Here is a 288,358-nt window from a genome sequence, read left to right on the forward strand (position 1 = left end):
TGTCCAGTTTTGCTCTGGCCTTTGGATTCTGGCTCAGAGGTCTAAAGGGAAGGGACAACAAGTCTATGGCAGCCTTTATTCCTCCATAACTTTGCCTAAGCACATGTGCTGAAGGTCTTGGCAAGACGGTTGCAGGGATCTGAGAGAGGCATAAGGACCGTGGGGCAGCTACGAAGATTTGACTCGTGTGAGGTCGGCCCTAGAAAAGGTGGGTCAAGCAAGCCCAGCCCCATTGTTTACATCCTGGATCAACTGTTTTTATAAACAAAATTGCTTATTGGAATATTCAGACTTCAAAGACATATCCAGGGGTTGATGTGAATTCAGATTTGAGATAAATGGTTGTGTTGAATAATAAGATTGCATGTTTCAGAATTTGATATTGCAGATCTTTTGGAAACCTAGCTCTCAGACACAGGCTTCATTAGGAAGGGGGACTAGACCATTTCCTGGCAAGGCAAACCTGAAGTAATAAGGAGAGAAAGTATGGTATTGATATCAGAAATGAACGTATGTTGTGTGAAGCTCTGATTGCAGTGTCCATATGTATCATGACACTTTGAGTTAGTCTACATAAGGGGTTCATCAACCTAGTCAGTGTCTATGCTCCCACTCTATAGTCTAGCGATGAAAAGATAACATTTACCAACAGCTGGAAGAACTGATTGACAGGATTCCATGGAAGGAATCCATCCTACTACTTGGAGACTTCAGTGCAAGAATTCAGTCCAATACTGAGATCTGGCCTGGGATTCTGGGTAGGCACGGCATTGGACATATGAATGAGCTCACAGTTATTGAGCTTTGTGTCGGTGAAGGCTTATCAGTGACCAACACCTTCTTTGCTGGTAACATCAGATGAAGAACATTTTGGAGACACGTGAGGTCCAAGCATTGGCATCAGCTAGACTTGGTACTGACAAGACATACATATTGGAAAGATATTTTGCATACACGATCCTTCCAGATCACAGACTGTGACACAGACCACTCTCTTGTCTGCTGCAAAGTGAAATGTGAAGCTAATATGATCCATCGAACCTAGTATTGGCTTACGACAAATCAATGATCCTGTCGATAAACAGCTTTTTAATGAAGAAGTAGCAAAAACAGCCTGAATGAATGAAACTGCTTCAGATGTATGGGAAGTCCTGAAGACAAGTATGTACGATGCAGTGATCAAGAGTTTTGCAGAGAGTACGAAGAAAAATGTCAACTAGGTCGTAGACCATTTGGAGATACTACTGTCACTCATTGAGGGGAAAAGATCTGCCCTGATCACTTAGAAGTCTATTCATACTTCTGATTTGCTCAACAACCTACGGGAAGCTCATAAGGTTGTTTAAATATCTTCCAGGAGGTGTGCTCAAGAATTTTGGCTGGGTCTCTGCAACAGCATCCAACTGATGCAGGTAACAGTAGACGGTTGTATGAAGGCATTAGAAAGGCCATACGGCTGATAAAGAACAAGACAGCTCCACTGACAGATTCATAGATTCATAGATATTTAGGTCAGAAGAGACCATTATGATCATCTAGTCTGACCTCCTGCACAACGTAGGCCATAGAATTTCACCCACCACTCCTGCGAAAAACCTCTCACCTATGTCTGAGCTATTGAAGTCCTCAAATCATGGTTTAAAGACTTCAAGGAGCAGAGAATCCTCCAGCAAGTGACCCGTGCCCCATGCTACAGAGGAAGGCTAAAAACTCCAGGGCCTCCTCCAATCTGCCCTGGAGGAAAATTCCTTCCCGACCCCAAATATGGCGATCAGCTAAACCCTGAGCATATGGGCAAGATTCACCAGCCAGATACTACAGAAAATTCTTTCCTGGGTAACTCAGATCCCACCCCATCTAATATCCCATCACAGGCCATTGCACCTATTTACCATGAATATTTTATTACCAAAACCATGTTATCCCATCATACCATCTCCTCCATAAACTTATCAAGCTTAATCTTAAAGCCAGATAGATCTTTTGCCCCCACTGCTTCCCTTGGAAGGCTATTCCAAAACTTCACTCCTCTGATGGTTAGAAACCTTCTTCTAATTTCAGGTCTAAACTTCCTGGTGGCCAGTTTATATCCATTTGTTCTTGTGTCCACATTGGTACTGAGCTTAAATAATTCCTCTCCCTCTCCGGTATTTATCCCTCTGATATATTTATAGAGAGCAATCATATCTCCCCTCAGCCTTCTTTTAGTTAGGCTAAACAAGCCAAGCTCCTTGAGTCTCCTTTCATAAGACAAGTTTTCCATTCCTCGGATCATCCTAGTAGCCCTTCTCTGTACTTGTTCCAGTTTGAATTCATCCTTCTTAAACAGAACTGCACACAGTATTCCAGGTGAGCTCTCACCAGTGCCTTGTATAACGGTACTAAAACCTCCTTATCCCTACTGGAAATACCTCTCCTGATGCATCCCAAGACCGCATTAGCTTTTTTCACAGCCATATCACATTGGCAGCTCATAATCATCCTGTGGTCAACCAATACTCCAAGGTCCTTCTCCTCCTCGATAACTTCTAAGTGATGCGTCCCCAGCTTATAACTAAAATTCTTGTTATTAATCCCTAAATGCATGACCTTACACTTCTCACTATTAAATTTCATCCTATTACTATTACTCCAGTTTACAAGGCCATCCAGATCCTCCTGTATGATATCCCTGTCCTTCTCTAAATTGGGAATACCTCCCAGCTTTGTATCATCCACAAACTTTATTAGCACACTCCCACTTTTTGTGCCGAGGTCAGTAATAGAAAGATTAAATAAGATTGGTCCCAAAACCGATCCTTGAGGAACTCCACTGGTAACCTCCCCCAGCCTGACAGTTCACCTTTCAGTGTGACCTGTTGTAGTCTCCCCTTTAACCAATTCCTTATCCACCTTTCAATTTTCATATTGACCCCCATCTTTTCCAATTTAACTAATAATTCCCCATGTGGCACGGTGTCAAACGCCTTACTGAAATCTAGGTAAATTAGATCCACTGCGTTTCCTTTGTCTAAAAAATCTTTTACTTTCTCAAAGAAGGAGATCAGGTTGGTTTGGCATGATCTACCTTTTGTAAAACCATGTTGTATTTTGTCCCATTTACCATTGACTTCAATGTCCTTAACTACCTTCTCCTTCAAAATTTTTTCCAAGACCTTGCATACTACAGATGTCAAACTAACAGGCCTATAGTTACCCGGATCACATTTTTTCCCTTTCTTAAAAATAGGAACTAGGTTAGCAATTCTCCAGTCATACGGTACAACCCCTGAGTTTACAGATTCATTAAAAATTCTTGCTAATGGGCTTGCAATTTCATGTGCCAATTCCTTTAATATTCTTGGATGAAGATTATCTGGGCCCCCCCCCATTTAGTCCCATTAAGCTATTCGAGTTTCGCTTCTACCTCAGATATGGTAATATCTACCTCCATATCCTCATTCCCATTTGTCATGCTACCATTATCCCTAAGATCCTCTTTAGTCTTATTAAAGACTAAGGCAAAGTATTTGTTTAGATATTGGGCCATGCCTAGATTATCCTTGACTTCCACTCCATCCTCAGTGTTTAGCGGTCCCACTTCTTCTTTCTTTGTTTTTTTTCTTATTTATATGGCTATAGAACCTTTTACTCTTGGTTTTAATTCTCTTTGCAAGGTCCAACTCTACTTGACTTTTAGCCTGTCTCACTTTATCCCTACGTGTTCTGACCTTAATAAGGTAGCTTTCCTTGCTGATCCCTCCCTTCTTCCACTCCCTGTATGCTTTCTGCTTTTTCTTAATCACCGCTCTGAGATGCTTGCTCATCCAGCTTGGTCTACAACTCCTGCCAATGAATTTTTTCCCCTTTCTTGGGATGCAGGCTTCCGATAGCTTCTGCAGCTTTGATTTAAAATAATCCCAGGCCTCCTCTACTTTTAGATCCATAAGTTCTTCAGTCCAATCCACTTCCCTAACTAATTTCCTTAATTTTTGAAAGTCAGCCCTTTTGAAATCAAAAACCCTAGTTGCAGATTTATTTTTGTTAATCCTTCTGTTCAGTTTGAACTGAATTAGCTCATGATCACTTGAGCCGAGATTATCCCCTACAACCATTTCTTCTATGAGGTCCTCACTACTCACCAAAACCAAATCTAAAATGGCATCCCCTCTAGTCGGTTCAGCAACTACTTGATGAAGGAATCCATCAGCTATCGCATCTAGGAAAATCTGAGCCCTATTATTATTATTATTATTATTATTATTTTATTATTTTATTACTAGCACTCATCCTCCAGTCTATATCTGGGAAGTTAAAGTCTCCCATGATCACACAGTTTCCATTAGTATTTACTTTATTAAAAACATTAAAAAGGGCTCTGTCCATACCCAAATTAGATCCCGGCGGTCTATAGCACACCCCAAGCACTATCCCAGGGGCGGCTCTAATAGTTTTCTTCCCCAATGTAATTTTTGCCCAGATGGACTCTGTCTTAACCATTCCATCGCTTCTTATTTCTTTACATTCTACCTCATCATTGATATACAATGCTACTCCACCGCCTTTACCTTTATTTCTGTCTTTCCTAAACAGCACATACCCTTCAATACCTGTAGTCCAGTCATGACTACTATTCCGCCATGTTTCTGTTATCCCTATAATATCTGGTTTCACTTCCTGCATCAGTAGCTCTAGTTCCTCCATTTTGTTACCTAGGCTCCTCGCATTGGTGTACAAACGTCTTAATTTTTGCTGTTTGGCCTCACTCACATTCTGTACCCTTTTAGGCACGGTCATTCTACAGCCAGTATAACCTATTAGATTGGTATCTACACTGCCCTTCCTCCTTATATACATTCTCCTACCCACGGCTGTATCCTTTCTTACTTCGTTTTCTTCCCTCTCAATGCTAAAATCCAGCATGGAGATTACCTGGCCATTTCCCAACCATCTCCCCCAAATTCCTAGTTAATATCTTCCCTTCTCTTGTGGGGGAAAAATCTTTCAAAATTCCTAATAACTGTTTTGCCACAGAAGTACTTGTCAAATTGTGACAAACTAGCTGTTTCTGTATCCTCTAGAGGCTTGGGCAGCTGTAGCATGTTGATATTTTATAGCTACTTCATCTATACACTGAGCACCTTCTGAGTCTTGGATATGAAGAGATTCTTTTGCTACTTGTGTGGCTTGACTACAACTGGCAGACCATGTTTTATTGTAAAACCTGCAGGTTTTCTGATTGGGGCATTTGAGTTGACCGTACATCAATCTCTTTGATAATAAAATAATACTAGGTTTTCCTTTTCTTGTTGTCTTTATCAGTGCTAGGGCCAACAATTCTGGAGGCAGCAATATCATATTTTAGAAGTTATAGTCAATTATATCTGTATTTTGAATTTTGCTGCTTTGTCTCAGACGTACTCTTTCAGGTGCTAGGTTATTATTTAATGCTATTTAAAAAGTTATTTTTCAGGGCTTACTCTGCTTTCAGGACTGAAGAAACCTTAACACCATCTCTGCACCTTTTCCATGAGAGGAAAATGCAAGGTGGGACCTACTTTCTATCTCAAAGCCTGCCCTGTTCCCTAAATCACAATTGTGCAGTGCATGGGCAGCGGCTGAATCACCCCTTCATGGAGGCTAGCCCCTGACCCTGCCTCCCCGCCAGAGACCCGGGCCCTCCGTACCCCCTGTGGCTGGAGAAGCCCCAACCCACCTGCCTGCACCACCCATGCTGGGGGGCCTGAGCACCGGACTGCCCCAGCTCCTGGCTGCCAGCTTGAGCAGGGGCCCCTCTGGCTTCAGGGGACAGTGGGAGTGAGGGAGGGCCATTAGGGCAGAGCATGTGCAGGGCTACAGGCCTGGTTTAGGGGAGGCTTAGCCTCCCCTGGACTATGATACCCGCCGCCCATGGTGCAGTGGTGTATGGGGACCCCCTATAGATCTGAGCTCTACAGTGTACAAGAAGTTTTTCCAATTCCTAAGATTTACAAATCTTAGTCAAACCAAGCCTCTCTTTGCCTTAAAGCCACCAATTCATCAGCACATCTCTGTCTTCTCAGGCATCTTACCCTCTCCTGTTGTCTCCCTCAGTCCTTTTCCTTCTGCTATTTAGTGACTTTTATGGATGATTCCACACAACAGGAAAGCTTCCTGTTGTTTCTACCATCTCCTCTGTACAGCAACTGTCTTCTGTCCTTGGTTTTCTTCTTTCTTCTCTCCACTTGTCCTTTTGATGACCTTATCTGATGCATGGTCTCTTACCACCTCTACTCTCAAATCTTTCTCTCCTGCTCTGTCATTTGCCCTTAGGGCCAGGGCTCTTTAAATCTCTTTATCATCTCATGCTATCCCACTACTTCCTTAATATAAATATGGAAAAATGAAACTTTTCTTCCCTTCCAATACCTTTTCTCTCCCCATTTCTCCATCAGCAATGACAGATGAGTCCTTGGTAGCGCATGGGGCAAGAGGGAAATTGTGTATATTGGTACACTCAGGCTTATTCATGGGTATGACTGTCCAGGTTTTAAAAGTCTTGGTTTTCAAATTCTGTGCTTTTTTTTATTGTAATGTCTATTTCATTCTTCATTGTTTGTATTTAATGAAATCAATCAATCAATCACTAACAATCATAACATTTTTAGAATATGAAATATTTAAGTCACTGAATTATTTTTCTGTCGGTATAAGTTGTCTTAAAAAAAAAGACACAGCAACGGCTGGGGGAGGGGGAGAACCTGTCTTTGGCTGACATTCAAAGACAACTGATCTAATATAATGTCTTCCAGCATTTTATGAATAATTGTGTGACAGAGTGCTGAGATCTGACAGAGTGCTGAGATCTGACAGCATTCTGATCACTGTAGCCTCAATTATTTCCCCCAGTAATGGCTGATTGAATAATTAGCTAATCAGAAGGAGAGGCTGAGGAGGTAGAAACTAATTAGCCCTCAGCTGATCAACCTGATAAAAAAAACAGGAAGGAAGTGTTGCACATGGTGAGGACAAGGCTAGCTGACAAGGGATGGGGGGGGGACTCCTTTCCTCATAGGGCCCTCGTAAAGAAGGGCTGGAGGAAGTAGAGGTTTAAACTGTGATATTGTGCTGGTGTTGGTAGGCAGGTTTAGAATAAAGGACAGCCTGCACACAATAAGAAACAGTGTCTGAGAAGTTTCTGGGGTATCACAGGACGGGGACTGAGCATGGCCCCATCACAAATTGATACCTTGCTCTGATGCCCTATTGTCCTTCTGAATAAAATAAAATCAGGCATGAGTGTGGGTCTCATGGTGCTGGCTTCTCCTTATTTCTAGCTTCTAAGCTACATTAAAAGAAGTTTTCAAAATGAATTTAAAATATATTTCTGATATACTACTTTTCCATGTAAGCAATTTCCAGAGTTGGCACAGTGATGTTGGGTGATCACAAACAGGAGAAGTTACCCACACAATAGTAAGTGGGAAGAGGATATCCTATAAGACAATTTTTGTCCTATAAGACATGAAGTCTTTTTCAGAGTTTTGGGGTCACCTGTGTGGTCTCTTCAAGGTATGTCCCATTAGGTCTCCGTCCTCTAGCTATCCCCTCTGTATAGGCAGGGTTCTGGAATTCTTTCCCTCCAGACCCGGGATTTAGGCCACAATTCCACCTGCCCTGAATATCACTGTGCATATTCCAGTAGGTCTGAATTTAGTTCAGCACCTACAGTTTTACCTGCTTTCTCAAGGGCTATAACAGTGAAAACAAGCCAGCCCAACCTTTACAAAGCAAAGTACATTTACTTTTTCCTAGGGTCATGATGGGAAACCATAGTAAATATGTTCTATTTGGGTTGGACTGGTACCTTGCCATCCAACTTGAATATGGAATAATGTTCTGTGCCAGGATCAGGGACTGAGTCATGACTCAGTGTCACAGTTTGGTTTATGCTTCCCCTTTGCTCCATGGGGGAAGTAAGTTGTCAGCCATTTTTATTTCCCCTCAGTGCTGACCCACCTGTGCTAGTCCTAAAGGGATAGACAAAAAGGATTTTCCAGTGGTTAGAGCACTAGCCTACAGCTTGGAAGACCTGGGTTTAATTCCCTGTGTGACCTTGGGCAAATCCCTTAGTGTTTCTGTGCTTAAGTTCCCAATGGTAAAATGGAGAAAATAGCACATCCCTGTCTATCAGAGGCGTTGTGAGGATAAATACATTAAACACTGAGGTGCTCAGACACTCTAGTGATGGGGGCAATATAAGTACCCCGGATAAATAGTCAGTGCATGGGGGGTGCAGAGTCATAAAAGACTCTGACCACTCCCCCACCACTTCTGTCTTTCCACCTACATGGATGTGAAGCATAACAGCCCAGCTTCAGCTGTTCTCTCCTCCTTCCGCTTTGTGACCTATGATACAGGTAGCCAATACAAAGTGACTGGGAAATGCTTTATGCCTTTTATTCCCTTGCATAGGATCATAGCCAGGGCTACTTCCTTGGGAATTACTTCACCACACTACAAGGGAATGCAGTGCTGTACAAATATTTGTGGGCACACTGAAGAGAAGATTTTTCAAAATGGGACCCTAAAACTAGGATACTAAGTCTGTACATATAGAGCAGGGATCAGCAACCTTTGGCACACGGCTCATCAGGGAAATCCGCTGGTGGGCCGGGATGGTTTGTTTACCTGCAGCGTCCACAGGTTCAGCCAATCACAGCTCCCACTGGCTGCGGTTCACCATTTCAGGCCAACGGGGGCTGCGGGAAACAGTGTGGGTTGAGGGATCTGCTGGCCGCCGTTTCCTGCAGCCCCCATTGGCCTAGAATGGTGAACCACGGCCAGTGGGAGCTGCAATTGGCCGAACCTGCTGACGCTGCAGGTAAACAAACCATCCTGGCCCGCCAGCGGATTTCCCTGATGGGCCGTGTGCCAAAGGTTGCCGATCCCTGATATAGAGGCACCCATTATGGACCGTGTTTTCCATCTGTGTAATGTCACAATCTATACTATTTGTGGTAGTTCATATAGTATTAGACTTTCTTTTTCCTCTGTGAGGCAGTTGCTAGTGGGAGAAAGAGACGCAGAGAAATGTTGTGCCTTGATTCAGTAACAAAGACTTGTGGACTGCTGCACAATTTAAGATTAGAGGGATTGGCATTTCCACTATAGTAACTCAGTCATGAGTTTTCACGGAGGGGTGGCTAGATAATAAAGCATTCTTAACTAATTAGAAAAGTCTGCCATCTGGTTACTGGACTTGTATGAGAATTCTGTTCACCCCAGTAGCTGAGACTTGAACTGGGATCTTTGTGTACAGTAGCCAGCAGCAATACCAGATGAACTAAAAGGAAGTCCTTCTCTGAGCAAGTCAGTAGACATGATGCTAAGCTTGTCTTAGCTGGAAATTCTTTGTTGCCTGTCAATGTTTCGGAGTCATCTGCTATAATTTCACATTCCATATTTTGTATTTATTTTTTTCTTATTAGGACCTGGTCAATAATCAGCACTTGTCCAATTTAGTGAAACATTATATCCCTTTCCTAACTTGTTTCTGTTTGTTTCAGCTTTTTGGAAGGCAAACTCTTGGGACGGTCCCAAGCAGGCAGGAAACTTGTAATGCTCTATCTTTATTTAGTCCCTAGTAACAGATCAGATGGTAGACAAACTCTCCACGTGCAGCAGTTGTGGATAGTCACCCTTTCTGCATTTATAGCATTTGCCTCTATGATATTTTCTCTGTCACAGCAAGCTACATTATTTGAAAGCTGGACATTTCGCAAAAGCTATTTCTTCCCTCTCTGTTTTTAATATTCCCTTTTTTTCAGTTCTGGGTTTAAAAATCAATCATGCCAGCACCAAAATTGCTTCTTGATGACAGTTTGGGACATGAAGCAACTAATTCCCTCCTTCTTGGAGATGATACTTCACAGTTTGCTGTTGCACTCACTAAAAATCATGATCCCTGCCTTGTGTTAAATGGAGTAAAGCTAGCAGACTACACCCATATCTTACTATTTGTAAATGTAGGAAAAGAGACTTTTCTGTTTTACTTTAGTACATTTAAAAAACCCATGAAATAAGACCTCTATTACCATAGTATTACACAATGACAATGAAAATATTATATATTTTCTCTTGATTCCCTAAATATGTTGGCTCTTCCATTAAAAAAAAAAAAAAAGCTCATTAACTTGCAGCTTGACATTACTTGAAAAACTTCCATTTTAATTATCATCAAATTAAACACACTTTGACCACTGGAATTCTGTTCTAAACTGATTTCAGCAGAAGCTTTTTGGCTATTGGAACACCATAGGGTATGTCTACACAGTCCCTGGGACCATGCTTCCCAGTGTGGGTAGACAGACACACACTAGCTCTGCTACAGCTGGCGCACTAAAAATAGCAGTGTAGCTCTGGTAGCCTCGGTGTTAGCTCAAGCTAGCCGCCTGAGTATGTACCCAGGGAGTTCAGACAGGTTTGTACTTAGGTGACTCATCTGAAATGCTGCCTCTGCTACCCTGGCTACATGCTCCTAGCTGCAGTGTAGACATACACATAGTGGCAGCTGCTTGAACCATTGCCTTAGCGTTTGTGTGGAGATGCAAGGAGACAGCCATAGAAGAGGGCTTCCAGGTGCATAGGGGCATGGACCTCTTCTGTAGACTTCTCACATGCTGACTTTGGAGTGGAACTGTGCTAGTTCAAATGTTTTGTGGGCCCTTAGTACACCTCCTTCCTATAACTCCTTCCCCAGCTGACCCATCCCAATGCCACCTACACCATCAGCTTAGAACACTTCTGAGTATTCATAATTAGCTTACTCTGGTGGCAACTATGCCAGGAAATGTGTTCTTACACCACCAACTTGCCAGGAACTATTCTCTTTCCACTCAGATGAGGATCTGGGCACAGTAGTGCATGCATTCATTGCCTCCAGAATGGAATGATGTAACTCAGGGAATTTGGGAGTGAAAGTAGAAGCAATGCAGAAATTTGAACATGGTCTGAGTGCAACAGCCCAACTCATTAGAAGGATACACCTTGAAAATACCTGCTGCTAGTGCTCCTTAGTTTTCCTTGGCTCCCAGTTGTCTTTTAGTGCCATTTCAAGGCCCTGGTTTTAATATTTAAGGACTTCAGCTGGATGCTGTCTGGCAAGTTCAGATAACCACTTCTCCATTCCTAGCTCAATGAAGGCCCAGTCCAAAGCCCATTGAAGCCAATGGAAACACTCTGACTATAATGGGTTTTATATCTAGGCCTGAGACAGCTGTGTTCCTCTGGGATAATGCAGTTGATGGTGACCCAGGACAAAGCTCTTGGTTATCAAAGATAACACATTCTTGGCTGAGGTTCCCCCAAATGTGGAACAGTGTGTATATATTTAAAAAAAAAACCCACAACCCTGATCTAAGCCTGACCAGTTTGTGTTTTGCAAGACTGAGACTCACTTGTTTGTAACTAACATAGGGATAGCTGGTTCTCCTGTGGTGAGACATAGCTCATTTCAAGGTTTGTTTTTGAGAAACACTTCTCTTCATTTTCCCCACACCCAGACAGGAAACAGGATGATTGAAAGAGTATTTTTCAGGATATGATTCTGTTCAAATATAGTAGGGACTTACATAGAAATCAATATGAATAAATAATTAAAGGAGTAATTAATGCAAATCAACATGGGTTTATGGAAAATAGATCCTGTCAAACTAACCTGAAATCTTTTTTGTTGTTGTTGTTTTTTTGAGGGGATTAAAAGGTTGGTGGATAAAGGTAATAGTGTTGACGTAATATACTTAGACTTCTGTAAGGTGCTAGACTTGGTACCACGTGGCATTTTCATTTTTAAAAAAACATAGAACAATATATAATTAACATGTCCCACATTACATGGATTAAAATCCAGCTAACGGATAGGTCTCCAAATGTAACTATGAATGAGGAATTGCTATTGAGCAGATGTGTTTCCAATGTAGTCCCACAGGGACTGGTTTTTGGCCCTACATTATTTAAGATTTTTATCAGGGATGTCGGAGAAAACATAAAATAATCACTGATAATTTTTGTGTCATTTGCAAACTTTGGGGGGAGTGTTAAATAATGAAGAGGATAGACCACTGATTCAGAGTGATCTGGATTGCTTGGTAAACTGGATGCAAGCAAATAATGATGTGTTTTTAATAGTATAAATTTAAATTGTATAACTTACAAATAAAAAACAGGCCACACTTACAATCTGGGGGACTCTATACTGGGAAGCAGTGGAAATTAAATCCTACAGAGGAAAATAGAAAGAAACATAAACTCTGGCAAGTCAAGTGTAAAAGCGTAATTAGGCAAGCCAAAAAAAGAATTAGAAGAGCCAAAGACTCAAAAACTAACAAAAAAAAAAGGGGGGGGGGGGAGTGCATCAGAAGCAGGAAGCCTGCCAAATAATCAGTGGGGCCACTGGATGATTGGGGTGCTAAAGGAGCACTCAGAGAAGATAAGGCCATTGAGGAATAGCTAAATGAATTTGTTGCATCAATATTGACTGCAGAGGATGTGAGGGAGATTCCTATACCTGAGCCATTCTTTTTAGGTGACAGATCAGAGAAACCATCCCAAATAGAATTGTCAATAGAAGAGGTTTTGGAACAAATTGATAAATTAAACAGTAAGTCACCAGGTATTCACCCAAGAGTTCTGAAGGTACTCAAATATGAAATGGCAGAATTACTAACTGTGGTGACCTATCATTTAAATCGGCTTCTGTGCCAGAAGGCTGGAGGATAGCTAGAATGACACCATTTTTTAAAAAAGAGGCTCGAGAGGAGATCGGGGCACTTACAGGCCGGTAACCTATTTTCTGTACCAGGCAAATTGGTTGAAACTAGAATAAGAATATATTATTAGACGCAGAGATAAACAAGATTTGTTGGGAAAGAGTCAACATGGCTTTTTAAAAGGGAAATCATGCCTCATAAGTCTATTAGAACTATCTGAGGGGGAGTCAACAAACATGAGGACGAAGGTGATCTGGTGAACAGAGTGTACTTGAACTTTCAGAAAGTCTTTGACAAGGTCCCTCATCAAAGGCTCTTAAATAAAGTAAGCAGTCATGGGATAAGTGGGAAGGGCCACTCTCTTGGATCAGTAACTGATTAAAAGATGGGAAGCAAAGGATAGGAATAAATGGCCAGTTTTCAGAACAGAGAGATATAAATAGTGGGGTTCCCCAGGGGTCTTTACTGGGACCAGTGCTGTTCAACATATTCATAAATTGTCTGGAAAAATGGGTAAACAGTGAGGTGGCAAAATTTGCAGACAATACAAAATTATTCAAGATAGTTAAATCCAAAGCCGAGTGTGAAGAGTTACAAAGCTGGTGACTGGGCAACAAAATGGCAGGTGAAATTCAATGTTGATACACGCCAAGTAATGCACATAGGAAAACATGATCCCAACTGTATCAAAATGATGGCATCTAAATTAGCTGTTATCATTCAAGGAACAGATCTTGGAGTCATTGTGGATAGTTCTCTGAAAACATCTGGTGTTATTTACTCATTCGCATAACTCAAGGACCAGGGATCACCCAATGAAATTAATAGACAGCAGGTTTAAACCAAACAAAAGGAAGTACTTTTTCACATAATGTGCAGCCAATGTGAGGTTGTTGTTCTAGGGGATGTTGTGAAGGCCAAAAGTATAACTGAGTTAAAAAAAAGATAAGTTCCTGGGAGGTTAGATCCATCAACAGCAATTAGCTAAGATGGTCAGGGATGCAACCCAGTGCTCTAGCTTCTGATTTCCAGATGCTGGACGCTGGATCCCCCAGTGGTTGCCTGTTCCATTCATTCTCTCTGAAGCACCTGGCATTGACCACTGTTGGAAGAGAGGTTACTTAGCTAGATGGAGCATTGATCTGGCCAAGCATGGCCATTCTTATGACTTTCAAAGAGATTTGAGGATCGTGATGGATAATTAGTTGAACGAGAGTCCCCGAGTGATGCTGTGGCCAAAAGAATTGATATTATCCTGGGATGCGTAAATAGGGGAATCTCAAGTGGGAGTAGAGAGGTTATTTTACCTCCTTATATGGCAGTGGTGCTACTACTGGAGGAATACTGTGTCCAGTTCTGGTGCCCACAATTCAGGAGGCATGTTGATACTTTGGAAAGGGTTCAGAGAAGAGCCACAACAATGATTAAAGAAATATAAATATCTTATAGTGATAGACTCAAAGAGCTCCATCTACTTAGCTTAACAAAGAAAGATTAATCATAGAATCATAGGACTGGAAGGGTCCTCAATAGCTCATCCAGTCCAGTCCCCTGCACTGAAGGCAGGACTAAATATTATCTAGACCATCCCTGACAGGAGTTTCTCTAACATGCTCTTAGTCATTGGAGATTTTTGAGATTCCACAACCTCCCTAGGCAATTTATTCTAGTGCTTAATTGCCCTGACAATCAGGAAGTTTTGTCCTAATGTCCAACCTAAACTGCCATTGCTGCAATTTAAGCCCATTGCTTCTTGTCCTACCCTTGGAGGTTAAGGAGAACAATTTTTCTCCCTCCTCCTTGAACCAACATTTTATGTACTTGAAAACTGTTATCATGTCCCCCCTCGGTCTTCTCTTCTCCAGACTAAACAAACCCAATTTTTTCAATCTTCCCTCATAGGTCATGTTTTCTAGACCTTTAATCATTTTTTGCTGCTCTTCTCTGGGCTTTCTCCGATATGTCCACATCTTTCCTGAAATGTGGTGCCCAGAACTGGACACAATACTCCAGTTAAGGCTTAATAAGCGTAGAGTAGAGCAGAAGGTATGATTTGATTACAGTCTATAAGTATGTATATAGGGAACAAATATTTAATATTGGGCTTTTCAGGCTAGCAGAGAAAGATATAACATGATCTAATGACTGGAAGTTGAAGCTAGACAAATTCAAACTGGAAACAAGGCATACTTTTTTTTTTTAACTGTGGGAGTAATTAACCACTGAAACAATTTATGAAGGGTAGTGGTAGATTCACCATCACCGACAAATTTTTAAATCAAGATTGGATGTTATTCTAAAAGCTATGTTCTAGTAATTAATTTGGGAAAGTTCTGTGGCCTGTGTTCTACAGGAGGTCAGACCAGATGATCACAATTGTCTTGTCTGGCTTTGGAATCTGTGGATCTATAAGAAATAACATGGGGGTAATTGAAGCTGAGCTAGATTTAACTGAATAACCATGAGTCTTTCATCCTCTTTCATAACACAGTTCCTTGTTATTCTGTAATAATTCCCTGTAGAATGTCTGCAAATGTTAAATAATACACTATAATCTACACAGAAATCCCTATTTCCACCATATTCTAACTAGGGGCTGCAAGTGAGGTCCCTAACTACTCACCTTCCAGTTAGGGGTTGTCTGCCTGCCTTCTGCCTTGTAAGTAATTCCCATCACTCAGTAACAATGAGAGTGCAATCAATCTGGTAGCTTCTGAAGATCTGACTCCCCCTCTTATATTGCACACTGATCTGACAATGTGTGCCAACGCATTGCTGAAAAGTTGTTCTCAATATCTCTTATCTTTTTTATCTCTCCATATTTCTTTCCCCAAGAAAACCCTATGTGTCTAGTATGTCAGGCTTAAGAAACCTGATGCTAATTGCCATGTCTGCTTGAAGTTTAGTATGTAGAATTAATCATCTCTCTCTCTCTCTCTCCATCTATCTAAAAAACCTTGTTTTAAACTGCCGGTGTGAAGAGATATTTGTGCAGCCACTCAAACCATTTTAATAATGATCTTTCTGCTAGCTTACAGAGACTAGGAGAAAGCAGTGATGGAAAATAAAGCTTTGAACAAAGCTGTGTATTTATATGAAATGTCCATGGTTATTTTTCAGACCAAGTGGGAATTATTTAATGAATGCACACCACCTGTGCACTGAAATGGATTTTAACAATTCCAATTACTAGCACAGCCTTCTTTTCCCTATTGTGGATCAACCAAAATTCTTATCTGGTCTGCTAAAGAAACCTCCTTTAACACCAGAAAAATGGGGAAGATGCAAATAATTGCAGAGAGTCACATAACCATCCAGCCTTCTCAATCAACAGAAGCAGAGCGTTACAAATGTGAAGTCAGAAGTGATCCAAATGTCACATTTACATTAGCTGCACTAATCAGAGAAGATCATGTTAAGTAGTAGCATAGAGAAATATTCAAAAGCTTCAAGGAAGCAATTTTTGTTGCCTACTGAATGGAATAGTCTTTGATTTTAAAAGCAAAAACAGAGTAGTAATGCACAGTTGCGCCTGAAGTAGGCCCTACATTCTGTGTTCCTAGATGTATACATGTACATTTAGCTGTATTAAATTGCACATTGTTTGCTTGCTCCCCATTCATCAAATGATCCAGATGGCTCTGGATTAGTGACCCTCCAATGGAAATAGCCATAGGTAGGAACTATATCTGAGTACGTGAGGGTTTGTCCCTGTACGACTGCAATCCCACCCCTGGGACCCATGGATCCACCAGTTTCTGCAGGAGACAAGGGTATTTCCACATGGAGATCATTTACCTCTGGTCCAGCTTGAGGAGACCTTGACCACCATTCTAGCTCCATTGGAACCACATTGTCCTGTCTTCCCCCATCTGCTGCTACCCCAAAGATTATCCATGTGCCGTGGGGCTATGGAAGAGTTAGTGTAACCCTATAAACTCCCCCTACTCTTCCAGAAAACATACTCCCCCACTGCAGAGATGCTGTGAAAAGTCTAGAGCAAGGGAGAACAATGTTACAGAGGCAGATTCCCAATGCATCTCACAACGTGAGTAATACTGGCCAGATGATCTCACCTTATTGTGTTTGATAGAGGCTTCATAATTTCCTCCCATCTGTTTTCATTTAAAATGGAGGTGGTCTGACTTTTTAAATAATTTGATCAATAGATAGAATTGCTTTGGATAATAGGAAAATCCAGGCAGCAATTAATGAGGATCTGAGTACCAGCATTGCAGCAGTTAGTGTTTTTATAGCATTATTGGGGTTCTTGGAATATTACAGATACACAAGAAGACAATTGCCCTCGTCCAAGGATTTTATTGTCCAGATTAGATGGTCAACACAGTGGATGGTGAGAAGAGAACATGGCAGGTAGGATAACGGAGAAAGAGATGGGGAGAGATCAGTAAACACTGAAATGGGAATACAACTGTACTGAGAATATTGTTCTCCGCAGGAAGCAGGCTATACAAATTGTTTTGTTTCATATAAAATTAGCTTGATACTTTTTTTGTGGACAGTCAAGCATAAGAGTGGGAGTAGATTGTACCACAGTGGCAATAAAAATGGGTGGAAACTACCTGAAAGTAGCATTTATAACTATGGGGATTTCTACTGATATGGAATTGCATTTGTTGTCTTTTAAAAAATTACAATATTCAGGGCAGATTCTATTACCCTTATTCCTGTTACATTTTACCTTACTCTGTGAGATGTTCCACTAAAATCACAATGGTACTGCTCAAGGAGAGTAAGGTTGGAAGAATCTAATCATTAATAAATACTATATAAAGACAAAAAGGAAGAGAAGGGGTTGATCACACAGGAGAGAAATGTGGAGACAATATCAAGCTGAATTATACTACATTGACTATTTCTGACACAAGTTTCCAGGTCTGAGTAAAATATTTTATTATGAAACTTATTAGCTGCTGGGTGGAGTTTTTTTGGTCCCCTCCCTGCACACAAAGTCTCTTTGATTTGAAGTCTGAGCTTTTTTCAGGACTGCTGGCATCTATGTCTCTGACTGTGAGACACATTCTGTTGAAAGTGTTTGTGGCACTGAACTGGAGAGTGGGGCGGAAAAAGGTCCATTTCAAAAATAAATTTTGTAAAGCACCTTTTGAAAATGAGAACATGGGGAAATGTCTAAAGTATCTTGCAAAGCACTTGAAATTTTGGAATATTCCTTCAGTCAGACAATTTGATTGAACTTTGAGACACCGCTCTTTGCATTTGAAAGAGATATCTGAAATTTCATTGCAAGCTGCACGGTCATAATCTTTGTCTGAAACAAACTTTAATCTTGGATCTAATGACAAAGGAGAAGTTGAAAAAGAAAGGTGATGACAGGTGTGCAATACTGTTGATTAGGGTGCTTTATTAGCCATACCTAAGGTATGGGAACATGCTCTTGGATATATAACCTTCTAAAATATAGGTGACTGTGATGGGATATGCTTCCCACCCTAGCTCTGATAAGCTTATCAAAGACCTGAAAGGCCAATTAGGTTACCTGGCACCACCTGTGAGAGGGAGTGTCATGGTTAATTAAGAGTTAAACCTAGAGAGAGAGAGAGAGAGAGAGAGAGAGAGAGGCGGGGTATGACAGAGCCCAGGGAAACAGCAACAGGGACAGAGATTGAACAGACCTGCACTGCTTGTTTTTGGATCCCTACACCAGAACCTGGTGAAGTGGGTAACACAGAATCCTGATCTGGGCCTGAAAATAGTGCAGAGGAGGCATTTATACAGTGATCCTACTGGACTTTGTAACCCCAGAATGGGTGGACTAAATGGGGATCTGGCCAAAGGGCCACATTACCAGAAGAGAAACTATAGCAAGGTGAGCAGTGAGCAAAAGAGAGTGCCCAGTGGCGAAAGAGCCAGTTTTCCAGATCTAGACATGAAGCAGCGCACTAGTGGAGAGTAGGAATCATGTTACAATGACATACATCATTACAAAAATGCATAGAAATCTCCCCACGCACCACAAAAAAGTCTCTCCTCCCCTCAGTCTACCTAGAGTCCCTCCAGTCTACCCCATTAGGGAGAGACTGGGAAAATATACAGGACTTACACTGTTGTGAAAGTCTCTAACAAAGCTGAGATGTGTTGGACCAATGAAACAGTAGCTTCTACTACCAAGGATGCCAATGTAAAAAATACGTTTAAAATTGTGGGGTTAATTTCTTGAAAATCTCAGCTGATTTAAAATGCCATCAGAATACATACAATAGAGAGTAATGTGATTTCTCATGTACCCAGAACCAAAACTACTGAAAGCTTTCTGCATCTAAACCCATTCACCACAAAATCAGTTAAAAATTACAGCAGGTGGTATAGGTGTAATACATACTCTCTGAATGAAGTGACATTTTATAAGCAGACAACTGCATTTTGTATTAGAAGACATTTCCAAGGGAACTTCAGATCTAGCCCCATAGTGCAGTATTCCAACCTCAAAGTGACAAGCATGGATAATGTGCTGCGTGGCTTCCATGCCCAATGCCTCTGGTGTAGTTGTACCATTTAGTAAGAACTCAGGAAGCAAGTTGGTTGGGAAGAGGGCGTAGCGTTGTAACTATTAACTTCATGAGCACTCAGTCTGAGATTAAATCTTCTTAAATTTGTGGAAATATCTAATTCACACTGGGATTGCTCAAAGGTTTAACACAGCTAATTGCATAGCCACTCCTGGAAGTTATTTACAGCTGTGGCTATCAACGACCATTCCCTGAGGACCAATACAATGATGATGCACAATGTAATTCAATGATCTAGAAGAAAATATAAAAGCATGGCTAGTGAAATGTACAGGTGTCACAAAAAATGGGGACTGGTAAATAATAATAGGAAAATATAAGGACAGGTCAGTTATACCGAGAGATCTGGATCACTTGGTAAGGTGGGTTCATTGAAACCTCCATTTCAATACAACTATATGCAAGATCATACATGTAGGTCACACTTACAAAATGAGGGGCTGTATTCTGGAAGTCAGTGATTATGAAAAGTACTTATAGGTCATGCTGAATAACCTGTTGAGCTCCCAGTGCAATGTTGTCGCTAGAGGGCTAATGTGATCCTGGAGGTATCAACTGGAGAATATCCAGTAGCAGTAAAGAGGTGGTGTTACTTCCCAGTACAGCACTGGTGAGACCATTACTAAAAACCTGTGTTCAGTTCTGGTGTCAGCACTTCAAAAACAATATTAAGAAGTTGGAAGAATGATTCGGGTTCTGAAGAATATGTCTTACAGTGAGGGATTTAAGAAGTTCAGTCTGTTTAGTTTACTAAAGAGAAGGTAAAGAGGTGACTTGATCAGTCTACAAATACCTACATAAGGAAGAGATTTCTGATTGTGGATGGCTGTTTAATCTAACAGGAAAAGGCATAAGGAGCTTGGAATGGAATCTGGAGCTAGACACATTCAGACTAGAAATAAGGCACACAATTTTAACAGTCATAGTGTTTAATCATTGGAACAATTTATCTAGCAATGTGGTTATTTTCTATCATTTGAAGTCTTTAAATCAAGACGGGATATCTTTCTTAAAGATATGCTATAGCTCAAATAAGTTGATGCAGGGATTGTTTGGTGAGGTTCTATGGCCTATAATATGCAGAATGTCAGAATAGATTTTCAAAGTTATTTGCAAGCCTAAAGATGCAGGTCGGTGTCTACTGGGATTACAAAAGCACTTAAGCAGGTTAGGTGCCTGTCTTCATCTTTAGGCTCCAGATGACTTTTGTGGCTCCTTCTGGATTTAAAAAATATTAATCTGTGATAGTTCTATCAGCCTCACAGAACCTGGATAGCTCTGTGTAGCAGCAGTGCTAGCTGACGCTGACATTGACACACACTGTGTGTGTGTGTGTGGATAAGCTACTTGAACTGTGTGGTACTAATATACAGATTAGAAGGAAAGAGATTGGTTTATTGAATTAGTGTGTGTGTGTGTGTGTGTGTTTAAGTTGCATATGTGTTTTAAATGAATAGTAATAATAATAATTAATAAGCATAACGCAATATGGATGGTTCTTGAATGTTTTGGGCTTTAGTTAAGTAAAACTCTTGAAGCCAGTTAAATTTAGTACAAGTCAAACTTGAGTTAAAATAAATACACCTGGAATAATCCCAACTTTCATGCTTTAGTGCCTGCTGCCTGGAGGCACATTTGATTAGCAGTCACTTCATGCTGGGCTTGAGAGATCAGCACATAGAAAGTAGTTGAGATGTTCTGTAACCTAGAATACAAATACTTTTTACAAGGAGAGTTTTCAGTATTCTTAGGACGTTTAATAACAAGTAACCCCCTGTATAAAGAAAAAGAGTATATTTGTTTGAAAGAATAACTTCAACATTCCTTTTTAACTGAACATCCTAAAACTGGAAAGAACCAAATTTCAGTGGAAATTGCCACATTATTGAAAAATACTATATCATTAATCTGTAATCACCCATTGACATATTCATTTGTTCAAGAGACCAGATGTTGGTAGGGTAATTTTCATGAAATTAAGAAATCAATGTTATAACCATATGCACTCTTCAATTTGATGCAGAGGGGAATTAGTAATAAACCCAAAGTGTAGCACTTAATAAAGAGACGACATTCATATAACCTTAACCCTTTCCACAAATGAAACTGCCATAAAAATAGAAGCTTCATACATCATAATATTTGTTATTGTTGTTTCCTGTGTGCTTTCTAAAATAACCACTTTATTTGTTAAATTAAGATAAATTTTCCTGTATCTATACTAAGAAAAAAAGTATAAGCAAATATGAAAATGGAAGAAATGAAGAACAAAACCGAATCAATGCTACACAGCTAGTGAAATAGTAACTTGAGACTAAATGGCTTTGCTGGGTTTTATTGTTCTTGGCAACTGTAAAGATAATACAATGATGATTTCAGAACTGCACTAGTTGTGAATATTTGGCTCTTAAAATGTGGATACTTTTGTCAAATAGTTAGTTGATTCCATTGCATTATTATTATTTCTCTTTTGAACTTGCAGTGTAAAGATTGCGGGGAAAAATCAAAATTGTTTATGGTATGTATAAACACAAACTTGATGTCACGTTAGCATCTTGCATTTATATAGTATCTTTCATAATTTACAAAATAAATCTGAATTGATTTTTTGCGCCTCAGGAGTGGAACACACTAACCATTTAACAAATCACAGCAATACAAAACCGTTGTTTAGGACAGGAAATGACAAATTGTGTATTAAACTGCAAGGGCAATATAAGAATGCAAAATTGTAAGTATCCAGATTGGATTTACCCAGTACACCAAGGTTAATAAGCTAATTCTTGCAAAGGGATCTTTAATTACTACCCATCTTCAGTACTTTAGTTTGCATTTCATCCGAAAGATGAGCTTATGCAGCACATAGCTTACTTACATTTTGCTGAGAACTCTGTTCAGAATTGATTCACAAGGTAGAGTTACCCACCCTGAGTTATCAAAACGTACTTGTGGGTTCATGATGAGGGGGCTCACATCCGGGTGCCGACCATGATTGACCTTCCTTAACTTGTGAAAATCTGGAGAGATGATTGCCTGAAGTGGAATGCCTTCATATGATTATACCAGTGTTGGTGTACTATTCCTAGAAGAAATATATAGAAACCTGTTGGTTATATCCAATCAGGCTGCTGATCCATTTAGTCAGGCACTCAGCCACTGGCAATGGTCAACTATAGACTTGAATGACTGTGCTCACTTTTAGTCTAGCAACGCCTGATCCATTCAAATATACTGCCTCTGTCATTGACAATGTATGGGATCAGCTGTAGCCCTCCGTCCCAGGATCTTTTCATAGGAAAGAGTGTAAGAAGAAGGATTCATTGCCCCAAGTTTCAGGAGTGAAGAATTTTTTAATCAATTCCTGTGGAGAGTTGAAGAGGAAGGTGGTTACTAGTACCTAGTTGGTCTTTCAGCACTGATACTTTTATCAAGTTAAGTTCAAAAGCCACCTGAGGAGTGAGAACTTCAGTTCTGGGGCTTTGCTTGTTACAATCTTGAACTCACACTAAGAATTTGCAGCAGAGTATCTCCACTGGTGTGAATAGTTTGTCTGTAACATGTGAATCTCTTGCATTGGTTTGTACTGTAGGGTGGGTTGTTTTGTTTTTTTGTAAGACTCTCACCAGGCAATTGACCATACACTTAGCATGAATAACGGTGTAGCTCTTGGAATTCTTTTTTGTGCATACAACTGCTGGCAAGTCTTCTAATGCCAACTCTAATGAGGTTGTGGCAGATGTGGAAAAACTCTGTTTGCTTAATAATTTGATAAGTATTTTTGTTTCTTTATTACCTCCCTCTTTTTCTCTATTGTTCATTTCTCCTTAGTAACATTGCCCCAAACTTGCACTAGGATCCTGACTGTTTCCTTGATTCCTTAGATCATTGTGTAAACTCTTATCCATGTTGAAACTGTCATTAGAGGTGACACTCACTGTGCCTTCCATAGTCTCCAAGAGGGCCTTAGTGAATGCACAAAAAACACCACTTACAAACCTTACATCAAACTTTTGTTACTAGAGTACAAACAATGCCATGAAAACACACTGCTGCTAAAGAAACTAGGATGCTCAGACAACAGTTGGCAGCACCTAGTGGACTACAGGTTACATTATTATAATTTAATGGAGAGGAGAGAGGAAGGGAATTCTTTTCTAACTTTTTCAGATGATCGACTTACACCTAATAAATCTGCCAGTGCTTATGTAATTGTGAATGTTCTGACTGTACACAAGTCTGTCTAGTCCTTTAAAGAAAGAGAAAAACAAAAAACAAACAAAAAACCTGTTTCACTATTAGTCTTGGTGGCCTCCTGCAGCAGTGAATTTGACAGGCTGACAACAGAGAGCCCCTTGTTTTCTTGAGATTTATTTCTGGCTGATTTTTATTTTCATAAATCAGGCCATTCTTTCATGGGTTTCTTTTTATTTCACCATTGCAAAACAAAGATCTCTCTGAAAAAAAGGAGAGAGAGTGAAATATTATTGTATGGTATGAGAGTATATGTATGATTGTGGCAGATATGAAAGTCTTAAAAATTAGTTTTTATTCAAAATTTTACTTTTCAGTTTATTTGGTGGCCTAGACCAGGGTTTCCCAAACTGTGGAACATGAATTTGATGTGAACCATGGGCCAAGAGGATGTAAAATGAGATTCAGAAAATTCCACTTTATCAGACTATGCAATTTAAACATGAACATTGCAAAACAGTGTTAAAAATATAATTGAGGGGGTTTCCCAATTCTGCCAAAATGAACTGAGCATTTGTGTCTATCCAAAGGAGGTGCTGCTTTAATAATGATTCCAACAGGAACCATAGCCAGATGATGTGTATCAAAACAAGGAAGATCAGGGTTGTAACCAGAGAGACAGAGGGCTGCAGTCAGAGCCATAGGAAAGAACAGAAGATATATTTTCCCTGCAGCTCAGGATATGTCAAGTAATGTATCTGTGATATGAATGTACTAAGTAAGGACTGAATCGTAGTCTGGGCTATGTGCCAGTACAAAGATGTAAGAGCATGCACAGTTGCCCCCTTTGTGCTCTTCTGCCAGCTACCTGCAACATGGGAGAGGACGCAGCCTCTGCACTGTTGAGCAGAAGGGGGCAGAGAGTGAGAAAAGTCTTAGCTCCACTCCCCACATACAACATGCTCAGCAATGCAGCTAAACCATCATGGTGGAAGCATATACTGCCTTTGCTATAAGCCTGTCACGGAATTTTCCTCTCAGGTACACTGAGGAGTTCAGGAAGGACACTCAGCATATTGTAAACTGATAATCTAGCCTGAAACAGAGAAATAAACAAAAACACAGAAGACGGGGGGGGAGAGTTCCCTGAAATGAGTTGTAGGAATCTGCTGTCGTTCCAGCATGCCTGGCTAATCTTCTTGAACTGACAATATGGCTATTCCTTATTCACCTTGACAATACTGGTGCCTACGGGTGAGCCCAACCCTGTCACATGGCATGACCCTTTAAGATTTTGAAAGGTCTGAGATACATGTACATGGAAGGATCTAGGAGATATTGAGAGAAATGAAGCAGCCCAGGAATAAGTGCTGCTTGGGAGGATACACTGTCACTATGCCTTTAAGGGCCCAGAGTCTGGAGCTTTACAGGGAGGGCAGGGCAAGGCTCCTGGCCCTGGGAAGGGGACTAGTATGAATGCTGCCTCCTCTGTCATAGCATGGCAAAAACCAGTAGGAGAAATTTTGGCCTGCAGAACACTCTGAGCTTGTGGAAAATGGTGGGGAAAAGGCCAGCTGAGAGAGAACCTTGCTAAGGCCCTACAGCTGGCTAAATGACAACCCAGCTCCAAGGAGGACAGCTGGGGACTCCTGTTTTGAGAAAGTAACCATGTAAAGTACAACCCCAGCTCCAGGAAAGGGGCTGAATGGGTCTCCTCAACAGGAGTGAGAGCTGACGAGGACTCCTATATGAACCCAGAGTGGGGTGACTAATGAAGTAAATTACACTTTATGGAAAGACTTCAGAAATCACCTCCCCCAAAGGAGGTACATGTTTTCAACCAACCTCAGTCTCAATAATTGATTGAAAGAAACTGAGCGGGTGCTGAGTACAATGCCTTGTGGGGCCACAAGGGTGTATCCTGAAGTCTGGCATCCTATAACAGGGGCGTTTTAGAACAAATAACAGTGACTGATTTAGTAATTGCTCTATGTCTCCTTTACCTTAATGGGGAGTGCACTCCTCCACAGTGGACATAGCACCATGCTGAGGTTGCTTCCCCTGTGTCTCTCCTAAACAGGGCCACGCTGCTTACAACACAAGGAGGGCCTCTGAAATGGCAAGTGTTGGAGTTTCTCAGATTGATTTATAATCTAGGACCAGTTCTGTACACCAAAAGCATAATATTAGAGTTTAAAAAGGACTCCACCTCTTAAATACAGGAATTTGTGCATAGTGTTTGGTACTTAGTGATGCATGAGCTGAAACTTTTGAAGATCCCATATACCTCCCTTCCTCCCCCCACCCAAAAAAAAAAAAGTATTAGCTTTCTTAAAGGTCATTTCATGACCAATGTGCTAAACTTAACTCAGCTGGAAGATTTTTTAAATTGCTTTTTAAGGCATTTTCTTTTACAAAAATAAAGTTGGTATTGAAGTTAGAAACATTTTTCAACACACTTATGCATTTTTCCGTCAAACACAAGAGATTTTTAAAAGAATGAGTGTGTGTTTATAATTTCCAGGGATCCTAGAAATCTGTTTGCCATGGAAAAAAAACATAGAATTTGCATTTTTACATTTTGTCTAAAATAAAAACATATTAACTATTAACTACATTTTACTGAAAGTACCAGTGTCACTTATTCAGTGCATGCAACCTCCGTCTTCTGGTTGATTTTTCAATGCTCTTTAACTTTACATACTCCAATAAACTGCTTCCAGTTTAAGGTTACACAATGACATATAGGGGTTCATGTTTTAATGCATTTCAGATTTCACTTGAGCCTCCAGATGTGAGTAATTACAGTTATGAAAAGATGCCTAAAACTTTAAAGATCAGCCCTAAAACCGTGTGACTGAGTTTGGTAAGGACAAATTTCACATTGATGGCAATGTGCTGTTCTGTACTTTATGCAACAAGGCTATAGATTATGTTCAAAGCTGATAATTGTAGAACACACGTGTTGTAGCAACCAAGCGAGGTACTAATAAACTTCAACAGAACTTTATTTTTAAAGTGGAAACCTCTTTACCAAGCTGCTGCTGCACCTTTGGTAGCTCTCACTCTGCCTCCTCAACTCCCGCCCCCCGTTCCTGTTTCCTGTCCTTTCAGATTCCCAACAGCCAGTGCTCCCAGTTCTAATAATTACAAGGAGCATCTAAACACCACACTCCCTCCTCTCTTAAGAAACTCTCCCAATTAAAATAAACGTTGTTCTAAACACAGGAACAAATATGAAACAAGACACAATACTGTTGGCAGAAATATTACACTGAAAACACTGTAGATACTACATAAAATAGTTTCTATTCCAGACAGGTGGTCATCTGGGTCTGACAGGCTGTCTCTCAAGCCCCAGTTCCAGTGCAATGTCTTGTTGTGTTGATACTACGGTGAAGTCATCCAATGCAGACTGGGTGTTGGCATAATCTCCTCTTGGTGCAAGATAAGAAGCATTCCATACCTGCCCATCAGAAAGTCGATAGGTGTAAGGTCCCTTCTTCTCTATGATTTTAAGAGGAGCTGTGAATTTATGGTCCCCTTTGAGTAAAATTCCAGGTTTTCGTATTCTAACGAAGGAACCACACTCGAACTTTGGTTCCTTAACACCCCACCGCTTATCTCTGAAAGCCTTATACTTTGCTTGGTTCTGTTCAACTGTTTTTCTCACATCATCCTAGGTTGGGGCATCAGGTCGTGCCTTTAACAATCCAGCAATGTCCAGTTTAGTATTCATCTGTTTCCCATGCAGTAACTCTGCGGGTGATCTTTGCATTGTGGCATGTCATGTAGCCCGGTATGCTTGCAAGAAATCAGTAGTGAAGGGTATCCACAATCGCCCTTCCAGTTTAGCCATTTGCAAACTCTCTTTCAAACTTCTGTTAAACCGTCCGATTTCCCCATTGGCTTGAGGGTAATATAAGGATGACCTTCTGTGTAAAATGTTCCTCTCTGCTAGAAAAGTTTCAAACTCCAGGGAAGTAAATTGACTACCATTATCTGCAACCAATTCTTTGGGATTACCTTCTCTGCTAAAAACTGATGAGAGGAACTTAATTACTGTAGCAGAAGAGATTTGCGATGTAAACGCTACCTCAGGCCATTTACTGAAATAGTCTATTAAAGTGATGGAGCCGTATCAAACAGTAACAGCAGTCACTTGGAGCCGTATCAAAGTGTCCTACAATGTCAATCACCACTTTTTCCCATGCAAATTCAGGAAGAGGAACAGGTTGTAATGGAGGGTTCAAATCACTGCTGTCTTATCATGCATTTCGCAAGTGACACAGGATTTTATGAGTGCTTCAGTTTGAGAGTCCATCCCTGGCCACCAATACAGATCCTGTAGTCATTTTTTGGTTCGGACAATTCCTTGATGAGTATCGTGTGCCAGGTGTATGAGTTTTGACTGTAATTCTCCTGGCACAAGTAGCCGGTGTGTACCTCGTAGGACACAGCCATCAAGAAAATAAAGTTCATCCCGAACTCTAAAATAAGGCAGCAAAACTGGGTCAAGGTTTTAAGGGTTACTGGGCTATCTCTTTGTCAGAAATTCCCATAGTTTTTGTTGAATTGGACACGCTGAACAAGCAGCTTGAAATTGTCCTTTTGTAACTGCAGTAAGAGTGCTTGTAATAAGCACAACTACTACTTCCTCATCCTCCAGTGGACCATCTGGTGAAGGTAAAGGCAGGTGAGAAAGGCAATTAGCTACCACATTTTGGTTTGCAGGTTTATATTCCAGTTCATAATTGAAAGAGAGTAGTCTTAGCAATATGATATCCTGCTCTTCCCAGTCCTTTTGTGGTGAGCAACATCATCAAAGGGCTGTGGTCTGTGTGCAACTTGAACGTGCGACCCCACAGGTAAGTTCTCCATTTTTCAGTAGCCCAGAAACAAGCAAGTGCTTCTTTTTTGACTGTAGAATATTTCCTCTCAGCATTACTTAATGTCCTTGAAGCAAATGCAACAGTCCTCTCTGTGTTGTCCTCATGAAGTTGTGTGAGGACAGCCCCAAGTCCATAATCAGAAGCATCAGTAGATACAATTGTGGGCAATGCAGGACTGAATAGTGCAAGTACTGGACTAAGTACAATCAAGTCTTTCACCGTTTCAAAACTAGCTTGTGCATCTGTTGTCCACACTAAGGTTGAACTTCTCTGTAGTAATTCTCGTAGCGGTTCAATGACAGAAGCATAATTGGGAATGAATTTTGCATACCAGGAGGTAAGATCCAAGAAGGAACGTAAGGTTTGCAAATCTGTTGGAGGAGGAGCATTTGAAATTGCCAGGATATGATCTGGATCAGGTTTTAGTCCAGCCTGTGAAATTGTATGCCTCAGAAAGGAGAGTTCAGTTTGTCTAAATTTGCATTTGGACCTATTCACCTTGAGGTCTGATTTGCTGATGCAGTTTAGTACAGACTGCAGGTTATTGTCATGCTCCTCAGAAGTATTTCCAAACATGATAATATCATCCAGATAGCACTCAACTCCATGTTGATTCTTCAGAATCAACGACATCATTTTTTGGAAGGCACTTGGGGCAGATTGGGACCGAATGGCTAGGGAGCAGTTCTGCAAAAAAGGACCTAGAGGTTACAGTGGATGAGAAGCTGGATATGAGTCAACAGTGTGCCCTTGTTGCCAAGAAGGCCAATGGCATTTTGGGATGTATAAGTAGGGGCATTGCCAGCAGATCAAGGGACGTGATCGTTCCCCTCTATTCGACACATCTGGAGTACTGTGTCCAGTTTTGGGCCCCAAACTACAAGAAGGATGTGGAAAAATTGAAAAGAGTCCAGCGGAGGGCAACAAAAATGATTAGGGGACTGGAACACATGAGTTATGAGGAGAGGCTGACGGAACTGGGGATGTTTAGTCTACGGAAGAGAAGAATGAGGGGGGATTTGATAGCTGCTTTCAACTACCTGAAAGGGGGTTCCAAAGAGGATGGCTCTAGACTGTTCTCAGTGGTAGCAGATGACAGAAGAAGGAGTAATGGTCTCAAGTTGCAGTGGGGGAGATTTTGGTTGGATATTAGGAACAACTTTTTCACTGGGAGGGTGGTGAAACACTGGAATGCATTACCTAGGGAGGTGGTGGTGGAATCTCCTTCCTTAGAAGTTTTTAAGGTCAGGCTTGACAAAGCCCTGGCTGGGATGATTTAATTGGGGATCGGTCCTGCTCTGAGCAGGGGGTTGGACTAGATGACCTCCTGAGGTCCCTTCCAACCCTGATATTCTATGATTCTACGATGCGAGACCATATGGAACACGTTTAAAATGAAATAGTTCCTCATGTGTAATAAATGCTGTGAGGTCTCTGCTATCTTCATGCAACACAACCTGGTAGTATGTGGTCTGCAAATCAAGAGTAGAAAACATCTTTGCTCCATGGAGTTCTGCAAATACTTCTTCTATGTGAGGAAGAGGATGGTTGTCAATCACTATATGTAAAGTAATGATTTTGTCCATGCTCAGCACAGTAACATCTGGTATTGTAATTGCATGCACCTGTTGATTGAACTGGCTGCTACGATGTACTTTAGCAAAATGCCCAGTCTTTTTGCAATGATTGCACTGAGCTACTTTTGCTGGACATCCTGTGTAGCTTGCAAGGTGTTATGGGGATCCACAGTGAAAGCATGATTTTACTGTATTTTGAATTTGCTGATTCAGTGGTTTTCCAATAGTTTTCCTCTTGTAATCATTCGTCTGCAGCGATAGTGAACTTTTCTGCAAAGGAGTCACAGCCTGGACTGTGCCTCCTGTATCCGTGCTCATTATCTTGGCTTCAGCTGTAGCTGACTCAATCTGAGTAGCAATGGTTATTGCTTTTTTTAGTGTAAATTGTGGTTCTAGAAGTAAGCGTTCTCTTACATGAAGCATGGTTGTTTTCCCAATGAGCTGGTCTCTAATCATCTCATCTGCCATATTCCCAAAATCACAAGTTACAATCAGACTCCTCAGGGAAGCAATATACTGCATTATAGTCTCCCCTGTTTTCCGATCACTGTTAGGGGGCTTATTCCTTCACCCACTTACTTCCCTGGTCCTTCTCGCATGAACAGAGAGCAGCAATATCCGAAGTCCAAAGGTGCAAACAATTCGATGTTTATTGGGGTGAACTTCCAGCAAGCATGATTCCAGTTTCCTTCCTTAGTATCCTCCTTCCCAGCTCTGACACCACAGAGCCTTACACCTGTGTCCCTGTTCCCATTCCTGCCCTTAGCAAAACATTATTCCAATTTCCTTACCCCCATTCCCTGTTCCCATTTCCCCTCTTTAGCAAAACATGATTCCAATTTCCCCACCCCCATTCCCTGTTCCCATCTCCCCCACCCACACAGCCACCCCCTCACTTCCTGATTGACTGCAGACTATATAGTAAAACTTGAGTTCTGCTTAGCTATACCTTAACCAATCATTTTCCTGAAATTTAACTAACCAATCCTAACATATTGTAACATGATTATGTAACCAATTATATCCCACCACCTTAATTAGTTTACACCCAGCAAAATTAGTTATACAGCAGACAGGAACAATCACAGAACCAGACAGAGATTATACAGACAAACAATAGCAAAGTGGGAACTATAATGACAATACAATACAGAAGTGAGGATTTCACATCCCAGCTATTGATAAGTGAGTTCTTGCCAGACAGGATGCTATCAGACTAAGTTTCCTTTTACATCTTCTAGGCACTTCCCTTTCTCTGGAGGCGATAGGCACTATCAGGACAGGATTGTATTCCTAACAGCCCAATAGCACCTTCTTTCAATGTGACTAGTTTGGAATGTGAGGATGTGACCGGTTGCTTCCCTGCTTATGGCTTATGGCTCTGTTGCTTAGCCAAAGGCCTTAGCCTAAGAACAGGGCCTCAGACTGTCACAGTAAGAGAAGGACCTTACACTGGCAGACAGTGATTTTGATTCTTTCTTTTATACCTCTAACTAGCCAAGTGATAAGAATACACCTAAATTCTTAAAGTACAGGCCTTTACCGACAGGCCTGAATATCTATATCCTAACACTCACGCTGGCGAAATCTGTAGTGATTAGCTACTACATTCACTTTTGGTACAAAAAGTTCTTTACTGCAGTGAGTGCAGTCTCATATTTATCATCTGCAAGGGGAAAACTGTAAAATATAGGCTGCTCTTCTGCTCCAAGGCAGTGGATTACTAGAGCACGCTTTCTTACTTCAGAAATCTCTGTAGCAGTGATTGCAAGCAGATAAGTCTCAAACATATGGATCCAGGAAGTAAAAGCAATTGGAGGCTCACCTGGGCTTTGCAGAAATGGTGCAGGTGGGTTCAGAGGCAGAAGATCCGTCCTCGTTGCCAAAATGTTGTAGCAACCAGGCAAGGTACTAATAAACTTCAACAGAACTTTATTTTTTAAGTGAAAACCTCTTTACCAAGCTGCTGCTGCACCCTTGGTAGCTCTCACTCCGCCTCCTCAACTTCCCACCCCCTTCCTGTTTCCTGTCCTTTCAGACTCCCAACAGCCAGTGCTCCCAGTTCTAATAATTACAAGCAGCATCTAAACACCACAACATGGACAGTGCTAAACATTAACTGAATGAAAAGACATGAAAACGGGGTTGAAACAGCAGGGCTATGGACAACAGTAAAAAAATAATTCACTATCACTAAATCATTCCAGCATTTTTGTGCCTTTAAAAGAAAAACAATTTTCTGAAAATATAGAATACAGACAGAAGTATTTGGTATATGTAAGTAATACAAATTTTAATTCTATTAATTTTATTTTTTTACAATGATTCATGGTACTGGTGAGCCATGAATGCTTAAAAATTGTAAATATATCAATAAAACATTGTGTTCAACTGATATCTATATATATATTGCGGCTAGGGAAAGTTCAGTGTTTCATTTTAATTGCGGGGAAAAATGGATATTTGGGGGGGGCGGTTTACTGGAGAATTTTTTTTTTAATAACTGAAAACTAGGATCCCTGATAATTTTGTGGATATTGGGCCAAATTCTGTTCTTAAGCTGCAGTAAATCCAGAATAACTCCCCTGACCTCAGTGGACTTGCTGCAAACTTACACTTCTGTAAAAAGTGAGAGCAGAATTTGGCACATTGAATAAACATGCATACCTAGTCTATGTAAGTAATCTTAGCAATATAATCTCGTACCTATAAATTGTTCGGTCACTCAGCCTGTGAAGTGTCCTACATATACTTGTGGAGAGGAAAGTGTCTATATCTTGTTAAATGAGTCAAGGTTATCATGACTTTCACTAAGAGAAAGTATTATTTTGGGCCTATATTCTGGTTTTGATTCCATCAGTCCTCAAAGTTTGGATCTGTCTTCCAGAACTAAACTATTATATACCCATTAGCTAGCGCTAAGCAGAATAATTGATACCATTATAAAAAACAGAGTAAATGATTTTTCTGATTCAAAGAATGTATGTTATTCTTGCCTTAAATTTCTGGCAATAGCAATGGGAGTTTCTGGGTAAGGGGATTAACTGAAAGGATTGGCAAGAGAGTGTAGTCTTTTATTTTTATGTCACCAGTTCAAATCCAACCCAAATGTTTGCCAGGGGCTTATGTGAAATGAATTTGTTTGTGGCAATGTGAAAGGAGGTGTACACATCACAAAAATCCCTGCTACGGCTGGCATTATCTGAGAATCTTGTTGCAGTCTCAGCAGAGAAGCCAAGAGAGGCTGAACTAACTTTTCTTCCCTAGTTGTGGTTCCTCGAAGGCTGAAGAAAAATGGGAAGGCAGGGCCGGTTGGAGAAGACGTAATTGCCATTGAATTTGTTGTAGTTGTTCTGAGCTCAGGCCTATCAACTGCTAAGCACCCACATCTCTTAGGGTATGTCTACACTATGTTAGACACCTGTGGCTGGCCCATGTAAACTGACTTGGGCTCATGGGGCTCTGGGGCTATAAAACTGCAGTGGAGACATCTGGGTTCAGGCTGGAGCTTTACCTTTGGGACCCCCAGCCTAAACCTGGATGTCTACAGTACAATTTTGTAGCCTCATGAGCCCGAGTCAGCTGACTCAGCCACCCGCAAGTGTTTGATTGCAATGTAGACATACCCTACAAGACTTTGCTGGAAATTGCAGGTTCTCATCATCTTCCAGGAAGGGGCTTGGTGCACTGGAACCTCATCTGATACAAATTAACCTAGTTCCGCAAATTTCAAGGATATGTTGATTAACATCAGCTGAGAATATGGCGCTGTAAAGTTCAGACAAAAGGGCTCCAGGACTCTCAAACCAGCCTTTTTCACATATGCTGCCTTCACATATTCACGCCAACATGTGCAAGGCAGTTTCCATAGGCAGAAACAAATGTACTCTAATAAAGTGGTTCTTTAGCTGGGAGAAAAATGCAGTTTTTCCAGGGGCCTAACTTTGCAAATTTGGAACTTTGAAACTGTAGGATACATACATTTTGTGCTGGAGCAAATGTGTACATGTTCATGAAATGTGAAAAACAGCAGGAAGGAAAATGGTTCTTTTTTGCTCAGCTCTCCTGTTACCATTGAATCTGTTACATAAAGCCTATTACAACAGTCAAGAAACAGCACAGGAAAAAGGAGAGAGAAAAGAAATAGAAGTGTGAGAGGGAGTGGCGGAAAAGCTAGTTATCACTTTTACAGAACACACCCTGAGGCTTAACAGAATATGTGATAATTACAGCTGAAATGCCTTTGTAGACATTGGTTTATGAAAGGCTTTTTGCAGGATATATGGACGAGTTCATGGTTTACATCTGATGGAGGCTGTTCCAGGTGAAGGGGCTGGGATGGGAATAAACAGGGAGTCATGAATGGCCGAAGCATAAAAGAGGAGCAATAATCAGGACTAAGGACGGTGGGGGAGACTTTGTTGGAATTGGGTATAGGAGGAAATGGGGGTAGGGTGACCAGATGTCCCTATTTTATAGAAACAGTCCCAATTTTGGGGGCTTTTTCTTATATAGGCACCTATTACCCCCCACCCCCATCCCGATTTTTTACACTTGCTATCTGGTCACCCTAAATGGGGGCAGAGATGTGGGAAACTGCAGATGTAGGAAGTGCTTTGAAGGTGAAAAGTAGAAGCTGGAACTTGATTCAGGAGAAGAGGGGAGTCAATGCAGAAATGTAGTAAGGAGTTATTAGAAGCATTGGGAAATGAAGATTAACATGCCACAGGATTATAAATGAAACAAAGGTAAAAAAAAATACCCCCAGAACAATGTTAATGAGAAGAGTCTAGGGTAAGATGGACAAACGACTGCAGGCCATGTTCAAAAAAGTAAATAACAAGGTCCCCCATGTTAAAGGTGTCTAATAAATCCATTTTCTCACCATACATTCTTCTAAATTGAAAGGTACAAGAAGTCTGAAATCCATACAATAGACAGTTTACAGCCATCACTTCATTGGTAGGTTCATGTTTCATAGATATTGGAAAAAACTCGCAGGTCTCTTGAGGTTTAGCCAAAACCAATGGAATCAGCAAAGATATAGCCAGATTTAATTCAAGTCCAGTCATCTATTGAATTATGTTTGGCCAGTATTTTAGTGAGAAGAGATATATAGGAGTAAATTAATCCACAGTATTCCTAAATTCCTGAAGAATTTACTTCCAGTTTATCTTGACTTTTCACTAATCTACTGAAGTGCAGTGAAGAAACCAGAAACTTTTACGCAGTCTGAAAGTAAATATGGATCTTAGAACATTTACTTCATTAAGCAGGTATGAAACATCCTCAGATAGGGAACAAAGGTCATTTCTTTTCATGTGAATCCACACATCAGACATAAGCTTCTGATTTCACAAACAGAAAACTCAGTAGAAATTTAATTGGAACAATTCGCAAGCAGTTCGGATGGTTTGGTCGATTAAAGCATTTTTTCCCCAGAAGAGGAGATGGTTAGAGTCACCGCAGAGGAAGTAACTCAGAATTCAGTGGAGTTACTCTGAGTTTACACCATTGTAACTGAGAAACGAACGTGTCCCATAGCCTATTAATGAACTATCATTTTGCATCTTAAGACCCAAAGTCGGTAGAGTTCAGTGAAAAAAGTGATGGTATCATTCAGGACCTTGCTGAACATTTGTCTACCTAATACAATCAAAACCTAATTTAACAATCTCTACTCGAGTGTGTAAGCAGAGTCAGGATGGGCTCCACCCTGACATCTGGTGGTGAGGTGTGGCAAGTAGTGGAAAAGAACTTCAGGGGCTGATCTCAATTTGCATAGGCACACCCACCCCGCCTAGAATGAGGCCATAACTGCCCAAATGGTCACTTTGGCTGTTGTGGGATCCCCAGTGTCTTTGTTATTGGGGAGGGAAGAGTAAATTGTTATTACCCTGATTATGGGAACTGTGCTTGGAACTGTACTTGGCCTTTTGTTATGATGGAGGGACTCACCATCAACTGAGTAGCACTCGCTAGGCAAGGGACATGGGCTCCAAAACTCTGTGAAGGGAGAGAGACTTGAGACAGGTATTAGTACCTGGTGGTGTGGGCCCCTTTGTGAGGGCCTGAAGCACCAATTGCACCTCTGTCTCTCTCCACTGTGGAATGTCAGAGCTAATTTTGGGTCTATTAAGAGTCTTGCTACAGGTACTGTGCTGCATTCACTTTGGCCTTATGGTGCACCAGCACTAAGGCCCCCACTACTATGAGCTGAAATCACTGAGAGCTGAAATCACTAAGAGCTGAAATCACTGAGCACTGTGTCAAGTAGTGGGGAGCCGGAAGATCTAGAGTGCAGTGGTGCTGTTCGTGAGACGGCGAGCTGTGCAGAGCGGAGCCGTTCGCGAGACGGCGAGCTGAGCAGAGCTGTTTGTGGGACGGCGAGCTGTGCAGAGTGGAGCCGGTCGTGGTGGAGCGGAGCCGTTTGTGAGACAGCGGCGTGTTCGTGAGACGGCGAGCTGAGCAGAGCTGTTCGTGGGACGGCGAGCTGTGCAGAGTGGAGCCGTTCGTGAGACAGCGGCGTGTTCGTGAGACGGCGAGCTGTGCAGAGGGAGCCGGTCGTGGTGGAGCGGAGCCGTTCGTGAGACAGCGGTGTGTTCGTGAGACGGCGAGCTGAGCCGAGCTGTTTGTGAGACAGCGAGCTGTGCCGAGCGGAGCCGGTCGTGGTGGAGCGGAGCCGTTCGTGAGACGGCGAGCTGAGCAGAGCTGTTCGTGAGACGGGAGCTGTGCAGAGGGAGCTGGTCGTGGTGGAGCAGAGCCGTTCGTGAGACAGCGATGTGTTCGTGAGACGGCGAGCTGAGCCGAGCTGTTCGTGAGACAGCGAGCTGTGCCGAGCGGAGCCGGTCGTGGTGGAGCGGAGCTGTTCGTGAGACGGCGAGCTGTGCAGAGCGGAGCCGGTCGTGGTGGAGCGGAGCCGGTCGTGGTGGAGCAGAGCCGGTTGTGAGACGGCGAGCTGTGCAGAGCAGAGCCGGTCGTGGTGGAGCGGAGCCATTCGTGAGACAGCGTAGCAGAGCAGAGCCCTGTGGGGCAGTCAGCTTCAGGACACGTAAGGTACCCCTCACCTCTTTCCCCCACACACAGGCACATTTTAGCCAGACTGGGGAGTAACACTCTGCAGATGAACTTTTGAACTCTGGGGCTGGACTTTTTGGATTTTGGGTGATTTGAGGGTTGCTGGACTCAAGAGACATTTGGGTTCTGGGACTCAAGAACCCGAGGGAAAGGATGTGGCCCAATTTTATGGGGTGGGTCTTTGCTCATGGTTTGGTTAATGAACACTAGTTGTGGTGTTTTCCCAATTTAATGCTGATGTCGTTTACCTCATGTTATTAAAGATTCTCTACTACACCGAGACTCCGTGCTTGCGAGAGGGGAAGTATTGCCTCTTTGAGGCGCCCAGGGGGTGTGTAAGATTTTCCCAGGTCACTGGGTGGGGGCTCGAGCCAGTTTTGTATTTGCTTTGATGAGAGGGAACCCCTGTGTACTGAACCCGGCCCTTGCTGCTATCAACTTGGCCTGGCAGAAGGGTTACAAGTGTATTTGCCATAAATATCTGCACATAACAGAACAAATTTACATCATTGCTATTTGTTTCGACTGTCATTCATTTAAATTCCTTTTGTATTCAGTCCAATGCTCCTCACACCAATGTGATGGTTCAAAGTGCCCGTATGAATGATTTAGAATTTAACAGCTTATCCTATATTATTTTTACCTAATATCTCTTCTTATTGGGGCATATGTTTGTTACAGGACACATTTTTATTTTTCAAATCTATTTAGTTACTACTTCCACAGCTGTTAATGCTGATAGAAGCAAAACCTATCTTTTTGTTGCATTGTTGCTGGCTGTAGGTCTAGTAGGTAGTGCCTGGCAATCTAGTAACAAAACAACTATCCCAAAAATGTGCAAGACAGTTATGGTGACTGGAAGGAAATGTTTAAAGTATAAGCAGACTAGGTGGTAAAAAGTTTCAAGAGTTGTGCCGACTGGATTGTTAGATATTTACCATTCTCACCTGTCCAGAAAGTGATGAAATAGGAAGTGGGATTTTTGGCAAAGGGATTTATGGCATCCTGTACAAGCTCTATGGGAGTCTTTCATTTGGCTTCAGTGTGTATGGGGTTGGACTCTCTAAATTTTCGTTTTACACACAACCCTGGGACATAATGGTACTCAACCTGAAATTCCTTAAATAAGCCTGATTTTCAAATGGTGGGTGCTCAAAGACCATTGCATCAGGTCTTATATGGAGCCAATAGGAGCCTTTCTATGGACTTCAGTGGCATTGAATCAAGACTATATATGTGTTGTGTGAGCATATGTGTACATACATGCATGTATGAACACATGTATATATAATTGCAGATCCTTTACCTTTTACAAAATCGGTTTTCTCTCATTGAGTTGCTGAGACCAAGATATATATATTCTGTCTGGAGCAAAGAGTTCATACTACATGGACAAAGGCTTCCGGAAAACGACACTAAAATTGAAGTACATTCCCTGAAGAAAGATCCTTTGTGAAAATGCAATTTCCTTTATTGTTTTTAAGGTGTTGAAATTTAAGATGTAATAAAACACAAATACCAATTTGGAAGCATTAGTTGCTCCTAGTAACCTTGAGAATGTATTATGCTTCATTTTTCTTCTCCATCATCTCTGCAAAAACGGAGCAAGGAAGCAAAAGACTAGCAGCAAGTGACTGCTGAACCAATATACAGATCTGACCTCTTTTTCCCCTTCTCAGTAACAATAAATTACCATTAAAATTGCTGCTGTAGGTACCATTATGCACTGCACCTGAGAACAGAAAGAAATTCACCCCCGTGCCACCTTTTGACATTATAAAGCAGCCTATTTTAGCTTGGAGCGAATCAAGTGTAAGTTGTGTTTCCCAGAGGACAGTTCTGTTTGCATTCTGAAAACCTTGCATAAAAATTACCAAATTAATACAAATTTTAGCATAAATCAGCATCTGTTTTAAAGAAATGAAGATTCCCCTTAAACAGACTAGAGTATGGGAACTCCAAACAGTGGGATGGCAAAAAGAGGGGATTGTACATGTAGTTTTATTCATAATTGCTTTTCAACTTCCCTTGAAAAATTTGCCTTGTTTTCTGCATGCAGATCGTTCCCCTTTTGTCTCTTCAATCACTCCAGGGAGCAGTGCTATGTATAAAGCCACAGGGATTCCAAAACTTCTGTAGCAGTATCTATGACTCCAGTAATCCCAAAGCAGTTATAGAAGTAGTCTAGCACTGAGCCCCTTTGCAATTTCCATTCTTTAGTCTTTCTGTACTTTTCCCTTATGTATTCAGAAGCAGCAACTGAGGATGAGGCAAAATTGGGATCTCGTTCATACAGGCATCCAAAAATAATGGGGTGAAATCCCGGCTCCACTGAAATGAGTTGGAGTTTTGCCATTGACTTTAATGGGGCCAGAATTTCACCCCACATATTTATGTAAATATTTTGGGAACTTCTCCCTTCCCAACACACACCCTCTCCTGCTTCCTTCCTCCAAAATACACACCCCTTAAGTGGAGCTGGATTAAGGCATAGGCATAATAGGCATGTGCCTAGTACCCCAGGCATCTCCCTTGGTCCTGTGATGATAGAATCAAAGCTTTTATGGGGGGAAGGGAGCAGGGAGACTAGCTCTCATGGCTTCAAAGAAAAGTTTTAAAAGGTAAAGCAAGTGCAACCTCTCCAGCGATGTCTGCCTGAATCTGCAGACAGCTTTCAGCATATTGAGGAGCAGCAGTTACTTGAGCCAAAGGAGAAGCTGTCTTTCTCCACATGTATTACCAGAGCAGATCAGGTTCCCACTACACAGAGGGGCCTGTCACTGGACTGCACTGACTACCCTGGCTTGGAGCAGGAGTTACTCTATATGAGTGGGTCCCACATATGGGTGTGCCCTAGGCATCAGTCCTGCCTTTTAAGAACTGTTGGGGGGGGGAGTCTGTTGACACTTCTAGATTGGGACACTGAGGGTCCATCTACCGTGCAATAAAAAACCCATGGCACTGAGTCTCAAAACCTGGGTCAGCTGATTAGGCTTGTGTGGCTCAGGCTGCAGTGCTAAAAAATTCAGTGTAGACTTTCAGGATCAGGGTGGAGTTCAGGCTCTCAGACCCACCTCTTTCGCAGGGTTTCAGAGCCCAGGCTCCAGCCAAAGCCCAAGCCAGTGTCACTGCAGCTATGCCATCGGTCTTTTATTGCCGTCTGGACATACCCTGAGGGTTTGGAGTCAGGGTGTTCTTGGGGTGGATACTCAGGTCTGGAACTTGCAATGACCTAACTGTCATATGCCTGGCTTGTTGACCTTTAGGGCATGGCACAGATTTTGTTTGCCTAGGCATATTATTGAGAGTAAATAGAACATGAAAGTAGTCTTGAAGGCGTGTGTGTGGCAGATAAGGAACTGTTTAAAGATTCTGCCTATTTCAGGCACTGTTTTATAATTAAACATATTTTACTGTGCAGTAACACAGAAGATTGTGTACTGAACACATGTATAAATCAGAATAAATAAGTTACTGGACACCACAGTATCTAGACAGTGTCTTTTATTTATAGTAACTGAAATGTCCAAAACATGTGCGTGAGACATTTTACTGATCCCCCTGTGCAGAGATTTCACAACTGGGGTGTGTGTGTGTGTATGTGTGTGTAATAGAATTATAATATAGCACTTTACAAAGTGCTATCTATAGGGAAGAGCCAGCTTGGATTTGTCAAGAACAAATCATGCAAAACCAACATAATTTCCATCTTTGGCAGGGTTACTGGCCTCGTGGGTGTGGAATGCAGTAGATGTGATATATCTTGATTTTAGTTTGGCTTTTGACACTGTCCCACAGGAAATGTTCATAAGCAACCTAGGGGTATGTCATCTACACCATATTATTATAAGGTGGGTGCACAATTGGTTGAAAGACCTTACTTAAAGATTGACAAATTAGAGACTTGGTCTGAAAGAAGATGAAATTCAATAAAGACAAGTACAAAGTACTTCATTAGGGAAGGACAAATCAAAATGCTGAATAACTGGCTAGGTGGTAGTACCGCTGAAAAGGATCTGTGGGTTATAGTGGCTCACAAATTGAACACAAGTCAACAATATGATGCTGTTGTGAAAAAAGCCTAATATTCTGGGGTGTATTAACTGGAGTCTTGTATGTAAGACAATGGGATAATTGTCTCACTTTACTAGACACTGGTGAGGCCTCAGCTAGAGTTCTGTGTCTCAGAGATGTCGTGTAACTTTTGATGGTGGGGGGGGTGCATACGACCACACCACATGTCTCTTCTGGGCTGAGGAGGAGCAGCAGAGCGAGGAGTGCAGGGAAGAGGCTAGAGAGCACCTCGGGGAGCATCTCATAGCAGATGGGCTTCACAGGGTGTCATTGGCCAGTGCTGGGCACCTTCAGGGAAGAGGCAAGAGTGCATCAGGGACACAGCTCAGAGCTGTGCGGCCTGCCCTGCCTATGGAGCACCTGACGATGCAGAGGTGGCTAAAGGTGATGGAACAGCTTTTATAGGGGGGTGCTGAAAATGGAAATCATGTATCTGGTTGTTGTTACTACTTCAAGCCAAGGGGTGCTGCTGTGCCCCCAGCACCTCTAATTCCAGCACCCCTGCAGGTGGCCCGGCTTGGGGAGCAGGGCAGGGACAGTGGCTGGGCAGCCAGCCAGTGCCCTGGCTTTCACAGCGGGGAAAGCCAAGGGCCTGAGTGAGTCAGGTTGTTCCTGGCAGGAGGTGACGGTTTTCAAACTGTTGGGTGTGCCCCCTAGGGGTTTGAAAACATCTTTGCTAAATGGAAGGCAGAAATGTGGGGGTACATGACCCTGCATGCCCCTCCTCCCCCATGCATCACCTCCGCCAGTGTGTCCAATTCTGGGCACCACACTTTAAGAAAGATGTGGACAGATTGGAGAAATTCCGGAGGAGAGCAACAAAACTATTAAAAGTTTAGAAAACCTGACCTAAGAGGAAAGGTTAAAACAACTGGGCATGTTTAGTCTTGAGAAAAGGGGAACACTTGATAAATCTTAAAATACGTTAATGGTTGTCATAAAGAGGAGGAGGATCAATTGTTCTCCATATCCACTGAAGGTAGGATAAGAAGTAGTGGGTTAAATATGCATCAAAGGAGATTTAGGTCAGATAATAGGAAAAATACTTTCTAACTATAAGGATAGTTAATTACTGGAATAGGCTTCCAACGAAGGTTGTGGAATCCCCATCATTGTCCAACCTATTCTTAAATGTCTCCAAACACCTGTGAGAGATGATTTAGGTTTACTTGGCCCTGCCTCAGAGCAGCCAGGAGCTGGATTTGATGATTGCTCAAGGTCCCTTCCAGCCCTACAGTTCGGTGATTCTATCTGACTTGATGTATGCAATTTTTAAGTGTGTTGAACAAATAAGAGTCTCTTTGAAATGAATAATTTTAAGACAAGTGTATACAATATGCAGCTGTACTACAGAACATACAGAAATAGGCCTAGTCCTTTTAACTCGAGTATATCATGGAACACATGGTCTTCACCAGTTTTGTTGAAAAGGAAGTGAGGGTGGAGAGCAATTGCTGTACATAATTTGAGAGGCTGTTGTGAGCACTTGGTGTGGCATGAAAAGAGGAAATAATGAACCTGATTTTGGAAAAAGTCTCCTTTTTAATCAGTCCAATGTGGTGCCTTCAATTAATTGCATTGATATGTCCTATCAATTAGCAATGAAAGCCAATTGGAGTTGAGCAGCTAACTCATTTATGCCTTTGAAATTCTTCCCCTAGTTGTTAATTACCAGATTGCATCCTCTTGTCCACTACATAAACATCTGATGTTCCACGCAAAAAAAGAGGTTGGCTCAAAGCCCACAAGTCAGGCCCAATTAAAGGAAAGAAAAGAAAACCCTAACAGAAACTTTCTAGAGGTTTGTAAAACTCTGAATATCTTTTATAACTTTTACAGTTGTGCTCCCTTTGGAACATAAGCTTTCCTGTCCTGCTGTGGAAATGCACTGTGCTATTTTTTGGTTCCTAAATGAATTTTCTCGTGTGGGTGCTAAATCACCTCAGCACAACTCCTCACCTGAATGTCAAACCTGCATTGGCAAGGGCACTAGAGTGATAAACATGAAACTGGCTCTTTCCCACAGAGGGAAAAGTAGAGTTGGATCAGCTGGAGGAAGTCAGCAAGATAGAGGTAGGGGTGAGGAATCCAGTGGAAGCAATAGGAGGAGGTAAGGTGAGGATAGGATGAGTCACAGGGATTCAAGAAGCATCAATGGAGTGAGAGGCTTGTTTCAGGCTGTGTGGGGGATTAAGCAAAGCAGCAGTGGCGAGTAAGGGATCAATCTGCGACTGAGACAGGAGGGCAGATGCAGGAAACTGGGATTGCATTGTTTCCCAATTCAGTCTCATTCTTTCAGGTACCACAGAGAAATTCTGCATTGCTGTTAAATTTTGTTCAGCCAGTTACGTTCTAGGTGTGTTTCCAGGACCAATCACTGCTTCTGCTAAATGGGCCTTAAGAGTTCATAACTGTTTAAGATAAATGGGAAAGTTCACACCTGTCAGTGCTGTTTTTCCTCTTTGGGGCATGAGCCATGCAACTGTTAACAATTTCCATTGTTGAAGGCATCTGAAAAATCAGAAGCATTGCTAAGGTTTTCTTCTCACCCCAGTTTAAATGGAAGCTTGTGTTCTGGAGAAAACACCAAAATAAAAGCTTGGATTGCATGTTTTTTTGTTTTGTTTTGTTTTGTTTTTTGTAAATGAAGGGCCTGATCTAAAGCCCAGTGAAGTTAATGGCTGCCTTTCCATTGATTTAACAGGGCTTTGGATCACATCCTATATGCAGAATATCTGTGCCCTTAAACATACCTGTCCCAGTTCTTATGAGTTCTTGACTTAGTATCAACAAAAGCAGTGCATTGTTTGTTTGGGGTTTTTGTTTGTTTGTTTGTTTTTAAGTTATTTGAATAATTACTGCAATTGTTAAAAGCAAAGAGTAATATGGACAGTTAGAAGCCAAAGCAGTGATGAATTATTTTATTCTCCAAAATAATACATACATGCATAAATGAGGACTTGAAATTAATGAATTCTCTCACAGTTTTAATGTAAAGCATAAAACTGTGTTCCTACCAAACACTCCAGAGCTATTCTAGATTTACAAAACAATGGGAGAGATAAAGTTAAAATTTTAAGAGCAACTATTCTTAAGGTGTTTGGATATGTAAAAGAAATTCTTTGCTCTTATGCCAAGCTACTGAATGACATAATCATTAAGATAATCACTGAAGTAGAATCATAGGACTGGAAGAGGTCAAGAGGTCATTTAGTGCAGTCCCCTGCACTCATGGCAGGGCTAAGTTTTATCTTGATCATCCCTTCATTCAAGGAATCCCTGTTGAGGTTACAGGGACAAACAATCCCGATGAGTCGAAAGAATAGTAAATGTGGCAGGCGACCAGCTTGGCTTAACAGTGAAATCCAAGCGGATCTTAAACATAAAAAAGAAGCTTACAAGAAGTGGAAGGTTGGACATATGACCAGGGATGAGTATAAAAATATTGCTCGGGCATGTAGGAATGAAATCAGGAGGGCCAAATCGCACCTGGAGCTGCAGCTAGCAAGAGATGTCAAGAGTAACAAGAAGGGTTTCTTCAGGTATGTTGGCAACAAGAAGAAAGCCAAGGAAAGTGTGGGCCCCTTACTGAATGAGGGAGGCAACCTAGTGACAGAGGATGTGGAAAAAGCTAATGTACTCAATGTTTTTTGCCTCTGTCTTCACGAACAAGGTCAGCTCCCAGACTGCTGCGCTGGGCATCACAACATGGGGAGTAGATGGCCAGCCCTCAGTGGAGAAAGAGGTGGTTAGGGACTATTTAGAAAAGCTGGACGTGCACAAGTCCATGGGGCCGGACGAGTTGCATCCGAGAGTGCTAAAGGAATTGGCAGATGTGATTGCAGAGCCATTGGCCATTATCTTTGAAAACTCGTGGCGAACGGGGGAAGTCCCAGATGACTGGAAAAAGGCTAATGTAGTGCCAATCTTTAAAAAAGGGAAGAAGGAGGATCCTGGGAACTACAGGCCAGTCAGCCTCACCTCAGTCCCGGGAAAAATCATGGAGCAGGTCCTCAAGGAATCAATCCTGAAGCACTTACACGAGAGGAAAGTGATCAGGAACAGTCAGCATGGATTCACCAAGGGTAGGTCATGCCTGACTAATCTAATCGCCTTCTATGATGAGATTACTGATTCTGTGGATAAAGGGAAAGCAGTGGATGTATTGTTTCTTGACTTTAGCAAAGCTTTTGACACGGTCTCCCACAGTATTCTTGTCAGCAAGTTAAAGAAGTATGGGCTCGATGAATGCACTATAAGGTGGGTACAAAGTTGGCTAGATTGTCGGGCTCAACGGGTAGTGATCAATGGCTCCATGTCTAGTTGGCAGCTGGTGTCAAGTGGAGTGCCCCAGGGGTCGGTCCTGGGGTCGGTTTTGTTCAATATCTTCATAAATGATCTGGAGGATGGTGTGGATTGCACTCTTAGCAAATTTGCGGATGATACTAAACTGGGAGGAGTGGTAGATACGTTAGAGGGCAGAGATAGGATACAGAGGGACCTGGACAAATTGGAGGATTGGGCCAAAAGAAACCTGATGAGGTTCAATAAGGATAAATGCAGGGTCCTGCACTTAGGACGGAAGAACCCAATGCACAGCTACAGACTAGGGGCCGAATGGCTAGGCAGCAGTTCTGCGGAAAAGGACCTAGGGGTTACAGTGGACGAGAAGCTGGATATGAGTCAGCAGTGTGCCCTTGTTGCCAAGAAGGCCAATGGCATTTTGGGATGTATAAGTAGGGGCATAGCGAGAAGATCGAGGGACGTGATCGTTCCCCTCTATTCGACATTGGTGAGGCCTCATCTGGAGTACTGTGTCCAGTTTTGGGCCCCACACTACAAGAAGGATGTGGATAAATTGGAGAGAGTCCAGCGAAGGGCAACAAAAATGATTAGGGGTCTGGAACACATGACTTATGAGGAGAGGCTGAGGGAACTGGGATTGTTTAGTCTGCGGAAGAGAAGAATGAGGGGGGATTTGATAGCTGCTTTCAACTACCTGAGAGGTGGTTCCAAAGACGATGGTTCTAGACTATTCTCAGTGGTAGAAGACGACAGGACAAGGAGTAATGGTCTCAAGTTGCAGTGGGGGAGGTTTAGGTTGGATATTAGGAAAAACTTTTTCACTAGGAGGGTGGTGAAACACTGGAATGCGTTACCTAGGGAGGTGGTAGAATCTCCTTCCTTGGAAGTTTTTAAGGTCAGGCTTGACAAAGCCCTGGCTGGGATGATTTGATTGGGGATTGGTCCTGCTTTGAGCAGGGGGTTGGACTAGATGACCTCCTGAGGTCCCTTCCAACCCTGATATTCTATGATTCTATGACAGGTGTTTGTCTAACCTGCTCTTAAAAATCTCCAGTGATGGATTCCACAACCTCCCTGGGCAATTTATTCCAGTGCTTAACCACCCTGACAGGTAGCAAGTTTTTCCTAACATCCAGCCTAAACTGCCCCTGCTGCAATTTAAGCCCATTGTTTTTTGTCCTATCCCCAGAGGTTAACAAGAACTATATTTCTCTCTCCTCCTTGTAACAATTTTAATGTACTTGAAAACTGTTATCATTTCCCCACTCAGTATTCTCTTCTGCAAACTAAACAAACCCATTTTTTTTCAATCTTCCCTCATAGGTCATGTTTTCTAGACCCTTAATCATTTCCATTGCTCTTCTCTGGACTTTCTCCAATTGTCAACATCTTTCCTGAAATGTGGTTCCCAGAACTGGACACAATATTCCAATTGTGGCCTAATCATCATGGAGTAGAGCGGAAGAATTACTTTTCATGTCTTGTTTAAAACACTCCTGCTCATACATCCCAGAATGTTGTTCACTTTTTTTGCAACAGCGTTCCTCTGGTGACTTATATTTAGCTTGTGATCCACTATGATCCCCAGATCCCTTTCTGCAGTACTCCTTCCTAGGCAGTCATTTCCCATTTTGTATGTGTGCAATTGATTGTTCTTTCCTAAGTGGAGTATTTTGCGTTTGTCCTTCTTGAATTTCATCTTATTTATGTCAGACCATTTCTGCAATTTGTCCAGATCATTTTGAATTTTAATCCTATCCTCCAAAGCACTTGCAACTCCTTCAGCTGGGTATGATCCTCAAACTTTATAAGTGTACTCTGTGTGATTATCTAAATCATTGATGAAGATATTGAATAGAACTGATCCCTGAGGGACCCCACTTGATATGCCCTTCCATCTTCACTGTGAACCACCCTATGGGAATGGCTTTCCAAAAAGTTCTGCACCACCTTTTAGTAGCTCCCTCTAGGTTGCATTTCCCTAGTTTGTTTATGAGAAGGTCACGTGAGACCATATCAAAAGACTTACTAAAGTCAAGATATACCACATCTTCCCCCCTATCCATAATGCTTGTTACATTGTCAAAGAAAGCTATTTGGTTGGTTTGTTCTTGACAAATCTATGCTGACTGTTACTTATCCTATCTTCTAGGTGTTTGCAAATTGATTGCTTGATTATTTGTGCCATTATGTTTTTGGATACTGAAGTTAAGCTGACTGGTCTGTAATTCCCCGGGTTGTCCTTATTTTCCTTTTTATAGATGGGTACTATATTTGCCCTTTTCCAGTCCTCTGGAATCTCTCCCTTCTTCCATGACTTTTCAAAGATAATTGTTAATGACTCAGATATCTCCATAGTCAGATCCCTGAGTATTCTAGGAAATATTTCATCAGGCTTTGGTGACTTGAAGACATCTAACTTGTCTAAGTAATTTGTAACTTGTTCTTCCCCTATTTAACCTCTGATCCTACCTCATTTTCACTGGCATTCACTATGTTACACATCCAATCACTTACTAACCTTATGGTGAAAACCTGAACAAAAAGGGTATTTAGCACTTCTGCCATTTCCACATTTTCTTTTGTTTCTTCCTTCCCCCTCATTGAATAACAGGCCTACCCTGTCCATCCTCTTGCTTCTAATGTATTTGTAGAACGTTGTTTTGTTACCCTTCATGTCTCTAGCTAGTTTAATCTCATTTTGTGCCTTGGCCTTTCTAATTTTGTCTCTACATACATGTGTTATTTGTTTATATCCATATTAAAGTAGTGTCCCTTTAGCTTTGTCCATGCTAGATCTGGATAATTAACAATTAAAAAAAAATGAAGGGGAATTAGCAACTAATAATGCTTGGTATCTTAATGTTCTGAAGGCCTTGATTGGGGCAAATGGGGAAGATGTCCAGGGTTTGTATGGAGACTGGTGCCTGAGAAGAGTAGTGAGGTTCTTTTTCCCAGGTGAGAATGTGGGAACTGACAGCTGAGAGGTGGCATGCAGTAGGGAAGCTAAGTGAAAGAGAGGTCGGGTAGATGTCATATCCAGGAGACAAAAGAGAAAAATGGTACCTGGCAGGGTGATAAAGTGGAGGTGGTGGAGAGGGGACAAGCAATTGGAATACTAACTTCAGACAGTTTCATCCAAGAAGTTATGGGTTCATTAGTCAGTTAAGAGAGTGGTTGAATCACTCTTCAAATGTAATGGGAGAGATGAGCAGCTGTCGAAAAGTATATTTGTCTTCGGGTCCTGAGTGCAGTTTACTGAGGACAAGTATAGCCAAGTTGAGTGATGTAAAAGTTAACTTTAAATGATCAGAATATTCATTCACAAGCAAGTTATAAAGCATAATTGTCCACAGGACAGTTGTAGTTATTATAAATGATAAAGGTAAAGGGTTTGTTTAATTAAAATTAAAGGTACGGTTGTAATGGGTCCTCTCAACATAAAACTCAGGCTGACTTCAGCTAATTGGGTCTTGCTGGACTGCATGGGGCCTAGTCCCCACACTGCTAACTTAAATTGGGTTAGAGAAGTAATCCTCTTAATGACCTTGCCACTCATTCTAATTTGTCAGTCTAGAGCAGAATGATACTGAAACACATCAGTTGCCTTACAAGGGCTCACATGTCATAGCACTAGCTTCTTTTGCTTCTAGTAAAACTAGATTGACTGTCCCATATAGGACAGGAATGGGGAGAATCTGTGTTCATTTATTTCAATGAGAGCCCCTAATAAGTGTCTTGGGGGTGTCCCTAGTGGAAATTCCAGTAAAATTCATTAGAATTCTTCTTCTGGTTTCTGCTGACTCCTTCTGGAGGACCATTGCACCAAGAAGTAGTATGCTAATAATAGACAATTGTGGTAGTTCATAGCACAATTCCAAAAATCAACGGGAGGCAGTGAAATATTTTCATCTGGAGCTTCCGATAGGGTAATTGTGTGTGTCTGGTCCTAGTCAGTGAGGTTTGATTGTGATCTTTTGTGGATAACAATTATACAAAATTCAACCCAGTTTTAAAAGCACAACTAGCTGCCCTGATCTCCAAGCTCTTCTGTCTCAATCTGTATATCCATTCGTACATCTTCCTCCTCTAATGATAAATATTAGCTTCTAGAAGCAGTAGAAATTCACATGTCCAAAATGCTGTGACCTGACGGGGAATAATTCCTTTCATAAGGTGAAACTAAAAATATAGCATTGTATGGACATAATATTGGATTTGGCACTAGCAAATTGTATATAATTCTGATTGTTTGAAAGGCTTGTTTAATTATATATCTAACTAAACTCAATCGGTCAAACCTGCAGACGCGGCAGGTAAACAAACCAGTCCGGCTCGCCAGGGGCTTTCCCTGAACAAGCGGTGGCCCTAGTTTGAGAACCAGTGCTGTAGATTGGTTAAGTTAGCCCCTTCACCATACTCATACTGTGACCTACTTATTCTCAAAGACTCGATGGGTGTCTTAACACCAGTTTCAGTAGACTTTGGAACAGGCCCTAATAGCAATGGCTTTTATTCTTCTTTCCTCTTGATTTATTTTTACATTTAATTTAAAGTACATTGCAGGTATATATACATTTTACTTTCTTATTTCATATTGTAACTGACATTTAACATGTTCAAGTATTGTAAAAACTCATTAATACTGATATGTTTAATATTTCTTTGAATATCTGTTTCATAGCAAAAGTCCCATCTTGTTTGTTTGTTTGCATGATCTGGAATGCAGAAAGTTAAATTTAATCTATTTTAACAGATTAGTTTCTGAGGGCCATATTGTAACCTAGCAATCCAACCTAAGTATGGGTAGGGAGTATTTGTGCTCTCCCTGGAGTAGGTTAGGAATCCGATTGTGACTGACATGTGAAATAATGCTTGCTCTACAGAAAATTAATCCTTGCCAGTTCTTTTGCTAGTGCAAATTCTCCTTCTGCACCATGACTGGAATGAGTGTATAGGCTGGCATGTGAGGAGATAGAGTTAAGCATCTGCCCATCTGCTGCCCTTGTCCACCAGTACCCTTCCCAGCTATGTTGGCAAAGGAGTAGCAGCCCAGCAGTAGCTGCTGAAGGCTCTGATGATGCAGAAGGACCTGCATATGGCACTAAGGGAATGTAGGAAGTCCATTTACTCCTTTGTGCTGGCAATCCACAAGAAAGTAACGTGGATCCTGTACCACCTTACTCTCCTGTATGGGCGCACAGAAAAGTATATGACTGAGTCTTAAACTTACAAAGTTTAAATACTCATTATTTATTTGTATGGCTGCTGTGCTTAGGAACCCAAGCCATGGACCAGACTCCATTGTGTGAGGTGCTTGTTGGGGGCTGGACCTGTGCAGGAGCACCCCCTACTGGTCAACGGTGTCTCTAGAGTCACCTAACCCATGGTGCTCATTCTCTAAGAAACATTTTTAAGCATACACATGAGGTCAGTACCATGGAAGAACCTACTTCTTCAAAGCTGGTTTATTAACTCCTAAATTAAAACACAGTTCCTTTTTCTACTTTCCCAGGGACTAACACAGTCCTTTCCCAGTCTCTCCACCTGGGCAAGTTAGACTTCTCTTCCCTGCAGTCTTCATAAAGCGTACTCTGAGCACTAAACTGACAAAGTCCATCTATCTTGGCCTACTGTTCCAGGTCGAGTTATCAATCTTCTTCCTGTTTCCAACAGGGCTCCAGAAGACTTCCTAAGCCCTCTCTATAGGGCTTCTTCCACACAACCCTAACTTGCTCTAGCATGTACTGGCCCCCCTCTGCCTCAGGACCCTCCCCCACATAAGCATGATCTACTTGCCAGGAGTCCTTTTCTGCAGGAGAATGCTTCCTTGTCTGCCCTACCCTTGCTTCATTTGGGTCTGGATATGATTTCTCATGCTCTCCAGCAATCTTATTACTCCATCAATTAAATCTGCTGTGTAGACAAGGGGCTAGTGTTCCATTGTTTTGGGCAGCAAATGGTTTCTACTATTTAAGTCACTTGGGCAAGTCTACACTAAGCACTGTCTCGGCGCAGCTGCACGTCCGGTGAAGACTCACTATGCCAACGGGAGAGTGTTCTTCCATTGGCATAATTACTTCACCTTGGTGAAAAGCATAAGCTATGTTGGTGGGAGAGCATCTCTCGCTGACACAGTGCTGGTGTGGACTGCACAAAACTTGCATCACTCAGGGAGAGGTCACGGTGGGGTTTCACATCCCAGAGAGACCTAAGTTAGATAGACTTAAGCAGTAGTGTAGACCTGCCCTCAATCAAGGCATACATGCTGCATTAATTACAGTGTTAAAGAGATTGGGACAAAGTCATCCTTGACAGGAGTGGTGCATCTCCTGCAGTTCAATCTTTATGCTACGGTGCCCGTCAGTTTGGAAAATGTTGAGAACATACCCATTAAAAGAACGCTTGCCTTCAGTCTTGCAACTATCATAATTATACTGAGTGATTCAAATGTACAATACTGCAGTTCTATTAAAAATTACATATAAAAGTAAAGGCGTACTTGTGGCACCTTAGAGACTAACCAATTTATTTCAGCATAAGCTTTCGTGAGCTACAGCTCACTTCATCAGAGTATGCATCCGATGAAGTGAGCTGTAGCTCACAAAAGCTTATGCTCAAATAAATTGGTTAGTCTCTAAGGTGCCACAAGTACTCCTTTTCTTTTTGCGAATACAGACTAACACAGCTGTTACTCTGAAACCTGACATATAAAAGTGTAAAGCAACTTCTCCCATGTTTAGGTTTCTCAAGCTGAAATTGGTCAACAGGCACATACCAGATAATGTTTTTAATTTAAAATGCTTATTATGAAATAAAATGTTCTAGATGACATAGACAAGAAATATGTTCCTTTACGTATTTATTCTTTCCTTCTCTTCTGATGTTTAATGGATACTGTGACTTTTTAAATGTATTTATCTTTTGCTTTTAACATGAGGGTTCTATTTTACAGGAGAGAAGTGGTGACTTTTGGGGATAGCTGAAATGTGTCTGACATAACAGTTTTCTTTCATTTTGTTGCTGCAGTGGGAGTGTAGCTGATTCTTAATTAATTGGACCCATAAGATTGGTTTCATACCATTTAATCTTTATGCACTATTGCTGTCCTTTCTCTTATCCTCTAAGCAGACAGGAAGGGGGTAGGAGGAATCATTAACTTTTTAAGATGGACTTCTAATTAAGATTTGAGGTTTACCATTTTCCCTTTTGGTTACAGATCTGGTCAGTAACACTATGATTTTCTACAACACTAACGACTTCTAATGTATGTGGACAGAATACATACTTGCTGGCATTTATAAGTTATATACAATTGCAGATGAGTGAGTTTGGTAAGTTAGAAAAGCATTTTATTTCCATGCTTGGGGGCAACCTTTCCCATGGAATAACAGCTGTGTTTACAAACAAGAATTAAGCTATCACTGCATGTAAATGAGGTGAATATTTTCCACTGTTGCCTGACCCGGTGGTATGTAGCTGTGAGGATTTCCCATTGACACCCATCCTCATTGTTCTTTGCTGGGCCCTCACACTGTGAGTCCATCTTTGCTAGGAAATGAAAACTAATTTTGTTCTCAGATAGCAACTGTTTATTGCTGTGAATCCTATAAAAGGAGAAACTCTAATAACCTTAATGAGATGTAATAGAACTTAATAGGAAAATCAATATTTTTTTTAAAAAAAATGGTTGCTAGGCTTGATCACCTGTATGCAGTGATTAACTTAATAAAAACAGAGCCAGGCAGCATCCACAGAGATTATGGTCCGTGTTTGATGTATCTACCCAGTCCTTTCTATGACAATCTTAACTGATAGCAATGAAGAGGGTGTTTTTTCAGTTAATATACACACATCCCATATGTGAAGGTGGTGGCTATATGTTAAAGTAAAAGGGTATGTGACAAATAAATGTTTCATGTACTTGTGACCATCTCATCTGCACGCTGCCCACAAATCTATCGACTTGTGACTTTGTCTTATTGCAAGTTATGATCAATCTCCTCACTCCACTAGGTTTGCCCATTCTTAATAGTAAGCATTTTTTGCCTAAGAGTGCCTTTTAATAAGCAACTGTATATTTTAATTTTTTATAAAAGCTGTTTTAGTTATAAGCAACTGTAGACAGTATATCCATAGCTTCAGAAAAGGGTACTTTAAAGGTTGGGTTTTTTTAAGTGTCCAAAATATTTCCTTTGTGAAAGACTGTTTTGGTAATCTAAAAACTGATTTGTCTGAATATGTGAACCTTGCATAAGAGTTCTGAGAGGGAGAAGAGTTAGAAATAGCTGTGGTAAGCAGGCAAACCAGGTGTGCTTTAAAATTCCCTCCCATGCTGACCAATGGCCTTTTTCTATATCTAAGCATTTGTGATTTCACCACAGTAGTTCATACCTTTCAAGCATCTAGACTGGCTTACTGTAATATGCTCTGCTTAACGACTATAGCTGAGCTGGTAGAAATTTGGTTACTCATCTTCTGGGCAGTAATAGCCACAAGGAACATAATATATTGACCTTCCCAAAACAGTGCTGTCATGTTAATCACTCCTGGGCGCAATTTAAGTGGTTGACCTTGACTTTGATATGTAAATCCTTTCATAACTGGCTTGACCAACTGGTACTACTGTTTGCCTCTTTCCTTCCACCAGTTACTATTGCAGTTGGAGGAAGCTAGAGCCCTTAAACTAGCAAGCCTTAGATTTAGATATTTCCAGGGTTATCTCAGTGAAGGGCCTTTGACGCTGGAACGTGCTTCCCCATGGTCCAGTAATAAGAAATCACACAGTTTTTTCAGTGGTTTAATTGAGAAGGTGTTTCGGTGTGTGAGAGGATTGTTTGTTTGTCCCTTTCCTTTTGCTGCTTGGAATTAATACAGCATTTCATTTTTATTTATTTTTTATACTGCCACTGTGCCGTGAAAGACATTAGGGCACATTTTAGAAAGCCAATAAATGTCTGAAGATCATGACACCTAAAGGAAGGGGATGACCACAAACACTTTGTACCACTTAATGCAGTGGTTCTCAAACTAGGGCCGCCGCTTGTTCAGGGAAAGCCCCTCGGGGGCCGGGCCGGTTTGTTTACCTACCGTGTCCGCAGGTTTGGCCGATCGCAACTCCCACTGGCTGCGGTTCACCGCTCCAGGCCAAAGGGGGCTGCGGAAAGCAGCGCGGGCCGAGGGATGTGCTGGCCGCCCTTCCTGCAGCACCCATTGGCCTGGAGCAGTGAATCGCAGCCAGTGGGAGCTGCGATCGGCCAAACCTGCGGACGCGGCAGGTAAACAAACTGGCCTGGCCCGCCAGGGGCTTTCCCTGAACAAGTGGCAGCCCTAGTTTGAGAACCACTGACTTAATGCCAGAAATGCAGATGCCCATGAAATGAAACCTTCAAAAACGTTATGATTCATTTAAAACCCAACCATCAGGAAGCAAATGCAATCTTTATAATTGTGAGTGACACTAAAGTCAATGCCCTGCTTACGGGCAAAGTCTGCAGTTTCAGCTCTCACAGCAGACAAAAAAGGAAATATACCAATAGGCAAATACAAGTACTGTAAGTGGAAAATTAAACTTTATGCTATTTGGATTGATTTCAGAAACCTGGAAGGTGATTTTGCTCCAGATCCATGTCCACAGATAATTTAATAAAAAACTCTGGAGTATTAAGTGAACTTGACAATTTGAGTATGTCCAAATGGAAGGATATAGTCATGCATTCATAGAAGTTATTGTACCATGCCCAATCTATTTTAAACTGAGAAATGGCCCACCCAAACTGGAAAACAGGTCTCCTGAATGCTGTATTTAGCACTGACAGATAAATGTAACCTCTCCTGGAATCTAATATAAGAAAGCACATTCTTAACTCTTTTAATAAGACCTGAGAACAATTCTAGCCAGAGTTCAGGCACACTAAACATTCTTTGTTTTGGAAACAGTGAAATCTTCATATCTAGTAGTCTAAATTCTGTCTGAGTTGCTCCAGCACTGCCCATTGAAATAAGCAAAGTAGGGCAACTAAACTGTAAGGCTGCACACAAAAGGACAGAATTTGCATGGGATGACTATTGGTCACCCATTTTTGACAAAGACTATGCTTCCAAGTAGTAGGGGTTTTGGTTGGTGGTTATTGGTGGTTGTGTGTGTTTTGTTTTAATTACACGTATTAAAGTAGTGCTCAACTGAGATTGGGTTCCTATTATGCTACATGTTGGTCACACACAGTACAGACAAAGATTACAGTTTAAATAGACAGGACAGAATGGAAGTCTTAGAACTTATTTCACAGTTAAGAAAGGCAAAATGACTTGACCAGCCTCACATAGCAAGTCTCTGGTAGATCTAGGAGCTGAATCTATATCTCTTAAATCTCAGCTCCGTTCTTCATACAAAAGACTTTCCTTCCTCTTTATTGTTATTTATTTAAGCCTTGCCCCCCAAAGAGATGTTAGTGAAAGTCTGAGACAGCAACAACAGTGAATTTCCAACTCCCATCTGATGGCTTTTAGTGTTTTTTCATCTCTTTCTGTCTCTCTTTCTCTCTGAGGATTTTGGGACTGAGCCTATGTTTAGTGTGTGCTGTGTGCACTAGCTCTGATTCTCTTTTTGTTTTGTTACTTGCTGTTTCATTATTTTAGGGGTGCTGTTGGTTCCCCTCATACATACACTTTTTCCATGGAGGGGTGGGGGTTACTCCATGGGGTACACTTCAGATGGATTTAGTGGTTTGACCCTGAAGCATAGGCTTTGATGATTACTTGCTGTCTCCTGCATGGTGAAGGGTGTGTTGCCGAGTGTAGGTAATGTTATTGACTGTGCTGATATAAAATCTGCATCTTGAATGAGTAACTCTATCATGATTTTCCTGGCCCAGAAGCAGTCTGTGAATTGTTTGGCACAGGAGAGACTCTGGCTCAAGGAGTGTTTTGTTCAAGTTTTCCCCTTGTTTATTCCTGCTATTAATGTTTTTTTTTCCAGTGTCCCCCTCACCCCTTCCTTCACAATGAGATGCTAGTGTCTGAGCTTTCCCATTATAGGAAGATAGTTTTTATCGGTAGGATGATTCCATTAGGCTGCAAGAACCCAAATGAGAGGCATGTTATGTCATTCCAGCGCCAGGTTTACATGGTTCTAAATAACCCTGAACAGCCCTTGAACCTGGTTTTAAAGCAGCACATTGATGGGGTGGATTATACAGTGTTTGCTACCTTTTGAAGATATCAAATGCTTCCTGTGTGGTTATCCTGGTCATTTGAGGGGTTTCTGCCCATACACTGCTGGCTCGGGGTCCCTGGTAAGAATGTGGGATTCTAGTATAATGAGTAGGACAGGCTGGGACGAGGATGAGGAAGAAGAACAGACCAATGAGATGGATTTATGCAGGACAATTTCTAGAAGGGCTAAGACTCTGAAGGCACCTCACCTGCTGGCAGTGGCTGAGGATTCAGCTGTGTGCTCTGAGAAGAAGGATAGTGTTTCTTTGAGTGGTGGCATCATTCCTGGACCTCCCAGTGGAGTACTGTCTTCCCCTGGCATGGTGAGTATTAGCACTGTTGTTTTTAACCTTTTTCCTGAATATGCCCCTACTCTGGGGTGAGATTGTACCTCCTATCTGCAAACACTTGCCCTTGCCATGCATAGCTGTGACCCTGTTACTGTTGTTGTCCTGGGGGGGGGGCATTTCAATTGCACTGTACATTGTTTTAGACAGGAACCATAAGGACTCACATCCTCAGTCATCCAGGGAAGTATATTGTTTCCTGAAGACCTTTGGGCTGGTAGATGTTTGGAGGTTCTCTCACCCCACTGCTACCCAGTACTCTTGGCTGAAGGCTACTCCCAGCCAGGTCTTGGGTTAGATTGGTTCACTTTTTTTTTTTACCATGAAGGCCCTTGCAAATATGTTTGTTTGGACTTCTATGCCTCAAGCTCACTTGTCTGATCATCATTATGTCTCTAAGTGTCTCTCTCCTTCTTCCTGGCTGTGCTTCCCACTGGGGCTTTAATACCAAGGTATTACAGGACTTCAATTTAACATAGATGTTTGCTGTGCTTTGGGAGTGTTGGTGGCAGCCCAATTCCCTGTATGAGTCCTGAGATAGTGGTGGGATGTCAGAAAGGTCCAGATCCAACTAGTCTGCAAGTAGGATACCCAGGCTGCCATACAGTCCTTGCTTCAGGCCATGAGTGCTCTGGAATTCATGTCAATCTTGATGTGGGAAACCCAGTGCAGACTCACCCAACCTTAACTGATAAGTACCTGCTCCTGAGAAGCTTGTTAGAAGATAAGATGCAAGGAGCCCTGGTTAGGTCCCACTTTACTCAGCTGCATGAAATTGGTGCTTCTACAAGGTTCTTCTTTGGGGTTGGAGAAAAAGTCTATGGACAGTCGACAGATTTGTTTTGCCTATGGCTGCTGGATGGTTGTCTGACAGCTGACCCTGCTGAGATCTGGAAAGCAGCTGTTTCCTTTTACAGCACTCTGTATTTGCCTGAAGCCTGTGATGTGCTGGCAATGGAGGAGCTGCACCAGGAAGTATCCTATCTGACTGCTGAGGAACAGCAGTACCAGGACACCTCACTGTCACCGCAAGAGCTTTGTGTTGCAGTACAAGCAGCTCTCTATAGGCAAGGTGCCAGGTATTGTGATGGGCTGCCATCTGAATTTTATAAGTGTTTCTGGTATTCTTTTGGTCCTGATTTTTTTTTCTAGTGGTGCTGGAATGTATCTAGGAGGAAAAGATGCCCCTCAATTGCTGCAGTCAGTGGTCACCCTTCTGCACAAAAATGGGGATCTCTGTGCCTTATGGAATTAGAAACCTATTTCCCTTCTCTGCTCTGATTATAAACTTTTATCCAGGGCCTTAACCAACCAGCTGAAGGACTGTTTATCCTCTTTAATACACCCTGATCAAACACATTGTATTGCTAAATTGATATTTTTGATAATTTGTTTTTAATTCATGATATTTTTACTGTTATCAAACTTTTTGTGATCTGTAGAGCTTATCTCAATGGACCAAGAGAAGGCCTTTGATAGCGTTAACCACAGATATCTTTTAAAAACATTAGAAGCTTTTGGGATTGGGCCAGTGTTGTCCTCATTTTTTTTTTATTGTACCATAGTGTTTTTAGTGGACTCAAGATTAATGGGGATTTTAGCCACTACTTCCTAGTTTGCAGAGGCATTGTCCTCTGTGTGGGATTCTGTATCCTCTTAGTTTGGAGACATTCCTGCAGATCCGCAGAAGCTGTCTGATTGGGCTTTCTGTGCCAGGTGTGCCAGATACCTTCCCGGTTCGTCTCTTGGGCTATGCTGATGATATCTCTGTTTATATCACGTCTGACAGTGACATGCAAGCACTTTGCATTTGTTGACAAGTGTACGAACAGGCGTCTTCTCCCCACATTAACTGAGCTAAGAGCAATTTGCTCTTACTGGGCTCTTGGCAGTGTTACCCCAACAATGGCAATGGGACATGTCTGGGATTATAGTGTTGGGGTGGGGGGGGGGTTCTCTTTTGGATCTAAACTATATATGTTAAGGAACTGGAAGAGGGCTGAGGAGAAGGTGCAAGTCCGCCTGCAGAAATGGCACTAGCTCCTTCCTGGACTATCTTTTCAGAGACAGGTTTTGATTGCCAGAAACCTCATAGCCTCAATGTTGTGGCACCGTCTACTGTGTCTTAACCCTGCCCCGGGCCTTTTGGACCAGATTCAGGGGCTTATTAACCATTTTTCCAGAACAGACACCAGTTACACCATGCTTTGCTGTTCTTGCCATTAGATGAAGGGGGCCATGGGCTCATTGATTTAATAAGCAGGGTGGCAGCCTTTCACCTCTGGTCCGCTCAGCGGTTGCTGTACTCTGACTCCCCACTGCCCTGTAAGTCCCTTGTCTCCCCTCTCTTCCATCATGCTGGGGAACGGGCTTTGTCTCTTACCTATTTTTGTTGGCACCTGGTCAATTACAGAGTCTAGATTTGCCTCCGTTCCATAATCGTCTTTTTAATGCCTGATCATTTCTGTGAGGTGTGTGACCGGACCAGGCATTTTCCAGTTTATGACTCCTGGAAGAGCCCCTTGTTTTTAACCTTCCCTCTGAAGCTCTCTCTTCCAGGAGCTGTTTTCTGCCTTTACTCAGTTTGGGTTGAACAAGCTATCTCATGTGATTGTTCCTAGTTGTTTAACCTGAAAGTCAGTGACAGCTCTTGCTGTTCAGACCAGAATTTGGACTGTGTGTTTTTTGGATAATGTCCTTTCTGAATTCCAGGCAGCACTCCCTCAGCAGGCTGCTCAACATTTGCGGAGATTATTCTTCCAGGGGGAATTCCTCTCACTAGCTAGCTCCCCTTCTGTGGATGAGATCCTTGTGAACCAGGAAGATTGTTGTCCTGGAAGGGTTTGGTGAATGTTCCTCTTGCAACCATGACCAAGACACAGCTCTATGTTATGTGTGTCAAGGTGTGGCATCATGCCCCCATCTATGATCTCCCTGACACAGACTCTGCCCTTGGGTGACTCTGTGTCCCAACCTTGGAGGATAATGTACAAACTTCCTCTTCCTCAGCGCTCCGGTGACTTGCATAGCACTCTGGTGAAATGCATAGCATTATGGCAATCATTTTGTACACTGTCAGCACAGTGCTCCTTTTGTTTCGCTTCAGACACAGTGTTTCATTTTTTCCTACATTGCTCCAGGTTGATTCCTTTTTTTTTCTTAAGCAGCTTTTTGCAAGTTTTGGATTGATTTTCTCCATGCTCCTGCTTGTTCTTGGAGTGAGATACAGTGCTCACATTTGGCTGGTTTCCTGCCTGGCTAACTTTTTGCTGGGTCAGGCAAAACTAGCCACTTTGAAATCTCACCAGAACAGAATGGCCGGGGTAGAGCAGTGTGGTGTGCTATGGCATTCCATGCACTGATTGTGTCCCAGTTGTGCATTGATTACACCTTTTTGAAATTTACTTGTAAACTGGATACTTGTTGTTTGACTTGGTGTGTTCACAATATTTTGAGCGAACCTGGTGGCGGTGAAGCTTTAGTGATCCACATTTAATGTTCTCTTAAGACATGTTTTGCTTTATTTTATTCATATATTTTAGTCCATATATTGACATTTTATAACACTTTTTAATAGTTTTTAATGTGATTTTATGTCAACAAAAGTGCTTTTCATGTCCTCTCTCTGGTGCATTTCTTTTGAGAGAGAGAGAAAAAAAATATTTTTTTCTGGTGTCCCTGCTCCTTAAATACACCTGCTACATCTATATTCTGAAAAGGTCATCTCAAGTCAGCTCTGCAGTTCAGCTTAGAGTCATTAATTTTATCTCCCAGCACGGGGTAGATTTGAGATCCATCTCAGCGAAACACCAATTCAGTTTTAAAAAAGGTCCCTGTATCTAAACTCCAAGGAAAAGAAACAGTAAAATTGCGCTAAAGACCACTTTGAGGTGACTACTGCCTCTCAGAGTGACCACTTTAAAAGATCAAGTTTCTAGTATAGTTTTAGTTCATTTTTAATGAAAGATCACCTGTAGTGTGCAACTTGCTTTCTCTGATCCATTGGATGGTCATTTAAAATGGCTCATTGTAAGCAACTGTTTCTCTGGGGTGTAGGGATCATTGTACAGTATTTATTTATTTATTTTTGCCTATATAGAAATGCACAAAATACATATCAAAAGGAAAAAGGTTTTGCGATTAGCAAGGCTCTCTTAGCTCTATATTGCAGGGGAATCCGAATTAGATTGAGGAAAACAACTAAGCACACATTTTGAAGAGTGAAACAAATGACAGAGATGGGATCAACTGATTGAAAATAAGAAAAGGAAGAAAATAGGAATCCTGCTTCACCTTTCTTTTTCTGATTCAGTGTCCTGTTTTACCCACAAAGGAAATTATCCATCAGTTTATCCTCTGGGTTTATACATGGCACTTATAGATCATCCTTTGGATTCATGTGCAGTTACAAAACAAACCCAATAACCTAATATGACAAAAGGGGTAGCAAAAGTATCTCCATAAAAAGACCTCCTCAGACCTAAGCCAATCTCCACCTCATGCCCCCAACCATGAGAAAGCAGATGAGTTTTGCCTAAAGGTCACCATATCTGGGATGTCACATAACAAAGGGAAAAATAAATTCTGAAGACAAGGGGCACTCACTGTGATTGCCCTTCTATCAGCATCCCTTCAGTTTGAACTAGAGAGCTGTTAGCTTAAGCTGAGCCTGTTGATGTAATATTGTTTGGAGAGAAAGATGGACTCTTAAGTAGCCATGACCAAATTATTTAGGACTTTATACCACAAGTTAAAAACAACTTTCAACTTACCTCAAAACAATTGGACTGCCTGTGTAGATCTCGGCTGTGCCCTGCCTCCATGAAAGCACGTAGCTAGTTAAACCTCTATCAATTGTGTCTTTACCCATACAAGATATCAAAGGAACTGCAATGCATTGTGGCCTCACTGTGATTATACGAATCACTTTTCCCTGTGGATGTGAGATAAATTTTGATTGATTGAGGGATGTTATAATCAACTGATCTCTCTAATGTAGACAAAGCCAAAGAGAAGCTGAGCTGACAGTTTGTCCTCTCAGAAATGTGTGGCAATCAACCCTAATAATGACCCAATGCTTCCTCACTGGTTTTCACTAGGTAGGAGCAGTATGGATTGAATTCACAAGTTGTAGTACACACATGCCCCAGGTGAACCTCAGTCATTGTCAATATCTGAAACACTGTGTTTGTCCCTTCTCCCAAAATTGACTTTACTACTACCAAGGCTGACAAATGAGTCCAGATCTAAGCAATCTGGTCCACAAAATGTGAAAAGTCCTTACAGTGAGAAATATTTGACTCTTCCACCAGGTAAAAATAACTTGGATTAACATCCCAACTTGTTCTGACAGACCCGAGACCTTTCAGTAGCTGTAACATCTTTCTTCCTATCCCAATTCACGAATACAGTATATACAGGATCTTTCCTAAGGAATTCAAAAAGTCTCCTCCTAAAAAAATATAATTTCAAATGGAGACCCAAAAATGAGAACAAGCTAAATTTCACCATCAAATGCACACATGCATTGACATGTATGGGAGCTACATTTACTCAAGGAGACAGAATTTGGTTCAAAATTGTTGGCTGCCTATTTGTGAAGAAATAAAATCTGTGGTCCTTAAACATGTAAACTTATTTTTTTTAATATTGGTCATGATCAAATAGGCCTAAGAAAATTCAAGCTGTTGCTTGATTGCTGATACTTTGTTTCCATCAACTCCAGGAACAGACTATTTCCTTTTTCATTCCCCTGAAAGTATGGTTATAAATATTCTACCATAAATTTCCATCTCCATGCCTTTTATCCCCATGCTATCTTGGAGCACCGAATCTATTCCAATCCATGTGACATTCTGGACTTAGATTGGGTGATTTTATTCAGTGACACATTTTAAACTTGTGCATCCCATAGGTGAACATTTATTGATTTAATTATTCAGGGTTTTACTGACTCAAGCTGCAAAGAATAAGCAGATATTGACAATGAAAATCTGTGTAGCCACCCATGATTTACAGCCTAGATTTGCTTATTACAATCTCTATAAGGGCAAAGAGGCTGTTGTGTCATTTGGTGGAAGATTATACAAGCCATACTATTTAAAGTGTGGATTTTGAAACCAGGTAACACATTTATGTCTGCTTTCTTTTTTGTGGGAAAGCGACCAATGTAGCTAGCTAATGTGAAATGTCCTTTTAAATGGTGCCAGAAATCATTTAAAAAACAATAAATCAGAATCGTACAGATCCTTTCATTTTAGGTGTCAAGACCATTCTTTGCTGCCTATGCAGGATTACAAGTATAAATATATATAAATTATATATTTGGATTTTGAAGTCTGATTGCTACATAATATATTTTCTTGAATTGAATTCAGTAACTGCCAAGACAATAAATGAGTTTTTTAAAAAAAGAATATAAAGTAACAAAACTCACAGTGCATTTGAATTCTACTTTAGGGGAAATTTTAATTGGCATCTAGTTTATTCATAAGAGAATATCTGTATTTGAGACAAAAAATTGGTTTTTCTAAATGAAAAAAAATCTTTTTAAAGGAGAGAGGGAAAATGAATATTTTACGCTATAATTTCAGTAATGACATTTATTTCCATCTTTACATTTTTGAGTATTTTTGCTCTTCGTTTTCTCCTCAACTTTTATGTTCAGGCCAGAGTGTGAAATTTAGTACCACGTCAGAAACTAAATAATGTTACTGAAGAAAAGTTTGTGAATTTCAAATTGTATTTGATTCTTTGAATTAAGCATTTCTTTCAGTGTTCCAGACAGTGTGTTCCTCAAATAAAGTATACTATGTCCTTGAGTTGTATCTGCTGTCCTTTCTAATTACTTACTAGCCAAAAAAGCATTATATGGGATGGCTATGAAGATAGCTGGCTAGTAAAAAAGATGATAGTTATCAGCTGTGCTGCAAGTGCAGAGGAAAGGGAGAGATGGAGAAATGGCAAATGCAGAATTATTCATTGTTTTACTAAAGCTATTTTAAAACTGTTTAATTATGATTCTACAATTATATGGATCTAATGTCTTTGGTGAATGACATGAATTATCATTGCATTAGGTAAATATAATATAGCCTGAGAAAAAACACTGAAATGCAGGTGCTAAATGAGAAAAGCCTTTACCAAACACGAAAACACACCAACAAAGAAGATAGGTCAGATCATTAGCGAGTGTAGATAGGAGCTCCTTTGATGTCATTGGAGCTATTCCTGTTTATGCTAGTTGGAATCTGGTCCTATGTACTGTGGGGAAAATCTTCAAAAATGCCTAAGTGCTTCTAGGTTAATAAAAGATGCAAGAGAACGGGAAGGACAAAGAGCAGTGAAGAGGGACATTTAAGGCCCTAGATTTAGCAAGGCACTTAAACATGCCTAGCTTTAAGCAAGGAAAGAGCCACATTGAGTTCAATGGGACTATCCATAACCTTAAGGTTGGACACTTGCTTACATACTTTGCCAGATCAGGGCCAAAATGGGGAGAGAAGTGAAGGAAGGCTGGCAAGGCTCAGGGAAGGCAAAGAGAATGAGACTGGGACTGGATGGAATGGGAGGAAGTCAGAACAAAATTATTCCAATGGATGTTTTAATTATTATTTCCAGTCATTCAGGCTGCAGGGAGAAGAGTGGTGAAGAAGCCTGTATGCCTCCAAGGGATCTCTCTGTATTGGGATCAGGGCTGTCCCTAGATTCTATGTGCTGGGGGCGTGCTCTTCCCCCACTCCACCTTTCCCTCAAGGCCCCAACTTGCCTCTTCTCTGCCTAGTTCCTCCCCCACCCCTCAAGCATGCTGCACTCTCGCTCCTCCCCCCTCCCCCATCACCTCCAGATGCAGCGAAACAGCTGATTGTCAGGAGGCGCTTATTGGCACTGCCTGCCGGCGGGCAGGAGACACTGGGGCAAGGGAGAGGTTGGTATGGGGGCTCCTCATCCCCCCACCATCCCTCCGCCTCACTTCCCTGCCCGGCTACTCACAAAACGCAGGGCCCCGCAATGTGCGGATCCTGGGGTGGTTGCCCCAATTTTCCGTACCCTAGGGACAGCTCTGATTGGGATTATCATCCCATGGCTGACTCCAAGAAAGCTACATTTCCCCCTCCTCACCCTATCATTTTAACAAAAGAAAACTGTGCTATCTGATAGATACACTTAATCGATCATTTATTTATTGTTGAGTGACTCTACAGTGTGAGACATTAGTAAATGAGAGGGTTTCTTGAAATAATTTTCATCTTCAACCCTCCTAGTGGTAGGTTCATCTCAAGCATTTATTCCAATAACTTTATTGATTTCATATCTTTACCACTTTTTGAGCATTCAATCTCTGGTTTCTAATACATAGAGTTTATTGACTAATAAATCATCTAGTTTAACACACCGTGTCTAATAATGAGCTGTACAATGTGGCTCCTCAAACAGAACAAAACATCACAGTTTGAATTTCACTTCACTGTAAAACTATGTCCGCCAAATAACTCTTCCATCAAAATTCAATGCAAGAGGTCAAGGGAAAGAATCTTCTCTTTCCTTCATAGAAATATTGAGACTATAAGCCTTTTGGGTAGGGAACATCTTTCTGTTCTGTTTGTATAGCACTTAGCACAGTGGAGAGCTGATCCATGATTGGAGCTTTTAGGTGCTACTATGGTATAAATAAAAATAATATATTAATAATAAACCAAAGATAGGAAGTAGAGCTGACAATTTATACTAATTTAGCATGCACTTTGTGAAGAATATTTTGCAAGTATTTCCAAGCCAAAACTACTGCAAAAATCTACATATTGGTATTTCTGTTTCTCTGCTGTTAGCCCTGGGAGGGATGAGAGCTGTGCATACTATCTATTTTGTCTTAGCAAATATTCATGTGTGAAAACAAATATCTTCGGAAGGTTTTGCTAGAATTCAATGTTTTGTTATGTGAATTGTTTAAATACCATTTTGACATGATGATGGGACTGGCCTCCTACAAATCTTTGGCAAACTAGCAAATTCTGTTTCTGGGCTATTGGTGATAACATACTGCATGATGGGCACTGTAGAAAAATATAAGCTACATAGATAAATGATGAGCAAAACCTGCAATTTTTATTTTAGTGAGTCTTTACAGCATTTCATAAATTGGTGACTATGGCACCTGGAAGATAAAGTTTGTCCCTCAGAACATGACAAAACTTCACCTTGGACAAAACCATTTCCCAGTTGTGTCCAACATATGCTTACCTGTTATCTTATAGTTGCCATTCTCACCTCAGCAAAATGGTAGGAAGCCTTTCAGGCCTGTGGAAACTGCTATGCTTATGAAAAGCAGTAAAAATTAGAGGCAACCTTCCAAACATTATAGTTATGCATTTCAAAAATGGCCAGCAATTTTGTGTGCCTCTTTTTTGAGTGTCCAGCATGAGATAGATCTGTCCAGCATGAGATAGATTGGGCCCAATTGTCTAGGCCTAATTTGGACACCCAGAATCAGTGGCCACTTTTGAAAATGTCACTATTCTTTTGTAGATTTAGTTCACAATGAAAATATGCCACACAGCAATATCATGCATTCACTTTTATTCTCTGCCCATGGGAAGTCTGTTGTTTTATTTCCCCTTTTCCTTCCTTGAACCATTAGCAGATCTCTACTTGCAGCTGAACCGGTTCATATGCTCCCTCACTGCACAATGCAAAGGACAACAGGTCTATGGAAAAAGCCAAAGTGCATGCTTCTTCCAACAAGTCTCCCCAACTTTCCTTTTCTCTGCAAAACATCTGTATGAATGAACTATTGAACATAACTCCTGCTGCACATTCTCCTTTGTGGAATAATCAAAAATAGCCAACGGAACCATGTTTATTAGTCCCAACAGGCCACCATGGCCAAGGATGGATAAGTCAGAAATCTCCTAGGTAGCTGGGCAGGATTCATGAGAATCCCCACCTTCTGCTTTTTTTTATCAGGCCCTACTCCCAACCAACTCCACTAATACATCTGCGGCCAAATAAGAAAATCCTTTGGAGCCACAGGTGAGATTCTCACCTCTCTCTGGCCCCTTTGGGCTGAATAAAAGTACTGGGGTAAGGTAAAGAAGCTTGAAAAGCCCCAGATCCAGCCAGGGATGATTTCATTGGTGTGGCAACCATATGACTGACTTCACAGAACCACCTTACAAACTCTGATGATGAGGATGTGCTGAGAGCAGCAGGGACATATTTGAGGCAGGGCCATAGCAAACAATAAGAAAAGAAAGAGGACAGGAGAAAGTTTGGTTTCAATTGTTGTGATGCTCCCCAGGTACCCAGGTTTATGAAGCAACTTACCACCACTTGCCCATAGTGTGAGGGAGCTTTGTCTGTGCCTTCTGTGGATCAGCTTCCTGAACCACCAGCTTCTGGAAACACAAATATTACAGTCCGGGCCTCTGCAGGCCTCAGTCTCTCTGTACCAGTTAGAAAAAGGCACAAACTGACCCCCGAGTCTTCAGAGAATTCCCTATAGTGTTCAGGCACTTATCCACTCAACACTCAGAAGTACCAGGCCTGCTGTTTCAAGAGGAACAGCTTGTAAGATTCAACTCAAGACCATTACTTTGCTTCATAACACAGCACTTAGATATATTTATAGTGAAAACAAGAATAAATTGATTATCAAAGAATGGGGATTCAAATGATAGAGATTAAGTATACTGGAAACAAATGGTTACATATACAATTAAGGCATAACATTTTCTAGAGACTAAACAAGTTGTCTTCCTGTCTAGAGAAGTTTTTCTCACCCAAAATTCTCTCCAATGTTTACCCCTCTTTCATGAAGCAAACTCGCTGCCTGTTTACATCCTAGGTGAAGAATGGCAGGGTGTCTTCTTTGTCCTCCAAATATATTAGAGTAAATCTTTGATGTGCTCCTCACAATAGTGTTCCTCCCCCGCATCCCCAACCTGGCTGTTGTTTACTTCATCCTGCTCTGCTGAAGTTTTCACAATCCATTATTAGCATCCAGTTCAGACTGGAGAGAGGAGACCCTTTGCGACCCATATAATACTTAATTTACATGTAAACAAACAGATGCATAAACATTTCTTGTCGAAAAGAGAACCTGTTTTTCACCTTGCTGGTGATAGGGCTCGTGATGCAGAGTTTAAGGACATAATTTTCAGTGTATATGTCTACCTCCATACATGACATCCATACATGCATTTCACAATGATATTGATGACCAGTGTGATCCCAGCTTATATTAGAGACCTCTTCTGGTGATCTTGAATGTACATATCAGATCTCTGAGATCCCTGTAACTCCTCTGAACCCCCTCACCAGTTGGCATTAAGAAGTTCTTGGGCTGCAGTTCTGATGAAACTGTTTTAATTTGGTTATTCATTTACTTTCTCCTAGCTTGTTTGCCTGATCTGGCCAAATGATGCAGTATCTGTTATCAGTATAGAGACCAAGAAATATCAACAGTATTGCTGTCTTTCAGCTAGCTAGTGCCAGGAACCAATCTTTGTGTTAACAAGCTTTGTCAGAGCACAGTTCTCTTTCCTTGTCAGTCATATGTAACCCATGTTGTATTGTTCCTCCTCTCGATCACTGGTCACTATCTGTATAACACTGATTGAACGCTCCTGGCTGAAATAATGGCATATTTCATGCAATACTCCTTTAGCTGTTTTAAGCACTGTGCCAATGGGAAGTCTGTCTAGAAAGAGCAGCAGTATCTCTAATATAATTTTGGTGCACATATGTTCTTTTCTACCATCACTGAATTGCTTTTATAGATTTGCTCAAGATAGTAAGGATCAGATTACTGACTCTTCTTTCTGTTGGGTTTTTCTTTGAGTGCTAATGGCATCCTTTGTTTTCATTGTGACAGTCCATTGCAATGAATTCTAAACTGCCCACACAAATCTAATGAATGTATTAAAATAATTCACAAATGGTTTTCTTAGTGTTTTGATTGTACCATTGAAGAGTTATAACATTTTAAAATAATAATTGTGCACTTTCTGTTCTAATGCAATCCAAGAGAGATGCTGACGTTAAAAAGGAACAGTGATTTTCTGTAAGTCATTAGTCAAGACAATTTTAGAAAACAAATTATGGCTGCATTATACCAGTGGATATATGAATTAATTAATTTAGCATAATGTTGTTAATATGAACCATAAATGATCAGTGAGATTCCAATTGTTGCCAAGTCAAATCTTCATTCATTTATGTAACTCTTGTTTATTACTAGGACACTTTAATTACTGCTGAATCATAAGAGTGTTACATTATTCTTCCTAGTTTGAAATAATTCATAGCTACAATTTGGATTACTTTGTTGTATCTTTATTTCTAATTTACCTCTAACTATCTTAACTAGCCATTCCTTGCCATCTGTGATGAGATGTATAACCCCAAGTAGGCCTAGAAAGGCTTAACAGAAGCCCAAGAGCCCAATTAACCCACCTTATTGCACTTGGAGAGCATGCCATACACAGTTCAGTATCACACCCAGCTGAGTGGTTGCCATAAAGCAAGGTGTTCAGAACAGCACTGAGAGAAGATCCAGGGTGAGGTGGTCCTATGTTGTCTTCTAAGAAGGCCCAGGGAAGAGGCAAGATGGAAATCCTTTCCTTGGTGGAGAGGCTGAAGAAGGCCTCAGATATTGGGGGAGGGGAGGGAAGGGAATAAGCCTCAGAGACCAGGATTAGCTTCAGGGGTGGGCTATTGTGGGGAGTCATTCAAGACAAATAGACCTTTGGATTGGTGTCCTGAAATAGAATAGAGGAGACAGGGGAACTGGAAGACAGACTGAAATTTCAAACTGGTAGGGGTCTGAGTGAGTTGGTGGTGGTGGTTTGTTTCTAGTCACTTGGTGAAGAGGTTGGAAATGTTGTAAGATCTCAGATGGGGAAAAATACTTTTTGGTTCGCTATCTGTGTTTTAGTACTGGTGAAGGACACTATTTAGGACACTGATACTCCAGAAGAAACAGGGCTCCAGAAGGTCCTGGGTGTGGGGCCTACTACTTAAGATGGGAATAGGACAACATGATGGAAATGTCATAATGGGCTGCTCTTGGACAGTTAGGAGGATTACACAAACCTTTTCTTTATTTGGCAATGATATAATATCGTGAGCTTTGTACAATACCTCACATCTGTGGCTCTCAAAAAGTTTTATGAATTTAGCCTCACAGTATGTAAGGTACCCAAGCATTATGTATGTATGTACACATGGCTATGTATGTGTGACTGAAACATGTTATGAGGTTGAAAGCACTCACAAGCAGCCTTTCAGGTACGACAGTAAAAAGACCAAACAATGTTAATGGGTCATTGAGGAAATGCACACAAGCACAAGGATTACCCCAGGAACTGTGTACAATAGAAACCACTCAGAGATTGCACTACACAACTGTTTGGCCCAGGTCACAGCAAAAGAGTTTTCCAGCAAGTGGGGAGAAGATATAAAAGGGTGGAAATGACATCATAGGGGCACCTCACTCTCCCTACAACACACCTGGAAACACCTGAGGAACAAAGACTGAACTGTGGGAATGATGATCCCAGTCTAGAAGGATTTTTAGCCTTGTGTGAAAACTTGGGAAAGCCAAGGCAACTTGTACCTTTAGAATCTGCCAGCCTGATTGTCACTCAGGGTAAGAATTTGTTCATTTATATCCTACCTACAGTATCTAGTGTGTTAAGTTCAATTTGCGATTTTTGTTTATTTACTAAGGTAATGTGCTTTGATCTGTTTGCTATCACTTATAATAACTTAAATCTATCTTTTGTAGTTAATACACTCATTTTGTTTTGTCTCTAAAACCAGTGTGGAACTCATACTTGGGACAGAAAGCTGTGCATATCTCTCTCCGCATTGAGGGAGAGGGCGAATTTTATGAGCTTATACTGTATAGTTCTCTGTACAGCACAAGACAATTCAATTTTGAGTTTACACTCCAGAGGGGGTGTGCACCTGCATGCTGGGCAATACCTTAGCTGAGTGCTCCCATGCAGAGCTGATCTCAGCATCTGTGTGAATATAGCTACAGCTGAGTGTCTCTCTACCTGTGTGTGTGCTGGAAGGGGTCTTGAGAGCCTGTCACAGCAGCACTGAGGAAAGGGAACCCAGGTTGGTGGGACAGGAGGGCTCAGTGGTATCCCAGTTCCAAGTGGCACCCCGGTGGGAACCCATCACAATGGGTATGCCTGTGCACGTAGACATAGCCAAAGTGACTTGCTCGTGGAAGAAGAAGAAGACTGTAGTGGAGCTGGAAATAGGATCCAAAGTTCTGCCTACAGTAGGAAACTAAATTATTGCTGAAAAGTCTTCAGCAGCAGTTCCACCCCAAATCAGTAATAGTATAGACTGAAGGAGAACTATTTGCAATACAGTTTCAGAAAACCTAACTGAAGCTTGGTGGAAACAATTCTGGTTTAGGGGAACCATTCCTGACAACCATTTTCAGGAATTCCCTAGTTCTCTATACTGAGCAAGGCTCTTAAGTCTGTTGAGTCCCTAATCCTGAGCCATGACTGCAAGAACATCCCTTTCCCCTCCTTTCTTTATGTCAATCCTGGTGGCTTTGAATATTCAAACCAAACACTTTTCTTTTCCCTCTGAACATATGGAAGATGATTTTACATTCTGTGCCTGTGAATTAGGGGCTACAATTGGAACTGGGGAAAACTGTGTTCAGGGAATAGTAAATCCACTGAAAAATGCATTTTTATGCCCACCAAAATTATTTGAAAATGTGGGTCCAACTTGGAGAATAGTTTCAGCTGAAAGAAAAAACTGAGGGGAAAATAAGAATTGTTGAAATGAACCACTTTGACACTTTGTTTTGAAAATGTTGATTTGAAACAATGTCTGAAACATTTCATTCAACCCAAATAGTTTTTTTTCGTGACTCTGAGGAAAAAACGAAAACAAAACATTTTCAGTTAAAAACTTTTTTTTTTCAATTGGGCCATCAAATCAAAAAATTATGCACTCATCTCTAGTGGCACTGTCTTCCCATGGTGTATAATTTTTCAAACTATAGTCTATGTCAGTCACACCAAAGGTCCACAAAATAAAATCAAATATTGTGGGGTAGAGAGAGGAAGCTAGGTCCATGGGGTGATAAGTACTTTCAAAGTGGTTCTTGGAAGGAGCGAAAGTTGGAGACTCACTACTCAGCTCCTGGCTATAGTCACATCCAGTTCTTCGGTGTATCAAGTACAATTGCTGTATTGCACAGGTTTAGAAACATAGAAATCATAGAATATTAAGGTTGGAAGAGCCCTCAGGAGGTCATCTAGTCCAACCCCCTGCTCAAAGCAGGACCAACACCAACTCTCCTCTCAAAATGCCTTTTCTCTGAAAGAAACTCATTCATCTCAGGACTCCTCTGAATGCATTCACACATAAGGTAGCCTAAAGAGAGCTGAGAGGATGTTACTGAACTGCCCCTCCTTTTTTTCTTCACACTGCCAGGAAAAAGTGATGGGGATAGAAGAAAAGGGGTGGGGAGGCAAACAGCCCTCCCCGAAATGCCCTATTTGCCTAGAGTTGGTTGGTGAGGGAATAGAGGAGACACTATTTTGTTAACTGAGTTGTAGAGAAACACAAAACAATTATGATATAATATAGTGATGTTTCATCAACATGATGTTTTAGTTGTGACAGTGTGAAGTAATAATGTTGTAAACATTGCAGTGCAATGTCAGTGCTTCATGCTTCATGATCTACAATGGAATTTGATAACAAAGCAGATCTCCAGCATTGAGTACTGCTAATCAAGAGCAACTAAATCCACCCAGTGAAAAGATATGACTTGTGAACTAATGATACACTGAGGTTTGTCTTTGGTAGCTTAAATTAAATAAGCACCCTGAAGGCTGGATTGCCTAGCCAAAGCTTTCAACTCTCAAATTGTGTTGGAACACTTACAGCATCAGCTCTTCTTGCAGTGCATTCTAATGTCACCTTTGCTAAAATCTCTGGGAATAGCCTTTTACTAGTATGATGGTATGTTTCAGAAGTACAGTCACAGTATTTTTTTTTTAAAAGCTAACTGATTTTTTTTCAAACCTGAGGCATTTGTATTCTATTCTATTCCATTTAGATCTTATGCCACACCAAATCCATGTATCTTAATGCCTTCCAATGATGTATTGAACATTGTGACTAGCATGTCGCACCTGATTCCTTCACCAGTCCTCACCCCAGAAGGAAAATTGTGTGTGCTTTTTGCTTCTTTAATAGACTAGAAGCTTTTATTAGTAAACACGAAGTTGAAGTTGTTGCACGTGGAGTGGAAAGTGCCGAGGTTTGAGACAGTTCTTCTGGGAGTGAACTTCATGGTCTTGGACCAGACATTTAGAATGCTCTATTCCCTGCACAATCTTCATCGTTGTGGAACACAATTATGTTGCCAGAGGTTTGGAAGAAGGTCCAGGACTCTTTATTTCAATACTTTTCATTTGGCAGCTGGTCATTTGGATTCAAAGTTTTCCTGTTGAGAATTTGACTCTATGAATGATGGTTTCTATGGCACAGGTAATTTAAAATAAGGAAACTGCAATGGTGCTCGTTTTAAAGGTTTCCATACAGATCTGTGTCACAATCCAATTTTGCTAAAAACAAACAAACCAAGTCCATGGTTTTGAAAACTGCTTTGTTCTGCTCAATAAATGAGACTTGGCACATTTCTAGAAATAATGTAATTGCAATAGGGCTGGAAGTTTGGCACTAAAAGAGTGGTGGAAATAGTTGTTTGGTTAGCTGATAGGTAAGTATTTTAAGATCAGCTAAACTTAGTACAAACAAATTGGAATTAAAAAAATCTGTAATCCAGGCATGTTACACGGAAGTTTAACAATAGAAAGTAATGAATTAAACATGTGCTTCTGTGGAAGACTTTGGATGCCAGACCTATTTAAAAGCACTGCAAAAAACTTCTCAACATTTTTGTCTTTTTACTTTTGCTTGCTGTACTCATTTTTAAACTGAACCACTTCTTGATTTATCAGCCTGATATGATTGTACTTAATGTAAAGAGTGAACATGCTGTTGATCAACTCCTATACTCTCCCACACCTCTACTATTTAGACCTGGTTAAGGAACTATGCGTGATGATAGTTGCATTCTCCTTCACTGATTCTCCTTTGTTACTACAGGACAGGTAGCATTTGTGTTCTTGACATTATCACTGGATTGAAAATACCAAACATTATAGGATGTTGTAGTACTCTTTGTAGGCTTTATAACTCCTGATTGCTTTTAGCCTTGTCATTCCAATTTCTTTTCCTCTTCCTTACAACGTCAGAAGTAGGACCAGACCTATCAATCACAAATCCTGAGAAAACCTCCAGTTTCTTCTGCCCCCTGGCAGCTTAAACATGCTGGGCCAAATCCTCAGTTGGCGTAAAATTGGCATGGCTGTGCAGACTTATGTAGAGTTATATTGATCAAAAACCAACTGAAGGAGATGCCCCCGCAGTCTCCAGATTTCTTGCTATAATGAGCCATAGGGCATAAGAAATCCTTTAAATGTTTGCTCTTGACTCAAAATTCCTTTATTTTTAGGCTTCCCTCAACAACTTTCCTTGGGTTTGATTACACTCTCACTTTCAATGCTTTAACTCCATTGACCATGGTTGAGTTGTTTCTAATTTCCTAATGTCTGCATAAGTGAAATCAGCGAACAGGGATAAAGCAATTCCCATTGACTTCAGCATCGAAACTTGTGCTTGAATTGTAAATTGAGGCCCTAGAAAACAATTTACCAGATGCTGCCAATTATACTTTTTCAACTGCAAAAGGTTTAGCTTCAGTTGGGAATAATTAGCTATTAACCATACATGTTGTTGTTGTGACATGAAAATCTAAACTTTAAGCTTAGTATGAACAACACAAAAAGAAAATCATACTTGTTTAACTAGTGCCGAGTGTGCTGATTGGGAATTGGTTTTGAGCCAGATTTGTAAAAGAGCTCAGTGATTTGGGTGCTAAGTTCTTTTGAAAATGTGCCCATCAGTGTCACAATAGAATCTTCTGGTTGCTGAGCACTATTGAAAACCTGGCCCTTGTGTAGGAATCTAAATGGAAGCTGAGCTTTTTTGAAAACTTGGTCCTAATTGTGGGTGCTCAGCACCTGAAAATCTACCCCTTAAGGACCAATACTGCAGTTTGCTACATAACAGAAAGGATACATTCGAAGTAAATTGAGTTTTGATTGTGCAAGAGCTGTAGTTTTGGGGTCTAAATGTCTGCCTTTTCTTTGTAAAGCTTGCCATGTCATGTAAATAAATTAATGTACTTATGAAAATTAAATGTTATGTAGTAACTAATTCATTTACAATCATTTAACAGTCATTGGATTTTATACTAATTGCCTTATGAGATTAATGAATTTACATAGTTACTTGAGTTTCACATTTCTTGGCAAGGCATAGTGAAAAATCTAATAAAGCCCAGCCACAAGCTTCATTTACTGTGAGATGACTGAGAAAAATGTCTGCTTTGTAACAATGAAATCTGCACTGACAAGAAGTTCAAAAAATAGACTGTCTCAAGTACCGTAGGCTATCAAAGAACTGGTAAGTAATAAAGTGATGACTTGGGCCTTGATCCTGCAATGTTTTTAGTGGGTGTTAGACACCTAGATGCTTAATGGGGTTTTCAAAAGCACCTATTTGTGTCTTAAAGTGACTAAATATCTTTAAAAAAATCAAGTCCTTACTCTCCTTTGAAACTAGACATAGGTTCCTAAGTCACTTAGGCACTTTTGAATTTTTTACCTTACATCTAAAGTGTCTTTTCCTTTTAGTTTTATTGTTTTGCGGTTTGTTTTAGCACTAAGTAAACAAACCCCAGAGGATTCTCTCAAGCAGGGCAAATGCAGTATGATGTTTGTTGTATAATTCCTCCCTTATTTCCATAGTAATTGAACTTTCCCTTCTCTTTCCTGTCTCACCCCGCCCCCAACTAACTTGTAAGCATAGCCTTCCCGTCATGACATGATGCTGAAAGAAATGTTTTAATCTCAAGATGTCACTTCTTGTTTGTGGGTCCTTCGACAAGTGAAGCACTAAACATCATCTAATTAAATGCTATGAACGATGGCATAAATATGGAGAAAGGGAGACTAACTACTACATATAATTCTGCATGCTGTTTAGGTGACTCATTCTGCATTGGAAATTGCTTCTGGAAGTTATTTTTTCTAGTGTTTATGAAACAATAGCTATTTTCCTCCTTTATTGTATGTTCTTGGATAGAACTTTCTCTCTCCTAAATTGTTTAATCCTTCCTGCTGTTATACATCCTGTTAACATCCACAGTCTCTTTAAAAAGGTATTTTCATTTATAATTGACTTCCAATTTAATATTAATTTCAACACAAAGAGCTGATCAAAATCATACCAAGGCAGGACTATTCATATCTCAGTGCTATATTCATATTCCCTGTTGCTATAGTAACTGAAAAGAACTGAAGCTTACAGACAGTTGAAAAAGTCTATAGTAACTCTGGGATTTATACAATGTTGTGTGCATCTCTGTTTCTTTCTCTCTCCCACTCACACAATATATTATATGCACACAACACTGCACTGTGTATGTGTAGTCTCTTTCATGCACAGCATGAAATGTCATTGCTTTTACCTTTCCCTAGCAGTTGAAAACCTCAGACACTTGAGCTGACAGTCCATAGTTGTTTGTCTGTGGATGAGGAATTGTCACTAGAGAGCCCTGCAGCGAAATCCTTCCCCCCACTCCTCAAGCCAATGACAAAACTCCCATTGAATTCAATGGAACTGGGATTTCACCCCATGGTCTTTTGACCCACTTCCAGCTGTTTTGCAATGTACAGGTGGAAAGCTGCCCTAGAAGGACAGTTGAGGACTCCCCAAGCATAGAAGAATCCACAGATGACAGGTTTCAGAGTAGCAGCCGTATTAGTCTGTATTCGCAAAAAGAAAAGGAGTACTTGTGGCACCTTAGAGACTAACCAATTTATTTGAGCATAAGCTTTCGTGAGCTACAGCTCACTTCATCACATGCATTGAGCTGTAGCTCACGAGCGCTTATGCTCAAATAAATTTGTTAGTCTCTAAGGTGCCACAAGTACTCCTTTTCTTTTTCCACAGATGACAGAGAGCCTTTCCCCCATGATATATGGGATGCACTGGGGTACACCAAAGGTGGGAGGAGGTGTGGCAGGGATTTGAAGCAGGGTGCAAGTGCAGCATGTTCCAGCCACTCTTTGCCAGTGTAATGGGCCCAGGATCAGGGAAGTCAATCCCCAAATCTCTCTGAGGGGGTGGGGTGGTCTATGCCATCTGCAATTTGGGAATCTTTTCCCCAATGGGATATAGCATCCATTCTGAGCTCTCAGAATAACTTCTCTGATCAAAACTCTGTTGCGAGTCTGGGACTGAATATTGCCCCTCATCTCTCCAGAATTTTGGAGAAACAGATCACTTTTGGGCCAGAAGGAGGAATTTCACAAGAAGGTTGTTTAAAAATCTGGCAACCGTTTGAAGCTGTCAGAATAATTTGTGGAGGGAGGCAAAAAGGAGAGACTTGCTTCTTATTTGAAATACTTAATTTTTGTACACTTTCAATCTACTTTCCTCTTACCCCCACTACCTGACTCCCCACATCCCACACAGCTATGAGTACCTTCAGCACACACCTCCTATACACATGAACGGCTTTGCATGAGGGGTACCACATTCTGGTTGTCCTAATGGCATCTGTCAGAGCAGGCTTCTCTTCAGTGTGCCTTTATATGACAATCCCACTTAGATTTTTTTTATTGCTAATTTAAATTAAAAAAACAGGGAAATTCTTATTCTAAAAGCTTAATTAGCTAGGGGTAGCAACATGGTCTAGTGGATAGGACATTGGGCTGCTACTCAGGAGGCCTAGATTCTACTCCCAACTTGCCACTGACCTGCTGTAGGACCTTAGGCAAATCACTTTACCTCTCCATCTGTTTCCCCTCCCATACTTTGTCTCCTTTGTCTTCACTACACGCTTTCCAGACCAGGGACTGTCTCGTGTGTTTGTCCAGCACCTAATGCAATGGAGGGCTGAACTTGGCTGGGCCTTCTGAGCGCTGTTGTAACACTATTGCTACTAACAACAATAAACTTACAGGGAAGGTTTCTCTGGTGCGTTTCCTGTTAACCTATTTCCTCAAAATCAAATGTGATTTTGAGGATGTGGAGAGGCACTTATATGATGGAAGTGAAAGGGAGATTGTGGTGGAAGTGAGGAATCTGCAAATGCACTTGGTTTATGGGGTTTAGTGGTAACGAACGTGCACTGAGGTTGGTCTGAATCTTAGTGTTGCCTTAATTGGTAATTTCCTTGAACTTTCGTGATTGTGTTGATAGGAAATAAACTTGAGCTGCCTTAACCCTTCAGTTAACAGGGCTTTTGGTGTGAGAGCCACACTGATATGGCAGCATGTTACTTCAATAAACTAAAAATGTTATTTAGTGAAACCTCTATCCATGCCACAATCTTCTTGGAATGCAATACACAACAGTAATGAGTTCATTCCTACTACACTGAGTTTTTCCGTGCAGTATTTATTGTTGAATAAAAAGGTACTGTATGAACATCTCATTAGTTTCAAAGTGAGTTTGATGTCATATGTTGACTACGAGCATAGCAAAGAATTTCAGAAACTAGAGCCTGATTCCAATGTCACTGGTGTGACTCAACTAGTTTCAGTAGAGTAATTTACACTGGTGTAAATGAGATCAGAATCAGGCCTGATGTCTATAGTCTTGACTTGGAAAAAATGCTACTTTTTTGCTTTTCTGGGAATATAATACATCTGTATAGATAATATTAATTTTTAAGGGATTAGGAGCAGTACTAGCAGTTGTCCCCAGATATGCAATCCCTCAGGTACTGCATCCTGAAAAATTAGTTTATAATGCAAAGTACTGTGAGATAGCAAAGTATGGTATGAGGCCTTGATGCTGCAATGAACTCTGTTGGAGTGGATGCCGGTGCCTGCGCAGAGCACTGTGCCAGATCAGGGCCTAAATTTGTAACATTGCCGAGCAGAGACTTTACTAATATTAGCTGATGTGCATCTTCAGAACCTATTTTTCAAGGACAAGTCATTTAGTAGGTCACTCTTTTTTCAAAATATCCAAATGTAGCAGCACAGATAAAGATTTGAACTGTCCTCTCTGGGGTAAGAATCATGTCTCCTTTTGTGTTTGTAAAATGCCTCATATAAAGGAGGCCCTAATCCTGAACAGGGATCAACATTAAATGCTAATTAATTGTAAGTGTGCAAAAGCTCTCTTATTCAAACTAATGAATGAGATCCTGACCCCTGCTCTGGCCGCTTTTCACAAGGTAGAAGGAGGGGAGTGATGTAAAGGGGCCTTAACAACTTCAGTTCTGCCTAAAGCAGGATTCTCTTGCTGCAGTCACCATGCTCCTTCAGGGACTTTCTGGTAAGTCCTAGCAGAATGGGGAGGCAGGGAGTGTGTGCCAGGAACAGGACTGCATCTCACAGCTTTGTGGAAATTCTGGGCATCACTGTGACCTCCGGGACTGCCAGGGGAAGTTGTTGTAACTTAGAAAGGCCCCCTGGGCTGTCTTAGTTATACTCTGTACTTCTCTAGCCTCTGGAGAAACCTAGCATCAGAAGCGCTTAAAGCGACCATAGTTTCCTCTCGCACTTGGCTGCAAGTTCCGTGTTGCGCCTCGAAAAGCATCACAGAATCTCAGCCAACAGATTTTTAATTGTTTGCTTTAAAAAAGTTAACTTCAACACATCTCTACTCTTTACATCCCTTCTCATGGAAACTTGCTGTACCCTCTGTGTTGGTAGCCCAGATGCAATATTTAAACTTTAAAATATTTGAATTTTAAAACCCTGGAAATATGACACATGCTGATGGATCTTTAAATGTAATGATACAATCATCTCTCTCAAAATGATTATTTTTAATTAACTTTTTATTGGACTTTCCATAAAAGAAAAGCCCCAGAAATTCAAAGACACGTTTAGCTCACTAAATTACTCTTGTACGAATTCTGTATATAGTGCTATTCTATATTATATAACAGTGCTATTGGTATATGTGTATTACATGTGGTTATGATTTCCCACCTACAGCTATGAATGCTAGTAGTGTAATATAATGCTGTAAAGACCCAGTTCAGCAAGTTATTTAAGCATGGGCCAAACTTTAAGCATGTGAGTACTCGCTGTGACTTCAATTAGACTATTCATATATTTAACGGTAGATAATGGAGCTGGCTAAAAAATGAAAATCCCTTACCCAGGGGGAAAAATGCATTTTGTGGGGGAGGGGGAGTCATCTCAAACCAGGATACAGATAGGGTTGCCAACTTTCTACTCGCACAAAACCAAAAACCCTTGCCCTGCCCTTCCCCTCCTCCGAGGCCCCACCCATACTCCGCCCCTTCTACAAGGCTTCGTCTCCCGCTCACTCCATCCCCCCTCCTTCTGTCACTCGCTCTCCCCCCTCACTCACTTGCGTATTTTCACCGGGCTGGCTCAGGGGTCTGGGGTGTGGGAGGGGGTGAGGGCTCCGGGCTCCAGGGTGAGGCTAGAAATGAGGACTTCAGAGTGTGGGAGAGGCTCCAGGCTGAGGCAGTGGGTTGGGATGTGAGAGGGGGTGAGGGCTCTCGCTGGGGGTGTGGGCTTTTGGCCAGGGATAAGGGGTTTGGAGTTCAGGAGGGCGCTCCAGGCTGGGGGGTGGAGCTGAGGGGTTCGGAGGGGGCTCCGGGCTGAGGCAGGGTGTTGGGGTGTGGGAGGAGGTGCGGGCTCTGAGCTGGGGGTACGGGTTCTGGGGTGGGGCCAGAAATGAGGGGGTCAGGGTGCGGGAGGGGGCTCTGGGCTGGGGCAGGGGGTTGGGGAGCAGGGGGAGTGAGGGCTCCAGTTGGGGGTGCAGGCTCTGATGTGGGTCTGGGGATGAGGGATTTGGGGTGCAGGAGGGGGCTCCAGGCTGGTGCTGAGGGGTTCAGAGTGCTGGAGGGGACTCTGGGCTGGGGGAGGGGGTTGCATATGGGGGTGTGTGAGGGCTCTGGCTGTGGGTGCAAACTCTGGGGTGGGGCTGCGGACGAGGGGTTTGGGATGTAGGAGGGTGCTTTGGGCTGGACCTGAGGGGTTTGGAAGGTGGGAGGGGGATCAGAGCTGGGGTACGGAGGGGAGTGAAGGTTCCGGCTGGAGGGTGCGGGCTCTGGGGTGGGGCTGGAGATGAGGGATTTGGGTTGCAGGAGGATGCTCCGGGCTAGGATTGAGGAGTTCAGAGAGGGATTAGGGCTGGGGCAGGGATTTGAGGCCCAGCGCGGGGGGGCGCGATGTCAGAGATTCAGGCTCCAGGCAGCACTAACCTAAAGCTGCTCCCGGAAGTGCAGCACCACCAAATGGGCAGTCAATGGCCTGGTCAGCGGTGGAGCTGCCAGGATCCCCTTTCCACAGGGTGTTCCAGTCGAAAACTGGACAGTTGGCCACCCTGGATACAGACGCAAATTTGCACCCACACAGACACCTTTTTACAGGAAGGAATTTGAAAAAAAAAGTTCTGTTTTGGCTGAATCAAAACAGAATTTTTTTTGGTTTCCTAGCTGCCTACCCTAAAGGCTTCTGTCAATTTCACTGGCAGAAAGTGAAATTGACAACAGCCTTCCAGCCCAGGTACCAGAGAGGCATAGAGCCAGGAACCTCAGCTTCTCCTCCCAACTCCAGTGCCTGAGAGGCAGAGCACAGTGTCTGTCTACCTCTTCGCCCGGAGCTTGAGGGAAGTCAGAGAAGCTTGAGAGGCAGGTTTCTCTGCCTCTCCAGCCTTGGAGCTGGTGGGGAAGGCAGAAAGCCAAGGAGGGAGCGAATCAGGGTGTTTACCTTGCTCACCCCTCCAATTAGTAGTCTACATGTAGGCTGATGTCTACATGACTGGTTTGTAAACAAACACAATAAAAATATCCACAAACTGTCAAACAGCTTAATCCCTAACAAAAAAAAGTGTTTTTATGTATTTTTTGAAATAACCATAACAATAATTAGGCATAGCTTGGCCCAAAGCTGAGTGGAAGTAAAGGAAGCTCTCAAATAATATGGGCTTGGAGTTTGGAAGTGATCATAAAATTATATTGCTGACTTCCAAACTGTAGATTTTTGAATTAAAGAAATTGACACAGCCGTGCAGTCTCTGGTTCCGCTAAGTGTAAACAAACTTGATGACACTTTAAAACTGAAAACTCCAAGTCAAAGTCTGGCCACAATCTATCGGCTGGCTGGAGATATTGATCTTACTTGCTCTGCTTTAGCATCTGTGTCATTCCACTGACTTCACTGGAATCACTGCTAATTTAATCTGGCGAAAACAGATCAAAATCAGGCTGTGTGTTTGTAAACGTACAACCTCCCAGTTACTACAGTCTAAACACTTCTGGTCTGATCGGAAAAAAAGGTCTTAGTATAACCCAGAATATGTGAATTGAGCATTCAAAGGGGCTAAACATACATAATATATCGATTTGGAACTGATTGCTTCCCAACTAGTTGGTAATTGCAATTTATAGGGCATCATTTCTCACTGATTGACATGCCGTATCCTTGACAGCATAACAAGTTAAGGACAAAGTCAATTATTGATTAGCTGTCACCTGTCTCACATTCCTGTGAAAGGATTGAATATTGGTTGCATTCAAAATGAGTTAGTACTAGCCAAAGGGGCTAAGGGGAATAAGAAATGCTTGCACACACACAGTGTCTGGGATTTTTGGGGGGTAGGAGGGGGAGAAGAAATACTACAGAGGACAGAGGCCCATTTAAAAACATCTGAAAGCAAGCTTAAATCTATGATGACTCAGAAATGGTAGAATTACTGAACTACTCAGTCTTTCATAATTCAGCTGAATAGGTATGGCCCTTAGAAGAGGACTGTGTGTGAGAGAGAGAGTGAGAGGGACTTATTAATAAGATAGAAAGGAAATGTTTGGAAAAACAGAAAATATCCAAATTATATGTCCAGATGGCATGTTTCCAATCATGGCAAGGAAATCAATTATATTTTTGTAAACCACATGCCTTTCTAACATAGATTAATCGGTAGAATTTGTTGTTTGATACACTTGTTCATGCTCAAATAACTATACAGTTTGGCTTAGTTGACCATAAGAAGTTATTAATTTCAACCAAAATTGAAATTGAAAATTCAAACTCCTTTGAACTTCAAAATTTCAGATTAAAATCCATGAATTCAAACTCCAGTCTGCGGATTTGATTCTATAACCAATCCAAAACCTGAAGGGGCCAATTTCCAGATGCCAGTGAGGATATAGCAGCACGTGTACATTCCCTACATGCATTTCCTACAAGTGAATATTCTAAGAGCTATTTAATGTCAAATCTGACCCCAATCAAAGTAACAACAAAAACATTGGTGATTAAAATGGAGAGTTGCTAGCACTCTTCTTTCCATGTCATCAGAAAACCGAAATACACATGTAATTGGAAAAGGTATCTACAGAGCAACCCTGTGGTTCCTATGTCGTCTAAAGATTGTAACAGTAGTAGAGTGTGGTCTAGCACTGTATAAACAACTGACTCTTTGATTCACTGGCTGCTTTAGAGAGAGAAAAAAATCAGCCCACTGAAAAATCAAATATTTCATTGCAGGTTTAACAAAACATTATGTTTGACCCAAAATTAAATGTTTAAATCATTTTTGAGCTTTATAAAATCTGTGAAAAATAAAAATTGAAGTAAATTTCAAAAAAGCCATTTTGAATGAAAAAAACTCCAAAACAAATGTTTTGTTTCAAAAATGTCAAAATAGAACATTTCTTCATTTTTTTTCAATTTTTAATAGGATTTTTTTATTAAAACAAATTGGCAAATTCCACACAAATTTCTGAAATGTTTTGAATGACCCAAATCTACATTTGTGCCCTCCCCCACCAAAATAAAAATGTAGGCTGAAAAATTTTTGCCCAGCTGAAGTCTGCATTTTTGGGTTCTATTCTTGTCTCAGCTACTGCTTTACTTTGTTAATCTGAGCAATCTCCATAACCTTTCTATATGTCATTTTCCCCATCTGTAAATTGTAGACACATGCATCTGCCTCACAGGATCAGATAAGATTTTGTATCGTGTCAAATGTTTTACTGATATCTAGCTATGACAGCTATTTCAGTCCTTTTACAGACCAATTCAATTACAAAAAAGAAAATCTATTGTCTGTTCTCATCCTGAGCCTTAAGGGCCAAATAGTTACCATTTTTCATTCTCTGTAATACCTTACTCCATCACTGATTTAATTGTGATTGTTCATAGAATTAGCTCCTGCTCAGCGTGCATGAGAATCTGGCCCCAAGATAAGAGTGGTTTCCCTTGCAACTTCAAATACTCTTTTGTTTACTTCACAAAATGATTGCATGTTTACTAGGGCATTTTAAAATCAGGATAAATGTAATTTTTAAAAAGGTTTGTACATCTGTTGCATACAGGATTTTTTCTTATATTTATTTTAATAACACTACAAAATACCAGTTTTTCTTTCTCCTTGTGTTCTAGCGAATGAGTGATGTCTGATTACAAAATATTTCTAAAAGAAAGCAATAAGGATTTCATTAAAAGGTTTGAATGGTGAGGAAGAGCACATGGTTGCTTGGTTTCTTTGAGTCAGTTTTCCCACTTCGATTTATATCTCCTACTGTCTTTCCATCAATAATGTTTCACTTTACTTACCGATTTTAATTTTCTTTGTCAGGACTATAAGGATTATGTTTTATGATGTCTAATGGCAAGCCAAGCTAGGCTTCTAAAGAATCTTTTTTCCAAACCACAAACTTTGGGAAGTAAAGATTATGGTTTCATGGTGTTCGTAGCTACTTTTCTCCACTCTAGTTGGGATCTGGGTTGTAGAATATTAAATCAGCCATGACAAGAATATTTGGTCTTCTCACAAGAGATTTGATGACATCTGAGATTTGCTGCCCACACTTGATGGTAAATTCGAAAGATTAACTAACGAAACCCATCATGTGGAGATGCAGGTGGCTAATCTGGAAAATGTTCTTTTGGAGGGTATGATTCACTTTTCAGTCTGTGGATTAATGTGCATAAAACTCATTAGTGAGCATTTTAGAGAATAAAACCAGAATTACTTGAAATACACGGTAAAAGACAGGTGGTCTGAGTTCTCTCTTTTATTTAATCTTTACATGCTCTGTGGTCACTATCTCCTTTCTAGTGTCTGTGGGCATAATTTTCAAAAGAACCTTAGTCCCTCTGAAAGTCAATGGGCATGTCACTAATTGAAATGACCTTACAGATTATGTTAGTTGTATTTGTCTGTGTGTGCTTGCACAAGAAGTGTGGTGAAGGCATCAGGAGTTCTTTCTTGGTACCACCACTCAGAAGCAGAAACAGATTCTGGGCCCCCTCGAGTCCCTCTACATCACTGTGGCAACATATTGGGTCTGTAAAGGAGTCCCAAAAGCCTAGAGGAAAATTAATGCAGTGAAGGAGCAATGTAAAGCAGGTGTATACCACCCTATGCTGCAAAATCTCAACAGCCCCTGGTTTAGGGGCATGCCAGGGGCAGGAGAGAAGAGTGTCCATAGAGCAAAATGTGACAGCTATGCTCTGCTACAGAGCAGTCCCATGGGCAGTCAAAGGAAAATCTTGGGGCTGCACTAATTTTCATCCAAGGCTGCACTATCTCTGAAGTAGGTAGATTTGGCAAGCAGCCACCTTTTGATCATTCATCTTGGGGCTGTCTTCTGTACTGTTGCTCCTAAATAGACTGCACAGAGTCTATCCCTTAATCTTTTAACTCTCTGCAGTACAAGGACTACTCACGAGTAAAACCACCACCTGGGCTATCCCTACCCCAGTGTAGCAGGGAGGAGGCCAGGCCATATTTTACCCCTCTCCACACTGTCCAGTGGAGATAATCTACTGCAGAAGGAAGCATATACCACATTGCCCCTTTTCCCCTCCCAAATGGGGATAGTAGCACACCTACTCCCGCAGCAGGCTAAGCAGCTATTGTGCTTATCTGACACAATGAGGAAGGAAACTCAGAAAAGGGTTGTTATTTTTCTTGGACTAGCCTTGTCCATCCTTCTTCATAACCCATGAAATCAGGGGTGTTTTGTAATGGGACTGCTGAGACAGTGAACTGAAAGGATAGCTTTACTCAAAATGGCCATGAAAACTATGGCATCTTTCAAACTCAACAGATGTGTTTCTCCTGTATCCACAGTTGTTTGAGTGACAAAAATAAGTTTTTGTCCAAAAGCACTGCCGAGGCATCATAGCTAATGGTGAGGGAGCTGCATTCTTCTCCCCCCTTGTATGTCCTCAACATAGTTGTTTACTAAATTTCAATCAAATACAGCTGTGGAAATCTGAAGAAGAGCCTGGCATTGCACAGGTGTGACTGAGAGTCTAATTTGGCCTGCAGAATTTTTATTAATCGTGTTGGTGCATAAGAAGGAAATAACTTAGACTGATTCTAGTAGTCAAGTTGAATGTGCAGGACTGGTAGTGGGGGGGGGGGGGAATCTTACTTGTAAACTGAGCACATTTCATATGGAAATCATTGAAAGGCAATCAATGTGGAAATCTTTGAAGCTAGTTTTACAGTCTGTTTAGAGATTATAACTACACTTAGAGCTGAATCCTACTCTCATTGAGATCAATAGGGAGCAGTATCTGGCCTTTCAAGATGTGTTCTTGTGCCTTTATACTGGCACTTAGGGAAGAAGTCATCTTGTATATTTACATTAATTAGGAAAGACATAATGCCGGAAGATTTTTTCCACTCAGGTCTGTTCATTAAGATTTGCAGGAAACCAGGAGATAAACTTCAGATGTGACTCCACTTTAATGGATTCAAACTTCATTGCTTATTCAACTATTTTCATTACTTAAAATTTTGAAAATAAGCTAAATCTGTTAATGGATTTGGAATGGCAAGACTCACAGAATCCTACAGTCTTTGCTATTTCCTTCTAATTACTAATTCTGTTTCCATAAGGAGGTTTAATGTTTCTGACTAAAATTAACCATGCATGCCTTTCACAATGTGTATTTAAAAGAACTCCTGCTGGTATGTTAGAATTTTCATTTTGTATAATTCTTGTAAACATGCAAAAATTAGCTTGTGCATCTGGTTTATGTAATTAAAATATTGGATTTTTCTATACAGTAAATATGAGGTAAAACACCTATATACAGTATGGGCCCAATCCAAAGCTGACAGAAGTCTTGCCATTGGACTCAATGGGCTTTAGATCAGTTTGTATGAGAACTAGGGCGTTCTGCCTCTTTATCTTTCTTAGTATGCTGTGAACAGCCTGTGGACACTATACCAAGAGTTATCTGAATGTCATTTAGTCAATTTGGATGCAGACGTAGGGCTTGTCTACATTGTGGAGTACGGGGGTGTGATTTTTAAAGTGCACTATCGTGTTGCACATTAATTTGTCCATATAGACCTATTGATGTGCACTAAAAGATCCCTGGTGCACTTTAACATAGTGCCATACCATGTTAAAGCACATTAGGGAAATTTGAATAGGCATCAGCGGAATCTACACAGACCAATTAGTGTGCAACATATTAGAGCACTTTAGAAATCACATCCCCATAGTGCCCATTTCCCCACTGTATAGGAAAGACCTTAATCTTCAAGAAATAACAGGAAGATCTACTTCCATGCTAAAACACCTTTCATTATTTACTGAAATGACTCATTTTGTAGAGATATATTTTCTAGAGGGCTTGGGATGGAACTAATTTCTTGCCAACTATTGTAGGTAGTGGTTATACTGATGCAGTAATACTCAGACCGAGTGGTTCAGGAGCCGAATTAGTGATCAGCATTACCCAAAAGAGCCACAGTAGTGTGAATTAAATGTTTCATTTACTGTAGTACTATGTATTTGATATTTAAACAGTATGACAGGGGAAATATTTTGTGTATACATGTGCATGTCTACATATAATAGAATCATAGGACTGGAAGGGACCTCGAGAGGTCATCTATTCCACTCCCCTTCGCTCATGGCAGGACTAAGAATTATTTAGACCATCCTTGACAGGTGTTTGTCTCCAATGATGGAGATTCCACCACCTCCCAAGGCAATTTATTCCAGTGCTTAACCACCCTGACTGTCAAGAAGGCTTTTCTAATGGCCAACCTAAACCACCCTTGATGCAATTTAAGCCCACTGCTTCTTGTCCTATCCTCAGAGATTAAGGAGAACAATTTTTCTCCTTCCTCCTTGTAACAACCTTTTATGTACTTCAAAACTATTAGCATGTCCCCCTTCAGTCTTCTCTTCTCCAGACTAAACAAGCCCAATTTTTTCTATCTTCCCTCATAGGTAATGTTTTCTAGAACTCTAATAATTTTTGTTGCTCTCCTTTGAACTTTATCCAATTTGTCCACATCTTTCCTGAAATGTGGCACCAGAACTGGACTCGATACTCCAGCTGAGGCCTAATCGGTGCAGAGTAGAGTGAAAGAATTACTGTATATACTCTATCATAAGCCGGTTCATTTATAAGCTGACCCCCACAAAATGGATAAGTAAAAATGGAAAATTTGTATGACCCATTCATAAGCCAACCCTATAATTCAGGGGTCGGCAAACTTTGGCTCTCGGGCCATCAGGATAAACCTCTGGCAGGCCAAGGTTTGTTTACCTTGACTGTCTGCAGGCACAGAGGTAAACCTAAGTAAACAAAGTGTCCCCGGACCATCAGGGTAAGCAGCTGGTGGCCGGGACAGCAACTGGTGGGGATATTTTTGGGAGGGCGGGGGGGGGAGAGGGAGAAGCTGGGGGTCAGGGGAGTAACTCCTGTGACCACCCCCCACATGATCCCACCCTTAGCCCAAGACCCCCACACTCTCCCCATCCCATCCCTTCCCACCTTAGCTGGGGTGGGCCAGGGGAGGATGTCTCTGGCCTGGCCGGAGCTGCTCTGGGCAGGCTGGACGCTGTGGCAGCAGCCTGCTCCAGCGGGTGGAGCCAAGCGGCATGGCCGCAGCCTGCCGGCCCTGGAGCTGCAGCTGCTTCGGAGGCTGCGGGGAGAGCAGCGTGGCTCTTCCCTTCTGGCTCTGCTGCCTCTCCTTGCCCCCTCTGTTGGGGGAGGAGCTGTGTCCCACCTCTCCCTCTCTATACTCGTTCATGAGCCGACCCCCTTCTCTGATGCTTCCCTTTTTTACTAAAAAAAATTGGCTTATGAATGAGTATATACGGTACTTCTCATGTCTTGTTACAACACTCCTATTAATACAGCCCAGAATGATGATTGCTTTTTTTTTTTCAAGTGTTCCACTGTTGACTCATATTTAGCTTGTGATCCACTATGACCTCCAGATCACTTTGTGCAGTACTCTTTCCTACGCAGTCATTTCCCATTTTGTATGTGTGCAACTGATTGGTCCTTCCAAAGTGGAGTACTTTGCATTTGTCCTTATTTATATAATATATAAACAATATATATTATATATGTATATAATTTTTCACAACAAAATGACCAACCACGTATTATTATGTTATCAGCCACAAATAGTTAGTAACATAGTAAAAGCATCCTGATTGGTTAATAACTTAGATTGGTTAATAATTAAATCACACAGTATTTTAATAACACATGCTGCAAAGAGCCGGAGGAGGCACATTAAAGAGCCACTTGCGACTCTTCCGTCTGTCTAAGTATCACTGTATTAATGCATTTAAATATATTAGGTAACATTTTTCTAAAGCATCTCAATCCCATTGACTTTTAATGGGACTTTTGAAAATGGGATTTAGGCATTTTTGCAAAATTTACACTGAGTCCTATTTTCAAAAGGGCCTAAGTCATTTAGGAGCCTAAGTCTTATTGATTGAATGGAACTCATACTTCTAAACTGCTTAGGAAGGTAGGGTAACATTACCCATTGATACTTTGGAACTTGCTTATAGTGAGCCTGGATATTGTTAAACTCTGCAGTGGACTGAAAGTCCTGAATTACATAAATATATTTTTAAAGAGCTTTAATACTTCTAAATGTCACAATCTTGTCTGACTTAATAGGAATAAGCACAGAAGTATGGCACCCCAGAGAAGAGTTTTGGGGGCACAGTTTCTTCCCTAGCTGCTTTGTATGTAGGAGGAAACTTCAAGTTGAACCATCTCTTACATTTAACAGCTAGAGCTTGACTTCGCAAACTTTAATAGTGTTTTTAATGTGGGTTTCTTGTAAATATATATGTAATACATGCACACATTTGAATGGAGATATTAGATAGCTGAAAAGCATGCACCCTATAGCTCAGAAGTATAGCCGTTCACTTTCAGAACTCCAGCAAACAGCTTACGGTTGAATTTTTAAGCCAGCCTACACTGCAGGCCGTCTGCCTTAGACTCTTCCCAAACACATTAAGGGACAGATTCTCAGTGCCAGCCTCCCTTTTCTGCAGACCCATGTTTGAATCTGTAAATAATTGTGGTTGCAATTTTTGTGCCATAATGCATCTTCTCTCTCCTTGATGTGTGGACAATTCACATTGGACCAAATTCTAGCCCATGGCACCATTTTGGAATCTCAGCTGGTGAGATAGGTGAGGGAACTGAATGGACCAGGGTGGGCTGAAATGATCCCAACAGCCAGGGGAGCAGGGCTCATCTAGCGTGAGGTTCTCTTGACCCCTTTCCCCAATGATGATGCATCAAGATGAGTTGCAGCCCCAAGTACTTCCCCCACCAAAGCCACAAGTTTCTTTATTCCTACTTTAATTTAGTGTAAAATTGACTACCTCATGTTCCTCTCCTTTCCTCTTTCCCCACCCCCTTACTCAGAAACTCCATATACTGTACTGTATAGCCTTATGCATAGTTTCGTGAGCTTCCTTTGCATTCTACCCTCTGAGCATTGCTCAGGTCTTCAGAGCAGCCCACCAAGATCCTTACATACTCGGATCAACAGTCATTTGGATCAGTTTGCCTGATGCATATTTGGGATAGCAGTTACTGGTGGCCTATGCATACTGATGGATCAGGATAGTCCAATCTCATTATTTGGGAGTTACCATATAGATACATGTTTAAGTTAAAGTAGACCCCTGAGTGTGACAGGACACACTCAAACACCTTCATATTTTTCTTATTAGAGGATGTTCAACATCATAATAAAATTAAAGAATGCAGAGTTTTAAATCTGAAAGTGAAATCAAGTCTATGTAAAGAGTTAAGCAAGTCAACTGCCTCAGCAAGGTCTCTCTCCTTGTGAGTATTACATACATTGTGCTCATATGACACATTTTTTAAATGTTGCATTCTGTTACATATGTGGCAGAAAATAAAATGCACTGGTAGTATAAGTGAGTAATACCAGACTTGCATCAGCAGTAGTGAATAACCAATCTGGAACACCAGATGGAAAATTAACTGAAATTCAATTATCTGTATTAAGATGACTTCTAGGTGCAATTGAGAAAGAAACAATATTAAAAGAAGAGAATTGACCATATGTGAATGTTGAAAGAAAGCTCCATCTAGCCAGTGAAAAATGAGTGATCAAAAACATAATGCAAATGTGCTTTGCTAGGAGATTTTTTTCATGGTGTGATTTTTAGTTATACTGCATTGCCTTTTCTAATGAGGAGCTTTTGCCTTTCCTGATTTGACCAGAGCTGTCCTCATGAGTAAAGAAGGAAGATGATACTTAAATAAAATAGCCTTATTTAACCAGAGACAATATGTTATTGAGAAGATGAGAATGGGTATTAAAGTTACGAGAGGTATATCTTAAATATTACAAACCATGGGACTAATTGTATATCAGCACAGATGAGTTTATATTCTGTAATTGAAAAAAGGGGGGAAGAAATACTTAAGTTTGAATGGGGATCATAAACAGCTAGAATTAATGAGTGGGTTTGGTTTGGGGTTTTTTTAGGGAATTGGAGCTCTTCTTATTTTTTGTTTAAATTATTTATTTACATATGCTTTTTTTTTTCCTTGTGGACCCAACAGGGGGCTTTTGTCTGGGTTGGGGTTTCTGCTTCTCTGCTCCCATCAGCACTTGGCACAGCAATGGAATGCAGCCTGGGGTGATATTAAACTTCAATGGCACCATCTGTGCAGTCATGATTGTAAGTGGGTCACAGAAGCAGCTGCTGGCTGAAAAAGCAGTAGCAGCTGGACTCCACTGCAATATTGCATGAGGGTCATGAACATGGTATGATGGGCTTTCTCCTGCCCTTCCGTTGGCCCTCTAGGATCCATAAGTGGGGAGAAATCTCCAGAAAGGAAGTCTCATGGAGATAGCTTCCCCTTTATCTCCCTCTGATCGGTTTTCCTATCTGAGAGGGTGATCAACACCCTCTGTGTATAAACAGCCCAGAATGGGTTAGTCACATTGCCCTAGCAGCAGTCTCCTGATAACCAACAGCTATTATACTTTTCCCTACTCTTCTTGTCTTATAGACAATGTTTACAATTTAAAAACCTAAACAATATCATTAAAGAAAGGCCTTCTCAAGTGTCAACATTTCCATAGCAAGGGATGGCTCCCTACCTTGTCCTAGTATCTGGAAAAAATACCAAACCTTTGCTCTCGCCACGCCACTCGACTATCCAACCCTTTTGGATCCTCTCTCTCCATGGAGCAGTGGTTCTCAACATTTTCTGTACTCTGACACTCCCTCCCCACCATCCCATTTGACAATTTAGGAATGACAGTGGGTAGTTGGGAACCCAAGACTGAAAACCCTTTAAACAGATTAAAAACAAACACAAATTATAAAATTTCACAGAAATATTAATGACTTATCATAACTCTTAAAATATCTGTAAGTACCCTTATGGTTAATATAAAAAGCTGGTTTTTCATCTTGGACATATTCAATGAAATCCTGACCCTACTGAAGTCAGTGAGTTTTTTCCAGTGACTTCAGTTGGGCCAGGATGTCACTCCCCTTTTTAACCATGTTAAGCCATGTTTCTTTCAAAATTAACATTTTCCGTTTGTCACAAGACTCTGTAGATGTGTATTATGATTTAGTAACAGAATTTGGCCTTTACTTTCACTCCTACCAACTACCAATCTCAGCAGTATTAGATTAACCAATATCTGTTTGGTCATTGTTCAACTATCCCCATTTTACAGATGAGGAAACTGTGGCTTTGAGCAAATTACTTAATATTTGTGTGCTCAGTTAGTCATAGGTTCATAGATTTTAAGGTGAGAAGGAGCCTAGTTATCAGTTATCTAGTGTGACCTCCTTTATAGCACAAGCAATTAAATTTCACCCAATTACCCAGTTTGGTCAATGTCAGGGACAGGAAAACCAGAACTCACTCCTAGCCCTCTGCTCTAAACAGAACATCATCTTTAAAAGTTATATATATATATATATATATATATTTTAACCAGAAAAATGTCTCGTCTGACAAGTACAGAAATTTAATAGACTAAGACTAGAAGGGACAACTGTGATAATCTAGTCTGGCCTCCCACCATAACATTTCACCAATGATTCCTGCAGTGGAGGGAATTCTACTCCACTTCTATATAAGTGGACACTTTTGAGGACAACAAATTGTGACTGAACTAAAACATAGCTTTTAAATAGACATCCAATCTCAGCTTAAAGACTCCAAGTGATGATGAATATACTACTTCTCTAGATAAACTGTTACACTGTTTAATTACTTTTGTTGTTTTAAAAAATTGATTTGTTTTTCTAATGCGAACTTCTAACCATTTGATCTTCTTACTGGGATGGGCTCAATCATGAATAAATATACCGATTAATGGAACACTGAATAGAAAGGCCAGTAGCATATACACCTCCTTCTTTATCAGATGGAAACAGAGTCAAGTTTCTGATGAAAGTTATGTATGTCTCACTAACAGCCCTGAAGGCATCTCTCATAATTTTGCAATAAAAAATATTTCCTTGTCAAGACACATTAACTTCCATTTTTGGAAAGTTTACTCATGCATGTTGAGTCTGACAGTTCAGTAAAATGCAGCTTGATGGATAACTCTATGAAAGGCTTGAACGGTCTCCAGATTAATTCCCTATTTCCAGGTTTAGGGAAAATAGGTGAAGCTCAACAAGATTATTGATGTCAACCTTGCAACAACAAAAAAACACCAGAAACAACAAGAACAAATCTCCTCTCTTTGAATAATTGTTCTTACTATTAAAAGGACTGGTAGGGATCCCAAGATTCCAGAAATGCCCTCTAGCTATTCTTCATTGATAGGAGCACCAATAAGCTCAAAACTTTCTCAGCATTTTTATACTCCTTTTGAAGTATGCATATAAAAGAGCAATGAGAATGAAAAACAGGCATCAAAAGAAAAACAGTCCCCTTTGGGCTGAAAGACAGCATGCAAGTCTCAGTCTTCTGAAAGTTTTTAGTATAACAATTTTAAAATAAACACTGATTTTTCTTTTTATTCTTCCCTACAAAGGAAGGCCTTGTCTATTCTTTGATATTTTGCGCACATAGGGCCAGGTATTCAAAGGAGCTCAGTTTTTCAGTATACAGATTTTCAATATACAGCAACCTAGGCATGGCCCAGATTTTGCAAAAGAGCTCAGTACCCAGCAGCTCCCATTGTGACACTGGTGGCTAGATTGTTAAGCCCTTATGGTTTGTCTCCACAAGAATTCTCATTTTTCTAGTACTGATGAAGCCATGGTAGGGTAGGAGAGGTGAAATTTCTGAAATTCCTGAGTGTAGATGCAATCTATCTACTATCCATGTGGAATGTTTGCCTGTAAGCTATTATCCATATGGTGTGTTAGACAGTAAGCTTTTTCAGGGTAGTGACTTTGTTTTTTTACATGTTTCTACAGTGCTGTTCTAGTAAATAATACAAAATAATAATAATCTTATTCTAGAATGGGTCCTTTGGAGCCATGTTTGTATTTCCATTTAATCATTTGCAAACCAAAGGATCTATTATGTCATTGATGCAAGGGATAATAGGATTTACATGTACAGCTCCTTCATATATCAACGGGACAATAGAGCCAGAAGAACACTTTGTGATAAATTATTACAGCTGCAAAGAAAAAATAAAATAGCTTTATGCATAGAGAAAAAATGATTGGTATAACTAGTGTACATATATTTACTCTATCCTTAGAAGCTTTTATGATCTGTCTTGCAACCACACTTCTATGACACATTCCCACCCCAATGCCCCCTTTTATATTCTATTAGCAGCAACAGCAAATAACGAAAGCCCCAAGGAAATTCAAGTGGAGAAAACCTAGATATAAAAATTATTTGAAATGCTTTAAAAGAAAATATTAAAAACTGCGTAAAATGGTAAATCATTAACAGAACACCTGGCTAGACTCCAACATTACAAATTAACTTATTTTAAAACAAAATCTTGTAGCACTGGATATAGTCACTATAAATTAACTTTTGCTGTAACTGTGGATTTTAAAAGTTCATGGAAATTAATTTGCAATGGATATTTTGACCACCTTGCTATTTTTGGCAGCACTTCTATGAACATTTTCTTTGTGTTTCATATCTGTGATAGTTGTTTAGATTTTCTCTGTGTATTACGTGTCTGAACTAACATGTGAAAAGGGTAACTTTATATATTGATTTATATGACCTATGTCAAATATATCCAGCTAATATGCATTGGCATATATTGCATTCTCTCATTCACCAAGAGGTATCACTCCAAACAGCCTTGTGTGAGACAATGTGAATGTAAGCATGTCCCTGTAAGTCTGGCTGCTGAAAAAATGCTAAAGGGGGCTTGCTAGCACAGGAGTCAGCTACCATGAGAGTTTTCATGGTATGGCTTCCTAATAAGAGTTAAATGGTGTTGTTCCCAAGCAAGGCGAGTCAGCTCAAAAATACATCCTCAGGGGCATTCCTTGAAATGGAAAGGCATCACATTTAAACTGACTAAAATGTACACAACACAACTACTAACCTGGGGAACTCATTTCCACAATATATAATTGAAGCCAAGGATGGAGCTGGCTGGGAAACAGTTTTCCCATCCCAATAGTATGTTTGAGACTTCATTTTTTTTCCCATCCCAAACTATGATTAAAAGTTGAAATCTCAGATTTTCATGAACCAAAAATCAACTGAAAATCGAACACTTTGGATCAATCAAAACTATTAGTTTTGATCATTTAAAAACATTTTGTTTCAATTTCAACCTTTTTTCTTTTACTACATATTAACTTGAATTTCAGAAGGAAAAGTAATTTCATATTGAAAAAATGAATCTTTTCTTTAGAAAATGTCACACATTTTGACAGTTTCTTTTAAAAAAAATATATATTTTTAACATGAACTTGACCCTTTACTGTGAACATTTTTTGTTTCAAGGAATCAACATTTTCTGTGAAATGGGGATTAAACATTTCTATTGATAATGAGAACATCCAGAATGATAAGAACAAACTTCATTGTCAAGGTCTTGTACTATTCTACTTACTTGTGTGGGTATAATTGGTAAACAGTAGCCAGATATAAGGACAAGATTTTTTAGTAAGAAAGATTCAGTGGGCAAATGAACTTTACTGGTGTTATTCTTGGCACTAGAACAGAACAACATCTGGAATTTCCATCCCATGGGAAATCCTGCAATGAGGACACTTGTTTTCATCCCAAAGTGGGATGAAAAGTTTAAATGGTCTGCACAATGGAAATTCTGAAAACAAATCATTTGAAAATGTCAAAACAAAATTAAACCTGTTAACATTCCTGAAACTGAAATCTTTTATTTCAGCTTACTGATCTGAAACATTTTTTTCAAATCAGTTAATAGTTAACTACATTTTCCCATAGTGCCTCATTACCTTATGGGAGTCAGAGTCTGGGCCCCAATCTTTTCTATGGGCTGGGCTACAGCTGCCATAATAAAAAAAATATATAAATTTTCTTGCAGGTATATTCGGTTTTGCAGAAACTGTATTTTCTGACAGAAAATTCCTGAACAGCTGTATTCAGCATCTAAAAAGAGGTGCATCACACTTGATAGTAAGCATTTTCACCAATCTAACTTTATACATTCAGATAAACAGATCTAATATGCCCTTCTCTAATAGCACCACCTGATGATTTATAGCAGTGGACAGACCCGATTTCACAGTTCTGCTTCCACCACAAGCACTGATGATATCACTGTTACCTAAACAATATAGGTTCACCTTTATTGCTAATGATGTGACTTAGTTTGAATGTAACCATCCTTTTATATTCCAATTAGGACTTTTATGCCCCATCTAAACAATAATGAAAATGTTTTCTCCCAACCCCCCGCAACAAATGTTGAAGATAGCAGTTTGGCTGTTGTTGTACACAGGTTAAATATCCACAGAAACCATCATAGACAACATTTCACAAGGTCTGTGCTTTTTTCCAGCCTACGATTTACAGGAGTGATGTTAGACTGTATTAGGTAATACATGCTAATTAATATAAAACGTTTTATATAGAGAAGGCAGTATATACTTTAATTAGGCTGTCCTCTAGGCTTTTATGCAACTAACTTAAAATGTGCCAAGGGTAGTGTGCATTACCTGCACTAGACTTTTAAAATGCCAGTGTGAAAATGTTTTCAATCCTAATCTAGAAAAAAAAATAGTTGTGTCACCTTTACACTAAATCATTTTCAACACCAGATGATGCAGAACCCAGCGTGACCTGCAACTATCCACTGTGGACACCAACCTCACATTGAGGACAGGACAAGACTAATGGGATTAAAATGCAGCAAGGGAGATTTAGGTTAGACATTAGGAAAAACTTCCAAACTGTAAGAGTAGTTAAGCACTAGAACAAATTACCTAGGTTGGTTGTGGAATGTCTGTCATTGGAGGTTTTCAAGAACAGGTTAGACAAATACCTGTCAGAAATGGTCAGATAATATTCACTCCTGCCTCACTGCAGGGGACCAGACTTCATGTTCCCCGGAGATCCTTTCCTGTCCTACATTTCTATGATTCATCTTTTGTAGGTAAGACTTTAAAGTACTTGGTCCCCAACCCTTGCATATGTATTATTTTCCAAAACATTTACGTAAATGTTGTTCTGTATCTACAGAGCAGCAGGTGAGTGAAGAGTACTGTTGCCAATGAATCCTAGGAGGAGAGAGAGCGGCTCAGAAATCAACTATTGATTAAAATTTAACTCCTAAGTGTGAAAGATTGGATAGTTATTTTTTTAGGAAAACTATCCAATCATTTTTAAAATAAGGGTGAAGGGTGTTGCGAGGAGGGAAGGGAGGATGTTTGACCCACCAAAGCAAAGAATTATTGTTAATGGGGGAGACTTTCAAAGGCATAAATATTAGTGAGGCACCGAGCTCCCATTGTTTTTGGATTGAGAATTAGGTGCCTAACTCAAGCTGGGCAAAATTATTCATCCAAAATGTTTTTTTTCCATTAAAAAACTGTAGATTTGAGTCAATCAAAACATTTTGTGAATGTATCAATTTTGGCAAATTGTTTCAGTTGGGGGAAAAATTGGAAATGTTGACATGAACTATTTCCTAAACAAAATGTTTTGTGGTGGGGAAGTGCTAGATTCACAAGGGGATATAGACACCATTCACAAAGTAATAGGAGATTGTGGGCCCCTGTTATATATAGTTCACTGTTTCGGGCACCCATGCTGGAAGAAGGAGACCCAGTTTTGAAGACCTGCTCCAAAGTACAGAGTGGAACCCAGGCTATTGGATATTCTGTCCTAACCACCCAACTATCAGATATTCTGAGGTGGGTTTCACTCAATGTATTCTGTTGAAAGTGTTCCGCTTTGTATAAATAAATATTCATTGGGCAGAGAGAGCAAGTCTGTTACCCTGTCAACTGTGCTTTGGACACAGATGGGACATTTGGGGTGTGTGTGTGTGTGGGGGCTTAGGTTCCATTCCCTCTTTAAATAATTCAATATGCATTGTAACAAAGTGGAACAGCTTTAACAGGAGAGATTGAGAGCAACCCACCCTAGAATAGCTAATATTTTAGTGGTTCGGATACTGGCCTGGGAGGTAGGAGACCTGCACTCATGTCCCTATTCCAGAGCAGGGATTAACACCAGATTCCCTATATCCCAGGTGAGTGCCATCACCACTGGGGTATCAGCTACAAAAGGGTGCCTCCTCCTCCTGGGTTTTGTGAATAGAACTCTTCATTTTCAAATTTCTTTTGGTTTTGTTAAAAACAGAACAAAAACACAAAAACAAATGAAATGTTGCAGGTCAAATGGAAAGTCAGTAATTTGCATAGCCCTGTGCCCGACTGCTATTTGTCTCTTTGAAAATCTCCCCCAACATTCCCTCTTTAAAAAAATGGAAATTGCAAGAGTTGCAGGAGAATGGTGTGTGATGTTTTGTACCATCTGCTCTATATTACTTAAGCACAGTTATGGTTATTGCTAGGCTCAACTCGAATACCAATTGTTTAGTGGGTATGTCAGACCTTTACATTATCAGAACATTGTCCTTTTGTTTATGAGCTGTGCTATGAAGAATGAGGCTCGGCTGTAACAGTTAGCCCCTGAGTTTCTTCTGTTTATAAAACAATCAAACAATTTCATCTGAGACTTTTCAGAATTTGGGGATTCAAAGTTAATATAACGTTAAGAAACCAAGACAAAGAATTTGTGGAGGGGAATAAAAAGAAAGGTCAATCTAACCTACTCCCTGTTTATTTACATCTGGTGCATCTTGTAGTTCAGCAAACACTCTATTTTTTTGTATTTTACATATAGACATACTGAAGCATGCAGATACTGTAGTGATGGGCACCAGTATAGGAACCTGGACAGATACATATCTCTAAGCTTGTTGCATGGATTTTTAGCAAAATCTATGAATGCAATTCAAAGAGCTGTTTACACTCAAATTGATGTTAGAACAGTTTATTTTCTCCCTCACATATGAGAGGTTTTTAAGCTGGTGAGTAAGTTTGTGTGTGTTATGTAATTTAACAGGATCTATATATGTATATGTAAATATATCTCCTGTTTCAAACCTACAAGGACCACTAAAATCACTTGTATTTGTTGAAATTTGAGTTGTTTCTCTCAATTTTTTGGGTTTAAATTTAAGTGGATTCACAGTGATGGAATAATAAATCCTCCATGTATCCAAAAGGCAGATGAATCTCGAAATAGTCAAGTTCATGCTTTACAGTGTTGGCAACGACTGAATCTTTGACATGGAAATAGCGATTTAATGGCATATACAGGGACCAGCATGACCTATTCTGAGTATCTTGCCAATGGAATAACCTTTAACACCATTACTGGCAACTAGAGATGATAAAAATAGCAATAATGTAGCAGTTTTCTGACAGAAAATAGAATGTTGTCTAAATTGAAATATTTCATAGGAACATATTGATTTTTGACAAAATTTTCAACGGGAAAATCTCTAAACAAATTGTTTAAAGTTTTTTGTTTAGTTTTGATAAAGTATTGACTTTCTTATTTTGATATAATTGGTTTAGCTATTTTATAGACAATATGGCATATTTGATATTTTATATGTTGACATTAAAATGAAACATTCTACCTGATCTAAACAAAATGTTTCAATGTTGTCAAAATGAAGCAACGAAGAATTATTGAAACAAAATGTTCCGATGGTTCCAAATAATAATTTCTTGAAATTTTCATTCCATCAGAACTCTTGAAATGTTTACATTTTGTTACAATTCAGAACAAAACTTCTGAGATGCAGAATTTCTGACAGAATGGAAACTCTGTTTTCTGACCAGCTCTATTGCAAATTTCCTTGGCTGTAAAATATCCCCAATACCATTACTAGATGGAATGTGGCAGTACTTGTTGAATTTTGTTTGGTTTAGTTTTGGTTATTAGTGTATTTTTTTTTAATTTTTATTATTTTATTTGGTGCTGTAATTCTTCTTGATGGGAATGGTTATAATTTTATGTAAGACCTCATCGCATACCCATTGAAGTCAATGGAATTTCTGAGATGTCCCATACCTTATTTTGCTGTCTCTCACATGAACACACAATTGACATCAGTGGGAGTCATGCCTGAATATCTGAGAGCAGTGTCAGGCCCATTGTCTCATTTGTAGCACACTGTCTTCTTTTCTTGTATATGAAAGATAGTTTTGTATTAGAGATGGGTTCAAACCACAAAATGTAGATCCAGATTTCAAATGCTCCCTAATTTAGGAGTGCTTAGAATTTGGCTTTTACTTCAGGCCTATTTCAATTGTGTGCAAATGGAAAATAAAATGGCCTTGGCTAATTTCAGTTTTATTATATGAAATCCCATTAATGTTTTACAATGCCCCTTTTTCTAGCCAGATTTTGGTTTCTGAGGTCTTGCTTGTTCCTAGCTTCATATTACTTAACTTTTTGTCATTCTGAAGCAGAGGTGGGCAAACTACGGCCCGCGGGTCACATCCAGCCCTCGGGACCCTCCTGCCCAACCCCTGAGCTCCTGGCCCGGGAGGCTAGCCCCCAGCCCCTCCCCTGCTGTGCCCCCTCCCCCGCAGCCTCAGCGCCATGCCACAGTCTGGGTGGTCGGGCAGTGCAGTTGCAGAGCCGCAACCTGACCCGGTGCTCTGGGTGGCGCGGCTGTAGCATCACCAGCCACCGGTGCTCCAGGTAGCATGGTAAGGGGGAAGGGGGAGTTGGATAGAGGGCAGAGGAGTTCAGGGGTGTGGTCAGGGGTCAGGGGTGTGAATAGGAGTTGGGGAGGGTCAGAGGGCAGGGAACAGGAGGGTTGGATGTGGCAGGGGTCCCGGGGGGACAGTCAGGAATGGGGGAGGGTTGGATGGGGCTGCAGGGGGCAGTCAGGGGTGGGGTGTCCAGGGGTGGTCAGGGGACAGGGAGCAGGGGGTGGTGGATGGGGCAGGAGTCCCGGGGGAGCTGTCAGGGGTCGAGAAGCTTGGGGGGTCAGATAGGAGGCGGGGGCCGGGCCACACCTGGCTGTTTGGAGAGACACAGCCTCATCTAACCGGCCCTCCATACAATTTTGAAAACCTGAGGTGGCCCTCAGGCCAAAAAGTTTGCCTGCCCCTATTCTAAAGCCAGGCTTGTCAAAATAGGATGACTGCAGTCTCCACCAGGGCTGCATGGATACTATGTCACTTAGGATAAGTATAGGCCTATCTTAATGGTTAATATGCAGGAGGAGATTTGCCTGCATGAATATTTTATTTTTTTAACAATTGCACGTAGAGTGAAACTGATTTGGGGCAGAGTTGGAGGGGAACCTGATTCTTTCTTTGCATGGGGGATCTGGGAGCATAGAGAAATTAAATCTCAAAATGCCTGGGTTATTTGCTTACAGTGTAAGTAATGAGCTAAAGTGGAAGAAGGTCAGAAAATTCACATTTGCCATCCTGAGTTAGTTTTGATTCAAATTTTTATGATAAGCAAAGCCATGCTCCTTGTCAAAATGCAAACACTTTGGTTTGGGAGGAAGGTTGTGTATGTATCAGTAAAAGGAAAAAAAATAATGCTGTTTACATTCTTAACAGACATTCAAACTCTGATGAAAAATCAGCCAAGGTACTTTTTCTATTATTCTAATTAGAGATCGGTGAAATTTTTGGGATGAGTAGCTTATTTGCCCAAAAAAAGCAGTTTAGGGTCAACCAAAATTTGACATGATTCACCAAAGAGTTTTTGATATTTTGGGGGGGTTAGGGGAGGGATGGAGTGGAAAAGATTCATACAACAGGTGGAAAAGATAGTGTATCCCACACCTCTTTACATACCAAAGCCCAGTAGTTACGGGACTCACATGGGAGAGGGAAGACCCACATTCAGATACCAGCTTTAGAGTACAGATTTGACCCCCACATTTTCCCTCCCAGGAAGATGCCCTAACCATTGGACTTGTGGCTATTCTGGAGTGGGTTTCTCTCAATTTCTCCTGATGAAGCTGTTCCACTTTGTAAAAAATACTTGAATAGACAGTGTGCCAAAGAGAGAATAACTTCATGGCTTGGCGCTCACTTGGGATGTGGGACATATAAGTCCTTTCTCCAATGACTATTCATTTATAAAATTGGACAGCTCCTCGGTGGATCTAGCCCTTTGCTTTTTATTTTAAAAAGGTTTAAAATGCCTGCAAACCAAATATTTAACTCAAACCAATTTTTCTGAACTGCCAGTGAATCAAAATATCAGTTTCTAATCCAGTTCTAATTGTAATTACCTCTTTTAAAACAAACCATTAAAGAACAGATAAAATATGCCCATGCCAAGACTAACCCGTTAATCTCACCTCCACAGCCATGGCTTCTGTGATGATGCATGAACCTTTGTAGAGATGTGAACGTTGCATTAATAGAAAGAGGAACAGTTACTAATGTTAGTGTTTTAGTAGGGTGTGAGGGTCCTAAAACTGAGAACTAGCATGTAATTAAGTTAAATGAGCTGGTGTTGGGAATTAGTAAAAAAGAGAATTTACATTTACTAAGCATGAGTTTTTGAAACTACACTCCACCTTCGAGAGTTGGACATGTATTCAAGGAATGGTATTTGGAATCTTGTCTGAATTAAGTATAATGTATGGTTGTGGTTACGCTCTGAGTCCTGGCTAAGGTTTGATTTGATGGGGTCAAAATTTTGCAAACTGTTCTTGTAAGTTCTTTGTTCCCAACAGCGGACTCTTTCAAGTGGTCAATCCAAAATAAAAACCTGAAGGTGGAAGAAAGATTAGGAAAGTGTGGGAAAGACATATATGTATGTATATATGTATAAGAATGAAGGAGTTCAAATAGATGCTCCAGTTGTGACTTTTGTCCCTTCTTTCTAAAATAACTATAGCTGCTTTCTGAGCTTCAGAGTTATTTAGTTGCCAGAGGGGTGGAATTATTTTTTTCAGATGCCTCCTTTTCTTCTCACTGAATGGGGAAGATTGGATCTGTCAATATGTTAGTTTATTGCGTATGTTTAAAACTGAAAATTCCAGGCTTATTGGATGTTGGATATAAAAGTCCTACAGTTTGAAATAAATACACTGGTTGGCCAGGAAGGATGGTAGATCCATAGTGGTCATTAATAAAAACATATATATACCCGCTAAATCTCAAGTTCCACACTGCAGTTCACTGACCAGAAAGTAGTGTAAATTCATGTATTGAGCAACACAGCCCAGCATTTTTGAATACTTATAACTTCATTGTTTTTCTTTCTAAACCAAATTTCTCCAAGTAAGTCAAAGATGCATGTTCTCATTGAGGATAACTCCACAAATTTGATTTTTTTTAAAGCCATATTCAGATTATATGAGACCACCAGATAACAACAGTGCTATGTGGTGAAAACATGCCCCTAAGAAGTCTCAAAAATGACAATACAATTTTTTCAAAATTTTCCATTAGTTGCTTGGGAGAGAGGAAAATTTGGAAAAACCATATTGTAATTTGAGACATTTATGTGTAAAGAATATCATAACAAACAACTTTTAAAAAATAAAAGCTGTGAATGATAGAACATAGTAGGTTACTATGAAATTACCTCTTTAGTCATAACCATGGCATCACAATTGCTTCATATACAGACACATTTGTGGATTGCTAATACATAAATGAATATGTTGTGCATACATTAATACAAAAGCACAGCTTGCACTTCAGAGATATAGTGGTATATGTTATGATTTATGCTTTAGGAAAATACTGAACCAATTATGGTTAAACATAATCATTAAGCCTTAAAACTGAAAGGTAAATATATTATTTCTATATATGTAATCATTGTGCAGCTTATGGCCTGTATCCTGCAATCAGATTTAAGTGGATGTACCTCTATAATGGACCTAGGCCATGATTGCACACCCACTGAAGTGACTAGCAAAACTCCATTTGATTTCCATGTTGTAGGAAAGATCCAAGGACCATATTGTAGGATGGGGCCTATGAGTGCATCTTGGATGAAATCAACCTAACCCCACAAAACCCCCTGCACTATTCATTATAAGTTGGAAAGCTCCTCTGTGGATCTAACCATTTGCTTTTTATTTTTAAAAGGTTTAAAATGCCTGCAAACCACATATTTAATTTAACTCAAACCACTTTTTTCAACAGAAAGCTATGTGATATCATAGTAAAGTTGTAGAGCAGGCAGAGTAGACATACAGAGTGGTAGAAGATTTTACCAACCTCTAAGACACCAAGATCATGGGCTCTGCACCAAATGCAAAAAGTCTGGTGTAGAGCAGAGATATTGTGATGCAGGGAGAAACTTCTGGATCTAGTAGCCAGGAACCCAAAATATAAGGAGTAATAGGGGATATATTTTATTCCCATGACCTGCTGGAGGGTACGAGGAGTGGATTCCCTCCCCCACCCTTGCATGGTTTCCCCCACAAAGGCCATTTACTTCAGCTTTGTTTGGGAAGACAGGACTTTCACCCATGGGGAATAACAGACACACACAAAATATAGCTTCTAGTAACTTACATGGTATTTGACCACTGTCATAGTTTCATGGTAACTGCACATTCCTGTTCCTCCTTTAGTCCACCAAAGGCACCAACTTTAGGTTTCCAGCTCTCAGATGTCACCTTTTTTGGTTGGAGACCTGTGTCTCACTCCTTCCTGACTGGGTTTTTTCTCAAGCTGAACAGCTCCTTGTCTACACTGTGATACTCCCAGCAAGCCAGATTGCCAAAAAGGTCAGCTTCTGCACTTTAGATTCTCTCAAAAGGCTGTGACCAGTGTATTGTCCACAGTTAGAAGTTACCATACAGCTCTTTCTGAGAAAGCACATTTATTTTTAAGGTGAAAGCATTACTGAGAAAACATATTAAACCAATAAAAGAATTGCACCCATGTTAAAAAGCTTACCAGAGGTCACCTTCAACTCCAACCTAAGGCCTTGCGAGGTGTCAGTTCTTAAAATGCACAACTCGGTTTTCTCCATGGTTACAACTTCATAACTGTCTCAGATTCAGAACCAGAACACAGACTGGGCAGTTCAGCTTTTTCTTATACCACTGGAGTATCTCATCTTGAGTTTCCTGGAGCAGGTAATCAGCAGATGATGATCCAGTCCTCAGAGTGTAGCTTCAAAAGTATGAGTTTTTGCATATCTGGAGGTGGGGAATTTGCTCTGAACTGTCTGTAGGTATTGCCCAGGAAGTTCACTTCATGTTTATTGTCCCAAAAGTCCATTCTTGTCTGGCACATTTTCAATATAATCCTTCAAAGTCCCAGGCCTCACATCACCTCTCCCCCTCTATGGAGGTTACTTATAATCCGAGCCCACAATAATACTTAAACTTTGAAAATAATACAATGTCCCAAAAGATACTTAAACTTAATTCAATAAAGTCACTTAATTGAATAAAGTCACAGAATATGCAGGAAATAGTCATATCTGTCATAGTGCATGTCCAAAATCAACTGGAGCTCTACAGCATGTCAATGGAATTTATTTCATTTTTTCAAATGTTACTCTTCTTTGTTTCTGAAAGAGAAATATATCTATCCTCTCCTCAACCCTTCCCCCAGAAAAAAGGGAACAGACAACAACCAAAACCTGATTTAGGTTGTTAAATGTTGTTAATAGATTTTAAAAGGGACTTCCCTCTCAACAGAGTGGGAAAGTTTGTAATATATTAGATTTAAACATAAAGTCATTTATTGTTTCTTATAATTTCCCTTGCCACTTTTGCTAATTTGAAAAAATATGTGTCTTAAATGAAGACTTTATCTCTCGCAGCCCATTTTTACTCCTACTTAATATTGTTTCAGTCATAATGCTTAATTTGTGAAATCATAATGATCCCATGCCTACAGGATGATGACTTTGTTACAGGATCAAGTAGGCAAGAACACGGATTGGAAGACAGAAAATTATTCTGTTATTTCAACAGAAATATCCCAGATTCCTAGCTGGTGTAAATTTGTATGACTCTTGTCAAGGTTCCTTCCCCACTCTGAACTCTAGGGTACAGATGTGGGGACCTGCACAAAAGCCTCCTAAGATTACTTTTACCAGCTTAGGTTAAAACTTCCCCAAGGTACAAACTATTTTACCCTTTGCCCTTGGACTTCCCCTGCCACCACCAAACGTCTGACCGGGTTTATTTTATTAGGAAAGAGCCCGTTTGGAAACGTCTTTCCCCCAAAAATCCTCCCAACCCTTGCACCCCACTTCCTGGGGAAGGTTTGGTAAAAATCCTCACCAATTTGCATAGGTGACCAGAGACCCAAACCCTTGGATCTTAGAACAATGAAAAAAAGCATTCCATTCTTGAAAAGAAACATTTTAATAGAAGAAACAGTAAAAAGAATCACCTCTGTAAAATCAGGATGGTAAATACCTTACAGGGTAATTAGATTCAAAACACAGAGAATCCCTCTAGGCAAAACCTTAAGTTACAAAAAGACATACAGACAGGAATATTCATTCTATTCAGCACAACTTAATTTCTCAGCCATTTAAAGAAATCATAATCTAACGCATATCTAGCTAGATTACTTACTAAGTTCTAAGACTCCATTCCTGTTCTGTCCGCGGCAAAAGCATCACAAAGACAGACACAGACCCTTTGTTTTTCTCCCTCCTCCCAGCTTTTGAAAGTATCTTGTCTCCTCATTGGTCATTTTGGTCAGGTGCCAGCGAAGTTATCCTTGCTTCTTAACCCTTTACAGGTGAAAGGCCAGGAGGGATTTTAAAGGAGTTTACCCTTCCCTTTATATTTATGACAACTCTATTGAAGAGAATGGATTTATGTTGATTACAACAGCTGAACCCCTGTCCCAGATATATTTATTCAGGTAGGGAAACAAAGAAGACTAATTACAAAGTAAATGAGTTGAGACTGGTTCACTGAATTGGTGTGGTTATATAAGGTCATCATCCTCTGTGAAACTCAAGATCTGACTTCCAGTCCTCTACTTCTAAAATAAGTCTGAAAGTCATATGGAGTTACAAAGGAATAAGGACTTATTTGCATTGAAGGGATTCTGCTCTTGTCTGTGTGTGATCTCAAAGGATTATTTCAGTCTCACCCTGTTTCCTATATAATGAAATATGCAGATTGTATAATGGTATGTGATTTGCATATGCATATACTGAAAAAGTTATTTCTTCCACCTGAGTGAATTTCCATAAAACACCGAAGAACAAATTAATTGCTTTTGTATTTATAGCTCCACATTTTTCTTCTCCTTTAATGATTCACCAGTCCTTCAGGCAAATGTGTGGAAGCTTTCACTGCTATCCCAGACAGGACTTTTTCAGAGAAATTGTTTCCTCTGAGAATTACCCACAGGCTTTAATTTTGCATTTAACTATTCACTCTCTCGGTCTTGCATAGCAGTGACTTCTCTTTGAAAATTCAAAAGACAGACTGTTTGGTACTTCCTGGAAGATTTATCTATGGTTAAATGTTTGAGTGATGGAAAGGAGAGTTTCAAACCCCTTAAAAACAAAACAAAAAACAAAGGAAAAAAGGGCCTTTTTACTGCAGTCAACCCATTTGACTAATCTCCTAGTGATTTGCATTTTAAGACCTATATTTCAGCTCCTTGCATTTAATCTGTGAGCACGTCTACACTACATGCTGCAGTACCTTAGTGTAGATATTTCTTACGCTGGTGGAAGGGACTTTTCGGTTCATGCAGTTAATCCATCTATCTGAGTAGATGGTTGATGGAGGTTGATGGAAGAATGTTTCTGTTGACCTAACTGCGTCTACACCAGGTTAGGTCAACCTAACTACGACTCGCAGGGCACACAATGTTTTATAGTGCTGGGCAACCTAGGTTAAATATGGACCAAGCCTGAAAGTGAGAACTGGAGAGAGGAATGGACTTAAGGAACAGTCAGACAGTGGAGAGTTTCAAGCATGGCAAGAAGCTCTATATCTTTTTTAAAGCATCAACTCTAACTATATAATTTTATATGACTGAATGCTTTGAGGGCCAAATCCAGTGTCCATTACAGTTCATAGAAAGTCTCTTACTTAACAGTGTTTGGATCAGATTCCAACAGCCAACCGGTTCCTCCCTTTTTAAAAATAAATTCCTCTTTGTTTCCATGTCTCTAGCCTTTCGCTCAGACCCTTTGCTCTGGAATAGAGATTCAAAACAAAATACAAAATGACCAACAAGAAATGGAGATTTTCATAACAATGTTTTTTCTCACAAACTCTAAGAGCAGTGCCAATGAAGAGTAGACTATATGTGGATGAAGATCTGCCCTGCTTTTGTAGACTGTCTGCAGTGCAGATGAATAAAAGAGTTTTCTGTGGACTTCTCAGTCCATTTCATACATAGCCCATCATGAGCAAGAAATGTACTGCTGAGATGTCAAGGCGTGTTTTATTTCCCCAATGGTGCATGTCGAGGTAGTTTTGTAATGTGTTCTACTTTTCCTTCAGAATGAAATGGCCACCTACATCAGAGCATGAAAACAGTTTTTGTAAAATCAATCAGTACAGAATCATGATTCAGTTATTCCTACCAAAACTGTATTTAATGTGTTCCTGAAATAAAATCCAATGATTACTGTAGAAACCCTGTGGAAAAAAGTCTTCTTTCAATCTGTGCAAATCAAAAACATTCATAACATTTTGTTACAAAACTACAGACTTTCTCTCCCAGAGAACTTTTACCTCTACACAATTGTAATTTCTCCTTCAGAAAAATGAGCTAGCTATGGTATAGTGAGATGAGGAAAAAGTTGAGATTGATAGTGTCCACAGAGCATTTCTTAATCTCCATCAGCAAGATAAGTCAATGGATCAATCAGCTCTGGACCCATAATTGTCCTGCACTGTAAGAAATTGACTTTCCTTGTCCTAACTCTGACAGTAATTTAAATGCCCTAGGTTGGCCTTAATTCAGAGTGTTGGACTTAGGAATTCAAGACAACACAGAACAGCTTGGGTTTTGAAAGAGTTATGATGATGGTAATGATCACAGTAATAGAAAGGGGGCTATCATCATCATAATCACAAATATAATGGAAACGACAGTAAAGTTTCTTATTCCTGGCACCCACATACAAATTAGCTGCCTTGTTTGGAATAAAGCCCAAAGAAATGTTTGGACTTCACTCAGCAGTGAACTTTTGACATGCTGATCACCTGTTGGTATTTAAATTATTCTTTCCTCGTTCCATAATGCATATGGATTTAGAAAACTACAATAATAGATTTATAAGGTTTAATGCTGACAGACTAAAATATTTTTATAGCTCCTCACTTCCTTTAAAAAATATCACAATACTACAAAATTATTTTTTCATGTATGCAACTGGCCTCACTAAAATACATGCCTCCAGTTAAACATAATGAAAGGAAAGCAAACTTTCCTGAGGATGACTTTATTATCTATATTGTTTGGTAACTCATGAATATAGGAAAGAGTAGTGGTATTATTTTGCGATGTTCGCTGTTTTTTTTAAATGACTTAAACTTAATTCTTAAGAAAGGTATCTGATTGACAGCACTAAAATCTATTCAGCCAAATAATAGATACAAGATGGGCAAAAATTGCCCAGTTTTTAGGACAGTACTCCTGAAGATAACAAAACAACCTTGATAACGATGACATTCTGCTGTCTCCCTCTCACCTCTTGAGACATTTCCCCTAATACTGGCCCCTCCCTTTATTTCTATCTTCACACCCAGTTTTACCCTTCTCTACCACTTGTCTCATCACTTTGACCCCATATTCTGCAGCCTCATCCCTACTCCAGCCTTTCCCCTGATTCCTCTGGAATATCCATTTCCTAAAAAACTATCATAACCATCCATGATCTTTTATTTCTCACTCCATCCATGCTCGAGCATTCATTGAAACCTGGATCTCTTTGCTTATGCTATTGCTTTCATGTGGAAACCCCTGCTCCTCACACACATCCTGACATGACTCATTCTCAGAAAATGCTGGGAGGGATGCCAGGCTCCCTTTCTATTGCTTCCAGACCTTCCACCCACTTTCTCCTCCTTTTGAGCAAAACTTCCTAAGCTCTGTTCTCCTCTCCCCCTCTATATTGTTACCATCCCAATTCCTCCTCCTCCTCCCCTCTTCATTTTTCTCTTTTGATTTTGGTACCTGGCTTCTTCTTCCTGCATCCCTCAACCTCACCGTTTGGTTTAATCATTGATGTTACGTCCAACTCCATAGCCTTCTACCTCCTCATATGATCTTTGACCCTGGTTCAACTCCTCCACTCACCAAAATGGCCACTCTTGACCTTCTTTCCACTAAGTGATGCTCCCGCTCCAAAGGAAGTACATGCCTGGGCTGTGCACAAATCCTGCCAAGATACCGACCATACGATGTACGGGGCAGCAGCTGTAAGTGAGCAGAGTCCCTGCACATTTGTTTCAAAGTGTCATCAGTTTTGATTGATAAGTAAGAGGCACCCATGTCAGACAATATGATTGTATCACCAGAAGTACTAAAGCCCTGGTAGCAGTGTGTGTGTGCTGTTTACGGTACAGAGGCTGATGGTAACAGAAGTTTCTGTGGGTCACTTCTCTGACTGTTCTTGGAATTATATGGGTCTTTGGTTGCAAACAGACACACAACACAACACCTGTCAATGTGCCTATTCATGATTTCTGTCTATCCATATTATCTTTGTGGTTTGTGCTGTTCCAGACACTGTACCACAACACACTTTGTGTGTGATGCCCACTGGTCCTCAGTCATTTCGCCTATACTTCCCCCTCATGCTCCTTGTTCTGCCCATTACCCATCAGTTGCGACCTCATGCTATTTTTTCTCTTGCAGTTAAGGTTGGGGTAACTACAGCCATTAACCTGATAAGCATACCTCATTGACACCAATGTGGCTATCAATTTGATGGTTAAGGGGTTAGAATTAGGGACTATGGGCAAAGACTTTACCCTGAAAAATCCCAACTGTGTGTGGGGTGGATCACGTCCATATGTTTAACTCCCTTCAACTATAATCTGCTCTGAATGCTAGGCCTGTGCTCCAAAGTTGTTGTGCTCCACACAATATGGGTGAGTGGGAATCTGCTTTAGGTCAGGGCTGTGGGTGTCAGTTCCAAGCTGGTGTGTTAGACAGAAACGGAGCCAAGTAATTACCATGATTTGTTCTGGATACCTGGTGAATTTCACATGGCTGCATTCAGGTGTGCTTTATGTATGTAATTTGTAAAGTCCTTTGGAGTGCTTCATGATGAAAGGTGCTATGTGCAGAGTGAAAAAAATATATTAAATTTTCCTTCAAATGTAGATCACTTAAATGCGTGAAAAACTTGAGAGGGATGAGGGACAAAAGTGGGTCATAATTTGAAGTAAATTGAACTATACTGATTTACACTAGCTGAGGATCCAGCCCCATATGTGTAGCAGGCTTAGGTAAGTTCTACAACTGTTTTTGGGAGTTCGCAAAGGTTGAGAATGCTCTTTTTTTCCACACATAGTTTAAACCCATATTTATTTTAAAAAAAGTGTAGTTGGAGGGAAGCCTTTGCTATGAATCAGAAAGATAACCCTTGCAGTCACACATCCAGAATTAAGTAGCCACCAGTGGGTTCCTTATTTATGGCATAGATACTATGTTAAATGGTTCATCCAATGTTTTCTTCCCTTTCCCTGTCCCTTTCCATTCACCCCACCTTACGCATTTGCTGTTTTTCCCTTTTTTTAAAGACCAACTCTAAAAGCAAATTTGTTTACCTCTAAAATTTCTAAAGAAGTATCCACTGACTGAATAACTCTTTGAATACAAATTCACAAGCTAATTTTCATTGCCAATTTGCACATAATTCAAATTCTTCAGGGTAATATTGCGTTGATGAAATAATATTTGACATTTAAAATGTAAACAGGTCCACTTGTTTTTGTTTGTTTTTCCAGGGGAGACCATTGATTTAGATGAGATATTTAGATTTTACCTTCTACTTGTCTTGCAGATAAGAGTTTAGGGAACCTATGCAAAAGGCAGACAAACTTCCTTAGCAGATAACAAGTGTACAAATAATCTTATTATGTGCCTGGTGATGTTATGGGAATACCTGCTAATCTCATTTCCTCAGTTATGGGTTAGTAGGAGTATGTGTAAATCTGAATTTCATGCCTTCACATGCAGATAAATATGACCCATGGAGATGTCATAAGTGGGCTTTTATCTAGTTTCTCTCTTCTCCCCCCTCTCTCTATTTTATTTGGAAATACTAATATGAATCCTGCTAGAACCAAAATACTTTGAGCTAGATCAGAAATAGAACATCAAATATTGCCTAGGATGCCCAGCTATTCTTTGGATTTCTGAAAAACTAACATGAACGGTTGCAGTTTTTTGATACATTGTTGGCAAGTTTCAGTGAGATTGCAGTCTTCCAGGGATAGCAGAAGAGAGGAACACTTCTGTGGCCAAATTCTCTGAAGGTGTAAATGGACACAGGTATATTCATTTCAGCACAACTGTCACCAGAGAATTTAGCTCCTGAAGTCTGCTATGGCCTTGTCATGCAAACCTAATGTACCCAGGACCCAGACCCTGGGTGATGGATACTATAGTAAAAAGCTAAGGGAAATAACGAGGTCAGTTTGAAATGCCAAACACCACTGCTGTTTTGGGAGCTCAGTTTTGGGAACTTAGCAATATCATGCTGTGAGCAAACCAGTAAGAGATGATGGTCTCATGTTTCATTAGGTACAGAATTTATTTTAATTTTGGAAGATTACAACAAAGCTGGCAATGCTGTGGCCGAAATGTCTTCCTCAGCTGCATAGTATATTAAATGTTAACTGAGAAGATTTCTCGTCAATTTGGAGTGTACTGTGACATTAGCCACTGAAGTGCAGCTGAATTTTTGGGAGAAAAAGAAATAATCTGGATTTTAGCCTATTCCTAATATCTATAAAACTTCACTAAAGCTACTTCAATTGCAGTTTCATTACAATGATAGTTAATTTAGTTGTAGAAAAAAATGCACTAAAGAAATCCAGAGAAGACCACTTAAAGTGTGCAAGCCAGTTATAGGATACTTTTCTTGCTGCTCTTCTGCAGGAAAACTTTCCAATTGGACAGGTACTGCCTAGGATTTGTCAGGTGTTCAGGAGCATTCCCCCTTCCGGTGTGCTCTGTGTAAGGGTTAGGCCAGATTACAGCCCCTGCTTTTGGAGATGGGTATGGAGGAGGAAAGAAGATCTAGCAGGAACAGGAGGGTGATCCAGTGATTGAAGCATTATACCAAGAGTCAGCAGAGCTGGGTTCAATTTCTTGCACTCACCACCACCCACTTTAGTTGAATGACTGTGGGCAAGTAGTTTATGGTAAAGAGTTTCAAAAATATCTAATCAATTTAAGAGCCTGTGTTATACTTTCAAAAGTGACTTAAGCACCTAAGAGCTGAAATCCCAATGCTTTTTTGATGAGATTTAAACTCTTAAATCACTTTTGAAAATGGAGCTTAGTCTCCTAAATCACTTTGGGGTTGTCTACATGGGGACAGCGAGAAAAATTAATCCTAATTAACTAAAGATATGAATTTGAAGTGGATTAGTTAAACCAAAATAAATCCTCATTGAGAATTAAAGTGGCTTTAAATTGGTTTAACTTAATTCACTTCCAGAGTGAATTAAACTAAACCAAATTAAGACCACTTTAAATTTTGAGTAGCAGACTCCACACAAGGTTTTCACACCATTAGTTAATTAGGATTAATTTTCCTTGATGTCTCCTTAGACATATCTAAAAATTTTATTCCTAATCTACTGTGCCACGGTTCATGTTTTGTATTTTTTTAAGGGGCAGCAGGTAATAATACTTCTGCGCATTGTGTGGATAAATACATTAATGATTGTGAGGTGCTCAGATAATATGGTGATGGAGCTATATTATGAACATTAGATTGAGGCTTACTGTCTGCTTAGTGCCCGAAAGCATGTCAGGAAGGGGTGGAAACCATGTCTCAGTTCCCCTCCCCACTTCCATGTAATGGCTCAGATAGGGGTTAGTAAACCACATCCACAAAGCTGTGTATTCAGTGAGACTCCCAGCTGTGTGCACATTATGCATCCTGCATATCATTGGCTGGGGAAGGACCGGGGCCACCCGGGGGGAGGTGCATTTTACCCTCAGCCTCTCATTTGAAAGGTTCCCCGAACTGAGTAGTGGTGCTGTGACCCAACAAATTGAGTTGTGCACCACTCACTGATGTCTGACCCAGCTGGGCCTAACCTGAGTTGGACCATGCTCAGTTAAAGAGAGAGTGGTTCAGCTGTGCATACCATGTGAAAAATTTCTGGGGAAAGTAGTAGCAGGCATGTGGTGCATGTTGAAATATTGGAGTTGCTCTCTTGGCTACAATGTGACTCCACATTACCTTCACTGTGTTGCTGATACTGCAGAGTAGTTAAGCATGCATTTAAATCTATTCATCAGAACATTTAAGCATGTGCCCTAGTTGAGGCCTTAATGTCTCGGGTATACAGGAACTAATTCTCTCTGGCTCCATCTAGACTTTGCCCGAGGAAAAACATTTCTTCCCCTTCCACATGAAAACTGCTTTTCATTTTCACTGGAAAGGTTAAAAAATATAAAACAAGCTGAAGAAAAACTTTTCACAAAACCATCAAACTTTTTTACCCATGCATTAATTACACATTATTTCAATCCTTGTCTATTGATGTTTGGTACACAATGGTACAAAGAAGACATTAAAAAAAAAGGAAGTCTTAGTAAAATGATTGCAAATGAAATACAGTCTAGTGTGACACACAAACAGCCTCTTTAACATCTCCCTTTTTCAATAGCAAAGTTGAAATGAATCATGCTTACTTATTGTCAAAACATTTGTCTATCTTTTGTTCCCTCTGTTAGCAGAAGGATAGAAAGGAAAATGGTACAGTGTTTGCTGTAGCTCTACTTTTATTGTTGATGATTTTTTTTAACAGCTCTGATAGGTTTGTTTTAAAGAAAACAAAAGTCCTTCAAAGAGAGAGGGGTTTTTTTGTTTGTTTGTTTTGAGAAAACTGAGAAGTGATGATGTATAATTAAACATGGATAAATTTGCAGGACACATGGCTAGAAACAGAATGGGAAATACACTAAACAAAGGCCTAGATTCTCTGGTCCCACTGAACTGTTCTCAGTGCTAGGTCTGGCGCTTATCTGTTGCTAATGTTGTATCCCAATTTGCTCTTTTGAACAACATTATATATAACATTAGCAAGAGATAAGGCCCGGCATTGAGAACAGTTCACCAGGACCAGAGAATCTGGGTCTACTATTCTATGGGCCACTCCTTCAAATCTTTCCTTAAAACTAGTTGGTTAAAAAAAAATGTTCTTTTTTCAAAATTTTGTGACAGTCAAAATTTTCCACAGAAAGCAGATGCTTTCCATGTGCATACGCACACAATTTGTTAAAACCCCATTTTTCCATTAAAAAAAGTTTCAAGGGAAATTTTTGAAACCGTGCTACTTAATCCCACTTTTTCAATGGCAGTTTTCATATATAGGTTTCATAAATTAGATGTTTACACTTTCTTCCACTGTACTCTTCTATTGTTTACCGTATTTGTCTCAGTAAGATTTAATTCTATAAGTGGGAATGGAAAGTGTATATCTATATACTATGATCTGTGGGAGCTTTGGGTTAGAACCAGCAAAATAAATGGAAACCTGTGTTAATTATAGTCCAGTGTATATTTTCACCCACACTTTTAGTTAAGAACAAACAAACAAAAGTCCAGGGAAAAGCAACTCTTCTTTCAGGATTAAATCTCTTTTCTTTAGTACAGCAGCCTTGCTTCTCACAGTACTATGCAACAAATTATTTAAGTGTTATTTACAACTGAAATTGAGATGGTTTGACCTCCTACTGTTCATTGTCAGTATCTTATCCAAGAACAGTGGGATGAAATCTGTCTGCCGCTAATATTCAATTTGTATTGCTTTGTATCTTTATTTCAGCAGGGAAACCTGCTAGACGAGCTGCAGAAAACAGATGTACATTACCAGGTGAAAAATAGGTACATCACTTTGAATTTCTCTAGGCATCTGGCATTATATCATTTAAGTGTCTCATTACATTTCCCAACATAACATAAAACTGATTCATTCCTGAATGACAAGCCATCAGCTCCCCCTGGCAAATGTAAAGGTGATTTGTATACTTTACTTTTCAGTGAAGAAACTCTCCAGATTCATTGATTGGTTTTCAAGCTGGAATGAAGATACGAAGAAGTGGGGCAGAAACCACATGAACCATGATGTATCCTTATTTCTAAATAATGAAAACAGCAATTTAAATGGTGAGCTAGCCAACCCCCCTGTAATACAATGTCCATTTTACAGAAACACCTTTTCCTGGACTACTTTGAAATGTAGAGATGCATTCTTTCAAGGTCATTTTTATTAGAAAAAAATTGGATACCTTAGATAAAATTGTGTTTTAAACTCACTTTTATTGTTGCTCCTCTGGCATACCTGCAAAGTAAAAGTTGTATAAAAAGCCTTTGATGCAGCTACACCAGAAAATAATATATGCATAATAATATATTGTAAAATTATTGTTATGGTTGTTGGTAGTAACTCACTAACCTTGCTCTTGATTCTTCCACCCACATTCCCATTGAGCAGTATTGTACTATACTCCTGGAATAGAACCAAGAAAATGAACAACACCACTTGGCCGAATTTTTATACCCTTTCTCATATTTACTAGCACATGATTTTACAAGTTATTCCACTGACTTCAGTGAGATGACTCAGAGTAAAGCACAATTTGACGTGAGTGTGGGGACCAGTATATGACCCTGGTATTAGTTAACACGTGCGAGGGTGGCAAAACCTGGTCCCATGTGAAATACAATACAGAGCCCAGAAGAAATTAATATTTTGTCAATTAGTACAGTGAAAATATGCTGTGTATGATGAAAAAAGACATGCTTTATTGCTTGGGTTCCTCATCTGAATAAGTGATGCAAGTCAACCAAGTACTTTAGTAGTTTGCGTATAAATATATTGTATACCTAGTAATCTTTTGCACTGCAAGAACTACCAACATCTTTGAAATCCATCTTTCAATCAGCCCCAATTGCACATATGGCTTGTCATAAATATAAAGAGAAGGGTAACAACCTTCCTGTATACAGTACTATAAAATCCCTCCTGGCCAAAGGGACAATCCTTTTACCTGTAAAGGCTTAAGAAGATCAGGTAACCTGGCTGGCACCTGACCAAAAGGACCAATAAGGGGACAAGATACTTTCAAACCTGGGGGGAGGGGGTGGTGTGTGTGGGGGAAGGAAGATTTTGGTCTGTCTGTTCTGTGTACTTGCCAGACACAGATCAAAGAAGCAAGCAATCCAACTCTATTAGAATCAGTAAGTACTAGCAAGGGAATGCATTAGCTTATCTTTGTTTTGGCTCGTGATTTTCTCTTTGCTGAGAGGAAGGTGTATGCCTGGGTTTCTTTTTGTAACTTTAAAGTTTGGCCTAGAGGTAGATCATTGGTGTTTTGAATCTGATTGTCCTGTAAAATTACCTTCCATCCTGATTTTACAGAGGTGCTCCTTTTACTTTTTTTTTTCCTTTATAATAAAGTGTTGGATTTTAAGAATCTGATTGGGTTTTTAGTGTCCTACAAACCCAAAGGTCTGGTTTGTGCTCACCTTGTTTATTTTTCAAGCCTCCTCAGGAAAGGGGCTGTAGGCCTGGGGGGATATTTTGTGGGAATAGGAACTCCAAGTGGTCCTTTCCCTGATTCTTTGTCTAAATCACTTGGTGATGGCAGCATACCTTAGTCCAAGGACAAATAGAAATTTGTGCCTTGGGAAGTTTTTAACCTAAGCTGGTAGAAATAAGCTTTGGGGGTCTTTCATGCGGGTCCTCACATCTGTTCCCTAGAGTTCAGAGTGGGGAGGGAACCCTGACATGGCTGCTCACAGTAAACTACTGTAACAATTGATTTGACTTTGGTTTATTGCTTTCATTGACTCTTAATACTGGAAGTACATACAAGGGAGAGAGAACCACTTGTTACCCTTGTGACGGGTTGGATCACATAAACCCCCTTGGGGCTGCCAACTGATGTGCCAAGACTACTTCTGCCCCTGCTTTCCCTGCCTGCTTGGGACTCCAGCACCCTGTCTTGCTGAGCCAGACATGCCAGTCTGCTCTAACACAGACCTAGGGTCTGAATCACATGTCCCAAAGCTGCAGACTTAACTGAAATCAACTTAAGCAATGTTTCTGTCTTTGACACACAGATGCTGAACTCCCAATGGTGTCCAAGCCCCAAATAAATCTGTTTTACCCTGTATAAAGCTTATACAGGGTAAACTAATAAATTGTTCACCCTCTATAACACTGATAGAGAGATATGCACAGCTGTTTGCCCCCCAGGTATTAATACATACTCTGGGTTAATTAATAAGGAAAAGTGATTTTATTAAATACAGAAAGTAAGATTTAAGTGGTTCCAAGTAGTAACAGACAGAACAAAGTGAATTACCAAGCAAAATAAAATAGAACACACAAGTCTATGTCTAAGAAAACTGAATACAGTTAAAAACCTCACCCAGTAAGTTTCCTTTTACAGACTAGTATTCTTCTAGTCTGTGTCCAGCAATCACTCACACCCCCTGTAGTTACTGTCCTTTGTTCCAGTTTCTTTCAGGTATCCTTGGGGGTGGAGAGGCTATCTCTTAAGGGAGCTGAAGACAAAATGGAGGAGTCTCCCAGGGGTTTAAATAGACTTTCTCCTGTGGGTGGACACCTCCGCTTCCCCCTGTGTAGAATCCAGTTACAAAATGGAGTTATGGAGTCACATGGGCACGTCACATGTCCATGTATGATTGAGTCTCTTACCAGCCAAGCCACATTCCTGGGAAAGCTCAGATGTGGATTGGCGTCTTCAAGATCCATTGTCCGTTAAGTGCTTCCTGATTGGGCATTTAACTTGCACATTCCTTTCTCAAGAAGCTGACCAAATGCTTACTAAAGCTACTTAGAAATCAAGCAAGTCCACAGCCAATATTCATAACTTTGAATACAAAAATGACACATGCATACAAATAGGATGAATAGATTCAATAGATCATAACCTTCACAGAGATATGTTACATGGCATATGTAGCATAAAACATTCCAGTTACGTCATGTGTGTGTGTACACACACACACACACAGACATTCATAAGCATATTTCCATACAGCCTTATGGGGGGCACTGTCACAACCCTACTATTGCAGAAGAAGATTTGGCAGCATACTCCAGAGTGATTTAATTTTGGGACACACTCCCCATACAAATTTCCTACTTCCTCACAACCTCTCCAACAGTGGTCTGACAACATATCACACACTTCTGTTAATGCATGGGGAGTAATATAAGACCTATATAGTACCTGGTACTGGGTTATGAAATAGGAGAGACAGATAGAAATCTTGCTGATATGGCTAAAAGTCATAGATCAATTCATTCATATAATTATTGATTCATATGCAATATATGAAAAATATATAAGTAATACTGATTCATATACTATAATATGAATTACTCATATAATCTGAATTTCTCTTCCACATATTTCTGTGTGGTGTTTAGCCTAGGGAGATAGGGTAAAATTTTTAAAGGTGATTAAAGTCATTAATTAGGAAAGACTATACTCTAGGCATTATACCTTTGCTACCAACATTATTATTTAAAAATCTTTTCAATATCATTGATCAACATTTTGACGGAGTTCTGGCCTGAAATATGTGCTTTTCTTTCAGGTACAGATCAGACTACATCTTTTAACTGTTTTTAACCAATTAGCAGTAGGACTGGTTTGTGTCCTCATTTGAAGTTGGTCAGTAATAGGGTCTCTAACAAAGTTTCTCCCCTGCCAGTGGCTTAAGCTGCCACTTTATTGTTTCCTTTAACTGGTTCAGCACGCTCTTTTTGTTGTACAAACAGGACCCTCTGAAGATACCTTTGTAACTAGTCTTTCCCCCCACCTCTTGAGTGGTAGCATCACAGAGCATATTGCCCCATGTGCTGCTGGGGCAGTATGAGATAGCTGCCCAGATTTTCCCAGATGAAGTGATACAAACACATTTGGTGTGGATGTACAAACATGGTTGTGATTGGAGAAAAGCTGCTGTGTGGAAATAATCTGAATCATGTTTCTCATAACCAGGTAAGGCAAGTGTGCCTCTAACCAGATATACAATTGTAGTTGTAGATATTGCATCAGTAAGGTCAAGGTTATGTGGCAGTGCTTTTGCCAGTGAGCCCCTGAGATCCTTCCCCGTGGATGGGATATCCTTGGGGTTTTTTTGTTTTTGTTTTTCCTGAGAACATGAATTAATGTCTTCCGAAATCATGACTGGTTTATTTCTGTGAATAGGAATGTGGTAGAGACCAAGATAGGTATTTTGTGGGGTGAGGGGAGAAGAAGAATCTTGTTGCAGGAGAGCAGGGTTTACAATGTTCAGAAATCTAAGGATGTACAATAACTTTAGGATGAGTCAGAGTCTCCTCCTGCAGCTAGTGAAGCATGGTACAAGCTCCAAATCTACTGAAATAAAGTGTTGAGGAGAGATCCCTTGGAATGGTAGTTCCAGTAGCCTGAAGATGGAGATATTTCACTAGTAATCATGTCTGTTGGGAAGAAAGATTTTTCCCCTATGACATTTGAGGTTTAATCATTTATAAAGAAAATAAAACCCATAGGAATAGAAATGTCTTGAGATTAGTAATGATTATATTAAATTTTATGTAGTACCTTGTATCCAAAAATCTTTTGAAAAACTGATATAGGCACCAAACACAAGGATTGTTTTTTTCCCCATGACTTAAATTGGACAATTAATAAGTTAGGAAGATTTGCTATAATAACCATTGTTTATGGTGAGATAAGAAAACACTTGGAATATAGCATGCAAATCAGCCATTCTAGATTATAAACATCCTAGGGTGCTAAGGGAGTTAGCTAATGAATATTCTCTATTTTGGACAGGAGAACTGGCAAGTAGCAGCAGACAAGAAAAAGTACTACTGATTGCCAAGTGAGGGATTCTTGAAAATTCCTATTATATGAGTCTAGCCTCTATCCCTAGTATGGTACTGGAACAAATATTTTGAGAAAAATCACTTAAACACCTACAGCCTAATTCTGTAAAACAAAGTCTGCAAAATACCTGGAAGCTAACAGAAACAAGAGCAACAAGCAAAATGAGTTTATAGAGACTAGTCATTGTCAGACACATTGGGGGGTGGTTGTTGTTGGTTTTTGTTTGTTTATTTGTTTGTTTTTTGATAGAACCATAGAATGAATGAACGAAATGAATGCAGTAATGTCTCTGGATATATTGTGAATATTTAGTGCTGTCTCTCACAATCTGACCCTCTTACAGGCAGCTAAGGGTCATCTAGATGCCAGCCTCTCCTCTTCCACATGGAAGATAGGAGAATTGAGATGAGTAGAGCCTGAAGCTGCATCAGACATGAAGCTTACCCTTCATCATGCAATCCTCTCTCTTGCATGCATCATATCTGCAGAGCAACATTCTATAGATGCAGTTTTAGGTCCATGAGCCATATCAAGGCTGCCTCTGTGACATTGTGGATATTCTCCAATTCACCTTTGAATCTATATTTGGGGTACTGAGTTATGATGTGTTTGATGTTTGGTTTGGATGTTCTCACCACAGTCACACAAAGCAGAGTCTTTGATTTTCTACTTGTGCATCAAGTGGCCACATCTTCCATGGTTTGTTCGGATGGGGTTCAGTGTTGCCCAAAGTTTGCATGGCAGGCTGAAACTGGGAGGGTGGCTTGTTGGGTCAGATATAAGGTACTTGTTTGGAAAGGTAGATGAGGTCCAGATATCCTGGCTGGATCCAGAGACTGAGGTGGTCATACGTGGTCTATAGTGGTTTTTGTGATTTCAGCCATTGTTGGGGTATACTATCCATAATCTGGCAGATAGGAAGTTCTGGGTAGTCTTCGGTGCATTTAAGTTCTTGTGCTACGGCTATATCTCAACAGACAGCTGGAAGTTCGATCTTTTCTTATACAGAAAGCCACAGTAGAGGTGTTGATTTTAAAGTTCCCATGATGATTTGCATAGTCTGATTTAGCTGCCAATCCACAAGTAGGGTACGGCAGCTTCTTGTCCACACAGGTGCACAGTACTCTGCAACTGGCATTTGGCATTGGCATCATGGTATGCCAATGACAAAGACTATTACCCAAGAAGTACTCCCACTTGTGTTTAAAGGCCTCAAGTTTGACCTTTGCTAACTTATCTGTACCAGAAATCCTTCTGAAATTGACACAACTTAATAGGTTAATGTGTGTGATGCTGGTCAGCCATGAATGAATTGGCCTGAATCTCAGCTTGCAACACATAATAGATGTGTGCAAAACTGCCAGTCATTCAGCTTCCTTTCCCTAGTGCAAGTGTGGGGGGAGGAACAAACCACCCAGAGGGAGCAGAAAAGGGGGAGTGAACCAGAGGAACACAAGCTGATTGCCTCACCTCCTCCTCACCCTGAACAACTTAGTTTCAGATGTCCCTGGCCCAGCCAGGGCCCCACCAGGGCAAGTAAAGCAAGTATTTGAGCTATAGATGTATATCAGGGTAATGCTTGTAACTGTGAAGAGTTAAGAGTCTCAAACTTCCAGCTGAACAGTTACATATTGGACCTCCATTTATTAGAAAGCATGTATAGAGCACAAAAGTGCAATCTCTTTCCACTGCCAACCCAAGGCTTAAACTGTTGTTTACTATTGCTGTATCACCAATGTAACACCTGTTATGATATTTCTTTGTGAAAATAATATTAGAAAGCAAATATATTGCATACATCAGTGATTGATGGGAAATTTCTCTGGGGTGGAAGTGCAACCCTATTGTTTGTGACAGTGAGATGAAAAAAGGGATGAAGCATTGGTAACTGAGCAACAAACCATAATGACATTAAAACAGTTATATGTATTTTGTTTCATTCTATTTTATTCCAGAATAGTTTCCTGTAATGTGCTTTTTTAATGAAATTGTGTTAGGATTTAGGTATGTTTATAGAATGAAAGCATTACCTCACTGCAAACAATGCTTTACTATACATAGTTGCACAGTCTGGTATCCATCTTAGTACTTCAATAGTTTTATTTTAGAAATGGAAATATGTTTTGTGTATACAAAGTGATTGCCTGAATAGCACATTAAAAAGAAAAGATCATTTAAAGACATTTCTTAAAAAACAGCAATTCAAATATATCATGTAAATAATGGTGGAACATATGAAGTATTGCATATAAAACTAGTGCTAACTATAAATTATGGGCCAGATCTTCAGCTGGTGTAAATCTGTATAGTGCCGTTTACTTCAACTGATCTGTGTCAATTTACACTCTCTGGGGCTCGGGCCCAATCCTATCTAGAAAGTATCAAAACATGCTAGTAGACTGTTTTCTTCTCTTTTGTTTTAGACTAGAACTTTGGGGAGAGCATATAATTGTCAGTATTGGGAATGAAATGGTACAACTATAGCATTTCAATACTGAGGGGCAGGCTCTAAGCTGATGTAAACCAGCATAGCTTTACCAATATCAGTGAGGCTGTGTCAGTTTATACCATTAGAGGAACTGTCTCAAAGTTTGTAAATATCTTTTACACTGACTCAGAGGGGAGCAAATATCTTTCCAGCTAGGATTAAAACAAATCATAGCTTGGACTTTGGTTTTCCTGGACTTGGAAAATCCAGTTTTCCTTAAATGTCCTGGATATTGTGTGTGGCCTTGAAAAATAAATATATTTCTATGCTCTACTTTACAGACTCCACATTTCATTTTATTTCAAATATCAGATATGACTTAATCTGTCTTGTAGGCAAACCCAGTATGTTATCTAAACCACCCAGCCCTTAAATCTATGTTTTTGGTGCTTCTGTGGTTGGCAAATGGACACTGCACAAGGAAAATCAGCCTCCTGATGTTCAGGGACTAATATTAAATCAGTGTGGGTTGGGGGGGGGAAGGGATCTTTTTTTTTCTTAATCACATTTTAAGGATTTTTTTTAATGTTCAGAAGACATTTTTTCCAGCATAGTACAGTTTTAATCATTGATTGTCATCTGCTGGATTTTACAAAATTTAATTTGGGGCTACAGTATAGCAAAGGCAATCAAAGTGAAAAAACAGAGATGTTTCTACCATAATTTATCTTGCTGGAGGGGAAAAACCCAAGGAATTTGCAAACAACAGTAGCTTCTCTTCGAACCTCCGATTATTCCTTCAAAATTGGTAGAGATTAAGAATTTAATTTCCATTACTCCCTTTGGTGCTGCTTTGCTGACATGTGTAAGTTGTGTGCTTCTAGTGAAGAACTAACAGTAGCAGGCAGTTTAATAAATTCATTGTGCAAGTTTAATTTGCTTTGTTGTTTTACAGCTGCTATCCAAACCTGATGTGGAAAGGAAATACAGAAAGAAAGAAATCTCTTCCAGAGTTGCAATTTTTGCAGTCAAATATATTTTTAAAGAGTTAAGAAGCACTAAAAATAACCCCTAGCATCATATTAAAAGATAAGTATGCTCAATTTTCTGATTTAAGCCTGTACTACTTCCCCCCCTCCATTTTAAAATCCTCCTACAAACTCACCTGAGCACTTAAATCCGGGCACATAAGTACATAGGAAAGGCCATATTGGGTCAGATCAAAACTCCATCTAGCCCAGTATCCTGTCTTCCTACAGTGGCCAATGCCAGGTGCCCCAGAGGGAATGAACAGAACAGGTCATCATCAAGTGATCCATCCCCTTTTATGGTGCATTTCCACTTTTATGGTGCATTCATATATACTTTTATCCACAAGATGATGATCTATATCTGCATGTGCTGTTTCCCATACATATTCTATTGCTTGTGAATTAGGGGAATTTTCAGCAAGGCAAAGGGGAAAAGAAGTAAGGTCCAGATTGAAAACCCGTTGAAGTCAAAGGAAAGACTCCTTATTGATTTCCGTGAGACGTTGATCAAGACCTGGGAACCTATTACTTGTACACTAGAACTCCCATCCAAGTAAATGGGAACATTTAAAAATAACGTATTTGATTTCAGGGACCTTTGTGGACATAGAAAGGAGAAGAGTGGGATGCACTCTCTGCTGCATCATCCCCTGCTCCTGTCACCTTGTGCAAGCTCCTTCATAGGAATTTGGGGTGGAGCTGGGAGGAAGAGGAGGTTTGGAAGAATCCACAGATTTCCAAGCAGCTGGAGTTATTTTTGTTTCAAATGACATTGACTCTCACTGGTGCTCTCAGTGGCTGCTGCTCCAGAGCTCCTGTTGGGGAGGTCAATGTCATTGCCTGACAAGGAGAAGATGCCAGCTGAGAAGTCCAGAATGACTTGACTTCCAAGCAGATGCTGCTATTCCACAAGAACTACTTTGCTCAGTAGATCCTCATCCCTAGGGATGGAAGGCTTCATGGTTACCAAAAGTCTTCTCACCTGACTGGATATCTGTTTGGAAACAATACAAGAAACATGATACGGAATGTCTTGGACCTCCTGTCTCCTTTCTAATAATGTTTTCTGCAAAAGGGGATGATCTCATTCTTGGCCTTTTAAAATAGTTCTTTTGAAGGTGCATCAATGTCCTCCATATAGAAGAGCAACTCTCTTTATGTATCAATTATTAAATTCTTTCTCCTTGATACGTGTAAGGTGAGATTACTGCTAACTGTAGAGTTTTCAGATGGACTTTGAAGGTTGGATCAGGTTCTGGATGCAGATCTGGCATTGGAGGGCAGAGCTTAGAAGACCTAGCTGAAGCAGTGCCCTCTCCCTTCATTGAAGGAAATTGCCTTAACATTGTCAGTTCTGTGCACAAGCCAGGGTCCTATTGAACTCTTTGCTCCTCCTGGATATCTTAATAGTAACTGTAGCTAGAAATGCTTTTTTCCCACCTTTGATCAGCCTGTTGGAGGCAGACCAAGCCACAATGATACATGTGTTTGTCACTTCCAGTCTTGTAGTGCTATTAATTATCTGTGGTGGATAGCAGTGAAGGTCACAGGGGACTTCAAAGAGCTCAGCTCACAGCAGCACAATTCTTGGGTAAGGCAGACAGATGAAAGCATTCCAAAGCTGGATATATTACACCAGATCTGCATCCAGAACCTGATCCAACCTTCCAAGTCTCTAATGAGCTAAACCTGGCTAACTTTTCTCTCTTCAAGACCCAGTATATTGTTATAATCATCACACAGCCAATAAAGCATAGAACCTAATCGGTGGTAGGCACTTGACTATGAGATTCCCTTCTACCGTAAATCAAGATGAACTCACATCATATTGTCTTTGGAGAGAAATATAAGAACTCTCTTTTTGGAAAATCATCTCTACTATAGCAATGTTTGAATAATGGAACAGCAACACTTCCATGACACAAGCAACAGAAATTTCCAAGGGTGTGGATGGGCGTAGGGAAGGACATGAGAATACAAGAACGGCCATCCTGGATCAGACCAGTGGTCCACCTAGCCCATTATCCTGTCTTCTGACAGTGGCCAATGCTGGATGCTTCAAAGGGAATGAACAGAACAGGGCAATCATTAAACGATCAATCCTCTGTTGTCCAGTCCCATCATCTGGCAGTCAGAGGCTTAGGGACACCCAGAACATGGGGTTGCATCCCTGACCATCTTGACTAATAGCCATTGATGGACCTATCCTCCATGAACTTATATTATTCTTTTTTGAACCTGATTATACTTTTGGCCTTCACAACATCCCCTGGCAATGGGTTCTACAGGTTATGTGTGTGTCATGTGAAGTATTTCCTTTTGTTTGTTTTAAATCTGCTACCTATTTCATTAGGTGATCCCTGGTTCTTTTGCTATATGAATGAGTAAATAATACTCCCTTATTCACTTTCTCCACATCATTCATTATTTTATAAATCTCTATCATATCCTCCCTTACCTGTTTCTTTTCCAAGATGAACAGTCCAAGTCTTTAAAATCTATTCTTATATGAAAGCTGTTCCATACCCTAAGTAATTTTTGTTGCCCTTGTGTGTACATTTTCCATTTCTAATACGTCTTTTTTGAGATGAGGTGATCATAACTACGTATAGTATTTGAGATGTAACCATACTATGGATTCATATACTGACATTATGATATTTACAACAATTACACATACACGTTAAGAGGAATAATGCAGAATTTAGAATGTAGTAAATTGTGCTTTGAGTAATTTTGTTGGCACCCATGTACAACAGTGATGGATGCATTATGAATAGTGAGATGAATACAAAGTAGGCTATGTAATTACAAAAAGCCTTTTCACGCAGGAATTAGGTCCTTATACAGATTCTATTGAAATCATTTTGAAAAATTCCCATGACTTTAATGGGTTTTGGACGAGACCCACCAACTTGACACTTTACTCTCACTCTTGGCAGTACAACCTGATGAAGGGTATCTATGAGACAGATATCTTTTAATTTTTCTTGGTCTCCCTTTAAACCATTCAGGATCCAGTCTTGCTTTCTTCTTTCACATCAGTAGAAGCTTTTTTTCACATGAGAAGAATGCAGCCCTGGTAATTTATAACTGCTCTTTGATGCCTGTTTCTTTTTAATCTATAGTATGTTAGATTTTAATGATCTGGAATGTTTTGAGGGATTGGGAACCTATGGACACTGTTACTGAATACTTTGCTGACATTTTAATACACATTTGGTATGAGAGGGAGGGTAACAGGTATGTACTGATTCTTCATTGAAAAATATATTGTGACACATATGCAGGGAATTGCACAATGCTATTTTTAAAATCCTGTAATATCTAAAAGCAATAATTCTTGGGGTATGTCATTTATTCATTAAGAGCCCAATTCAACTCCTCGTGATGTAAGCAGAAAAATCCCAATGGATTTTAATTGAGCTGGATTGGCCCTGAAACTTATTTATTTATTTAATCTGCCCACAATTGCTGTTAATTTTTTGTCTTTTTATGTCACTGGAAAGTTTTCACATACCATGTTATATTTTTCTTCTTGCCTGAAAGATTTTTCCAGTTGTAGGAGAAAGCTTTTCATTATTACTTTTTCTAAGACCTCTCTCCTGACGCTTTTTGGAAAAGGGAACTTTTTGAATTTCAGGTAGCACGAGGTGATGACTTTAAAGGCCCAGGCTGTAAAAGGTCAAAGAATAATTCAACAAGGTTTGTTTTAATTGCCATTAACTAACTAAAGTGTGGAACAACAAAAGTGGAAACCTTGAAACTATTGAACCTGTACATGAGAGCTTTCCCTATGCCTTGCCATCAAATGGAAGGATCTGAGTCAGGACAAATAATTGCTGAAAGATGAAAAAATATTTTTTTTTCTCTGGAAAATGTGAAAGGAGTATTAACATTAATCCCACAGTGAGAGTGAAAAAACAAAGCATAAGAAAGTTGTACATGAGTTCAGTTTATTACAGTAACTAGAAACAGAGGATGAAATCCTCATTCCATCGAAGTCAATGAGAGTTTTGCCAGGCTTCCACCCGGAAACTTCAAGGGGGATACTTTGAAGAAATCTCAGTCTTCATCAGGCCATAGAAAATTGAATGAGGTTATGACAGAGTGGGAGTAGCTGAGGACTGGCTCACCATTTTTAGCAAATTGGGAGGTAATTGATTAGAAGTGGGTGATTATCCAGCTGATGAGTTGATTCAGCTCATAAACTGGGGACTGTTCAGAGAGGTGAGACCTCCCTCCTCACCATGCCAAGGGGGTACGTTGAAGCTTTGGTAAAGCCTTATGGTGTTGGGACATGAGAGTGCATAAAACACAGGTTCACCACAGTGTACTTTATTTACAATGTAAGTGTGTGAGGACTTCTTGTAAAGAGAAATCCAGGGTCAGGAAGCTAACCCGTAAACAGGTGGGGGCTCATTCAAGATCTTACCATTCTGATGTGGGAGAAAGCCTGGAGAGGGGAACTGATGAGAAAAACACAGCAAACTGTACGGTAGGAACTCCTGTGCTGGGAAGCTGAACAGCAAAAGGAGCTACAAAAAGCCTTCCCAGAGTTTCATCAGACTCAGTGACAGAAGAGACAGTTCCTGTTATCTGGGCAAGCAGAACAACAACAAAGCCTACAGCAGTTTATTGCATGTCAATCACTGGTGTAGCAACAGCTCTTGGAAAAGATGGTGAGTCCCCTGGCATAGAGCAATAACTGGGCGGTGGGCACAGGAGTGTGCAAAATGGGCCTGACAGATGGACCCCAATCCTTTTTGTTAACATTCAAGAGAGTGGCTGCAGGAGCAGGCTGGGAGGAGAGGGTATGGGCCCTCTGACTAGCTCCCTACCTCTTGAGAGAAGCTCAAGCTGTTTATATGGTACTGAGGGATGAACAAGCAGTTTACTAGCATACTGTGAAGGCAGCCATTTTAGATCAGATGGGTCTGTCTGCAGAATAGTATATGCAGAAGATTTGAGTGTCAGGGTGGTCAGAGGGGACACGACTTAGGGCATTTGCCCAAAACTCAGATTGTACCAGTATGTGGCTTAGACCAGATGACAAAGGAGTTGGACTATAGTTTTGGAACAATTCTTGCAGAGTCTCCCTGAAATCACTAGTGGAGGCACCAACCATCCACTTTAGAAGCCATCATTAAACTCATAGAGGAGTTTGTGGAAGCTAGTGGCCCTAGTAAAACAACCCATACATGTAGAGGACACAACTTGTGGAGGAAAGGCCAGGACTACTGACAATAAAGCCACAGGAAAAGAAGAGATGGGAGAGGAAAGAGACACCACCCATCAACCATCAAATCATTTGTTACCAGTGTTGGGTCCCAGGGTGTCTGAAAAGGAACTGTTGCATATAGACTGTAATGTTGCCAAGTTCTGTAGCTGGATGGAAACCCTTGACAGGTAGTCAAAACAAACACCCACAGTCTCCATGAGTGTTGGGCAGCAACAAGTGTTGGGTATGTTAGATTCTGCCATGGGGTGCTTGTTGGCCAGGAAAGATGGTGTGAAACCCTACTCATGAAGCCAGGGGAAATATTGAAGCCAACATGTATCCATGGGGAAGCAAAAATCTGGCCAGTGGCCACAGTGCCTCTAGAGATTCAGGGAACAATTTGGTGAAAGAAGATTGGGGTAGTCAAAACATTGCCCCAAGCTGTGTTAATTGCAACAGATCAGAACCCCCTTCCTTTAAAGAAGAGGAGGAATGCCCAGAGAATCAAATGGCTAGAAAGTGAAGGACCACAGCAGGCAAGGTGTCAAGAAACCAAAGGGGGGCTAGAGAAGGAAGAAAGAAGACAGACTCTACAAGAGACAAGCTGAGAACCCAATGGCGGGGGGGAAGACACCAAGGTAGAAGGGAATGAAAAAAGGAGCAGAAGTAGAACAAGACTTGGTAGAGAAGGAAGGCATGTGGGGAGAGAAGTCTCACCACTCTGAGATCCTAGGATTCTTTATCCTTCCTTTTAGTCCCCCACTTAACAGCCCCCAAGCCAGTAAGCTAAACCCCCTCATTAACTGGTTAATCACCCATTCCTAATGAATTATCTCCAAATTTGGCCCATGAGGTGGAATTTACAAAGTGCACAGAGTAATAAGACAGCTCTAAGCTACTCCTACTCTCTCACACAGATACAGTACTATATAAAATAGCAAGACTTTAGTTTAGTCCTCATAATTAAACACAGAGAATAATAGATCAAAGGAGAATGGTGGGATTTCAAATTTGCACAGCACTGACCTAACTGCTTCCATTGAAGTCAATCATAAAACTCCCTGTTGACTTGGGGCTCAGAGTTAGACCAGTGCTGAGCAACTTTGAAAATCACATCCAAAAAGTTCAGCACATATATACGAATAGACTGGATCTCAGCTTAACAGTTCCATCTACACTACAATGGTGAGAGGTTCATGTGTTCTTACTGTGTTACATCACATAAGATAAGCAGAGCACTCCAAGGACACCTAGCTGCTGCAGGTATGGTAGCAATGCTTCAGCAGTCTGCACTTTCCCCTCCTAGTCAGATGTGAGAAAAGTCATATGGCTAGATTGTGCTGTGGTGTTGAAAGTGCTGCTCTTTTGGTTAGAGACCTAAAATCAAGGTCTTGACCATTGTGTTAATCAGAAATGCCATGACATTTTAAACAAGACATTTTAAACAGTTTTTAGCTTTACTGTCCCAGCCAGATTTCAGTTTGGGTAGCTACCTTTCTGCCTACCTAAAATTCCTCTTTTAGTTTCAATGGGGTAAGTTATTCTTCACTGCCTATCCAAACCTGCTGTGCAGTGCTACTGCGCACTATTAAACAGTTGCTGTATTTCAGCAATGGATGAAATATTTTTGCATACAGGCCCCAATACTTCAAAGTGCTCTGCACAGGCAGGCATCTGTGCATGTAATCCCCACGCACAATCCCATAAGCAAATGGGGCTCCTATTAGGAATATGTTAGGAATCCAGTTTGCTTCAGTGTGATTATGTGTAGCTGTAATGATTGGCTGACACAGAGCAGTTTGTAGGAATGAGGCTACTGTTGGTAAAATAAGTCTTTAGGAAGCTGTCTGGTTGTAGGGTGCCTTACTAAATGAAGATTCAGGTAATGAGCAGTGCTCTTATTCCCATGCAAGAATGAAACAGTCCCCCACTTGTCTCTCCCCTACCTCCTAAGGAAGAACCTATAACAAAACATAATCCCAGGCTTTTTGTGAAAATCAAAGGCTGTTGTAACATCTGTCCGTCCAGACTCATAGATCCAGGTTCTGCCACTCTTCTCATCTGAAGGGGAGTAGTAGTATGAGCAAGGACTACACAATGTGAATAAGAGTAGCAAAATTAGCATAAAACTACCACTAATTTGAAGCCTCTGTTATATCTTATGCTGGGGGCGGGAGGGTTGTTAGTTTATGTGGCTGATCCCCTACAGTTCCATATAAATATGAGATCATTATCTTTTTAATTTTCAGTTTCTCTACAGTTCCACTCTTAGCCAGAAATAGGCTGACATATGCTACCCCAGTGTATCTAGGTTCATAGATAGCCAGTGTATTGATAGCTTGAGCAAGAATATGTAATACAAGAGCAGGACTCTCAATCATTTGACTCAGCCCCTGGTGAGTCACCAGAATGAAGCAAGAAGAGGATAGAGGAGTAGAACACGCTTGTAATCCAATGTTCTGGGTGCCAGATCTCCAGTGTAAACTCAGGAGAAATCTTTGGGAGATATTTGTTTTCTTTTTCTTGATGTTAACAGGAAGGGCAAACTCCAGAAAGTGGGTAAATTTGGTCCATAGGCACTGTGTATATTGTCTGTTTGGAACTCTACCTGCATGCAGACATCACATTCACATCTTGATTTAGAAATGGCATTTCAAAACCCTGAGGGAAAGTTCCTAGGAATCTCAGATCCTATTGCTAGACTTTAAATGTATGCCATGGAACAGACTGAATCAGAATTAGTTTATAATGTTGTAATGTCAGATTGTATAGAGAACTTGACATCAGTTTTCAGGGTTCTGTTGATACCAACAAGATACTTGAATTCACTGATAAGCTACTGATGTCAGAAATGCTTGAGTATGTACAGTTCTATGACTCTTGCCTGTAGAATCTCTGTGTTCACATCTGACAGACTTTTGGGAGTGCGTAAATGGAAAAACAAAATCTTTGTGTTTATTTTTGCTCACTTTTCTGTTCTTCTTCTATATGAATAACTTTTAAAAACACAACTGGCTATATTTAATTTCTTTATATTTTGGTCCCAGATCCTCATCTGATGTAATTTGGCATAGCTCCAATGGAGGTATGTCTCTTTGCATTAAATTAGGATCTGGGCCTTTGGGGCTATAAAAGGTGTAAAACTGGCAGCTCAGTAGTAATAGATGCCTCAGAGTAAGAAAATTGGAGCAGTGATAGTGAAAGCTTCCACAGCGCAGGAAGGATGATCATGTGTTTAGGAGCTTGGACTGTGATTAGGTGAGACAGGTTCTCTCTTTCCCTGTACTACAGACTGCCTACTTAAATCTTGGATAAGTCACTTAGGCCAAGATTTTTAAAAGAACTATTCTGGTCACCTCAATGTGTGGGTGTTCAATTTGCGAGGTTTTAAGGAGGTCTGATATTTCAGAGAGTCAGTGCTCAGCACTTTGTAAAATCCATGTCTCTTTAATGTGCCCCACAAATGGAGACACCCAAAGTCACTAGACACTTGGAAAAAATTTGACATTGACCTGACTGTGCCACTGTACCCATTTCAGAAAAGTGTGTGCATGTAGGTGGGTGGGTGGTAATATTTACTTTCTCCCTCTCTGGGTCTGTCTTGTCTATTTAGACTGCCTTTGGAGCAGAGCTGTCTCTTTCTAAGTGTTTGTGCAATGCCTAGCACAATGAGTCCCTGATCTCGGTTGCCTTAGGAGCTACCATAATATATTCAATATTAATCTTTTATTTGAGCATATTTGATCTTAAAAGTAATTGAGAAAGAGTGAGCATACAGCTTCATTATGCTATTTTACAGAAACACTTTTCAGTAGAACTTTACGTTAAAACTAGAAGGGGCAAAACATTTGAAAAAAATGATTGATTGAATTGTTGTAAACCCCTTACTAGGCAGGGAGATGGACTGCAGAATAGTCTTTCTTTTGTTGATATCTTGCTGGCACCATTATATCAGTTGAAGGCTGTGTTGCTGCTTAGAGTGTCCTTAATGGTGTTTTGTAATGGGTCTACAAATCCCATGCAGAGCATAGGCAGAAAGGAAAGGAGAATCTTTCCAGCTTACCGGCAACCAGCTGACCACAACCCAGCACAGGTGCCTGAACTGCCATTCATGGAGGCATGCACCCACTGCTGGGACCCATAAGGAAAACAAGCCCAGCAATAAAGGAAGGCGAACAGAGATAGATGGGGACTCAGAAAGGGTTGGGATAGTAGAGGGGCAATAGCCCCATGCCAGACTGCCTCTGAGAAACTGACAGGAAGATAACCTAAAATGAGTCAATCAGCCCTTAAAGGAAGACAGCAAGCCCTGAAGTTTAAGTTGATAGAGTGCACTAATTTGAGATGAATTGGGGGAGACCAGTTAGGAGAAAGCTGTGACCTCTAGAGAGGCTTCCCCAGGAGCAGTTCACATATTTACTTGTGTATTTGTCGTATCTGTTTCATAAGTCCTTGCACAATGGTTCTGTGTAATGTCCTTTAAAAGATGTTTGACACATTGCTGCACTTGATGGTCCCAAATCTTACTGACCTTATTCAGGCAAAATCCTGAGTTCTTTAAATAAGATTGTTGCTTGACTCAGATGGCCAGATAGCCTCAAGTCTAATATCATGCTGTCCTATCCCATCACTTACATTAAATGTGTATTAAAAAAAATCTGCCTTGCTATTACATGCATAATGATGGCCACAAAATGTGCGTTACAATTTTTAATACCTTCATTTCAACCAATGGAGTTCAGAACCATTGGTTCGAATTGGTCTATTATAAGGATGGGGCCCAGTGGTAAGATCCAGATCTAGCTTCAGATTCTAAACTCCCTAGAAGGTTGGAGGTATTTGGATCTTGATTCAAGCCAATCTCTATCCTCTAGGCTGCAGAATGTATATTACAAAATGAACTATAACTTATATTATATGCTCTATATCTATCTTATGGTGCCACTCAGAAACTGTAATATGATGTAAATCTAGAAGAAATTGCAACAATGGGCGAGATCCTCAAATGGTATGAGTTGAAGTAACTCTGAGGGCATTGGTGCTGTGCCCATTTACAACACAGGATTTGGCCCAATGTCTATAAAGGAAAAAAAAATACAAATGGTAATGAATTTAGGAAATAGCAGATCTTCATCTGTGGAAAACAGTTGCTCAGATGATATTTTTGTTAGTAGTCTGGGCAGAAAGGCTGAAGATAGTATAGTCATGTACAATGAACACACACTTCTTGAAATCCCAGGCTGTGCTACCATAGTACAGTTGGAGGTATAATAAATAGCATGATAGTTTGGGGAAATTTGCATTGCTGCAGCTTGTATTGTCTCTGTATGGTTTCCTTTGGATTTTCTTCTTTCCAGTGCTTACTAGCCGCAGAAATTACATAGTAAAATATTAGTGAACAGTGGGTGTAATGCATTAATAATGATGAATGATGACTGTGTAGTGATATAATAACCAAGTCCAAATTATTGAAAGGTGTAAACACAAGCTGAATTGTTCAGGGTGGTGTAGCAGGAATATTGAAATGAAATTAGGCTAAGAAAAAATGGGCTGAATGTCATATTATTAGCCATCAACCCATAATCTTCCACTTCCCACTTTGCTCCTTGTTGTTGTTTTTTCTCTTAGTCACACCTCTGGTTCTGTGTCTTTCACATATTTGCCACCTCCTTAGGGGAGGGAATGTGCTGCCATTCAGGGCTAGGAAGGGACTGCACATAGGGACACAGTGAGCACGAGGGAGCCAGCAGGAAAAGCAGTGAGATGGGGAGCAGGAGGAGGAAGTATAAGTCTCTAACAGGCAGAATGAGGAGCTTCAGGGGGATCTAGTTCATGAGCTACAGCACTGTTCAGAAGTTGACATTCCAGCTCTCAGGCGTGTGACAGCAGGAATAAATGTGCGATTGTCACTCCAGATGAGTGACACTTGATAGTGATGTATGTGTATGAACATATTCCCCTTAGTATTTTTCAGAAACTGACTGATTCATTTAGTTTTCAAAATGCTTCATTTTGGGAAGCAAAAGAAACAGACATTTCAATTATCACTTACTAGCAGAACAAGATGACAGAAGTTTAGCAGTTGGTTTTGGTTTAACTCTTGTATTCAATATTGAAACTTTTTTTCTTAAAGAAAATCAACAAATGAGGCTTGGAGAAAACTGCAGGCCAGTGGCAAAGCTCCATTTAGCACATCTGTGTATTTTTTTCCTTTATATCACAATAACACAGGTCCATTAAACATCCCATGAATTTTGTTATTGATTTGTATCAGACATCTTGCCCTTGCTATAGGCTATTTTTTATTATTAATGTGATATTCCCTTCTTCAAAATATGGTTTCATTCTCATTAGGTTTGTTTATGGGAGATTCTGTCTCAAGAATGCATTTTAACAGCTCTAATATTTGTTCCTGTCAATTCTAATTTTAATATATACTCAATTTAAGTCTTCTGAGCCATCAGAGATGCCAAATGGTTGCACAGGAGAGCTTATGAAGCAAAAATGCTGAAAAATGAATGTACTCACAGTTGAAACTGTGTAGGTCTGTTACTTCCACTGATTTCTAGCTCTTGAAACTAGGTAAACAGAAGTCCGTGGCTCTTCAGTGAGGACAGAAATTAACTTTATATGACTCTCTAGGGCAGTGGTTCTCAACCTATTTACCATTGTGGTCCGCATATGCAGTTCTCTCTGTGTTATGTGGGCTGCATCTACACAATATATATACTACCTGTATGGCCCTGAGGATGTCACATGGGCCGCAGCTGTTTGCTGATTGGGCCACAAGCAGCCCACAGGCGGTTGGTTGAGAACCGTTGGTCTAGGAGAATGTATTACATGTAGCAAGAATTCCATTGCTCAAGTCTCTGACATAAGAGAAGGATGCCTAAAAAAGTAGATTGACCACCACAAAGATAAGGTGAAAAGGAAACAATGCAATTTTTATTTGTAAGGAATTGTAGATAAATTGTTGGGAAGCAGGCAGGTGGGAACTTGAAATCCTTCTGTGTGTCTGTTATTTGTCTTACATCATGCATATACCCTGGTGTTTTACTGTACGTTCTCTCATGAATAGTACAAGGCTGCTTAGCATCATTTTGCATTCTATACAAAGTTACGTGTACTCTGCCAAAACTGCGTAAAATGTTGTTGTTGTTTTTTTTTTTAAACTTTAGGTACAATTTTCATGTGCCCAAGTGACTGAGGTACTTAAGCGCCGTTGACTTTCAGGTCACAATACTGTCTAAATGTATTTTTGAAGTGGAACTTAGGCTTCTAAGTCAGTAGGGTGATTTTGAAAATGTTACCCCTTATCCAATTTTAAACTTGGCTTCTGTTTCTTTTGAGGCCTGGTCACTCAGGGTTGTTAAAAAATTCACCCCCCTGGCTGTCATAGTTAGGTTGACTTAATCCCCAGTGTAGATGTGGCTAGGTCAGTGGAAGAACTCTTCCACTGACCTAGCTACTGCCTCTGTGAGATGTAGATTACTTACATCAATGGTAAAAACCCTTCTGTCAATGCAGGGAATATCTACACTAAAGCAGCGCAACTGCATCACTAGCTGTGCCACTGCAGCAGCTGTAGTGTAGGCACACCCTAAGTCCTATAAAGTGCACGTGCGTATGTGTGTATGTGTACACTTGACTATATATGGTGGGATAGTGAGACTTGTCTCAAGGACTGGGGATTGGTCCTGCTTTGAGCAGGGGGTTGGACTAGATGACCTCCTGAGGTCCCTTCCAGCCCTGATATTCTATGATTCTATGATTTTATGACTGCTGAATATATTGATCCCCGGTGACAGGCCTGTGAGATGGAATTAAACCTTAATCTTTTGACAGCTAATGGAGATTGTCCTTTAGTTCATAGCGCTCCATAGGCCAGGAGGGTCCAGTCCAGAGCCCACTGAATTCATTTCAGTGATAGCACTCAGAGTGCAAGATGCTATTTTATGTGAGCATAAGTGTTGCTCTCTGGCCCAATGTGTTCAGTTAGCTTCAGTGGGACTGCTCATATTCTTGATGTTATCCACAAGGTCTTTAGATATGAATACTTGTGTGTGAGAACTTAGTGTTTGTTTCCCTCAAATGTTTACTTGTGTTAATTTGATATGTAATTTCCACAAATGTACGTGTCAGTAAAACTTAGCACAGCTTTCCATGAACATTAAAGCAAAAACAAGAGGGCATGAGCACAGCTGAGGTGAATTCAAAAAAAAAAAAGAAAAGAAAGAAGGAAAGTGTGCACGCGTACATACACCCACAAACATTTAGCCCCCTTTCTGTAGCTTTAAGTTAGAATCTTAACTTTACGTTCACTTTTTTTAAAAATAGAATTGATGTGTGGTTGGTTAGGGTAAAGTTGAAAAATTGTGTGTATTAGAAAAATAGAAAGTAGAGAGAAACAACATTTTATTACCATTACTGCTGAGTTGCATTTTTGTGGGAATTGTAGTGTTATCTTTCAATAAATCACATTACACTGTAGCCACCTTGAGTCTATTTATTTAGTACAACCCAATTAGCTAGTTTATTTAAATGAAACTTCAATTATGTTGAACAAGTGTTCAGTGCAATGCTATCAAAGTGCAATCCCATACATCATAGCTTTTCAAGCATTAAACAAACTCCGCAGCAGGACCAGCTAATCAAAACCAAACTTCTTATTTAAAATCTACTAAAATGGTTTTGATCCTGCAAACACTTAATCATATGCTTACATTTTCAGCGGTGAGTAGTTTATTGAAGTCAGAGGGGCTATTCACATGCTTTAACTTAAATATGTACATAAGTACTCTGCTGGAGTGAGGCCATAGTGAGGTATAACTAATATAAGATACAGAGGCAAAATTGACTCCTAAATCCTATTCCCAGCTCAGCTGCTGACCTGACTTTTAGATAAGTTATTTAACCTCTTTGACTTCAGTTGCCCACATGTACTAAACTTAATTCCACAAGGATTTTGAAAGACTTAATTAATGTTTGTTCAGGTCAGTGAGTGCTTGATTGAGGGATGGGAGGAAATCCTATTGAGGAAAGCACTTAAGCACATGCTTAATTCCCATTGAAGAGACTTAAACAAATGCTTTCCAAAATTGGGGTCAATTTATCCTCAGATGAAAAGCAAAGGAGGAAACAGGACTTGTTCATGTAGCTTTCATTTAAATCAGACTTGAAGTCTTTGGTGAGAGCCTAAATCTACAAAGTCACACTGATGAGTCTCCAACATTTTATTTTAAATTTAAAAAAATTAAAAAAGGTTGTAGAAGATCACCAAGATGCACTTGTTTAAATAGGCTTCAGAACATCCTAGGCCCAGCAGCACTATGGTACTAATCAAAATAGTGTTAATGTATTTTTGTCAATGAACTTTTCCTTTCCTTTAAATCAAATTCCATTGACTGTCCCCAAGCTTTCCACAACAAAACAGCCAGCCAATCCACAACCAAGCATGTTTTTTGTTTGCCAAGTCATGACATTGGTAATTCATGCTTAACATGAATAACTTTTTCCACCACTGCATTAATTCAGCCTCTGCCAGTGTAATAGGTAACCTAGCATCTACGGCAGCAACAGAAAAAATAAATGTCAAATCTAATGCAACACTGGATGGTACTGTTCATTTCCCCACAGCTACTGTATCTGAATGAGTCCATTTGGTAGCATGGCATATATCTCTTTCACAGCACAAAATTTGATGTGGGAAGTAGAGATCTCTATATTACATGTATTACTGAGCACAATTCAAGAGCAGCTTTATGGTTGGGCACCACTCCCCTATAGATTTACAAAAAGACCATGTATCTGCCAGCTATCTTCAGAATGTACACATCCCACTTAATGTCCAAGCAGTATAGAACAAAAGCATCATAATAACAGCATGTGTCAGTGGCTATTCTTTATCAAACAACTTGAGCTTACTCTGGTCTTTTTTGTGAGCATGTACTTACCTTTCAAGTGCTTTATTCCCTGGAGGGGCACCAAAGTACTAATCAACTCCTTTCACCTTAAGTACAGATCACACAATTTATTTTTCATTCCTCAAACAGTCAAAGCCCTAGAGCACTTACAAGCTGAAAACCATGTTTTCTAATACAAAACTATAAAATTTCCTCTTTGGATATAGCATATGAGATACTCTGTAAGCCCCAGAGGAAGCATAATATGTCACTTGTTGAGACCAAAAAATAGACAAACAAATTAAAATAACCTCACATTTTTCATGGTTATCGTGGAATAAACAGATAACTTGCATCACACACAGAGATGCAAGGAGGCAATCGGGAAGATGGTATGGATTTAAAGCCAATTTCCTTGTGTGAAGGGTTGCACAATGGCCACAGAAGGGTTAATGAAATGCTGTGGGCTCAGTCAGTCCTATCCTGCCTCTCCTGCAAAAGCTGTCAGGCTTGGAGGGTGTGGTTAAAAGAAGAAAGCCAGCTCAACTGAGGGAAGGCTGGGAGGGAGAACAGACTTCTTGTGTTAGCTCTCTGAAGTAATGCATGGGGGGACTAAAACACAATTAGAGGCTACTAGATGCTGGACCCTCCCCTCCAAATCCTCCCCCCCCCCAGCCCCAAGGGAAGAGGCTTGGCATAGGAATATTATTTACTTTGTTGTCTGGGGCTATGATGTTCCCTTTTCAACCTAGAGTATTGTGTTTATTATTCTACTCTGGACGTATTTATGGTATGAATGGGGCTACTGCAATTGACATCCTCCTCATCTGCCAAAGGGGATGACCTTCCTCAATAAACCACTGTTTGTGTGCCCTCTACTGGAGTCCATGCAGTGCTTTGTCTCATGCCCCAAAGCGACACAGTCACAGCTTGTCAATCAGTAAATTCAGCACAGAGAGAGTCTCTAGAAGGTGAGTCATTCTGGCAATGTGTGTCTCATTGCTGATAACTTTCAGCATGTGAAAAGAAAAAGAAGCAGTTCTCATCTCTTGTGGTAATGCTATTTAGTCAATTGTCAGACATTTTGACCTTGATTTTTGCTTTGTGTCTGCTCCCCCCCTCCCCAGCGCACCACCAGAGAGAACAGGGTTTGCTACATTTAAAATGTGCATCCCTTTCAAATAGGAAATAATTGAACAGTAATGTTTGGAATTATATGTTATGTGGGGATAATGTGTGAATGCTGAACACTAGTCACTGAGACATTTATCAGTCATAACAAGTAAGGTGCAGCTGTCAGGCATTTATCTTCAAGTGGTCGCTGTATAATTCAGTCACTCACAATGAGTGTGTCCATTAACATTATTACTGCTGTAATTTGAGCAAGTGAGTCCCTTTAGTTGGTCCTAACTGCAAACTAGACAATTATCTTGAACCAAGCTTCCTGGGATAAATAAATAACAACAAATTATTGTGTAGATTTAAAATTAATAAAAGAAATAGGAATGCATGAGTAATAAATGACTTTAAAATACATCACTGAGACAACAACATATCTGGACTAGTGGCAAACTCATTTTTCAGAAAAAAAACTATCATGTCCATGGACTAGTGCATAGGGTTGAACCAAGTATGAATCAAAATTGCCCTGATCCCAGATACAAGCAGGTATCAGTTTTGTTCCTGGTGTAAATCAGAGCATCCTCAAGACTTCTCTATCTTAAATAGCCTCCTGGAGGCCATTTTAGTAGCCTAGGATGACTGGAGCACATGCCTGCTATACTGGGGGAGCATGAACATAGGGTGATCAGATATCCCAATTTTATAGGGACAGTCCCAATATTTGGGGCTTTGCCTTATATAGACGCCTATTACCCCCACACCCTCTGTCCCGATTTTCAAACTTGCTATTTGGTCACCCTACATGGACAGGAGAAAGAAAAAGAAGACTGAGTTAGGCTGTCTCTCTCTAACCCTTAGACTTTATTATTTTTTATATTTTTAGCACCTAAAAGCTTGATACTTAAGCCTCCAATTCCTATTGTCTTCAATGTGAGATTTGCCTTTGCAGGAACTGAAGCTTCGGGGTTCATAATGGGCCAGATCTTCATTTAATATATATCAACCTAACTCTGTTGAAGTCAATGGTGCCATGGTGGTTCACCCAGCTGGGGATCTGGCCTTTTTAGGATGACTTGGTGGTGTGGCTTCTTTGATGACATTCATATAATTCACCTGCAGGGTGAAAGATGTTGATTTAATCTGGAAAAGAATAAATAATAGGAGGGATAACAAAGAAATAGTAATGAAAGAAAACAATATGTAAACATTTAAGGTTGGGTTATCAGGTACTATGATCAGGTATTAAGATTATATATTTATTTCCATAATTCATATTTAATGCATTTACTTTAAATGTTGATGGAACAGAGTATTTATATTACTCTGTCTTTCTGAAGATGAAACGGACATATTTTACATCAGGATATCAAATTTTAATAATCATTCTTTGTACACATTGATACTGGATAACTCTAATGGCTTGTCTACATGAGGATACTCAGGAAAGTTAATCTGTATTACCTAAAAATATTATTTTAAAGTGGATTAAAATAAAATTAAATTAATGCCACTTCAGTGCTGAATAACAGTGTCCACATGGGGATTTAATGTAGGATAATTAATCCATTTTGAAGTCACACCTTTTCTTAATTCATAATAACTTTCCAGGGTGTCTCCATGTAGACAAGCCTCATTATATTAAAATGGTTTCTACACACAAAACCAGTTACTTACACTATTACCATACCTCTTCATATTTCATTTGACCTCTCCTGTACATTAAAATCAGTGAAACACTTGCTAACAGTGACAAATGTCTTTCCTGCCACAGCTCCGAAGTAGCACAGCAAAACAGATGAGATCTGGTTTGGATTTAGGTCCTTTTAATCTGAAAGTCTGATCTGTTCATACCAGTAGTCTCATTCTGTAGATTTAACAAGCAAACCAAAAGCTGTCCAGTTGAGAATAGTGTTTAGATGTAGTGCTCGTATTATTTTGTCGACATTTTGACAATTTTTTTCAGAAAAAAACATCAGACTTGTTACTATATTCTTTCTAAAAACAAGTCACATGAGATTAAATGACAACTTGGAACTAAGCCTAATAGAGAAACAGAACTGGATCTACAGATGGACTGTTTCACTGTTTGGGGAATGAGTAGTGGTGGTGGTATGGGAAATACAAATAGTTTGATGGTGCTTCTTCATCAGATATTTTCTCTCCACTTAAGGAAGAGTGTGCCAGTTTTGTAGCTGGAATAAATCAACATAAACTCTATGAAGCCAATTCACAGCATCGGAGGATGTGACATAATGTGCCTAGCTGAATTTAAATATCCACAGCTGATTCTCTGCCTTATTAACAGAAGAACCAAATAATATGACAAGGACTGACAAACTTGGCAAGGAAATATTTGACATGCAGTCCCAACGTTATGCCAGGCAAAAGAAAATTCAGTACTCTAAGTGATATTGATTTCCAATGTGGGTCATTTTTAAATGCAAAAATGATAGGAAACATTTGTTTCTATTAGATGAGCCTGGCAAGTTACACTGAGAGTATAACAGCCTCTCTGAAGGCTGCTCTTGGTTGCCACAGCATTTGAATATAAAAAAATGGTGTGCAATAAATCCATAGCGTACAGACAGATATCACTGTCATCAGCTGAACTCATCCCTCAAAACCTACGATATTAATTTTCAACAATTTGAAGTCAGAGTTTAAACTCAGTGTTCGAGATATCTCAACTCAAAGAGATCTCAGATAATAAATGAGCAGATTGAAACCCAGCATGGTATCTTTTCCGGTGTTACTTTTGAATTTTATGGTAGAATGAAGATAATGGAAAAAGACAAATGGAGATCGCTTGAAAGCCAAAAATACTAACACCTACAGAATGTTGTAATGGGAATGTTCAAATGTAGATAAAGTAAATACAAACCATCACATCAATGGAGCTACACAAGTATACATCCGCTGAAGATCTGGCCCACTGTTTCTAAGTATCATTTTACTTTTTAATGAGATGTTCTTCAAAGTGTTTTTAGGCATTTCCAAAGTAAAGGGCTGTTTCAGTGAGGTCTCTGTTTCTGGGATCAGATAACCTGCCTGGTTTAATGAAGCGTTAAATATAACAAAATAGTTTCCTACTACTTCTCCATCTATCTCCAGGAGTCCTTTAGCCTTCCTGGCTGGTCTTCTGCCCTCTTGCTATTTCAGACCTTCAGTATTAACTCCCAATTGTTCCTTTTCTCTAAGTAATAGCCAGTGTGACTACCTTTGCCAGGCAGAGAACATATTATCAGTTTGGCCAGCCTATTCATCCAACAGATGAAAGGACAACTGTGGTAATGTGTATATCTTACAAGAGTCCAAATGATGTAGATATCAGAAAAAAACTGGTTTCTGTAGCTGTAATTTGATTGAAATTTTTAATGTCTTATAGTTTAGATATTTTCACACACAAGTAAAAAGTAAGGCTACATTGCACAGCAATTTGTACCTCAAATGCATGTCTGTGTATATTTGTCAGATGCACACAAACATTGTACTGTATGTATGGTGTCCTGTTCAAACACTGAACCTCCTTAATAAACCAGCTATACTTTTGCCCCATGCCAGTTCCATTGAGCCAAATCTTGTCCTGGCTTAGCCTGTTGACTTCCATGAGTGTAAATCAGGACAGAATTTGGCTTACTGAAGTCAATGGGTGTTCTGACATCTACTTCAATGGACTCATGAGTGGGCCTGCAGAAGAGATGGTCTAGTGAACATGGTTACACCACAGACTTCCCGTGTAACCTTAGGCAATTCATTGAATAAATCCTGTGCCTCAGTTTCTCATTGTAAATAGAAATATATTTAAGGATTTTAGAATAGAGTGATCCATATTACCTGTAAAACCCATGAAATACCAAACCAATAGAATTGGATCAAAATGATAACCCTAGTGAAATCTCTCTCCACTACACACACACACACACACACACACACACACACACTGCACTTCACACAATAACTGTTTTATTAGCACATAAAAATGTCACTAATCCAAAGCTATTTAATGGGGAAATAAATATTAACATAGATTTATTTTTAGATAACAAACATTGATCTCCATAGCAGACACTTGTTAGAGAGCTTATTCCTTCACTCTCTCACTTCCCTGGTCCTTCTCGCATGAACAGAGAGCAACAATACCCGAAGTCCGAAGGTGCAAACAATTTGATGTTTATTGGGGTGAACTTCCAGCAAGCTTAAATACAAGTTCCTTTTTCTTTATTTTCGAATCCCAACTTACTTCCTGTTTGCCCCTAATTTATATAGTAATATTCTTAGCTATACCTTAACCAATTATTCTACTGAAATTTAACTAACCAATCCTAACATATTGTAACATGATTAGCTAACCAATTATATCCCACCACCTTCATTAGTTTACACCCAGCAAAATTAATTATACAGCAGACAGAAACAATCACAGAACCAGACAGAGACCATGCCAATAAACAATAGCAAAGTGGGAACTATAATGACAAAACAATACAGAGTGAGGATTTCACAACTACATCTATAAAGACATAAGAGTTTCCCAGCTGTGTCTATTGATAAGTGAGTTCTTACCAGACAGAAAACTATCAACCTTGATTTCCTTTTACATCTTCTAGGCACTTCCCTTTCTCTGGAGGTGATAGGCACTATCAAGACAGGATTATATTCCTAACAGCCCAATAGCACCTTCTTTCAATGTGACTACTTTGGAATGTGAGGATGTGACTGGTCGCTTCCCAGCTTATGGCTGCCTCTGTCGCTTAGCCAAAGGCCTTAGCCTAAGAACAGGGCCTCAGACTGTCACAGTAAGAGAAGGACCTTACACTGGCAGACAGTGATTTTGATTCTTTTATACCTCTAACTAGCCAAGTGATAAGAATACACCTAAATTCTTAAAGTACAGGCCTTTGCAGACAGGCCTGAATATCTATATCCTAACAACACTTATGATGAATATATCTTCAGAGGAAAAAGCTGTGAAAAAAAATAATGGGCTTGATATAATTTTTGTTCCAACTCCTTTTAATTTTTTTCACAAGATTCTCAGATTTTGAGTTGTGACAAAGTTCCTGCTCTACCTTGGTGGGTCTTGTGCTTATTGGTGGATTTGCTCGCCTTGGAGCTTCACGGCAGCCCTCAGCTTGGCCGTTTTTCTGCATTCACAGTCCAGGTCGACTCCTCCTGTGTCTCACCAGGAGTTGGGAGGATTTGGGGGGAACCCGGGCCCGCCCTCTTCTCCAGGTTCCAGCCCAGGGCCCTGTGGAATGCAGCTGTCTAGAGTGCCTCCTGGAACAGCTGTGTGACAGCTACAACTCCCTGGGCTACTTCCCTATGGCCTCCTCCCAATACCTTCTTTATCCTCAACATAGGACCTTCCTCCTGGTGTCTGATAATGCTTGTACACCTCACTCCTCCAACAGTCCGTGTTCTCACTCTCAGCTCCTAGTGCCTCTTGCTACCAGCTCCTCACATGCACACCACAAACTGAAGTGATCTCCTTTTTAAAACCCAGGTGCCCTGATTAGGCTGCCTTAATTGATTCTAGCAGCTTCTTGATTGGCTGCAGGTGTTCTAATCAGCCTGTCTTAATTGTCTCCAGAAGGTTCCTGATTGTTCTGGAACCTTCCCTATTACCTTACCCAGGGTAAAGGGACCTACTTAGCCTGGGGCTAATATATCTGCCTTCTATTGCTCTTCTATAGCCATCTGGCCCGACCCTGTCACAGTTGATAGAGAGATCTAAATGGAGAGAGAATTATGGTACACAAATTTAACAAGCAGGGCAATTTTCATCTGAGCAAAATCACTTATTTCTTTATCAAATACACATACAGACATGCTTTAGGAATGAGAGGTGATTCAGTTTTTATATTACCTCAGTCCTTGTCTTCACACTTGATATTTGGCCTAATATATTGGTTTTGCTTGATATTGGTCAAGGGGCAAGATGGGAGGGGACAATAAAAGAGAGTTACATTCAACGTGATGTTCAACAGGCCCAGAGGTACCACAATATGAAAGGGAAGACAACAAGCAATTCGTCTACAATCGGAGTTCTGGAATCCTGGGCAGAGTTCCAGTCCAGTGAGTTTTCAGAGCTCCTGGTCCTCTTCTGCACTAGTGAACTTTCCCCAACAAACCTCTGTGATGCCCTCTTCTGCCATTCTCTGCAAACCCACACAGAGCGACAACCTCCCCACTTAGCTAGCTACATCCTCCCTCCTTATTCCCAATGCAAGGTCACAAGCCCCCAGTACTTTCAGCCCCATATAGCTCTGGGAACAGTGATATTGGGTCCAGCTCTGGTTTGTCCTTCTCGGGCAATTCCTCCCTGGCACAGTGCTCCTCCTGGCTCCTGTCCTGGGATGTCCCCAATTGGCTGCTCTGTCCCTCCCAGATTTCGGGCAGGTTCTCAGCTGCTTCACTGTGTGAGGCCTGGTTGCTGTAGGCCTCTAGTCTGAAGGTCCAGACACACACACAACACATCCTGTTGCTCTCCCTCTCTTCCCCACCCCTCCGGAACAACCAGTGCTTCCTCCTTCTGGAACAATCAGCACTTCCTCTGCCTGAGGACAAGATTTTAAAGGGGCCATGCTCTCTAAACCCCCAGTGGGTTACAGTATTTTGAAATATTTTTAACTCTAAAAGATGAGTGTATTTCAGCTGATGCTTCATTAGGTTGTTGGTTAAATATAGGGATGAGCCATTATGGATAGTATATGTGAAATATGAATGGTCAACTCAGGTTTATCAGATATTTCACCTATTGTGAGGAATTCACCAGACATGTCTGTAAATTAATAAATGCATTTGGAAAGTTCAACATCTTTCTCAGAAGGGGAGCTTACCTAGAGGAATATAAATGTGCTGCTACTATGTATAGACCACATAACTAGGAAAAATCTTGTTAGAGTAAGTATCCCAACATTTGACAGTTCTGACTACTGTTCATTCAAATGAATGACAAGAGCTTGGGAAAACCATTTGTTTTCTTTTCCTGTATAAAGGACTACTCTATATTAGAATTTAGTCAAAAAGGTACTCTGGGTATGGTGGTTAGAGGGATTGGGGTTGCTTCATTAAATATGTCCACATAGGTAAAGTGGCAAAACGTTTGTGTGTATACAAGCTCTACATTTTTAGCACCTTGAGGTTTGTACATCATTATTACATGTGGTATTGTATAATCAAAACACCTTCTAATACTGCATCAAAAATATAACCAAATAAGAAAGCACACGGTTTTCTAAGTGCAGCTAATCTTGTGCTGCAGGATAATGGAAGAAGAATGACGTGGATTGGTGAGAAAGTAACAGCTCACGTTGCTAGACACCCGAAAACCTTAAACAAGTTCTGATACGCTCTACTGAGTTCCATGCCCAGAGCTGTACTAAAGGAAGACATTTTATAGTCACGATGCACTGTGCACTTGTAGTAAACAGCTGATGGATAGACAAGTTAAGAAAACATTTTGCTAAAACTGATTAGAACAGTCCTCCCATTTCCTTTAAGTAAAAGACTTCCAGTACATCTGCTGCTATCTTACCGACAGCATTTTTTTCACAATTGTGTAGACCTGTAACATACTGTGCTCTTTCTGAAGATAATGTTGACGACTATCTGAAGATATTATGATGCTTAGTTCTTTTTATTAGTCCTATCTTGTTGGATTCTATTTCTTTTTTATCCTCTGATGTATCATAGTAGTTAGAGTAATAGCATCATTTCCCCCCCTTCCATCTGATGTACAGTTTCATGAGTTTGTTCAGTTTTTCTGAAAATGAAAATATTGGAATACGATCTGAAAATAACACCTGACTGTCTAGTATTTAAGTGTTGTAAAAGCAGAATATGGGGCAGTTTTACTGTATCTTGGTGGAGTCCATCATCTTTGTCATGATATACTCTTTTTCTCAGTTTCCCAGTAAAAGAAAGTGGTATCGGCTTAGACAATGGGACCGGAGGGCTGCAAGAGAAGGTAGATCCCAGGGTCCTAGGAGAAGATGTGTTGAATCTCTATGGAGACAGATTAACTAAAGATTTAATTAATTCCTAATGAAAGATCTTTAGATAGGGCTGCTTATGAAAGAAAGAAGTTGCAAGGGGAACTGCTGTCTTTTTTCTCCAGGAGTTGGTTTGTAGAATCTGATCAGACAGTTTCTGGTAGGCAAGCCCAGACGCTTTGTGTGATTTTCTGTGTACTCTAGTTTATTTGAGAGTCAGCCGAGAGACAAATGGGAGGGCCCCTGAATCAGAATTATTGTTTATATCAAAACCAATAAAAGAGGTCTCACTAGGAAGGAGGTCTGGTGACTTATTGTTTGGGACTGGAACGGGGGTCTAGTCATATTTCATGTGTATTTTCAGCCATATAACCTTCTACGAGCCGCCCCAAAAGGAAATATTATCCCACTCTCACGTACACAGAAATTACGCCAATTAAATGGACTGTTTCTGTGCTATAATGTAGAAGCTTTATTTGGAATTTACATGTCATTATCCAAATTGCCAATATAGATCTGTTATTTGTAGTAACTGTGAAACTAAATTTGCTAACTTCTAAGCCTCTTTTTATTAGTGTATGCAGAATTTATTTTATGAAATCTCTAGAAAGCAAAAGTGAACCAATCCAGAAATTAGGGAGTATGGCTAAAATGTGATCTTTTTGAGCTGGGAGAATAACACATTTTTCAGTTTGCTGGAAATTCATAATAAAATAAAATAAATGTTTCAGGTCAACAAAATGAAACATTTTGATTTTGAGCATTATTAATGTTTAAAAAATGTAAATGATATTAAAGAAATGTTTGCAAACCAGTCATTTTGAATCAATAAAGTAAACCGTTTCATTTCAAACTGTCTAGACAGAATATATGTTTTTGTTTTTCTCCAGAGTGTCTTTTTTCCCAAAACAAACAATGTGATAAAACAGACACATTATTTTAGCATTACTCTTTTGTTCAATATTTCACTTTCTGTCATTCCTAAGGAACTGAAATATCATGGATCAAGATCTGCACTGACATATTCTCCTTGCAACCCATACACTTAGGTGGGGCTGCATGGAATGTCAATTAATATAAAGTTTGGCCCCATTTCTCTTCCCACTGTTAAAACAACCAACTTTGCTTATGGTATAAAATTAATAAAGTAAGTATTAAGGACCAATGGGCCCAACCTGCAATATTTCAGTCCAAATCTCCCTAAAGTTCAGGGCTGTTTTGCTCCTGGGGTTTTGGCTCAACCCATTGTTGAGATTAGAGGCTAACCAAAAAGTTCATAGCTAGATCCAAATTTTCCCAAAATACAGTGATATTGCTTACTGAGTTTTCAATTCAGGCCCATCTCACAAATATTAAGTTAATAAAAAGTAAACATTTCTAAATGAATATTAGATCAAAAACATAGCAGGATGTGCATTGCATACTTTGAATATGTAATAGAGGGCAACATTTTAGCGTTTCCTAAATGTATCCATTTTACACAATCATTAAACTTCCCCTAATGTTGGACTAAACCACTGTAACATGGGGGAAGATTGTAATCCATGTTCTCGCAAAATTCAAGTATTTTTTTTCAAAGCTTTTAATGTTGATGGTATTTTTGTTTGAGAAAGGACAAAATGAATTATTCTACTCCCATTTACATGAATGGCAAAATTCCTACTGACTTTCCAATGGTGTAGGATTTTTGTTCTCACTACAGTAAAGTATTTCAGTGTTTTGACCCTTGTCTTTCATAGCTAACAAAACCAGACAATATTACTTTATAGTTATCCTTCATCCTTTGATTTGATGTAAAGATCCAACATAAGTTCATCCTCTAATTCTTCTTGGTTAGATCTGTGTGAGGGGAAACTTGTTTGTTGTGGTGTGTTTTGTTCTCTCCTTCGCAGAACTACTCCAAGTAAATGAATTGTCTAAATCTTTCCTAGCAATCTCTTCCTTAAAATCCACTAGTGAATTATTCTCCTTCCTAAAAATATTTCTGAAAATATTGGTTTGAACAAAGCTATCTTTCATCTAAAAGGAATAGAACAAAATATGGGACTGAATCAGACTTGCTTGAATGAACCGTAACATTCTTGCAAAGCATACCAGAATTATCAGATCACTGAGAGAACTCTACTCGAGTGTGGTAGTATGAGAAAGAACTGCATGACAGAATTTGATAAACTAAGTTTTCAAGGGCATTCCAAGACACTTTAAAAGTGATCTCCCCCAACTATGCTCACTCTATCCTTAAATAATTTTAATACATTTTTTCATAACTAAGGGTTTTTTTATCAAAAAGTATCGTATAGGATCCTCATGAAAGTGAGATTTCTTTTTCATAAGGTTAGTCCTACTGGCAAATTTTAAATAATTTAGTAAATGGGGGTGGGGAGAGAAATACTTTAAAAATATATTATTGAGGCAGAACAGGTACCAAAGGAAGTGTCTTTTCGTTTCCTTGCAGAAGATTGTGGAGGAAAGAGAGTTGTTTGTTTGTTTGTGAATTAGTCAGAAAGGACATTTCACAAAATTCACCATAAAAAGGTGCAAGTGAAAAATAATGTGGAAAAGCACAGAATAGAAAGATGCTTTTCCACTCAAGCTCCTGATACCACAATATGTTGCATGACCTCATACACAGTGTGAATTTCATGTACAATACAACTTTATGTAAAGAAACAGGGACTGTGAGGCCAGGGCTTCCTTGTATCCTTCCTGTGAATAAATAGCTCTCTCACAGTGAACACAGTGCTCTAAGGCCATGATCAACTTCCCACTGGAGTAAACAGTGAAACTCCTGTTGACTGACATGATGCAGGATCAAGTCTTAATTGAATTATTATACATGGTTATTCCAGAGCCACACTTTTTTTGCAGGTTTCAGAGTAACAGCCGTGTTAGTCTGTATTCGCAAAAAGAAAAGAAGTACTTGTGGCACCTTAGAGACTATGGGAGCTGCGGGAAGTGGTGTACTTCCACCACTTCCTGCAGCTCCCATTGGGAATGGCAAACCGCAGCCACTGGGAGCTGTGAGCAGCTGTACCTGTGGATGCTCAGGTAAACATAGGGTGACCAGACAGCAAGTGTGAAAATTCGGGATGGGGGAAGGGTAATAGGCGCCTACATAAGACAAAGCCCCAAATGTCGGTACTGTCCCTATAAAATTGGGACATCTGGTCACCCTAGGTAAAAAAAGTGTCTCGCAGCCTGCCAGAGGCTTACCCTGAACAAGCTGCGAACCAAGTTTGGGAACTCCTGATCTAATTGAATGTTAGACGTGCAGCATCATATATTTGTGTTAATATATCACTTCTGACTCTGATACAATTTTTTTGTTCCTAATCTTTAATAACAAAGAACTAAATTCTAATAACACTTGGAGAGAAGTCAGTTTTTGATAAGTGTTTGTCTTTAAAGTAATAGATTATGACATACAAAAGCCCTGCAGAAGCGGTAGATAATATTTGCAATTTCCCCATTTTTTGTGTAGCTATATTGATGCTACAAATGTTGCCCTAACATGGAATGTAATTTCAAACCCCGTGTCATACTAATGATCTAAAGCTTTGAGATCTTAATACGAACATTAGTTAAGCCTCACATGTCAGTGGGAAGTATTTATAATACGTAGTATTATGCCCATTTTATAAAGAGGGAATTAAAGCACAGAGCAGTTAAGTGACTTGACCCAGGCTACCTGGTGAACTAGTGGCAATATCCAGAACAGAACCCATCAGTCATATTCCCTGTCCCCTTTTGTAACCACTAGCTAGACTTATGTTGCATGAACAATTATATCACTGCCTGCCTGAGGAGTCAGAGCAGTTCTGTGTGAAAGGGGGATTCTGGAGATAGAATATCAGTGTTCTCTTCAATAAAGGACTGTCTGTAACAGTGAAGAGAATCCATAGCTGCCATCTTTGTTGATCACAAATATTTGTTTAAAAAATTATTGTTTAAGGGCCTGATTTTTAAAGCCTCTTTACACCATGCTGGTAGCATAAAGGGTGTCTGACTTTACACACACTTTAAATTCCCTTTCTCATCCAGAGTGGTGTAAAGAGGGCTGAAACTCAATGAGAATCAGGCCATAAATTTTTAGCAATTGTGAGAACCTTCCTTGATTTCAAGAGGCTTTTATGTGAAGCAACATACATTTAAAAAACAAAACGACCCAGTACTATTATATGTTCGATCTAAGGACTATTCATACTTGACTACTCTTTAGCTTGAGCCTTTTGTGGATGACTGAATGAACGCTACTGTAATACAGAATGATGTGCTTTGAAACAGCATGAAAAAGGAAAGTCGTGTGACAGCGTTGATCCATAGCACACAGTGATCCAGAGTTAGAAAAGGAATGCTATAGAATTTTCCAAGATTAATGGAGAAATCTCCTGATAACTTTGAGCCTTAATAACCTGTGTGACAAAGCTCTGTCCTTGCCTCCGTGGGTCCTGCATTTCCTGGTGGATTTTGCTAGCCTCAGAGGCTCACTGTGACCCTCCACGTAACCCTTCTCTCTCTCTAGAGACAAGGGTCACAGTCTGCTGAGCCATTTTCATCATAAGCCAGCGAGGGAGGTGAGGAGAAGTTATCCTTTCTTGCACAGTCTCTCTTGTCTCCCAGTCTCAGTGATTAATCAGGGGGCAAAGGTGGGGGGAGGAGAGCCCAGGCCCACCCTCTGGGGTCCGGGCTCCAGCCCAGGGATCCTAATAATATCAGCTATGGTAGCTGACCTTTTAGGAATATGACATGTGCAATTCCCTGGGCTACTTCTCCCACAGCAGCCCTCACTTCCTCAAGCTCCACTTCATCCTTACCTCAGGGCCTCCTTCCTTGTGCCTGATATGGTGTGTACTACTCAGCCTCTCCAACAGCACAACTTCCTCCCACAGCTCCTGACATGCACATCCACCTGACTAACTGGGAGGTTTTTAACTAGTTTCAGCCAGCCCCTGATTTGCTTCAGGTGTCCCAATCAACCTAGCATTCTCCCTGCCTTCTGGAAAGTTCTTAATTGGCCCCAGGTGTCTTAGTTGACCTGGAGAAGCTGCCATTTCACTTATCCTGGTACCAAGGATTTGTTTAGCCTGGAGCTAATATATCTATCTCCCACTACTTTTCTATAGCCATCTGGCCTTGCCCCGTCACACCTGTCACAGGTGTTCTCCCTTCCTGCAGGGATCATCTTTTGACCTTTTCTTTTCTTTTTCTTTTCTCCAGCTCAAGCTACAATTCCCATTTGAGGGTAAATACAGATTCTGACCTGTACCAACAGGAAAATGAAATTAATCATTCAGGACAGATTTCAGACTATGGAATATGAATAGTTGCTCATCATGCCAGTCATGTAAGAAGTGAGCAAGGTGGTAGAAATGGAGTTTGAAGGAAAAAAACAAAACAAAAGAAAACCACATAATGAAAACAAAGAAACCCACCCACAGCTTACCTGTTTTTTCTCTTGTCTGAACTTCACCTGCTCCAATCTGGGAGAATCTCTGAGCTGTATGTCTTTAATAGACACAAGTCCAAGTTATGCAGCTGTGGGAGAAAATTCTGAATTTTATTTTATTTTTTTCAAATTCAAAGATGCTTATTCAAATCCCAAATCATCAACATACATCCAAATCTGAATTTTCCATCCAAACGCTGTCTTAGTTTTACCCCATGGGAGCCATTCACATAGTTTCCTGTCCATTTTTAAAAGTGTTTCTGGGAAGCAAACTCTGTCAACAGTTATGCCTCTCCCTGGTGGAGAAACTAATAGTTTGTTTTTTGTTTGAGTCTCTGGAGCAATTAAATAGGTTATAAGTAATACAATTGCATTGTGCTAGAGGTACCATTAAGTAGAGGTACCATTGGCTTTGTATATTTTTAAGCAGGGCATTTGCATTTCAAACCAGTGATAGAATTTCATTACTTGAAATATTAGATTTATATTTAACAACAAACAAACTGGTATAACGGTACATAAGTATGAATATTGTACTACCATATGTAATAAGGCATTTGGAACAGAGTGGCTTGCCCCTGAACCAGGGGTAAGCTAACCCTGATTACAGGCTGAGCCCCACCTGAAAGGAATCAGGTGACTTCAGTACAAAAGGAACAAAATGTTGCAGTGAAAGGGGAAGCCCAGGAAACTGCAGCAATATCTGTAGATGCTGAAGGGAGCAAGGAGGCTCCTGAAGGACCCTAAGTCATTAGGGGAAAGGCTCAAGAAGCAGGAGAGAGTGAGAAAAGATTTCCAGGCAGGGAGTGAATAATAAGGTTCTTTCTCCCCATTTTCAACCTTTACAACTGTATTTAGTTTTAAATAGTGTTTTTCAGTAATTGTGTATAAGATTTCTGCAGACCTGCTGTAGTTCCCATTCTGTTTTTATTAGCTAAGCTTTGGAAATCAGTGTCTAGCCCATACAAAAATCTACACTTTGTCAAGTAGAGCAGTAGAATAAGTATCTCAAATATTTTCTAGTATGCAATGTCTGTATAGTAAATGGTAGCTGTGTCCTTGGGGAGAAAAATGCTCTAATAAAAGTATAGTGAGATCTATACTTCCATAGATTTTACTATTAGGCTAAGGTATCATAATGCTTTTGATAATAAAATTCTGGCATAGTAATTGAAGAAATCTATTTATTTTTTAAAAAACTATGGTTAAAAGGGACTAGATTTTGCAAAATGGAAAAACGGGTGCCTCAGAATAAAGTTCAATATTACTTAATTTATATTACACTAGCTTGAGGCAAGGATGAGGGGTGTTTCTGGTGACTGAAATTCCATAAGTAGCACAAAGAGCCTGACTAGTATCCATCTTCTACCAGTTTTACATTGGTGTAACTCCACTGACATTCGATTTACATAGTAATCAGAATTAGTTATCTTTAGGTGCAGATTTATTTACAAGTAGAGATGGTAAGATTTGTTTTTATAATTAAATACAAACTATATACAAAACAGCTGTTTACAAACAGCCTGAGGTCGAACTATCCATTGGTATATTTACAAAATACTCAAATTATACACCAACCAAAATTGACTTTCCAATAGCAAGTCTCTATCAACTACAGCAACTTTATGCTTCAGAGATTAGACTCTGTCTGAATTCTCTCAGAGAGCAAAAGTTAGAGTCCTTACTTCCACCTGAAAAGAAAAGAATACATAGCTAAGGAGGTGGTAACAGAGTTTTGTTTAACAAGATGTAACTAAAATACACTTTCACTCATTTCCCCTATGGAGACCCTTTCCAACACAGTAGGTGGGGGAAAAGGATGAGAATTTTTCTGAATCTATTATACTTTTAGTAGTTATTAATTTACTCTCATCCCTGATAGTGATGGAGGTCTCCAAACTTAGCTAAGCAATGGGTTCCACTGCAGTCCCACATCCCAGTTTTCATGAAGGTGGCTTACGCGATTGCTCAGTCATACTGCTGATGCTCATTACAGTAGCATCCATGCCATGAAGCCCAGGCGACAGAAGACAACACAGGGAACCATATTTGTTTGGCAACATTACTTTTGTTGGTGGGATCCTGTCCCAAATCCCTTTTGTCATCTTCTGACTGATAGAACACACGTATACACAGAAGTATGTTGACCTTGCATTGTGTAGACTGTACTGAATTCGTGGTTCTACTAGGCACACATTAGTATCCTAGTGCTGGGGTCTATTTAATGGCAAATGGCATCTGACCAGATTTCCAGCCTATTGCAATGCACAGGAACCAATTAATGAAGTAATTTTCTCTCCCACAGAACCACCATTACTGCTTATCATGTGTTCAAAGGCCTGATAGGCCATGGATCTAGAGTAGTTTCCCTGCGTGAGGAAGGTGCCTGTATGTGAGGAACCCGTCCAACAAAATGGTCACATCCACTGTGCACCACAGAGCTGAGCATGGAGGAGTAATTTGAGAGAGGGGCATGATAAGAAGATCAGCAACTATGTCAGTCCACCAGCGAAACCCACCTGATTAGGGGATGCACAATTGTCATATAGGTTAGTATATCCAATGAGATGCAGAGTGATTCTGCCTATGCTTCATGATCTGGAAGGGCTCATTTAATCCCTCAAGAAGCTCCAAGTCTACACCAAAACTGTTTAATCAGAGAAGCATTTAATGTTGATGCTAATAAATCACATAGGGTGTAATAAAGTTGCAGCATTTACAAATCTGTTTTCCAAGTAACGATCCCTTAAATGTAAGATATCTACCTCCCTGTCTGTTATGGGACAAGATGGTGAGACAATTGAAGATGGAAGCTCTTACAGAATGCGAGAGATGCTTGACTTTCTTGTAGAGACTTTGTGTCATTTTCTCTGCTGATGAAAATCAGCATAACGTCATTGAAATCAATGGATCCATCCCTTTGTATTTTTTTCTTTGTGTATCCTTAATCTATAATAGATCATCTAGGCTGAAAGTCCAGGTTTTGCTGTTTGTTTGTTTTGTACACAAACTCACCCCCCCCATCAAACATAGCAAAAAAAAAAAGTCTGAGTCAAGCAAATTAGTATTCAAGCTGATGTGCAATATTCTTGCCTCAGAAATTACTCCGATTTTTTTTAATGTTTTGGTGCTGGATACATTTTAAATCTTTTGTCTGGTGAGACAAACTTTTGGATATGTAGAAGAAAGGTTTAAGTTCATACAATATGCCAGATACTTCCAGTTAATGAGACACACTCAATTTTTCCTCCCTACCACCTTTGCAAATGATATTTGACATTTCTGCAGCAACTTGAAAAGGGTCAAGAGTGCCTTCCTTACAGATGGCAACTCCATCCTGACAGTTTTCAGTTAGTTTTAGGTTATTTTCAGTTTTTGTGTTAAGGCTGACACATTTTAGACATGGCCAATATTTTCCACGTAATGAGATGTGGCCAGCATTTTTCAGCTAGTAAAACAACCAACATTTTGACTGTGTCTTAACAAGCTGTGGCTGGTGGCTGGGTTTTTTTTATAATATGTGATTGACTTTCCCAATCATGTAAGTGAGGTCAATTTTTTGCAGATTGAGATGAGGGAGACATTGCTTAGAAGGATGTCATGACATTTGGTGTTCAAAGAAACCCCAAGTCAGCTGTGTAATTGTTTCCAAGCACATAAGAATGGCCATACTGGGTCAGACCAATGGTCCACTTAGCCCAGTATCCTGTCTTCTGGCAGTGGCCAATGCCAGGTGCTCCACAGGGAATGAACAGAACAGGTAATCGTCAAGTGATCCATTCCTAGCACAGAGGTTCTCAAACACTCTCCTGCAACTCTTATTGGTCTCAACTAACACCAGGGTCCCATTGTGCTAGGCACTGTGCATACACATAGTAATGAACAGTCCGTTTAAAGAGTGTATAATATAAATAAATAGACAAGACAGACAACAAGGAGTGGGGATATATAATCCCTATTTTACAGATACAGATGGAGAGAACAGAGTTTATCACTGGTCTAAGGTCACACAGAAAGTCTGCGGGAAATATGGGAAGCCATCCAGATCTCCTTAGGTCCACTCATATGAGTTAACTCATATGAGTTAACATCCTTCTTCCCAAATACTAACATTATTATTTATTTGTATTACACCAGTACCAAGAGACCCCAATTGAATCATCAATACTTTCCATAAAAGTAGCCTGGACACTGTCTTCTCTTTGTAATACTTTAGGATATGATCTTCTGTTGACAGTGAGGAGCTGGATGTGAGTGGGACTATAGACGAAAAACATACAGTTGTCAAGGTGAGAAAAAATGAAGGATGTATATTGTTGTGTATTTGGCTGTTGTGGTAATAGAATCTTGTGTTGCTATGGCAACTGACTTAGATTATTAGGGGATAGCCCAGCCAGTTTTGGCTGGTTTTTGGTTAATTTAGTGTGTGGCAATAAATGTCTGCTTTCAGGGTTTACAGCTCTCTGTGTCTCTCCAGTGATTTCTTCCTAAAACTGTTGCCCCCAAGAATATAACATGTATGAAGTGGAATACGGGCAGTCAAAATTCTGAGTTTGGAACATGAGAATACATAAATCTAATAGAGACAAGAAATAAAGTTTCTTGAAATCTATGTAGCAAGAGCAGATGGTCTTAGTACCCACTGACACCTACAAATTTTCACTGAAGTTTCAGAAATGTTCAGATATTCTATCATTGTGGTCATTATGTAATAAAACAGTGCAGAACTTCTGTATTAAAACCTAGCAAAATTTGTGTTTCTCTAGAAACTTGAAGTTTACCCTATGATCACTCAAAGATGCACCAAATTACATGAAATTTTCAGTGTATATGAGCTGAATTTCAAATACTACCCTTCTTTATGGTTGCTGAGGATGAATATTTGATTTGGAGTGGAAATTGTAAACATGGTGAATTTCACAAGCTTTCAACTCTTAAATCAAAATTTGGCACTTTGAATTGAGCTTTGCTCTGTCAGTTTTCAGATTTGAGACTGAATCTCAAGAAATGCATTCCTATGTAAACCAAAGGCAAAAAGGAAAGCACATTGGACCGCTTTGAGCCTAAAGAGATAACCTTCACATTGCTCTAGTCAGAGCAGAGCTGTGTAGGAATTCTTGACGGGGGTGTGGAATGGAGCGTTTTATTCTCATCCCATCTCAACATTGAAGAGCAGAATTCTGTTACGGCAGTACTGGCAATTTTCATGTAGAGGGTATAACAAATTCTCCTGAGGGCTGGCTTTATGAGGAAGGTAAGGATAAAGACTTTAGGACTGCAGCTGTACTGTAGTACAATAAACAGGAAAAAAAATCCTTATCATATTTCCTCCTGCTGAAAATAAATGATGAAACATAATTCATTAGGATAAGTATAAAGAATCATAGTAAAAAGTATTCTGATTGAGCTCCCTACCAATATATTGCCACTGAATGCTGCTGGAGAAGCTATTATGTTTAATGTCTGAAAGCTCAGAATTCTGCATAAACCTTCGGTGCTGAGCAGAATGTGCTGAGCAAGTAACTTTCCTACTGATGATTTCAGCAATTTGAGTGATTGTAGAAGTAGCTTGAACTAATAAAAGCTTTCCTTTTAAAAGTAGGTTGTAAATTTTTTAACATCAAAGTTGCTGGTGTTGTAGAACGTGCAGATATTGTAAAAGGATACGTTCAATAGAACTATATACAGAGAGAGAGAGAGTACCAAAAAATTGGCCTGCTGATTCATATAGCAAATTATCAAAGAAGCTGACTACCTCTAATTGCAAAGTAATTTAGATTCTCTGTATTCCGGAATGGTTTCTACTAGTCTAAGTGTTAACAAGCATCCAAAATGTAGAACAATTTCCCACAGATCTGCTAGCTGTCTTTTTTAAAAAAAAAACATCTCATGAAATAGTAGTACATATTTTAATAGGTGTGATAAGTGGTAAAGTGGAGTAAACTGAACCACGTGCTTCCTTCCTAAGGGAAAAAGCTCTAAGAAAAACTGGACCATTCTTTTGCCTCACTCCCTTCCCTTAGGAGAGAATGTCAGGTGCGTTCTCTTTAAGGAAAGTAGGAGATTGGAGGCCACTCCCATTGGGTGATATCTCATCTTACAGGACTGGAGAATAGGTGACCTGCAGTTTCTGGAAGCAGGAAAGAGTAGGCAATGGAGAAGCTTCTCCTCACTATACCTTATGGGGGCTTTTGCTCCCATATTTTGCTTCTTTTAGCAAGATGGAACAGAGAGTAGCATGTAATCTATTTTTTCCAGTTAACAAACTGTTATGGTACTGTGACTCTTACTTAGAAGCTTGAATCTATTTTAAAAGAATCAAATGTTTGGCCTCCATTCAAGCATGGTTTTACCAGCTCAAACAATTTAATGTCAGTGGAAGCAGGTGCAAATCAGTGTTAACTGCTTGTTCAAGTGCATGGATTTATGCTGAAGAAATTATGTTCCTAAAGTGGGTTTTTGTGGTAAGAGTTTGAAAGATGTCTGATTCTGAAGCTTTTGTTGAGTACATCTGGCTATTTAGCCATCCATTTGGACTTCTAATAGCAGTACATAACACCTGAAATGATAAATTAACAGAAGCCTTTCAAGCTGCTTCTTTGCTTCAAGCCTCATTTAGTTCAACCTAGTCACTGTAAAAACAAACAATGCACAATTAAAAGGCATCCCCATCCTTTTCAAAACATATCAAGGTTTCCTGTTAGGAATGCATAAAGCATCCACAATGTGTTTTAGTGGCGGAAGGTGAAGATGCAAACTAACAAAATATGAACACGGCTTGAGCAGATAAGACTGGTTGCCTTTTCATTTGGCATTAAAAGAACTGCAGTCCCATATAAAACCGTCAGAAGTTTTGTATAGCAGGTAAAGTGTAGTACAATGGCAAATGACTAAAGCAGTTGGTGCATCTATGAAAACCTGTTAAAGGCAGATTTTCCTTGGATGTTGTCTATTCAATTTCAAAAACTTTTAGTGATCTCAAGGTTCATCCCCCGACTGCAAATGTACTGTGTACTCCACATCACTAAATGGTCATCAAGCACTGTAGTGTTTGTTCCTATTTGCAAATCTGCTTTTCCAAACTAACATGGGCAAAGCTGAGCTGAGTTTCAGGTGAACCTGGGCAAAGTTTTACATGAAATTTTCTTCCTCGCCTTATGATTTTCTGTCATGGTTATGTGAAATTTGACAGCTTAAGATACTTTCTGTGCAAAATGTGGTGAATCTCAATAATTGTGGATGAGTTGTGATGAGGGTTGCTTTGTTTGTTTTATTTGAAACCAGTGGGAGTTTTAGATGTTCAAGAACTTTGAAAATCTGATTTATTATTTTGGTGTCTAATTAGGGATTTAGATTTTTGAGATCAAACTTCATTTGAAAACATTGTTCTTTATCTCTTTCCATCTCAGTTATCCATCTTTAAAACTTCAGTGAGATCAAACTAAGTAATACTAGTAATCACCGGGGCATTGTGAAGCTTAGTGTTAAGTGGCTGGAGATCCTTTGGTAAATGAGTGGTGATCCATAATAATAGTCTACAATAATAATGCTATTTTCCTTATTGTCTTAATCACTAGCAATTGAACATTTCTCAAACCTCACTGAAAGCATTTCAAAGTAACATACATACCAAATACACTGCAAGTTTTAAAAGTACATGACATACCTGGGGATAATCAATCTTGTTGTTTGTTTTTTGTATGTTCTGCCAATATTAGAGTGAACAGCTTCAATTTATTTTCCTTAACCTCTTTTTGATTTGCAGTGACCTGATTAAAGTCTATTGCCTTTGCTTACTGATAAGAGGTTTGACTTATGAGAGCATGGCCTCTACCAAAGGGGTGCGGAGGAATATATTGGTCTAAAGTACACAGTACTGATGTTTTTGAGTGATAAATACAGAGTGTGGTTATCTAAAATTAAGTCATGGGCACAGCTTTCTGGGCAGATAAGTATTTTAAGTATCTCAGAAGTGATAGATAGGAAGGCTTTTTGACCACATGCAGTTTCAAACCTTTCATTTTAAACAAGCTGCACTTTATTTTGCTTTATATAACCCTAACCAACAGCTGAAGTTTGAAAATCTGAATGGTGCATGTTCACTGGCATTTCACCAAAAATTTAGGGCCAGATCCTCAGCTACTGCAAAATAGCACAGCTCAATTGACTTCACTTGGTTTCACTTTTTTTCTCAGTACCTGCCCTCACGCTCCCCTCCCCCCATGCTTTGAGTCTTGAATTCAAACAAATGCAAACATTGAAAGCAAAGCACGTTCAAAAACAATGAAATGATGTGGCACTTCCAAATGGAAGTCAATGGGAGCAGCAGGTACTTGGCATCTCTAAAAATCAGGCCACTTCAAGCCATATTTAAGCACTTGGTTGTTCCTGACCCTTATGTAAATGTGTATCTGGGAGAGAGAGAGAAGGAAAATACAACCCCTCTCCAGCCATGCCCTGGTGTGGTGCAGCTCTGTACAGCTTCAATGCAGAACTGAGCTTCATAGGCATAATCTAACTTTGGGGAATTAAGTACCTAATTTTAGGCATCTGTGTTTGAAAATGTAGAGCTGAGTGGCTTACCCAGTATCGTATCCACAGCAAAACAAAGGTCTTCTATTCCTAGTCCTGTGTTTCTCCAAAATAATGAGCAAAAAGTGCCATAGACACGACAGAACTGGTCTAGCCCTGTGTGTGAGGAATCTGCACTCTGTATGATGTGAGGCACAGTTTTGCAAAGGCATCTTATGTCCAGCCATGTAGAGAAAGAGGACGCCGTGAATCCATAACCATCACAAATCAACCAGTCATTCTTAATGCAGAGGATAAAACACAGAAGGAGCAGAAACAACTGCAACCCAAAGGCTGCAGTGAAGATCCCTGGGTTTTTCCACAACTACATTATGGCATGAGAGGGGAGAATTTTTTGCATTATACTCTTTACCCTATTTTAAAACAGGCTAAAGATAATCACCATCTGCCACTCTGTGTGTATGGGCACAGCAAATATAACTGTAGCTTGGCACATACTGTAATTGACTTGGCTACCTGATGTTTGGTTCATAGCACTTTCATTTGCCTCCTCTTAATTTTGTTGTTTTCAACAACAATGGACTCAAACATTCTCCTTTAAACAGGAGCACTGTTTGTTCATTTTATTATTTTCTCCCAGAATTTTTCATCTCTAAATAGGACCGTGCAACATGAGAGCTGTCTGCATTTGTTTCAAGAATTTTAACCATAAATCAGAGCTCCACCAATCTATCTTCAGTAGTCCTTAAGGGAGAAGGAGATAAAAAAAAACCTATCTGAACCTGAAAATTCCTATTTTTTAGCAGAGCTTTGAGATTGACAATCAACACCAAGACCATATTTCTAAAAGCAAACTCTGCCCATTTTTGGCCCTGTTTTAGTGCTCAGAAAGTTTGCAGGCAAGAAGCATTTCTCAGCAGGAATAAACTCTGAAGTGTTTCAGGAAAATAAAAGGTTGCAATTAAAATGGGTATTTCTAAGCCTGCTGGGAGAGGATAGTCAGCTTGCTGAAAGGAAGAAGTAAAAAGAAACGTGTCCTATTATTAGAGATACTGGCAGCTGTTAGTGATTTTCAACAGTATCAAAAGGGACTGAAAAACACTCTCCATCAGCTTAAATAACTATTGAAAAGTGCTGTGATTAAGGAAGGCATTGGATTAGGACTCAAAAGATCTGGGTTCCATTTCCAACTTTGCCACAAACTTCCTTTTTTGAGCTTGGATAGGTTTCATAATCTTTCTGTGCCTCAGTTCCACATCTGTAAAATAGGGATAATAATAATTCCTTTATATCACCCTTTGTCCTCTCTATTCAGTATGTAAGCTCTCTACAGCAGGGACTGTCTCTTACTATGTATGTGCTATGCCTAGTACAATAGGGCCTCATCTTGGTTGTGGCCCCCTTAGCCCTCTTGTAATTCTATAACAGAATTTTATACAATAACAATTGTTTTAACATATTACACACTAAAAATGTCTACTGGTTTCTGCTTTAATCCTTTCAGTGCCATTTTACTGGTATAGGGAGCGGACATGCCAAACCTGTGAAAAAAACACAGAAATTGGGCTTGTTTTTGGCTTGATTGGCTTGTGAATTGCTTGTTGGTTAGCTTTTGGCTTGTATCTTTTGGCTTGTTTGGCTTGTAGCTTGTTGCTTCGTCTTTTTTTTTTTTTTATCAGCTCCTGGGAAGCAGGGGAAAGGGTGGCAAGCAGGGGCAAAAGGGGGAGAGAGTCAGGGGTGCACAGTGGGCCCACCACAGTCCCAGACTGCATGCTGGGAGGATCTAGTCACATAAAGTGTTAGGGTTCTTAGGGATTGGCTTGTTTTGGCCTTGTTTTGAAATGGGATCAGCTTCATTTTTGGCTTATGAATGCTGGGGTGCTTATTTACCATGTGAAAGTTGGCAATTGTGATAGGGAGTCGTTTCTATTTGCAGTCAAAATGAATGCACAATGAATTCACTGGAAAGATTCCCACTGACTTCTTTGGGTTTTGGATTCAGCCTTTAACCTGTGAGTCTGACTCTCTGCTGCCTTTTCATAGTGTAATGTTGGGGGCTGAGTGAGTCCCAAGAATCTTGAGGTGATCTGTGGGCAGCCACATACCTTATTCAAGCTGCTGTGTATGAGGGCTTTCATTCCAACTAAACGAGGGGACAATTAAATGTCCCTTCATTAGTGATCTCTGAAACATTGGAAGCCACTGCCCCAAAATTAGATTGAATACAAATGCAGAGGATGGGATTGATTTGGTTGCTTCGATATGTGTGTGTCAGTGGGAGCGAGAAGAACCAGGAAACAGGGGAGAGAAACAAAAAAGTCAAGGACACAGAGAAGAACTTGTAGTTTGGCTGTGAGTGAATTATGAGAGAGAAATTTTAGGGCAGGCTGCTGCCTGGAAAGAGGTTTGGAATTGTGAACAAGGCAACGGTCACCTGTTTGAGCTCTAGTGTGTTCAGGGAAACAGAACTTCCTGTATATTCCTTATTAACAAATACAGTTGCATCAAAGGAATATCTGGCTCATCAATTTATCCTGCTAATGCAAACAACCCACAAGGCCCCAAATGCTGCTTCGGCTAAAGGGGTAACCATAGTTACACGTGTGCAAAATGAATGTAAAATACTATTAGTGGTGTAAAGGAGTGAAGAGTTCTGATCGGTAGTATTTTACACCATTCTTCTCAAATGATCCTCATGTGAAGGGACATCACTTTTTTTTGTCTTAGTTATTTAGTTTCCTCACACATTTAGTGTCCTGTCACTTTTATTGCTGAAATGAAGAAACCTGAGATAGAGATTATGGAAGAGATATTCACACTAAATAAAGTGAATCATACCACACTTTGTGTCCTGAATGAATAATTTTTTTGTGTCCCTTGTTTTGGTTCTTTGTCACACATCATGTCCTTGGCAGACTCAGAGATATGTTTTACATCTATATTGCACAGATGTAAATGGCAATACAAGCTGCAAGCCAGTGGAGAATCAGGTTGTACTAGGTTCCACTTTGTCCAGAAAAGTTCAGGGTCTTCCTTAGCTGCTATAATAAAATGTTAACTAAACCTCCTCTCACTAGAGAGTTACTCATCTTTTCATTATTAATTGTGTTTTTCATTTCTACAGCTTCTGCCACCTGGGTTCTAAAGAGTATACAAGACATCACTTTTCCACAACAAGGTACCCACCAAGATTAATGACATTAATCACTAGCTGTAACAGCTTATTCATGGAAAGTAAGTACTTCTTGCCATTTGAACTTTCATGTTACTGGGCTATATACAACGAATGGAGTTCTGCCTGAAATGTCTTGACTTCATTGGAATGAAATTAGTAGTTATCTGAAATTTGCTTATCTACTAGACTGGAAGTTATTAAGCCAAATGAATAGGACCTTCTGAAGGTCAGGGGTTTATCATTATGTTAGAAAACTTATTTTTAAAAAATATTAAAATAGCAAATAAGAACTGGCCTTTTGATTTTTGAAATCATTCATCAGTTGGAGGGAAAAGGGGGTTAGAAATGAGTGGGAAAATCCCACACTATTTCTTTATCAAGAAAAAAATATATATATAAGGGACATTCTTCACATCAAGTAGACAGATACAAATTAGATTTTTAATTAAGGCGGTGTTGATAAATTATACCGTCAATTGCTTGACCACCCTTTAGTTCATTATTTTGGTATGAAACATACTCAAGAGACCAAATAACCTATGTCAGTCAGGTTTATTAATATGATACAGGAGAAAAGGTTCTTTACAGTAGCAGTCTCTGAAGAGCAGTCCCTTGCAGTGATGTCACATTCACCTTACATAGAAGGTGTGCTCTCCAAGTTGCTTATTTCAATTGGTATTATTTATGTGATTTTACAAGTTACATATTTCTTTACACATCACTAAAATTCAACCCATCAGTTTGTTCCAGTTCCCTAACCTGTTGTTCTGTTCCTTCCTTATATTTGTTTTGGATACTAGCATTCCAGGTACTGTTCCCTGGCTTGTACTAGAGTGAATGTACCTTGATTTTGACAAGTTTCCTATCAGCTTGTGCCAAATGCTTACTTCATCAAATGTGAGGAGTTATGGGATACTTCGCATAAGTGAACAAAATTATGGTACAGGCCAGTTCAGGCTATATCCCCATTACAGTATTTGTTTAACATTACTGGTGCTTAATACAGACTAATATATATGGTGCAGATAATGCATATTATTAATATGATGTATGTTTATATGCTAGTCAGCATATATTAGTCACAGGTATTTTAAATATTGTTTGTTAGCTAAATCTTTCTATGTGAATATTTAAGTTCAAGCAGTAAGACTTTCCCCCTTTTGAAAAATATTTGTCAATGGTAGTGGCATCTCTAATTCAAAGTTTTGGATGGGGTCACTGAAACTCACCTTGACTGAACATGCATTCATGTCCTGCACCTCTGCTGTTGGGCTGTTTAGCTGTGTACTGCTTTGGCGTTCAGTACTTAAACGCACTCTACAGTACAGACTGCAGCACCACAGCATCTGCCCCTGCAGGGATCTCTATGTCTAGAAGATCTGTTCTGTTAAGTGAATAGCAGTTGCTGGCATATAAAACTAGGATGAAGATCAGTGAATAGAACAGTAATTATAATTCCTCACTTTTGGTGAAATAGTGTGGCCTGTGACATAGAGCACAGGACTGAGCCTGGGGGGATCTGAGTTCTATTATGAGCCTGGCTAGTGGCTGACCTTGGGCAAGTCGCTTCACTTCTCCGTGTCTGATTCCCCATCAGTAAAAAGAGGATAATAATTTCGACCTCCCTTGTAACATGCCTGGAGATCTACAGATGAAAAGCACTACATAAGAGCTTATTACTGCAAGTAGCACAGTGCTCTAATGGTAGAACTACCACTTCTTTAAGATGTTTGTGACCCAAACATGCTTTCAAGTGCTCAGTAAGGCAGCAGGCAGATGGGACAGAAGGAGCTACCAGTCCCCTGACATGACTACGATGTTACTTTAGTCATATCTGATGTCACTTTGCCATAGGCACAGATGAGGCTGTTGCTGTTTCGCATTTTAGGTTTAGTGATTCTAGCTGCTTCCTTATATACATTTTCTTGCTGGTTTTTCTTTATTTTATTCTTATTTCAGTCGCCAATAAATCTACTCCATGGTTAAACTTTGGCTCTACTACCTCATTCACAATTGCACACCATTTTTTGGATGAGCTATTGTTTCTTCTTCAAGTGCCGGTCCCTGTAAGTATTCATTGTGAATGCATGCATGCATGCTCCATGAGCCTGGGGTGAGAAATTCTTCGACAGCAGTGTCTGCTAGTTCACATCTGCATCCTATACGTCCTCGTACTTCCACCCAGTGGCATAAACAGTAGTGTAGACTGACCGCCCCCCAGTTGCTTTTCTGACACTTGCAGTCTGGGACAGTCCTGTATCCCTTTCCTCTCTCTGGTTTTCATCTAGGAGCTGTACATTGTAAAACATATTCTTTTTTAGTTTAGAGCATGTTAGTTGGAGATTGGGGGGGCTTCCCCTGCTAGTTGCCCCCTTTTATTTAGGGCATTGGTTGTTGTATCCAGGGAGCCAGGTTTTAAACATCACCTGTCGTGCCCCAGGGTTTTCCCAGGGAGTGAAGCTCAGGAAATTTGCCTGTACTGCCTTGGAGAAACGCACAGGCCCTCAAAGTATGGCATCTGCTGCAACCTTCTCCTCATGCATCACAAAAGCTCACAATTTCAGGCTCCACAAGCACCTTATGGAGCTTTCCATGAGGTCCTCCTTGGATCCTGGACCCTCCCTCTCATCCAAAACCATCAGGCAGTTCACTGCCAGTGTCTGGTACCAGTCATTCAGATCTCCTCCAAACACAAGGACGCTGTGAAGCTGAGATATGAAAGAGACACAAATTTCCCCACAAGAAATGGGACAAATCCCCACATAAGTCCTCAAAGACTTTGCCCCTTCCTCAGCACCATGAGACACTTCATGCCCCAGAATGGATGCAGTCAGAGCTTGTACAGCAAAGACAACATTGAAGATACTGAGAGCTCTCAATGCCCTGAAACCATGTATGTACGGAGCATGAACAATATCCGTGCCTCAAATGGGCAGGAAGGACCATTCTACCCCTGCTTGCCCGTACTATCCACACACAGACCTTCTGTCTCTAGCACTGCATCCATGGTCCTGACAAAGTCAAGAACCTCAGGAGGGTCCTCAATATGTTGACCTGGAGGACTTTGTTATCTATGCAGACCTGGAGTCTCTAACTTCTGCAGATACAGTACTGTTGCAGGAAGTCCTCACTCAATCGACCTAACATTTGCCAATGCGGGGGCCTACCTGGGACCTGGAGGCTCGGCCTCAATCTCTTTTCCACCCACTTCTGATCTGATGGGTTCAGATCCCATGGTATCCCCAGCCTCAATGATGGAATGAGGAGGGCTATTCATCGGACAAATATAAGCCATTACCAATGGTCCCTCCAGCTAGCAGATAGGACTATCAGTCCAGTCAAGACTTCCAGATCCACTCCACCTCCCCACCCTTGTAAACAGCAATCTGGCCTAGGCATCAATGGTACTCATCCTGGGGACTACTTCCATTTCTCTACTATCCATCATGTCAATCTTATTGGAGTCCATGGAATCCATACTTCTAGACACCCAAGAATGAGGAACCTGCATTCTGCACCCAGCAATGGACACTACCAGGTGAAGAAGCACAATCTCCATGAAAACAGTTGATGAAGGAAGATCAACCAGTACCAACGGATTCACCAGCTGTACTGTACTTGTCCTCTGGTTAAAACTTTAAAATGTCATACTTATCTACTCAATAGATATAACCTTCGTATAGTTTCTTAATTTCCTTTCTACCCAATTATGAAACTGTGATGAGATATGTATCCCACACATGCCCTGAGAGGCCAACACTATTACCTGGCTGCACCTGGAGGGAGAGACAGATTTAACTGAGCAATAGTCTTAGCTGGGGAAGGAGCTAGATAGTTAATATAAAAGTAGGAAGTTCAGTGCAGAAGCGGGTTTCAGGGAGGACCTCTGCAGTCACTCTCTGGGTTAGAGTAGAGAGACCAGGAAGACAGATGGCCCTGGGATCCTCTCAAGAGTAAGGAAGTCTACAGACAGGCAAAAAAGTCACTGGAAGTGGAAGAGGCTCCACTGGTGGGCCCTGATAAAAAGGCATGATTTGGAATTCCAGGTAGGTCTCAGATGAGGAACAGAGTGGGGGGAAGGGAGGGACTCAAGCCCAAGAAGGGCAGAAATTGTTTTGAGTTTATATTTTTAGCTTGGGGGTTTTGTTAGGGGATTCCAGGGAAATCCCTGAGAGTCCTGGCTCTGAGAGGTTGTGGGGGGAAGAGAAGGGCCACAGTAGAAGAAGCCCAAGGAAGTAGCAGACAGTAGACTGAAGGAGCAGACCTTGGCTCCTGATTTTAGGGTCCTTGGGCTGGAACCCAGTGTTGTAGGAGGGCCTAGGTTCCCCTAAAAGCCAACATAGAGGGTAGCATGATGCCCCGCAGAAGGAGATAAGAATGACTGAAAACCCAAGGACAAGGGTTTGCAAGGGCTACTGGGCCCAGATTTGGGGCTGGAGATATAAGGATATTGGACCCTTATTTTGGGGGCTGTTCCCCTGGAAGGGGTGGATGTTAATCATGACTTGTCTAAAGGGCTGAGTCAAGGGAAGAGACAGCCCACTGAGAGATCAGAATAGCTGTTAGCAGAGGGTGCCAAAAGGGTGGAGAGCCCCTACGCTATGCCTGGCCACAAGGAGGTTCTCCAGTGTGACACACACAACTACACAGATCACTGTTTAAACAGGATTTTTATTTCTGTAGCCTCCTTACTCCTACATAGTCTTAAAGTGAAGTAATGATCTCAAATTTGTGACATTAGCATTCTCTCCTATGGCAACAGATGAATATCAACAATAGAAAATTAGACTTTCCCTGCAGGATAGAGCAGCAGGAGAAGCAGGATTGCAGAGTGAGGGAAGGCTTTTATTCTAACACAAATTGCTTCAATAATAACCAGGGTAGAAGCAGAAAACTTCTGGGAGAATAAATTGCCTTTTTTGGTTTTGTTTTAATGTTTTCTTTCAGCTGGCCCTGGCCTGACAGCCCCTTCCATACAGAAAGGAAACAGTTGCTACTGAAATAACATGACTTGCTGATGATTTTTGTTGCATTCCTCCTATAAGCAAGGGCCACAATACTGGGTTTCACAGAACAACAACAACAACAAAAAAAGATACTTGTTGCTGACAGCAATTCTGTAGTTAGAATAAGAAAAGCCAAGGGCTGGATTGTCGCTAACTCTGACACAGCTTGCATTACTCCTCTGAAGCTGCATTAAGGTTCCCACAGATCTTGAGGCCAGCACAGTGCTATCTGTGGTACTTACATAGCCCTGGTCACTGTAGTATCTGAGTGCCTCGCAATTTTTTAATGTATTTATTCTCACAACAATCCTGGGAGGTAGGGAAGTACTATTATATCCATTTTACAGATGAGGAACTGAAGCAAAGTGACAAGCCCAAGGTTATACAGGCAGTCTGTGACAGAGCAAGGAACTGAACCCAGGTCTCCCTCATCCCAGGCTAGTGCCCTAACCACTGGAACATCCTTCCCTTCAGCAGCATGGTGCATCCAATACTCTTCCACCTTCAGGAGTGACTGGAGAGGGTGAGGGAAAGGTGGTGTCTTGGCTCTGCCACCAGTGTGCTGGCCAGCACATCTGAGCCAGTGCAAAGAGGAGTGTCATAAATATAAAGGGAAGGGTAACAACCTTCCTGTGTACAGTACTATAAAATCCCTCCTGGCCAGAGGCACAAAATTCCTTTTACCTGTAAAGGGTTAAGAAGCTCAGGTAACCTGGCTGGCACCTGACCAAAAGGACCAATAAGGGGACAAGATACATTCAAATCTGCGGGGGTGGGGGAAAGGTTTTGGTCTGCCTGTTCTGTGTGCTTGCTGGACACAGCTCAAGGAAGCAAGAAATCCAACTCAATTAGAATCAGTAAGTACTAGCAAGGGAATGTGTTAGCTTATTTTTGTTTTGGCTTGTGATTTTCTCCGTGCTGAGAGGAAGGTGTATTCCTGGTTTTCTTTTTGTAACTTTAAAGTTTGGCCCAGAGGGAAATCCTTGAATCTGGTTGCGCTGTCAGATTATCTTCCATTCTAATTTTACAGAGGTGCTTCTTTTACCGTTTTTTTTTTATAATAAAGGTCTGTTTCTTTTAGAATCTGATTGTTTTTTTTTTTTTTAGTGTCCTAAAAACCCCAAGGTTGGTCTGTGCTCATCTTGTTTATTCTCAAGCCTCCAAAGGGGGTGTGGGGGCTTGAGGGGATATTAGGGGGGAGCAGGAACTCCAAGTGGTCCTTCCCTTGAGTTTGTCTAAATCACTTGGTGGTGGCAGAGTTACCTAATCCAAGGTACAAGGGAGAATTTGTGCCGTGGGGAGTTTTTAACCTAAGCTGGTAGAAATAAGCTTAGGGGGTCTCTCATGCGGGTCCCCATGTCTGTACCTTAGAGTTCAGAGTGGGGAGGGAACCTTGACAAGGAGTTTACACTACGTTGACAAAAAGGCTGTAATGAATTACTTCTCTCCCTCTCTCCCTAGGGAACAAAGGAGTATTGTTACCGAGTCTTCCTTGCATGGTACAGCTATGCATTATACCATACTCAGAGCACCAAGCAAAGGTTCAACAGTGCTGCTCAAAATAAGCATACAGCACTTCATATTGTTTTCTCTTAGCTTGCAGCTTCTGACAAGCTTTTTGTGCAACCTAGACTTAATATTTTTTTTAAAAAAAGGAAATTTTCAGTCTTGCCATTTTGAGTCTGACTCATTTCTCTTTAGCTATTCTTCTCTACAAGACAGTTGCAGATCACCTAGTAATTCTCAGAGCAATGTTAAGGCACACAGGGTTATTGAGAACTGCTTACAGTAATTTTTCTTCTGCCTGAATTTTTGATGACCTGTTTCTTCACTGCATGAAAGGCTCTGATCAGATTTTATATACAATGCTAACCTACTTTTTCAATGGCAAGCACTTCAGAGTTTATGTGCTGTAGTCTCTGAGAAGAAATGGATCTTCCCATTTGACTCCCTTTCCAAATGTAATCGTGACTTCAGATTATTCAGACTGAAAGGGATAGGTTTATAAATATATTTTTTTCTGGTTTGCAATTGTTGTTTTTATAATTTTGAAAGCCCTAAACACTCTTAGAGAAACCTAAGGAGAAGTAAAAAGAAAAGGAGGACTTGTGGCACCTTAGAGACTAACAAATTTATTTGAGCATAAGCTTTCGTGAGCTATGAAGTGAGCTGTAGCTCACGAAAACTTATGCTCAAATAAATGTGTTAGTCTCTAAGGTGCCACAAGTCCTCCTTTTCTTTTTGCGAATACAGACTAACATGGCTGCTACTCTGAAACCTAATGAGAAGTGTAGTTTTGATCCAGACGTTTCTTCAAGCACCTGGAAGCTGTTGAGAGTTGAGTTCAGCTGGTCTGGATTTTGTCCGGAGAGGCTGAAGGTAACTACATGAGACATTTAAGCCTTGTCTAGCCTACGATTTAAAGATGTGTTGTTGGAGTGCAGTAGGCTTACCTATCACATTCTAACAAGGCACTGTTTTTTGTAGTCTAGACACAGCCTATTTTCTGACAGGGCTATCTTGATTGCCTAGCATGAGCAATAGCAGAGAAAATTCTGAGGCAGAGTGAAAGGCTGAAATAGTTACTTAGGGTATGTGTACTCCGCAATAAAGAACTCCACAGCACCAAATCTCAGAGGAGGGGTCTGCTGACTCAAGCTCTCTGTGCTCAGGCTGCAGGGCTATACAATTTCAGCCTAGCCATGGACTCTTGCTGTATGTCTGATTTGGCCTTTTCCTCAGCTAGAGAAGGGGATGCTGGCCATTGAGACTGTTGGGTGGGATCCTGGAGGACACACAAGAACATTTGTGGGGGAGGAAATTACATTTAGAATATAAGTCCTGAAAGCAAGAGGGTCAGTCAGAGCAAGTTTCTGAAGTATTTATACAGAAATTTAAAGAGCATTTTTTTAAAACAAAAACCTGAATAACAAAGAACTGGAGAGTAGGGTGAATATTTTCACATAAAAAAAATGTGGGGTGAGAAGGATGAAAGGGGTTTTTATTTCTAATCCCTCCCCCTTTTAACCAATTTAAACAATTTTGCATAAAAGGTTTATGCAGCAATGAATGAGACAGTGAAAGATTAGTGGATGCCAGACAACAGTCCATGAGTGGATGATAGATACATTGGTGCAGTGACTTGGTTGAGGTCTGTAGGTGCTACCACATTAACAACAACAACACTGAGCTATGTAGGATGACTATGTGAAATCAGACAAACAATGGTGAGCTAGCAGCCTTTCTGAGGTTTGGAAGTAACTGAAATAAGACTCAGTCCTGGATGAATACAGTGGGGTAGAAATGTTACATCTTGGAATTTTAGGATAATATCTTGATAGGATAAAGGTATTTTAGAAGGAATTTTCTATGAATCACCTGATCAAAAGAAGCAGCATTAGGTATTGGAAACTTAATATGTTTGTGGAAAGGGCAAAGTTACATTGTCAGCTGGCCAATTAAAGTTGGATACATTAAAAGGAAGGAGTAAATAGAACAAAATATTTATACACATGGGATTGCTCTTGTTAATGCCTACTCAGTACTTAAAGTGGGAACTAGAAATGGAAGAATTTATTATTTTAGTCTTGAGGTATAATAAAAAGGTGATGTTGGGAGGAAAATGTGAGACAGTAGAAACTTAATATGTTAGATGTAGGATTAAACTGAGATCATAAAACAATTAAGATGGCTGTTTTATCTTCACAAGGCCTTCTATATCACACTGTTCATATCTCCCTGATTCGGCAAGGTACGTAAGCACATGCTTAACTTTAAGCAGAAGAGGGTTTCTACTGAAGGAATGGAACTACTTGTGTGTTTAAGTTCCTTACTGAATTGAGCTCTGTTTCTCCAAGTCAAAGTAATTCTTGCATGTGTATATATACCCTGTATCTACTTAAGGAACTGTCATGATGAAAGGTTCTGCAGAAACGTAAGATTAGTATGAAATCTCTTGTAAAGTATTTAAAGAGGTGGCAGCAGTTTAGTAGATGAAAGTCACTAATGGAGTATCACAGGTACTGATATTATGTGCAGATCAATTTTTTCCTCTTCATTAGTAGCCTGGACAAAGGAACAGAAGCATGATTAAATTAGCTGGTGCAAAACTAGGATAGTGGTAGAGGATGACCATCATCATAAGGACCAGAGCCATCATAAATTATGCTGAACATACTTGAAAATAGGCTTTGTAATTTACTGTGGGAAAAGTGTTATGTAATGAAGCTGGGGGGAAGAGGGAGGGGAAATCCAAGCAATATTATTGATGTACTTAAAATACTAAGGAGCTATTCAGGTGAAAACTTTATTTCAGAACTTGTAGCTAACTCTCAGCAATGTGATCTGTCTTAGGCCCGGGTTAAACTACACAGTTTGGTTGATGTAAGCTGCTTCTCTAATTAAGCTTAACTTAAATTTGGCTCTCATCGATACAAGTGCCTCTCTACGCTGATTTAGTAACAGAGTGCCAGAGAATCACTGTGTTGCGTCTGTTGACAGTTACTGGCTTTCACCCCAAAGTGCCCCAATCTGACAATACAATCAAATCATGGTGCTTGTATGCTGACATAAATTAGGTTGACATAATTTTGTAGTGTAGACGTGGCCTTAGATTCTAGCAGTGCCAAGATATTTATGTTCTGTCACTTCTGGATACAAACAAGTGTTGCAAATGGAAACCATCCTCTGTATTTCTGATATTCATATAACTAGAAGGAAGGCTGTTGTATGTGATTAATTAAAAAAAGTTCCCTAGCATCATTATTATTAAGCATTTCTACAGTATAATAAACATATGAAAGTTGACAAAACATAGACTGATATTCTACTATAGTTTACAGTCTAAAATAGACAATACATGGGAGACTGTTTCAATTAATGGGGGAGAGGGGAGATCACTGATTATGAGAAGAGTTAAACAAATAAGTTTTAAAGAGAGACTAGAAGAAGGAGAGATGGCAGCCTGGTGGACAAGAAGTGGGACAGTCATAAGACAGCCCCACCTGGATTGCATTCCTTATGCCTTCCAGGAAAGGGAAACCTTTGTATGAAATGATCCCATCAGCTTACGTTCTGGGGGGAAGGGGATAAAAATCCTTGACAAGTAGAAATTGGGAGCTTTGTGCTGCGAGGACTCTGAGGGGGCAAAGATTCCTAAATATAAGCAAGAGATTCCCATGCTGGTTGGCCTGGGTCAGCCCAAAGAGGACACAGCTTCTTATTATAGAAGCTTATATTGCCTTTTTTAAATATAAGACTGTAACTCATTTGTGTGTGGGTTTCCTGTTTTAACCTTGTAAATAACTCATTTATTTTCTTAGTTAATAAACCTTTAGTTAGTTTATTATAAGATTGGCTACAGGAATTGTCTTTGGTTTGAGGTCTGAGTACAAATGACCTAGGGTAAGCGACTGGTCCTTTGATACTGGGAGTACCCTCAATATTGTTGTGATTTTTGGTGTAAAGTGACCATCTGTCACGCAGCCCAGCTTGCCTGTATGGTAAGATAGACTGGAATGCCCAAAAGGACTCTCTGTGACTCCATGGGGAGACAGTTATAGTGCTTTAGGAGTTCAACTTGGTCTTGGGTTGGTGACATCTAATTATATAACATGCAACCAGTTTGGGGTTTCTGCCCTGATTTTTGACCATCTGCCCTGATGTTAGCACTCAGTTGTGAGCCACTCCAGACAGTGTGACACTTATTACGAAAGAAAGCCCTGTGCACAGAAACCATAACCCATGTCCCATAAATATAGTCCAGACAATACATCAATTAGAGTAGAACTCCAGCTCTCTGGTACCGCTCCAGAATCCCTCACTCCCAGCCTCTGGTCCTCTCTCTGGTCCTCAGGCATCTCCCTCTGCTGCTCTCAGTCTTCAGCTCTCTGTCTTCGCTGGCATTGGTTTTCTTCCTTAGGAATGGCAGTAGACTTAGCCCATCCACTGGTTCCCTAGCCATTTTCAGCTTCCCAGCAGTGGCTCTGGCTGAGGACAGATAGGCAGCTAGACCGTCCACTGGCTTTCTGGTCCTCAGCTCTTTTCAGACTCCTGAAACTCGGTTTAGCTCTTGAAAGTCAACAGGCCAACTTCTTCACTGGCTTCCTCATAATTCCTCCCTCTTTCCAGAGAGGACCTTCAGAGAATTCTTTGCAGCTTTCCCCAGAGATGCCCTCTTCTGATTGACTCTGGCAGCCCTGACACACACTCTCTCATTCTCTCTCTCTCTCTCTCTCTCTCTCTCTCTCTCTGTCACCCACCCCTGCCCCCACTTCCTCCCACAGGTCTCCCTGATCTTGTAAAGCCACAGTTGTTGCCCCTGCAGCTTCACTGGCCAAGCTGGGAGCATCTGTTTTGGCACAAGGGGCTGGACCTGATTAATTTATAGGACCTGCCACCCTGTGACAGAGAGTTGTGGTCCACGTGTAGGGATTAGCATGAAAGAAGAAAGGCTACTTCAGATCTTCTCTCAGGGATATTCTTGTATGTAAAATCATGCTGCAAAAGGCACCTTTCTATACTCATAGTATTTCAGGGATTTGAAGGTCAAAAAGAGGGGCCATTATGATAACCTCATCTACCCTTCCACATCACAGACAATGTGATATTGTTTCCAAACTGTATGTTTACTGGTCACCTTACAATATTGTGACTGTTTTCAAAAAGCGTTGTCCTGAGAAATCCTGAAGTCATTAGGCATAGATCAGTCTATTGCTGTCATACACAAAAATCTCAGTATACAACTTTTCAAGATGCAGAAAATGGAAACCCCAATGCAACTGGTCACTTATCTCCAGAATAAGTGTAAACATCACCATATTTGGAATTTGTGTACATCTGCAGTGGCCTTTTCACCAAGGGCCTCTGAAGAGACCTGCCAGTATATACATTAAAGACCTCACCCAGTGACCATTGGAGTCAGCGGAAAGACTTCCATTGACTTTAATGAGTATGGGACTGGGTCAATCCTAAGTAGTTAGCTAGCAAGTTAATGAAGACATGTAATGGTGCTCTTGTGTTGTTAAGCCTATGATGTGGTGATAAATAGCTCCTTAAACTTGAGCAGATTCTCTTTCCTGAATCCCTGGCTGCAGGGTTGTTATTCACTAATTCCAGATGAATGGATTATGGAACATGGTGAGGCCAGTGAGCCCCTCCCAGCCACATAGTTTAGTGAACATGATAGTAAATATCCATGCCAGCATTTAATAATAAAAGAATAAGAAGAAAAATGTAAGTTCTTGGAATGATAGCCTGATGTTTCAGAAGTTCCTGTAGCTTCCTTGCTGTCAGTTGGAATTGAAATTCCTAAGTATCTCTGAAAATCAGGCCCGAACACTGTTTTTTCCTACCGTCTTTTATTAAAAATAATCTGCTTATCTTAATTTAATAACAGAAAGGGGTTGTGGGGAATCTACAGTAATATATATATATATATATATATATAAGTTCAATCGTAAGTGAGGCAGGAAAAAAGTTGACATTCAAAGAACAAGGAGATATGTTGCCAAACCACTTAGCTCCAAAGCATATGGCAACATGAGAAAGATTCAGATTTCACAAGCATGAAAGTGGGAAAGGGAAAGCATTAGCACTTGCATAGATAAGGTAAAGAAATTTTCGGAACACTGTGATTTCAGATATTTTAAGTAATTCTTTGTGACACATTCAGTGTTGACATAAGGAACAACATCCAAAAACGGTTGTTTTTAATAGATGAGCTAATGTTCAACCCACACACACACAATGGGCACTGTCATTAGATATTAATTGAAACTGCAGGTCAGATATATGTACAGCCAATTCTGTTAGCTGTTGTTTCAGCAGAAATTCAAAGGTGTCTATGTTAATCCTTAGGGGTACTTGTGGCACCTTAGAGACTAACACATTTATTTGAGCATAAGCTTTCGTGAGCTACAGCTCACTTCATCGGATGCTTATGCTCAAATAAATTTGTTAATCTCTAAGGTGCCACAAGTACTCCTTTTCTTTTTGCGGATACAGACTAACACGGCTGCTACTCTGAAACCTATGTTAATCTTTGTTATCAATCATCTATGGAGTGTACAAACAATGAGAGATTTCCTACAGGTACACATGGAATCTGGGATAGACATGGTACGGAAAAGGAATTAAAGTAAGGAATGGTGTGGAAAGATTAACAGTGGGAGAACAAGGTAGGAAGGATTCCTGGAAGATGTGTGATTTGAAAGAGCAGAGGGAGAGGGCACTCAGCAGAAAGATGCAAATTGAAATTTTATTTGTGCATTTAGTGTTAGTGGAATGGTAATGTAGAAAGATCTTACAGGTTTAATAAAGAAGGACATAAACTTGAATCATGACAGTTTAGGGCTGAAATGTGCTTCAAATGTTTTTCTTTTTTAAGGGAAAGAAAGCAGGTGTTGAAAGTCTGCTAGACAGCAACAGAAGAAAGCAATAAAAGAATAGTTAACCAGCTCCTACTTCTGTTTTGTTTGTGATCACAGATAGAGCCAATCTTTTATGTGTAGGGCATGACAGCAGGTTTGTCCATGTTACATTGCTTTTATACACTTCATGGCCATATCACCACTTGGTGTAAATCAGTGCTGCTCCATTGATTCCAATGTAAATTTATACTAGTTGAGGATCTGGCACCAGTCATTTTTTTGGGTGGGCGGGAGAGTCGGGAGGAGGAATTGGGTCTCTACTGCTAAAGCATGACATTGAGTGAATCTCATTTATGAACGTTTCAATGTGTGGGGAAAAGCCACTTGGCCAAAGTGTCACAGAAAAGCAGAACTTCAGGAGGTGCAAATATCACCCTAAATGAAATGTCATATGGCACATAATTCTGCACTCAGAAGACTAGGGTGTTTCTGGAATTAGGCAGAACATATTTGCCCATCCTTAATGAAAAATACTTTGGTAATTTTTGCTGTTGACTGTGTCCAGGACATGAAGCTCTCATGGAACAATCAATCCCAAGATCAATTGCTTTCATGGATAATTCATAAATGTTATGTTTGGAAGAATATTCCCAGGTAGCTTCCATATAGTATGGATGGAAGAGGGACTAGTTAAGAAGAGTGTAATGTGTTGCCTTCTGAGGCATGATTTGAAAAGGCCTAGTGAAGTTTCAGAAAATCCATTTAAGGCTCCTGATCCTACAGACTTTTCTGTGCATATTTACATTGAAGCATGCAAATAATCCCACTGAAATCAGTTGGACTACTTGTGTTCAAAGGCAACTACACATGTGTTTGAAGGTTTGTGGTCTAAGTGATGAATTGTTCACATCCTTCCAACTTCCATCTGTTCACATTAGGAAGGGCGGGGATTTCAAAAACAAGAAACATTTGTCCCTGAATACTGCATTCAGTGTAGATGATGGAAACATGATGAGGAAATCAAGAAGTTCTTAGGAAAGAAATGAGGTTTAGGTTTGTAACCCACTAAGCTTTTAAACAACACAGTTTGGGGACTGTCAGTGTGGTATCTTTTTTGTGCACTATTTTGCCATTTATTTATTTTAATCAACCTTTTTCTGTATTCCTTTCTCAGCCTTTTATTAAGTTACTGGAGTTGTACACAAACATCCCATTTAAGATTTTGTTCGATTCATGTGCTGCTACAAGCCAGTTTTTGTAATCTCACAATGGCTTCCAGGGCAATGAATTATCATTGGTACCTACAATTGTATCATCATTGCTGAATGGATCATGCAGTTGAAGATTCACTGTAAATACAAGCGCTTCTGTGTACCCTTAACAGATAAATATCCTAATAATATTGAAATTATTTTAACAAAACTAATCTCCTTAGGTTCACTGGCATGATGCAAGCCATATTTCAATGTTGTTGATGCTATTGCATATCACGTTATAATTTTTCTAAACTTAAATCTAAAGTATATTAGTGCAGGTATATGCATGAGGAGAAAAATATAAATCAAGTGTCTTTTTAAAATCAATCTAATCTAACCTGGAACCACAACACTGACATGCATTAACTGAAATTGTATAGTTATTTCATGGTGGCACAATAAGGCAGAGAAAACTTTAAGTCTGGGTGCCTTATCTGAGAATTTTCATACCTTAACATGTTTGGATATCTTTTACATAACCTTAACTCTGAATTTCTTGTGTTCATAATGCTTGGTTTTTAAGATAATTACAACATCCCTGTGAAGGTTTTAATCCTAAATTACAAATCTTTACTCTCAAACCCATATTAATGTAATTTTTACCTGGGAATTTAGTACAACATTGTACTGTAACCTGTCTTCTGAAATACCCCTGTCACACTGCTACCAAAACTCTATTGCAATAGAAAATGTTTTATTTTATTGTATTTGTGAAGAAATGAGAAATCAAATGAACTTGAATATTTTGATATTGGGGATGTAAAATCAGCCATATGATCAGTGTGCATTTACACTCTCTGTGAACTCTGGAATATTTCCACTAGCAAATTCAGGCTGTTTAAAAATGTGACATCTCTGGAGATCTTCTGAACTGGATCAAGAAAGCATCAGTATCTCTGAATATAAGGTGTTTATGGTATGTTGTGGGGGGGGAGGGATGTGGGGTTTTTGTTTTGTTTTCACAAACATTGGTAGAATTTTCTGTTTAAAGAAATTAAAGGAAATTGAGTTCTAATAATAGAACATGGGAGTTTTTGCCAGCTAGTGAGGTAATAATACTCTGCTAGATGCCTGGCTGTGGTCAAAGAGCATAGAACAGACCTCAGGAAGTGGTGTCAAATGTGGCTTACAGCTCACCTGATCCTGGTCTGGCTATGTGGTGGACTGGTCTCTTCTCCTACCTCAGAGCAGCCAGGAAGGCTGCTGGCCATTACACCAGCTACCCACTGGTGTTAGAGGCCAATATGGCAATGGAGTATCAGTGGGCATGACAGAGGCTACAGTCATATTCCCTGTGCTCAAGCTTAGCCTTCTATACCAGCAGGAAGAGAACATATAATAATTGCTCATGCTGCCTCAATGTCATCAGAGGATCCCTGGTGATGGCTTTAGGTCTCCTTTTTACCAGCAGCGCAGCACAAAATGGCCTGAATGCCGAACAGAATTTGGGATAATCTGACTAAACCATGGATGTACATTAATACCAAAATGATATATGAATATCATCACACTGAAAACCAAATATGAGATGAAGAGACAACTCATAATGTTACTCACTATTTTATTTACCTCATCAAAATTCTGCAGCTTTATGTTGCTGCAAGCTTGCTTGTTTTGGGAAGCTTGCATTGAGAAAGTTTCCTCTCTCTCCCCTCTGACCTGCTGCCTGGCCCTTCCTTGAAGCATTCCCTTTTGATTATTTTAGGTCACGCTGGATGTTTAAATAGTTCTAAAGACATCAGTTTAAACACAAGAATGGAAACGACACATAAAGCACCTCAGTCTGAATAAATTAGAAACACCAAAATGTCATCTCAAGCATATCATAGTTGACCTTGGAGGCTGCTTTTTGCCTTGCAAGAATTTAGACCTTCCATTTTGGAGACACACAGCTGTAGGTAGTGAACCTAATTCCATAGGCAAAAAACTGGAAGCCTCAGACTTAGCAAAATTCCCCACTGGCATTAGTTCAGCAGTAGCCATAATACCCATTACAGACCAGTACTATTATAACTTGACTCCCTTTGTTGCCACCTATTTATAACTGGGGAACATTCTTCCTCAAAATGTCATCTACTTATTTCCTCTATTGTTGGAGCAGTACTAGTGTCTCAGCTTCATAAAGTTATGCGATTACACTGTAACACAGAATTCATTCACTTCTCTAGAAATTGGAATACAGCCATCACAGAGGGAATAAAAGCATGAGTTAAGGCTTAAAGCAGTAACAAAAGTATATCATGTACATCTTGAGCATAAAGAGTAAGATACCATTTGCCCTCTGTGGCATAGTACAGATCATAGTAGAATGCTAATTGCAGTATGACTTCTTTTTAAAGATAAAAGAACATTTTAAAAACACTTTTGTAGAGAACTAATTTTAGGACAAAATAAAAATTCTCATTTTACTATTTAAGCTGTCATAGATGAGGCTTTTGTGACACAACATAGCAATTTTCTAGTAATATACTGGGTGTAATTAGATACCTTGGTATTGTTGCTGACAACTATATCAGTTCATTGATATTATGAAAATCAAAATGTTACACTTTATGACAAGATACGATAACTAATGAGTATAATGGAATTTTATGATATAGTTCTGCTCATTCTGTCTTAATAATTATCTTTGACACCAGAAGAGTATGTGTCTACAGAGACTTTTTTTCTTGCTGCTTAAAGTTTAAAATTAGCATAAAAATTGCCATTAGATTTAAGCAATTATACCTTTGAGCTTTGCTATCGGAAAAGAGGTTTTGTTATATTTACCATGGCCAGATTCTGTTTCACTCAGATGTAGTAGTATCTTACTATGTAAGTAATCCCATGGAAACCAGTGGGAATGTTTTTGCATTAAGGTTGCCGTTCAACATAAATACAGGTGGCAGAATCTGACCCAGCAGTGTAAATTGTTCAGAGACTAAAATGATTTATTCTATAAATGAATTCTCTCCTCTGATACTGAAATGAAAAATCTGAACTCATACTCATTGATGGGTTCTAAATGAATGGTCGCCAGGAAAAAAGCAAACAACTGGGCGTCATGGACAATTCAGTGAAAATATCTGACCAATGCACAGCAGCAGCTGAAAAAGCAAAATAACAGTGGCGTGCTGTGGTAGAAAGAGAGTGCCTAAAGCATGGGGCCTGGTAGAAGGCCTAAGGTCTGAACTAAAGTGAGCAAAAATCAGGCAGTATTATAAACCAGCTTGCAGTTTCACTGTCCGATACATGAACTTGGCAAGAACAGGGCTGGTGTTATAACAACACAAGCACTGCTAGGCACTAAGTATTCATGTAAATACATTCCAGAAGGATAGTACCAGAACAGCCCAGAAGATGAGACAGGGACACACTGACCCCTCCTAAAGATAAGATCAGGATAACAGGGTGATAGATAGAGATGTTCTCATCTGACCAGCAGGTATAAAGTAAAGGGTGGTAACTAACCATATCGGAGGAGCAAGCAATATATAAGGTTTTTGTATCCATGTATAAAAGAGAGGTCATAGAAGAGGTGTCTTTGTCTGGCTGAAGTGAAAGCTAGTCCACTGTAACGGCCATACTTGTGTTAGTGTACCTGTAACCATTCATCAGGGCACTAGAAAAGTGTTTTTTTTAAATAATAAACCTGGCTGAGCGCCTTGGCTACTGAACTGAGTCTGTGGTCTTTTTCAGCAGCTCAATCAAAATCTGCTATATGGGCTACCTGGCCAGAGCCAGTGCAGCACACACAGAGAACACACACATAGCCAACAACTTACAGCAGGTGCAATATTTAAGTGATAGGGAACAGCACTGAAGCTATTAGAATACATTTTTAGAGTCACCTTATTCTGTGTATTGTTTCATGAATAAGAAAGTTGCAGAGAAAAGGGAAAAATAGAGCAGAAACATGGCAAGACTTCAATATCTCTCAGAAGTGGGGAGCTGGATGACAAACAATGTTTTTAAACATAAGCTAAGATAAAGCAAATACTGGCATTTGATTCCAAATATTTGTTAAATTATTTTCCTTTATGATTCTGCTATTGGTTGAGCCTTGCTTCAATTTGATCCGTTAAGAATGGTGGTGTCCTTGATTCTGAGTACTCTATGTAGGAACACATTTAATCTGTCTTGAAAGGTGTTCTCCATTGCTATCCTTAGGAACTTTGCTAGGGTATATTCTTTTTTCTCTCAGGCATTTGTGGAAATGCTAGCCCACAACAGTGGATTTGAAGCTGGACTATTGCAATTCTATTTGCTGAGCTCAAGGTACAGTCAGAATGTGGTGCACATCTTGTATATTATTCAATTCCTATAAGAGGTTCCTTTCTGATGCTAATTAACTCAATATATTCTTGGGGTGCTTGAACAGGATGCCTGTATTGAGTCCCCAATATTTTAGTGAACAAAACCAGCATGTTTTACTTGCTGTGTATGGCAAGTTCATGTTGTTTGTTGTTCATGAGTATTCCTGTAGCCGTTGGCCATTCATAAATATAGGAAACTTCTGGGATTCTTGAACAAAGTTTACCTCAAATAATTTCTCATCTGAAAATTTATTCCGGAACTGAGTTATTCAGTATTTGCTGTTTGTTTTCCATTAGTCTTCTGTTTTAAACGTTTCCTAACCACTTATGGAGCAGATAAACTAAGTCACATTATGATGTCAGCCACATATGAATAATGAACAGTAAATAGCCGCAGTGAGTACTCTGTGAGCAACCTACAATTGGAATATTGTTTGTCCATGCTATTCAGTTGAAAACTTTGTTTGTCTTCTCTCATTTCTTCTCTATACTTTCCTACCTTTTTGTTATGTCAAGCCAAAAATTAGCTCTCCATTACTGGATTACTCTCTTAAATGTTAGGTTTCAGAGTAGCAGTTGTGTTAGTCTGTATCCGCAAAAAGAAAACGAGTACTTGTGACACCTTAGAGACTATCACGAAAGCTTATGCTCAAATAAATTGGTTAGTCTCTAAGGTGCCACAAGTACTCCTTTTCTTTTTTCTCTTAAATGTTTTACAGTACAGCTAATCAAATTTATGGATGCTGTAAACCTAATGAATAACAATGATAATTACTCTTTGTGAAAAGACTGGCAGGCTTAGGAATTGGCAGGCTTAGGAATATAACTTCCTCTATTTATCCACAGAAAGTGTGTGATTTGATCTTGATGATACACGAGTAGGACAGACTAATTTGAGGGCTAAAGGGCTAATTGCAATTGCCATTAAAAGTCAGTATGCAGTGTTGTTGTAGCTGCGTCGGTCCCAGGATATTAGAGACAAGGTGGGTGAAGTAATATCTTTTATTGGACCAACTTCTGTTGGGGAGAGAGACATGCTTACACAGACCTCTTCTTCAAGTCTGGGAAACTTAATCAGAGTGTCACAGTTAAATACAACATGGAACAGATTGTTTAGCATAAGTAGATAATGTATTTCAATAGTGAAACCAGACAATTACTATGCATTTGAATGAGCTCATAGGAAAATGATAAAAGACAAAACCACATCACATATAAGTGAACCTTTTTTTTTTCTTTTCACAAAGTGATCACTCTGTGTCTGACCTATAAGTCCTCATCCTTGAAGAAAACCTGCACAATGTTTTCAAATGACGAGCCTGGGAGCTTACATTCATAACTCTGCTAGACACTAAAAATCATGGGCTGAATAGAGACTTCATGGCTCTGGATTTATGGTTTATTATAAGGATATATAACCCACTAACACTTCCTCCTCCCTCAATGCTTCCCCACCTACTTTTCCTCCCTAAGACTCTAGGAGTATTCACCTTGAAGGATTCCTTGAAGTATGTGTTAACTGATTAGCATAAGTAAACTGTTTAGCATAGTAATCTGTTCCATGATGTATTTAACTGTGACACTCTGAGTACCTTTCCCAAATCTGAAGAAGAGCTCTGCCTAAGCTTTAAAGTTTGTCTATCTCACCAACAGAAGTCAGTCCGATAAAAGATGTACCTCATCCCCCTTATTCATTTTTGCGTGGGAGGGAAAATCTGTTTTTCATTTTTATTCCCCCTCCCACAATGTAATACGAGAATCATGATATGAAAAAAAGTTGAGCACCATTGTTTAAATCATAACTGAGGAATAATATAGCTTTAAAAAAAAAAAGAAAGAGAGAGACCACTCCATGCTTCGACTTACTCTACTCTCCCTAATAACTATAGATACTAGAGCTTGTTCTGGAATGGTTGTATCCTCTACTATAGAATGCCACAGCAACAGGAATGTTACTGCACCATATCTGAGCTGTTGGCTAGGAGTCTTTTGCACTTTGGAAGGATTTAATTACTGGTATAGTAGAAAGTGGAAAGAAGAAGCAAGGTGAAACCTGAAAAGGGAGCTGTGAATAATGTGGAGTTAGCTTAGGAAATAGGACACTTAGGGTACGTCTACAGTACGAAATTATTTTGAAATTATTCTATTCGAATTTTCAGAAGCTATTTTATACATTCGGTCTTCTGTGTCTCCACTAAAGCACGTGACTTCGGCAGATTGCGTCCACAGTACCAAGGCTAGCATCGAATGTCGGAGCGGTGCACTCTGAGTAGCTATCCCACAGTTCCCGCAGTCCCTGCCCCCCATTGGAATTCTGGGTTAAGCTCCCAGTGCATGATGGAGCAAAAACATTCTCGTGGGTGTTTCTGGGTGTGTGTCGTCAGAAAGCTATGGCAGACAATCGTTTCGCGCCTTTTTGGCGTGCAGGCGCCATACTGCTTTCAGCAGATGGTGCACCGCTGCTCTCCTGCTACTATGAATCCACCTCTCCAACTCAACTGTGCTCGGCCATCATGAACCGAGCAGCACAGCTTCCGCTGCCAACTCTGCTCTCCCGCTATTGCCATGCTTCTGAGCTTCTCCATGTTGTCTGTTCTGGGCTCCCATCTCCGTGAAAGCCACAGAAGACAACCATTTTCAGCCGTTGTTTGGCTACCATGAACCAAACAGCACAGCTTCTGCTGCCAATCTGCTCTCCTACATTTTGCGCCCTTTTTCCAGGATTACCCGTGCAGGTGCCATAGCCATGGAGCCCGATCAGATCTCCACTGCAGTTTTGACCATTGTAAATACCTCAAGCATTATCCAGCAGAATGTGCAGTACCTGCAAAACTGGGCGAGGAAGCGACGACAGCGCGATTACTATACTGATGAGGACATGGACACAGACGTTCTTAGAAGCACGGCATGTGGCAATTGGGAGATCATGGTGCTCTTGGGCCAGGTTCATGCTGTGGAACGCTGATTCTGGGCCCGGGAAACAAGCACAGACTGGTGGGACCCCATAGTGTTGCAGGTCTGGGATGATTCCCAGTGGCTGCGAAACTTTCGTATGCGTAGGGCCACTTTCATGGAACTTTGTGACTTACTGTCCCCTGCCCTGAAGTGCAAAGACACCAAAATGAGAGCAGCCCTCACAGTTGAGAAGCAAGTGGCCATAGCCCTGTGGAAGCTTGCAACGCCTGACAGCTACCGGTCAGTCGGGAATCAGTTTGAAGTAGGGAAATCTACTGTGGGGGTTGCTGTGCTGCAAGTAGCCAACGCAATCATTGACCAGCTGCTATCAAGGGTAGTGACTTTGGGAAATGTGCAGACCATTGTGGATGGCTTTAATGCGCTGGGGTTCCCTAACTGCGGCGGGGTGATAGACGGAACGCATATCCCTATCTTGGCCCCAGAACACCAGGGCGGCCAGTACATAAACCGCAAGGAGTACTTTTCCATGGTGCTACAAGCACTTGCGGATCACAAGAGACGTTTCACCAACATCAACGTGGGATGGCCGGGAAAGGTGCATGACGCTTGCATCTTCAGGAACTCTGGTCTGTTTGAACAGCTGCAGGAAGGAACTTACTTCCCAGACCAGAAAATTACTGTTGGGGATGTTGAAATGCCTATAGTTATCCTCAGGGACCCAGCCTACCCCTTAATGCCATGGCTCATGAAGCCGTACACAGGCACCCTGGACAGTAGTTCAACTATAGGCTGAGCAAGTGAAGAATGGTTGTAGAATGTGCGTTTGAACATTTGAAAGCGCGCTGGCGCAGTTTAATGACTCGGTTAGATCTCAGCACAACCAATATTCCAGTTGTAATTGCTGCTTGTTGTGTGCTCCACAATATCTGTGAGAGTAAGGGGGGGACGTTTATGGTGGGGTGGGAGGTTGAGGCAACTCGCCTGGCGGCCAGTTTCACACAGCCAGACAACAGGGCGATTAGAAGAGCACAGTAGGGCGCGCTGTACATCAGAGAAGCTTTGAAAGCCAGTTTCATGACTGGCCAGGGTACGGTGTGAGAGTTGTGTTTGTTTCTGTTAAAGTTACCCGCCCTATATATATATATATATATATATATATATGTATATATATATTAAAGGAAATAAAGTCACAATTGTTTAAAAACTGTTCTTTATTATTTGTTGCACAAAACATTGAGAGAAATCAGAAGCTAGATGAGGGGGTTGGGTTAGGGGGGTGGAGGAGGAGGGAAGGACAAGTCCAGAAACCAAATAAAAATTTAGGATCTTCCAGCTTTCTGCTGCTTGTGCAGTCCTCTGGGGTTGACTGTGTGGGTCCCCGTAGCCTCCACCCCCCCACCCCCATGTTCTTGGGTGTCTGGGTGAGGAGGCTATGGAACTTGGGGAGGAGGGAGGGTGGTTATTCAGGGGCTGCAGCGGCAGTATGTGATACTGCTGCTTTTCCTGCATTAGATCCACCATACAGCGGAGCATGTCAGTTTGCTCCCCCATGAGCTTGACCATAGCATCCTGCCTGCTCTCATCGCGTGCGTCCCTTCTCTCTTCGTATTCATGTAACGCTTTACACAACTCTGCAATTGTTTGCCTCCACACATTCACCTGGGCCCTATCAGTGCGGCAGGACTGCATGAGCTCAGCAAACATGTCATCCTGAGTTCATTTTTTCCTACTTCTAATCTGGACCAGCCTCTGGGACGGAGTAGATAGGAGCCGCATTGAAACAGTTGCACCTGCTGCAGGAGGAGAAAAAGGGAGGGTAGTATTTTAAAAGATACATTTTAGAGAACAAAGGGGACACTGTTTCTCAGTGAAAGAGGCAATTCATAGTACACAGCACATATTCTTTCTGTACAAGGTCTCATTTTGGCTCCTATACTGAAGTGCCTGCCATTTTGGTGTGAGTAAGCCATCACATGCTGCCAGGCAACAGAATTCAGCTTGCAGGCAGCAGCCAGGCAACAGAATTCAGCTTGCAGGCAGCTTGCAGGCTCTCTGGGATGATCACTTCACACAACACCCTTCCCTCCCCCACCCCCCCACCCCCCAACACACACCGCGGGGCTCCAATGAGGCTCTGAGCAGGGATGAGCCCTTTAAACTAAACACAAACAGCCCAGCGTGGCTCCGATGAGGCTCTGAGAAGGGATGAGCCCTTTAAACTAAACGCGAAGAGCCCAGCACAGCTGGGTTTCCCCCCACCCCCCACCACGTGGCTCCGATCAAGCTCTCACTCACCAGAAGTGCCTTCTCCAGGGTCATGGTCCAGGAGCATGCTTTGGGAGTAGGAGGAGGCTATTGGCTCCAGCGTTAAGAATAGTTCCTGGCTAAGGGGAGAAACAGATTCCCCACTTGCCTCCTGTGCACTGTCCTCCTCCTCTTCTTCTTCGTCCTCCAAAAACTCATCCTCCTCGCTCCGTGCTACTCCCCCCTTGCAGGTGCCCACGGACAGTGGTGGGGTAGTGGTGGCGTCACCCCCCATAATTGCATGCAGCTCACGGTACAAGCGGCATGTATGCAGCTGCGACCCAAAGCACCCGTTCACCTCTCTGGCTTTTTGGTACGCTTGCCTGAGCTCCTTGATTTTTGTACAACACTGTTCTGTATCCCTGGAGTAGCCTCTTTCCGTCATGGCCCTGGAGACTTTAGCATACATATTTGTGTTTCTTTTTGTGGAAAGTAGTTCTGCCATAACAGATTCGTCTCCCCAGCATGCAATGAGATCCAGTACCTCCCGTTCAGACCATGCTGGAGCTCATCTGCGAATCCAGGACTGTGTGGTCTCTTGTGAGGGTGGACTCTGCATGGTCGCCTGTGATGGTGTACTATGCTGATGGTCACCTGTGCTGATGGTGACCAAACAGGAAATTCAAAAGTTCCCGGGGCTTTTACAGCCCACCTGGCTAGTGTATCGGAGTTCAGAGTGTTGTCCAGAGTGGTCACAAGGGAGCATTCTGGGATAGCTCCTGGAGGCCAATATCATTGAATTGCGTCCACAGTACCTGTAACCTGGAACTGCGATCTCGATTTTAGTGCTACTCCACTTGCCGAGGTGGAGTACAGAAATTGGAGTAAAGAGCCCTTTAAATCGAAAAAAACTGGTTTGGTCGTGTGGATGGAACCAGTTTTATTTTGAGGTAACTCGGCTAATTCCGAAACAACCGCGTACTGTAGACCAGGTCTTAATCTGAGTTATTGTTGCTGTTTGGCCAGATGTCTAAAGACTTGTGCACGTGCAAATGGGTGGGGGTGACTGTATGTGCGCATCTGCTGGTGTAAAACCAAACACAGAAATGCATATAATTTTCAGATAGCGCAATTTGAAGTGTGTATGCATTTAAAGTTGTCCACATGCAATTGAGGAGACATTATGGGCATGATCTGGAAGATAGGGACTTGAAACTTAAGTCCAGAATTACACATCCCTGTTTAGGTGTGTGCATCTTAAGCCTGTTTTTCATGTATGTGCAGTTTAGGACTTAGCTGGTAGTGATTTACATTTCTCCTTCAGAGCAGAAAATCATGACTGGAGCATTAGTGTTGCCAATTTTGCTTGGATGACTTCCTGGAGGTTTCATCATATGACGTTACCTTTAATTAAAGATTAAGTTTTAATTCCTGGAGACTCCAGGACAATCCTGGAGGGTTGGCTACCCTGTGAAGCATAGGTGGCAGGAGTTAATACTCTGATTAGAGGGTTAACAATGGAAGGGGGGAGTTTTAAAGAGAGTATTGTTGTAGTTTGGATTTGTCCTTTTAGCCTCAGTGATCAGCATTGGCATTAATTTTCACTTGAATCAACTTAATAAGGTGACTGGAGACAACAGAATCATAGAATATCAGGGTTGGAATGGACCTCAGGAGGTCATCTTGTCCAACCCTCTGCTCAAAGCAGGACCAATCCCCAATATTTGCCCCAGATCCCTAAATGACCCCCTCAAGGATTGAACTGACAACCCTGGGTTTAGCAGGCCAATGCTCAAACCACTGAGCTATCCCTCCCTCCATCCCAAATAAGATGTCCCCTGTTAAATAAATGGCACCTGCATGATATTCACCTGCAGAGTGTATTTATATAGACTGTAATGAATTGTGAAGTATTCTGTGATACTTTAAAGGCAACCTACAAAAAATACTTTTTTTTGCTAAAATAGTGGTTTAGGAAGGAAGTATTTACCAAGTTTTGTCACCTGTTCATCAGAAGGTTTTTTTCTTTCATTTTAAAAAAACAAAAACAAAAAAATTCTTTTTAAAAGTATGGTTTTAGATAAAAACAAATAGGGCTAGTGGTAATAACAGAATATCTAAGTTTATAGAAAACCACCATATTTATACAGACAAAAGCACAATTTAATATTTCTGAAAAGTACCATTTTACCTTAAACATAGGCATTTTGTAGTTGTCATTAGAACTATCCATTACTTATCTGAATGTGAAATTCAGTCAATAAGAATGGCATCTGTTCATTAATGTTTCAAAAATGAAATGTTACTGTTTGTTATCCCTTTGAGACAAGATTCTTCTTATCCCTATACTATCTATACATGCTGTTAATTTAATGCCTGTGAATGATGTCAAATTGACAATCCTAGAGAATGAAGCCTGCTATTAACAAAACAGATATGGCATGAGTAATGGCAGAGCAAACTTCTCCACAGTGTTCTATCAGTGTGCCTTAATTCTAACCTGGAGGGACCATCTTTAGGAATGAGTAGGTAGTTCACTCACTATGCACACTCAGTCCTCAGCTCAGATACAACATTGGGGGAGGCACATCGGGGTCATGTTCCCTTCCCCCCCCCCCCGCATTGCTGCTTGGCTTGTACGGACCATGCTCCGTAAACATCTGCTGAAGCCACTCTCATCACTCTGCCTCTCCACTATAGGCAGGTATGGGTCATCTCTGCCTCAGCGTATCTGCTGAGACTGCCAGTTGCAAGTGTGTGTGTAGCTGCCTGCATGGAACTGGAAGGAAGCATGGAGTGGCTCAGACCACTCGGAATGCTGGGTTTCCACCCACAAAACCTTGCACAAGCATGGAAGTAGTGGAAAGTAGTCTCCCACCAAGAGCAATAACACAAACAAGAAGTGAGAGACTGGTTCAAAGTTCAGCATACCTGAAGAAATATGAGGTCTATCAGGCCACAACAGGCTGGTGGTAAAGGCCATTTCTTACAGTAGGCTATCTACTAGTAACCATTGGCCTCAGCAAGCCAGTAAACACTTGCACTAAAGATGCAAAAACAACAAAATTAAAAACAAAAAAGATGTAGCAAGCAATAGGCATTTAACATGGAGGAAGGAGAAGAGTTTGCAGTGAGGAACGCTTTGGAAGGGGCACCAGGAAATCAGTCTGTCTATACATGCCTTGAATGCTACTGTAGTTGCAGCATCTCTGTAAATCTTTCTCTTAATAAAGAGATGGTTTAGTTTTAGAAACATGGAGTCCAGTGCACAGTACATGAACCTATGTGTTTTTCTTTTTATAAGTTAGGCAGTCTCCTATGAACTATACTGAGGCTACCTATAATTTACTTCACAAGATCTGTGCAAAAGCTTTTTACTATGTCTAAACCAGTTTATCGTAGACTTGAGCTTCATGTGGTCAGTTTTCAAAAAAGGAGACATTTCTCAACACACACCTTTATTCAGTACTACTGCTTTGATTTAGAAGCAAGAACTGATGGTCATGGTAGCAGAACAATCTTTATTTAGTTAGGTACTCTTCAGTTTCCTTGTACAGCTTTTTACTGGTAATTGGTCTCCCAGGAGTGAGAATCTTCTGAGGCAATTATCAAGGAAGAGAAACTTACCTGTTACTGAAGTTCTTTGAGTATATTGCCTCAACCAACTGCTGCTCACCTACACCTGTTCCTTGCTCCTTTGGAATCTTCCTGTGGCATTCTGTATTACCGAATATGGTAACCGTCCCTTTCCTCACCTCAAACCAAACACTTTTGCTAGCTGCCATACTTTCTAGATCAGCGGTTCTGAGCGCACGGCCCATGGGCCACATGCGGCCCAATTAGCACACAGCTACGGCCCAGCTCAGCTGTGTGCTAAAGGCTGGCCCGCATGTCTGGGGTCTGCCAGCTTCCCAGCTGCCTGGCTCGGAAGGGTCTGAGCTGCCCTGCTGCCCAGCATGGAAGGGTCTGGCCGGGCTGCACCGCTGGGGCAGAGTCCGGGATCATGGCTGCCGGCCTGCCCTGTGAGCTACGGGGTCGAGGTCCAAGGCAGCTGGCCGCTCTGCATAGCAGGGTCTGGGGCAGCCAGCTGGCCCCACGTGGTCTGGGGTGGGCAGCCGGCTGCCCCACACAGCGAGGGTTGGGGTTGGGGCTGCCACTGCCCTGCCACTCGGCCCCTGCGGCCCAGGTTACACAACGTGTAATCATTTGAGAACCAGTGGACTAGATGGTTCTCAGTTTGCCATAATTAGGCCGTGAGCCCAAGAGGGGAACCTATAGGGGTACCATAGTGTGTCTGGTTCAAAGCCCATACAAGTAAGTGGGAGTCTTTCCACTAAATTCAGTAGACTTTGGATTGGGCCTTGGAGAAGCTTAGATATTGGAGACTAGCCTGCCTGACCTCCTTCCCCCCGCCCCCCTCCCCCATAGTCTGATTTTATTTGTAGTTATTTATTTTTTGTCAACTAAATTGTGCCTTGTATTTACTATCGTCTTGATTTATTGGTAGTCCTCATTAAGTCATTTAACTGAGTAGTAAGAGTCATCCTACCACTCACCCATTCCTAATTTTATCAGGGAAGAAAACTGTATCCAATTTATGAACAAAACACCTTGGAATTTTAATCTTCTCACTCCTAATTTGTATTGGACGTATTTATTTTTCAGGGTCTTTTTAAAATTCTGCAGTGCCTGATTGGAGAAAAAGGATAAAAAACCCACTAATACTGCTTTGGGGATATATACTTCAGTGATAAACAGATGTGATCAATCTGTTGCACTTTAATGAGTTGTAGAGTGTGCCTCCCTGAATTAATTATCTCCTGACAAATATTTGCCTGCCATCAATTTTATTTTTCCATGCTAAGTGCTACATTTAAAAAAAAAGTTGTTGTATAACAGTGAATAATTATAAAATATAGAAAGGGAGATGAGCACCCTTATGCTTTTTGAATAGCACATTAGCAATAGCATCCTTGAACTGCCTTGTTTGTAGAACAGCAGCAGTTCCACCTGAAGGACCCTGTTCTCAGAAAATCCATACAGAGCACTAGACTAAACAAAACATAACAAAAATATGGATTTTATCTTGTGTGAGTAGCAAAGAGTCTGTATTTCCCCACCTCTTCTAATTCACTCCTACTATTTGAGAGAAAAGCATAGTTTACATGGGAACAGAAGTATATGGGCCAATTCTTAGTGGTCCTTGAGTACCAATGAGGTTTAAATACAAGATCCTTTGGAAATATTTTGTTTTAATTTGAATTGCATGCAGCTCTCAAGAGAACTCAGCATGATGTCTTGTATTCTCAAACAACACAGGATCATTTCTTGAAAAATAACACTTGGGCAAATGACAATGGAATCGAACATATTTTATTGTAATATGTAATAGCAGTGGAGTAGTTCAGCTATGGACAGGTGTGCAATAGGTCTGCCACCCAAGTTGCTAAGCACTAGAAAATACCTGCCAAAGCTTGGTACAGATACCAGATATATATTTTTTGGAAATGTTTACTGGTGCTATGGGGCAAGAAAGAGTAAAAAAGATAATGAGAATGAGTGATTAAAGAGAAAGAAACAGTATCAGGTAGAATAATACTTTATGTAGAGGTTTTCATTCATAGATTTCTGTCAAATTCTGTAACCCTTTTTCATGATGAGTAGTACCTTACTCCCTGAGCACTTCTATTGAAATAAATGGTACTTTTTGTACACCTAAGATAATACATTCTCAGTGTGAGTAAGGGTGGCAGAATTTATCTCAAAGTACTTTACAAATACTGGTTAGCATTTTTAGCTCCATTTCACAGATGGGACGCACAAGGAAGTTAAATGAGTTGTCCAGTATCACAGACAGAGTTCATTGCAGAGCTGGGGAAAGTACTCTGGTCTTCTGAATCCCAGCTTAGTGCCCAGTCCACGGGGACATCCTGCACTGAACTAGCAGGATATCTCGCTTTAGCAACATTCCTGCTCCATGAGAGATTATAGGCAAATAGACCCTATTGATACATGGAAACCCCAACATTTTCCTCTTTTTTGCCATCATATATTGCACCACCTCCAAAACTAAAACTTTGGAACTGTACTCTTGCACATTCTTCGTTTCCTGCATTAACATGTAAAGTGTTCTAAAAAAAGAAATATTGGGGTCAAGTAGATGGGAAAGGGAAATGCTATTTAGTAAGGAGATATGGAACCTTTTACCTCTAGATCATTAGTTCAAAAATAAAACCAGGTCAGTAATGAATGACCAAGAGCCACTACCATCTTATCACTGTTCTGTGGCCTGTAAAAAAGGAGGCTTTTTGTCTGTTGCTTTTTTTGTTTCTAATATTTTAGTTTTCACGTAAGCTTCGAAAGGGGCCTAGAAACAAGTGATCTATAAAAAAGGAATTCACTCATTATGAGTTTACAAGAAAGGTAAAGCCTGGGACAGAAAAAGGTACAGCTTTAAGACTGAAATAAAAACATCTGTTCATTCAAGAGAGATGTTTTGAAAGGATAATAATGGAATGTGCGACGTTAACTGGAAAGATGGGAGGAGGGCTGTGGGGAGAAGGAGTACCAACTGAGGATTCAGAGGACCAAGACCTCAATGTTTCATGATCATTAAGGCCCCATTCTAAAATTGTATCAATGTGCAGGGACACCGGCACCAATCACACAGCCTTATTAATTTTGTGAATTCAGTGGCATCAGTGCTTCTCATTGGAACTCTTCATATGCGTAAAATTATTCACAAATGTTTGCTGGATTAGTCTCTAAATTGTCATGAGGTGGGATATTGAAAAGCATTCCACATTCACCTAATGCTGCTTCCATTGAAGTCAGTGGGGGTTTCACCATTCATGTTAGTGGGGGTGGGAGGAAAGTTGGGCCAACACTAGGCTTTTGAAAAAGCCATCTACTTTCTCTTTAGTTTCTTTTCATATCAAAGCTTCTTATTGCTCATGCCACCTAAGCTGCACTTTTTCTCTGGAGCTTTTTCATTCTAGTATATGTTTGTGATGAAGTAAATAATAAAATCAGGGTTGTATCCAAGGTGCAGGAGAAGTATCATGATTTTATATAATGGCATTATGACAGTCAGTATTATCTCTAATACCTTCTTAAATTAGTTTCTCAGTCACTAGTTCATTTATGCTGCACGTTGAACAGATCTGTCCACAATGACATCTAGCTGTCTTTCTTTTCAGTAGTATCACTCAAAGTATATCTTTCCCCCATCAGGAGTTCTTGTTGTATAATCTATTCCAAGGGCCCTGTTAATTCCTTTTAGCAGTTCATTCCTCTCTAAGTGGTGCAATTTGTACCATCTTTCCAAGGCCAAAAGTCCTTTCCATGAGGCATACTATTCAAATGGCATTCCCTGGACAAATGGTCTGAAAGTTACTCTGAGCCCCAATCCTACCATTACGGATCTGACTACTTTCTCTCCATATGTCCTTAACCTGTGCCACAGGAAATGAGGACAGATTAATCAGTAGTTTTGAGAAAACTGCTTTAAATTCTCTTTTACTTCCAGTATCGGTGCCCTATCTGCTATTCCTATAAATAAAGTGATATAACTATACATTTATAGTGCCTTGCAAACAGTGGCACTAATATATGCAAACTTTTAAAAGTTTGCATAACTTTTAGTCCTACAGATCACAAATGGAATTATTCATATGACTAAAATTAAGCATATTCAAAAACTATTTGTCATATCAGGGTGATACAGAAGATTTATTCCAAGCCCCAAACAGATTATAATTTAAGAAAAGTAAGTAAATATTACACAGGTCAGTGGCTAAATTTCAGTAAGGGCAAATGTGGGGATTGTTGATGATCAAGTATGAAGGATTCCTTTAAGAGGTGGGGTTTTAAGGAATCTTGTTGCAAACTTAAATTTATGGGGAAATATTCAGTACCTGATTCTCCATGGCCCATGACGTGGTGTAGTCATTTATACCACTGCAGAGGAGATGCAAATTATGAGTAAAGTTGAATGGTAGTATTTTTTACTCACTTTACACTGGCATAAATGATCGCACAAGGTGCAAGTATAATCCACTAGTGAGTGTGTTACAGCGCTCACTCTACAACCGATCTACAGAGGATAGGAGACTCTTACTGTAGCAGCAAGGAAGCCATGGCTATTTAAATCAAGCTTATGGCTTATGCTTTTTGATGTGAATGTAAGCGGGGGAATAGTCCCGCTATTGTGGGGAACTTTCCTGGCTTTCCTGGCAAATGCAAGTTATTTAATCAACAATTAAATTTAAAAAGAATAAGGAAAAATGGGAAAGGTTAAAGGAAACACATCAACCCGCTCTGTGGCAGGGAACATCACAAACAGTGTCTCTGGAATGTCAGGGCAGTTCACAGTCTGTTCCTTGTAAGTCCCAGGCCTACTTCTCAGGCTCTGGCTGTGCTGCAGGGATGCTATGGGTCGGACACTCGCTCTGGTGGTGTCCACAGGCTCTAGGTGGCAGGGTCCTTCTTTCCAGCATTGTCCCCCCCGCTCCCGTTACCAGTCCCCCTCCGAGTCTGGCCTGCAGAGCTTCCTGGCTGAGGTGTCTCCCTGTGCTGGGCCCACTGCCCAGGGTCCCCCCTTGCTCTCCCCAGCTGCTCACAACACCCAGCCCTGGACTGCTCCAGCCCCAGCTCCAGCTCCACTCTGTTTTATCTCCAGCTCCACTCTGCCTCAGCACTGCTGCTGCTCTGCCTCCAGCTCCCTGGGCTGCTTCTTTGGCCCCTCTGCCTCTGGTTGCTCCAGCTCTGCTCCCAGGACAGGTCTGCTCTGCAGGCTGCTTCTGTGACTCTGCTCCCAGCACTGACCGGCTTCGTGGACTGCTTTTCTGGACCCTCTGGCTCTGGTTGCTGCAGCTCTCCTCTCAGGGCAAGTCTGCTCTCTCTGGCTTTGGGGCTGCAGCTCTGCTCCCAGCACAGGGTCTGCTCCCCAGCTTAGCTTGGGCTCCTGCTTTCTTCTTAGCACGGTCCCATTCTGTCTGACCCAGGCAATTCCAGCTCACACGGAGGACGAGACCTCCCTGGCCTCCTGACTCCCTGATTAGCCTGCCCGCCCTGTTATTCAAGCTGACCTGGAGCATTGGCCTGCCCCCACTGCTTCTAGGGACTGGCAGTCTCAGGATCCTGATTCCCCATCGACCCTTCCCCCTTTAATACTGGGAGCTAGCAACTAAAACACCCCCACTGAATGTTAGTAAGGGGGCAACAGTCCCCTTGCATGAAGGTCCTCTGGGTTTTGGCCAACATGGCAGCCATTACTCAAGCCAATGAAGAATTGGGACATTGGAGATTAATTAAAGTACCAAAATGGGCCTGAAATTCCTCCTTTTTTGGTTAGCTCTTTTTGAGTTAAATCAACAGGATAAGCACATTTGCGTAGCATTTTATATCTGAGGCTAAATTGTATCTATAGTTAGATGACATCAATCAAAGTCCATGCTCTTTTATTTCTGGAGAAAAGTGTGTGTAAGTATTTCAAGTACTTTTCCATGCTCAACAAAATTAATAAGGCAACAAGACTTCAGAAGTCAGAGCTGAGAATTACTCTACTGGAAGTGATCCTGTCACCCAGGCACTTATCATGAGAAACAGAGGATTTGAAAATTTGGTTTAGAAAGACAGTTCTGTTTTTGTTTCCCTTTGTCACTTCTGTAGTCAAAATAAAGTAAACTATGCAGACACAAAAATGTCCATCATGAACTGATGAGCTATAAATGTATTATCAATATCACTAGCAAAGTATTATCTTGTCTTGCAATTTTAAAAATAGTGTTAAGGGATCTTGAATTTTTTAAAGGATAAAGATTTCAACAGAGGGGAAGTTTGTTTAATTTCAGAACTAATCCTGGAAGCTTTGCTCATCCTTGGGAAGAAGAAGGGGACCGGGGGAGGGACTTTCTATACAAAGAAAAATAAAGCTCCTGAAATCACAAAATAGATGTGAATGTGACATTCCCCCCCCCCCCTTTTTTTTTCCTCCTCCATTTAGAAAGCTCCTGCATGAGCCTTTTCAGATTCCCATGTGTAAGTGGCTGGTTATTCATTAAACCAAATGTCAGAAGGCAGAATTTCTTGAAGCAACAATTCTAGTCATTTGTGTGTACCTCATGCTAGCAAATGGACCAGAATGTTCAAAATCACTCACTTGAGGGTATATTTGTCATTATATGGGGCCAGCTCTGGTGGGCCTTTCAAATTCTAGCCAAAATTGTACGTACTGATGGCTTGAGCATGTGGATGCTGACTGCGGTTTTCCACTGAGCAGCTAGAAGAAAGATTTTTCTAAACTTCATCTGTATGATGCTCATCTATGGTTTCTTGGCATCTCATTTCACTAATACTGAAGTTACCAACCCTCACAATATTTGTTGTTTTTCTAAAGCTGCAGCTCCTGGAGTCAAGAGATTATGTGAGAATCTCCATTTTTTTAAAGTAGGTTTCCAAGCCTAAGGGTTGTGGAGAAAAGCTCAAAAATGTGACCTCAGTGCCCTGTAAAAGTTCAGAAACCAGAAGGCAAATAAAAGTTGCCCATACATTGTATTTTTTAAAAAAAACATGATTTTTGCACTAATGCCATGATTTTGAGGGCCTGATTCGTGACTTTTGAACATTTGAGGTTGGCAAAACTGAACATGATACTGTGCATCCAGTGGGTTGCCTTTAAAGACAGTGTGGTGGGTGTTAAGAGTGGATGTAAAGAGCTACCACAAAAAGCCATTGGCAGTATTCAGGTTTTATGAGTCTTACAAAACACAGGAACTATCCTAAATATTTTTGAGCACCAGTAATTGACACCTTATCTATTAAGTAACTGCAGATATACCAACATCTTTTTTCTAACAGTGAAGGGAAGGAGTGGTATCTGTGGAAAGGTGTCTGATGTACACTTCTGATTTAACTCCTTTAGTCCTACAGGTAAAATGTTGCAAATCTGATGTGGGCTTAGAGATTACTCACTGATTCTCATTCACTGTGGCAAAATGTTACTTTTCTCCCTTAATTTCTTAGTGTGTGTTGTTTTTACATTTTCACACTCCTCTGCCTCCTCAGATTTGTGTGCACCCCAGAACTGAGATCACCTTAATGTAACAATTTATTGTTTTTTCATGTTTTTTTTTTAACTAATAGGCGGGGGGAGGGGGGAGAAGAGGAGGGGTCAAATCCTAACTCTCAAATTGACAACGTTTAGATAGGTTCCTTTGGCGCAGCCAGATTTCCTGCCCATCAACTGCTACTCAAATCCTGAAAGGGAAGATTATTTCAGGCTAGAGTTCAATACCATTTCAAATGGGTAGAGAGTGTTTAGTTTCCAGTATTCCTGGGTTGTGAGAGGATTTAAATACATTTTAAAGGCCCTTTATTTAAATAGTAACTTAATAAGTAGCTTCAACAAATCCCAGTGTGGGGCATGGATTAGGTAAATAATTGTTGAAGGAAGGAGTTAGTGTGGATGATTATTCAGAGAAGTGGGCTGTGTAAAAATAGTCAATAAAATGTCAGATTTCATACTTTCTCACTTTCTAGACCATGACTAGATGACATTCTTCTCTTTTCATCTTCTGCAATGAAAACTGACTTCTCTTCCAAGTGGGCTGTGTAAAAATAGTCAATAAAATGTCAGATTTCATACTTTCTCTCTTTCTAGACCATGACTAGATGACATTCTTCTCTTTTCATCTTCTGCAATGAAAACTGACTTCTCTTCCAATGGCCCCAATAACAGACCCCTTGACCTTCTACCTTCTTATCCCAGGATAAATCCCACAGGTGCATGGACCAACATATTATTCGCTGATCTTCTGGAGAGACCAGCAGAGTGCCCCCTTCCCTGATGGTTCATGGTACTATGCATCAAATTACATTTTTGTAGTTGTATCTGGCTTCAGATTTTTATTAAATTTAGAATACATTTTTTCTTCTTATTTCTTTTGTCTCATTCTATGCAAGAAGGTGAGACACATATGCTAACCTGTAAAATTCTGGAGCCAAATACCACCCTTAATATGCCCATGAGAAGTCTCATTGATTTCATGGAATTATTTGAGATAGTAAAATTAAGCATGCATGTAAGAATTTGCAAAATCAAGGATCTTGACATACTTTTAAACCACAACATTTCGAGACTCTTAATTACTCTTACACTTCTGTACAATGGGCCAATCCCAAAGTCCTTCCTCAGTTTTTGTTAAGTAGACCTGGTTCAAAAACCAGAAAAAAAATAATGAAAATTTCACCGATTTTTCAAAATTGCAAGGAGAATTTTCATCAAATATTTTTAATTTGCAGGATGTCAACTAGCTCTACTTCTCTACATCTTTGTGTAAGCAAAATGGGAGCCAATGGGATTGAGAAAAGAGTAAAAAATGGCAACTTAGTAATTGACTTCATTGGGTGCAGAAGCTGGCCTAAAGGAAGGATTTCAGGATTTGGCCAAGTTATTCTATTATATATCTGATCTATTGAGTAGCATACTATATTCACTTGATGTGACTATAACATCCTTATGATGTATTTTAATTTTGTAATATGTATGGAACAAATTCTGAGTGGTTCTGATCATGCCGTGAAGGTTCTGAGGAGTGAAGTCAATGGGAGCTGCATTTCTAAGAATGTGGCTCCATGTCTGTTTACTTTCTAAATGTGGAGTAAAAAATAGATATAATATATGCAGAAGGAAGGCTCACCCACCCCCATGGCCAAGTTACCTCTGTCTTACACAGATCTCTGAGAACATTCAGCAGGACTATATGGGTTCTGTATAGACTGGGCTCTATGTGGAGAGAATGACTGGGGACTAGAAGGTCTGGAAGGAGGCGTGGATTGGAAGAATGGGAATACACCTTTTTTTTTCTGCCAACCTAGTGGAACTCAGAGGAAAGGCAATAAAGCCTGCAGCTGTCTTACAATATTTCTTCAGAGTCCACTACCCAGTGGGGAACTCCCTTTAAAGGCCTTTATGGGGGCAACTTCAGCCAGGTGGTGTTCCTAGTAGTGAGGTTCCAATGGACTCCTGCTAGCAGGGACGCAGGAGATAGGTGATTTGGGGTAAAGGTTCCAGGGAGTCACAAGTCATTGTGTATGTGGTCATGGACTCCTACATCACCCTCGGGTTTCTGTTCAGATTATATATTCTTTTTCCCCCTTGATGGAATGATATGGGGGAAATTCTGAGTAGGGTTCCTGATGGATATTTCTTCCCACAGAGATCTCCATTGAGGGGTTTGCCTTGAGAGAAGGATGATCCAATCATAATCATTCAGGGCTAGCATCTCTTTCACCTTAAGATCTGCTTCAGTCTAGAGGTTGGGAAGCAAGTTATGAGCAGCTGATTCTCAAACTGCCCCAGTCCCAGAATTAGTGAGAGCAATCCAGGGGTTGCTCTAATTTAAGCCAATTGTCTATGTCCCAAAGAGGCTTTATGCCAGTTTAGAACTGTTGGAAAAAATATGTATCCATCGTGCTTTGACACACGCCCTTTCTCTCCAGTTTGTTCTCTGTGCTGGCATGTGTGTGGGAGGGTTGGGGACATTTTGCATAATAGTAGCTTAACCCTCTTTATGTCAGTTGAGAGCTCCCTATACTGAGGGAATTTTCATCTGGCTTGATAGGGCCAGATTCTGCCACTTTGAGCCAACTGAGTGCCCCTTTTTTACCTATATTAGACTTCCTTTGTAAATATCAAGTCACCATAAATTACTTGCAATATAATCAGCTGGTCATCATCTATTATCATCTAGGTGTAGGTTATCTAGGTTATCATCTAGGTGTAGTCAGCAAATGGAATAAAATGTCAGCTGTGTTCAATCAAATACAGTAATCCATCATTTTCCACTTCTTTTAATTTGGATTATTTTTGTCTGTTTACTTGTTACTAGAAATCCCATGGACATTCACATTTAATTGAGAGGAATACCTTTATGATGTATGGTTGTTAAATAAGAATAGCAGGTAACTAGACTGAGTTTTTAGTCCATTTTTAAAGAGCCATTGGCAAAGATTGACTATCAGTATGTGGGTATAATGTGACACTTCTCCTCTTCACCTCTCTGCCTTCCCATACTCCCTTAGTTCCCTTAAAATAGCAATAAACAATGGGTAGATGGAACTCCACAAGAGAGGAGATATATTTACTACACGGTAAGACTTTGGAGAAAGAATCTGCAGGTTTATCTCCACTCTTGTGTACTGCACCATACCTGCTAAAGAGTTCTGTGCTGGAGTCAAACAATCCAGTTTGTAAATATATACTTTTTCTTGCACAGATAACAGATGGGCAAAGTGACATCTTTTATTAGGCCAACTTAAGAAAAATGTTTCAGAGTAGCAGCTGTGTTAGTCTGTATTCGCAAAAAGAAAAGGAGTACTTGTGGCACCTTAGAGACTAACAAATTTATTTGAGCATAAGCTTTCGTGAAACCACTGAATGCATCCGATGAAGTGAACTGTAGCTCATGAAAGCTTGTGCTCAAATAAATTTCTTAGTCTCTAAGGTGCAACAAGTACTCCTTTTCTTTTTAAGAAAAAGTGCTATGTAAGCTGTCAAGACTTCTAAAGAGCACTTTGTCACATATACCAAACTACATTTCCTTTAACTCTCATTCAGCCAACTAGTTTTACAGCTTAATCTGTCCAACGGAGATATGTTCAGATCCCAAGTCTCAAAGTGCAGGTTTGAAATTCAGTGTTTGTTACTATGAAATCTTAATATTTGATATACATAGTTACTGTGTTTTTCTTAATACTTAAATCGAGTATAATGACATTATACACTAAAACAACAGAGGGTCCGGTGGCACCTTAAAGACTAACAGATTTATTTGAGCATAAGCTTTTGTGGGTAAAAAACCACGTCTTCAGATGCACAGAGTGAAAATTACAGATGCAGGCATTATATAATGACACATGAAGGGAAGGGAGTTACCTCACAAGTGGAGAACCAGTGTTGACAGGGCCAATTAGATCAGGGTGGATGTAATCCACTCCCAATAATAGATGAGGAGGTGTCAATTCCAGGAGAGGCAAAGCTGCTTTTGTAATGAGCCAGCCACTCCCAGTCCCTATTCAAGCCAAAATTAATGGTGTTAAATTTGAAAAAGAATTTTAGTTCTGCTGTTTCTCTTTGAAGTCTGTTTCTGAAGCTTTTTTTCAAGTATAGCTCCTTTTAAATCTGTTATAGAATGTCCAGGAAGATTGAAGTGTTCTCCTACTGGCTTTTGTATGTTACCATTCTTGATGTCCGATTTGTTTCCATTTATTCTTTTACGTTAGGGACTGTCCGGTTTGGCCAATGTACGTGGCAGAGGGGCATTGCTGGCACATGATGGTATATATAACATTTTAGACGTGCAGGTGAATGAGTCTCTGATGGTGTGGCTGATGTGGTTGAGTCCTCTGATGGTGTTGCTAGAGTAGATATGGGGACAGAGTAGGCAGTGAGGTTTGCTACAGGGATTGGTTCCTGGGTTAGTGTTTCTGTGGTGTGGTGTGTAGTTGCTGGTGAGTATTTGCTTCAGGTGGGGTGGTTGTCTGTAAGCGAGGACTGGCCTGCCTCCCAAGTTCTGTGAGAGAGACGGATCGTTTTCCAGGATAGGTTGTAGATCATTGATAATGTGCTGGAGAGGTTTTAGCTGGGGGTTGTATGTGATGGCCAGTGATGTTCTGTTTTCCCTGTTGGGCCTGTCCTGTAGTAGGTGACTTCTAGGTACCCATCTTGCTCTGTCAATCTGTTTCCTCACTTCCCCTGGTGGGTATTATAGTTTTAAGAATGCTTGATAAACATCTTGTAGGTGTTTGTCTCTGTCTAAGGGATTGGAGCAAGTTCGGTTGTATCTTAGGGCTTGGCTGTAGACAATGGATCGTGTGATGTGTCCTGGATTATGAACAGGAGGCTGCCAGGCAACTCTCCAACACCACATTCTGCAGGCCACTATCCTTTGATCCCACTGAGGAGTACCAAAAGAAACTACACCATCTGTTCAAGAAATTCCCTGCTATAGCACAGGAACATATCAACACAGATACACCCCCAGAGCCCCGACCAGGGGTATTCTATCTGTTACCCAAGATCCATAAACCTGGAAACCCTGGATGCCCCATCATCTCAGGCATCGGCACTCTTACAGCAGGATTATCTGGCTATTTGGACTCTCTCCTCAGACCCTACACTACCAGCAGTCCTAGCTATCTTCGAGACACCACCAACTTCCCGAGGAAACTACAATGCAGTGGTGATCTTCCTGAAAACACCCTCCTGGCCAAGTGTTATAGAAGAAGCATCTTTTTTCATCCTCAAAGACCTACATCTTTGGGCTTCTCTACACAAGTGCTTAGTAGCAAGCTCAGGTGTAAATCTATCTCTCATTAGCGTGCCGTGCATTGTGTCAGGTCGACCATGTTGCTGCACACCAACATTCCCTAGTGCATTTTAATCTACTCTAATTTTAAAGAGGGATAGGTCAAAGTGCACTAGGGTCCTTTATGGCAGCAAGGTCCAAGTAGACATTTAGGCAATGTACGCAGTACAGTTTATGACAGTATAAATTATGTCACTCAGTGGTGTGAATAAGCCACCTCCTGAGTGATGTAAGTTGCACGGACCTAAGTGCTGACGTGCACTGTGCTATGCCAGTGGGAGAGTTTCTCCTGCCGATGTAGCTGCTGCCACTCATGGAGAGTGGAGTAATTAAGTTGACAGGAGAGTTCTCTCCCATCGGCTTAGAGCCTCTGCACTAGCAGCTGCGCTGCTGTAAACACTGTAATGTAGTCATAGTCTTAGTGTGTGGTAGGCTAGTGCAGGGTGGATTACACAGCAGCGTGTCCTAACTAAGGGCATGTGTACACTACAGCCCTAAGTCGAGCTGTATTAGGTCAACTTAAAGCCACTGCAATAATTACTGTGGTGTCTGATGTCAACACTATCTTTCTGTCGGTGGTGTGCGTCCTCACCAGGAGTGCTTCCACAATCTGAAGAGGGGCAGTGTGGGGGACTGAGAGCCAGGGCTCTCAGCTCCCCTCCAGGAGCTCAGTTGCCCTTTCTCCCCCCTCTTCCCCCCCCCGGGCTTCTTGCCTCCCCACTGGGAGTGGGGGGCAGCCACCCGGGTTTCTTGGCTCCCTGAGCAGGTAGCCTCTCCAGCAGCTCAACTGGGAGTAGGGAACTGGGGGCATCTGGGCTCTAGCTGCCTGGCTTTTTTGTCAATTTCCCGGCTCCAGCATGGTTATTTACTATTAGACATTGATTATGTGAGAAATATGGTAAAAGGACAGGGAAGAGGGTAATATTTAAAATTGATGAGCAGATGCACTTTCAGCAGTCAGTGCTGTACCCACTAATACATAAATACATACGTACATAAAGTCTGATTCTCCACTGTTACACTGGTTTTATGCTGGCCTAATTCTATTAACTTCTGTTCTTTAAGACTTAGAAGGGTAATTTATTTCACAAAATTGCTCTCAATGCAGAGTCTTAAAATTCTCTCCACGATTCCAGGACTCTCATGATAAGAAAGTAGATTAAATTATTTGATATTTGAAACTAGGGTTTTGTTTTATACTGAGATACCCTAAATTAGAACTGGGCAGAGAACTGAAGTTCCATTTTGTGTAGGATTTTGAGGTTTCAAAATTAGTTTTTTGTTGTTGTTTTTTGTTCCAATTCAGAATGAAACTAGAACATTTCAAAATTCTCCATAAAAGAAAATTTAAAAAAAAATGGTTCAGCTATATCAAAACATTTTATTATGACAAAATTGAAATGTTTTCGTTAGTATTTAGGATAGTATTTTATAGTGTATATATAAAACAGAATAAAATAAAAAATAAAAATCTAAACATAAAGTCATTTCAAAATGTTTCATTCCAGCAATATTGAAATGGGATGGTGTGACATTATTGGAACTTTTTATCTCTGAAATGAAATTTCAAACAGAAAGCTTTTCTGTTAATGTGTGTCCAACCAGCTCAGCCTCACGCTCAAAGCACTTTAAAAGAGAAGTTCATTAGGGCCAGTGGCCAGCTTTGAGCTGGAGCACACGATTTATGAGGAGAAGCTGAGGGAACTGGGATTATTTAGTCTGCAGAAGAGGAGACTGAGAGGGGATTTGATAGCTGCTTTCACCTACCTGAAAGGGGGTTCCAAAGGGGATGGATCTAGACTGTTCTCAGTGGTAGCAGATGACAGAAGAAGGAGTAATGGTCTCAAGTTGCAGGGGGGGAGGTTTAGGTTGGATGTTAGGAAAAACCTTTTCACTAGGGGGGTGTTGAAGCATTAGAATGGGTTACCTAGGGAGGTGGTGGAATCTCCTTCCTTAGAGGTTTTTAAGGCCTGGCGTGACAAAGCCCTGGCTGGGATGATTTAGTTGGGGATTGGTCCTGCTTTGAGCAGGGGGGTCGACTAGATGACCTCCTGAAGTGCGTTCCAACCCTGATATTCTATGATTCTATGATTTTTCTTGTAGGTGGCTGCTGCTGTATTTCATTGCCTTTTTAAATGGTTTCTCCCTCAGTGACAAGTGTTATCATCTGCCTTGCTTGGCTGTTATATATATATTCTTTTGTCACTACTTGTACTATTAGACAAAAGGGACAATAAAGAGCAAGCTAGTTATCCAGGCATTCTCCTAGCTCCCTTGCATCTTCCTCCTTCTGTCTGTCCCTGTTCCATTGTTCATAACTGGCAAGCAAGCTGTGAAGATGTTTCTCCATGCTTATTTTTCAAGTGGTTTCCTAAAGCAGATGTTCCCATTTATTCCCTCTAACTTTTTTCTTTACAAACACTAGCTCTGAGTGCTACTTCCACAAGATATACACAGGAGGAAATGCTACAAGAATAAGTATTTATTTTCTAGGTTGGATGATGGTGGTATACAGCATGAGGGGACAGACCTGAGCTTCTTCCCGTTAAATTGTAGCATTGTTCACGGGAAAGGACTTCTTTCCTCCTTTCCTTACATGCCTCCCTATGTTCACTTTAAACTTTGTCTTCCTCTAGTCATTTAGCATCCATCTTGCTCCTATCTTTTAAAAAAAAAAATCTCCTGTTTAAAACCTTTGGAGTGACTGGAAACTCACTCGTAGCCCTATGAATAGAGCTACATGACGTACAATTGCTTTTCATCCAAACAGAGACATTTGTCTTTCTACCAATACCATATGGAAGACTGAATAAATAAGACTCCACTTTCCTCCAGGTGTTATTCTATTGTAGGGGAATAGAAACTCTACAGGTCTCAATTTGTTCTTTCTCCATGTTGCTGTTTACTCCTTCCTCCATCTTTACCTGCAGCCCTTGGACAGGAAAGCTCCTGCAGGATCAATTTTTCGCTCTGAAATGGGGATGGGATAAAATAAGAACCCCATGAACCTTCTTTGTCTGTTTTTAGGTCTTGTGATTGAGAGGAAGGATGATCTTGTTGTCAAGGCATTGACTTAGGACTGAGATCTGTGTTCAACTCCCAGCTCTGCCACAAACTTCCTGTGTGACTACAGAACAGGGGTTCCCAAACTTGGTTCGCGGCTTGCGCAGGGTAAGCCCCTGGCAGGCCACAAGACACTTTGTTCACCTGAGAGTCCGCAGATACGGCCGCTTGAAGCTCCCAAGGGCCATGGTTCACTGTTCCTGACCAATGGGAGCTGCGGGAAGTGGCGCGGGCCAAGTTTGGGAACTCCTGCTATAGAGCAAGTCACTCACATCTTTCTGTCTCAGTTCCCCATCTTCAAAATGGGGATTATACTTCCTTTTTGGTCTTCTCTAATTAGTCTGTAAGCTCTGTAAGGGATTGTTCCTGTGTATGTATTTGTACATGCCTAGCATAATGGGGCACTGCTGTTGGTTGTAGCTTCCATGTAATACCCTAACACAAATAATCTGTATAATAAGATTCCAGGAATGTCACACTGAAATCTAAAATATTTGTGGAATTAGTATGAAGTGATGTCAGGAGCTACACACATGGTTGGACTTCCTTTTTGTTCAGAGTGTCATTGATTAAATCCTCACTGGATTTTGTGGTCTATTACTGCTCAATGTAAATTTGCCAGTCATTATAAATTTACAAATTACACCCGTGTGGTGTATAGCTACAGTAAGGCCTTTATCTATGCCATGCCATGAGTCCTAGACCATTGTGATAGCAGAGGTAACTCCACCAGTCTTCCCTTGCTCTATAGTTAGTATGCATGCAACAATTTCATTTGTTATATGATGGATACTGCACATAAAGTGAGTTACTTGGCCCAACTGTCACACCCCTTCACCCAACTGCCACCTGCACAAATCAATAGAGATCTCCTGGCACAACCTCCCAGACACGTCAACACAACCAGTACACACAATAACCCCAAACCGTTCACAGCAGCATACCCCTCATTCATCACCCACCCAACTCTCCCATCACAACACACTCCGCACGCAAATCAACACAACCATCACACAACCAGCATACACAATAAGCCGAACACAGCCCCTCATCACAGACCATAACCCTCATTCACCACCTGCAGAAATCCACACAGCTCTTCCCACACTTCACAACCCAGCCACACAAATCAGCACAACCTGGACATAGAATCACCACAATCACTCTGAAACCTTGAATGTCTGTGGAATCAGTGTGAAGCTATGGAAATAGCTATAAGCATGGTTGAAAGCCCTTTTTGTTTTGAATACCCCCAGGTTCAATCATCAGGGGATTCATGGTTTGTTGCCATCCAATTTTTATGTTCTGAGTCACTTTCTGCTTTTTTTATACACATGACTTCACGAATATACACCCATGTGACAGCCCAGGCTTTCGGCAACTAGTAAACCATATGTTTTGTAACCAAACTCAAATGAACTTCTTTTGAAGATCTGAAATTTCCAAAGTAAGATTTGTTATTGTTCCACTCCCATTTTCTGGCCAGTTCTCTGGGACCGGTAATGGAAGTGCCAGAATAGCGGAGAGAACGTGTTCTTCCAAGAGCTCTAGCACAACTTTCATCCTGAAAAGGTTCTGATAAAGGTTGAGGGTCTGATCCTCAGCTTGTGTAAACCAAGGTGGCTTCATGGACATCAGTGGAGTTCTGCTGATTTACACAAGCTGAATATCTGGCCTTGGATATGGATCCATTTTTGGGTGCTTATTTAAGATCAGAGATGGTCAGATGGTCGTGGTGTGTATGGCGATGTGTGTGTGGTTTTGGTTTGTTTGTTTTTCCTGCCTCACCCGTGCTGCACCCCCTGCACTCCTGCCATGAACTTTTGGGTAAAAAGTTGAAAACCAATATATTTCTGCTGTAAACAAATAAACTATTCTGAAATGCTTCAACGGAGCCTACTATGATTTGCATTGCTGATAACTTATACTCCCATTCTCCTCTATGATCCATGTTCCATACTCAGACTATATCCCACATGATTAATCATGGTATCCACCTCTTGGAGGGAGGATGCAATGTATTATGGGAGTCCTGTGGCTGTAGTGTATCACAAGAGATGTAACTCAGCTGTGGAGCTTAGCCCATAGAGGAGAATGGAGACATGAGGCAAATTACAACTCCCATGAAGCACACATCCAGCTGAAAATATTTCAGTTTTGGAGCAGTCATTTTTTTGTGAAAAAATTAGAATTTTCCATAGAAAGAAGACACCTCTAGCATGTATGTATAATATACAACTATGCAGACACCTTTAGTAGGGATGTAAAATAAACAAATATGCAAACCACCATTGTCTGAAGAAAAATCGTTACGATGGAAACATTTAACCAGTCCTAATTTCCTCTCCCATCCCTACTTGGAACTGGCTAATCCATAATCTTCTCAGCAACAATGTAATCAGCTACAGCCCAATAACTGTCAGTGTTGATTCTTTTATGAAAGTCTACTTTACCAAGGATATGTGCAGGAGCATACTTTTAGCAAGAAATACAGTATTAATGAATTTCTTAGCTTGTCTAAATTGCTATAAAAGCTGTCACTAATAATGAAGCTTCAATTTGTAGTTTCTCTAACATTCATCCCTGGCTAACTGATCTATCCTTCATGTCAACTATTTGTCCAATATGTGGCTTAAGCTCCTTATCACTACTGGAAAAGGAGGAGAATATCTGGCACATACTTTACAGCTTTCCCTGCTTGATGTCAGCACAGGACCAGCTATTGTGGTTATTTTTCTGAGTATAATTACTGTTTCCTTCATTGTTCAATTACTCATTTGGGGATTTCTGTATATAGCTATAAGAGATTCTTCCCTGGAGAGGGGGTAAACATGGAATATATAATATGGCATTCTACGTCTGACAAAGTAATGAGAGCAGTATAAATACAATGGTCACCCTTGGAAACTTATTAATTGCCTTAGGTACTGCCCAAGTATCTACATATTTTTTATCTCAATAAAAATAATGATTTTGACCAGGGATTCTCAACCTGGGGGAGAGGTCCACAAACAAATGTCAGGGGCTTGTGACCACCCTGTCAGTCCCTTATAGGTAAATGGGGGAAAGGTGTGTGACACATGGCCAGAAAGGGTTAAGCAGTTTGCAGGCTAATTGCCCCAGATTCAACCTTTAGGGACATATTGATAGATAATGTTTGTGGTTTTGTATGTTTACTTATATATTGTTTGAGGTAAACAATGTAATCAAGCAGTCCCTGTCTATGCTGTATGCTTTTAATTCAGAGATCAAAAGGAAATATTAACATTTAAATGACACTTATGCTCAAATAAATTTGTTAGTCTCTAAGGTGCCACAAGTATTCCTTTTCTTCTTGTAAACATAATGATATCACTGTATTCACCTCTCTTTGAAATGTATAGCAAATCACCTGTGAATGGTGGAAAACAGTCAATTGCCTTATGTTAATCTCTGTAGCTAAATACCTGTGATGCTTAGGAAATAGGTCTACTTCAAAGTCTCCATGATTGCCTGTTGTTCACCTAAGGATGCCGAGCTGTCAAGAGAAGGCCTGGAACTGTATAAAAAGCCCTTGGGTCCTGATCCTTTTTATCTCAGATCTGCTTGATGCTTCATGCACGGAAAGCTTAAATCATAAGACTGAGATCTCCTGTCCTATCTGGATCACCCTGAATATGAACACTGAACTATAACCTATGGACTAATTCTGAAAGAACTCTTTGCAACTAAAAAGCTCACCATCTCTGCTATGAAACTGATCTCAGAACTGTATTCGTGTCTGTATGTATACTGATCTTTTAACCAATACTCTCTCTCTCTCTCCTTTTTAAATAAATTTTAGTTTAGTTAATAAGGATTGGCTGTAAGTGTGTATTTGGGAAAGATCTGACATATTCATTAACCTGGGAAGTAATGTGTCCAATCCTTTGGGATTGGTAGATCTTTCTTATATGATTAATAAGATTTTCAGCCTCGTCACATTTGACTTGGCTGTCTGGGTGGGAGCCCAGGGCTGGGTTGCTTTAAAGGAACTGTGTTATTGGCTTCTGGGTAACCAGTGAGGTATTACAGAAGCTGTTTTGTGCTGGCTTGATAAATCTAACTATTGGAATAGCCACCAGCTTTGGGGATTGTCTACATGAGAGGTGGGCAAACTACGGTCTGCGGGCCACATCCGGCCCATGGGACTGTCCTGCCCGACCCCTGAGCTCCTGGCCAGGGAGGCTAGCCACAAGCCCCTCCCTTGCTGCCCCCCTCCACCACAGACACGCTGACATGCGGGCAGCACTCTGGGTGGTGGGGCTGCGCGCTCATGCAGGGCAGCGCGGCAGCGTCTCTGGCTCCAGCCGGGTGATGCGGCTCCAGACATGCTGCTCTGAGCAGCATGGTAAGAGGGCCAGGGGGTTGGATATGGGGCAGGGGATCCTGGGGGGCAGTCAGGGGACAGGGAGCAGGGGGCGGTTGAATGGGGCGGAGGTTTGGGGGGGGCAGTCAGGTGATGGGGAACAGAGGGCAGTTGGATAGGGCAGAGGTTCCGGGGGGAGGGGTGGGGGGAGGCGGACAGGGGACAGGGAGCAGGGGGGGTTGGATAGGGAGTGGTGTCTTGGGGGGTGGTTAGGGGCGGGGGTCCCAGGAGGGGGCAGTCAGGGGACAAGGAGCAGGGGGGTTGGATGGGTGGGGATTCTGAGAGGCACAAGAAGTGGGAGGGGTTGGATAGGGGGCAGGGGCCAGGCTCTTTGGTGGGGCACAGCCATCCCTACCTAGCCCTCCATACAGTTTTGCACCCCGATGTGGCCCTCGGGCCAAAAAGTTTGCCCACCCCTGGTCTACACCATTCTTTGCAGTTTATCCTAATTGAGTAACTTCAGTGAGGCTCCCTCGGACCCCAGTCACAGGGTTTCTCACCATATTCCAGCTTATTGGTAAGGGTATGCCATCAGGTTCCCAGTATAGAGAAGGCTGATAACCACTGATTACATTCCATAATCCATAGTTCTGAAAAGTTTAGATGCTGTTGCAAATACTGAGGTAGCCTCATCTATGTATCTATTGCAGAATGGGGATGTTTTTAAGGGTGAGAAGAGATTTAGAAATATTGTAGTTACCCTTCGGATTAACTGAGATTCACTAAGTAATGGCAAAATACTACTATAGAAACAACGGGATCATTTGTGGCAATGCAGAGCCACTCCATTTCATTAGGGCTCTCAAAGGAGCAGGATTCTTCTCACAGCTTCCCAGCACACAAAGGGAGCAATTGCTGCTACATCCCTTCAAGGGATGCATCATATTCCCCTCCCCCGATGCTCCCAGACCATTCTGTAGGCCATTGCCAAGTGACATGAGCCTTGGCCCTGCCTTTTTGTTGTCCCTCTCCCTGATCTTTTGGGGTGCACAGAGGGATCTGTTCCTGCTTTCCAGGGGGAACTTGGACTGCAGACTTGCCTACTGTTGCACAGGAGTGTTGGCAATGCACTGGCCATTGTATGTAATGCAGGATGCCTCAATGCACATTTGACAGAGGCTAAATGAGTCTTTTACATATCTTAGCTACTGACCTTGGCTCTTTAGCTTAAGTGGTAGAGAGTCCAACTTTTAGCTCTGGAGTTCCCAGGTGGAGCTGTATGGAGGATGGAAATCTTGTGTTTCTGAAGGATTTTGATATTTGTCTTCATTATGATTAGGAATAAAATCCAATAACTGTGACATTACCCATGAAAGAAAATTCTGAAAAAAAATTGGTTGATTGAGACATTTAATTTCAACAAAGTCAAAATGCTTTATTTTAAATTATGTTATATATTACAATAGATACTAGAATACAAAATAAAGTCAAAATGAAAAACTGAAAGATCTCATTCAAAAAAAATGTTGAAATGGAACATTTTGATGCTGTTGGAACTTTTTGTTTTTTGCTCAAACAAAGTGTTGGCAATATGAATTTTCAAAGTATTTCATCATCAATGAAGGTACATCCTCTGATATAAAATGGTTCCATCAAAGTTTTTCCAACCAGTCCTTGGTTCAGTCCCCACTGTCAGTCAAGATGGCAGCTGTCACACTTGGTCCAGTCCTTCCCCTTTGCCTAGCAAGTGGACACCCTGTGACTCTTTGTTTGTAAATGTGAAGTTATGTAAATGTTTAGTGTTTACCATACACTATTATGGTATATTTCAATAATTAAGATTACAGCGATACATATCCTGTAGGCAATACCTGAACTGGAGAATACAATTGACTACTGTTGGGGGTGGGGGGTAGAGGAGGGAATGGATAGTATTTGCAGTCTCACACACTTTGCTGCAACAATGAGTGGAAAGGCTGGTTGTACAGAAAAACTTTACCTCCAAGATCAAGTACTGCTTGCAGGCCTGTAACTGAAAAATAACTATAGAGAGGATATGCATTTCAATCACTTCCATGTATTGAGATCAGAACGTGTTTTGTTTCTACTTATGGGTTCAGTGTTTCAAGATGCTGAGCACTTCAGTGCAGAGCACCCTCAACTCCAGCTGACTTCAATGGCAGTTAAGGTCTTGGTACCCTGCAGAGTCAAGCCCTTACAGACCAATGCTGTTTTTTCTCTTGCATGACTTGTGATCACGATAATAGACCTTAGATGTAGAGCTGATTGGGAATTTTCCAATGAAACATTTTTCATGAGAAAACTTTGATTCATAGAAACTGAAACTGTTTACAGGTAAGTGTCAGCTTTGATGAATCTGTTCATTTTTTAAAACCTTTGTTAAAAGTTTTTAAATTGTCTTAATAGGATGTTTAGATTTTTCTGGATTATTGGTTTGGTAACATTTTTGGGATTTGACACTTTTCCCAATCCTGAATTGGGACAAAATCTGAAATCTCAAACTCTCACAGGACTGAAAAAAAATTCCCATCCATGTCTATCAAGAAAGCTCAGGAATCTAACTGGAGCCATATAAACTCAGTTTGCATGACATAATAATAAATCCTATATAAGTAAAAAGAAAAGGAGTACTTGTGGCACCTTAGAGACTAACCAAGTAACAAGCACTCCTTTTCTTTTTGCGAATACAGACTAACACGGCTGCTACTCTGAAACCTATATAAGTAGTTACAAAGAAACACAGCTAGTAATAAATGAATGATGACAAACACCAAGCTATAAATTATATGCCAATTTCTGCCTTCTGCACAGTAGTTGAAGGACCTTTGCGAGACAAATTGTTAAGCTTTAGAACGTGTTGCTTTTTTTGTTTTTTAACTCCAAGGCCTATTATCTTGCATTGGTCTTCCACAGTGAGGAGCATTGTGTCAGCCTGATATTACTTGACAAACTAGGGCTGCCTTTGTATTTAGTAAAATTATTAAGACTGGCCATTTTGCGTTCAGTAGCACTATCTAATTTACATCTGAGAAATTTCTCACTGCTGAATCTTGTAGCATACAACTAACCAGTTCTGTGCAGAAATTTTCTTTTATTGCATGGATGGTGCAATTTTTGTATGCTTCCTACAGAATCTTGGCTAACAAACATTATTTGGCCAGATTTTGACTGGCCATTTTGCAGGATGACCAGGGTAAACTCTTTACACAAAGAGAAAAGGAGTACTTGTGGCACCTTGGAGACTAACAAATTTATTCGAGCATAAGCTTTCATGAGCTACAGCTCACTTCATTGGATGCATCCGATGAAGTGAGCTGATCTGATGAAGTACTCCTTTTCTTTTTGCGAATACAGACTAACACGGCTGCTACTCTGAAACCTGTCTTTACACAAAGGTACTTCCTGCAACCTGGTTCAATTGTAAGGGGACTGTTGCCCCCTTACTAACATTCAGTGGGGGTGTTTTAGTTGCTAGCTCCCAGTACTAAAAGGGGAAGGGTCGATGGGAAATCATGACCCTGAGACTGATAAACCCCAGGAACAATGGGGAGAGGCCAGTGCTCCAGGTCAGCCTGAATGACAGGGCGGGCAAGCTAATCAAGGAGTCAGAAGGCCAGGGAGGTCCCGCCCTCCGTGTGAGTTGGACTTGCCTGGGTCACACAGAGTGGGGCTGAGCTAAGGAGAAAGAAGGGGCCCAAGCTAAGCTGGGGAGCAGAGCTGTGCCAGATCCAGAGAGACCAGAAAAGCAGCCCAGAGAGAGCAGACCCTGTCCTGGGAGTAGAGCTGCAGCCCCAAAGCCAGAGGCACAGCCCAGAGAGAGCAGACTTGCCCTGGGAGCAGAGCTGTAGCAACCAGAGCCAGAGGGGCCAAGGAAGCAGCCCAGGGAGCTGGAGGCAGAGCAGCAGCAGCAGTGCAGAGACCGAGTGGTGGAGCTGGGGCTGGAGCAGCCCGGAGCTGGGTGCGGTGAGCAGCTGGGGAGAGCGAGGGGGTCCCTGGGCAGCAGGTCCAGCACAGGGAGACACCTCAGTCAAGAGGCTCTGCAGGCCAGGCTTGGATCGTAACCCTGACAGGGCAGGGGCGACACTGGGAAGAAGGGTCCCACCACTTAGAGCCTGAGAGCGTGTGGCCACCACCAGAGCAAGTGTCCAACCCACAGCATCCCTGCAGCACAGCCAGAGTCTGAGAAGTAGGCCTGGGACTTACAAGGAACAGACTGTGAACTGCCCTGACATTCCAGAGACACTGTTTGTGATGTTCCCTGCCACAGAGCGGGTTGATGTGTTTCCTTTAACCTTTCCCATTTTTCCTTATTCTTTTTAAACTTAATTGTTGATTAAATATCTTGCATTTGCTTTAAATTGTATGTAATGGTCAGTGGGTCAGAGAAGTGCCCAGTGCAGAGAGAGTACCCTGGAGTGGGGACACCCTAGCCCCTGTCCTAGGTGACCACAGCAGGGTTGGGGGTCGAGCCCCCCAGGAATCCTGGGCCCAGCCTTGTTGGGGTTATGAAGACTCTGCCAGACAGGAGAGTGGAAGGGGAGTCCTCAAGGGCAGGGAGGCCTCTGGGTAAAGGAAGTGGGAGCGAGGACTCAGATCCTTTCGCTAGCCTACTTCACCGGGGTAGTGCAGAAGCCAGGAAAGTGCCCCACAATAGCGGGACTATTCCCCCGTGTACACAAGGGCTATTCAAGTCACAATGCCTACATTTTGGGGAATGCAGGGACTGCTCCCTGGAGTACACACTTCACTCCAAATGAGATCTGTAGTAGAGGGTGCCACGGCCATACACCATCCTATGAACCGGTCAGTGAAAAACTTTCCATTGATATCAGTGGGCATTGGAGCAGGGCAGAGATGAGCCTGAGACGTAGGTGTCACTCCAAGCAGCAAGATTCGGCAGACTGCCCAAATATCTTTTTAATATCCTCCTTAGGGAAAGAATGAAATGCTGGTCCTATTCGAGTCAATAGGAGTTTTGCCACTGACTTCACTGGGGCCTGGATTTCACCCCTAGACTGTGTATCCTGTGAGTTTGAAATTTGCAGCGTAATGTCCTTTTTCACACTCAGCTAAAAAAGAGCTTCCGTGTTCATAACATCTTCCTCTTTTGGTACTTTAACAACAATAGGTAAAGATACCTGGAAGACATTCTAGCTGGGTAAAAACATAAGGGGGAGAGACTCACAGATGCAGGACTTTAAGCTATTTAAATTTCACACATACCTTCATAGTTCCTAATTTATGACACAGGTACATCTCCATCCTTATGTTTAGATATGGCCAATCCTAGGTGCATATGCCCCCGGGATTGTTGGGAGCCCCTGCTCTCCCAACACCCTAACTTAGTCATTGATGACTACGTGTCTCTATCTATTTCACTTATATTGCCCCATTACCTTAGTATCTGACCCCCTCACAATCTTTAATGTATTTATCCTCAAACACCCCAGTGAGGTAGGGAATTAATATTAGCCTAATTTGACTGCACAAAACATCCCATTTGTTGTGAATAGGATAGATTTATAGCTGTATTGACTTCAGTGGAGCCATGAAAATTTACATCAGGTAAATATCTGCCTTACTAGAAGTACTTTGTGGGGTAAGGATATCAAAATCTGGTACTCAGTAAGTGATCATACAGTGTATTCACTGTGCTATGTCATGCCAAAGAGGATGATTGATTACAAAACTCCACATGAAACACATTCAAATTCTGATTCTGACACTTTAGAGTATTACTTAATGGATGGTACATGTGCTTTTGTTTTCAGATTTTTGAATGTGAGTTTTATTTTGTAACCTAATTCTTCTTGAAAGAAAGTACAAAGATTTAGTATCTGAAAGCATGCCTTTTTATGTTGTCTTGTGATGCTAGTTTGCAAAATGTGCTGAATAATCTGAGCAAGTAAAGGGATGGTACTTAAGGAAGGATTTGCTCCATTTAATCCAAGTTTATAAGCCTTAGGAGCATTTGAATTTTTATGACCTAGTTTATTGTAGTAGTGCCATTTGGGCTGTTATAGTTAGTTATTTCAGCATCTCCATTACAAACCTCTATTTTCAGAGGGTGGTAACTCAGCCGCACAAAAAAAGCCCACTTTGGGCTGAAATAGTGTGCCAAATTTTACCCAGAAGTAATGTTTCTTTCATTGTTAAAATTAACTAAAACTCTAATCATATTTAAATGATGGAAGAACAATCTAAAATGAGTTTTAATTCCAATTTCCATGCACCTGTAACTCAAATGGCTTTTGGCTTCTTATCCCACAATTGAGGAAAGACATGAAGAGAGAAGTTAAATAGAGGAATATATGAAAATATTATTTGTATTATAATAAAACCTAGAAGTCCCATTTGTGATCAGGGCCTTATTGTAGTAATGCATACCCATGGCAAGGGATAACTCCTGGCCCAAAAAGATTACAACTTAAGTAGACAGTACAGATAAAGGATAGGACAGAAGTAGTAGTATTATCCCTATTTTATAGATGAGGGGACCCAAGGCATGAGAGATTAAGGGACTTGCCCAATGTCACTTTAGCAAAGCTAGAAACTGAACCCAGATTTTCTGAGTTGCAGTCCACTAAACCAATCTTCCTCTAAAACAGATTTAGAGCTACCAACAAATGTGTCCCTAGAAGTACAGTCAAAAGTGTATGTCTGTATGCACTGGAGCAGGAGGTCTGTCCAAGAGTACACATGTAGATCCAAATAAAATGCAATAAATTCTGGTAGGAAAGATCCGCACAGACTGGTGGTGATACACAATAGGCAATAAAGGCCACTTACATGAGTTTACAGATATTGTTCCTCATATGAACATGCACAGTGACCTTTAAAAAGGGGATAGCTCAGTGGTTTGAGCATTGGCCTGCTAAACCCAGGGTTGTGAGTTCAATCCTTGAGGGGGCCATTTAGGGATCTGGGGCAAAAAAAAATTGGGGATTGTGCCTGCTTTGAGCAGCGGGTTGGACTAGATGATCTCCTGAGGTCCCTTCCAACTCTGATAGTCTATGAGAAGCAAATGTCAAGCAGGTGTAAAGATAACAGTATTCTTCCATACAACGGGTGCACAGCTGCACCACAGAAATTTTGGCAGTACCATAACTGCATAATGCTTTGATGCAAGTGTACAGGGTGCCTGCTAGGTTTCTGTTTTGTTCTTGGCTTTTTGTTTTTGTTTTTATCATTAATATTGATGTTGGTGAGAGGAGGAGCAATACCGCTGTTCATGGTGATCCTGGACCCGTCTCCCCCTCTACAACTGCCCTTGGGATGGCATCTGCTCCTTCTCAGGGGGTGATCAAGGTGATTTTTTGAAGACACCATAACCTCTTTTCTTACCCTACCACATCTGTGGGGGAGGAACGTCAATGTTTACTTGCATACTGCTCCTCTTTGGAATAGTTACTGTATATCACTGGATTTGTGCGACCGGGTGCTAATAGGGTATGGGGGGGGGGTGGGGATGCATAGGAAGTTAATAGGAGGGTGAGTAAGGATTTTTTGGTTGAGGGCAGCATAAAAGTATATATGTGATATGGAGAAGGAAGGTGCAGACTCAGAGAATCAATACTCAATATTTACTAACTTAAATTTAAAATAATGGAAAGGTGCCATAACAAATCATTAACAATACATTAAAAACAATTAAACCAAAGCAACATTAAAATACTAATGTCAGCAGGAACTCAGACAGCAGGAACCCATTTCCACTACATCACTGTTATTGGAAGCATGATAGGAGGCCTGGGCTGTCTAGCCCTGGCACAGAGATGATAGTGATCTGGCTTTCAAAGGTGTTAAACAGCCATAACTCCAGTCAAAGATAATGGGAGAGGGAGTTCCAGGGCACTCAGCAATGTCCCAGTCATGTGAGGTGCTGAACATAGGTCCACACTGAATTTATTAGTATGTTATGTTTTTATTTGTATTACTATAGTGGCTAGGTGCCCTGTTCATGGACCAGGACCCCATTATGCTAGGTGCTGTACAGAAAACAGGAACAAAAGACAGTCTTCATTGGGAGCCGGGAGCTTTTAGCATGACAGAGGAGGCATTCAGGCTGGAATTTTGAAAGTTAAAACAAGCAGTTAGGCCAAACTCTTGCTGATAGTCAGTGGGAGCTCAGTACATAGCTGCCCAAGGCCCCTTTGAAAATGCAGCCTCAGAACATTTCATGACTAGGCCCAAAATTTATCCACAGTTTATGGAAATCCTACTGAAATTCTTTTACAAATTCCAGACTAGTCTAAGACAAATGTTGATGAAGTAGAAGATTTCCCAATGCTTTAAATAATGGTTCTATTGTGGGATTTATTTTAGTTATTTTTGGGGGGTAGGGGGGAGAGGAAGAGGGTTAAGTCTGCATTTGTCATATCTGCTAAATTTCATTTTTTTCAGCAACTGTTCCTAACAGGAAAATAAGCTTTTTAATGTCAAAAGCATTAGTATTTAAAAGCTTCCAGGATAAACTATGGATTGTGATGCTAACCATTCTCAGTGCATAGCTAAATGTTATATAACTTACTAGAAATAAATATAAATAAATTCACAGATGTCAGCCAGAATATGGAGAAGAGCTGAGTGACCAGTAAATGGAGCTCTCTTACAGTCATCTATCTATAACTTATATTCAGGTCTTCTGTTATTTTAAAAATATTATGTTTGAATATAAACTTGTACATATTACTATATTGAACTGAAAAGACCATAAACATCCCAGCTGATGGAAAAAATGGATATGGTTAAAGTCCGGGCTTGATATTTTTGTGTATCTTTTCAGGAAAGAAAAGAACTTCACATTTACGTCATTAGGGTTCTGTACAGGTACAAGAGATCCTGGTTACACAGAACTCCTTGCAAAACTGGGGCTTAAAAAGTCAGTGAGGGCCAAATTGTCTTCCCAGGTTCACTGGTGATTGTGTTTTATATTGTTAGTGTCTCTCTTTTTGAAATAAGGGATTCCCTGCATGACTTGAGCTATAGTAATTGTAATTTAAAGAGGATTGCAAAAAAAAGTAGCAGTCCATTGTTAACAATTAATAATAATGTCAAGTTGTATCTTTCTTTATTAAATGTGATCTTAATGATGTACAGAATGAGGGGGGAAATCCATATTTATTGCAAATAGTTATAGCATATTCCTGGAATCCTGCCAATATTTCACTTTGCAAACTGCCAAATACATCTTCCACAGCCATTCCAATCTTCTTCTCGAGCATGAAAAAAACCCAACATTGAACCAGAATTCAAGGTGTGCTTTTAAAATCTTTGGATGAGTCAATAATAATTAGGCTTGGAAGGATTAAATTACTATTGGTAAATGCTGATTTCACCTTACACACACAAACCAACAAAAAAAATTCCATCAATGAAGATAAAAAATTACAGATAGAAACAGTAAGAAAAATGCTGCTTGAGAATGTTACTAAGTTTTATTAACCAATATTTACTTTGTATGGTTAAACGTGGTGTTAACAATTTGTGTTTTAACTGTTACAGAACTTTGACTTCTTGAATCTCATCATGTACTCTCATTACATAATTATTGTTTGATACCTCCTATTGTCTGACCTCTCCCCATAATTTTCTGCAAATCTGAAAATTTAAATATTTCAAAATAGAAAAAAAAAACCTAAACCCCACAATTTTGTTTAGCTGTGAATATTTAAAAATAGTCAAAAATAAAAAAGTCTGTTGAAATTATAAACCATAAAAAATCAATTCTGCCAAGCCTAATAACTGTGTACAATTTTCTTAGGCTTCTTGTAGAAATTGTGAAATACCTTTATGAATACGCTTCCTTTTATGCCATTTATGAAGACCAAGTGGTTATGGATCTAGATATTAGAATTACATATGCCTCGAATATGGTGTCTGTACACCATATCTACATTGCTTAGTCAGCCCCTCCCCTGGTCCTGGCATTGCAGCTGCAATGCACCAAGGTTTACAGCTTCTGCATTTAGTAGCTGACTCCAGGACTCCCTTGAAAGATGGATCCTCAAACAGTAGCTGGATTGGACAGGGGTGGGTAGTGAAATAAATACATACATAAATAAAGAAAGAGTGATTATTGCTGCATATTGTCAGCTCTAGGGGAGACAAGTACTGTTGTATAGGGGCTCGGGCTGCATTAAAGTTTGCTGGATTCTTTTTACAATGTGGTCTTGCTTCATTCCTTTAGATATCCTACAATATAATTGTAAACAAGTGGTTTAAATACATATATAGTTAGAGATTGTTCTAGTATTGATTTGGAAATGTTCGAGCCATAACATAGTTTTAAAGCTACAGAGCTGGGCTGGTAATCAGACAGATTCAGAAATATTTTATTTTGTTGTTGTATGATGGATCAGTTTTATTCCACAAATATACTACTTACAGTCATTCACCCAACTCTAGTCTATGGATTGGCATGCATTTTATTTTATTTAAGTTAATTACTGTGTGACAAAACTGGCACAACAGTTTGTTACACAGTAATGAACAATCTTGGGGTTCATTAAATAACAGACCAGAGAATGAGAAAGGAATAAAACTTTAATAAAAACAAACTGGAGAGCATCTCTGGTAAACTGCGGCAAATAGCCATTCAGTGTTCTCAACCCCTGCCTTCAGCGCACGTCTCCAAATTCCTATGCTCATTGTACTCTCCTTTATGAGAGAGCATCTCTAAATTATAATCATCATTACAAACATATCTCTACATCTTCCCTGTTAAAGAAAAGCAAATTAACTCATATACATATAAAATCTCAAATCTGCACTGGAAAATTGCTGTCCATTATCACTAATGACTTCATCTGGAATTCCATGTCTGGAGAAGATTTCTTCCATGCTGGCTATCACTGATTTACTATTAGTACTGTGCAGTGTGCAAATTTCTTGATACAGAGAATAATAATCTGTGACTATTAAATAATCCTTTGATTGCTCGGTAAATAAATGAGTGCCCTACCTTCTCATAAAGCCTCTGTGGAACTGGATGAGGTCTCAGTAGCTGTGCCTGTTGGCTTATCTTGTCTTTCAAGCATATTAGTAATATGATTGATCTGTGGCCAATACAGCACCTCTCGTGTTATTTGTTTGCACATTTCGGTTCTTAAATGACCCTCCTGGATCTTCTGTAGCATTTATTTTTGGAGGCTCACTGGAATTACAACCTTATTGCCCTTGAAAATCACCCTGTCTATTACAGTAAGTTCATGCCTGTAATTCCAACAGTCTGTTATACTTGGACTGCAACTATTTTTATCTTCAGGCTGCCCTTTAATTATCACTTCTTCAAGGATTCCCAGCAATTCACCTTTCTCCTTTTCCTTTCTTATCTGTGGGAATTGACTTTACAATCAAATCTACGTAGGCTTGCATCTGTGTCTCTAAAGTCTTCTCTGGTCTCATGGGAGCCCCTGCTCTGGAAAATGCACCTGCAGGGAATATGAATTTACTGGGCATGTAGGTCACAACCAAATCATACTTTTGTAGCTTTATCATCATTCTTTGAATCCTTAAGATCCAGTCATTTATCAGTTTGCTAAATAACGCTGTCAGAGGCTAGTGGTTCATTTCAACTTCCACTCTCTGTCCATAAATATACTGTTTGAATTTCTCACAGGCAAACAATATTCCTAAAAGCTCCTTCTCGATCTTTGTACATCTGGTTTCTGCCTCAGTCAGTTACTGGGATGCATATACCAGTGGTTGCCAACAATTTTCATGCTTCTGTAAAATCATTGCCAGACTGTGAAGCATCTGCTGAAATTTTAATAGGTCTTGCTGGTGCATAGAACATCAATGCTGGTTTTTGTATCAGTGTTGTTTTAAACCTTCCCATGATTCATCCTGTTCTGCACCCCAATACTATTCATTTTTATTTTGTAGGCATTTGCTCAAAGCTGTTATTTGGTAGATAGATTAGGTATGAATTTTCCAAGATAATTAAACATTTCCAGGAACCATTGGACATCTTTCTTTGACTAGGTACATGGCATCACTTCAATGGCTGAAACCTTCCTCTTATCAGGTTTAAACCTTTGCTGGAAATAATGTCCCCAGTTCTGTAACCCCTAAAACATATTTCTCCCTATTTAGTTTGAGGTTTGCAGCTCTAGTTGTATCCAGGACTTCCCTAACATATGTACAAGGCTGTAAAAAAAATTCTAAGTCTCAGCACAAAAATATTAAGGAACAGCCCTTCAAATGCACATTTGGCAATCCTCACTCATCTGTGCACTCCATTTAATTTAGTGCTGTGTTTGCTGGATCAAGCTTTAATGTGTTTTAAGCAGAAGGCAGACAGAGATGCAAAAAAGGAAGGAGGTGTTAGGTTGTTTTGTTTTTGCTTGTTTAAATGTGGAAACTCTATCCTTGAAGATTTTTAAGAGCAAGTTAGAAAAACACCTGTCAGGGATGGTCTAGATAATACTTAGTCCTTCATGAGTGCAGGGGACTGGATTATGTGACCTCTCGAGGTCCCTTTCATTTCTATGATTCTGTGCCACCAACCTTAAAAAAATTGTATACAGATTTTGAACCTACCCTTCCAAAAACGTGTGGAGGAATTTGTGTTCAGTGCATTATGAAGATAGGTATAAGTTACAAAGATTGAATTCAGATCTGAATCATCCCCAGGTTTCGGCTTTGGGGAGCTTTCCTACTGCTTTCAGTGATCCCCAATAGTGGCAGTTCTATTTATGGTTGAGAAGGCTGAACACTGTTCCGTAAGAGCTTATCTGTACTTTTAACAGAACTGGAAAAAATGGAAGCTGCTCTGCTGTTCTTCTAGCTCCTGCTCAACCAGAAAGCAAGGGGCACAGCATACAAATTGGCTGTTTTATCAAAGTTTTAATATAGAAGTACTGTTTTATACAAACTTTGCCTGTAGTAATTGCCTATATCTTAACACTAAGAAGTAAATAACATCAATGAAAGGATATTCTGAAAGAAATGTCTAACCACAAACCTGCTTTCAAAAATAATTACTTTAAAAAGTGGATGCTCTTTTAGCAACTAGATTTAATTTCAGTAGGGTCATCTGTGCTTCTCCTGAGATTAAGTGAGTCTTGAGACAATTTTAATAATTTTAACCCAGATGACCTTTGAACAAATAGAGTGCAGCTGTAATTGCAGCTGTAATGCAGATGTGCATTTTCCTTAGTTTGCAAATGCTAAAAAATTCAGTTCATTAGCTGCTTTTGTACTGTGGAAAAATACTTTTTCACAAATTCTGTCAATTGTACATGTGCATTTTTAGTTTGAAATTATTTTTAAAGGTCTCCAGCAATTCAATTATTAAAGAGATGAATGTGTTTTGGGTTTGCAAGGGAGATCCAGATATCGGAGTAAACATGTCATAGTCACAAGTCGGTTATCATTTTGTAGACAAAGATAAAATTTCAAGTACACAACAACCAAGGGAGAATGCATCCTTTTTCCTTGATACTGCATCAAGGAATATCAGTGGAATAGACACTTGGAGAGCTATGTTTTTTGCTCCTCCGTAAGATTGTGTAAATTGAGTATTGCTAAAGATCAAGCAAACGGGACAATCTGACTGGAAAGTAGAACCATTGGGTCTGATGCTGGTGAAACTCCACAGTGAGTAGGCTAAGACAGTACTTTTTAGGGTTTGTTTGTTTTTAGTAATCTACACAGTCATTAGAGAGGAATGACCCATCCTCAGATTAAGCAGATAATGTAATGTACATCCCAGGGCTGAAAATGTGCCTTGAAAAGATAGAGTATTATTCCCTATGAGACTCTAAAGATTATATCTTGGCTCAGTATAACTAACATCTGTTGAAATGATGCACTCCTCTTGTTACTGATAATGATATTGCGCACATATACTGTATAGTAAATTGATGCTGCTAGAGACGGCATTGGAAAGTGTAGCACTCTGCTTAAGTGGAAAGAGGATCTCAGGTGCAGAGAGAGTTTGTAGTGCTTACCCAGACTTTACTTCTCTTTATCTGTTTGAGGAAATTAAATGTTTTGTTAGATCTCATAGCTTTTTATGTTTCAAACCTGTTCAGTTACATTCCCCCTACACATCACATCACCCATAGCTAAGGCTACCTTTTAGTAAAAGGCATGGACAGGTCACAGGCAGTAAACAAAAATTTACAGCCCATGACTTGTCCGTGACTTTTAGTATATACCCCCTGACTAAAACTTGGGGAAGGGGTGGCTCAGGAGGGTGGCCCTGGGGGCGCCACGGCCTGGGGGGGTGCTGCGGGTACTCGAGGGTGGGGGAGCTGGGGCAGGTTCCCTACCCGGCTCCTGGGAAGTGGCGACCCTAGCTCCATACTAGCTGTCTCTGCTCCACCCTGTGCCCCAGTTCTGCAGCTCCCATTGGCTGAGAATCGTGGCCAATGGGAGCTGCAGGTGTGGTGCCTGTGGGAGGAGGCAGCACGTGGAGCTGGTAGCTGAGGGAGGGGAGTTGCTGTCACCCTTTTGGGGCATGTGTCAGAGGACTGTTGATGGTAAGAAACAGGTATAGTTCTCAAATCAGTACATGTATGCATGAGAGTGAGTATTAAAAGTAGAGCTGATAGGGAAATGGATTTTTCTTTTACTGTGGGGAGAAAATATTTAGGATTTTTTTTTCAGTTGTCAACCAAAAACATATTTTTGTTTTGTTTTCAGCAAAAAACAAAGCCCCAACAAATTTTAGATGAAAGCAGATTGGGATGTGTGTGTGTGAAAAATTGTTTTCCCTAAGCCATTATTTCTAGGATTTTTTAATGATTATTTTTTTACCAGCTCTAGTCAAAAGTATTTGAGGAGATGGGCCTTGGCCAACAAGTTGCATGGAGCCCTTCATCTACATGACAGATGAAGATCTCTAGGGGCACAGAAGAGAGAGATGCCCCTAAAAAAGCTAAAGTGAGTGAAGACTTGATCCCCATTACCAGAATATACGGGTGTGGGTAACGAGCTACTGGGTCTCCACAAAGGACAAACCACCAGTTGTCTCAGATAGGAGAATCTCAAAGGTAAGGGTTTGTGACAGTTCCTGTAGTGGATACAGGATTTATGATGGTTAACCAGAGTTGGTGAGAGCCTTATAATTAGATAAGTATCAAAAACTGTCTGGGTGCTTATCCAAAGCGAACTCTTCCCTCATCAGAAGTATTTATACATATGTTTACTATGATGGAACTAGCTTATTACATTTTCTTAGACTGTGGAGTAAACTGGTCCCAGTGTACCAAAAAATGTTTGCATAGGGGCCCCTTTATTTCCAAGCACTCTTGTGTGCATTCTGGCAGGACTGGTACTGGCTTTCTGCATTCACATATGTGAATTTTAGGCTATGTTGGGTGTAGTGTTCCTGGGAGTATTTTGCCAGATGGTAGGATTTGAATGTTTTGCTTGATTCCTTTTTTTTATTATTATTATTATTTATCCTCATAGTCCCAGAAGCAAGTCAATAATTATTTGAAGAGGAAAATTAGATTATTTCCAGCTAGTCTTTCACAAGTGAGTAGTGGATGTGTATATGTTCTTTATTTCTCTAGACCAAGAATCCAAAATCATCACAAAGTGAAAACACAAGGTTTTGGCTGGATATTTGCAAAGGTATGCATGTTGAATAAACCACGAACTGGCTGCCTCTTTCTCCATGAAATAGGATTGTCTGAGCGCAGAGAATACTTTTTCATTTTCTTCTCAGAAGCCAGTTTTATTATAGGTGAACAAACTTTGTGAACAGTTCAAGTAAGAAGTGGCTGAAACTTCCCCGGGGTATTTTGTTTGAGTATGGTCTGAATGACTGTTCCTATATTACACATCAAATCACAGGAAGAAGTCAGGCCACTGCGGTGCAGAAAACTTGTGTTATTGCCCTGTAATTCATTATGTATAGGTTTGAGAATTAATATCAAGAAGAGTCTGTCAAGACTGAGTGTTGAGCCAAAGAAGAAGTAAAAGATTTAAAAATTGAGGTTAGATATAAAATAAATAAATAAAGATTTCCCCCCCATGGCCAAGTTCATAAAGCAAATGGTCCTGCTGTGTGCCTTGAAGCAATGTGTGGCATACTGCATATTGCAAGCACACTAAATCTTAAAATCCTATCATGCATATGCAGTGGGTAATATCCTAGGACCAAGGCAAAGGGGGGCGTGTGTGTGTGTGTGTGTGAGAGAGAGAGAGAGAAGTATAGCACTAAGCTTCAAGCAATCATAAAACTGCATTTTTTAAAAATTAAGGTTAATAAATGAGTATTTAATTGTGCAAAAAAACCAAAGTGGCTGGTATGAACATAAAACATTTTCTTCTACACAGTGCAGCAGAGATGGTAAAATATTGCCCTCTGTTATATAAGATGTGACTGAAAAGTTTCTGCTAGTTGCATCAAGCCCTGTCCCACTATGTCTGCCATAAAGCAATGTTTACTGTTTACTGCCCCTAAACGGTCAACTTAAACAGCTTGAAAGATTATGACAGATGCTAGTAGCATTCTGTGTAATCACAACTTCTATCCACCTAATTGTCAGGGTCATTATCTATGAAATGAGATGGCTGTGAAGTTTGGGAAAGAAGCAAGGAAGTCATATTTAGGGGTGACTGTGGAATTTATTACTGTGATGGTATTGAATGGTGAATTTCAAAACAAAGAATGATTGAGGAACACAACCAAGCTAATATTTTAAATTCAGTAGGGTGTTACAGTTTACAAAATTAGAGGCAGGAATCAAAGCAAGATTAAAACATTGCTGAAAAAATACTTATACTAATAGATATTATTGTGTGACTACACAGGCTTCAGCTCAGGAAAATATTTAAGCACATGTTTAAATCAGTCCCTCATCAGGAAAAAACACTTAAGCAAGTGCTTAACTCTAAACATGGATTTAAGCAATATTTTCAATGTGGATGATTTCCAAATGGGAGATACAATAGAGTATTGCATGGTTAGCTGTAGCAATTCATGGCTGAAATTTGCATAAACTATTGGAGTGTGGTTCTCATGTAAAGCTATAGTTTATTATGGAAAATTCATCTGGATCTCTCAGGATCCAGACTCAGTAGGGTATTTGCTTCCTGTTACAAAACAAAACCACTTTATTTTAATATTTAATCTTTGAGTACATTGAAATACTGAAATAGCATTTTAACTTCTTAAATAGTTTAAATATTAGGCAGAGCACAAATTGTATGCTGAAGATGTTGATTTTTTTAAAAAATTTCTGTTGGGAAATACATTAGCATATCACCTTTCTGTGTTCAGACTGTTTTCTTTATTGCCTGCAGAGGTACCAGTTCTGGTATTTTTAGCATTTCAGCTATTCATCTGAATATAGAAATTAATTCTTTATAAGAACCCCCTATGATATTAAGTTGGGCTTCTTAAAGTAAGTCAAGAAACATTTTTTCTCTCCTCTTAGGAGTTAATACTTGCAAAACAGTGGAAAAAAAGATGTCGTAAAATTAGATTCTCAGTATAAGCATAAGGAACCTTTTTGACAGTACTGCAGACCATTTGATTTCTGAAGGATAACCTTTCTAAAATCTATATTTATTTTCCTGCGAAATTCTCTTCTTTTAGCTGGCTGCCCATGCAAATGAAGCAGAAGGGGAACTATTGAGCAATGGTAAACTTGGCATAGAAACAAAACAACTGCAATAGTTTAGAATTATATCAACCGCTTGAAGTCTAAACAAGAAATATAAATACCTGCCGTATTTTTAGGAGGAGAGAGTCAGTGATGTCAGTTGTATGAAGGCTTCAGAAACAAACTACTCTTATTCCCATATGTTGTTTTTTAATAATGTAGATTATGAGTGATACCTTGTGCTATATCATGCTGATGACATCATCAGTGTCATGCTATCAGATTATGATAGTTCCAATTATGAATACAGCACTAGATTATATCTAACATAAGAGTGGATCGGATATGTTTTGAAATTATTTTGGACCAATAGAATATAATTGCTAATGGCTAAAGTTTAAATTATACTTTAATTTGCCTTTCATTCTAAAAAGTGTGATATTGACAATCTCTCCAAACCCTGAACAACATTATTATACTGTACAGAGGTCACACTGTGGATGAATATAATTCAGCATTAATCGACACAAGTGTAACCCAGGGACCCGATGGTGCCCACTGACACCCTGGGGTCCCCTGGGTTGGATGTGTGCATAATAGTTCACCAAAGAGTGGCACATGAAGTCTCTACTGAGAGCCCATTGGCCATCATATTTATTGTGAAATGTATGTAAGGATAATATTTAAGGAGTTATGTATTGTGACAGGGTCGGATCAGATGGCTACAGGAGAGTAATAGAAGGTAGATATATTAGCCCCAGGTTAAGTAGGTCCCTTTTCCCTGGGTGAGGTAACAGGGAAGGTTCCAGAACAATCAGGAACCTTCTGGAGACAATTAAGGCAGGCTAATCAGGGCACCTGGGTTTAAAAAGGAGCTCACTTCAGTTTGTGGTGCGCGGGTAAGGAGCTGGGAGCAAGGGGCGCTAGGAGCTGAGAATGAGAATGCATACTGCTGGAGGACTGAGGAGTACAAGCATTATCAGACACCAGGAGGAAGGTCCTATGGTGAAGATAAAGAAGGTGTTGGGAGGAGGCCAAGGGGAAGTAGCCCAGGGCGTTGTAGCTGTTGCACAGCTGTTCTAGGAGGCACTCTAGACAGCTGCATTCCACAGGGCCCTGGGCTGGAACCCGGAGTAGAAGGCGGGCCCGGGTTCCTCCCAAACCTCCCAACTCCTGGTCAGACACAGGAGGAGTTGACCTGGACTGTGGGTTCATGAAAACAGCCAAACTGAGGGCTGCTGTGAAGCTCCAAGGCGAGCAAATCTGCCAATAAGCACAAGACCCACCACGGTAGAGGAGGAACTTTGTCACAGTATCTATACTGAAAATCATTCTCTTAAGGTCTTGGAGGTAAAGCAGTCACCAAGAGGTGACATACTTCTCAGATATTCCTTTCATACAGGAGATAACTAACACTTATCTTCCTCTATGACCCACTTGTGTATTGCATGTCTATTTGCATACTGAGCCTGGTTTGAACTGAGAGATTGAGAAACCTACCAAAGGAGAAATCTACAGGATAAAACAAACAGCGGGGGTGGGGGATGGAGAAGTGTCCCGTTTTTGAATAAAGACAAAGTATTGGTCTGATCAGTCTTGGAGTGCAGAGACATACTGAATGCTTCACCTAGGAGGCAAACTGATAGCATATATAAAGAAGAGTCAAAGCCTGTCTGGCTGTGAAGCACTGCAAAGATTTTGGGTGAGTAGTGCTTTACTAGACTTCAAATGTATCTTGCTAACTAAGTCTAGGCTCCAGAGTGTGTGTTCTGATTTTATATATAACCCTTTGGTTCTAATATTTCTACTTGCTACTACTTGACTGTATGCTTTGTTAAATACATTTATTCTTGATTTTCCTATAAACTAATCTAAGTGTTTTGGGTTAAGCATTGTGGTAATATGAGGTGAAAGTAGTATACTGGGATGTATTGTTTCTTTGGAATTGGTGAATACTGAGTGTGAGTCCAGTGGACCTGTAGGGGGTCTGGAAATGCTCCAGGGAGATACTTGGAGGGGTCAAGGGTTGGAATGTGCCTAACGCTAACACGTAGAGTGACAGTGAACCTGTGAGGTCTAGTGGGGAGTGCTTGTGTTGGCAGAGGCCAGTGGAGTCAGGGAGCATGACCCCATAGCAGACGTAGGTAAGGCTTCCTCATACTAAGGGCAGATGGTAGTGAGGTGCCTCACAACCCTGGGTTCCACAGGGAAGCCTCAAGTTGTCATTGATTTAATAAGGAAAGTTTGACTTGGTATTTCCTTGATTAAGTAGTCAATTAGGATTATTAAAATACACCTTTATATTTAATTATTTAACCATTTTATTAAATTAAGAAATGCATTGAATATAACCCCCCATCCATCCACAGAGGCAATTCTTGTGTAGTGTCCTACCTTTTGATAGCCTCATTCCTTCTGATAATCCCATTGCAGGGTACAGAAAGTCAGGCAACCTCTTTGATGGGTCTGTTGTTCTAAATTATAATCTCCTATGTCTTGGGCAGGCTGTACTCCCTAAAGCTTTTTGCCTATAGTATGAGTATATAATACTTTTAAATACACATAGTGGGGCCCAGATGAGATTGCTGACCTGCCAGATCTGAAAAATCATACTGGGTGATCCGTGCTAGACCAGCTACTGCCTAATGTGCCTACCGCTGGTGCTGTCTCATGAAGATGAGAAGCCTTCTGGCTTTTCTCCAAAGTGGAGTTGCCAACTAAATGGGGCCATGAAAGAGCCATAGGCCAATGTCACAGGATGACTGGATTTTTAAGAAGGAAGAGGCCAGTGTGACTCAGTTGCCTCCCAGAGAGCCAGTGCCGTGAGGCTGAAAAGGGCCGAGTTGTTGGACTATGTTTAGGAGAAGAGCCACCATATAGGTCACGCTCAGATGGATTGGTCTGGAGAGTGGGGACCTGAAGCAAGGGCAGAAAGGAACTGGGACTGGAGTGGTGGCGGTGGACTCACATGAGTGACCTGGAAGTCACTGGAAAGAGAAATGGAAAATCACTGTACTTTTCTGTGTGTTTTACTGTGAGGACTGGGAGAGTGGTTTTACCATGAGGGTTCCGTGGACCATTATACATTTACTGTGCTTTTTTGTGGCTGGACCAAGGGGAAACTAAGGCAGACATATACTGCATCCTGATGCAAGGCATTATGGTGGAGAATGTGGGCACTTCTGTCAGCCCCTGAATAAAAGTATGCCTCAAAGCAGAGGTTTCAAGGAGTGAAGGCTGGTAGCACTGCACAAATGCAAGAATGGAAAGGACAGAGTGAGTTAGAGACTTCCCTGTATGTAAATTGGGAGGAAAAGGCTGATTTGCTAAGGTGAATTGCAGGAGGGGGGTACCAAAATGCTACTGGGGGCTGAGATGTGGACAGGTTATTTGTATTTGTTGTAAAGAAACTTTCCCTAAGGAGAAGGAAAACAAAAACAAAAAAACATTGCCCTTGAAAGAAACAGGCTCCCCTCCGAAAGAAATGCAGGAATCCCATGAGTCAGCAACAGAAGAAGCGAGTATTGGATGAGACAAATGCAGATCAAGTACAGGTGATGAATTGTACAGCCCCTCAACAGACCCACCCAAGTAAAGGTGAGAGAGAGCAGTGCAAGAGGACTACAGAGGTTGATGCAAACAACGCTGATGGGGATATAGACACAGAAGCTGTTGTGGGAGCAGATGTCACAGTAATGGCAGTGCCTGACAGGGCTGACCAAGCAGTGATGGTGACACTGAGTGAGGTGCATGGACCAAGCAGGCTTACCATAGTGGATACCTGAGAGACTTTGATGCTTCATGAGAGGCCAAACAACAACTCCTGAAGAAAAAGGAGCAGTTACTTACTGAAGTTGGCCACCTGAAAAGATATGGTGGAAATATAGGGCAGTCTCCAGTTGGGTGGTAGTGTTGGCCCTGAAAGTGAACAAGGTTTGGGAATGGAGCAGGTATATCACAAGCTGGCTGGCCCTTTAAGGCAAGTGGGGCTCAGCTTTGCCTCACTCCTGGCAGCTATCCCCCAGCTGAATGGGATGTGGAGACCTAATTCTAATGACTGACCCCACCTCGGGGGAGTGGGAAATCAGAAATGACTATATAAGCAGATTGGAGAACTCAGGACAGACAAGGTCAGAAGATATCGTCTTCCAGAAGGGCCTGGCAAAAGCTAGAGAGGAGAAAAGGCAGCTTGGAATGAAATGGGAGAAAAGCTCTGTGTTCAGCTATGTGAACCAGCACATAACCCTTCAGAGTTGGTTGGCCCAAGAAGAACAGAAATAAAAGCCCTAACTAGTGGTGAGTCCCAGGAGTGGGCAGACCCATGGAGGGCAGCTACATGAACACTGAAAAACCATTTCATGAGGACAGTATTTTTGACTGACTGTTGGGGGAACCTGAAGACTGGAAACACAACTAAAGGCCTGGAAATAAATAAAATACAAATAAAAAAAGACACCTTTGGTTACTTACAACCTCCTTTAAAAATGCCTGCTACCCAGAGGAGGAAGAAGGGAACAAAGATCATTATGCCAAGGAGCTGTAATTTTGTCAAATCTGTCACTGAACAATAAAAATTAGATTTCTTTGAAAGTGGCAGTCATATGACTTCATTTGATAATTACAGTCTTGGCTGTGCAAAGTCCCTGAATATAGGTTTGATCTGCAGACGTGCTAAGCACCTACAACGCCACCTGAATTTGTGGGTGCTCATTGTAGTTAATTTGTGAAGTTAGATTTGGTATTAAGACTGTTTTGGTTAAGTTAATGTAAAAAAGATTTATGAAAACAAAACAAATGAGAGATCCTATTGATGACTATTTAATTTCGAAGCAGAGTTATAAAATTCACTGATTGGTTTGGTCAGAAAAAACCTTTGCAGGTAGTGATGGATCACATCAGGCATCCAAATGCTCATCTGAACTTTGAAACTCTCCAAACACCATTACAGAACTTCCTTCCTTCTTATCACCAAGCAGCAGTTCTCTGCCACTTCCTTTGAGCAATCCCCCCATGCAAGGGACTCAAGATCCTTATACCATGAAATCAACCCCTCCATAATGTTCCTTTATGATTCATTTATAGACTGTTTTACTCCTTTGTGCAACATAAAGCCTTCACTGGACAGAGATGTAGCTCATTCTTTTAACTCTCACTCTTTATTAGTGAGTAGGACGCAGGTAATCGTGCCTACTGGTTTGTGCAGGTGTCATTAACCAGGAACCAGAGCCCAGGGTCTGAACTGGCAAGGCTGGGAGCAATCCGGTAAAGGATGTATCTCAGCCATGGCAAATGCTTTGAACAGCCAGTGAACTCCTGCTGCAGCTGGGTTTAAGAGTCCGGTCTGCTGATTCTTCCAACCAATCAGGCAGTGTAGCCAGTTAGGCCAGCTGCACTCGTTAGGTTGCCTGGAGAGTGACTCTGCTGCAGATGATGATTCCTGACACATGTGCTCAAATTAGGTAATCTTTATTCAGTAGTATTAATAACAGCATTCTAGTTATGCCTGTGTTGTGCTAGACACTGTCCACACACACAAGGAAGATGCAACGCTCCTTCAAAAATCTTACAGTATAAACCCTGATTGTCCAAATTGCTCCATGTATGTACATCTACACTAGCATGGGGTCCCGTTAAAGACCTGGGGTTCTCATAGTCCTGGGAGTCCACCTGACTAGATGAATTAGGACCAAAGAAGGCAAACAACATACGTAGGGTAAGGAAGAAGGATGCAATCAAAAATATGTATGAGCTTTATATGGATTATACACTTTTTTAAAAAAGCAGAACATAGCGATAAAAAACTGCCCCTCAAGCCAATGGGGAGCCAATTGTTTATATAGAATTATATAGGCTAAGGTGGTATTGACTGTAGTCTTTTTAATCTATAGGAAAGATGCTGAATGTATACTGTGTTGGATGCTTGTTCTTAAGGTAGATTAGCTTGATAATATATCAGGATACAGCAGTGAAATGAAATCAATGTTCAATATTTATGGGAATGCTACTACAATTCTTTGGAAGAAAAACTGCACTAAGTGTGTGTGAGAGCTTTGTGGAATTAGTACAGAAAGCTGCAGGTGAACTATCCCTGCCTTCCCAGTGCACAGACGCGGACACACACACACACACAACCAGATGGTGTTTTGCATTCACTTCAGAGTTGGGCTATTTACTGAGGTTCAACCCGAAATTCACACCAAGCCTAAAGAAACTGGTGTGTTGGTGTATTTGAAACTCTCTTTTTCTTGATCTCTTTTCAATATTGTGATCACAACTGAAGCATTAAGGGGTTGGGAGGCAGACAGAGACTTTCCCACACCGGTACTAAAAATAATAATAATTTAAAAAGTAAGATTAATTTTTCTAAGCACCCTTCATTTAAAACAAATATTTATACCCCTTTGATTGTGAAGTGAAATTCAGGGCCAAGTTCTCTGTTGCCTAGCTCCACCAACTTTAGTGGAGATTTACTGATTTAAGCCAGCTAAAGGTTATGTGGTTTGAGATAGTTGGGTTTTGGTGGGGGGGGAGGTCTTGCTCTGTTATCTCGTTATTTGTCAGTAGATTATTTTAAGTATCGACAAGTCTGTAGTTGGATGATAAAGTCATGTGATGCTTTTGTGAATAGCTTGTAAACCAATGTCTAATTATGCAACTACCCAAATGCAAATTTTCATCCGATCCAAATCCATTAATGCTGTAAAAACACAATATCCTCCTAACATAGGGAAAGTATAAAAATTTCAGGGCTGAACCTTCTGCTTTGCTGAGTGGGAGAACTCCAGTCCTGAGCCTGGTGGGCATTTGTTCTTCCTCCAGCACTGGGGTTAGTTAGGGCCCATACCTGCTCAAGGCATAAGTCAGAGAAACCACCAGAATGCTATAATTTATGCCAGCTGCAATGGACTGTTAGGTGCAGTGCAAAAGGATTTAAGCAGTGCTGAGGATTGGGCCCTCAATTTGAATTTAGCTTATTAACTTGTAGAACTAGCAAATAACAAAAATCATTCCTGTGACAAGAAGCAGTGTCTGGCCTTAGAATCTGTGAATCTCAAGGTATTACAGGTAGCTGTTTAGCTTCTCAGTTCTCTAGGCAGAAGGTAAATGATGGTTGATAAAATACCTAGCCTATCAGTACTGCATGTTCCGAATTCCCCAAATTTTTCCCAAACAGGCTAAACTGAGAAGCACTGCAGGAGGATTACTATACCACAGAGAGTAGTATAGTAATACTCATCTGCAGTACAGATACATTGTCAAAGCAATACATACTCAAAAAGGGCCAAACTTAGCCCTGACATAAGTGGTATGTGCAGATACATAACTGTATTTGGGCCCAAGCAAGTAATAGCATACAGTACAGGCTGTATATTTAAAGACTTTGATGAATTATTGATTTCTTCTTGCATTAAGGGGCTAGTACATCCAGACTATGCTGATTTTCTTCACTGCATCTGAACTTTTAAGCTGAGGGTTTCTTACAAACATTTCTGAGTGGGTTCACATGATCCAGTGACCACTGAAGTAAAATAGAAATACTTATTGCCGTAAATTTTATTTTTCTCTCCCTGTAGCTAGCCTATAAACCCACCTGGAACTAATTTCCTAATAACAGGGATTAAAAAGAAGTGGCTTTTAAAGATTTTAAATTTCAGTTTCCTGCTGTGTGGATTTTGCTTGTGCAACTGAGCGTGTGTGGACTAAAGCCCGTTAAAATTTAGCAGTCCTGCCTTGGCTTATGTTCAGAGCTCCTGCAGAGAAGACCCCAAGGAAGAAGCAGTATTAGATAGGTTCATTATCTGTGAAAAAGCCTTAACAATATGCATTTTCTCTTCCTCACTTTGAAAATGTAGGGCACCTTCAATTTTAGAACATTGTTCATGAATTATATCAGTAATGATGTATTTGTTTTGATGTTGCATATTAAAAAAAAAACACCCAAAACCTAGCTGTCATTTTGTCGCTTGCTTGTTTATCCATCTGTGATTTGAACCTTCAAATATTAGTGAGGCCACTGGATGATTGAAGTGCTAAAGGAGCACTCAAGGAAGATAAGGTCATTCAGAGAAGCTAAATGAATTATTTGTATCAATCTTCAGTGCAGAGGATGTGAGGGAGATTCCCACACCTGAGTTCTTTTTTTCTTTTAGGGGGCTGATCTGAGGAACTGTCCCAGATTGAGGTGTCAATAGCGGAAGTTATGGGGAAGAAATAATAAATTAAACAATAATAAATCACCAGGAGCAGGTGGTATTCACCCAAGGGTTCTGAAGGAACTCAAATATGACATTGCAGTGCTACTAACTGTGGTATTTACCTATCACTTAAATTAGCTTCTGTACTGAATGCCTGGAGGATAGCTAGTGTGTTGCCAATTCTTTTAAAAGGCTTCAGAGATGATCCTGGCAATTACAGACCCATAAGCTTAACTACAGTCCCAGCAAACTGGTTGAAACTATAGTAAAGAACATAATTATCAGACACATATATGAACACAATATGTTTGGGAAGAGTCATATATGGCTTTTGTAAAGGGAAATCATGCCTCTCCAATCTATTAGGATTCTTTGAGGAAGTCAACAAACATGTGGACAAGAGTGATCCAGTAAATCTAGTGTACCTGAACTTTCAGCAGGTCCTTTATCAAAGGCTCTTAAGCAAAGTAGGCAGTCATGGGATAAGAGGGAAGGTCCTCTCATTGATCAGTAACTGATTAAAAGACAGGAAACAAATGGTAAGAATAAGAGGTCAGTTTTCAGAACTGAGAACAGGAGAACTGAGAACAGGATCTGTAATGAGACTAGTGCTATTCAATATATTCATAAATGATCTGGGAAAAGGGGTAAACAGCAGGGTGGCAAAATTTGCAAATGATACAAAATTACTCACGATAGTTAAGTCCAAAGCAGACTGCAAGATGTTACAAGGGGATCTCCCAAAACTGGGTGACTGGGCAACAAAATGGCAGAGGAAATTCAGTGTTGATAAATGCAAATAATGCACATTGGAAAATATAGACCCAACTATGCATATCAAAAGATAGGATCTAAATTAGCTGTTACCACTTAACAAAGAGATTGTGGAGTCATTGTGGATAGTTCTCTGAAAATAGCTGCTCCATGTATGATGGCCGTCAAAAAAGCTAACAATGTTAGGGACCTTAGGAAAGGGATAGATAATAAGACAGAAAATATCATAATGCCATGATAGAAATCCATGGTTTATACTTACATCTTGAATGCTGTGTGCACTTCTGGTAGGCCCATCTCAAAAAAAAGGATATGTTGGAATTGGAAAAGGTACAGAAAAGGGCAAGAAAAATGACTAAGGCTATGGAACAGATTTCATATGAGGATAAATTTAAAAGACTTGGATTGTTCAGCTTGGAAAAGAGATGGGTAAGGGGGGATATGATAGAGTTTTATAAAATAATGAATGGTGTGGAAAAAGTGAATAAGGAAGTGTTATTTACTCCTTCACATAACACAAGAACCAGGGGTCACCTAATGAAATGAATTGGCAGCAGATTTAAAACAAACAAAAAAGGACATACTAGCTCACACAACACAGTCACAAACTGTGAAACTGATTGCCAGGGGATGTTGTGAAGGCCAAAAGTATAACTGAGTTCAGAAAAGAATGAGATAAATTCATGGATAGTAGGTCCCTCAACGGCTGTTAGCCAAGATGGTCAGGGACGCAACCCCATGTTCTGGGTATCCCAGTCTCTAATTGCAAGAAGCTGGGAGTGGATGATGGGGATGGATCACTTGATAATGGCCTTGTTTTGTTCATTCTCTCTGAAGCACCTGGCAATGGCCACTGTCAGAAGACAAGACACTGGACTAGATGGGCCATTGGTCTGACCCAGTATGGCCATTATTACGTTCTTATGAGTTTGATTCTGTATAACTATTGTCATTTATATACCACACTGAGAAGCACCCAAGTTTCTCCCATTCCTTATAGACAGGAAAGAACACACCCAAGTGAATTCCATGCAGAGCAGTGCAAAACATTCACAGTGAAATGCAAAACCACAGGATGCACCTAGTTGAGGATGTTATAAACTCAGTGCTCAGACAAGGTTCTTCTAAGACTTGTAAAGTTTTCAAACCTTTTGAAAGAACCTTGAGAGATTTATGATTTTGTGGTGATATAATGTGCAATTTGTAGGTTATTATTTTTACAGTTATGTTTGTGGGGTTTTGAATGTGATTTTTTTTTTGTTTTACTTTTCAACACCTTTATTGCAGTGTATTAATTATAACATGGAAAAGAGGTTGGTACACAGTAAAGGGCAGAAACACAATTTCACATAATCACATTTTCTCTTAAAGATGAAATATTATACACTTTAAAAGAGTCAGCAATGAGAGAGAGAGGGTGGAAATAATGATTTATGATTTATTTTTGGTTACTGATGTTGGGTATGTTCAGCTGCTTGAAGTAACTGACTATTTCTAAGCTGCTTGGACTACCCATGCTTCTTGCAGTTTCAATGCAAACTTCCTAGTTACAGATTTTTGTGTATACACTTTGACCTTGACATTTTAACTCATTGCTTTGCCTTTTTATTTCTTATTAATCTTTTTTTTAATTCTTTAAAAAAAATTACTTTTAGTACAGTTTAAAAAAAGCATGAACTTTTACTAGATTGGGAGCGTTATAATGATCAGTATGCTAAGGTTAAGTGTTCCTATAATGTGACCTGATTCAGTATGCCCCCCATTTTGACCAAAATCAGAATTATAATATATTTTAGGTTTAGAATAAATATGATTTTCCATCATCTACTTAAAAAGAGAAGTGGTACTAGATCACAGAGGGTCAGTGAAAGTATATGTAGAACAGCAATATAGCTTTTCCAGCATTGTAACATCCTATAATAGCTTGCCCAAGTCTATTAATCCCACAGTACATATTCTTCAAAGGATGGGAGTCCAATTCCCTCTATAACATTAGTCACAGGATACTTGGAAAGAGACCAACCAAGTTCTTTATTTTTTTCTCCCCCCCCCCTCCAAAATAAGATGAATTTGGGACAAAAATGCAAGCTTGCCTGAAATTACAAACCCAGTTCCTTGAACAGTATTTATAATGTGATACCTTCAACTGGATGAAGTGAAATTCTTTCCCATAACATTTTGCATTGTTCTGACAAAAAAGCAGTCCAACTCAGCACTTGTTATTGAACTTCTTTTTCCTTTGGGATTTGTTGAAATTTAAAGCAAAACTCAAACTGTCAGTTTGCACAGATTGAAGCAAAAGAAAATGTTCACATGAATCCCTTCACCAAAACTATTGTGTTTGCCCACCTCTGGCTATTGTGGTACAGGAAAGCCAGAGAGCAGTGGTAGAGTGTTAGAGGGGAAATATATAAGCCCTAGGCTAATAAAGGCGTGGTTCCCTGTAGACTAGGGAGGGTTGCTACAGGTTAATTGGAGCACCTGTAGTCAATTTAAGGCCCTGTTAGGAACCTAATAAAACCCGCCTCTTCAGGCAGTCAGAGGAGGAGGAAGGAGAGAGGACTGGAGCTTGGAGGTGTGTTGTGAAGACCAGGGAACTGAAATAAGGAAGAATCTGACCCCACCATCTAAGGACTGAGGGTAACCCCATATAAGGGGGATGAGGGTAAGAAACCCTCAGGAGTTGAGAGGGACTGGGACTCAGAGCAAGGAGCAAACCCAGACCCCTCCCCCACTTCCCTCCTCTATCCCCTTCCCGGGCCACTAGCAGGGCCCTTGGCGCCCAAGAGCAGGGGCAAGTGGTGGTGTCTTAGCCTCCCTCCCCCCCCCCCCCCCAAGAAAAGCTCAGGACCCACCATATGAATGTTGGCCATCTTGTCACACTATAATGAACATTTATTTGTCCTCAGTGATGAATAGGCAGCTAGAGGGATTCCCCCCCCCCCATCATATTGAAGCAGATATCCGATGGAGAGAGAAAACTAGGAAATAACAGCACAGAAGAACTCTGTGATGATCATGGTTGAAGCTGATAACTTGAAGATTATCCTTTTTATGCTGTGGGAACTTTTATAAGTAATACATTTAGGACTGAGTTGTCTCAATTAAGCCTTCTTCATCCATAAATCCAGCCACATTGCTATCAATTCCAATGGGGTGTGTCTTCACTAGAACACTGGAGTCTTGTTAACTAAAGTAATATTGGCCATGAGTTTGCAGTTCATATAGTCAGAGATAAATCATGTTTTACAACATTAACTGCTCATGGGTAAACCATACTAACCCAGAGTTTACCTGCAAGCCCCTTGTTTGATGTTAAACACAACTTCTCACTGCAAAGTAGTGTCAATATCCTATTAGCTATCTCACCTCCTCAAGTCGTGCTATATGTCAATGTAATTTTCTAGAAAAGACAAGCCTCCTCTCATATCTACTCGATGGTTCTTAAATCTGAATTATCCTAAGCCTATCTGTGTGGGGATCTCCCACGTTGAGGGTGGATGAACTGTAAATGTAAAAAGACTGCAGAATACCAAAGTTGAGTACTACTTACTGATCCAAATGGAAAATGTTTATTTTCTGAACTAGCACTGTCTTCCAATTAAGTAAACATTTGTTTTGTATGCATTTTATGACATTTTTCAGTTATCCTATCCCTACAGATGTATGAAAACAGCACAATATAGTTTCAAACTTATGAGCAACGGTCTACATTTAAAATAATAAGTGGATCACCTCCCTCCTGTCACATGTTGCTCTTAGACATATCAGTTCCTTGAGAATGCCTTTTCATTAATTCAGGCCACAGAAAAAACATGTGATACAAAGATGGGGAAAGCTGGTCCATTTCTGAGGAAGAATTATTCAGAACAATTCTGCAAGTGCTTAGACAGGCTACACTTTCAAAGCTGATAATTATTTAATAAAATTTTCTGTAGCTGGAAGGGTTCAGCTAATTGGAAAAGAAGTTGCATTATCATTCCCCATCTGTGGTTATATCAGAGTTGTAGTTTGGGCTAATAATTGGCAATATGGTTGGTGCTGAAAGGCACTATAGGCCCTGTAGACCTGGCATTGCATGGCCTTTTTTAATTAGCTCCCAGAACTGGATCTCATCTAAAAAAACATTCATTTTTGTGTCATTTAATTCAATTAAAAACATTAGTGTTTTTGTTCAGTTGCATCCCCACTAACTCAGTGTTTGCTTTCTGGTTTATAAACATACTGGATACAAATGATTACTTTAAAACCAACACTAATTTTATATATGCCCTAGAAATAGAGATAAAGAAATGTGTAACTCACATGGTACCAACATTCCCACTGGTAATCTGTTATTCCATCTCCTATCTCTCTAGAAGGAGAACTGTGGGCTTCAACCCTCTAAATACATCTCCATCATCACTATTCAACTTCACTGCAATATCATGAAGGGCTGTTCCGGGCAGATGAGTGGCAGGGCTAATAAAAATAATAAAATAAAGCAGTGAAAGAGAGAATTCTCAAGTATACTGATTTTTTTTCTCTCTCTCTCTCTCTAATGGATCTCCTCACAGCAGCAGCACATAAATGACGATGTATATTTGGCATGTAATTTCAGCTGTCAGGCATCTACGGTCAGATTTAATGCGCAATCACTAGACTTAGTTGAAATTTCAGAATATTAACCTTGGTGTTCTGGCCTGACTCCAGCATAAACTAGAACAACCTAAATTGACCCCTGTTATTAAAATTGGACAAAAATTATCAAAAACCTCACCATTCAGTAGTCCAAGTGCATAACTCCTTTTTTAAACCTGTCTTTCCCCCTTTGCAACATATCATATATACTTGCACTAACTTTGTTTTACAATATACTCCCGTTTATCCAAAACCCTATTATCCAAATCCCTCTCTTATTCCCTAATATGAGAGACATACCACCTTACAATCCAATTAGCACCTCAGAAGGCCTCAGAGTGGTAGCCTTGTTAGTCTGTATCAGCAAAAAAAATGAAGTACTTGTGGCACTTTAGAGACTAACAAATTTATTTGGGTATAAGCTTTCATGGGCTAAAACCCACTTCATCGGATGCATGTAGTAGAAAATACAGTGGGAAGAGATATATAGATATATATAGATATATACACAGAGAACATGAAACAATGGATGTTGCCATACCAACTCTAATGAGACTAATCAATTAAGGTGGGCTATTATCAGCAGGAGAACAAAACCTTTTGTAGTGATAATCAGGATGGCCCATTTCAAACAGTTGACAAGAAGATGTGAGAAACAGTGGAGGAAAAAATTAGCATGTGGAAATAGTTTTTACTTTGTGTAATGACCCATCCACTCCCAGTCTTCATTCAAGCGTAATTTAATGGTGTCCAGTTTGCAAATAAATTCCAATTCTGCAGTTTCTCATTGGAGTCTGTTTTTGAAGGTTTTTTGTTGGAGAATTGCGACTTTTAGGTCTGAAATTGAGTGACCAGGGAGGTTGAAGTGTTCTCTGACTGGTTTTTGAATGTTATAATTCTTGATGTCTGATTTGTGTCCATTTATTCTTTTGCATAGAGATTGTCCAATGTACATGGCAGAGGGGCATTGCTGGCACATGATGGCATATATCACATTGGTAGATGTGCAGGTGAATGAGCCTCTTATGGCGTGGCTGATGTGACTAGGTCCTATGATGGTGTCCCTTGAATAGATATGTGGACAGAGTTGTTCAGTAATTGCTGATCATTAGTGACTACTCAAGCACTGTGGTACAACATAAAATAAAGCAGTAAAATTAGTGGATTAAAAGATAGGCTTAATGTTGGACAAAACACAGACAGCATGTGCTCAATATTGAGCAGGAGCTAAGAGTATTAAAGTGCCTTGATGATGGGGAGAGGATTGTAGATGTGGCCCAAAAGTTCTGCATTGGTAATGCCATGCTATGCAATATTTGCAGTTCATGAGGAAAGTTGAGAGAGTATGCCTCTATCATGGATTGCTTTGATGGTCCCAGTCACTGCAAGAGCATGAAGGGCCACAGAGAGAAGGCTCTGGATAAGGCTCTATAAATTTTGGGTTGTTCAAAATCAAGTTAGGTCTAGAAATGGAGGTGCCCTTATGTCAGAAACATACAGCTAAAGGTATCATAAAATCCCTCCTTACCTGTAAAGGGTTAAGAAGCTCAGATAACCTGGTTGGCACCTGACCAAAAGGACCAATAAGGGGAGAAGATACTTTCAAATCTGTGGGGGAAGGTTTTTGCTTTGTTCTCTTTGTTGGTTCTCTCCATGTCAGTGAGGAATAAGGACAGGGAAAATACATCTCCCAAAGCCCTACTTGAACTAAGCATCCAGATTACAAAAATTGTAAGTAAAGTAAGGAAATGCATTAGTTTATCTTTTGTTTTAGCGTGTGAATTTTCCCTGTGCTAGAGGGAGGTTTATCCCTGGTTTTTTAACTTTTAAGTTTTGCCTAGAGGGAAATCCTTTGTGTTTTGAATCTGATTGTCCTGTAAAATTACCTTCCATCCTCATTTTACAGAGGTGCTTCTTTTACTTTTTTTCCCCATTATAATACAGTTTTGTTTAAGAATCTGATTGGGTTTTCAGTGTCCTACAAACCCAAGGGTCTGGCTTGTGCTCACCTTGTTTATTTTTCAAGCCTCCCCAGAAAAGGGGGTGTAGGCTTGGGGGGATATTTTGTGTGAATAGAAACTCCAAGTGGTCCTTTCCCTGATTCTTTGTCTAAATCACTTGGTGGTGGCAGCATACCTCAGTCCAAGGACAAATAGAGATTTGTGCCTTGGGGAAGTTTTAACCTAAACTGGTAGAAATAAGTTTAGGGGGTCTGTCATGTGGGTCCCCATATCTGTACCCTAGAGTTCAGGGAAGGGAACCCTGACATGGTGGCAGAGAGGTGGGATCCTTTTGAACCAGAGATCCTTTTGAACGAGAGATCACGTTGAATCAGAAGCACAAACCTTAGGAATTTTTTTTCTTCTTTTAACTGCTTGGGGAAAGCAGGAGCTGAGGACAGCTGGAGTTTTTTTTTTTTTCCCCTTTTCTCTCTGTTTGCCTGGAGGCAGAGGTGTTAGGTTTTTTTTAACAAAGGTGATAGCTACAGCCAGGAAAATCACAAGCAGGTTCTTTTTTTCTTTTTAGCTCTCGGGTAAGCTAGGCAAGCAAAAGCTAGGATGGCAAAAAACTAGGTCCAACAAAAACTAGAATTAGCTAAATTTGAAGCTGAAGAGAAACAAAAAGAACATGACAGACAGATAGCCTTAAAATGCTTGGAGTTGGAAGCAAAGAAAAAGAAAGAGGCAAAACACTTGGAGGCGGAGGCAGAGAAGCAACGCTTGCAGGTGGAGAAGCACCACTTGGAGGTGTAGTTAGAGCTGAAGTGCTTAGAGCTGGAAAAGGCTAAGGTGAATTTACCAGCTAACCCTACCAAGCCTTCTCTGGGTACCGCTCCCCACTAAAGGAAATTTCCCACCTACAAGGTAGGTGATGATACAGAGGCCTTCTTAGAAAATTTCAAAAGAGCCTGCCTTGGATACAGCATCTCTACAGATCAGTATATGGTGGAGCTGAGGCCGCAGCTCAGTGGACCCTTAGCAGAGGTGGCAGCTGAAATGCCTAAGGCATCCATAAACAGCTACAAACTTTTTAAAGACAAGGCCAGGATTTGAATGTGGCTAACACCTGAGCAGGCCCGTTGGCGGTTCAGAGCTCAAGGTGGAAACCGGACGTGTCATTTACCTGACACGCCTACCACATTGTGAAACATTGGGATGCCTGGATATCAGGAGCAAGTGTTAAATCTCGGGAAGAGTTGCCCTTCCTAATGCAAATGGAGCAGTTCTTAGAGGGTGTTCCTGAGGAAATAGAAAAATACATCCTAGATGGGAAGCCCAAAACTGTAATTGAGGCGGGGGGAGATTGGAGCCAAATGGGTGGCGGTGGCAGAAAAGGAAAAAAACTGGTAGGAGTTGAAGCGAAAATCAGAAGGGGCAACCCGAAACAAAACCCTATCACCGGGGGCCACCCAAGGCCCCACCTACATCCCAGGGAAAACCCCTCACACCTTATCTCTCCACCACACCAGTCTCCAGCAACCAACCATGCCCCAGTGATCAGTCAGCTGGGCGATGTTTTAAATGTAATGAGGTGGGGCATGTAAAGGCCAAATGCCCCAAGAACCCCAACAGATTGCAGTTTATTACACCACAATCACACCAAAGGTCCCCAGCCCAGATGCCCCCCAGAAACCCTCAGAGCAAAGGGAAACTGTGAGTGTGGGCGGGAAGAAGGTTTCCCCGTGGAGGGACACTGGAGCACAGGTGTCAGCTATCCACCAGTCCTAGTGGACCCCAAATTCATCAACCAAGAGGCCCAAGTGACAATTCAACCCTTCATGTCAAACTCTTTAAACTTGCCTACAGCCAAGTTGCCTGTCCCGTACAAGGGGTGGTAAGGAATGTGGACTTTTGCAGTCTATGATGATTATCCCATTCCCATGCTCCTGGGGGAAGACTTGGCCAACTATGTGAAGCTAGCAAAGAGGGTGGGAATGGTCACCCGCAGCCAGGCTAAGCAAGCTGTCACACCTAGCTCTGTTCCTGAGCCGTCCAACAGGGGCCCGTCTGTGTTACCAGAGACCCAGACGGCAGTGGTGGAACCAGATCCCCTGCCAATGACTGCAACAGCCATAGCGGATTCAGTCCCACAGACCCAGCCAGAGCCAGTCCCAGAACTGGAACTGGTGGAGGAACCAGCATCAGAACCATTGCCAGCTCTCAATCCAGCGCTTGCAACCCCGTCTACAGCTCCAACACCAGAGGGCACCACCAAGCCTGCACTGGCAGCAGCAACTAAACCTGTGCAAGAGGCTCAGCCAGAGCCTGAACCCCAACATAGTGCACCAGTGGAAAGTGGTTCACAGTCACCGGAAACAGCCCCATCCCCTACATCACTTCCAGAGGGACCAAGCCTGAGTCCACAATCCAATGAGGAACTGATGTTTCCAGCATCAAGGGAACAGTTCCAGGCTGAACAGGAAGCAGATGAAAGCCTCCAGAGAGCTTGGATGGCAGCATGGAGCAACCCACCACCTCTCAGCTCTTCTAATTGATCCAACTTTGTTGTAGAAAGAGGACTTTTATACAAGGAAACTCTTTCTGGTGGACACCAGGAAGACTGGCATCCTCAGAGACAGTTGGTAGTTCCAACTAAGTACCGGGTAAAGCTCTTGAGCTTAGCCCACGATCATCCCAGTGGGAAAACCTCAAGACGAGGTCAAAGCCCCTCTCCAGCCACTCCCCATCATTGAGGTTCCATTTCAGCGAGTAGCTGTATTTATTCCTGGTCCTTTTCCAAAAAAGACACCCAGAGAAAAGCAGTACATATTGACTTTCATGGATTTTGCCAACTGATGGCCAGAAGCAGTAGCTCTAAGCAGCATCAGGGCTAAAAGTGTGTGCCAGGCATTAACAGATATTTTTGCCAGGGTACGTTGGCCGTCCGACATCCTGACAGATGCGGGAACTAATTTCCTGGCAGGAACCATGGAAAGCCTATGGGAAGCTCATGGGGTGAATCACTTGGTTGCAATCCCTTACCACTTTCAAACAAATGGCCTGGTGGAGAAGTTTAATGGAGCTTTGGGGGCCATGATACGTAAATTCGTAAATGAACACTCCAATGGTAGGGACCTAGTGTTGCAGCAGTTGCTTTTTGCTGACAGAGCTGTACCACATCCCAGTTTAGGGTTTTCACCATTTGAACTTGTGTATGGCTGCGAGGTTAAGGGGCCATTACAGTTGGTGAAGCAGCAATGGCAAGAGTTTACGCCTTCTCCAGGAACTAACATTCTGGACTTTGTAACCAACCTACAAAACACCCTCCGAACCTCTCTAGCCTTTGCTAAAGAAAACCTACAGGATGCTCAAAAAGAGCAAAAAGCCTGGTATGATAAACATGCCAGAGAGCGTTCCTTCAGAGTAGGGGACCAGGTCATGGTCTTAAAGGCGCTCCAGGCCCATAAGATGGAAGCATCGTGGGAAGAGCCATTCACAGTCCAAGAGCGCCTGGGAGCTGTTAATTATCTCATAGCATCCCCCACCTCAAACCTAAAGCCTAAGGTGTACCATGTTAATTCTCTAAAGCCCTTTTATTCCAGAGAATTAAAGGTTTGTCAGTTTACAGCCCAGGGAGGAGATGATGCTGAGTGGCCTGAAGGTGTCTACTACAAAGGAAAAAATGACAGTGGCGTGGAAGAGGTGAACCTCTCCATGACCCTTGGATGTATGCAGCGACAGCATATCAAGGAGCTGTGCGCCAGCTTCATGCTGATGTTCTCAGCCACCCCAGGATGGACCAAATGGGCATGCCACTCCATTGAAACAGGTAATGCTCGCCCAATTAGAGCCCAACCTTACTGGGTGTCTCCTCAAGCCAAAACTGCTATAGAACAGGAGATCCAGGACATGCTACAGATGGGTGTCATCCGTCCCTCTGACAAAGCACGGGCATCTCCAGTGTTTCTGGTTCCCAAACCAGAGGGGGAGATATGCTTTTGCATGGACTACCATAAGCAAAATGCTGTGACTCGCCCAGACAACTATCCAGTGCCACACACAGATGAGCTATTGGAGAAACTGGGACGGGACCAGTTCATCTCTACCTTGGAATTAACCAAGGGGTACTGGCAAGTACCGCTGGATGAATCCGCCAAGGAAAGGTCAGCCTTCATCACCCATGTAGGGCTGTATGAATTTAATGTGCTCCCTTTCAGGCTGTGAAATGCACCTGCCATCTTCCAAAAACTTGTAGATGGTCTCCTAGCGGGATTGGGAGAATCTGCAGTCGCCTACCTTGACGATGTGGCCATCTTTTCTGATTCATGGGCAGAATACCTGGCACATCTACAAAAAGTCTTTGAGCGCATAAGGGAGGCAGGACTAACAGTTAAGGCTAAAAAGTGTCAAATAGGCCTAAACAGAGTGACTTACCTTGGACACCAGGTGGGTCAAGGAACTATCAACCCCTTACAGGCCAAAGTGGATGCTATCCAAAAGTGGCCTGTCCCAAAGTAAAAAAAAAAAACAGGTCCAATCCTTCTTAGGCTTGGCCGGATATTACAGGCGATTTGTACCGCACTACAGCCAAATTGCTGCCCCACTGACAGACCTCCTAACCAAAAAGAAACAGCCAAATGCAGTTCAGTGGACTGAAGAGTGTCAGAAGGCCTTTAACCAGCTTAAAGCAACACTCATGTCTGACCCTGTGCTAAGGGCCCCAGACTTGGACAAACCCGTTCCTAGTAACCACAGATGCGTCCAAGCGTGGTGTGGGAGCAGTTTTAATGGAAGAAGGACCAGGTCAAGAATTCCATCCTGTCGTGTTTCTCAGCAGGAAACTGTCTGAGAGGGAAAGCCACTGGTCAATCAACGAAAAGGAATGCTATGCCATTGTGTGCGCGCTGGAAAAGCTATGCCCATACATTTGGGGATGGCTTTTCCAACTACAAACCGATCAGGCTGCGCTGAAGGCTTCACACCATCAAGGACAATAACAAAAAACTTATTCGGTGGAGTTTACCTCTCCGAGATTTTGATTTTGAAATACAACACATTTCGGGAGCTTCTAACCAAGTGGCTGATGCACTCTCTCGTGAAAATTTCCCAGAATCAAATGGTTAAAATCATCCTTGAAATGTGGAAAATATTGTTAGTTTTATATAATCAGTAGTATATCTAAAGGTACATGTGTCTTATTAACTCTGCTTTCTCCTAGAGTTCCAGGAAGAAATCACAGCCAGTGTGGAACTGGCTGTCCAACACTGTGATTGGGGCGGCGTGTCATAAATATAAAGGGAAGGGTAACAACCTTCCTGTGTACAGTACTATAAAATCCCTCCTGGCAGGAGGCACAAAATCCTTTTACCGTAAAGGGTTAAGAAGCTCAGGTAACCTGGCTGGCACCTGACCAAAAGGACCAATAAGGGGACAAGATGCTTTCTAATCTTGGAGGGGTGGGGGGAAAGGTTTTGGTCTGTCGGTGTGTGCTTGTTGGACACAGATCAAGGAAGCAAGCAATCCAACTCCATTAGAATCAGTAAGTACAAGCAAGGGAATGTGTTAGCGTATTTTTGTTTTGGCTTGTGTTTTTCTCTGTGCTGAGAGAAAGATGTATTCTTGGTTTTCTTTTTGTAACTTTAAAGTTTGGCCCAGAGGGAAATCATCTGTGTTTTTAATCTAACTGCCCTGTGAGATTAGCTTCCCTTCTAATTTTACAGAGGTGCTTCTTGTACCTTTTTTTCTTTCTAATAAAGTTCTGTTTCTTTTAGAATCTGATTGTTTTTTAGTGTCCTAAAAATACCCAAGGTTGGTTTGTGCTCATCTTGTTTATTCTCAAGCCTCCCCAGGAAAGTGGGTGTGGGGACTTGGGGGATATTACGGAGGAGTAGGAACTCCAAGTGGTCCTTTCCCTGAGTTTGTGTAAATCATTTGGTGGTGGCAGCATTACCTAATCCCCAAGGCACAGATTCTCGCTTGTATCTTGGAGTTTTTAACCTAAGCTGGTAGAAATTAGCTTAGGGGGTCTTTCATGCAGGGCCCCACATCTGTACCCTAGAGTTCGGAGTGGGGAGGGAATCCTGACACCAGGAATTACAGGTATTTTCCAATGTTCCTGATGTTTTCCTTTACTTAATGTCATATAATAACAGTGACCTCTGTATTTTAGCCACATTAAATAACAAGACATGAAATTCCTTTCAGCCTAGGAAATTTCAGAAATCCTAATTAAGTTTTCAGCATTCACACCTTGTGTCTGCTGAACTGAATAGCATTCTAAATGAAGATGGCATTAGGTCCATTAGAACTGTAACTATGCTATTTGTTCTGAAGAATTGCCATGTTTTAAAATAACTCTTTGCCAATCATAAAACTTCTCTTTGTGCAGCATACTGTACATGTGTATCACCCAACATTTATTAAGGAAATAAAATTTTGAATTGTTAAAAGAAAGCTAAATAAGGAAACAGTGTAATGGAATACAAATTAAAACAAATAAATCCATAAATCAGAATGCAATTCTGATTGAATTCAACATTCATTGGGCACCTATTAATGGGAGTTTTGTGTGTGCAAGGAATGCAGGATCAGCTCAGTAATGACATGAAGGAGAACAGCTTCTTTTCAACCATTGTGCACGTGATATATTTGTTTGCAGAAAAGTGTTACTTTGTTCCCAAATACAATGCATTTTGCAGACAAAATGAATTGTAGCATTTAGCTTTATTATAATAAATGCCATAATGAGACTCATAACCATATTTATGCATGAGTGATTGAGCTGAGTGTATCTTATACTATAAAAATATAAAATTGAAGGTGCTTATATGACAGATGATAAATTATAAAGGTTTATATCTGACAAAAGTGGGGTAAGCAGGTTATATCGACAGTCTGGTATTGATTTCAGTGCGAACTATCTTTTTCATCCAAAATGCTATTTTGAAAATAGAACTTCATTTTTCTTTGTTTGTTAGAAGGATGGAAAAAATGGTCTCAGAGTTCACAAACATCCCAGTCAATTGTTATACGCTTTGGGCATGGTTCAGATCCCACTGAGGCCAATGGAAGACTCCCATTGGCTTCAGTGGATTTGGATCAGGCATTTTAAGCTTTATAAAAGTGCCATAGGACATGGTGCTGTCATACTACACTATGGGAATTTACCCAAAGGAAAGTAAGTGTATGTGTGTAGTTTTGTCTTTCTGGCCACAAGAATATGGAGTGGAATGGGGGGAGCATTATTCATACAGGACTTTGTTATGCCATTAAATAAATAATGCCTGCAAGATAAACATATTGGTCTCCCAAATGACTGTATAGTCATTATTATTTATTTATTTGCATTGCAGCAGAACCTAGGAAGCTGCATCATCAGCCAGGAAACTCTGTTGTGCTAAACGCTATACGAACACATAACAGAAAGCTGGCCCCTCCTCCAAGGAGCCTACAATCAAATTGCCTAATCCATCCTCTTTTCCTTTCCTTCCTGTCCCTCTCATTTTGGACTGTAAGTGCAACATGATAGGGAATGCCTTTATTTAGGCCCTGATCCTACAGATATTCATGAACATGCCTCAGCTAGATTTCCCATCTTACTCTGTATGATTCCAGAAGAACACTACCTCTGAGCTAAATTAGGTTTATTGCTTGTGTCTGTCCATATGTCTTCAAATAATCATTCAGTCAACAATAATGACTTAATTAGAATGCATATTAAACATTTTTAAGGAGCTGGTCAAGCTAGTCATATTAGCGTAAACATTGTTGTCTCAACCCTCTTAAGCTACGTATCATCTTTATTGAAGCACTTGCCATTTTTAACTTTCTGACTGACATTAATCCCATAAAATGCATAGACTTTTCGTAAGGGGATCATGTTTTTGAGTGAGGAGATCTGTACACTTGTAATTGATTTGCCTGAATTCTAGTAAGCAGTGGGCCAGTTGGCCACAGTGAAAATACCAAGTTGTGATATATATCACAAAACATCTTCATTTTTGTTTCTTTCATGGCTTCTTTTATTTAAAGGAAAATCAAGGCTCCTCTTCTTCTTTGATTTTTGCAGTGGGTCTCATTCCCGATTTATATATAGCTTTGTTTTATTATGAATGGTATAATTGTCTGATGTAACTTGGATATGCACTAATCAACAATTAAGAGTAAACTTTTTTTCTAGTGCAGTGTCAGATGAATTTGCTCCTTAAATTAACAAATAATGAAGGTAATTGAATGGAACTTCTCAATATATTTGGGAACGATGAAGGGGAAGGAGATTTTGTCTTAGCTGTCCTGCATCTTGGCAAATGCTGGATCTCCTGCTCCTACATCAGCATGACTATATTAACAGATGAGTGACCCACCTTTGACAGAATGGTACATCTTCCAGCATGATGATTTATTTGTAGAATTCCTAGACAGAAGAGAAAAGCCACACAAAGGTTTCAAATCTGTGGATCAAGGTAATACAAAATTATAATGTAGATAAGTAGGCATAGCAGATGGGTAATTGGATCTGGAGTCTTTGATTTCTGTTACTTAGATTGTAATCTCTCTCTGACATAGGGACCATTGTTTTGTTCAATGTTTGTACAGAGCATAACATAATGGAGTCCTGATCCATTTAGGACTGCATCTCCTAAGCACTATGATAATACTAAAAAGTAATCATCATTATTTGTATTGCCATTGTACCTAGAAGTCCCAGCCATGGGCCAGGAACCTGTTGTCCTATTGTATAAATTGTATAAATACAATTGTATAAATACAGAACAAAACATTGTATAAATACAGAACAAAAAAACAGTAAGATCAAATCCAGCCACATGTAGTAAAGTCAAATTTTACCATTTGAAGTCAATGGATAGACCTCTGTCAATTTCAAGTGGGCTTTGGATCAGGGCCTCTCTGACTTGGAAGTGAACTTTTAGAACAAAGGATATAGGGCAGTAGTATTTCCCTGGATTCCCTGTCTACAGAACAAATCATTGCTCTAGTAGAGTTACCAGTTTGACACTGTCATAAATATAAAGGGAAGGGTAACAACCTTCCTGTATACAGTACTATAAAATCCCTCCTGGACAGAGGCACAAAATTCCTTTTACCTGTAAAGGGTTAAGAAGCTTGGGTAACCTGGCTGGCACCTGACCAAAATGACCAATAAGGGGACAAGATACTTTCAAAGAGGGAGGGAGGGAGGGGGTTGTCTGTCTGTTGTGTGTGCTTGCTGGACACAGATAAAGGAAGCAAGCAATCCAACTCCATTAGAATTAGTAAATACTAGCAAGGAAATGCATTAGTTTACTTTTGTTTTGGCTTGTGATTTTCTCTGTGCTGAGCGAAAGGTGTATTCCTGGTTTTCTTTTTGTAACTTTAAAGTTTGGCCCAGAGGGAAATCTTCTGTGTTTCTGAATCTGATTGCCCTGTGAGATTAGCTTCCCTTCTAATTTTACAGAGGTGCTTCTTTTACCTTTTTTCTTTCTAATAAAGTTCTGTTTCTTTTAAGAGACTGACTGATTTCTCTATTGTCCTAAGACCCAGGGGGTTGGGTCTGTGATCACTCTGTGACCAATTGGATAGGATATTATTCTCAAGCCTCCCCAGGAAAAGGGGTATAAGGGCTTGGGGGGGAATAGGAACTCCAAGTGGTCCTTTCCCTGATTCTTTGTTAAATCACTTGGTGGTGGCAGCGTACCCTCCAAGGGAAAAGAGTTTGTGCCTTGGGGAAGTTTTACCCTAAGCTGGTAGAAATAAGCTTAGGGAGTCTTTCATGCGAGTCCCCACATCTATACCCAAGAGTTCAGAGTGGGGAGGGAACCCTGACAGACACTTTCCTGTCCCCACGCATATTTACAATAGACAGACTTTGACAATGGTCACCATTGAAATACCTATAGTTTTGTCTTTGCAAGTAGACAGCATTACTATTCACTGTTCTTAATGTCATTAGTGTCACTAATATACTTAGTACAGGGAATACTTAAGGAATAGCACAAATGCTGGGATTAAACTAATTTATTGAAAGAAGCCCGTATAAGATTGCAATGATAATCACTGTAACTCTTTGTTTGCTGAATGTGTGCAAATTCTGTTAAGTTGAGCATTTTTTTTGCATTGAGTTTTTTGCTATTAGAAAAACTAGTACTTTAGAAGCATAAAGGGCTTTTTGCAGTACTATCATGCATTGATTTTCAAATAGCTGTCTATTATGAACACTGATGTAGTAAAACTGACAAATCATCATTAATACTTAAGATACTAAGAATAAATTAAAACTGGTTGAGTGATTTTTCTGACTGTAAAAAGCTGGGTTTACTCATGAAATTAAACAGACATTGAAATGTGCAAACAGAATGTAAGAGCTGATTCCACTTAACAGTGGATTATCTATATGATGTATTTTTATTTTATTTTATTTCTGGACTGCTCATAAAGTCCAGCCTTGTCATTATTATCTGATTGTTATGGGTGAACTTTTAACCTTAATACTTATGGCATTTTTAAAGCCTGTCAGAAAATGAATAAATGTTTTAAGAACTGTCCATAAAACTCTTTAGTTTACATGTTTCAGAGTAGCAGCAGTGTTAGTCTGTATTCGCAAAAAGAAAAGGAGTACTTGTGGCACCTTAGAGACTAACAAATTTATTTGAGCATAAGCTTTTGTGAGCTACAGCTTGCATCCGATGAAGTGAGCTGTAGCTCACGAAAGCTTATGTTCAAATAAATTGGTTAGTCTCTAAGGGGCCACAAGTACTCCTTTTCTTTTTAGTTTACATGTGGCTTTGGGTTTGGTTTCCTGCTGCTCCTTCTGTGCTTCAGCTTTAATTGGAGGAACAAAATAGTTGCTTTTGCTTTTCTTTTTTCCTGGCTCAGGGATAAGTGGAAGAGGGAAAAAATGCTGAATGCTAGAAGATGTTCTCAGTCTCCATATTCACATGAGGCTAGACTGTGTCCTTGTTTTATTCAGCTAAGTTTGTGGGTAAGTGCCCCACCAACCTCTTGTTCATCCAATCAGATCTTGAGTCCAGGTCTGGTGCCGAGTTCAGCTCCTGCTTTCTGGACACTCCCCACTGTGAGAAAATGGGCAAAATGTGGGGTAGGGATGAGTAGACCAGGCAAGAAGAGGGGGAAGTAAGCTGCACCCTCTCAAGGCCTGCAGTAACTTACTTTCCCCCACCTGCACCCAGAATAAGAGGAAAGCAGGGACAGAATTGCAATTGGGAATCATAATTCCTTCCCAGGGCTGCTTCTGGATCAACACAGTTACACAACGTCTGTTCCTCAGGACTAAACCTAAATATTCAATCTACCCTATGTATGTAGAAATGGGGCAATAATCTCACCAAGTGAATATTCGGGTCAAAGGCACTATCATGACAAAACACCCAGCAGCAAGCTGTTCCTAAACATTAAAGGAAATGGTGACGTCGCCTCTGAAATCATTTGGAATTTACTGAGAGTGTATGGTTGCCAAATTTCTACTCACACAAAACCGAACATCCTTGCCCCCATGCGCCACCCCTCTGAGGCCCCGCTCATATCCCTCCCCTTCTGTGAGGCCTCGCCCCCTGCTCACTCTATCCCCACTCCCACTGACACTCATTCTCCCCACCCTCACTCACTCGCTCATTTTCACTGGGCTGGCTCAGGGAGCTGGAGTGCACGAGGGGATGAGGGCTCCAGCTGGAGGTGTGGGCTCTGGGGTAGGGCCAGTAATGAGGAGTTCAGATTGCAGGAGGGGGCTTCAGGCTGAAGCAGTGGGTTGGGATGGGAGAGGGGTGAGGGCTCCAGCTGGGCGTGCAGGCTCTAGGGTGAGGTGAGGGATGAGGGGCTTGGGGTACAGGAGGGGGCTACAGACTGGGGCTGACTGTTTCAGAGTGTGGGAGGGGGATCAGGGCTGGGGCAGGGGGTTGGGGTATGGGGGTGAGAATGAGGGCTCTGGCTAGGGGTGTAGGCTCTGGGTTTGGGGTGCAAGAGGGTTCTCCAGCCTAGGATCGAGGGGTTTGGAGGGTGGGAGGGGGATCAGAGCTGAGTCAGGGAGTTGAGGGCCCAGGAGGCAGTCAGGGGTACAGGCTCCAGGTGGCGCTTACCTCAAGCAACTCCTGGAAGCAGTAGCATGTTCCCCCCTCCGGCTCCTACATGGATGCGTGGCCAGGCGGCTCTGTGCACTCCCCTGTCCATGGGTGCCGCCACCACAGCTCCCGTTTGCCGCGGTTCCGGGCCAATGGGAGCTGCAGGGCTGGTGCTTGGGGCAGGGGCAGTGTGCAGAGACCCCTCGCTGCCCCTACGAACTGGAACTGGAAGTGGGACATGCCAGCTGCTTCCCGGGAGCCATGCAGCATGGAGGCTAGCAGGGAGCCTGCCAGCCCCTCTGCGTGGTGCCACCAACCAGACAGTCAGCAGCCCAGTCAGCAGTGCTGACTGGAGCTGCCAGGATTCCTTTACGACCAGGTGTTCCGATTAAAAACCAGACACCTGGTCACCTATGAGAGTGATAGTGGCAAGATGCAATAATGTTGATTTAATGTACTCTTTGGGTATGTGGTAGTGAAGGCTTGCAGTCTCTGGCAGAGATCTGACAGTTTCATCACATGCTCCAAACAAAGTGCATGACTCATTGGCCTTGGCCAGCTCTCCTTTGGATCAGGTGGTGTTTCTTTTTTAATCTGTGAACAGTCATTTAGAAGACGGTGCTCTGTTAACAGAAATATCACTGCTTTTCTTTTATGTGTTACCTTTGGTGGGGCAAAAGTATCTGACCAGATGGGTATGAAAAGGTACAGTTAAACTCTTCAGCATTGTGCCCTGAAGAGAACCGGGTCTAACACTCCTCTCACAATGGAAAGAGGCAGTGTTACAAAAATTAACAACGTCTCCACTCAGCCTGAAATTACTTTGTACTTCTTTATATTTCATGAGCCCTCAATAATAAATACCAGTACTATGATTCTCTCAGATAGAATGTATTAAAACCAAAAATCAGAATGCCATCACCTGTTCATTTTAAATTAAACCAGACATTCACTAATTCACATTAATGGCTAAGAGACCTATGTGGATCATTTAATTTTGTGAATTCACTAATAAGGGGAATCGGGGGGAGATTTCAATGAGATCACCTGAGGACGAGATTGTAACTTTTTAATCACTCCTGCATAAGTGATGCTGCAGAGCTGCACTTTCCCAAGAGGAGACCAGAGAATGAAGCGTGACTCAGAGAGGTACAATTCCTTCCTTTTTTTTTGTCAGAGGAATAGGTTACTTCACTCTTTTTTGGTGGAACAGCTTAGTCCTTTCTATTCACCAAGCCAGCTACTCTGACTAGCAAATAGGGGAGGGAGGGTGCATTAAAAGTTCCTCCCACTTCCTGTCCATCTCTTACCCTGCCTTCACCAACTTGCTAATAGGGAAGAATCAGACAAGGGGCCTCTGCTTCACCTCCCAGGACCCCTAGGAGAACCAAGCAGTAGAGTAAGTGGGAGCATCTGGGTAAGAGCTGTAATGATCTAGACCTGAGTGATAAGATTATTCAGATGAGTAAGAAGAATTTGCAGGATTCATAGTGAATAGTCTATATTTTATTAATACAGATTGGATAGATTCAACACATTTTGTTGTTTTTCCTGTGTGTGAGTTGTCACTGAACAGGTCATGAATATTTAAAATTTCTTATTTGAAACAGTTTTCCAAATTTCCATGCCTGGTTCTTGGTTTCTAGGGTGTTCACAAGAATTCCATTATGAGTGTTCAACATATGAAAGCTGAGCTGAACTAGGGTGACTAACCGTCCCATTTTTAAAGGGCCAGTCCCATTTTTTTGGAACTTTTTCTTATATAGGTGCCTATAACCCCCCACCCCCTGTCCTGTTTTTTCACAGTTGCTATCTGGTAACCCTAATCTGAACTGACTGGGCACACTATATTTGGAATATTTCCAAGATTTGGCAGGCAGGGCAAGATTGTGTTGATGACATAAACGTGGGGTCTACCAAGTACAGCCCCACACAGATAAGTTGCGGTGGAGTGGCACAGGCTCCTGAAGTCTGAGAACAGCAGCAGTGACCGTGTGGTGGCTCTATTGTTCCTCCATATCCTTAGCTGTTATATCATGGAGGGGTAAGAATCAGGATGGCCAGCTCTGAATAGAGAATGGCTGCCCTGGACAGCTCCACAATTTTCTCAATACAAAATGTTAGTTTTCTTCTGGCTTTCTATGGCCAGCTGACCTTTCCCTTTTATTGGTCTGTTGGCAACAGAGCCAGCACAATCAACCTTCAGCACTTGCACAGCTCAGGAAATCATGCCCATTCATTCTGAGCGCCGAAAGTTATCATGACAAAACATGACTAGGTACAATGCATAGTTTGTGGAATTTATTTAAACCTTATTTTTAATATCAAACCTGTCATTTCTGAGCTTCCTGCTGATAGTGAATAATTTGCTTAAAAGTGACTAATTTCTTACATCTACAGTATGTAATCTCCATGCAAATCAGTTTCTATCCAGAAGGAAACTTTCTCTTGTCCATATCTATCTGTTATCAGTTATTAAAGATCTCTTTTGAGGCTAAAATATATCATTGAAATGCTGTCAACATTTCCTTTTGCTATCTCTTACTTACAAAGTTGTGATGGTGCTTAATTAATGTTTGTAATGTGGTTGAATATCATGGAGGGAAGATGCTGTGTAAGTGCAAATCATTATAATTTATTATTATTGAGTTTCAAATCAGAAAATTAGGAGCAATAATAAGAATTGCCATTAAGGTTTCTTAAATAAAGTTGGCTGTACTGTAGTTCCTTTGGTTAAATAGAGAGCCGAAGTACAAAGAGAAATTATTGAGCCATAAATAGACGTACATTAGAGACAGTGGTGAGGCTGACGGTAGCTAATGGTGTGTCATAGCCCAAACAGGAACTGCTTGTCATTGTGCTGTTCAGAAGACATAAACCCAAATCAAGAAACTGTTGTGAAAATAAGAGAGAAGGCTACAAATGAGAACGGGATGAGATACAAGGGGGAATCAAAGACATATAAGCCAGGTGTGAAGAGAAGGTGTGAAAAATAAAGTTTTGTGACAAAATGGAAGGAAAAGAAGAACAAAGGAAAATCTTGTCAGTCTCATCTTTTTCTTATTTAGTGGATGAGAGGTAATAGAGAAATAAATTATTCCCATTTGAGATATAATTCCAATGCCAAGAGGGATAATTTGTGATTATCTTCAGTGACCTCCTGAGCAACACAGACCAAAGAATTTCCCAAAATAATTCCTAGAGAAGATCTTTCAGAAAAAACATCCAAACTTGGTTTGAAATTTGTCAGTGATGCAGAATCCACTGTGACACTTGGTAGATTGTTCCAGGGTTAATTGCCCTCACTGTTAACACTGATGCCTTATTTCCAGTCTAAATTTATCTAGCTTCAACTTCCAGCATTGAACCATGTAATACCTGTCTATGCTAGTTCAAAGAGCCCATTATTAATTATTTGTTTCTCATGTAGATATTTATAGACTGTAATCAAGTCACCCCTTAACCTTCTTTTTGTTAAGCTAAATAGATTGAACTATTTTATTCTATCACTATAAGGCATGTTTTCTAATCCTTTAATCATTCTCATGGTTCTTCTCTGAACCCTTTCCAATTTACCAACATTCTTCTTGAATGGAAGGCATCAGAACTGGACACTGTATTCTAGCAGTGGTCACCCTAATGCCAAATACAGAAGTAAAATAACCTCTCTCCTCCTACTAAATATTCCCCTGTTTATGCATCTCAGAATTACATTAGTTCTTTTGGCTGCAGTATGACACTGGGAGTTCATGTTCTGCTGATTACCCACAACCGCAAAATATTTTTTCAGAGTCACTGCTTCTCAGGATAGAGTTCCCATCCAGTAAAGAAGGCCTATGTTCATTGTTCCTAGATGTATACATTTACATTTAGACACATTAAAAGGCATATTATTTGCTTGCACCCAGTTTATCAAGTGACCCTGACCACTCTGTATCAGATCCTGGCATTTTCATTATTTTCCACTCCCCCAATTTTTCTGTCAACTGCGAGCTTTATCAGTGATGTTATATGCCATCATCATATTTGCTTTCATTGTGGTTTAAGAATCTGTAGAATGTTTCAGTGTAAATGTAAAAATAATGCTCATGTACTGCCTGTTGTTGTACTTCCCTAATTAAAGAAGACAGGGAAAGTATAAGAGCAATCTTGGTATGTCAGCTGCACCGGAATTTCACTGTAACACATGTCTACACTTCAAAGGCCTGGTCTACGCTACGCATTTATGTCGGATTTAGCAGCATTAAATCGAATTAACCCTGCACCCGTCCACACAACGAAGACATTTTTTTGACATAAAGGGCTCTTAAAACCGATTTCTGTACTCCTCCCCAATGAGGGGATTAGCGCTGAAATCGACATCGCCGTTTCGAATTAGGGTTAGTGTGGATGCAATTCAAAGGTATTGGCCTCCGAGAGCTATCCCACAGTGCACCATTGTGACCACTCTGGACAGCACTCTGAACTCAGATGCACTGGCCAGGCATACAGGAAAAGCCCTGGGAACTTTTGAATCTCATTTCCTGTTTGGCCAGGCGAGCTCATCAGCACAGGTGACCATGCAGTCCCGGAATTGAAAAAGAGCTCCAGCATGGACCGAACGGGAGGTACTGGATCTGATCGCTGTATGGGGAGAGGAATCCATGCTATCAGAACTACGTTCCAAAAGGCAAAATGCCAAAACATTTCAAAAAATCTCCGAGGCCATGAGGGACAGAGGCTACAACAGGGACACAACACAGGGCCGCGTGAAACTTAAGGAGCTCAGACAAGGGTACCATAAAACCAAAGAATCAAACGGACGCTCCAGGACAGAGCCCCAGACATGCCGCTTCTACGCTGAGCTGCATGCAGTTCTATGGGGGGCCGCCACCACTACCCCACCCCTGTCCGTGGACTCCGATGATGGGGTACTCTCCGCCATGCCTGAGGATTTTGTGGATGGGGAAGATGAGGAGGAGGAGGACTAGCTTGAGGAGAGCACACAGCACACCATTCTTCCCGACAGACAGGATCTTTTTATCACCCTGACTGAAATACCCTCCCAACCCAATGAAGCTGGAGAAGGGACCTCTGTGAGTGTATCTTTTAAAATATAATACATGTTATAAAAGCAAGTGTTTGTTAATGATTAAGTAGCCCTGAGGACTTGGGATGCATTCGTGGCCAGGACTGCTCCTGGAAAAGTCTGTTAACATGTCTGGGGATGGAGCGGAAATCCTCCAGGGACATCTCCATGAAGCTCTCCTGGAGGTACTCTAAAAGCCTTTGCAAAAGGTTTCTGGGGAGAGCAGCCTTATTCCGTCCTCCATGGTAGGACACTTTTTACCATGCCATGCTAGTAGCAAGTAATCTGGTATCCTTGCATGACAAAGCCTGGCAGCATATGGTCCCAGTGTTTGCTGGCATTCAAGCAACATCCGTTCTTTAACTCTCTGGGTTATCCTCAGGAGAGTGATATCGTTCATGGCAACCTGGTTGAAATAGGGGAATTTAATTAAGTGGACATTCAGAGGTGGCCGTTCATACTGGGCTGTTTCCCTGTGGCTGAAAAGAAATCCTCCCCACAGTTAGCCACGCGGTGGGGTGGGGACATTGGCGCTGAGCTGTTCTCATTTGTCTAGCAGGGATCTTCCCTGATACCAGCCATGTGGTGGGGTGAGGGGTAAAGCAGTCATCCCAGAGAATTGGATGGGGGGAGGGGGTTAGTTTGGTTCTGCTGCTGCATGTTAACAGGAAAGCCGCAGAACTAAATGGCCAACTCAACCTGCTTTGCTTGGTATGGGAGAGGAGGGCGCTGCTGTTATGAAGGTTGCAGAAGCCGAAAGACTATGGCTTACCATGGCCGGCTGCAAGCCCAATTCTGTTGCCCGGCACTGCGTGTGTGATCTCTAACACCAAAGCCACAGGCACTCAGTATAAGATGGAAAATACGACCTTGTACCAAAATCACATGTGCTATGTAATGTGAATAGTGTTGTTCACCATGAGAGTATAGCCATTGTTCTGTAAAATGTATCTTTTTAAATACTTCACTCCCTTTTTTCCTCCAGCAGCTGCAAATGTTTCAAGCCTCCCTCCTCCGTCCCAAAGGTTATCTCAAATAAGGCGGAAAAAAAAATGCACGTGCGACAAAATGTTTGGGGCAGATAGCTCAGTGGTTTGAGCATTGGCCTGCTAAACCCAGAGTAGTGAGTTCAATCCTTAAGGGGGCCATTTAGGGGATCTGGGGCAAAAATTGGGGATTGGGCCTGCTTTGAGCAGGGGGTTGGACTAGATGACCTCCTGAGGTCCCTTCCAACCCTGATATTCTATGATTCTATGATTCTCTGAGCTCATGCAGTCGTCCGGCACTGACAGAGCTCAGCAGAATGTGTGCAGGGACACAGTAGCAGAGTACAGGAAAGTGGCCAATGAACATGAGGAGCGGTGGCAGCAGGAATATCAGAGGAGGCAAGAGGCAATGCTGGGGCTATGGCGGGATCAAATGAACGTGCTCCGGCATCTGGTGGAGGTTCGTGAACAGCAGCAGGATCACAGACTGCCACTGCAGCCCCTGTTTAACCACCCTCCCTCCTCCCCAAGTTCCATAGCCTCCTCACCCAGATGCCCAAGGTGGGTGGTGGGGGGGGGAGAAGAGGCTCCGGACATCCAACCACTCCACCCCAGTGGACAGCCCAAGCAACAGAAGGCTGTCATTCAAGAAGTTTTAAAGTGGCCTTTTCCTTCCCTCCTACCCTCGTCCCACAACCCACCTGGACTACCTTGTGAGTTATCTCCCTATTTTTATAATCAATTAATAAAGAATGACATGTTTTTAAATGATAGTGACTTTATTTCCTTTGCAAGCAAGCTCTGATTGAAGCGGGGAGGGCGGGTGGCTTACAGGGAATTTAGAGGCAACCAAGGGGGCGGGTTTTCATCAAGGAGAAACAAACAGAAGTGTCACACAGTACCTTGGCCAGTCATGAAACTGGTTTTCAAAGCTTCTCTGATGCGCAGCGCTTCCTGCTTGCTCTTCTAACCTCACTGGTGTCTGGCTGCACATATTCAGCGGCCAGGTGATTTGCCTCAACCTCCCACGCTGCCATAAACATCTCCCCCTTACTCTCACAGAGATTGTGGAGCACACAGCAAGCAGCAATAACAATGGAAATATTGGTTTCACTGAGGTCTGAGCGAGTCAGTAAACTGCGCAAGCGACCCTTTAAATGTCCAAATGCACACTCTACCACCATTCTGCACTTGCTCAGCCTATAGTTGAACAGCTCCTTACTACTGTCCAGGGTGCCTGTGTAAAGCTTCATGAGCCAGGGCCTTAAGGGGTAGGCTGGGTCCCCAAGGATAACTATAGGCATTTCAACATCCCCAACAGTAATTTTCTGGTCTGGGAATAAAGTCCCTTCCTGCAGCCATTTAAACAGACCAGAGTTCCTGAAGAGGCGAACATCATGAACCTTTCTTGGCCATCCCACGTTGACGTTGGTGAAATGTCCCTTGTGATCCACCAGTGCTTGCAGCACCATTGAAAAGTACCCCTTGCGGTTTATGTACTGGCTGCCCTGGTGGTCCGGTCCCAAGATAGGGATATGCGTTCCATCTATAGCCCCACCAGAGTTAGGGAATCCCATTGCAGAAAAGCCATCCACTATGACCTGCACATTTCCCAGAGTCACTACCTTTGACAACAGCAGCTCAATGATTGCGTTAGCTACTTGCATCACAACAACCCCCACAGTAGATTTGCCCACTCCAAATTGATTACCAACTGACTGGTAGCTGTCTGGCATTGCAAGCTTCCACAGGGCTATTGACACTTGCTTGTGAACTGTGAGGGCTGCTCTCATTCTTGCACTTCAGGGCAGGGGAAAGCAAGTCACAAAGTTCCATAAAAGTGCCCTTACGCATGCGAAAGTTTCGAAGCCACTGTGAATCATCCCAAACCTGCAACACTATGTGGTCCCAACAGTCTGTGCATGTTTCCCATGCCCAGAATTGGCATTCCACAGCATGAGCCTGCCCCAGTAACACCATGATCTGCAAATTGCTGTGGACCGCGATTTTAGAGTAATCTGTGTTCATGTCCTCATCACCGCGCTGACGTCGCCTCCTTGCCTGGTTTTTCACGTGCTAGTTCTGCATAAACTGCATGATAATGCTCAAGGTGTTTACAATGGTCATAACTGCTGCAGTGAGCTGAACGGGCTCCATGCTTGCTCTGCTATGGTGTCTGCTTGGGCAATCCAGGGAAAAGGGCGCGAAATGATTGTCTGCTGTTGCTTTCATGGAGGGAGGGAGGGTTGACTGATGACATTTACCCATAACCACCCGTGACAAATTTTTGGCCCCATCAGGTATTGGGAGCTCAGTCCAGAATTCCAATGGGCAGCGGGGACTGCGGGAACTGGGCTAGCTACCCACAGTACACTGCTCGGAATGTCGACGGTTGCCATGTGGACGCACACTGCCGAATTAATGTGCTTAGTGTGGACGCATGCACTTGACTTTATACAATCTGTTCCCAAAAATCGACTTCTGTAAAATCAGAGTACTTTCGGAGTGTAGACATGGCCAAAGTGGAGGTGTAAATTCCAGCTCAAGAAGATGTACCTGTGGTAGCTGTGATTGATCACCTTGGAGAGATACATACTCAGGATGGCTAGCCCTACCCAGCACTCATATTATGCAGCTGCGCTCTATTTTTAGTGCACTAGTTTGATCAGAGATCGTGCAAAAATGTCTCTTGGAGCTGGATTTTACACCCGTAGCTCAAAATGTAGACATTTCCTTAGATTCTTGCCTGCACCAGAACTTCACTTGGTGCAGTAGAAAAGGTGGGAGATTGGGGGCAGTTGCAGTTCCCCATCTCTGGAGGCCAGCCCCTGCCCTTATGCCACGTAGAGCTCCTGCCAGTCAGTTCTAAGTAATGCCACTGGCATGAGATCCAGTGGAGGACTGGCAGAGCGAAGCTCCAATGTGCCCCCTTCCTGGTGGGAAGATTCAGAGCCCAGAAGTAGAATAAATGTGCCAGCAGGGAGTTCCCCTCTGACAGGGGAATCTCTACTGCTATTTACAACTGTGCCACATCCCCTTTATGCCACTGAGTGGTACAAAGTGACTGTGTCTGACTTTCAGATTCTAGTCCTTTATACACTTCAGTGGAGCTAGAGTTACCAGTGATGATGCATGAGCAGGAAGAGATGTAGGGTTGACTTGCAGATCCCAGGCCAACTTGCTGTGTTGACAATTAGGAAAAACAACAGTAACAATATGGGCCTGATCCTCTCCTGGTATCCATTCTTTGTTACATATCTGGCCATATACTTGTAAAATGAGCAATGGAGCCGGTGAGACAAAAACACACATGAAATCCTCAGGATGCTATTTCCCCCTTCTTTTAGAGAATAACCAAGAATTTCATAGGAGAGTTATTTAGTAAAAAATGAATTTGAACACACATTAGGTGATAAACTACATCACTTTTCAGCAACTTGGTTAATATAGTGACAGATGGCTCACAAAGGACCATTTTAATTAATTGCTTTGCTAATACCTAGCACGTTTGGAAAAGTTGTCCTCATTGTCATCCCCTGCGCCAGGTACATTACTCATGTGACACTTTACTTTAAAGCTTCCCCCACTATTCATTGCAGAACAGAAGCTCCAACAAAGAAGTTAAAACAATGCACCCTTCTTTCCACACCCAAAATATATTTCTTAGAGTATACACAAAGGCTGATGCATAGAGGGCCAGAACAGGGCATTTGCACTGCTTAAGTGCTCAAGATAGGGCTGAGGTGATATAAAGGCCTTGCACTGCCCTGAACTTCATCCATTCAGAAGAACTGTCTGAGCAAAGTAAGTTATTTCAAAGTGACAATTTAATGTACAAAACAAGCAGTATGGAAAAGGTATTAAGGGTGCACAGACATCCAATAAATGTTATTGAATCATCAGAATATACCCACATAATGGAAAGCTGAATGTCATGCCATTTATGGCATGGTTCTACTCCTCAGATCAGTTAAGAAACAAGCTCTCTTCCCTCATTGCTTTCCTTTTATCTCCTTTCTTCACTTCGGGGGTGGGGGTGGGGGTGGAGAGAATTCTGCATCACTGTGCATGCTCAGAATTCATGGCCCCAGCCTATTTCTTTGTTTCCCCACATAAAAATGACTTCTGACGGGGGAGCAAAGGGAAGCCACAAGAGCGGTCATGCGCCCCCTCTCTGGCTGTGCAGGCAACTCGGTTTGGGCACCCAGAGCAGCTGGTAGAGACGTAAATCATGGCGGGGAGGGGAGGAGGCTGGGCAGTCACATGTGGGAGAGAGAGAGAGAGACTGTGTCCCTCTTGCTCGTTATTGCAGCATGTTCGGTGTAGAATGGCAGGGCTTTGGGGTCTTTCTGAAGAGGTGGGTGTGGCATGGGGCAGGCTCTGTCCCCTCCGACAGAGCAGAATGTAGCAGCGTGTCTGCTTAGTGAATTGTTTCCATTGTTCTTAGTGAATTCCCCCAGGAGTATAAAGCAGGTGTAAAAATTTTAAGGCTCCTTTACATTGCCGGAGTGGTGGAAAGGACAGTATGGCCTTATAAATGCTGTTGGTGCTTTAGTGATTAGAAGTAGTCTAAGTTTTTGGACTGAAAACATTTCCTATCAAAATGTGTTCCATGAACTGTTTGCTACTGATCTTTTTGGAGATGGTCAATATAGCCAGTATAAATTGTGAGTTTGAGTCCTCAGCCCTCAGTTGCTTATGATGGAACACTGAGCATATGGCAGCATATATTTGTTGACTAATAACTAGAAGCAAAGGGTCAATGCTTGCTACATTACTATTAGACAGAAGGGGTTTGCTGATTTCCTCCAGTGCTGCCCTCTCCCATTCTTCATCAGTTGTATTATAGTTTAAATAAATTACCAAATTATTGAAACCAGCTTGATTATATTGTGTTATTTTGACAAAAAATATGCAGATTTTTGAAGAATTTTAAAATATGGTGTGCAGAATTTTTAATTTTTGGTGCAGAATTCCCCCAGGAGTATTTCCTGCTGTGCTGTTTTTTTCCTTTTTGTTTTTTGCACACTTCTTCATGCTGTGACAGTGATGCTGAATTATACTGATGAGTAAGGCCCTACTTAACTTGCAATATTGCAGAAATTGTGGATTCCGCAATATTAGGCTTCCACTGCAGTTTTGCAGTCCTGACTGTCGGTCCTGGGCTCCAGCTTTCAGCCCCAGGTAGCCGACAGTGGGAGCTGCCCACTCTCAGCTCCATGTTCCCACTGTCAGCCCCGGGCCCTCACTCTCAGTCGTGGTAGCCAACAGCAGAAAATTATGGAAAAGTAACAATGGGCTTTATTACTGCAAATACTGTAATATGATCCATTAATACTTTTCCACAATTTTCCATGGCTTGTCCACAGCTCAGCCACAATTTTTTGACAATCATCCCACAGTTCAAGTAGGGCCTCACTGATGAGGCAAAATACTTAGATAAACCACAGGCAGCTACTATTAGATTATTATTCTACGTACCAAACAACCAACCTATAATTATTATTTTATTTTAGAGGGATTTTTGGGAGGGGATATTTTGGGAGTGACAGATATTTTAGCAAACTTGTTCTGAGGCAAATGTGTTATACTAAAAGTACCAGCAGTGCTTGTTTGTTTTTACAATGTGTCAGCTTATCTTCCATGTATGTTTAATTTCCCTCTCTTTAAACTGATCCTTAGCCCAAGTGTTCACAGACATGTAACACGATTGTGCACCACGGCTGTCTCTCTATTCCTGCAGTGGAATTTTACTGAATGCAAAAATGACATTAATTCACCAGCATCACCGGACGCTAAACAGTATGATTTTGTGGAAATTTATTCTCTTTGGTTTTTCTCCCCTGCTGGGAAATTCCTCTAGAGAACCAGCTGTCCTATCTGACACATCTGTGCACCCTGTCTTAATTTCTGTGACTGAAATATCTGACCTAAAAAGTGTCACTGGAAATTGCACTACAGTCACTTCATTGAAATAAGACCTGCAGGCTAGCCTGCTAAAATACCAAAGTAGTGCGCTATCTGCCATCATGCGTTTTCTTTTGCTCTCTCTTTTTTCCACTCAGTCTTTTTGAAACCCCCTGGTTTCTTAATGATAGCAATAGAAACTCAACCACTCCTACTGATTTTAGGGGAGGTATAAGATGTGACAGAAATTAAGCTATTATCTAATAATATATAAATACTGGAGGATGACTCGGTTATTGGGATGTTTACTCTGTGAATATATTGGTTTAGTTCAAGCAGAGGTGGGAAGAGGGCTTTAAACAAAACAAGCAGGAAAGAAACCAAATGGTTCAAGCTAAACCACTTCTTGGCAAACAACTGAGGGCTGTTAAAGGATAATGCCATTGCAGGAAAAGGCCTGGGAATCAGAAAATGAAAAAAACTTTTGCAGTTTAAATAGAGATTATCTAGGGAGAGGTTTCAGTTGTTCAAGGGTGTCAGACTGACACACACAACCTACTGGGCTGTCTGAAGAAGTTAGGCTTGCCTAAGCTACCATGAGTTATGATCTGTCTTTAGTTAGACTGTTTGTGTGTTTTAAAATCCTTTTTCTCTAAATGCTTTGTTCTTACTGTTAAAAGAAATAATATATTGAATTTAAAAAAGATGTTTGATCACTACATAGACTCCTGGTCATGGACTTCAGTGGGGAAGAATAGCAAGTGCCAGACTCAGTTGGACCTGCTGGGTAAGTGCAGCTGATACACAGGATACTGTAACCCATGGCCTGATCTAAGAGTGGGAGAATTGTTGAATTCATCCCAGGATTGGTAAAGGCACAAAACCTGACATTTCTGAGGTGCACTCAGAGACACCAGAGAAGGGGTCAGAGGTACCACGAGCCCTGTAACTGTGATACTGGATACAGCACTGTATCTTTCAGGACATGGGTTTTCATATTGACTACTTCAAAACAGTTAACGCTGTCTACCCATCTTGTACAGGCTCCATATAGGAGCAGGTTAAGTGTTCCTAAGCTATTTTTCTCTGAACAGGTAAGAGTGATGGATTTGCAACAGCAGTGAGTATGAAGACTTCATATAAGGACACTATGTAGTTTCAAGAACCCCTACATAAATGTATATAGATAGAGATATTAAAAAAAAATGATGGTGATCTTTTCTTCATTTTAGGATTTTTGTTTGCACCTCATTTTACAATGCAGTAATCAAATGCTGGTGATCCAAGCCTTTAACAAAATATATACTTAGTCTGTCTGTCTGTTTACAAAATCAAGCCTCTCCCTTTCCTATGACTGTTCACCTGCCAGACGTAACGTTTCTGCTGACTAAGGCTATGTCTACACTACGGACCCTACGGTGGCACAGCTGTTCTGCTGCCATAAGGGCTCCAGCGTAGCGCTGTATGCCAGCATGAGAGAGCATCTCCAGCCAACATAGTGCTGTCCACACTGGCACTTTTGTTGGTGAAACTTTTGTCAGTCATTGGGGTGTTTTTTTCACAGCCCTGGCCAACAAAAGTTTTACTGACAAAAGTGCTAGTGTAGACATATCCTAAGAGCTAGACTGAGCAGATACGAGTTGTATTACAGTGGCCCACCAAACTCAGCCTCTGCAGGACTTTGGTTGAGTGAGTGTTTCAAGAACCAGCTGGATCTGATTCAAAGTCCATGGATGTCAATGGGCGTTTTCCATTGATATTTAACAGGTTTTGGATCATTCCTATGATGCTTATCACTGCGATGTGTGTGCACAGCACTAAAATAAAGAGCACAGTTGTGGAAACAAAAGCCCTTCTCTAAAAATGCTCTGCCACAGCTCCCTGGAGTTCCATTCTGGGCAGAGACAGCAAGAGCATTTCATACAAGTAGAGCCAACTTGATGGTACTTGGCATGCAATGAACTGAAATGGAAAATGGAAAATAACTTTAAAGTGACACAGATTTAGAAAAGTGGCTAATAAAACCTGCCACGCTGTGAAGAACTAACCTTTTAAGACAAAGGAACGAAACTTACTAAATGCCTAGAACTTGAAAGCTGCTTAAGGGATTTGAATGCTCAGTTCCCATTAAAATTAATGGAAATTGGGTGCTCAAACCATTTAGGCAGCTTTGAAATTCCTGCCCTTATTAACTTACAATATAGAAAAAAATATAAAATTTACGAGCTTTTAAAACTGGTGCTGTCTGTTAATGAAGAAAAAAAAAGGAATGAAATTCTGGGCCCATTAAAAACTCCTATTGTCTTCAGCAGGGTCAGATTTTCACCCGTTATCTAACAAAACAAAAGAGGAGGAGGGTATTGCACAGGGAGCAAGGCTGCAGTTAATTAAAAAACTAAACAATCTCCCCCCACCCCGATATCAGAAAGAGTTTTCCTCTTAGAATAATCCAAATAAATAAATTGGGCATGCACTAAAAAACTCTCCCTGTCGCTTCTAGAGGTGGTCCTGCAGAACAGGGTTTCAGCATCTTAGTGGGTCAATAAATGGAAGGCTCCTTTCTGCCGGTTTGTTCATCACTGTCAATCTTAAGGCAATCACAATCTATATCACATTTCTCTAATTCTCTAAATTCACTTTTCAGGTGTAATAATTAGAGTGAGCAAAGCAGTGTGGATAAGATATGAATCAATCCCTACATTTCCCCCCAGATTTGAACATTAAAGGGGGGGGGGGGGGGGTAAAGAGAATTTTAAAAGGAAATGTTTATTTCCACACTGTTGCATTTTCTAGTCTGAACTCTACTGAAGGCAGAACACAGCATAAATTTCATGAGAGAAAGCCTGTTAATGCAGGATTTCCAGCCCAGTTTCACAGACTAAAGAGCTTCAGTTAAACACCTACTATTCAGGTTGTTTCTCTGACCTGACATTCCAGTCTGTTAGAATCTTGCTCACCTCTAACAGTAAATCTCCTGAGCATCGTAAAGACAAGTAGTACTGGCTTCAAATCCCAATTAATTTTGTATATTTATTTGTTCCAAGTTTTAAAATGCACTAATCACAAGTCTATAAGCACATGTACTGAATCGAAAAACATCAATTAAGAAAACAGTACAGTGGCCAGATATACACTGTATTTAATTTGAAATTGGAGAACCTCAGATAGGGAGGAGGAGGCAGTATATTGTCAATTACAGCAAAATCATAAAATCTGTCCTTTGGAAGGGATTATGACTGACAGCTGTCTGATGCTTTGCAACTGCTGAATAGGATATAGCAATAATAGGAAACCTTTGCATATGCTGAACCGGCTCAATTTATGGAGCTTCTGTTGTCCAGCACTTGTGGAGGCTATTATGAACCTCTGACTGCAGTGCTAATCAAACTGGGCACCATTTAATTGAAGTAGTACTTGTGGAAAATATTGATATGATATTTACAGGAGGTAGTTTTCACTTTTTTAGTGTTCAGAGTGTCAATACCATCATCTGTTCCATTTTTTTCTCCCATAAACAAATAACCATAAGTATAATTCCATCTCAAATTACTTTAATTGTGGAAGATTAAGGAAAACAACAAAAGTAAGGTACTTGTGACAGCACATCATGATAGTACACATTCATGTCTTCTTTTTAAGAGGTCACATAACTGAAAACAAAACATCTGTCCTTTCTGTTCTTAGAAATGTAAAGGTACAGTATGCCAAAAAAACCTAAAACATCACGTTTTGATAGATACATACACCATGTTGTCTTGTTAAAGTGAATCAGATCATGCTCAAACCTATGTATGCTTCTGTTGATTTTGTACAGTAATACGACACACTACCATTCATTTCAAAAACCTTAGGCGTGTCCAGATGTTATCTGTTCATGGAAATGGATCTTACTTTTTTTTTTAATGCATAGTTACTTTGAAGTGGGAGCAGTATCCTCACTTGATGTCTTTAGTGCTACAGTAATCTTTTTACAGCCTAGATAGTCTTTTTGGCCATTTCATTTCTTTATACAATTCTGGGTTTTAGTTTTATATCTGAATTCTCACTCTCTTCTAACATTTGGCTTTACTCAGAAGGACAGGAGACACTGGATATGGTTTAATTCAGCCTCGGCTTTATTATTAGATGTCTGGGAATCCCCGGCAGGTGAAAGCATACAGTATAGGTAACTCCATGATTATTTCAATATCTACCCAGGGAGTTTCCATCAGCCCTCCCCCTTACCCATTTTGTTCCCCAGGCAACCAGCTGTTGGGACCTTACCATTCCTCTCCCCCACCCCAAGGCTTAAGGTGGGCTATAAAGGAGGGTGTGGTTGGCTCCCTGCTGTGCCAGTCATAGGCACCCTCACCCCCACCCCCCAGTTTCTCTCCGTTAACAAACACCTTCTTTAAATCCTTCACCAAACCATTTATCTGATTGCTGTATCCCTTCCCTGTGGAGTACCTGCACTGGACAGCCACATCACACTTAGGCTATGATGTTGCAACTTATTATGTAACTCCTGTTCCCTGCTCACCAACCAACTTCCTCCCTCCACACACTGAACCTGCTGTGAGGAAGGCGAACCTCCCACCCCCACCCCCCCCACCCCCCACACACTCTGCCTTGGCCAATCTGGTGGTGAGGAAAAAATTCCTTCCCAGCCCCCCAAGAAAGGAGCCGCTAGTGCAATGCGAGACCTGACAAAACCTGATATTTCACCACTTGCAAAGGTGGGATGCTGGGTGCTGCTCCACCTGGTCTGGGGAAAGGGGGGTTTTTCCTGCTGGACGTGCCCTTTCTCAACTCCCTTCCCTTTCAGTGCCTGTGGAATGAGTCAGCATCATCCCTGACCTGCTGCTGAGCATCTGTGTCTCTATACCCACCTCCTTAAAGTGGTATATCCCTTCCCCCAGTAATTCAGACAGGAATGTCCCCACTTAAGGTGCGGTGCGGTCACTGTCTGACATTTCTGTTTGAGCACAGGATGTTTTTCTAGGATGGATTTATGAGAATGATAACAATATGACTATTTGGTGTCTAAGAATCATTGAAAATATTTTGAGTAGCAGTGTGCCATAAGTAAATACTCATTCCATGTGAACAAGTTCTTTCCCAAAATTTGCCTTGGGCAAATTGACATTTCATGAGTGATGAGCATCTCTTGTCTTTGAGTATTTTTATTTTACTGACACATGTCAAATTAAATCACAATTTCTTCTGTCTTTCCAAATATTCATGGGCAAAACAATATCTCCCCTAAGTCCTGTTTACATTTCTCTGTCTTCATATTTTGTAGATAGATTTTGATCCATTCTTTTTCTCATAAGCTTTGGAATTTAAAAAAGTTTTATATTCTTTCTTTCCGTTCTTACATCTGCCAGTGTCCAGCTCTGCAGTTTCAGTATAACATTATAACTGTGTGATCACTTGTATGTTAAGACTAACCTTTAGCTGATAAATTCTGCTAGATTTACTCATGCAAGCAGTCCCAGTGAAGTCAACAGGACTACTTTCATGAATAAGATAGCAGCCTTTGGCCATCTCTATTTCTTTTAATATTCAGTATTTCATTTTCTGGCCCTGATTCAGCAAAGCACTTAAGCATATGTTGAGGACCCATTAATGTCAAGCTTGTTCTTAAATGCTGCCCTGAATTGGGGCCTCTCACTTTAACTTGATTTTAGTTCAGATTTGTACAGCCACTGGTAAACACTTCATTAGTATGTGTTACTTGTTCAGTATGTTCTTCATTAATGTTTGACATCTGTATAAATTACATTTTTATTCAGGCCTGGTCTAGAAAGTGCAGCTGTTATATACATTTCCTCTCAGTTTGCATGTTGTCCTAAGATAATGTATCAGTAATTTTGTGATGTTGCATTGCATAGATGTAGAGCTGGTTAACTATTTATTTATTTTGGATGACATTTGTTACAAATGCATCTCCTTTTTGTTAGTGAATTGTTCATGAACCAACCTTGATTAACTTTCAGGGCTCATGAACATTCTCATAATTTCCCAGTGGTTGTTAAAATATTTGCATGTGAATCCTCAGGTCATAGGAACTGAAGTCTGATTTAATAATGAATATATTTGTGAATGAGTTTTATTTACTATTCAGCTAGCTCTATTAAGCCATTATTAAAACTTAATACCGGTTGCTTATAGAATCATAGAAATGTAGGGCTGGAAGGTACCTTGAGAAGTCATTTAGTCCAGCCCCCTGGACTAAGCAGGACCAAAATGTACCTAGACTATCCCTTGTAGCAGATAAAGCCTATTACTACTTGCCTTACCTTCAGTGAATATGGAGAACACTTGATCACCATCCTCTTTATAAAAGCCCTTAACATATTAGAAGACTGTTACTGGGTCCCCCCTCAGTTGTCGTTCCTCAAGACTAAACATGTCCAGGTTTTTTTTTAACCTTTCCTAATATGTCAGATTATCTCTTTTTCTCATAAATAAACTGGTAAAGAAATACAGTAGTTTGTCGTTTGAAATACAGGTCTTTTAGCATAAATTATTGTCACAGTTTTTAATACAGAAACAATGTACACAGGTAGTTAAAGAGTCCACCCTGTCCATGATCCACTAAACACTCGAAGGTTTGGAATGCCATAAAGCTGCAAAGGCTATTATTAACTAGTTCTCACTGGTCCTAATGCCCACTGAACCTTTCCCTTTACTTCAGTGAGCACTGAATCATAACAACATTGTTCTTAACATTCCAATTTTTTTCTAAGCTACGTGCACCCAAGTGTCTGTAGCATTTTCCTCTCTTCACAGTAATAGATTTACTAGCCAAATCTATAACCCAGTAGGTATATCCTGAGGAGCAAAGGTTTGGTACACAGTGTGGTACTGGGGACTGTGCCATTAAGGGCTGAGTGTCCCAGATATGGGTGGGGCCCTGTGACGCTCTTGTTGTTATACGTAGCCAGTCAGAATCAGACACAGAATAAGGTAGAGATCTTCCAAGCACCACAGGTACTGTATTGTTACTGAACACCACACACAGTGGGTATGGGTCCTCTTTCTAGATTCCCAGATTTTGCCCCTTCTCTGTGCAGTGAAACTGTATTTGTTCTAGTACATCTGGCCCACTCACAGGCAGCAGAGTCAGGATTTGCCTCTTAATAATGCATGCATGTACTTAATCTGACATACTTAGTGGCTTTGTAAATTGTAGAGGATCTAATTTTCTAAGAGATCATACCTCAAGCAGGATATTGGACAGGTACTCAGAGGCTATGGTGAATGAGCATAATACAAATGCTTAGATACGTGGATATTTCTTGGGCAAAGCAGACTGTAAAATTGTAGAGGTCAAGCTGAGACCCCTTTGAAAATGAAGCCTCATCTGTATCAATTTATGCAAGCATCAGTAAAGTTTGTATCACTGCCTAAGTTTGTGTCTGAATCATTTCAAAAATGAAGAGTAGTTATTGCCATGTAGAGACACACACAAAAATGACATAGGATCAGATACTTAACAAATAGGTCAGCAAAATAGCACTGGTTCACTGGCCCCAATCCTTAGATGATACGTAGTATGTTGCAGCTATTACTGTAGCCTACTGAGCTACAATGGAATGGATGCACACATGCCCAGCATCCTTTGTAGTGACAGAACTCTCCCCATCCCCTGTATTAGGTCCCTGCACAAAGCCAATTTAGGCACTCTGGGGGGGGGGGAGGGGGGAGAATTAGGGTGGTGGCACATTATTGGACCCAGACATTTCCATTTTGAGGTGTCTAAGAGTCCATTGAACTTCACCTTACTATAGAAATCTTCCCCAGAAGTTCAGATCTAACTTTCATTTTAATTAGCTTGGTGGAGAGTAATTTGAGGAAGACTTTTTTTCCCCTGCAGTAAAATCTGAAATTATTAATGACAAGTTAGAAATTAATAATTTCAAAATCCCAAAAAATATCTTTTGAACCAGTTAAAATGAGATGGGTTGATTTTCCTGTTCTTTCCTCATTGCCCACCCCAAGATGGGAATCAACAATAATTAGATTTTTCTGCTGTTAAATGAAGTGGATAGAAGGATGTGGCTGTTACTTTTCTTACAAGAACTGTTTCAAGTGGTCTGTGTCTGAAGTACTGGAGATGATATAGATGAAAGAAGAGCTACAGTTTTCCTTTACACTTTATATATAATATGTCATGTGCTAACTTCCTTTCTTTTATAGGCTTCATTTCCCAGGGCTTGTATTCTTCCCACTCTATCATTTATAAAGAAAAATATTGGTGTAAACTATAGATCATACCATTATCACAATCCTGGAATTAATGGTAGGGTGAGATTTTCAAAGGCACTCAAGATTGGCCTAACACTGGCCCCATTGAAATCAGTGGTAAAACACCAAGGAGCAGAATTAGGCCAATGATGAGTACTTTTGAAAATGCTACCCATAATCACATAGTCTGTGATAACTATTTTATTTTGGACTTTGAAAGAGGACTAGATTCTGATCTTTGGTACACCTGGGAGGGAGGGATGGTGCATCCTGACCACCAAGTATAATTTTGAATAACTCAGAATGATCACTAGGCATATTATGGTGAAATTTATTTTCTAAAGTTATATTGAATGGTACTCCAAGAGCCTTACAGTGCAAGAGTATTTTTCAGTGCTGATGGAGATGTTTGGACAGAGCCTGATTTGCTCCCCAACTTTAGTGGTATATGATTTCATCCCATGCACCCCCTTCCCATCTTTCAGCAGCTTGCCCTAAAATATTTTATTAATTTTGCCTAAGTATTTTTCCTCTCCTCTCATTAAAAATACCAAACTTCCTTGCAAAATACTGTGCCAGTGCTACGCCGCATTATTAAGTCAAAGATTGCCGTGTAATGTTAACATTACTGCTTTGCATTCATGTGCTGTTGGTAATGCGATTTCCCTGTTCCATTTCCTGCATTATATCAGTCCTATCACTAGATGATCTGGTGTTCCCTTCTGGCCTTAAACTCTCTGACTCAAATCATTCCTATGGCTTTTTCAAGCAAAGCATTTTTCTTAATCTGTCCAATTCCAAACTTGAAGAGTTATTATCCAGGTATAACAGAGGTGTTTTAAGGCACGTTTTCTCTGAAAAAAAAATTAAATTAATTTCGCTACCAAATAATAATAATTAATAATTAAAAAACCCATGGGTGTCTGGCATATATTACTAATCTACTGCTTGCTAAGAAAAAAAAAAACTTCAAAAAATCTTACCTATACGCAACTCGTGTTAGCTATATATATTGTAAAAAGAACAGGAGTACTCGTGGCACCTTAGAGACTAACAAATTTATTGGAGCATAAGCTTCCGTGGGCTACAGCCCACTTCATTGGATGCATAGAATGGAACATATAGTAAGAATATATATATATATATACACACACACATACAGAGAAGGTGGAAGCTGCCATACAAACTGTAAGAGGCTAATTAATTAAGATGAGCTATTACCAGCAGGAGAAAAAAAACCTTTTGTAGTGGTAATCAAGATGGCCCATTTAGACAGTTGACAAGAAGGTATGAGGATACTTAACATGGGGAAATAGATTCAATATGTGTAATGACCCAGCCACTCCCAGTCTCTATTCAAACTGAAGTTAATGGTATCTAGTTTGCATATTAATTCAAACTCAGCAGTTTCTCGTTGGAGTCTGTTTTTGAAGCTTTTCTGTTGCAGAATTGCCACTCTTAAGTCTTTTACTGAGTAGCCAGAGAGGTTGAAGTGTTCTCCTACTGGTTTTTGAATGTTATGATTCCTGATTTCAGATTTGCGTCCATTTATTCTTTTGCGTAGAGACTGTCCGGTTTGGCCAATGTACATGGCAGAGGGGCATTGCTGGCACATAATGGCATATATCACATTGGTAGATGTGCAGGTGAACGAGGCCCTGATGGCGTAGCTAATGTGATTAGGTCCTATGATGGTGTCACTTGAATAAATATGTGGACAGAGTTGGCATCGGGCTTTGTTGCAAGGATAGGTTCCTGGGTTAGTGGTTCTGTTGTGTGGTATGTGGTTGCTGGTGAGTATTCGCTTCAGGTTGAGGGGCTGTCTGTAGGCAAGGACTGGCCTGTCTCCCAAGATTTGTGAGAGTGTTGGGTCATCCTTCAGGATAGGTTGTAGATCCTTGATAATGTGTTGGGGTTTTAGTTGGGGGCTGAAGGTGACTGCTAGTGGCATTCTGTTATTTTCTTTGTTAGGCCTGTCCAGTAGTAGGTGACTTCTGGGTACTCTTCTGGCTTTGTCAATCTGTTTTTTCACTTTAGCAGGTGGGTATTGTAGTTTTAAGAATGCTTGATAGAGATCTTGTAGGTGTTTGTCTCTGTCTGAGGGATTGGAGCAAATGCGGTTGTATCTTAGAGCTTACTATATGTTCCATTCTATGCATCCGATGAAGTGGGCTGTAGCCAACGAAAGCTTATGCTCTAATAAATTTGTTAGTCTCTAAGGTGCCACAAGTACTCCTGTCATAAATATAAAGGGAAGGGTAAACCCCTTTGAAATCCCTCCTGGCCAGGGGAAAGCTCCTCTCACCTGTAAAGGGTTAAGAAGCTAAAGGTAACCTCACTGGCACCTGACCAAAATGACCAATGAGGAGACAAGATACTTTCAAAAGCTGGGAGGAGGGAGAGAAACAAAGGGTCTCTGTCTATATGCTGTTTCTGCCGGGGATAGACCAGAAATAGAGTCTTAGAACTTTTAGTAAGTAATCTAGCTAGGTATGTGTTAGATTACGATTTCTTTAAATGGCTGAGAAAAGAATTGTGCTGAATAGAATAACTATTTCTGTCTGTGTATCTTTTTTGTAACTTAAGTTTTTGCCTAGAGGGATTCTCTATGTTTTGAATCTAATTACGCTGTAAGGTATCTACCATTCTGATTTTACAGAGGTGATTTCTTTACTTCTATTTACTTCTATTTCTATTAAAAGTCTTCTTGTAAGAAAACTGAATGCTTTTTCATTGTTCTCAGATCCATGGGTTTGGGTCTGTGGTCACCTATGCAAATTGGTGAGGCTTTTTTATCCAACATTTCCCAGGAAAGGGGGGGTGCAAGTGTTGGGAGGATTGTTCATTGTTCTTAAGATCCAAGGGTCTGGGTCTGTAGTCACCTAGGCAAATCGGTGAGGCTTTTTACCAAACCTTGTCCAGGAAGTGGGGTGCAAGGTTTTGGGAAGTATTCTGGGGGGAAAGACGTGTCCAAACAGCTCTTCCCCAGTAACCAGTATTTGTTTGGTGGTGGTAGCGGCCAATCCAAGGACAAAGGGTGGAATATTTTGTACCTTGGGGAAGCTTTGACCTAAGCTGGTAAAGATAAGCTTAAGAGGTTTTTCATGCAGGTCCCCACATCTGTACCCTAGCGTTCAGAGTGGGGAAGGAACCTTGACAACTCCTGTTCTTTTTGCGGATACAGACTAACACGGCTGCTACTCTGAAACTTATATATATGTGTTGTGTTACTATCATTCTTCAATTATAGGGGAAATCTACTGAAATCTGACTGACATCTCTAAAGACTTAAAACATTTAATGCCATTTCAAATTACAAAGATTATAATTTTGTCTTTTTTTTTAATTACAGTTTGGCACCACTATGCTGGCTCTCTAGCTATACTTTAGAAACTCCACATTTATTCAATGGGCAAACATTAGAAGTAGATCATTTTAAAAGGAAGAATATAGAATGGTTCAAAATGTTATAGTAACACTACCTGGAGCCATAGCGTTTTGCTTCAGTAGCTGCAGAAAACTGTAGAGTATGTGTGTATATAAACAAAATAACATCCAACAAATCTGTGGTAAAAGAATACTATTTAGTCTGCCACACTGAGCACTCAAAATTAAGTAATGATAGATTTACAGTTGCCTAAGCAACTTTAATTCTCCCCCTTGTGCATCCATTCTGTGCACTGAATGAGGCAGGGGTCCTGTGCAAAAACAGTATGTGATTATGTCATAGAATATTGTATCATAATAGGAGCTGGACTAAGATGTGTGGGCAATCATAAATTAGCATTTCCTAACTTTCAGGTGTTTGACTTGGCAACCTAAATAACATTCTATCGCCTTATGGTTTTTTGCATGTAACTTTCTAGAATTTTTTTAAGGGAAAAATAATTACATGCCACCCTAACAACCTCTTCTCTAGTTATGTGTCATCAGGGTTTAAACTCTCAGTCTTCAGCGCCACAGCACAGACTGCTACCACTAACAGGATTTAGTTATTAGCTATCAGAAGAGGGCCCGTATCACAAAACAGGAAAGACCACTTAGTGCAGGGATTGGGGCTAAATGTTGGTGTGGAAATCTGGCCTGTCTATCTCACTTTCTCTCCCAGACTTGAATAAAATATAGCCATTTCCAAAACTGTTAGGAATATGCCTTCCCAGTGGTCTATTCAGTCCAGTAATTTGCACCAGAGCACTATCAATACCACATGCTTCAGAGGAAGGTGGAAAAAGAATCATAATGCTCCTAACCAGCTCACTTATTAAAATGAATAATACTGTCTCCCACATACCACCCACATACCATCTCCTGCCTTCAGAAGGCAAGGAGATTTTTTGTTTAAGAATTTATCGAGTTAAAGGTTGCATCTATTTAAAGGGAGAACTAATACAATTAATGCAAAGGAATTAATTTATTTACAAATCTACATGGGATGTGAACTATTGAGTGGTTAAACTTGGTACTAATGAAATATTATTCTTATTCTAAAGGCTGAACACTGACCTTGAGAAGTACAAGTATTAACGACTTGGCCTCATTTACTAGGAGGCCTAGGTTGGCACATGTAGCCAAGAGCAGCTCCACATGGCCCTGTACCTGAGACCATGAGCTGTCCTTGAGCAGCCAGTCACCGAGGCAGGGAAATATCTGGACCCCTCGGTGTCTGAGGTAGGCCGCCATGACCGCCATACACTTTGTGAATACCCTGGGCGTGGTGGACAGGCCAAATGGGAGGACCATAAACTGGTAGCAGCGCTCCCCTCTACGGGTACTGCTAAGGGAAAAACTTCCGGCACTGGTGCTGTCACCTTCAGCTCCGAAGTAAAACCTCTCCAGTGCATCATCAAAGATCTACAACCTATCCTGAAAAATGGTGCACTGGTGCACATGGCGAGCACGCACACCTACTGTGGAATAGACATGAGCAAACACATCTCAAAGAACGCCAGTTACGGAACAGGTAACTGTCCTTTTTCAGGTTTCAGAGTAGCAGCCATGTTAGTCTGTATCTGCAAAAAGAAAAGGAGTACTTGGGGCACCTTAGAGACTAACAAATTTATTTGAGCATAAGCTTTCGTGAGCTACAGCTCACTTCATCGGATGCATCACATGCATCCGATGAAGTGAGCTGTAGCTCACGAAAGCTTATGCTCACATAAATTTGTTAGTCTCTAAGGTGCCCCAAGTACTCCTTTTCTTTTTGTCCTTTTTCAGTACTTAGCCTCAGCTGTGACTTGGCTGGAGTTCAGTTGGCCTATAGTTCATGTAGGTCCTATAGTCCGCCAAGAGATTTTTCTTTCTCACTACTTGTGTCATACAGGAGATAATAGTTTACCTCGGGGGCATGAAAATAAATGTCTGCACACATGATCTGCTGTGATATGGTGGTACACTTATCAATGGGGGATAAAAATAAACGCTGCTACTGTGTCAGTTTGAACACAGCAGTAAGTGTCATAGTTCTGAGTAATCCCATCATTTTAGCTGCTGCATCATCCCTGGGTATTTACCTTCACATCCTCGCTCTGTTAATCCAAAACAAACTTCACTGATTTTTCCTGTAATTTGGGAAAAAATCATTTTAAATAGCACTTTTATTTAGAAATGTTTTTATCAAGCGTAGCTCAGTCATTCATCCTTATTCATTGTGGATTGTGTTTCGGGTAAATATATGCAACCAGAGCATCCCTCACATTTTTTCCACCTAGTCTTTATAGGGACACTCACTGAGTCAGTGTTATGTTCTTGAATTTTAAAATTCAGACTGGTTCATAGTTTAACTTAACATTGTAATTAACCCTTTGGAAGAGCCCTATACAATTTGCCAGGGAAAAACTAGTAAGAGTCCATCAAAATATTTTTAAAAAACTATAGAATTTGAAAGAAAATGAGATAATTTCCATTGTTGTTGTTTGTTTTAATCCTTGTGTAAAATTCTATAGCAGGGTAAAATTCTCTATTCAGTTCTATAATAATCCTATATTCTATAGGAAGTTTATCATTCTCTATTAAATTCTATAGGCTGTTTCCCAAAGTGCAGTGGGGTTACATGCATGTATCTGTGATGATTTCCCCCCCTGTTTTGGCAAACTTCTGTTTTGAGTTTATATTTACCATTACAAGTACTCCCTGTGGATCTTGTACTTTCTAATTTATATGTGAACTGGAACTGACATTATTTGACAAAAAGAGTACAAAATGATCTGATGTCCTAAAATCTCAGCTACAGGACAGGGCCTTGATCTTGCAAGCATGCACTCACATGCTTATTTTTAAGCATATGTTTAAGTTCATTCCTATTTATCAAAGCACTCTAAGCGTATGCTTAACTCCCATTGAAGTTAATGGGACTACTCATATTGTTTGAAGTAAAGCATTTATTTGTTTGCAGGTTTAGGGTCATAAAGCAAGAGTGAAGTATGAAACTTCAACTTTGAACAAACTGATTACTCCTATTTGGCAATAGAAGCCGCAGGTGCTCAGCACCCAGCTAAGATGTTAAAATCAAGCTTCATTTTACATTAAAGTTAGGGAGATGGGAGCAAATTTGTAAATTATCTGTAGGGAGAAACAGCCCAGCAGGACAAATTTAAGGTAATTAAATGCCTTTCACCTGAATAATCATAACAGTAATATTCATGAGTCTGCCCATCGTGTATTGTGCACCAAGAGTTACATTTCCTAAAGTGGGTGTTACTATAAGAATCAATGGACATTTATCATACTATTACCTTTCATCTTAAAGTGATTCACAAACTAAAAACTATTGATGTTGGAATCACTTCTACTGCTGTTGAAATACAGCTTCCTAAGAGATGCAATGGGGCAGCTTTTCACAGCAATGAAACGCAACAGGCCAAAATAGTGAAGAATCCTGGTATCGAATTAAAATCTCAAAGTGAATTTATCTATGGTGCATTCAGTTACTCAGATTGGAATCGGACCAGGACATCAGCATTAATAATTCTGTTCTTGCAATAGTGCCATGAGATATTAAAAGACCACAAATGGCAAGGTCCTGGTTTTAAGATTTAGATCAGAAGGTGGCAACTCATGCAAGGAGGTGTACTGTTTCTTTTAATTTGTAACAGAAAGCAATGCAAGAGGGGAACTCAGGGAGATTCAGTGCAGAATTTCTACAGTGAAGCAGAGGCAGAATAATTTTACTGTCTATAACACTATTTCTTTATTCGAGGTTCCTTATTTAGTGTTGGAATAAGCAGCTTTTTCTGTGACAATTTACCATTTTCAGATGACACCCCTAACCCCATGTTAACGCATGTGTCTAGTTCTCACTCAGAGGGAAAAAGTGCCACCAACAGCACTTCTTGTCCTTAAAGGTCTCCCATCTAACTACTAATCAGGATTGACCCATCTTAATTTGACCTTTTTAATGGTCTTATACTCCATAGTGATCCAGTAGTTTGGATGCCAGTTTGGAAACCAACGAAAACACAACAACAAAGAGATATAACTTAGAGCAGTGGTTCTCAAAGCCGGGCCGCCACTTGTTCAAGGAAAGCCCCTGGCACGCCAGACTGGTTTGTTTACCTGCTGCATCCACAGGTTCAGCCGATCGCGGCTCCCACTGGCCTTGGTTCGCTGCTCCAGGCCAATGGGGGCTGCGGGAAGCGGTGTGGGCCAAGGGACATGCTGGCTGCCCTTCCCGCAGCCCCCACTGGCCTGGAGTGGTGTACCATGGCCAGTGGGAGCCACGATCGGCCAAACCTGCGGACACGGCAGATAAACAAACCAGTCTGGTGCGCCAGGGGCTTTCTCTGAACAAGCGGCAGACCGGCTTTGAGAACCACTGACTTAAAGTAACTTCTCACTTAAAGTTGTCCCAGTTAATGTTGTTTCCTTATTAAGTTGCTGATCAATTAGAGAACATGCTCATTTAAAGCTGTTCAGTGTTCCCTTATAATGTTGTTTGGCAGCTGCCTGCTTTGTCCATTGCTTGCAGGAAGAGCAGGCCATTGGAGCTAGCTGTGGGGGCTTAGAACCATGGTGGACAGGCAGCCCTGCATCAGCTCCACTCCCCTAAGTTCCCCGTGCCACAGCCGCCCAGCAGGCTATGAATTGGCAGTCAGTTCAGGTGTCCCTCCCCCCACTACCATGTGCTTGCTCCCACACTCTGCCTTGGAGCTGCTCCCCGGAGCCTCCTGCTTGCTGTGCAGAGGTGGGGGGAAGCGGGATGCTAATGTCAGGGTGCCCTCTTCCCCCGCTCCTGCACCTTATCTCCACAGAGCAAGGGGGGGACACCACAGGACTCAGGATGGAGGGAGCTTGCTGGCAGCAGCTGCT

This window comes from Natator depressus, chromosome 8 (genome assembly GCF_965152275.1).
Source record: "Natator depressus isolate rNatDep1 chromosome 8, rNatDep2.hap1, whole genome shotgun sequence".
In the NCBI taxonomy this organism is placed as follows: domain Eukaryota; kingdom Metazoa; phylum Chordata; order Testudines; family Cheloniidae; genus Natator; species Natator depressus.